Here is a 288358-nt window from a genome sequence, read left to right as displayed (position 1 = left end):
ACAGCAAATTCTCCCGCCCAGGGAATGAGGTAGCCCTGTAGAGGCAGTAGGTTGGGAGCGGCGGTGGATGCTCTGTCCCTTTGCCCCTGGTGCCTGAGTGTGGGACAGTTCTGCAATTTTCTACCAGTTTGTTGCTTGGGAGAGGTCAGCTCCGGGGGTGAAGGGTGGGGTGCTGGCTGATCCTGACAGGACCTGGGGCAAACATCCTCACTTCATACGCAAAGTCCCTCCAGGAACCTGTCCGAAAGGGCACAGCTCCATTTTCAAGCACACTTTTAGAAAGGCCTCATTGCTGGTACCGCAGAGATTTGCAGACCAGGGGACCGCGGCATTCGGCAGTGCCGCCCGCCGGCTCTCCCAGGTGGAAGGACCTGAGCGCAGCGGATGCTGGCAGTGAGTGACGGGATACGCGTGGAAGTGATAACTAAGGAGAAGAGCACACGGCCGGAGGCTGCTGCTCGCCGTGATTTCCTCCACCGCCCCGCCGTCGCTCAGCGTGGGCCTGCCGGCGGGGGGCCACCCTGGCAGGCCGAGCTCGCTCTGGCAGCTTCTCTCAGCTGCTGATCCTCTGTTAGCTCACAGGCAGGGCGATTCAGCCAGTGCTTTCAGCTCCAGGGATTACAATGAGATACGGAGCTTTTATTCCCTAACGCTTTGCTTCTAGGATGTGTCACACTCAGAAGCTGGCTTGGTATCTGCAGGAGCCCCTTTACAGCAAGTCGGAGTCGATGTGATGGGAGACGGGTCAGTCTGAAATCAGAGGCAAATCCCCAGCGCCCTGCCAAGGTCTCCCACGTGTCACCTCATTTCGTCCCCCTTGGCTGCCCAGGAGGCACAGGGAGAACCGAGATTCAGACAGTTCATATGCTCAAAGCTGCTTAACTACTGAGTGGTAGAACTGGGATTTGAAATGAGGCTTCTGTGACTCATTTGAAACCTGGCCTCTGAGACTTGCAAGCCCAGCCTGTCCTTCTTACCACCGAGCAGGAGGAAAGGGGAAGAAACCGAGAAAGGAAGGGCTTCCCAGGGACAGTCAGGGGCTGCAAGGAGGTGGGCGCACCTTCTCCATCAGTCCTGTGGGTTTGCAATCGTGTTTCACCAGGTAAGGAGCATCGTGCCCATTTCACAGATGAGGAGATGGAGGGCCAGAAGAGTTAAGAACGTGCCCAAGGTAACACGGCTAGATTAGAAGGCAGGGGTCGTAACATCTGTCAAGCCTGAGAGGCCTGCTCTCACTTGAGCAGAACTGGCTTTCATAGTTTTGATTGCGGTGAGAAAACAGGACGCGAAGCATCAGAGCTGAGCACGAGGGTGTCACACGCCCTTTCTCCCACAGAACGCAGTGCTGGGCAATTCCCAGCTATCCCCTGATGATCCTGCCTCCTGCTGCCTTTCCAGAAACAACTGTGGAAGACATGCGTGCACAGCCCGTAGCAGGTCTTCAATATACATTTAATGAATGATTCCGAGAACCACTGTTAGAATGTCTCTTCACGAGGATTCGTTCTTTCTACAATGTGCTTGCAAAACCTGTCGCCTTGGTGGCCCTACACACAGAAAATCAGGGGAACTGAAGCCCAGATTAAACAACAGCTTCCTCCCCATCACTGACTTGGCTTTTCACCAGGGGACATGAAACTAGGCCAGTTCCCTGGCCGGATGGGGTTTACCAGGTGTGCACCCTTTTGTCAAACAGAAAGGAGGCCCCCAGTCGTCGACAACTAGTTACTGAATGAATTACAGATGTTTTTTGTTGGTGTCCACACTTGTTGAGGTCGATGACCACAGGGGTGCCACGTAAGCTAAGCCACTAAAACCCCATCTAGAAAAACAACTGTCCCGTACCCAAGGACAAACCCGGTCTCAAAGGGCAGGAGGGGGTTATGGCCCAGCAGGGCTCCTAAGGGTCTTTCCTAACCTCACTTTTCTAGATGTAGAACAGGTGTGTCCCTGGTTATGCCGCAAAGCACTTGCTCTGGGCGAGTCTCATCATCGGTGGGGTGTCCGGGGGAGAGAAAGCCTCTCCCTGTGTCACTGGCAACATCACCGAACATGTCACCAGTCCCCACACACCTCTCTTCCTGTCTCAGCTCCAGATGCTCCGCATCCTGCCCTCAGACAGCCCTCTGGAGTTTCAGGACTTGTAAGCTTCAGTAGCACAGGGAGCAGCACATAAATAACACTGAGAAGGTAGTGGAATTCTCTCCTCAGGGGTTGGTGTGGACTTCACATGTAGCCAGGGGCCAACACTTTCCTTCTGTGTCATGGAAGGGAAATAACAGGGGGAAGAGAAAGAAGGGCAAACTGTTCATATTCGTGTGGTGGAGTTGCCACAAATGTATAAATTTTCTTTAAAAGAACATGTGAATTGTTCCTATCATACCTACAACCCAAGATATCACATCTTCAAATCCACAGCAGCTTTTGTGGAAACCACCTGTATTTGTCTGTGTTACATCATAACACAAGCATTTGTACCTTGGGCCACTAACTGGGCTAAGAGCCACATGCTTTAGTTTCCTGTGAACTTTGAAGAAAACAAACAAACAAACAAAAAACAGTGTAGGGATACAGAGAGATTTAAAAAATTTTGAATATCGCAAATGGACTGCTTTCTTTAGTCACTAACTGCAAACAGTGGTAGAAACATCCATTTAAAAAAAACACTGATACCCTTATCGGTTATAACATCAGACCCAATGAGACAAACCGACACAGGGTACAGGTATTAGATCCATCTTATAAATGAGGCCATTCTTATTCCTTCAGGCTTTTACTTTATAAACTGGCAAGATGGATGAGAGGTAAAAAAGAATGATGTGCTGCTAATTCTGTCACACCTTAAAGAATGTTCCTTAGGAGACAGGTGGCTCTGATGTGGGCAACGAGCTTTAGCCCCAGCCAGAAGGAGGAGACAGAATTCCCGCACAAGGTCCCAAATGCTGGACAATCGACTTCGTAAATTATGTTCAACGTCACACAGTGATAAGGAATGAAGTGTTAATTAAAACAACCATGAGGTATCAGCAAAGATGAAGAACAGTTTAGGAGTCCAGTGAGGGGGGGGGGAACAGCTAGGCTACGTCGCCGGTGGTGCCACTTCTTTGGAGGGCAATTCGACACAACTTACCACAAGCAGAGGGGGCAGAGGGGTGTGTCCAGTACGATCTCATCAATGTAAATGATGTCCACATGTGTACCGACAGGCCTAGGAAAAGATGCAGCACACACAGCAAACCATGTTAATACCCGTCACCTGTGGAGAGAAGTAGCCAGGTATAGGGCCACAGGGGTCGGGCCAGAGGAAAGTGCTGGAGGAAGGTGTGAGAAGTATGTTCATTTCTACTCTTTACCCTAATACTGCTTTGCTTTTTCACCCATGAGCAGGTTTATGTTTATAATTTAAAACATTCAAGAAGCATCACTGGATTGAATTTTTAATTAAAAAAAGAGGAGTGAACCCTCCCTCCAGCAAATACATGTGTACACAAACGCACAATTAGAGAAAACTCATGAATTCCCAGAAAGTTGTTTTCTCCATTTCCACCAAGAAAATGTCATGAAGTCTCAATGCCAGTATTTTGGCAGAATTAAGCCTGTAGCTCTCTCCTCCCTGGAGTTATGAAACATGGCTCATTCATGTAAATTAATTTGAAATAAATGGATCTACTCCAAAAGAAAAAAAAAGTGTCATTGAAAAGGAAACGTAAATTATTTCCCCAAATTCCAGAGACAATAAGTAGCTTGTAGGGGTGCAGATAAGCAGAAATAAGTCCCCCAAGAAGAAAAACAAAAAGAGGGGCTATGATGTGATGGCGGAGAGGAAATATTTTTTCCTCTTTTGTAATATTTTCTTTAAAATTATGAAAGTAAAGTAACAGAAAAATTAGGTCATAGAGAAAAGAAAACCATTTGTCATTATAAACAACTGCAGGACTCTAGCCCGACAACTGGTGGTATTTTGGAGCTTTTCTTTCAAGTATATATGTATGTATGTATATGTACGTGTACACACACACACACACACACACACACACACACACATTTTTGATGGTTGTATTCATAGGGCACATTAAATTAACACTTCACATTTTTTTGGGGGGTGGGGGCCGTGCTGTGCAGCTTGTGGGATCTTAGTTCCCCTACCAAGGACTGAACAGGGGCCACGGCAGTGAAAGCGCTGAGCCCTAACCACTGGACTGCCCGGGAATTCCCTTTTTTTTTTTTTTTTTCCGCATTTTGACACAAGAATTCTTTCTATAACTGTGTGGTCTTTGTAACCATCATTTTAACACTTCTATCAATATCACATTCTACAGAGCAGGATATATCATACTATACCCAACCTATACCTTATTGTTGGTTACTTACAATTTTTCACTATCTTGACTAATCCCAAGAAACATATCTTTCCATTAGAATAAATAATTTGATATGAGATTACGGAATTAAAAAGCATGAGCATTTTTTTTTGGTTTTTGAGGTAAAATTAATTTCCAAAGGACTTGTATCCATTTACAGTGTCACTAGCCAATATATGGAAGCGCCAGTTTCACCGCACCACAGCCAGCATTGGGTGTTAGGAAGACTAGATCATTTTAATTACTTTCATAGGCAAAGATGAAAGTTAATTGTTATTTTAGTTTACATTTTGGATTACCAGTGATATTACACATTCTTTCACTGATTGTTTTCTGGTTAATGTCCCCCTTTGTGAATTACTTTTTATGACCTTTGATAATGGATTTATTTCAATTCAAAGCAAAAATAAATATGTTTTGAGTGCCAAACCAACAAAAAAGCTGCAGTTTGAGAAAATAATAGTAAATCTGCTTTTTTATTCACAGAACTCACTGTGTGAATTTACCAATTCAAATATGCTATGATAGGTATACACTTATTGTCATGCTGTTAATCGTTTTGACTGTTTTGTAGTCCCTCTGCTCCTTCCTCTTCTCTCACTCTCTTCCTTTGTGGTTTGAAGACTTTCTTGAGTGGTCTGCTTATATTACTTTCTCTTTATCTTTTATGTATTTACTATAGGTTTTTGCTTTGTGGTTACCATGAGGCTTACATATAACAATTTGTATCTATAGCAGTCTATGTTAAATCGATAACCTAAGTTTGATTGCATTCTAAAGCTCAACATTTTTACTCTCCCCTGCAAGTTTTGTTTTAGATGTCACATTTTAGGTCTTTTTATTTTGTGCATCCCTTAAGTAATTATTCTAATCATAGTTATTTTTACCACTTTTGTTTTTTAACCTTCATACTAGCTCTATAGGGGATTAATCCACTACTTTTACTGTATACTACCTTTGCAGTGGGATTTATTGTTTCATATATTGTCAATTAATTTATGACAAAAGAACCAAGAATATACAACGGGGAAAGGACAGTCTCTTCAATAAATGGTGTTGGGAAAACTGGACAGCCACTTGCAAAAGAATGAAACTAGACCACTATCTTACATCATACACAAAAATTAATTCAAAATGGATAAAAGACTTGAATGTAAGACCTGAGACTGTATAACTCCTAGAAGAAAACTTAGGTGGAAGGCTCCTTGACATAGGTGTTGTCAATGATTTCTTCGATCTGACACCAAAAGTAAAAGCAACAAAAGCAAAAATCAGTGGGACTGCATCAAACTAAAAGCTTCCGCACAGCAAAGGAAACCATCAACAAAAGGAAAAGGTAACCTACAGAATGGGAGAAAATATTTGCAAATCATATATCTGAGAAGGGGTTAATATCCAAAATATATAAGGAACTCATATAACTCAATAGCAAAAAACAAACAATATGATTAAAAAGTGGGTAGATTTGAATAGTCATTTTTCAAAGAAGACATGCAGATGGCTAATAGGTACATGAAAAGATGTGCAACATCATTAATCATCAGGGAAATGAAAATCAAAACCACAATGAGATATCACCTCACACCTGTCAGAATGGGTATTATCAAAAAGACAAGAAATAACAAGTGTTAGCAAGGATGTGGAGAAAAGGAAACTCTCATACGCTGTTGGCTGGAATGTAAATTGGTGGAGCCAGTGTGGAAAGCAGTATGGAGTTTCCTCAAAAAATTAAAAATAGAATTCCCATACAATCCAACAATTCCACTTCCAGGTATTTACCCGAAGAAAACAAAAACACTCACTCAAAAAGATATATGCACCCCCATGTTCACTGTAGCATTATTTATAAAAGCCAAGATGTAGAAACAACCGAAGAGTCCATCGACGGATGAATGGATAAAGAAATTGTGGTATATAAAAACAGAATATCATTCAGCCATAAAAAAGAAGGAAACCTTGCCATTTGTGACAACATGGATGGATTTTTCAAGGCCATTAAGTGAAATAAGTCAGACAGAGAAAGACAAATACGATATGATCTATATATGGAATCTCCAACAACAATAAAAAAAAAACCCACAAGCTCATAGATTCACAGAACAGATTGGTGGTTGCCAGAAGTGGCAGGTGTAGGGGCAGAGGAGTGTGTAGAAATGAGAAATGGGTTCAGGGGGTCAAAAGGTAAAAAACAAACAAACAAAAATACGCTATGAAAGATCTATTCACTATTATGCTGAAAACATGCAAAATTCACAAAACTGAACCACATGCTCCCCCTGGCCCTTTCACATGGAAGCTCTTCTAAGAGAGGGTGGACCCCTCATTCACAACAGATGCTCAACAGAGTAGATCCATGATAATTATGGTGGTAAGGACCATTTTAGGCAATTTCTAAACTTTCCAAGTACTAAGAAAATGAATATGTTTCTTGCTGGGTAGAAAGTTTCCCTATTTGGTAGAAATCTGAAACAGGAAGAGATTGCGGGAGTGGGCTGGGCAGCCCCTTCTCTCCAGTGGGAATAAACAGTGATTTGTGTATGACAGTGATGGGATTGTTTGTCTCTCATTTGCTTCTGCATCAATAAGAGTAGTGATAATAGCCCCTGGCGTGTCCTCTCCTATAAGTTTAGTGATAATAAAGGGCATTAACTGATAAGAGGGAATTAACTGATAACAGTTACTGAATGACAATTCTTCACACACTTTCACTTTTCAATCCAATTGGTGTATCTCAGTGGTAAGCAACCAGGGGTAATTTTGCCTCTCAGGGGACAGCTGGCAATGTCTGGAGACAGTTTTGATTGTCATGACGTGGTTAGTAACCAGCAGACGGAGACAAGGGGATGCTGCTAAGTACCTTGCAAGGAACAGGGCAGCACCCCACGACAAAGCATTAGCCAGCCCAAAATGCCAGTAATTCTGAGTTTGACCCTTTTATAACTAACGTTCCCAGTTTCAGTGTTCAATTTTATACTACTTTTACTACAAATTTTACTACTTTACCTTAAACCTCTGGTTTGTGTCCTAATTCCACAGCGAGACTGTATCTGCAGACATCTAAGTTTTTCTTAACATTTAGCACTTCGACAGTACTTAGCATTACCTATTTTCACCTCAAAGCTCCAATCTGAGCACATTTTTGACTTGGTGAGTGTGGTTTTTAGTGATTGACTTGGTAAATTACACTGTTTATTCCTAAATCAGATGTGATGGGAACCCCAGCTCATCACTTGGTTTTGAATAACGTTAAAGGCTAAACATTAACCACCTCCATACCTGTTCCTCCAAAGGCAGGTGTTAACCACAGTTGTTGAATATTTCCAACAAATGTTCTGGGTGCTCAGGACACAAATCCTTTACTATCTGCAGCTCTTTATGTAGCCTCTGCTCCATTTGCCCTCCTAACTATCCCATCCTGCATGAATTCCATGGAGGTAACTGCGTATCTGTGTGCCAGAGTGACCCCACCACTTCCCTATGTGTCCTTCACTATTCGGTCCCTATGAAATGGAAAATGTACTTCCTCTGAGCTCTACCACACTTTTATAATGACCACGTCAAAGTCACCTGCTCAGAGACCCAACAGGGGATCCCTCCTCACTGCTCTGTAGTTACCAAGATGTTTCTAAGAGCCCAGCACAACTTGCTTTCACTCTGAAGTTCGTTGTTCCTTTACAACTATTCTTTCCACGAGAAAAACCATTTTCCTTAGACTCAGTGAAGATGAATATTTTCTTTCCCTCCGCACAATTAAGAAAAGCACTTTCATAATGTAGTTATTTTCTTTCCAGGAAGCACAAATCAGCACATTGTCATCTTCCCCGGAATGACTCCGAGAAACCACCTGCTAGGATTCTTTCTCCAACTTGAAAGGCTGCACAGGGCTGTCCCAACTCACCTTTTGAGCTGACGAAAGAGCCAGATCCAGAACCGGGCAGAACTGGGCCACTGTGGGTTCGGGGTGGTCCAGGTCTACATCTTCCAGGTCTTCTCTTCGCTGGCGGGTCCCCCCCTCCCCACCGCACGCTTCCTTTCTCTGTTTCTCGTCTCGGATTTCTCGCCTGCTGCAGGACAGCAACTCCTGGCTTTCCCTGGGAGGGACGGATTATCTCGCGTTCCCACTCCCACGTGTGGGGAAAGCGCATCCCCATCGCCAGCTTCGACAGCCTGCAGTACTACCCAGGGCCGGAAGGGGGCAGCAGCGCAACCCCGGGAAGCGTTTGAAAGGTGGGCTGTTAAAATTCAGGGCCGAAGTTATAATTTAGTGGAGTTGTGAATTAGTGCTGGAAACATTCCATCTCAGGGCCTTAACTTTAGTTGGTAGTGCAGGCGTATCTGGCAGCCTCTTCTCCTTTCTTGCTCTCTCTACGTGCTGGTGGATTGTGAGGAAGAGTCGACTGAACACCAACTGTTTAACTTAAAGAGGCTTAAGGTCCTTGAAGAGGGCTGAGGACCCGAGAGACACCTTAGTGCTCGAGGATTGAGATGTAGAAAAGAGATGAAACCTATACAGTGTCATTCCAGACTCTGGATCTGAGACAGAGTGAAGTTACAGGGAGACAGAATGGTGCCCAGTGTGATAGACTAACCGCCGTTTTTTTTAGATCTAAAACAGGCGACTTCGGGAGGCTGGGTAAGGTATGCTGTGACAGGTGGGCATCAAGGAGAAGCTCTCCACTGTTAGTTTATCAGAAGTGCCTGAGGCTCCTTATTAAAATGCAGGTTCCCGCCCCACCTCCCGAAGATTCTGAATCTGTTGGTCTGGGCTTGGGCCCAGGAATCTACATTGAAGACCCTGCTACGTCTCCATGGACCACATGTGGAGAAGCAGGGGAGTCCTAGGACATTAAAGCCCTCCTCCAACATTTTTTTCTTTTTTTGTGGCCGTGAAGCGCGGCATGCGGGATCTTAGTTCCCCCACCAGGGATCCAACCCGCGCCCCCTGCAGTGGAAGCCTGGAGTCTTAAGCACTGGACCCAAGGAAGTCCTGCCTCCTCCAACCCTGACATTCTCAGTTTTGTGTTGTTCTCGTGGAAAAGGATGGTATAAAGGGGTGAGACCAGGTGGGGCAGAAAGGCACCTGTTGTCCAAAATGTAAGGAAGGGCTCCTTTTTCACGCTGACCCTGCACTTGCGTGGCCCTGAGGGTGACATCTCCTTCAGTCTTGACTCTCTTGTCTCACCATGGTCCTGGCCGTGCCAGTCTCCAGCCCTGAACCCACGCTGAAGACTTCACACCACGTGGTGGGTTGGTGGAACCTGTTGGAGGAAAGAGTGGCATGTGAGGTGACTTGAATCTTCTCTGCAATGTTTGGCCGCACCTCCCCCGAGCAGGTTGAAGTGGGGTGACTGGCTGTGAGCAGGGAGGACAGAGCCTCCCGACTCCCAGACCCACTGTCGTAGCCTGGGGCTGCCTGAAGGACAGTAGCCCTTTTTGAGCATGTTTTAGCCCAGGGCTCAAAACAGACTAAACTTCGGATTATAGGGCCGTCCTCCCAGGAGGTCAGTAAGGGAAGGAATCAGGGCTGGTCTCTCAGTAGCTTTTCCAGGTGGCCCTGCAGATGCAGCAAAGAGGGAATGTTTTCTCCCAAACCAGATGATACATATTTTAAGTACAGAAATAGAGGAATTTTTTGAAAAAGCAGGAGTCTTTGGAAAGTGATTATGAGGTTCAGAGGCTAGATGTCAGTAATAATAAAAATAGTTTTATCACTTAAGAAAACAGAGGGAATTTAATGTGGGGAGTTAGTTACAAACGTGATGGAAGGAGGGAAAAGCTGAAAAGAAGACGTGGTGGTCAGGGGTGGGGGGCGACCCAGAGATGAGCAACAGAGTGGAAGCAGCTACTGTTGGAAGTGAGTGGAAAACCACTGTTGAAAATACTGCCCAAAGCAAAGTAGGTGCTATTATTATCCCCATTTCACAGATGAGCAGAGTGAGGTACAGAGAGATTAAGTAACTGCCTAAGGTCACCAAGCTACCAAGTGTATAATGAACTTGAACTTAGGCAATGCAATCCAGAGTCCAAGCTTTTGGCCACTACAATCATTGCCATGTGAATAAAGGTCACGTGTTAGTACAACCGAGTTACAAGCTGAATTCAGAGTATAGATTTTATTATGCATGTTGTTCCGTATAAGCCTTGAGGTGGCCTACTTAGTGGGGCTCTGCTGGTAAAAGTGAGTTCACTCATTCATTGAATAAGTAGTGCTCACTCCAAGCCAGACATTGTAAAAGGATTATTTTATAAAACCTAATGTATCCCATGAGGAAATTTAATTCAAAAGAGTAATGAGTTAATGAGCGTATGCTTGAGTTTAATTACAAAGGAGTCTGTGAGTTAATGAGGGTATGCCTGACTTCTTGACAGAAGCCATGGAAATGAAGGGAGGTATTAACGTCGGCCAAAGGCCAACCTGTGCACCACACGATGAGTGATCAGGGGACGAGTCAACACTGACTCCCCCGTTCCCAAGTGTTCCTTCCCACCGGCCTCCCCCAGACTGTGCAGAAGGCTGTCTCTTATTGTGTGTTATTCTCAAACAAATTAGTTCTGTGTAACCATTCTCATTCTCTTCAGGCTCTCCTTGGAGAACTTTCCATTCTCACGTTACCCTTCTATCTGAGTCATTTTTTTCTGTATTTACCATCCGCTAATCCTGATGGCTTCCTAACTGGGGAGAAACCGTCAGGGACCCTTCTTTCAACTTCCACCTGAATCACAAAGCATTTCATTTTCTTTTTGACTTTTCTCAGCGTTATAATTTTCCTGAAGATAATTTGAGAAAAAACAGAAGCAAACTATCTCAGTCCCGAACTAATTCATAGAAGGAGAAGAACGAAAACACAATCAACTCAAGCTATAGCCTGGATGAACCTTGAGGATATTGTACTAAGTGCAATACGCCAGGCACAACAGTACGAATTCTGTATGATTCCATCTCTCTGAGGTATTCAGAGCAGTCCCAGTCACAGAGACAGAAAGCAGAATGGTGGTTGCCAGGGGCTGAGGGGAGGAAGGGATGGGGGCGCTGTTTAATGGGTACCATTTCAGTTTTGCAAGATGGAAAAGAGTTGTGGAGATGGATGGTGGTGTTGGTTGCACACCAGGGTGAATGTATTTAACATCACTAAACTGTGCACTTAAAAATGGTCAAGATGGTCAATTTTATGTTATGTATATTTTACTGCAATTTTATAAATAAAGAAACTCCTGGGTCTAGGAGAAAAAAAAAAAAGAAAAAAGACAGTCAAACTTTCAGATTCTAAGGGCCCTGTGGAACTGGGCAGCCACCCCAGGTGCTCCAGGAAAATACTGGGGTGTCTCTGAGCCCCAGTTTCAGCGGTCCCAGGGGTTCTGGGGAGGATGTGAGGACACGCCCCGAGAGACTGGTTCCCTCCTCCCTGAAAGGTTTCCAGCCTCAGCCCTGCCACTCAGTTCTAGCTGGCGCCTTAGAGCGGGCTTGGGGAAAAGGAATAGTACCCATCCTCAGGTCGCTGTTCTAGCTGCTGAGTCAGCAGTGTATCAGCATCCCCGGGACCTGGGTCAACGATGGGAAAGGCATAGCACCAGCTGCAGAGGTTCTCCCCCCAAAACCCCACCTCCTCCCACTGGCTGTTCGCCTTTCTCTGAGGCCCTGGCCTCTGGCAAGAAACAGTTGCCTTCCCTACCACTTGGGCTCCAGCCCTGGCAACCCATTTGCTGTCCTCGCCTGGAATCCTGAGACCAGAGACTGGGGCCAGGCTCCTCGTTTTCCTCACATGTTTATTTTTCCAGATTACTTTTTCAAAGATGATTTAATCAAGTTTCCCCAGGGGGAAAATCCTGGGGTAATTTTGTTCCAGATTGCATTAACTGTACAAATCCCTGGGGAGAGAGCCGGCATTCTACGCTTATTTTTTTCTGAATAGTTATCAGTTCTAAAATTTCACGTTGATTCTCTGCCTCTTTTTTTTAAGGTATAAAGTCAAATCATCTGCAGGTAATGATGGTTTTACCCCTTTTTTCCTAATTATTTACACCTCTTGTTTTATTTCCTTCACAAAATGGTGAATGCTATCTCCTTTGTCCTGTTCTTGATTCTAATCATGTTTTCAGGGATGATATTTTTTAAATATTTAAAAACTAGACAAGGGCCCTGACCAGTCAGAATAGAAGGGACAACCAATCAGAACACGTGTCATGTGTGCAGTGACAGACACGACAGGCATAGTAAGCCCTGAGTGTTTTCTCACTGAGCATGACGTCATTTGTTGATTTGCAATAGATTTTAAATAATATTTTAACTTTATTTTACCAAGAGCTTTTTCAGGAGACAGTCAGGCTCCCCCTAACCTGGTCTCAACCTGTCTCCTCAGCCTTCTATTTCTCAGCACGCCTCAGTGTGCACCTGCTTACTCAGGATTCTTCAGCAACTGTCTAGCATTCCTGGGGCGCTGTCTAGTCACACAAAACAAGGGCTTCAGGCTCCCAGGGTTTCATTCCTTCTCGTGGGGCTGCTCTCTGTTTGGGCAACCCTCCCCACCTGTAACCTGGGAAACTGCCTCACTTTTCAGGACTCAGCCCAGACATCATTTCTGAAGTCTTCCTCGACTGTCACCCACTTTCTGCGCACCTCCAATCAACAGTCAAGAGCTGGTCCCTTTCTGAACCTCTTACACTGCTGGTGGGAATGTAAATTGGTACAGCCATTATGGAAAACAGTATGGAGGTTCCTCAAAGAACAAAAAAATAAGAGTTACCATATGATCCAGCAGTCTCACTCCTAGGCATATATCTGGACAAAACTGTAATTCGAAAAGATACATGCATCCCAATGTTCACTGCAGCACTATTTATAATAGCCAAGACATGGAAACAACCGAAATGTCCATCGAGAGATGAATGGATAAAGAAGATGTGGTACATATATACAGTGGAATACTACTCAGCCATAAAAAAAGAATGAAATAATGCCATTTGCAGCAAAATGGATGGACCTGGAGATTATCATACTAAATGAAGTAAACCACACAGAGAAAGACAAATATCATGTGATATCACTTATGAGTGGAATCTAAAATACGACACAAATGAATATATCTACAAAATAGAAACAGACTCACAGACATAGAGAACAGACTTGGGGTTGCCAAGGGGGAGAGGGGATGAGGGAGGGAAGGATTGGGAGTTTGGGATTAGCAGATGCAAACTATTATATATAGGACGGATAAACAAGGTCCTACTGTATAGCACAGGGAACTATATTCAATATCCTGTGATAAACCACAATGGAAAAGAATATGAAAAAGAATGTATATATGTATAACTGATTCACTTTTCTGTACAGCAGAAATTAATTAACACAACATTGTAAATCAACTCTATACTTCAACACAATTTTTTAAAAAAAGAGTTGGCCCCTTTCTCCTTTGTGCCTCCCCAGTGGACCCTACACACACTTCTAATGCAGTGCCTTTCACACTACACTTGTATCTGGTTGTTTCCACTTTGTCTCCATTTGCATACTGGGGCTCCTCCACCCTTAACACAGAGTGAGTGCAGGGTTTGCCCCTTAATTAGCACTCAGTAAATATTTGTTGAATAAATGAGTGAATGAGTGACTCTTACTCTGAGCATGAAGATTTATCATGTAAAACAGATATTTTTTTCAGTGTGAAACTGATGCATTTTCATTCCTCTTAACTTATGACGTCTTGTGAAGAGCAGTGCAAGTATCATTGTTCAGATTCTCTATAATTGCACAACTGCCCCAAGTGGCGTAAAACAACAATGATCATTTATTATTATTCTATTTGGGGGCTGACTGGGCACAGCAGACAGACAGATGGTGGCTGGCGCTGTGGTCATCAGTAAGCTTCCTCATTCACGTGGCTCGTGGTGACTGATGCTCGCTGGAGCTGGGACCTCAGCTGTCAGCCAGAACACCACACAGGGCCCTGGGCTTCTTCACAGCATGGAGACAAGGATTTAAGAGCACATGTACTGAGAGAAGGAGAACCCAAGGAAGCTGCACCACTTATGATTTAGCCTCAGAAATGGTGGTTTGCTGGTAAATGTTTAACAACCAGCTCGGTGTGAGTATGATTGTGATTGTAGCATTTGCTGGCTTCTGCAATTAAATAATCTCACCATGGCCGTCTTCAGGCTACTGACGTGGCTCCACTGGGCGTGGAGCTGGGGAAAAATGTTCAAGACCATTGGCTCCCTGGCAGCAAGGGCTCCAGCACATGACAGCTCAGCAGTCACATGGCACCGCTTTCTCTGCGGCTTGCTGGTTGAAGCCATCCAAAGATCCACCCAGGTTCAAGGGGAGGAGACAGAGTCTGCTTCCTGATGGGGCACTGGCGAGGTCACAGTGTTAGAGGAGAATGTGGGATGCACAGAAGAAAGTGTGATGTACACAGAGCCTCAAGAGGATAGGCCAGTGAGGAAGTCTTTCTTCCACTGGAAGAAGATGGGAGGGGCAGGTAAGAGCAAAACCTCCCCTGGGATAAACAATATGATGGAGAGGAGCGAAAGAATAGAAACCACAGTTATACAGAGAGAAAATCTGCAAGTACAGACCTTTTCTCCTGCTTTGATTTAAAACTCTAGGAGTAGAACATTCATTCATTCGGTAACTGTGTTTACTACATGCCAGACACTGTTCTAAGTGCTGGAATGAAGCAGTAAACAAAACAGAAATCCCTACTGTATTAGTTTGCGGGAGCAGCCATAACAGAGTACCACATCGGGGAGCTTAAACAACAGAAATTTATTTTTCTCACTGTCCTGGAGGCTTGGAGTCCAAGATCAAGGTGTTGTCAGCGTTGGTTTCTTCTGAGATCTCTCTCCTTGGCTTGTAGATGTCCAGCTTCTCCTACCTGTGTCTTCATGTGATCTTTCCTCTCTGTGTCCTAATTTCCTCTTCTTGTAAGGACACCAGTTGTATTGGATTAGGGCCCACCCTAGTGACCTCCTTTTAACTTTTAAACTTACCTCTTTAAAGACACAATCTCCAAATACAGTTACATTCTGAGGGGTTAGGACTTCACCATACGAAATTTGGGGGCACACAACACATCCTGTAACACCCACCTTCATGAAGGTTATATTCTAGGACGTCACATGGTGCCCTCTTAGCAACATCATGTGGTTGTGGCCGTAGAAACGGTGGCATGGGATGCCCAGGGGAAGCCTGCAGGTATTGGCACGGACTTCAAGGTGGGATCAACTCAGTGGAACAGTTCACGCTCCCCAGCTACCCAGTGGATCAGGCTGTTGCTATTCTCCAACGGAGACACATTCCTACACAGTTTTGCCCCTGTCCTTTCTTGCTTCCCTCGTTCTCCTTCTCCCAAGAACCCTCCCCCAATAGACCTCAGGCTCTGCTTCTGGAGAATCTTACATATATAAGACAGTCACACTGCATTACACCAAGAGGCACGTGATAGATGGTCGACCCACACTTTGTGGTGTTAAGTTAACCTCTAGATAAAGATGATAGACTGATCCCTCCACCATACAATGGTATATTTCACTTAGACATAGAATCTGTGGTGCTATTTGGGGCAATACAAATGTCTAGTTTCCCCATCAATCATTCGTCTAGTGGTTTTAAAAACGATGAATGAAAATGCCAAAAATATCATTAGGTATGTGAAATAGTGGTTTCTTTCTGATTCTGTCACTTCTTCTACATATATCAGCCAAGGTTCTTCTGCAAAGCTTTCCCACATCAACAGGGGCTGTTTGATAGCATGGTCTACAGTTTCTAAATGAAAGGCGGCATACGTTGTTCATTCTTTCAACTGTCCTTTAATTTTCAAATATTCCTTTAATTTTCAAATTTTCAGAGAAGTTAATAGCCTTAATTGCACTTTAAATGGTGACAAGTGAGTTTTCTCTTTTTAAATTATTAGTATCATTGTAGATTCATGGATTTTAGAGATTGAATAGATTTCAATTAACCACAAACATTATTCTTTTTGATGGTCAAATTCTCACAGTTTGGTCAGTGGCAGCCTACTCAAGTTGGCTCCTTTTGACATGACAAGAAAACTTCCTTGATTTCTGGAAAAACATGTCTCAGGTTCACTTTGTACCTTCCTTTTCCTATGCCCAGAAACAGTCATTTATCAGTGGAGCCCAGGTAGGGGATGGTATTAGCGGCTAAGATCTGTGCACAAGGGCGATATTCATGGCTCCTGGGATATTGTTGCTATTAGCCCATCACAATAAGCAGAAGTATACATGCATATTTTTTAAAGTCATGAGTTCATTAGAATTTTTTAATTTAAATTTAATACTATATAGTATTTTATATAACTTACTTGATGTTATAATTGTATCCCTTTTCTTTTACACTGAAAATCTTGTTTCCTAATCTTATTAATACAATTACTTGTATGCTTTGTGATACAATAGGAAGTTTCAAAATAACAATACGAACACTACTAAAAAAATAAAATGACCAAGGTGAGATTCCAGATTTCTTTGTAGTTTTTTTATCCTTCAATTACATCCACTAAGGAGGCAGAGTCAAAACACTGTGCCCTAAAGTCAGTTGAAATAACTCCTTCCTCCTCTGTGTGGGTACAGTACTATTAGATGTATGATTATGCTCACGTGTTTGTTTCCAATTTTAAGAATTGTTTTCAGAGTTATTCAAAGACCAAAACCTTCTAGAAAGGTATTCACAAAGGGGTCTTGCTTCTACCCCGCTTCCTCTATTGTTTCCCTCATAAATAACTGTTTTTATTAATTTGGTGTTTTTCTTCAAGTATTTCTTTGTGAAAATGTAAACAAATACCTAGGTATATATTCTTATTTTCTTTCTTACACAATATGTAGCAGTATCCTAGACCTTGCTGTTTGTTTCACTTCGTATATATTGGAGGTTTCTTCATATCAGCCATTGAAGCTTTTGCTCAGTTTTTTACAGCTGCATAGTACTCTGCCGTGCGGACATGCCATAGTTTACTTAAGTTGTTCCCTATTGCTGGAAAATTGGATTCTTTCCAATCTTTTGCAGTTTCAAACAATACTCCAGTTAGTTGAATAACCTTCTGCAAGTATCCCTTTGTACTTGTATAAGCGTACCCGTGGGATAGACGTCTAGAAATGGAATTGCTGAGTCAACAGGTAAATGCATCTACAATTTCACTAGTACTGGCAAATGCACCGCTATAGGGTTTGTAACATTTTGCATTCCTACCAGCACTGTATAAGGGAGCCTATTTTCTCACAGTTTTGCTAACAGAGGGTATTGTCAAACTTCTGCATTTTTGCCAATCTGATAGAAGAGAAATGCAATATTTATTTTCAACTGCACTTCCCTATAATTGATGCTGGAAATTTTTTCATATGTTAAAGAGTCATTTGCATTTGTCTGCAATCAATGTATTCATATCCTTTGGCCATTTATCTATTGGGTTATTAGTCTTTTTCTGCTTGATTTCAGAAGCTCTTTGTAAAATGAGCATGGTGGATATAGCAGGAACACAACAAAGTCTGTCTTCACAGAGCCAGCTTCCCAGGAATGGTCCCTTTCTGTGACTAGTGCTGCCAGAAAGAATTCTCTATTTTCAACACGGAGACTGAGGCCATAGCAGTGATGATGAATTATGTTGCCATTGCCTTCATTTGTGAGCAATTTTCCAATTTGACCTACTCTTCCAGGAACATAATCTATATTCCTAATGGAATAAATCAATTTCCAGAAGTAGGGGAAAGTGTACTCTTGCAGTTATAGAAAATCACGTTCTCAGAAATATTTAAAGAAACGGGGAAGTTTTATGACATATTATTACATGAAAAGGCAAGACACAAAACAGTATGCACAGTATAAAACCAACTGTTTAGAATATACCTAACTGCAAGTGCAGGAAAAAGATTGGAAGACTATACGTCAAAGTGTTTACAGTACTTACCTCTGAGTATTGGGATTATGGCTAATTTTAATTTTCTTCTTCATCTCTGTTCTATTTTCTAATTTTTTTTTATCATGAACATGTATTGCTTTGAAGACTAACAAGAATGATGACACCATTTTTAAAAATAAGAGTACTGAACAAAATTTAAGCTAAACTCTTATCTTGAGTAAAAAGGAGCTGTTGATTTGGTGCAAAGTATGGGAGAGGGAAGCTTGTCCTTTTCGATTATGTGAGCTCACTGATGCTGAAGTTCATTTATTTTTAGTGCCCGTTCACATTTAGCAATAGTAATCGCTTACTATTTCCTTACTATTACCTGTCTATTACTATCTAATACTCTTTCCTTACTCTTTCCTTACTCTTTCCTTACTATTGCCTATCTATTACTATCTAATACTCTTTCCTTACTATTTCCTTACTATTACCTATTAACTATCTTACTATCTCCTCCAGAGACTTTAAGATTTACTTGGAGTAGCAAACACGAATCACAAGCAAACACTGAGGATCCCAAGGTTTTATGTAAGAATACTCTACCAACTCATCTAAATCAACTCTATTTCAACTTCAAATTTCTAATTGGTGCACAGTTCTAGGCACTGAGACCAGGTACCTTAGCCCTGTCCTTGCTTCCTCTACCTTCCTCCCATGCAACCACCTGATCACCTGTTGAGTCTCTCTTTGAAACACTCCTTGTAGCATCTATTCCTCTCTGATTCCCCAGCTACAATACTACTCATGTCTCAGACTGTCTGCCGCCTCCATTATTAGATCAATCTTCTGCATTAGAAAAGAAGAACGGGGCTTCCCTGGTGGCCCAGTGGTTAGGAATCCGCCTGCCAATGCAGGGGACATGGATTCGAGCCCTGGTCCAGGAAGATCCCACATGCCGCAGAGCAACGAAGCCCGCGTACCACAACTGAGTCTGCGCTCTAGAGCCTACAAGCCACAACTACTGAGCCCACGTGCCACAACTACTGAAGCCCACGCGCCTAGAGCCCGTGCTCCGCAACAAGAGAAGCCACTGCAATGAGAAACCCGTCGACACCACTAGAGAAAGCCCACGCGCAGCAACGAAGACCCAACGCAGCCAAAAAGAAATAAATAAATATTTTTTTAAAAAAGAAGAATGCTTAAAAAACAATAAATTAGGAATCTTAGAATGACTAAGTAAGGGCACAGGATGGGTTTAGAGCCCCCCTAAATCTTCATCTCCAAAGAACTGTTAACAGTTGACTGGTTTGGGCAGTTCACTGAAAAGCTCCACCCACAAATCTTGTCTTTATTTGACCTAACTTAATGCTTAGTTTACGCAAACAGCCCTAGCCTCAGGGCATTTGTCAAAAAAATGAGTGTAATTGTTTAATATCACAGCTGTCTGAGGCTGTGTTACCAGCTGGGGCTAATAAGAGGCTGACCAATAATTTAAGAATAACTGGGGAGTAAGATGGAAGCTTTTAAAAGTTCTAACATATTTCTGGGAATCTGGAAGGTCACATGCGTGTGAGTGTCCACATGCCCCAAAAAGACCTGAGGAGGCTGTCATTCCTCACTTCAGGCTGACCTTGAGGCCCTGCACAAGTAGGAAGTGAAGGCTCAGGCAGAATTGTAAACTGTCTGCCTGAGCATTGAAGGCATGTCCACACACACACACCACACAGACCCTCAGCAAAGGAAGGGAGACTAATCAGTTCAAGGAGAGCTCTTAGTTCAATCATTAGCTGACCACTAAGCTAATGAAGCAGACTTCAGTGGCCACACACAACAGAAAATACAGACTGTGCAGAATTTGTCCGGGAAAGTCACTGAACAAACAAATAGTGATAATAACAAAACAACAACAAGCCTGAGGAGGGGGAAACCTCATTTCGAGAATTATCACATTATATTGTTTGTAATGTATTATTTAAGATTATATTATTTTAAATGTTCACTTTTAACATAAAGTTATATGACATGCAAAGAAGCAAAAAAGAATGGCTCACAATCGGGGGAGAAGGCAGGCAATAGAAACTATGATTCTGAGTTATTTTCTTTTTGGTTAAAAACTGTCTCTGAGGAACTACAAATGTTGACTTACTAGACCAACTAGCTGTTATAAACACGATCAAAGGACTAAAAGAAACCTTGCTTAAAGAATTAAAGGAAAGAATGAGAATGATGTATGACCAAATAGAGAATATCAATAAAGAGATAGAAATTATTTTTAAAAAAGAGCCAAATAGAAATTCTCACCTTGAAAATAAAAAAATAGAGGGGCTCACAGCAGATATGAGCTGGCAGAAGAAAAAAATCAGTGAACTTGAAGACAGGTCAATTAAGATTATCCAGTCTAAGCAATAGAAAGGCAAAAGAATGAAGAAAACTGAACAGAGCCTCAGAGACCTGTGGGGCACCATCAAGCTACTAACATAAATATAATAGGAATCCTAGGAGGAGAGGAGAGAATGAAAGAGGAAGAAAGAATATATGAATAAATAAACTTCTCAAATGTGAGGAAAATCTGCATCAAATCTGTACATGTAAGAAGCTCAACGAACTCTAAGTAGTATAAACTCAAAGAGGTCCACATTTAGACACACCATAGTCAAACTGGCAAAAGACAGAGACAAAGAGGGAATCTTGAAAGCAGCAAGAGAAATGATTCATCACATACAACCCCTCCCCGCCACACTGCAACATGATTCCCCGGAAGCCTGCTCCTGGACACAGTCCAGGTAGAATGTGAAGTAACGATCATTTGCGAGTCATCAACAGCCTATTGGTGAAGTCAAAGATGGAAGATGAAGTCTTTCCAACCTTTCATGTTCTCCCTCAACCTTTTAGAGTCTCTCATTTGGTTCCCCATCTTGGCCCTCTCCACCCTGTGACTCAGGACTGAGAGGGCTCTTTGCAAACAGTGTTAAGGGAGCCTATGAAAGCGACATCACTAGGGATCTGATGTGACAATGACTGCTGGTCCTCTGAGGGCTACAGGACTTGCCCAGTTGGGAAATATAGCTAAGCAGTAAGTAACTGTTGGCTTTAGATCGGAGAGGATTGGCTGTAAACATAGCTTGATATATAACATTTCCTTTAAAAATAAGTTCCTAGCCTTGAATTATAAGATTGAAGGTTAGGCATGCGTCTTTGACTCATGTTTTTATATCTATATAGACACATGTTTACAGTTTTATATTGTACTTTATATCTAAATAGGCATCAATGTATTTGATATTGTACTTATTTTATCTCTTTCTCAAAGATAATTTAAGTGGAATGATAAAAACTTCGGAGATAAATTTTTTTCCAGCATTCTAACCCAGAAAACTGCCATTCAGTCAATGGACATTTACTGAACATCTATTATGTACCAGACATTGTGCTACATGCTGGACATAGAGATGGGGGATGAAGTGTTCCTAGCGGGACAGGAGGGGTGTATGCTCAGTCTGAACTTGGTGGGAGAGTTTCAGAAGAAGCTGCCTAGGAGAGCGGACTCCTTATCTGAGTCTTGAAGTGTTAGTTAGCTGGACAAAGTGAAGTGGGCTTAGGCCAGACATCCAGTGAGAGAGAATAGCATAGAATGGAAGCGGGGAAAACTCGGCACATTTGAGGAATTCCAGGTGGCCAGAGCCTAGGTGTCAGGGGAGATGGCTGAAAGGTAAGGCTAAAATTTGTAGGGGCAAGTCATGATTATCCCAGCATGCCATTCTAAGAAGACTGAAAATGACACAAAATAGTAATTATAGTTATTCTTATTTCCTATTTATTGAGCACTTGCTGTGTGCCAGGCACTGTGCTAGGCACTCAACATACCAATTTATTCCCCACAAGAGCCCTGTGAGGTAGGTTCTGCTTTAAATGCATAAAGTATACTCCGTTGGGAAAAGGAGTCCACAAAGAGACTAGAACCAAAAGGGAAGTAGGAGGAGAACAGAATGGCCTGGCCTTATAGACGTCAAGAGGGATAAGGACTAAACAACTAGCGGCGAGTGGTGATCTTGAGAGGTACAGTGTCAGTGGAGTTAGGGGACAGAAGACCGCTGTAGGACAAGGGTGCGGATGCAACACATGAATGGGGATAGTGATCGCCAACTGCTCTTTTAAGAAGACTATTTACTTTTTCCTTTTTTTTTTTTTTTTTAACCACAAGGCGCAGCATGTGGGATCTTAGTTCCCGGACCAGGGATTAAACCCGTGCCCCCTGCAGGGGCAGCATGGAGCCCTAACCACTGGACCACCAGGGAAGCCCCTAAGAAGACTAAGGAGGAGAGGGCTAGCCATAGGTAGAGGGAGTCAGAGGATTCTGTTTTGGGTTGGTTGGTTGGTTTTAAAATGAGACAGGCTTGAGCACGTTTTTGTGCTGAGATGTCAGGATGAGCAGAGGGCGAGATGTGGATGGCCCATGAGTGAGGGATCACTGACGAAACAAGGTCACTGTACAGTCAGCAGGAGATGGGGGGAAGGCCTGGCCTTGCCTGGGAGCCCAGAGGAGGACATTAAAGATGGCTGTGGATGCCAAGAGGGTGAGCTGCGAGTTTCAGCTCATGGACCTGTTTTCTCCGCGAGTAGGAACCCAGGTTCTCTGAGAACAAGGGGTGTCCCTGAATACTTGACTTACGATATGAGTCTTTCTATAATACGTTTATTCAACGAGTGCCATAAGCAGATCTCTCCTGCTGCTGCTCAAGTGGGGAGCTCGATTCAGGGGGAAAATTGTGTACCGTGAACCCTGAGTGCTCACTGACTTACAGTCTGTAGTTCTATTCTCAAGGGACTCCGTGGACTGGGCCAGCGACCTTGAATTGAATTCACTCATCTTTGCAGCTGTCTCCTCTTCATAAAGGCAGACACACTCTGTTTCTTTGTGGAGAGCAGCCCTAAAAGGAAAGGCCACTAAAAGCAACGACTGGTGTTAGACCTGCAGAAAGTGTGAAGCCACAAAGGGCCAGAAAATAATGGCTGGGGTAACGTGGATGGGGTGAAATGTAGAACTGGGTGATAGTTGGTATCTGTGGTAAAAAGGAGAGAGGAATTTATTAAACTGTTTCAGCAAGTTGTCTAGTTAGTGCAAACATTGCTTATGGAGTAAGAAATAAAGCTCTAGTGTAATTTGGAAGGTGATCACTTTCGGCACGGGCATATGTCCAGGAAACACGTAGAAGAAAGTCAGAAGCCTGCACAAATGTTTCCTTATTGTGCAGGGGACACACTGGGGACAAACAGGTCTCACACAGGAAAGGGAACTTCTGTAAACCTTGTATTTTGTTTGTTGGAATTTTCTTTAGTGATAGCGTTCAGTGTTTTTAAATTTGCTTCTTAGCGTGGGTGTCTGTATATTTTCCTTCAGTTGGAGGGTTGTATGAGGAGGGGAGGTTTCATTTGAAATTAGTGACCAAGTTGCTAAATGCTTTTACTATCACTCAGTCCAGTGCTTGATACAAACATCTCTTAGACACACACAAACACACACACACACAGCCACGCACATGCCAGCTATGTGTCCTTCCTTCTCCCCTACTGCCTGTTCCCAAGTCAGAAAGTAGAAAAACAAGGAGGAAACCTGGAAATCGCCTGAAGGGACTCACGGTGCTCTAGGGTGTGGTGCTCATCGAGGCCCACGGAGTGAGGCCAGACCCTGGCACCTGCTTCCAAAACAGCTCAACATGGAAATCAATGCCCTTGCCTTGTGTACACACCCGTTGTCTCCCCTGCACTCCGACTGCTGTCCCGTGTCCAGTCCTTTTTCTCATCTCTCAACCCATCTTGGTTACCAGAATTTTGGGGATAGTTCTGAGATCTGATACCTCAGATAACGGCAATGTGTGGAGATCCTCCCTCCCTCTCTCTCCTTCTTTCCTTCTCTTCTTTCTTTCTTTCTGCCTTTCCTTTCCTTTCTTTCTTTCCTTCTTTGTCCCTCCCTCCCTCCCCCCTTCTTCCTTTCTTTCTTTCCTTCTTTGTCCCTCCCTCCCTCCCCCCTCCCTCCCCCCTCCCTCCCTCCCCCCTCCTCCCTCCCCCCTCCCTCTCTCCCTCCTCCCTCCCTCCCTCCCCCTTCTTCCTCCCTCCCTCCCTCCCCCTCCCTCCCCCCTCCCCCTCCCTCCCCCTCCCTCCCTCCTCCCCCTCCCTCCCCCTCCCTCCCCCCTCCCCCCTCCCTCCCTCCCTCCCTCCCTCCCTCCCTCCTCCCTCCCCCCCCCCCCTCCCTCCCTTCCCCCTAGCTTTATTTACTGTGCTATGCGATGCATTTACTGGAGCAACAGAACATTTGTATACAGCTTAGCACTTCTTTATTATAACATACAGGCACCTACCACCAAGTAAAGAAGAGGGACACTACTGGCCCCTCAGAAGCCCCTCTCATGTCCTCACCCAATTACAACCCTCAGGATCCTACCTCCCCACTCCCTCCCTCACACACAAGTAATTACTTTTTAAAAAAATTTTTATTTTATATTGGAGTATATTTGACTCACAATGTTGTGGTAGTTTCAGGTGTACAGCAAAGTGATTCAGTTATGCATACACATATATCTATTCTTTTTCAGATTCTTTTCCCATATAGATTATTACAGAGTATTGAGTAGAGTTCCCTGTGCTATATAGTATCAATAGGTCCTTGTTAGTTATCTGTTTTATATACAGTAGTGTATATATGTTAATCTCAACTTCCTAAGTAATTATTATCTTGACTTAATGGGACTTACTTCCTTGCTTGTCTTTTCGTGTTGTCACTTAAGTATATTTCCTTAAACAATAGAGTTTAATTTTGCTTGTTTTGGAACTTTTTCTTTCAAAGTCTTTGATCCTGATTCTTTCTTTCAATATTACAAAGTTCATCCACACTGTTGCACGTAGCTATGCTCTCCATTGCATGAACAGACCGCCACACTTGAACTCCATTCTATTGTGACAGTCATTGGATTGCTTGCAGTGTTGAGCTCTTGTGAACATAGCTGCTTGAACATTCCTGTACACGTAACCTGGACACAATTTAGAAGTTCCCTCAGGGCATGTATCTGGGAGTGGAGCAGCTGAGTCATAATGTGTCCTCATTATTGTTCAATATTACTGGCTACCATGTGAGAATTCCTCTTTCCCACATCCTAGCCAACATTCAGTGTCATCTTTCACCTTTTGGTTTTAAACTTCTGTTCCCAAAATAGATTCTTCTACTAAACTCGACTCCTCCAGGTCTGTGGGTCTCACCTTCTGTTTCCCACATGGCTTATAACAGAAGATATGCACACGTGTGGCCCCCTGCTGTGCGCACACCCAATCAGAAGGTTATGAACAATTCCCAAGTGAGAAAGCCAAAACCTCAGATGTATTCTGGTTGACGTAACACAAATAAATCACTTGGGGCTGTGGCACTTGCTTATTTAAAAGCAAAACAAAACTGTGACTCACCTCTAAAGTGATCATGTCACACGTGTGTGTCCTGACACTCTGTTTGAGAACCATTGTCCTTGTTGTTTGATATTCTTTCAGTAGCCTTGAGTTTGAACGTACTGACTACCTCTTCAGTGCAAAACCATGACCAGCCAGCGTCTTTCTCTACCACAGCTTGTCCCTCACAAATGCCACCAAGGGGACAAAGAGAACAATGGTTAAAGTGTCCCAATAATGAACCCTCTTACACTGTTGGTGGAAATGTAAATTGATACAGCCACTATGGAGACCAGTATGAAGGTTCCTTAAAAAACTAAAAAAAGAGCTACTGTATGACCCAGCAATCCCACTTCTGGGCATATATCCAGAGAAAAACATGGTGCAAAAGGATACATGCACCCCAATGTTCATTGCAGCACTGTTTACAATAGCCAAGACATGGAAGCAACCTAAGTGTCCACCGACAGAGGAATGGATAAAGAAGATGTGGTACATATATACAATGGAATATTACCCAGCCATAAAAAAGAATGAAATAATGCCATTTGCAGAAACATGGATGGACCTAGAGATTATCATTCTAAGTGAAGTTAAGTCAGACAGAGAAAGAGAAATATCATATGATATTGCTCACATGTGGAATCTTTACAAAATGATACAAATGAACTTATTTACAAAACAGAAACCGACTCACAGACTTAGAGAACGAACTTATGGTTACCAGGGGGGAAGGGTGAGGGGAAGGGTTAGATTGGGAGTTTGGGATTGACATGTACACACTGCTATACGTAAAATACGTAACCAACAAGGACCTACTGTATAGCACAGGGAACTAAACTCAATACTCTATAGTAACCTAAATGGGAAAAGAATTTGAAAAAGAATAGATACATGCATATGTAAAAAAAAAATTGTAAGATTAAAAAGTCATTCCCAGTAATGGCACAGACTCCAGGGCTTCTGCTCTGGGATGTGATACTCAAGGGACATGTTCTCTCTGGTGCCCCCACAGGGTTGGACCAGCTGACCTGTCCTCCATCGCAGTCACCCCAGCATCCTGGCTGACCAAGACCATGTTTCCCTTCAAGGTGAGCAAGTGGGTGGAGCCTGCCTGCTTCCACTCACTGGTGGTCTCCTCACCCAGCATTCGCCAGAAGAAACTAATCCACAAGCTGCAGGAAGAAAAGGTGTTTCGGGAAGAGATGAGACACTTCCGTGAGAAGATAGAAGGCTTCAGGGAAGAGATGCGGAATTTCCGTGGCAAGATCTGCGCTTTCAGGGGCCAGATCTTGGGCATTTGGGAAGAGGAGAGACCTTTCTGGGAAGAGGAGAAAACCTTCTGGAAAGAGGAAAAAGCCTTCTGGGAAATGGAAAAATCTTTCTGGGAAGAAGAGAAAGCCTTTTGGAAAAAGTACCGAATCTTCTGGAAGGAAGATAAGGCCTTCTGGAAGGAGGACAATGCCTTGTGGGAAAGAGACAGGAACCTCCTTCAGGAGGACAAGGCCCTGTGGGGGGTAGAAAAGGCCCTGTGGGAGGAGGAAAGCGCCCTTCTGGAGGAGGAGAAGGCCCTCTGGTGGAAGGGGATGCTCAGGCTGTGGAGAAGCAGAGGCTGGCAGGGGGGCATTGCAACGTCATGAGCACAGGAGACGAAGGGCTGGGGGGTCCACACTGCTGGATTGGGACTCGAGTCCGGGGTGACCCCATGTGCTGAAGAAAATATGCTCTTATTTGTCTCCTGGCTTCAAAAGATCTAATAAAGTTCTGAGGAGAGGTCTGGAAAACCAACTTCTGTAAGGAGCCCAGCTGCATTTTTTCAGGTTTTGTGATTCTCAGAGGTCGTACTCCCGTCCTCCAGGCTGCACTGCTGCCCAAAGAGCTTGGTTGCGTGAGCAGCTCCCCGTGAGCGCGGCATGTGTGGGTGGGTGTAAGTGGAGACCCTGGACTCTCCTGAAAAGAGTCAGAACGGGGATGGGGGTGAGGGCAATGCCAGCAAGAGACACGTAGGGACCGGGGGCGGAAATATCTCTGCCTCTGCGGAGCTGTGGGGCAGTCATCTCTCCTCCACTCTGGGCAGTCTTGGAGGCTGGGAGCGGGCTGACAGCTTCCCAGAAAAGGCTGCAGCGCTGTTAACAATTCATCTGTGGGTTCCTCACCTGGCAGGCCATTTAGAACACAGAGGCAGCATTCCCCCCAACTCACTCACTCACGGATCCAGGTTTCCACCAAACTTCTCAACTGCCCATTCTCCGTAGCGTGAGAAAGGGGCGTGCCATTAGGCTAAGGCTCTAGAGCTCCGCCCACAAGAGCACTGCCCTTCCCTGATGGAGTCTGTGGACCAGGCAGGGCCATCTGGGAGGTGTCAGGGAGACCTCCCTGCCCCAATACTCCCATTCACGCAGGTCTCACATACCTGTATTTCTGCATTATCAATTCCCTCCTTTGTGTTTCCCTCATTCCATTCACTTAAAATTAAAATGCCCCAGGTAGTACATTAAATGAATGTACACTAATGTGGTCAGCAGTTTACATGCCTAACTTCTCCTCTGGGCTTAGACCATCCATATGGGCATTGGTATGGAAGGGACCAGAATGTGGGCAGAAAGAAAAGTAAAGGCCAACATCGCCTGCTTCCCCTTTTCTTGGGCCTGGCCCTCACTGTCATTCACGTAGCAGCTTACCTTGCCTTTGTGCATCCCTTACTATTGGATAAGCACGTTCACATCTGCCAGCTCATGTAAGCTTCACCAGAACTCTGTGGGTTGACAGGGAAGGTACATAAACCCATTGTACAGGTGAGGAAACAGAGACCTGGAAAAGCAGAGGGACTGCACATGGCCAGGCAAGTAGCAAATGGAAGGTCCAGGACTAGAGCTCACATCGTCTGCCCGTTGGTCCCACTCCTTTTCTAACACAGCCGGGTCCTGGGATGTGGCTTTAGAGTAGCTCAGCCAATGACGGCATCAGGGCTGGAGGAGCCTAAAGCGCTTGGGGATTTCACTGTGGTTTGGGGTGGTGGTCGACAAACAGGGAAAGGAGGGGACAGGGTCCGCCTCGGTGTGCTGAGCAGACGTCCGGGTGCAGGAGAGTGGGCCAAGTCCAAGAGCCGTCTCCATGGCTCCGTGTCACTCTGAGAAAGCTGGTGTTCCGTGCAAGGTCTCTGACCCTCAGCAGTCACGGCCAGAGCGCTGGGAGCCGCTTTCCCCTTTGCCACAAACCGAGTTTTGCATCCTCAGCTCCCAGCAGGTCCCTGGGCAAAGACGTCAGAAGCGGAGGGAGTAAGATGCTGGTGTAGAGAATCAGATTTCAAGGGGAGACAGCTAGGGGCCCTCATGCAAGGAGACCTGTCCAGTAGCTGGTGTGCAGGATGGTGGGAACCCCAGTGCAGCAAGAGCTGCAGATTCAGCAAGTCCAGTGGTTCTGCCCCAAACAAAAGCAAACAGATTGTTGACCTTAAGCCCAGGTGGAGGCAGGAACTGGGAATGTGCATTTCCCTCCCCCAACAGCCTCCCGCAGAAACCACTGGGAGAGACAGCTGGCATTTGAAGGACTGGAGGACGACAGGTGGGCCCCTCTGTGAGTCCACCCTTCTTCCAGCCAACTGATATACACGTCCACTGTTCCAGCTCTGTCCTCTTAGGTCTCAGTGGTGAACACACCAGTGCATCCCAGCGTGACGTGCCTAGCTCATCTTTGGGACTTGTGACATAGTTTTAACATCTAATTCAGAACCAGAAGAACAAAGGGTCATGTATAACTGATTACTGCTAATAGTCACGCAAGTAGCATGAACTGATGAAACGGACTTAGCTCATGGTCCGACAGGGATGGCCAGGAGCCAGTGTTACCTCCATCATTTACCAGAATATGACTGTATGAGTTTCCTAGGGCTGCCCTCACAAATTACCACAAACAACCAAAATGTATTCGCTCGTACCTGCGGATCACGCTGTTGGCGGTGCTGGGTCTCTCCGGGGTCTCTGAGGGAGAACCCATCCCATGCTACTGTCCCAGCTTCCACTGGCTACCTGCAGTTGCCGGCGACTTGGAGGTCGGCTACCACTAGGGTGGTGGGGACACGGTGCTCCTTGACTCTGTTTCTCTGGAGAACCCTGACTGATAGAGCACTACCCGGGGGGCCCCAGGACAGCCGACCTCTAGAGCCTTGCTGTCGGTCACCATGTGACACCCACCACAATCAAACCTCTGGAACAACTTCATGTCTCACTTTTATCCAGAAGTAGAGGGCCAAGGAGGGAAGGACTGACCAATCCTTTAACAACAGGTGGTCTACCGGGAAGCCCTATTTCCTCATTAGCAAACCCAGGGCTCTCTACTCTGATGCCACTGGCTGTCTGGCCAGCTCCTCACTCTTTGAATTTCTCAGGCATGACTCAGACCACCATGCTACCCAAACTTTAGGTGCCATATTTTAAGCCTCTCAGTGATCTCCTTAAAGCCCTCCTCTGTCTTGACATGGAGTAAGATGTAGCCCAGAAGAAGCAGGGATGAAAAGAGAAGAGGAAGGGATTTCCAGTTAAAGATCACATACAGATGCATTCATCAGCTTCTACTCCCTCCCCAAATCCCAGTAAAACATGGTAAAGAGATTGTTAAAAAGACGGAAATCCACAAGAACAAAGAATAGGAGAGAAGCCGGTTGCAACCAACATTTTGAAAGCAGAAAAGCAGATGGATGAATGGAGCTGACTTAGCAGAAACACAGCTGAATTTTCAACTGGCAGCGGGGGGTGGGGGAAAGACAAGGACCAGCCCAATTTACACTGCAGAGCCACCTTCCTCCAGAAAGACATAGGAGTTAGCAGGTCAAATACTTCCTGAGGCATAGGTAAAGGTGGAGCTGATGACGGAAAGACCAGATGAAAGTCTTTTTAAGAAGCAAACTCCTAGGTCCTCTCCCCAACTCAGCAGAGCCGGAGGCTGTTGCTCCTCCGTTATGTAGGAGGTTGGAGATTTACTCTTTGAAGAGGACAAAACTCAGGGTCTTAGAACTAGAGATATCAGGTCTAGCTGAAGATGGTGATACCTTGCTAAAAATGGCTGAAGAGTGAAGATGTACCTGAAAAGTGCTGAGACACCCCACCCATCCCTAGTGGTCGCCAACCTCTAAGGTGGCTCCCAGTGGATCTGCCCTCCTGGTATGCATGCCCTGGGGCAGTCGCCTCCCACACTGAAAAGGGCTGATCTGTGTAACCAATGGGGTATTGTGGACAATGACGGAGTATGACTGCTGAGACGAGGTCATAAAAGACATTACAGCTCTGCCTTGCTCTCTCTTAAATCACTCACTCTAGGTAAGGCTGCTGTCATGTCATGAGGACACATGGGGAGGAAATGAGGCCTCCTGCAGACAACCAGCAACTTGCCAGGAATGTAAGTGAGGCACTTGGGAAGCAGAACCTCTGGACCCAGGTAGATGACTTTGGACCCAGCCCATATCTCACTATGACCTCATGAGAGACCTGGGCCAGAACCATTCAGTTAAGCTGTCCTGGAATTTCTAACCCACAGAAAGTTTGAGATGATAAACCTTTTGTACCCAAGGTTTTGGAGTAGTCTGTTATGCAGTAATAGATTAATCTCTCTCTCTCTCTCTCTCTCTCTCTCTCTCTCTCTCTCTCTCTCTCTCTCTCTCACACACACACACACACACACACCATTTTTTCTCCACTCAGTTCCCAAAATGCTGGCAGCCAAGCCAGCATTCTGGGAGGGAGACGCAAGAGGGAGGAGATATGGGGATATATGTATACGTATAACTGATTCACTTTGTTGTACAGCAGAAACTAACACAACATTGTAACGCAATTATATTCCAATAAAGATGTGAAAAAAAAAGATGAAATTGGTGGAATACTTAAAGTGACTGAACGGATTGAGAGGATATTAACACTGCTGGGGGAGAGTCTGAGGGTAAATAACTAACTGTTGAGTAGGGAGAAAACTGAGCAACTGGAAGAAAGCAACAGTTGTACAGTAACGTGAAACAAAGACGTGTGCAGAAAAGGGAAAACAGCAGTAGAATGCTGCTCGCTCGGCCGTGAAGAGCATTCACATAGTTAGGTAAATGTAAATACTGACTGTGATCTATCCAAAATTACAATACACAATATTAGAATAAGAGGGGGGATGGGAACCTGCCTTTTTTTCTTATCGTGAGAAGTCAGCATGTAATGCCTAAAATTAAAATGCAAAAAGCAGGTGACACAAGCATATTATTTAGAGCAGTGTTTCTCGCACTTTTGCCTACATCAGCCCCATCCTTTCTCCAGCCACCCAGAATGTCTCTCCTTCCCTGAACTTGACCTCCTTAGTGAATCTGAGCTCTTGCACCTGTCACACCTGTAATCAGAAGGGTTCTCCTTCCCTCATCCTTCACCTTTGCTGATAAGCTCACACTCATCCGTTAAGGATCGTATCACTCGCCCTAGGTTGCCTTCCCTGACGCTGGGTGGGGATCCTTCTGTGGTCCCTCTCGCACCTGTACCTGGCCTGGCCACTCTGGGCTGTCCCCTCTGGTGTATTTGCCTGAATCCTCCAGAAGACTGTGAAGGTTAAGAGGGCACAGATAATGCATGTTTGAAGGCTTTGTGGCTGCCCTGGGATCCTGGATCCCAGGATCCCAGCACCTTTGGAATACCCTTCTTATGTCTGGGGAATTTCTCACCTTATAAGGGAAGGTCAGAAGTTTATTTCCCAGCCTCCCTTGCAATCATGGCTCACACATGCGACCCAGGCTCCACCAATCACTCTCATCCATGCCGGACTTCAGTGAAGAAAAAGATGCCAGGCAGAAGTCATCATGTGACAGAGGCAGGAAACGAGTTCTTAGAGCCAGCAGAGCTGAGGCCCCGGCAGAAGGGTCCCTGTCTGGCACAGCGGCGTGAGCCTCAAAGCCCAAAGTCCAACTGCAGGGATGATAGGAGCTCATCTGGGGTGATTCAGAACAGTGTTCTGGGCAACGTGCCTAGCTGCGTAGCCACCAGCCCCAGTTCTCTGACTATTGGGGAGATTCTGTAAGCAACCTATTATCTTTCAATAAATACTTTGATAAACTAGCTAGAGTGTGTTGTTTTGTTTTTTAACTAAGTACCAGGACAAGATGGAGAGTAACTGTCCCACTTTAGGCTTTATTCTCAGTGCTTAGCAAACCTTGGGCACTTAGTACTCAATACATGTTTAATGATATAGATGAATGAATGAATGAGGGGAGAACATGTCCCCTGAAGTCAGTGGCCCTGACCCCTGACTTCCCAGAGGGGAGGAATGTGGATGGCTGTAGGTGTTTCCAGCCCTGCCCCTTCTCAGCTTGGAAACACATATCCAGGTTCCCACTCAGGCCATGCAACCCCAGACCCCAAGAGGTGAATAAGAGATACTCCGTTGTTCTACAGAGGATACGACACTGAAGATGTATGACAATCTCTTTCACCCCAGAGAAGGGGAAATCATATGGGTGATTTCTCTCCCTCCAGCAGGTGGGTGCAAGCACACATCATCACTTCTTTTCTTTTTTTGCCCATTGTGAGCCCCTCCAGCTGGAAAGACTGGTTTTGCTCATGCTTTGGGACTGTGCTGTCTGTGCATGCCTCCCTCCTCCTCCACACTTGAAATGAGCCTTGGGTAACATAAAACAATGCTTAGCAACAGCCTGACTGGGGCTCAATTGCTAGGGGGTCACTGCACACGGAGCTGCACTTTTTGCAGAACTCAGAGCTGGTTGCTTAGCAACAAAATGCGATGCTGGTTTAACTAGTTCTAGATCTACATTTTCCTAATCAATGCAGGCAAAAGACACAGCTGAGCCCTGAGAAGAGCGAACGCTTGCTGATGTTGGTTGAGAGCTCACTCGGCTTTAGGCACTGATCTAAGCGCTGCCCACTGCATGCATTACATCTCAGTTAATCCTCACCACAACCTGGTGAGGTAGCACCAGTATTAGCTTCAATTACAAATGAGGAAATTGAGCACAGGGAGTCCAGGGTGACACAATCAATAAGAGGTAGAATGGGGATTTGAACCCAGGTCGTCTCTGCTCCAGAACCCAAGCTTTTGTCAACTAAATTCAAATGGCCCCATTCGGTGGGCACTCCCAGAAGCCTTTCCCTTAAAACAGCTAAGGCAGAAAGCTCTTCCAACGGACCAGATGGGCATTCTTCAGCCACGTAAAAAGTTAAGCAGATCTTGGGGACTTCCCCGGTGGCGCAGTGGTTAAGAATCCACCTGCCAATGGAGGGGACACGGGTTCGGGCCCTGGTCCGGGAAGATCCCACATGCCGCAGAGCAACTAACCCCGTGCGCCACAACTACTGAGCCTGCGCTCTAGAGCCCGTGAGCCACAACTACTGAGCCCACGCACCACAACTACTGAAGCCAGTGCGCCTAGACCCCATGCTCCGCAACAAGAGAAGCCATCGCAATGAGACACCCGTGCACCGCAACGAAGAGTAGCCCCCACTCGCTGCAACTAGAAAAAGCCCGCGCGCAGCAACGAAGACCCAATGCAGCCAAAAATAAATACATAAAATAAATAAATTTTAAAAACAGAGTTAAGCTGATCTTAACATATTCCTTATATCTTAAGAACGCTCATCAATGAATGACCTGGTTTGTTTTGTTTTTGTTTTTTTGTGGTACGCGGGCCTCTCACTGTTGTGGCCTCTCCCCCTGCGGAGCACAGGCTCCGGATGCACAGGCTCAGCGGCCATGGCTCACGGGCCCAGCCGCTCCGCGGCATGTGGGATCTTCCCGGACCGGGGCACGAACCCGGGTCCCCCTGCAGTGGCAGGCGGACTCTCAACCACTGCGCCACCAGGGAAGCCCAATGACCTGGTTTTGATGGCAAGCCCCCTCTACCCCCTGCCACACACGCGCATGCACACACACACACACACACACACACACACACACACACACACACGAAGCATCACCACGAAGATATTCTAATGACAGTTCCCTTGACTCTCCACCACCTGCCCCTCTCCAAACGCAGTAGAGTGTCAACCAAATTCTGACATGGCCCAGGGGACATTTCTTGGTCCGAGTGTCCCTGGGGGATTTGACCTGGTTCAGGGTGATGGGAGGCTGTGGCTCCATGGGGGTGGGGTCTAGCTGGAGAGAGAGAATTGGGAGGAAAGAACCTCCTTGCAGGAGTCGCTGACCTGGGGTAACCACACGCCTCTCCAATGCCCACGAACAGTCCCCGGTGAGACTCGGCTGGCACCCAGGACACCCCTCACTGAAGGCCCCAGGGAACGAGCCCCGTCTCTTCCTCCTCAGACCCCAACTCCAAAACCAAAGCCTTTTACCTTCAGCCCTGTCCTTCCTCCACCTTGGGTGTTTAGCCCAAGGCAATTCTGTTCTAGCTGCTTTTCAGGTCTGCCTTTGGTCACCTGGGTTGCTGCTTCCTAGCCCAGAACTCTTCTTCTAAGTTGGGGCTTCTCTACTTCTTTTTCATCCTCATCCCCGGACCCTCCTCCAGTTTGTTCTTTGCAACTCTCCTGGCTGGGGTGGGGACGCCCTCCGGGAAACAAGGGAGCGGGAGGGCGACCAAACCACTTGTCAGAGCATTGTTCTATTGGCTTCTGGAACATCTCCCACATCCTCCCTAGACTCTACCATGACCTCTTCCCTTCTGAAATTCCCTGTTGGCTCTTCCCTTAAAGTGTGGTCATCAGACCGCTGTTGGCCCCTTAGGTTTGGGAACCAGGGAGTCGTGAAATCATTTCATTAACATACGTGTCACCAGTTTGAAACTAAGTTTAAGTGTGAGGACCAGAAATCCTGTCAGGTTCTTCATAATCATTACATATGTAGCAACTTACACAGGCTACAAAGATTACCCTGTTCATGTCTTGGGTAACACTCAGTTAACTTCACTTCATATCATTTGCATACTTTCATTATTTACTGTTAAATTTGCATGTTTGATTTTATTACTGTGTTGTCTTATATCTTCATTTCTAAAATTGAGTCACTGGCTCCAAAGTGGCTCACTAAATGGAATGTGATGGAATGGAGGTGATGTTTAGGGAGTAACGGGTGGTGAGAAAGTGGGTAACGAAGGGTCTGGAAAAAATCAACGTTAAGTGTCTAAGTTTGTTATTAGGTATTGGAAAGCCATTAAAGGTTTTTGTCTGTTTGCTGGCACGTTTTTGTATGTGAAAATTTCTTTTGCTATTTATAATCCCAACTAGTTTACAGGAGATGGGATTCTGTCAAAAGAGTAACATTTGTTGGCAGAATACTCTGAGGAGTTTGAGATGCAAGCTGGAGGGCAGGGCAGGAAGAGAGCAATTCCCTGGGATGCTAACAGGAAAAACCTTTGGAATTCTTAGCTGGTGGTGGCTCTAGAATTTCTACCCTGCAGGGGATTAGAGATTCAGTTGGCAGGGAGCTCTGAAGCTAAAGCCCCTTCTTCCAGCAAAAACTTGTCACCCACCATTGTTCCCAGGGCTGAGCTGAGAGGCAGGGAGTGAGGGCCAGAGACGGAAGAGAGAAAGAACGCGGCGCAGGCCGGCTCTGTATGAGTGGCGCTGTATGGCTCCTCTCTGCTCTCCCTCAAGGACTATGCAGTTCAGGACTTCAGAGGATGAAATGTGGTGATGTATGTAAAATGCCAAACACATAGCTCCTCAATAAATGTCTGCTCCCTACTTTTTCTCCCCTCCACCTCATGTAATATGCCCCATTACACTGTCAGGCAGGGCAGAGAATCTGCCTGGTCCATCTTTGTTTCTTCAGCTCCTTCCACAGACCCTGGCTGACAGGAGGTGCTCAGTAAATGTTTGTGTGCACGAGAGAATGGGACCTAATTTGCTAAGTGCTTCTACCAGCATTGAACCTTATGTTTGTTTGAAATTTTTCTTCTTTATCGATATCACCACAACGAATATATTTGTTCCTATGTTGGAGTTGGACTCAAGGAAGTAGAAATAGTGAGTCAAGGAGTAAATTTCCCCAAATTATTTTCTGAAGTGTTTGTATTAATTGATCATTTTACCAGCCTTGTATAAATGGCATTGGTTTTTCTACCTTCTCAAGAACTTTGGGTATTTCCATTAAAAAAAAAAGACGCGAATGTGTGGAAAAGGGGGCCTCGTTCCGGAGTTTAAAGTTGTATCAATTTGACTTGCGAGACGACACATTTTCTAACGGCTGTTTACTAGTTTCACTTCCTCTTTCGTGTTGATTGTCAGTTCACATCCTTTGTTTATTAAACTACAGGATTTTAAGCAATTTTCCTATCAGTTTGTATGAAGTTTTTTTAAAAATTTATTTATTTTTGGCTGTGTTGGGTCTTCGTTGCTGCGCGTGAGCTTTCTCTAGTTGCAGCGAGCGGGGGCTACTCTTCGTTGCAGTGCATGGGCTTCTCGTTGCAGTGGCTTCTCTTGTTGCGGAGCACGGGCTTCAGTAGCTGTGGCACGCAGGCTCAGTACTTGTGGCACACGGGCTTAATTGCTCCGCAACATGTGGGATCTTCTGGACCATGGCTCGAACCCGTGTCCCCGGCATTGGCAGGCAGATTCTTAATCCACGCCACCAGGGAAGCTCCTGTATGAAGTATTTACAGACTAAAGATATTAACTCCTATCTGGTTTGCTGCAAATTCTTTTTCCACTCTGCTGTTGGCTGTGTTATTTAAGTTCTGCTGTATGATTTTATTTCAGCTATACTGTGGTCACTTAATTTTTAAAAAACTTGCAGTTGTGTTTTTTGCTTTTCTGTGTTTTTTTCTGGAAAATTTACACTTAAAAACTTCTCCTCCGGAACTCCCCTGGTGGTTCAGTGGTAAAGAATCTGCCTTCTGATGCAGGGGACGTGGGTTCGATCCCTGGTCAGGGAACTAAGATCCCACATGCCGTGAGGCATCTAAGCCCGCGTGCTGCAACTACTGAGCTCGCGAGCCTCAACTAGAGAGAAGCCCACGTGCCACAATGAAGACCTGACGCAACCAAAAAAAATAAAAATAAAAAAAAAGTTCTCCTCCATATACAGATTTGATAAATATTCACTTTTATTTTCTTCTGGTTTTTCTCCCTCCAATAGCTCATTGTTAAGTGTGTAACTCTTGAACGTATATGGAATTACATTAGTATCTGGTGTATGGAGAGAGGTCAGGGCCAAAGATATGCTTCTGAATTGTCAATTAGGAATTCCTTCACAATGTATCAAATGACTCTTCCTTCTCTATGTGAAGCCTCCTTAGTTATATATTAAATTTATATATAATATGATGTTTGTGTCCCTTCTATTTAATGTTTTAATGCATTAGTGAGAATTTCTAAAAGGACATTATATAAAAATGGTAACACTGGGTTTCCTGGTTTTGTTTTTGGTACTAATAGTGGGTTGATCTGAATTTACTCAGAGATTCTGGGAATTTAAGCAAACCTCCCTTAGCTGGGCAAGAGAGGCCCCGAGCCCCACGGATCACAAATACCAGCCAACAAAACTGTTATAATTACGATTTTTCAATCTTGTTAGAATTATTTTTGAGTTTTGTGACTGCTTTGGTAAATGGGAGTTACAAACGGCGAGCTATGAGCAGAACTGCGTCTCCCAGAGCAGGTGACGGTAAGCACCCCAGCCTTGGTCTGACAGAAGAGAGACGCTGTAAACTCAAGAGTTCTCCTGTTCATGTGGGCTGAGAAGCAGAGCCAACCAGCCTGCAGCACAGAGAGAAGCAGAGAGACAGCCAGGGACAGGGACCCCCGGGTTCCTGGGAGCCCACTGCTTTCTGGTCTCTGACTTTTCATGACTGCGCTGCTCTATGAGACACTCTGGTGTCCTTACAAGACTTTCTCCTTTTTACTTCCATTAGTTCAAGTGATTTCTATTTCCTGAACCTGAAAAAGTCCTAAGGAACAAGACCTCACCTTCGCGAGCGACCACAGGTTTTGCTGTCTCCACCAGGAACTGGACAAGCTGTCTCCTGCCGCTGTTCACAGAAGCAATCCAGCAAATCAGTGATTGGGAACATTGCTGGGATGACTCTAAGGTGTTCCTGCATCACCCAAACCTGCAAACAGAGAATGCAGTGATCAGAAATTTCTAAAATTCAGAGAAGACTTGGAACATGGGTGAAGTTACGATCAGCAGTGCGTATAAAGGCAAATGAAAAATGTGTCCTTCATCTTCTCATCACCCATGCCTCACCACACACACAATCCTTCTCTTTCCATCAGGAATTTCAGATCACCTGTTTTGTGCCAGGCACTAAGGAGAGTGAGACTTAATTTCAACAGATTGTTACACAAGCTCAGGGAGAGCTTTACAGAGGGTGCTTTGGAGTGTGGAGAAGGGTCATTTAGCCCAACAAGGGGGTCAGGAAGGGCTTCCTAAAGAATAAAAGGAAGGATAAACAGGGCATCAGGTCAGCCTCACTGACAGCAGAGTCTGGTGATCCAAACAGCTTCTTGGCCACGTTGAACGTGCAATGAGGGGGGATGGGAGGTCAACAAAGCTGTTTTCAAGCTTAAATTTGATTTGAGAACATTAGTAATAGAACAGATATGGGTAATAAATAACAGAGTCTGGGGGGTGGGAGGTGGGATGAATTGGGAGATTGGGATTGACATATATACACTAATATGTATAAAACAGATAACGAATAAGAACCTGCTGTACAGCACAGGGAACTCCACTTCGCTGTACAGTAGAAACTAAGCACAACTTTATAAAACAACTATATCCCAATTTAAAAAAGAGAGGCAGGAAAAGAAAACAGAGTCTGTAGTCTTCGTGGGTGCTTATTTCTGGAAGGTAGTAGGCGGCTGCAATAATTCTGAAGCTCCTAGATTGTTGACTTTTAAATTCAATTCCTTCTACCCAAAAGAAGTAAGAATTCTACGTTGAGCTGTGAACAAAGAAGAACTGATAATCAACTGAAACACTTGAAGAGACTGCTGTAGTTATTATCCTCCTCTGGATGTTATCACCCTGAGGCATGGGCTGTAGTAGTAAAATATTTGGAAGTAAGAATTGGTGGTTTTTTAGAACCTGACTGGGATGTCCAAGACATTAAGTAATGATGATACACTTAGGGGAATAATTTTTTTTTAAGTAATACTTTTTGTTGTACAAAGTTAAACAACAAAGAAGAAACAAAGAAAAAAGTCTCCACTCCGACCTCCACATAGCAATCCCAATATAGTGAAAAAACAAATACAGTCCTCCTTCAGTATGGGGGCATGAGGGCAGAGTTAGAAACAAACAAACCACAGCAGACTTCCTGGGCCAGAGGGAAGAGCTGGGAGAGAGAGAAACTGGGGCAGAGAGACTAGATTTGGGAGGCGTTCTTCCCCACTGCTCCTCCCAGGTCCTGTCCTCCACCTGGAGAAGAAGGAATCTTAGAACAGTATGAACTTGAGTCTGTGAAGCCTCCAGGAGAAGCCTGCGTCTCACAGAGAGATGAATCTGTGTCTCACAGATCCTGTGCATGTCATGTCTCTTGGCTTGGAGGTGAGGGCCCAGGCGAGGTGTCACTGAGGCCACATCTCTTTCAGGAGGGCTCTACCAAGGGAAGTGGCCAGGTCACTGTTCAGACATGAACCTAAGTGATGAGCCTGTGTTTAGGGCCTACGTGGAACTCACTGGCATGTGTCACCCAGTGGTCATTCAGCTGCTTATATCAAAGCAAGAGCCCCCACTGTAATGTTCTTTCATGCTCTTTCTCTTCAATCTTCTTGAAAGTTTCCGTCAAGGAAGGAAAATTACCAAAGGAAAAACCTCGCTATCCGTTTAGAGTTTACAGTTTGCAAACCACTTTCAAATTGATTATTTCATTTGATTCTTTCCCACAAAGCCTTTGTCTAGTGCATAGGGATTTCTTGCCTCAGCTGTCAGATTTGCCAAAGGGCACAGAGATCTTAAATTTAGCAATGTTTGCGGCAAGCCTAATTTATGTTTTTTCTGTCTCCCAACAGTTTTGCTAAGGAGTTTATGTTATTTTCCGGATTGCCCTGGAGAGGAGTTTACAAAATCTGCTTGGCAAAGGCCCAGGGATTCCAAGACTGTGCCCAAGGGTCCCTGGGTTGGGGGGGGAGGGGCGCTGGGGGTGGCAGCACTGAGGTTTCTGTGTCTTGCTTTGTGTGCTATTTTCCTTCGGGAGGTACCACCTGCAGAGAGGATTCTGCAGTGGTGGCTTGGGGAGGAGGGCCAACTATCATTACAGGGAAACAGAAGGGGGAAGAGGCAGGTGTCTCATTTATTTTCAAATCCCTAGCTTCAAGCCTTTAGAAGGTGCTCAATTAACATTTTTGGAAAGAATATTTGGAGGGGGAGAGGGCGAACCTGATCATCGTTGTTGAGGAGTCGGGCAGGGGACAATGAAATGGACCTGAAAGTCAAATGAAAGCTTTGTAAGGTCAATGATTTTTGAAAAATATTTGTAAACTTGGGCTAGCCAAACCCTGAAAATCAGGTGGATTAGTCGTGTAATGCAAAAGTCATTTTTAGGGATCTAGCTTTCTCCCAGTAGCAATACAGTCTTTTTTTTTCCTTTTTTTTTTTTTTTTTAAGATAAATACTGTCTTATTTTCATGCCCAGAGGTGGAAGGGGTGAAAGAGATTTGGGTCAGGGAGGGGAGCTGAAAGACTATCCTTTTGCTGCCTCATCTGAGTCCCTGTAGCAGCTGCTGGCTGTGGGAAAACTGAGGGAGAGCAGGATTGGTCTGACACGCTTGGGAAACGGGGCTTTTACTCCCGTAAGCCATCTGTAGATCTACTGGTTTGTGTCCACCGAAGCCTGGAGGGGAGCCCCCACTCGCCAGAACACCGCATTTGTCACCTCGCCGCCGCTGAGCCCCCGCAGTACGCCAGACTCGTGTGGTCGGGAAATAGCTAGCACAGGTGGGCAGCTCACCTGCCTGCCTGCCTTCAGGCCCATCCCCTTTCCCTGCTCCTCTCAGATTGCCGGGGCCTGGCCAAGTTCCCAGGTTCCTGTTCCCACTCGCTTTCCATTAGGTTGGGCCAGTGGGAGGCACGGGTGAATGAAGGGGAGAAGCTGGCATACACCAGCCCATCCTGGCCACCCCCCTTTCCAGCCTTGCCTGGGGCAGTGGCTGCATCGCTGGCAGTGACCACTTTTCCTCCTTGGACCCAGGCCTGCCACACAGCCCCTGCCCTCTCCCTCCCCACTCTCCACCATCACCATGGCCTTCCCCTTCCAGCTGCAGCTCCAGCCGGGCAGCCAAAACCCTGGGGCCTCAGGCAGCCCCTACCCCATAGTTCCAGCTTCCAGTTCCTCTAGTCCTAGGAGTGGTAGCAGCTTCCTGAAGTTGTTAATCTCTGGGTTACCTCCACCGCCCCTACCTCCTCACATCCCCCCACCCCATTTCAGCTCTTGCAACCCCTTATAGCTAGCATGCTGTATTAATTCCTTCTCCTAAACTCCCTGCCCTGGGATCTCCTTTCTTGACAGCACCCAGACTGAAACATAGGATTAACCCAGTAAGTGTTCTCAGCTAATCTGTTCATAACTCTTTCTAATCTCTGACAAACGGTGTAAGTCCACCCTTCCTTCTCTTTGTTTGTTTGGGATTTTTTGTTTGTTTGTTTTTGGCCGTACCATGTGACTTGTGGGATCCTAGCTCCCAGACTAGGGATCGAACCTGCGCCCTTGGCAATGAAAGCACGGAGTCCTAACCACCAGGGAATTCCCCATCCTTCCTTCTCTTTGAATTGTAGGCAAAAAAATTTTTTATTAAAAAATAAAAAAAGAATTGTAGGCACACACTCAGTAAACACCGACCCATCTTGCCACCCTGGCAGGAGCTCTGCACAAGGCTTCCTTTCTCCAAAGGTCCACAGAAGGGAAGGCCACCAAGGAAGACCTTCTTGAGTGGAGATTAGCTTAATCTGCCTTATTTGCATTTCTCAAATGTTTGCTCAGGAGATCAAGAAAGTTTAAACTGTATCTATTGTTTTGGCCATCTAAAAAGAATTTGCCTGTATTAAATGCATCAAAAGCTCTGTCTCCCTCAGTAAGAAAGTAGATGCAAAAACGGATCTCAAATCAGAAAATTTTGGCTTTCCATAGACAGACCAAGAAGACGTCAAAGGTTCAGCCATGGGTTCTTTCTGTGCCACCGACCTTCCCCCATCTCAGACCCTGCTCCTTTCTTCCAGCTGAACCAGGGTCTGCTGTCTCACAATCACTCTGGTCCTGCAGCAAGTCAGAAAAACAACGACGAACGTGTGCTTTACCGGAGCTTTCCAAAGACAATTTTCATTTTAGAGAAGTTGTGCAAACATCTCTTCCTCTGGCTTTTTTCCACATGTACCTCTGCTCAGCCACTCCACCCCAAGAATATGAGCATCAAATGATCGCCACCAGCCAAGGGCTTGACCACCAGGGAATGTGATACTGTTTAGAGGAGGCAGTGGGTTCGGTTCTATGTTTTGGAAAAATGTTTCTTATTTAATTAATATTATTTATTGAATATGTGTTCAGAATGAAGGTCATCTTGAAAGAGATGTTTTTAAAAATGTAAACATCATCCTGAAGAAGTCTGCTATCTTTTGCAGAAAACAACCTGTTAAATCATCAATCAGAACTTTATATGACTTTAATAATAATAATAATAATAATAATAATGAATGGCAAAGACAGCAATGCTGTAAGCAGAGTGAAGAAGAAAGGGTTCATCACACAGGACAGAGCCTGAAAGACCTGGGGGGCCAGCCAACATTTGTTTATTATCAGAGGTTAAATGGATAGAGACATATCAACACCTGCACTGGGGAATTGCATGGGGAACACGTTTGTATTAATCACAACTTTAAAGTTTAGAAATGACAGAAACAGCGCAAATCATTAAGCAGAGTGTGGAACTTACTGGTTCAGGTAACTGAAAGGGCAGCTACAGACGTGGCCTCAGGCACCACTGGATTCAAGAACTAAAGCAACGACTCAGCATATTCTCTTTTGGTGTCGGTCTCCTTTTCCCGCGTGTCAGGGGACAAGGACATGAGCTCAGGTAACCCCAGCTCGACGCCATCCCAGTTAAGGACGAGCCAAAATGAAAGAGTAGACAAAAAGGGCGGAAATTCCGTAGGAGGGCTCTGATTCGCTGGGTGTGGGTGACGTATTCAGCCCTAGAGCCAATTACTGTGGCTGAGGATGAGGTGATGGTGATTGGCCGAGTCTGCGTCACATGTCCACGCATTTGGCTCTGTAATTTATCGCCCAGTCCCAATTCCAGGTAGCTGGAGGGTGGGAATCGGATGACTGGTAGTGTCCTCTCAAAAGGCGTGAAAGGACTGAGAAATTGGCAAAAGAGCAAACCCAAATGTGTGGATGGTAGTTACAGCCACTCTGAGGAAAAGAAAGCAGGGTTGGCCTGGCTGAGATGCCTGTGGTCTTGGGGGGCGGTTTGAGGGGAGAGGCCGACAGCCCATAACCAGCGTGGCCTTTGATAGCACTGCCCCCTTCAGCTGCAGTCTCGGGGTGGGAAGCTGTGTCTGGAGGTGGTTTTCTGGATCCTTCCACATGTGGGAGTGGTCGCCCTGCAGGTAGAGATCCCATGCTGTGATAACTGCTGGGAAATCGAGCCTCCAGACAAAAGATTCAAGTCAGATTCCCAGGGGGGAAATGGGTGGAGGGGGTGGAGTGGAGTGTTCACCAGGGGATCCACCTGGGGACAGTGGCACAGAGATCTGCAGAACAGGGCTGAAGCTAGAACTCCCGAGGAGGGGCAGGGGCGGCATTTCTTCATCTGCAATCTCTTCCCACCCCACCCCTCCCAGCTAGACACCTACACCACTGCCCACTTCCCTGATCCTCTGCCCTGGGATGGGGGTGGAAAGGGAAAACCGCTGAGAGGGCAGCTAATAATCGTCTTTATGACTACCACTATGGAGTACTTCCTACGTGTTGAATGCTTAACACACATTATCTGAAAGTACCCTGTGATGTTAAATATTCTCTCTGGGCTTCCCTGGTGGCGCAGTGGTTGAGAGTCTGCCTGCCGATGCAGCGGACACGGGTTCGTGCCCCGGTCCGGGAGGATCCCACATGCCGCGGAGCCGCTGAGCCTGCGTGTCCGGAGCCTGTGCTCCGCAACGCGAGAGGCCACAACAGTGAGAGGCCCGCGTACCGGAAAAAAAAAAAAAAAAAAAAAAAATTCTCTCCACTTTTCAGATTAGAATACAGGATCCCTGAGGCTCAGGACGCTCTTGGCATGAGTCTCTCTCAAGGGTTGTCTGATCCTCCTCCTTTCTGTAGTTATACCTCATCCCTTTCCTGTGGATGCTGCCTGCTTTAGAGAAGCTCTTTTCATCAGGGAGAACAAAGTATGTTAAGGTTCTAGGAGCATTCAGCAAACACTGGGACCTCACCACAACCAGCATAGGAAAAGTCCAACATTCCACATCCCAGGAAAAGCCAGCCTGTGGGAAATCTAACTCAGCACACAAGAAAGCTTTCTTTATTCTCCAGCTCCCTGCAGCAGAGCCATCAAGGACAGTTTGGTGAATACAAAAGGTGTTCAAAGCATGTAACAAGCCATACAGCTCGAGAGGTGTGTGTGTGTGTATGTGTGTGTGTGAGAGAGAGAGAGAGAGAGAGATGTATATGACACAAATAGAAGGTTCTTGTTGTAAATATTGAAACTGTTATCATTTCAGAGACTGTTTTAAATTTGAGAGGCACATATCAGCAGCAGAATTTCCAGGAGAGAGAGTCCTCCCACAGCTCGGCTAAAATGCTCAGGGCCAAGTCCACGGTCAGCGCCATCACTGCCGTCTGGGGAAGGCTGTTCTCTGAGGAGCTGTGGATGCACATTCCCTACCACCTCACCCAAACGATGTTAGCAGGCAGAGCCCGCTGAGACTGTCAGACAGGCCCAGCTGGCCCTAGGGGACACCACTGCACCCGCCTTCTTACCGTGCAGTGTCTCCAGAACCCTGCTGGGTACCTCTGACTGTAAACTGTTCCCTGTTAGAAGCTCAGCCAGCCTCCGAGGCCTGCCTGCCTGACCACCAAGAGAACAGTGGTTCTCAACTAGACACATGCATCAGAACCACCCATGGAACTTACGTACACATATATAAGTATATATATACATATATATAACCTACACACATATATACTGAATCTGAATCTCGGGAGTCTGCCACAACTTAGCCACCACAGTTGCATGGGTGCCAGAGAAGAATGAGACTCCTGGGTCAGAGGCAAAGGACCTTATTACTCATGGCACGGCAAGCAACATAAGCTTCATGTTCGAGTTGGTCCCCTTGTTTCTCAAGTACTGCAGGGTAATACAGAGTGGCCAGGCAGATAACTGGGCACATACTGGGTTTGTGTCAAAGCAGAGGAACCCCAAGTTCAAGAAACCCACATCTTTTCAAGGGACTGCAAGCAAACCTACCCAACACTGACACCAGAGTGAGACATTATCTTCATTACCCTAGACATCAAGTAAATCTGCCCTCTGCCCTGGAAGAAGACAATATTTCTGTCTCTCAAGGCAATTTGCTTTATAATCTTCCATGAAAAGACAGTTGAAAAGATAGTCTGAACAAAAGTGCAGTGCCCCCAGCTCACAAAACATGTCAAAACACAAGAGATCCATGGAGAATTTTCTCCTAAAACACTCCTGGTTAAGAATCACTGATGTAGGGTATTGTTTATATATCTATATGCTGTTCATTTTTTCAAACAACTAATTGACAAATGAGCTCTTTCGATCCTGTCTTATGACTGGGGAAATGGGCAAGTGCCTTATGGTTGAGCTACCACTACACAAATACAGTTTATTTGTATATAAAAAATAAACACCAATTCAAATTTGCAGCTGTAAAGAACACTGTGAGGGTTAAGCAATACGTGCAAAATGCTGGTACACAGCAGGCAATAAAATTTAGTTCTTCTCTTCTACACTTGGCCTGCTTCACAGCCTTGCCTGAAACTATCCTGAACATCAAGAATGGCTTAGATTTATGTCTTTTTCCTGCCACTGGTGACGCAGCTGAAAGGAGTCCATTGAATCCTTTAAATGAGTCCCAGGAGAGGCACCCAGAACTCTATAAGGGCAATGAAACCGACTGAGCTGCTGACAACCAGTTACCTGTGATTTTATGACCTGCCACTCACCTGACTCTACCATTCCTCCTGACTTATTTTCCTACGTCCATCCGCATCCCATTCTGTTGGCTTCTCAAGCCCACCTTTGGAGATTGTCTCCACCTTATGTTCTTTACAGCCACAGCTCTTACTTGTTTATTCACTCAGTAATAATTTGCCGATGACATGATCTCTTAGATAGAAATGTCTAAGGAATTCCACTAAAAGAATGATCAGAACCAACAAACAAGTATAGTAAGGTGACAGGCTACAAGATCAATATACAAAAATCAATTGTATTTCTATACACTAGCAATGAACAATCTGAAAATAAAATTAAGAAGACAATTCTATTTGCAATAGCATCAAAAAGAATACAATACTAGAGAATAGATATAAGAATTGCAAGGCTTGTACAATAAAACCCATGAAATATTGTTGAAAGAAAGAAAATAAAGCCTAAATAAATAGAAAGACTTCATGAATCAGAAGACTTAGGTATTGTCAAAATGACAATACTCCCCAAATTGACCTACTGATTCAACACAACCTCATCAAAATCCCAGCTGGCTTCTTTATAGAAATTGACATGTTGACCCTAAAATTCATATGGAAATTCAAGTGATCCAGAATAGCAAACAACAACAGCAAACAAACTTTAGAAAGAAAAAATATATATGTAAAAAGGAGAATAAGGTGTGGCTTCTAATGAATACCAGGGTTTTGGGGGTGGAGTCGGGGAGAGAGCTGAAAATGCTCTAAAATTCAAAAGTGGTGATGGTTGCACAACTTTATGAATATATTAAGAACCACTGGGGACTTCCCTGGCAGTCCAGTGGTCAAGACCGCGTGCTTCCACTGCAGGGGGCACAGGTTTGATCCCTAGTCAGGGAGCTAAGATCCCACATGTATGAACACAATAAAAATACTAAGCATTAAAAAAAGGAACGTGGGGGCTTCCCTGGTGGCGCAGTGGTTGAGGGTCCGCCTGCTGATGCAGGGGACGCGGGTTCGTGCCCCGGTCCGGGAAGATCCCACATGCCGCGGAGCGGCTGGGCCCGTGAGCCATGGCCGCTGAGCCTGCGCGTCTGGAGCCTGTGCTCTGCAACGGGAGAGGCCACAACAGTGAGAGGCCCGCGTACCGCAAAAAAACAACAACAAAAACGGAACGTAACTATATACTCAAAGGAGATTTTTTTAAAATTAAAAAAAGAGAACCACTGAATTATAATCTTTAAAAGGCTGAATTTTATGGCATGTGCATTATATCTCAATAAAACTGTTATTTTTTAAAGAGCAAGGCTTCAAACTTCTGAGACTTGTGATATTGATGTAACCTCATGTGTCCTCACAAGGTTGTGAAGGAAGAGAATCTAGTTCTGTTACACACTTTAATGGGGTGTGTTTACTGGGTGCAGTCTCATTCGGCCCAGCCAGAAAACTGTGCCTGGTACCTGACCTACTAAGAAGTCAAGTTTCTGGCATTCAGTGCAGAAATACTCCTGGTTCTACAAGGAAACCCACTGCAGCTAGAGGGGATGGTGCCCTGGCAGAGCTGCTTATAGCCACCTGCTCATTCATGCCTCACACCTCTCTCAGCAGTCGATGGCCCTTGCAACAGGTACTTCTAGAAGTTAATAAAGGCAAGGAAGCTCAGAAACAAAGAATAACCCTCCCCCCCCCCGACCCGGCAAAAATACAAAAACACATGAGTTTATCCAGGTAAATGACATCACTGGCCACCCAAGGAGGAAGGAGGAGTCTTAGACACGTCTTCAGTGCCTCCATTTTCCTCACTCCCCTCCCCCGGTGCCCACTCCACCCAAAGTCCCCTCACTGAACCCTATGACAGTGGCTCTTCCAAGTCTGTAGACTCCACTGCTCCAGGCCAGGCTCTATCAACCCTCGTCTACATGTAGCCTCCTCCCTGCTCTCCCTGCCTCCAGTCCATCCTGGTTACAGTCTACCCTGCAGAAGGCCTCAGAGGATTCATTCACATTCCAGCATTGCTCAGAAACTATGTACTACTCCACTGGGCTTATCCGTCTAACCCAAACATACCACGCCTTTCTCATTCTGTCCTCCTATTTCAAAATCCAAGAGAGGAGCATTTTAAGAAGAAGTCAGTCACCTGGGTCAGAGAGCACAGAGAGGCCACGTAATTAAAGGACTGAAGTGAATGGCTTGGGATGGGGAGACCTCCTCTTAGGAAGGTCCAAAGGAAGGAGCTGTTTCAGCGATGAGGTAAGAAGCCAAAGTGCATTGGATGAAAGAATAACACAAATATACATGGATTCTTGGTCTTACGAGATGTTAAAATCAAGAGAGCAAACGAATAGAGCACTGACGTTGAATATAGTTTCCACGCTGCCTTGTTATATTTCCTCGGTGGGACCTAGGGAGGGTGGGGCATTGCTTCAACCTCCTCAGACCACATTTTGCTCTTCCCTGGCCTTGTATGTAAAGACTTAGGAAACGCTGCTGCCGTGCCATTGAAGGCAAGAGGTCATCTCCCCACATGCCTCTGAACCAGAACTTTAAACCCTTCAGCTCCTGGATGGCTAAAAAGAATTGCTGAGAGAAATGCTGCAAATCTGGAAATTGGAGGAAAGTTATCATTTTATTAAATACTTTAGAACACAGGTTTTCTAAAGAATGTGCTGTCTCAGGTCGGATTCTCTAAAAGGTGAGCCCAAGATGGGGATTCTTGTTCAAGTGAGTGTTAGGGGAGGGCTCTAGGGAGAAGGAGAGGGAAGGAAACAAGATGAGCAGAGAAGAGAGCTAAGCAAGCATGTGGTCACAGCTGGAAACTAACAACAGCCTGTCCCACAGGGAAGCTCTGATGTCTGTGAATTGCTCCATAGAGTTGGTCCCAGTCACGCTTTAAAAATATGTTCCGATTTCTTTGGCCCTCCTCCCTTCAAAAGGTGGAGCTTAATTCCTCTCCCCTTGGTGGTGAGCAGGACTTAGTGACTTGCATCTAACGATACGAACGAGGCATGTGTCATGCCATGGGACTTCTGAGGTGAAATCATAAAAAGCTTTGCCACTTTGCCTTGCTCTCCTGGACTGCTCACTCACCCGGGGGGAAGCCAGTTGCAGCTCATAAGGATTCTCAGGCAGCCCTGGGAGAGGCCGCGTTAGAAGAACGGAACATCCCATCTACAAAGAGGGCCATCTTGCCAGCCAGGTGAGGGAGTCGCCCTGGAAGCAAGTCCTCCCTCCTTAGTCAAGCCTTCAGATGACTGCAACCTCACGAGAGACCCACTCAGAACCACTCAGCTAAGCTGTCCCAGAATCCCCGACCCACAGAAACTGTGAGATAATAAAAGTCTATTGTTGTCTTAAGCCACTAAGTTATACTCTGAGGAATAGATAACTAATAGAGCCCTGATGGCAATCAGTCATTGGTTATGGATGCCAGCGAGTGGGTAACCTCCTGAGCACTGTGCCTTCTGTTCTGCAGAAGGGGACAGCTACTGGGGCCAACACTCATAGCAGCTGGGATATGAGGGAAGTAACAGGGACCTGGGCAGGGAACCAACTGCATCCACCATAGGTGTTGCTTATGAACTAAATATGATTTTGATAGTTCTGTGTGCACACACACACACGATTATGGAAATATACTCTTTTGTGGGTCCCACCTCTTTAGCTGGTTAACCAGGAGGCACGCAATTAGAGTGGCACTGATGAAAAGCAGCCCAGAGATGGAGCAGATGGAGGCAGTGAGGTAGCGCAGAGCACTTCATGTGTGACTAACCGGGTCCTGAAAGGTCCTTGCAAATATATAACTTCATGTGTGACTAACTGGGTCCTGAAAGGTGCTTGCAAATACGTAAAGTGCACACAGAGATGATCAGTAATAACGAATTACAGTGTTTTCTGTTCATTACTAGTCAAGCCTTGCTTCCCAGTGAGACACTTCATAATTCATCCCTAAGTGTGTGTGGAGGGAGGGAGGGGCACAGGGGGAGGCGGACGAGCGGAGAGACTCCACAGCACATCGTGGCTGACCACGCCTCAGCTGTCACATGAGCTTCCGGTTGCTTTCTCCACTGGACAGGCTGAGAAGGTCACCCAGTAGAGGGCAAACTGCCCTCCAAGTACCTGCCCCTCCCCCAGCACACTCTTTATCCCAATCCCCAGGGGTAGAGACAGGAGGCCGTGCTATCTCATGAGACAGAAGCTAAGTTAAAACACCCCAGAGTCTCACTTTCTGGAGGGCTAGAGGAAGAGGCAATGGCCAGGCTCTATTAATGGTAACTGAAAATTTTTTTTAAAAAAGCAGCACGTGTGTGTGTGTGTGTGACAAAGGCTGCTCCACAATGCCCAAACTTTGGCTTCAACAGGTTGATGGTAACCATAATGAAGCAGGGGCAGGGGCAGGGGCAGGAAAGAAGAACGTGAGTAGCTTAGGCTCTGGCAGAATCAGACCTAGCTGGGCAGCCAAAGCCTCTCCACCAGCCTGCCTGCTCTGATGTGCAGACTTAGTGACGTCATTTGAGTTTCTCCAACAGTCTTCCGTGTGTGTGCGCGCGTGCACATGCATGCTTAGAAAATAAGACCTGGTCACCAGGGGCTCAGATGCCAATAACTCCTTATAAAAATGTGTCTATACTGGGCGAAGTGAACACTCAAGGCCAGAACAGAGTGTCTGTGGCTTGTGGCCGCTGGGAGTTCAGTGGTCTCTGCAGAGCTGCTTCCTATTCACCATCATCATCATCCTCATCATGGACTTCAAGATTACTTGTTGGCTGGCTTGCCATGATAACAACAACGATGATGGTGATGGTGATGACGATGATGGGGATGAGCCCATGGACCGGTTTTAGTGCTGCCTCCTGTAGAGTTAAGGAATACACAGTGGCAGGAACTGTATTCAGTAGCACTGGGTTTCAGGCAACTGACTAATGACTGCTTGTTACTAGCATATATGCAGCTCTTACGATGACTATGAGGTCATTGTTGTCGATGATGGTGATGATAATGAATAACAGGTAGATCTGGGAAAACATCACCTTGCCTCCAGTAGCTAACGGATGGTGATAGATAGTGGTAATGGGTAATTCTCCCTAGGCTTGAATAGGAATTACAGGTCTGTGCATGGGGAAAAGGAGGCTCTAAATCAAAAGAGATGAAATAAGCATGGCCCGTTTTCAAGGTATTGCGAAAAGTACCAGTGCAGAGGGGGAGAATCTTGGACTTTATCTGCTGGGGGAAGGGATGCCATCATCAGCCAGGTTTCTTAACCTCATCACTGGTAGCCTTTTGGACTGGATCATTCTGCGTTGTGAAGGGCGGTCCTGTGCATCTCTGGCCTTTAACCACTTGATGCCAGCAGTTACAATAAAAATGTCTCCAAACACTGACGAATGTTTCCTGGGGGAGGTCAAAATCACCTCTAGTTGAGAACCGTAAGGAGAAAGGGAGACACTGCAAAGCACTTGGCAGAGAAGATCCCCTCGCAGAAGAAAAGTCAAGCTGAAGGTGGCTTGTGCAGGAAGAAAGAGATGGTTCCTCTCTGGAGAAAAGAGCCATCAGTAGGAGCAGGCCCCAAAGCAGGACTGCAGGAGCAAAAACCACAGAGGTTCAAGATTTCAGAGCAGCCTCGGCACCCGCCGTCCCCACAGCTGGGTGCAGCAGGGCAGCGGGGCCCCGCTCACCACGTGGGCTAGATCAGCACCAGACCCTTCCCCCCAGACAGGGAGATGCTTTTGCCCCCTTGGGACCCATTTGTTTGGACAGCATCTTCTTCAAGGTTCCGAAGGAAAGCCTGGATTCTTCTTTAGCAGCTCTCTGAGATTTTTTTTTTTTCCGGCTGGCAAGTTATCTCTGAGAGCAGAGCAAGGGGGCAAGTCCTAGCAGCAGAGTCACCATCCAAGCTGGAAATGGAATCCTGACGGGTAACCCCTGCCTCTGGACCCCGCTGGGTCCCATAAGAAGCCTCTGAGTTCGAGGATGCACAATGTGATCACGGGCTATGCATTTAAAAGACTGCACTCTGGTTTCCAAAGAAACAGGATATCACGGTGAAAGACCGTCCTCATTATCCCTGGTTAATGTCCGTGCGCGTCTAAGGACAGGGGCCCATGGTGCTGCGCTAGAGAGTGACTCACAGGACTCAGCCTTCTTTTCTGGGGCAGCTTCACCTGTTGGGGTTCTGAAGCAGACAGGTGGGCATCTACCTCAGACTCTTAGAAGGAGAACAAATGACTCACCCGAATGAATCTACCGCTGTACCTCAGAGGTGATTAAGGGGTCCGGAGTTGAGAGCCAGTTTGGCTTTTCCCAGGCTGTGTTTTCTTGAGGGACTGAAATCCACTCCCGGCAAATGGTCAGCCCAGCTGGGGTTTTTGGAGCAAGAGCTGGGCAGAGCCGTGGGCAGGGTGGGCTATATCTGGGGGTGTCAGAGCAGGACCCCCAGCCAAGGAGAACTCCTCAGTCACTAAGGGGACTCTGAAGCATCTGATTCACAGGGAGAAATAATCCCCTAATGAGTACAGCCTGACAGAAGAGAGGGTAACTGAGGACAGAACTGACTCACTGAAGTCCCCACGTGAAACAGCGGAGGGTTTGTAGGGCTCCGGTGGCCTCAGCCATGGGCCCCAAGCCAATACAGACACCTCAGGGAATCCCTGAGACCCCAGCGCCTCGGTGTCCTCCCATGAAAGATCATATAAGAAAGTGCTTCACGGCCTTGAAGTGTTATGTGAATGCTGGCTAGTTGGTCCAATTCCACATGCTTTACAAATGGCACTTTTATAATAAAGCATCTGCACTTCTATGGGAGAAGTTACAGGGTGACTTTAACTCCTGATGAGAAGATAAGACAGGAGAGCCCGACCCTAAGGCATTCAAACAGTTGGCAAACAGGCCTGGGCTCCCGGCCAAAGCAGGCAGGCACTTTCCCGGGTTGCCAGGCCTTGAGGTGGTGGGAGGGACAGCAGCTCAGAGCCATGCCCACCCTCCCCTAAATGTGCAAGAGTTCTCTGTGGGCTCCTGAGCAAACACCCAACTGCCCTTCAATGCTGGGACCAACTGAGGGGAGGGAAGTGACGCCCGGTCCACACACCAGCAAAGGCAAATGAGCTGGAACTCCACTTCTTTCTGCCCTTCCTCTTGGATCTGATCAATTCAGAAAGGCCTTGGTAACATTCTAGAACCAACCGGTCTGTGGCAGATTGTCTGCAAAGATGGCTACAACAACCGGCCCATCCCACAGGGTAAGTGTTCCTCCCCTCCCATCAAGAGCATCTGGGGTGACTCTGTGATTTACTCTGACCAAACGGAAGTGACGTCACACACCTTCCAAGCCTTACGAGCCTTGTGGCTTCTGCTCTTGCTCCTTTTTTTTTTTTTTTTTTTTTTTTTTTTTTTGCGGTACGCGGGCGTCTCACTGCTGCGGCCTCTCGCGTTGTGGAGCACAGGCTCCGGACCCGCATGCTCAGCGGCGCGGAGCACAGGCTCCGGACGCGCAGGCTCAGCGGCCACGGCTCACGGGCCCAGCTGCTCCGTGGCATGTGGGATCCTCCGGGACCGGGGCACGACCCGTGTCCCCTGCATCGGCAGGTGGACTCTCAACCACTGCGCCACCAGGGAAATCCTGCTCTTGCTCCTTTGAGCTGCCCTTGCCATCCTCTAAGGAAGCCACCTCTAGAGCCCTTAATGAGAGGCCCTGAGACCTGGATTGACCGTGTCTTTTGTTTTCTGTATCTGATGCTTTGACATCCGGGGCTCACTGACCAGGAGGGACTGCCCCTCCCAGGGCTGGCCAGTTCCTAGACATAGGAAGCTGCATTCCCATGAGTGTGCCTTTCATACACAACACCAACCAATCCAGGTCCACACCCCAATCACCTCCTTTACTGGGGTCTCACACTCTGGGCCACTTTCCACCTGCCTTCCACACCCTAGACAACTAGGGACAGTCCCTAAGCCCCAGAGCCTGATGAAATGATTCAAACTCACCAATCCTAAACCTGCACACCCTGCCTCACCTGTTCCTTCCCATGGAAACCACAGGAAAGGCTCTGGTCCTTCACTCCCTCTGCCTCCTGCCTGACTCTAGAGCTTGCCCACGTGGCCCTGTGGGACAGGCGCCTATGCCTCCTTCTCTTGGGATTTGTGAGCAAAACAAACTCTCTTTTCAATGGCAATCATCTCCTGATCTGGAGATGCAGAGGTACTGGCCTCGCTGTGCCTGAATATCAATAAAACCTATATTTTCAAACACTACTGCATAGAAAGGTCCAGATGGCCCAGCAAACCAGCTGTGCCCATCCCTGGGCTGAACCCCCCACCCTGCTCCAGTTGAACACAACAGCATGAGTGAGTCCAGGCAAGACCCGCAGAAGAATCTCCGAGGCAGCAGAATCACGAGGAATAACAAATCATTGTTTTGAGTCACTAAGTCTTGGGGTCATTTGTTAAGTAATGATCGCTAACTAAACCGCACGCCACCTTATCACCTTGGTGTTTCAGTGTTTCTGGTCTGAAATCATTGATTTGGATCCTTGACTGAGATTTCTCCCCAAGGCAAAGCCTGGTAGGTAGTTTTACAAGTAAAATTCAAATTTTCTTATTGACCTTTGCTTTACTGAAAAGATGTTTACTTAGCCCCTCCCAAAGGAAACATTATGCTTTCCAGATTTACCCCTCCAGGAACCGGCAAGTGGCTCGCCTCTGCCTAACACGATCCTCAACTAACCCACGTGCAACTGAAACACACTAACCCCACCCCCAGCAGGAGATCCAAGGTGCTCAGAAGCGTGTGGGCACATAGTGAGTGCCCCTCTTACCCGTTCGTCCTAGCATTCCCGCTCTGCGCTCCGTTTCTGAGAGAAACTCTGCACCTCCGTGAACACGTGTGATGTACCATCCTTCACTGAGGTGTCGTCTCCGTGCACGCTCATACCTCTGCTCACCCAGAGCGCTGGCTCCTCAGGATAAGGACCAAAGTACCCAGCAAAATGTCCTTCACGTACTGGTGTGTTGCCAGAGCTGCTCCAGGTCTTTGCTCGAAACCCATCAACCGCCACTGTTAGCAGAAGTGTCCTTGCTCAAAAGCTGCCAAACCGGGCTTCCCTGGTGGCGCAGTGGTTGGGAGTCCGCCTGCCGATGCAGGGGACACGGGTTCGTGCCCCGGTCCGGGAGGATCCCACGTGCCGCGGAGCGGCTGGGCCCGTGAGCCATGGCCGCTGAGCCTGCGCGTCCGGAGCCTGTGCTCCACAACGGGAGAGGCCGCAGCAGTGAGAGGCCCGCGTACCGCAAAAAGAAAAAAAAGCTGCCAAACCGCCACCGTTAGCAGGAGCGAACGTAAGTCTTTTTAAGTTAAAGGGTCCAGAGATAAGAAACGAAGCTACACGCAAAAAAATTAAAAACCGGAGGGAACCAGCTGAGACCAAGATGGCGACGAATCTGACCCTCGAACAGACGCTGCGTCTCATTAGACGCTGATTTGACTACATTAGCATATTAAATGACACGCCCACCGGCCGCCAGGACCAGACATTAAGGAACAAAACAGGATAACAAGGGGGTGGCACCTCACACCCTTGAAAAGGCCCTGCCCCTTCCCTGGTAGATTAATGCATATGCCTGCCCGTTATTAGCCTCACACCTCCTCCCTTTGTCTTTACTCTTTAAAATTAAATCACTCTTGCCAGGCGGGTGGGAAGTTGATCTGTGAACTCAGTTCCCAATTCTCCATTCTTCGGCCGCTCAATAAAGCTTGTGCTGTGTCGCAGCTTCGGTTTCGTGTTTGTTCTTCACTACTTGAACCTAACAGAAAAAGAACCCTGGCCCGCGGAGGCAGAGAGCCTGGGCCAGGCTAGGGTCCAGGCAGAGGCCATAGATCTTAATTCGGTAACAGGTGTTTTGTGATATTTTTGCTTAATTAGTTTCCGTAGGCCCCTGATTTTTCCTTGCAAGGCACCAGTTTGCCGCTCTTAAGTGTGAGCGTGCACTGACCTGATAGTGGGCGACCCTGTTAAACAAAAGTCACGTGGTACCACTCTTCTGCCAGGATGCCACTGCACCTTATCTTGCTCTCACTCAGAGCGGCCCAGGCCCCTCTCCTTCCCACACTCCTTCTTCCCAGGCCTCCTTGCCGCTCCCTGAACGTAACAGGTGCACTGCTGCCCGGGCGTTTGCACTTACCATTTCCTCCACTTGGGACCCGCTCACTTCGGGGATCCACATGGTTGGCGCCCTTGAGTGTTTGCTCCCCCCATCCCCACTTCACCCTGCACCCGCTGCCTCATTTCCATCATCTTTCTCCATCACCGTCTGACAGACCATAGATTTACTTGTCTGTTGATTGCCGCCCTCTCCCCATCATTACATACAGGCCCGAAGGGCAGCAATTCAATTGCTTGTACTCCCAGAGCCTGGACCAGTGCATGTAGCAGGTATTCAATGAATACTTAGAAGTGATTGAATAACTGAGGGGAGGCAAAGCTCCTGAGCCCTGGGTTTTCATGCTTTTTCTCTGTGTGGCTGCCTGTTACTGCCTTGCAAGCAGCCTTCTCTGCTGCATGTGGAGGCAGCAGGCTCAGGTGTCACCCATGCCTTTAAAGGTCAGCACAACCTATGCATCCCTGACAGAGCTCCCAGCCCACAGTGCCTTCACAGGAAGTGGATCTCCAGCTCCAGACTGTGAGATTGGAAAGAGGGTTTCCACAGTGCATCACTTGGCCATACTTTTAAAGAATCTCCCATTAAACATCTTCGTTTTTTCTCCAAAGTTCCTTTCTAGGCAGTCCCCAGTTATTTATTCAGGTCCCTTCCAGGGAGCCTGGTCTGTCCCCTCTCCCAGGCTGGGTAGGTGCCCCAGGCCATGGGCTTCCCACCAGAGTGGCATGGACCACGCTGTCTGCACATCTGCCTGCCGCACTGGCTTATAAGCCCCAGGAAGACAGTGACAGTATCCCCAGTGCTCAGTGCAGTCCTGGCACACAGTTCACATTTAATAAATGCTCGTTGAATGGATGAATGGATACCTGAGCAAATGAAGCAGAAGAAATACTTCGGAATCTGTAAAGCAGACTGATGGAAACGATTATGAGAAGGATGTTCAGAGTTATGAAATCCACCCTCCTGAGCCCAGGGTTCTGTCTGACATTCACAACAAACAGGTGTCCATTAAACCAAGCTTCCCAAGAAAAGAAATTTCACAACTTCCCCTCTTCCTCTCTCTGGCCACAAAGGCTGTTGATTCAGACACCAAATTAAGAAATGGATGAATAGACAAAGTGCATTGCCAGGGCTTGGTCTGCGCTGTTGTTGTCCTGAAGCTAATGTTTCCATGGGATACAGTTGAGGTCATCTCCTCCCTCTGATCTTGGACTCCTCTCTTCCCCCAAAAGGCAGGGCCAGGGACCTCAATCTATTGCAAAACAATTCTAACGAGATACATAAAATCCTAAACAAATAACCAAGGAGCTAAGGAAAGCAGTTTGCTTTTACCTGTAGCATTTTGAAATTTACCAATGAGTTTTTTGTGTTTTTTTTTTAAATCATACTGGCACCAAAGAAATGGGAGGGCTGCCCCCTAAAGGGGTAATTCAGCAGAATGAATCTCTTGGAATGACTGTAATTATATTGTCTGCCAGCTCTCTCTTCGCCAGTGACAACATGTACTTATTGAGCTGTTCCCTGGTGAGCAGGTTCTGCGTTCCTCTTTCTCTGGATTTGCAGCTGCATTGCAGGGGCAGCTTCAGATAACCCACATCCAGGCCAGGCACTGATGTGGAAGTGAGACTCTCCGGGCTACAGAGCCTGAAGCAGGACCACCCCAAGTCTGCAGCAATTATAGCACATGTCCACCTGGGGGATGCTGAAGAACAGAAGCGTCCAGGGGATCAGGACATTTAGGAAACTCAGCCCTGTCCTATTTGTTGGCATTTTCTCCTGGAAAATGTATCCACAGGACAAACTACTGAAGTCTCTGGAAAAAAAAAAATCCTACACGTGCTCTAAAGATGACAAATAAAATCATCGAAGCGTGTTGCCGTCAGGTGGGCCTGTGGTAATTAAGCGGCGTGGCTGGGATTTGGGGTGCATTTGGGAGAATGGAGACAGGAGGAGAATGCCAGAGGCTGTTAGCCTCCTGTACAGCTGCAAACGCGCTAAGAGAGATAGTCAGGCAAAGCTGACATCTGCCGGGGAACAATTAGCTGCCGTCAAGCCCTGAGCCTCTGCTCTGCACTCTGCAGGGTTTGAGATCTCTCCAGATGTCCTCATGTTTCAACACAGTCTCTTTTTTTTTTAATTGTATTTATTTATTTATATTTGGCTGCACTGGGTCTTCATTGCTGCGCATGGGCTTTCTCTAGTTGCGGTGTGCGGGTTTCTCAACACTGTGGCTTCTCTTGTTGCAGAGCACGGGCTCTAGGCACGCGGGCTCAGCAGTTGTGGCTCGTGGGCTCTAGAGCACAGGCTCAGTAGTTGTGGCGCATGGGCTTCGTTGCTCCACGGCATGTGAGATCTTCCCGGACCAGGGCTCAAACCTGTGTCCCCTGCATTGGCAGGCGGATTCTTAACCACTGCGCCACCAGGGAAGGCCAACACAGTCTCTACTTAACACACATCAGGAAGAAGGAAGCCAGGGGTACAAGCTGTAAAAGGTGCCCGCTTGATTGCCAAGTTCAGCTTAGCCCAGGGACGAGGACCACTTCCAAGGTGCTATGGGCCAACATGAGTTGGATCATGGAATGCACCACGTAACACCTCGTTTCATCCCATAAAACCCTATGCGGTGGGTCACATTAAGCCCCTTTAATGAGCAAGGAAACTGACACTCAGCGAGGCTAAGGAACTTTATCCTGAGGTGGAGAAAGCCAGGCAGTAGAGGTCAGCCACGTTATATGTGTCACAGTGGAAATACCAGCGCTCCCCCGCTGTCTCGCCTCTCTTGAGGCTGCGTGCGGCATCCAGGGCCAGTCCCACGGTGCAGAGGACCCTCAGACATGTCCACTCTGACACCTGAAGTTTTTGTGACAGCCCCTTGGTCCTCTCGTCTCTCAGGTCATCTGCAACATTTACTGCCGCTGACATTTCCCTCCTTAAAAATCCTTCTCAATGTCTGGATAGCTCAGAAACGCACACTGTGGTAGGATGGAAAGATATGAGGTCTGGGATTTGCTTTAAACCACTTCAGCCAACCAAAACAGGGGAAAAAAGAAATGAGGAAATAGAAAAAGCAAATTTGGCAAAATCGTGACAGTTACTGAGTTCAAGGAGAGGCTCGGGTGGGTGTATGGGGATTCCCCTTGCTATTTTCTGCACTTGTATACACTCGGAGCAGTTGACCGTTTTCATTATAATTTTTTTTAAAAAAATTTTTCTTTGCTGGACCTCCTGTTCACACATCCCTCCTGGCTCTGTTCCTTCTCTTTCTCTACCTCGTCCCTTAAAAATAAGTGTTTTCCAAGGTCTTTGCTCACTTCTTCTGTGTCACAACTCAAAGTGCAGGGCCTGCCTACTGCTTTACTTGAGCTCTCTGTGAAGATGCCCTGACTCTATAGCTTCAGTCATGGCTTCTCTCCAAACGCCACACCCACGTGTATTTTTAAAAATTTATATATATGAAAAAAATATATATATATGTGGAGAGCGAGAGAGAGAGGGAGAGAGTAATATAACAGAACTCATGTGCCCACCACCCAGATCTAACCAGTGCTGTCATTTTGGCGTATTTCCTTCATATTTTTAGAATCAACATGTTACAAATATAGTTGAAGACCCTAACACCCTAACGTACCTCTCAAACACTCCCAGACCCAATTCTCTTTCCTTTCTCCTCAGAGGAAACCCCTGTTCTGAACTCAGGGAGTATCTCCGGACAATGTTTATACTTTGACTGTAGAAGTCTGTGTCTACAATATATGGAACTATTTTGTTTTTTAAATTTACAGAAAGCAATTTCCCTCTACGTGTCTGTCGGTAACTTTCTCCCCTCCACATTGCGCTTTCCAGAGTTACCCATATTGATACAGGAAGATCTGGTTCATGCATCTTGAATGCTGCGGAGTACTTCGGTACATGACACACAGCACAACTTTTCTCTTTATTTCCCTACTGGTGGACATCTTGGCTGTTTCCTGTACAAACAGTGTGGCAGTGACTGTCCTTTGTAGGTTTCCTTGCGTACACATGGGCGAGTGTGCCACTTTCCTCTGTGGGTCACCTACCAATGGCCCTTTAAAACGTTACTGTGGGGCTTCCCTGGTGGCGCAGTGGTTGAGAGTCCGCCTGCCGATGCAGGGGACGCGGGTTCGTGCCCCGGTCCGGGAAGATCCCACACGTCGTGGAGCGGCTGGGCCGTGAGCCGTGGACGCTGAGCCCGCGAGTCCGGAGCCTGTGCTCTGCAACGGGAGAGGCCACAACAGTGAGAGGCCTGCGTACCACAAAAAAAAAAATGTTACTGTGCTTGTTTGCTTTTCTTATTGCCCCACTCAACACCAAGCAGCAGTACTTATCTTATCTTATCTCTATGCTATTAGCATATCATACCTAACTCATAATGGCTTAACCTAAGGGGAGGGAGGGCAGGAGAGAGGGAGGAAGAAAAGAAGGGAGGGAGGCAGGCCATAAAGCTTTCATCATCAAGGTCAGGATCAAAGGACTAGGGAGCCAATGGCATTCTTTTATGGAAATACAGGTAAGAAGTTGGTCGTGACGAGTCCATGAGGCATTTTGATAGTGATTTATATGCCTGGGATCAGAGAACACATTCTCAGCATGCTTTATACTCAGTAGGGAAATAGAGTTGTTGCCTATATTTTGCACCAGTGCTTAAACAGACTTCTCATAAAGGCCAGTTAAAGACTACTTTGTGTAGTTTTTCAGATGAAGTGAAACTACATTGTCTTGAGCAGGCTAAGACTGGAGAGTTAAAAGACAAGACTTTGTTAATTTTCAAAATAAAAGAGCCAGTTATCTTACCAGCAGAATGAATTTATTTGGGAATAGCCAAAGGAATTGCAATTTGAGAAGGCAAGCTCTGGCAGACCATAGGCAAATCCAGAGAACAAGGAAGAGAGCGTGCTTTTATAGAGGAAAGGGGAGAGTTGGAATGCGGGGGGTGGGGGGGTCACAGGATGGAGATAAACAGGCGGGGGAGAGGTGGACGTTACGTCAGTTAATCTTCACAGACCATCCAATCGGGTGAGTTATCACTTGAAAAGGAGTTTCACAGTTAGAGCACCAGGAAACCCTCTGCCCACGCCCTTGTCTTGAAGCCTCACTAGACAGATACACACGTTAAGTGTTCTGAGACGTCATCTGCATTAAAGAGTCCTTTTTATACACCAGTGTTTTCCAGACTCACTCAGCTTCAGGACCTTCTCTGGAGAAGCTTGGGAGGGTCTGGGCAGGCTTAGGCTGTCCCTCCCAAGACCGATCGGCCCAGGCGCCTGCAGAGACCTTGGGGGGGCAGGTTATTTTCCTATCGCTGCTGTAACAAAGTACCACAAACTCAGTGGCTTCAAACAACACACATGTATTGTCTTACGGTTCTGGAGGTCAGAGGTCCAAAATGGTCTTATGGGCTCCAATCAAGGTGTCAGCAGGGGTGGGTCCTTCTGGAAGCTTGAGGGGAGAATTCATTGCCTTGCCTTTTCCAGCTTCTCAAGGCCGCCTGTATTCCTTGGTCTGTGGCCCCTTCCTCCATCTTCAAAGACATGAATCTCGCTTCTATCCTCATACCTCCTTGTCTGACTCTGATCCTCCCACTTCCCTCTCATAATGACCCCGTGACTGCACTGGCCCACCCAGATAATCCGGGATGCCCTCCCCATCTCAAGATCCTTCACTTAATCACATCTGCAAAGCCCCCTTTGCCAGCTAAGATAACAGTCACAGGGTTGGAAGGTTAGAAAGTGCGTATTTTGGGGGGCCATTGCTCTGTCTACCCCGGTGTGTGGTGTTGGACGGAGGCACTGTTTGAATCCTGGATGGGATTCAGGTGACAGAACGTCACCTTGTGGAGCTGGTTGGGCAGTTTTCTTGGAGGAGCCTCTGGGTTAGCAAATCCAGATGAGTGCCCGGGAAACCCACACTGCAGCCCACCAGCGCCAGGAGGTGGGAGGACAATCTTTTGTCAAACCCACTCCGATTTTAGACTCTGAGGTCTGACCTGTGACTCAGGCCTTCCTGCCCCTTGTTTAGGCCTTGCATCAGAGCCATTCAATGAGGACTTTCAAGAAATAGGACCCGGGCTTCCCTGGTGGCGCAGTGGTTGAGAGTCCGCCTGCCGATGCAGGGGATACGGGTTCGTGCCCCGGTCCGGGAGGATCCCACATGCCGCAGAGCGGCTGGGCCCGTGAGCCATGGCCGCTGAGCCTGCGCATCCGGAGCCTGTGCTCCGCAACGGGAGAGGCCACAACAGTGAGAGGCCCGCGTACCACCAAAAAAAAAAAAGAAAAGAAATAGGACCCAAATGAGCTAATGAGGAGCCAGCTTTGTGGATCTGACATGGCCTCTCCGTCCCCAGTCATGGCGACCTGGGGCAGCGACAGAAAGGGTGGCTTGTCAAGGTCAGGAGAAACAAAACAGTCCCAGCTGTGCTGCATCCACACTGAAGTTTCGGAAGAGCATCAGCGGGCGGCCGGAACCCCCGTCTCAGGGGTCCGTGCAGGCCAGCAGCCACCCCGCAGCTGGCCCCGTCAGGGATGTGAGGGAATCCTGAGAGACAAACAGCTCCGAAGCTACCTGTTAAAAAAAACAGAAGGAAAGAAAAGGAAGGAAGGGAGGGAGGGAAGGAAGAAGGAAGGGGAGAAGGGGAAAGAGAAAGGGGAGGAGAGGGGAGGGGAGGGAGGAAAAAACTCCAACCCAGTTAGGCTCTGGGCCCTCCTCCTGCAGACACGAGAGCCCCTTCCTCCAAAGCCAGGAGCCCCTCAGTTTTCACTGCAGGTGAATTTCCTTCCAAAGGCAGAATCCAGCCGTTTGTATCCACTGGATGGATTTTCAGGTGAGCACGTGCCTGTGCTTCTGGAAGAAGCATCCTCTGGGGTTCTGCGAATTCTGAGTTAACGAATAAACATCACTCCCGCTCCCCGGTGGGGCAGGGTGGGAAGAGAAGGGATTCGTATTCCACTGGGGTTTGGAAAGCACACCTTCCTCAGCCTTGCCCCAGATGGACAAGTGTTCTGCCTTCCCTGCCTGTCACCCCTGACTGGGACTGTCACACGATCTTCTGGAGACAGGAGCCCCGCCCAGAGGCTGTTTAAACTCTCCTCCGGGCCTATGGAGGGTCTCCACCATCCTGGAGCAGGGTTGAGGCCAGGAGGGGCCAAGGTTGGCACGTGTTCCTCTTCCCAGGACCCCTAGCTCTGCACTCTTGGGGCCACTATTCAGAGGAGGGGGTGGGGAGGGGCGGCAGAGTCTCTGGAGTTGGGGGAGGAGAAAAAAGGACCCCACCCCCAGCTGTCCCTGCTTCCCTGTCCTGCAACAGTTACACCTCCCTCCAAACAGTGCGGCCCCGCCCATCTCTTCAGCCCCTGTCCCCTCGTCCCCAGCAGCCAGTCCACTCTCCCCTCCACACGCACCACCTGGACCCAATGCCTTCTCCTCTCCCGCTCAGCAAATCCCTCGTACACTTGACCTTCACTCAGTGCTCACCCTCTCTGAGGAGCGTTCCTGGAACACCCTATGCCATCACGATCCTGCCTCTGCACCCACTGGCAATTGTATCGTGGAAGGAGAGATTCTGTGGTCCCTTCAGTATGCTTGGGAAACTCAGGTTTTCATGCTCAAGACTTCACAGAGACATTGATGCAATAAGAATTGGCAGGAGGTGGCCAGCCAGCCAACCAGAAGCTTCCTGTGGAGCATCCCCTGGTACCCATCCCCCAGCCTCACATAGGCTTCAGCCAGCCCACCCTAGCCTGCACCCCACTCGGGCCAACTCTCCTACCTTCCCGACGCTGGCTTCACAAATCCTACCCTCTCCTCGAGACCCTTCCAGGCCACTTTCCTCAGTGGCTCCTTTGTAAATATCTCTTGTGCTTAAAAGGAGTGCGCCAGGGCTCAGCTCCTACTTAGTGTCTAATCCGTTCCCCCAAACTCCACTGCCTGTGTTCAGGTGACCCGGTGAAGCAGCTTGAGGACAGGGTTCCTGTGTGCGCTCCTTCCAAGGGCTCCTCTCTCCTGAGCACCTCAGCATGACTCCCAGGACATGACTGATTAAAACCACGTGGAAATAGGGTCAGCCTTCTGATAGTTTCTCAATTGCTCTTACACCACCACCAACAGTATTGCTTATGAGCACTTCCAATAGAATTTGAAAGAAAGAAGTAATTCTAACAACAGATGTTCACAAAGGTAGAAATAACTTTTTTCTTTCCTTTTACTAATCTAGATGTTTTAACAATAGCAACGCACATATATACATATACACATATAGAAATATATATTTGTGTATACACATACATGTATATCTACATATAATAAAGATACATAGAGAAATGACAGACAGATAGATAGATCCCAAATGTCGCTTGAGTTAATTATAGAGAGATACAGAGAGACGTGTACCAGAACCTTCCTTTATAGCTCATACCCTTTGCACGTTCCCCCTACCACTTGCCACACAGCTCTGGCCAACCAGGCTGGCCACTGGCTTTGCCCTGAAGGCCCCTTTGCCCCTCCAGGCCTCTCCCTCCATGTTCTTCCATGAAATTACAACCCACCCTTCAATGGCCAGGTCACACGTGACCCTCCTCCCCAACACAGGGACAAGATGCAACTTTCCTCTCCTCTAAATCCGCCTCCTAAGGCACAGAATCTCATCCTGCCCATTAGAGAGGGGTGTGTGTGTGTGTGTGTGTGTGTGTGTGTGCGTGTGTGCGCGCGCGTGTGTGGTGGTCGTGAGTCTCGCGGGGAGGCAGGCTGGTGGGGGGATGAACAGAGAGGAGAAGGAAGGCTGAGTCATTTGCACTGAATGTCCTTAGAGTGGACAGGGGAGAAATGATGAGGAAAGAGGCATGCACATTAAGAATTACCTAGATGCCCTTCCCTGGCGGTCCAGTGGTTAGGGCTCTGCGCTTCCACTGCAGGGGGCACAGGTTCGATCCCTGGCCAGGGAACAAAGATCCCACGTGCCAAGTGGCGCAGCCAAAAAAAAAAAAAATGACCTAGAAGTGGGTGGAGCTTTAAATGGAGAACGAAGTCCCCACCCTGAGGTATCTAGTATTTTTACTACTTTACAGGAAACCCCACTAGATCCAAATTTAAGTGTATCTAAATCCAGAGACTGGCAGCATACATCTCCTTTACTTTCCTAGAAGTAATACATTTCAAAATTTAGCTGTATTCTAAGCACATATGGAATTTAGCCTTAACTCTAACTATTAAGCAGGAAGGAGAAAACAGAAGTTGATGAAACAACCGTATTCCTCCAGACCCCAGCGGGATTCTCCCAGTGCCCAGTGGAGGGCTGGTGACCCAGAGACTGAATCCACATGGTGTCATGGCCGCTCCACCTTGGTGATGGAAGCACCACAGCTCTGTGCTGGGTGTATATTTAGCCCCCAAGTTGGAGTCATCAGAAATAGCAGAGCAAGATCGTTCTATTTTAATCAAATGTTAGTGCGTTTTTTTTAGGAAACCATACCTGAGGTGACGTAATTCTACCCTGGAGAGAAGGGAAAAATGTCAAAAAAGACTGGGGGAAGTGATCACACTTCTAAATATAATGCAGATAAGTCGAGTGAGACAAGATCCTGCCTTCTAAACTAAACTGCTGTGCACACTACTGAGCCCGTGTGCCGCAACTACTGAAACCCACGTGCCTAGAGCCCGTGCTCCGCAACAAGAGAAGCCACCGCAGTGAGAAGCCCGCGCACCACAACAAAGAGTAGCCCCTGCTCAACATGACTAGAGAAAGCCCGCATGCAGCAACCAAGACCCAATGCCACATTTCCCCAAAGAAGATACAGACTGCCAACAAACACATGAAAGGATGCTCAACATCATTAATGATTAGAGAAATGCAAATCAAACTACAGTGAGATATCATCTCACACCAGTCAGAATGGCCATCATCAAAAAATTCTACAAACAATAAATGCTGGAGAGGGTGTGGAGAAAAGGGAACCCTCTTGTACTGTTGGTGGGAATGTAAATTGATACAGCCACTATGGAGAACAGTATGGAGGTTCCTTAAAAAACTAAAAATAGAACTACCATACGACCCAGCAATCCCACTACTGGGCATATACCCTAAGAAAACCATAATTCAAAAAAAGTCATGTACCAAAATGTTCATCGCAGCTCAGGACATGGAAGCAACCTAAGTGTCCATCAACAGATGAATGGATAAAGACGTGGCACATATATACAATGGAATATTACTCAGCCATAAAAAGAAAAGAAATTGAGTTATTTGTAGTGAGGTGGATGGACATAGAGTCTGTCATACAGAGTGAAGTAGGTCAGAAAGAGAAAAACAAATACCGTATGCTAACACATATATATGCAATCTCAAAAAAAATAAAAAGGTCATGAAGAACATAGGGGCAAGATGGGAATAAAGGCGCAGACCTACTAGAGAATGGACTTGAGGACATGGGGAGGGGGAAGGGTAAGCTGGGACGAAGTGAGAGAGTGGCATGGACATACATACACTACCAAATGTAAAATAGCTAGTGGGAAGCAGCCACATAGCACAGCCACATAGCACAGGGAGATCAGCTCGGTGCTTTGTGACCACCTAGAGGGGTGGGATAGGGAGGGTGGGAGGGAGGGAGATGCAACAGGGAAGAGATATGGGGATATATGTATATGTATAGCTGATTCACTCTGTTATACAGCAGAAACTAACACACCATTGTAAAGCAATTATACTCCAATAAAGATGTTAAAAAAAAAAAGACCCAATGCAGCCATAAATAAATAAATAAATAACTCTATTTTTTTAAAAAAGATCTAAACTTGCAGGAATATTATATGACGCTAAGGCACACGTGACAACAAAGGAATGTCACTGCTGAGTCATCCCACTGACGTACTCTGCACCGCTAAGAGCAAATTTGAGAAGGCTCAAACCCTGGGCTGCAAGTACAGATATAAACACATCGTAGAGGCACCCAGTGCCAGAGCTAACTCCAGCCTCCCGCTCTGCCCCATCACCCACATTTTCATTATGATGATGTCTATTTGAATTTCCAGATGCTTCCAAAAACTGACCAGGAGAATGTGGGCTCTGGCTATAGACTGGGAAGTTGTTTTGGTCAGAGAGACACCTGGTGGCTCTTGAGATAAACCACACTGGCCTGCCAAAGAACACTTCTCGTGTCCCACGCCAGGCACCAAGGGGTGGCGAGGAAGCCCAGCCTCTCCTGCTAAGGAGAGTACCCAGCATCACCTTTGCAGGGAGTGGGTAGCCCAGAGGGGCACACGGGCTTTGCGGCCGGAGCAAATGGGCTTGAACACTCAGCCTGACTCTTGTCTCCTGGACAGTCAGCTTGACTGTTGAAATGGGGCAGGGACGCAAGTATCTCTTCACACCACTGTGAGCACCAGCTGGGCCAAAAGTGATGGCCCCAACTGTGACACCCACAGTATTTGAACGCTGTCTGTCCCCTGAACTTACGGGTACCTGGGTGGCCATCAGTTCACAACAGGGCCCCTACAGCACCTCTGTGCTCAGACGGTTTTAACGTGGTCAGGGAGCTGGGTCCCCCATGAGCAGATAGGCTTCGCTCTCTCAGTGCCCCAGTGCTGTCCCCTCACAAAGGACACCCCTCCATGAAATCATGTCCATGGGGTTTCCTTTTTGGGGGTGGTGGTATTATGGCAGCCTCTTCCCCCCTTTATAAATTTCTGCATGCTTCAGTTTTTGCTACAAGCAGTTTCATGTTTTTATAAAGAAGAAATGATTGCCATTTCCTTTTCAGTGGAAAAAAATGTTAAATTTCCATTAGCTCTTGTTTTCATCTTAGCCCTTAGGTGATTTTCCATCAGTTTATTTATTTTTTTAATCTTTTTGAACAGAGTAAAGGAGACTCTGGGATTTCACAGCGTTATTTAACATTCTCATATTCTATCCTGTAATTTCAGCCGTTGTCATTGTCTTTACACAAAGGAACACGGCAGACAAGCAGACATCTCCCTCTGGAAGGCACCAAAACAGTGGTGCTCATGTCTCTGCCCAAGCTGAGGTTGAAAATGAAGAAGGGAGGGTGGTTTCATTCCTAAGAGCTCCGCGATACTTTCCAACTCAGCTTTCCCACACATCAAGGTAATCTGAAGGGGAAACCGAGCGTCAGCACGACTGGCTGCCTAAAGCATTTCTTCGTGTATGCTACTCCTTACTTTCTTTTAAAACAAAAGATGCAGTGAAGAAAAAGTTGTATGCAAATAAAACTTTTCTCACTCCAGAAGAATTTTATACACATTAGGGAACTTAGCTGCTGAAGTATCATCATGAATTTTTCAAAGCAAAAAAAAAAAAATCCTTCTGTAATTCAAACCTTTTTCTAATCCACCTATTTGATTGGCTGAGTTTGGCTTACGCTGGATTTTCTTAAAATAAAGGTCATTTTTTTATTAGTCTTGGTTCCACAGTAAACCAGCAAAACAATTTGGGGACCGATTTTTGGACATGTCAATTTCCAGGTGCCGTTGTTTAAGAGAAAGAGAAAATCTAGAATTATTACATTCATTTATTTAATAGGTGATCCTATCACAATTCTTCACTAAGGTCTTAAAGGCTGAAAAGTTATCAGGAATGGACAGACGTTATGATTTATTCGGGTGCATGTGGAATCCTATCAGGGAAATTTGCTCAAGTTTTAGAAAACATCTATTTTCTAAAGAAATGGACTCAATCTTCCCTTTCCACAACGGGACGTGCATACGACATGAAATTCCCATAGCCAGGCCTCCAGAAAAGGTGTCCAGCAAGCCGGGTGTCAAGTCCTAAGGCTGTGCTGGAGGGCACTTAGCGTAGCCCGTGCCTGGCTCTCCAGCTGTGCACTGACACCAAGCTGCCAGACAGTCACCTTAATGACTCTACAGAGAAGTGCTGGTATCAGGATGTGACAGAGGGGGAAATCTCTCAGTCTGATGAAGGATTAGGTCACCAGCATGTCTGTGGAACCTACAATCGGGGCAAAGTTCTGAAGTGTTACAGTTTGTGTTGGTGACGACAGCAAAATGTCTATTTCCCTTTTAAGGCAGGTGACCACACGTCCCAGTTTGCCTGGGTAGGCCCAGTTCAGGCCAGTTGCCCTGTCATAATTGTTAATAGCACCTCCTTTCACTCTTAAAAGTATCCTGGTTTGGATGACGAATGACACTGTCACTTCACCTCTAGGTACAGCTCCCCCCCCCCCCACACACACACACAAGATGCCCACAGAGCCTTCCCAGCACAGCACTTTGGTCCAGACTTTTCTACTACCCCTCCCACCCGATTCCTTCAGGGCCAAGGATCCCAAAATATAGCCGTTCTGATTAAATGTGTGCATTTGAGACCAGCCATTTGTAGACAATCGCCCTCAACCAGGGAAGTGCATATGATGGGGTCACCTAGGCCCGTGTCCGAACCAGCGGGACAGGTACCCTGAGGCGGTGCTTTCCAGAGCTCTCCCCACAGACCACTGAGGAAGGCCTTCGGGAGAGGGGCTCACACAGTGCTGGGATGGCCCATCAGAGGGCTCGGGCCACCCTCCTGGCCTCCACTGTTAAACCGCATTCTTTTCTCCCCCTGAAAAGGCACTGAGCAAAGCCAGCACCTCGAGGTTCTCACCAAAGATGGCGCTGCACTGGCTCCTACACGCTTCCCACTCGGAGCCAGCCAAAGGCAAATTTTTAGATGAACAGAAAAAGAAACTTTATTCTAATATAGCATGGGAAAGTTTTTGAAATAGGAATTCTTCTTTTCTGACCAAAACAAACTTATACTTTGAACATCTCTGAAAGGTTATTTTCTGTACAATTATATAAATATTTCCATGTCCCTATAAACATGACATCTATGGTCCTAAAAGCTTTTTGAAAAATCAATACAATTAGATTCTTTAGACAATGATTAGCCCAGTTAGAAAACAGGACACATTCCCCAAGCACAGCCAGGAGTAAAGAGAGGACACAATTGGGAACACAGAGCAGGAAGGGGCTGGGGAGGGGAGGGAAGACTGGAAACCATAAAAACACAACAAAACCCTGCACATCAACTTTAGAGGCTAAGACCCAGCAAAAACTAAATTATATGCAAATGGAAAGGAACCATCCAAAGGCAACATGACATGACCTCGCGGTCAGATCTCACCCCAACTCAGCAAATATATCACCCGGCAGGTTCGGTCTTCCGGGAGCGCAAGGGCCTTTTTCTCGTTTATTCTTATTGAGCAAAATATTCAAGGTAGGGCCAAGTTAGAGAAAAGATTTCAGAGCCAACAGACATGAATTCAGATCCCTCTTCTGCCACGTATACTCGCTGTGTGATCCTGGGTGGGATTCCTAGCTTCTCTGAGCCTGTTTCCCGCCTGTGAATTATCTAACTTTGCTGGCTTGTTGGGAGGATGAGAGGTAACTTATAAAAAGTGCTTATATCCCCCTGGAAAATAACTGACAATAACTAACTAAAATGCGTGTGATAAGGGCTTCACCTTGGAACTTAGAACAGGCTCTGCACTGCCTAGTCTAAGATTCTGATAGTACTAGTCTACCCCGCGTGGTCTGCCAATCACCACCAAGCTGAGTCCGCCATGGGCCCCACTGCTGCCCCTCCGATGCTGTGCAACCACAAAGGCCACTTAAAGTTCGAAACAGATGTTCTCTTGGGAAACTGTGGTCACCCCCTTCCCTAAGGCACCAGCTCTGCGTGCAGAAGTCAATGCGTGTGGAGGACTGAGATTTCCTCTCTTGTTTGGGTATCGTTTCCCCGGAGTGCTGTAGGCACTGGGGCAGCACTGACCTGACTCCCACAATGCACCACGTGGGGTGACAGTCACATAGTGGGCCACGTAACTGAAGCCCCTGGAACGGAGCAAGCAGGTTCCTGCACCACATGCCTCCCTGGGTCCCCCCGGACCACCACCCCAACCCCAAGAAGCCGAATTTCTCAAGTCTCGGGCTCTGAGACCCTCCCTCCAGCTGGGCAGCGACAGTCAGCAACAGCACTGGATTCGGCGGCGTTGAGAAGCCAGGACTCCACGGAGAAGAGGGTCGTAAGCAACAAAGACCTCTCCTCACCCCGAGGAGAAAGAAGCATGGCGGCCCTCTGGTGGCCGTGTGGGCAAGGGGTTCAGGAAGGAGCACATGAGCCCCCTGCAGAGCAGCCGCGGGGACGCGAGGACATCAGCCCGGCCCTCAGACGACGGGGTGCCACAGTCCCAGGGTCAAGGACAGAAAAGGAAGAGATGGCGCCAGCAGAAAAGACGGGGACACCTGAGGTAAGTGGTGGTCTCGGATACGCGATGCACGTGGGTGTCGTCAAAAAGCGCCAGAGGGCTTCCCTGGTGGCGCAGTGGTTGAGAGTCCGCCTGCCGATGCAGGGGACACGGGTTCGTGCCCCGGTCTGGGAAGATCCCACGTGGCGCGGAGCAGCTGGGCCCGTGAGCCATGGCCGCTGAGCCTGCGCGTCTGGAGCCTGTGCTCCGCAACGGGAGAGGCCACAACAGTGAGAGACCCACGTACCGCAAAAAAAAAACCCAAAAAAACAAAAACCAAAAGAAACAAAAAGCGCCGGAGCCCGAGGTTTTAATGAATTCTGTGGACAGGCCCAGCTAAGTTTTTGGACCCAACGAAATCGTCCTCGTTTCACAGGCAGTCATCCCAAACGCTACGGCACAGGATGCGAGGAGGGCTGGCTGTCCCTCCTCGAGGCCAGCAAGGTTTCCAATGAGCCCGTGGGACCCCGGCAGCGTGGTCCACAAGCCGCGGGGAGGGGTGATCTAGAACGTCCAGGGCTGGCGAGGGGCTCTGCCGCCTGCTGCTGCTGCTGTCAGGCTGGAGCCTCGGCCACACAGGGAGGGGGGCCGGGCGGGGGCCACAACCGCCTGCGGCTTTCGGACGCACGGCTCCTCGTCCCGGTCACTCAGGAGCGGAGGCCACTTGCTCCCCGCTCGTCGCCGGCCGCGGTGCCGTGCCGGGACAGCCCGTCAGACTTGAGGGAGGACAGGGACACTTGGCTGATGTAGCGGACCTGGTCCCAGGGCGCGGCCCGTGGGGAGTCGCGCCGCCGGTTGTCCATGCCGATGTGCACACTGACCTGGGACTCGGTCAGGGGCTTCATGCGGCCGTGCGCCTGCGCCTCATACCACGCCAGCTCCGGCTTCCTGTAGCTGCAAAGCAAGAATCCAAGAGCACCTGAGCCATTCTGGACACACAGCCTTTTTCTGTTAAAGCCCGGTGAAGGCCTCTCATGAAGTCTTTAATGACACGCAGTATCAGGGCCTCAAGGCTTTTAAAGGAAAGAAAGGCCACCAAATTCCCATGGCTCAGGGCAAGTTCCCAACTTAGAAGCTTTCTAGCCAAATGCCTGGTACATAGTAGGCTGTCATTAACTTTTGTTAACTGAAAGCATAAGTAAATAAAGATCCCTTTTAAAAAAGGAAAAATGATCACAGACAGGGATCCTACAGCTACCTCTCGACACAGACAGCCGTCGAGCAGAGTAACGGGAAGAAGCAGTGCGAGGTGACTGATCAGAGGCAAACTGTTGGCTCGCGGTGGACAAGCCGTTACACAAACACACGCCGGGCCCCGCTCGGGGCGCACACCCACCCCGCCCCCGGTCCCGCCGCGGGGACTCACCACTTGAGCTGCAGTGACGAGAGGACCACGGACACGGAGGAGGCAGCCATGGCCGCCGAGCCCATCCACGGCTGCAGCACGACGCCGATGGGCATGAAGACACCTGGCCAAGAGGGGGACTACACTCAGGCCGCAGCCCAGGGCGGACAGCGAGGGGGGCCCAGCCTCGCCGCCCACCAGAAGCTCTCCTCAGGGCGGCTCGGAAGCCCCTGGGCTGGCCGCTGACTGCGTGCCCGTGGGCCTGAGGCGGGCGGTCTCAGAGCTGGGCGGGGGGGCGGGGGCACCGTCAAGGGGACTGTGGTCCCCTACCCACCCTGACCTTCCTGGGACCATCCAGACGTGCCCTCACCTGTTTGGGGGAAGCGCCAGGGGACAGGGCGCCCCAGGGACTTGCAGGTGCCACCATGCGGGGGCACCTCGGGGGTGTGAGCACCGGGGCAACACGCTGGCGACGACGGGCCCTCTCTCCACGGAAGGTCCTCCCTCAAGGGCGTCAAAGCACCTTGATGAGGGGCAACAAGACCAGGTCCTGGGACAGAGCCGCAAGCCCGGGAGGGGACCAGGTCCTGAGCCGGCCGCAGGGCAGGAATGCACCTGCCGGAGCCGGGCTGCGGCGGACACGCTGACCCACCGCGAGAGGCAGTGCCGACCGCTCGGACCCAACAGGGGAACGTGGGGTGCGGCAGTCACGTTTAAAAATAGGTCTTGGCCCATGTAGGCACTTTCCTTGCAGGAGTCTTTGGAACAACTCTTCCCTCTCTGGTGACACAAGATACAGTGGGGGAGGGAGGACTTAGGGAGCAGACAATATCCATCTCTTCCCATGATTATTTCCGAGTCAGGATAAAACCTAGGCGGGATTAATTCTTAAGACAAAGTTCTAAAGCACTGATCCCGGGCTTAGCGTGTAACGGGTGCCCCATAACTGTTAATATTGATTATTTTTCAGACTGTATGTCTTAATAATGTTCCAGAAAACAGGGCCAAGGTAAATAGGGTTGAGCAACTTGGCCAGCTTTTCAGAGAGGCCAGCAGTGAACAGAAGGCTTGGGTTCTCCCTGCAGTTTCTCATTTACCTTTGGAGACTTACAAAGCGGAACATAATAAAATCAACTCTTTCTTCAAGGCTTCTGGCCACAACTAGGGCCAGAGGCAACAGGGCAGCGAGGGCCTACCTGCTGCAATGGGGATCCCGACCAGGTTGTAGATCAGTGCCAGCACCAGATTGAGTCGTATCCTCTGGACGGTCCTCTTGGAGAGGTGAATGCTGGCCACCACGTCGAGCAAGTCATTCTGCAGGAGAGGAGCACACGGTGAACTGCGAGCTCCGCTCTGCGGCCCTCGGCACTCCTGCTACGGGCAACAGCGAGGGGAGACGCAGCAGAGCTCACTCTGATGAGGACGACGTCAGCTGCCTCGATGGCCACGTCCGTGCCCGTCCCGATGGCGATGCCCACGTCGGCCTGGGCCAGGGCTGGGGAGTCGTTCACACCATCGCCCACCATGGCCACTCTCTTCCCCTCGTTCTGGAGCTCCTGGACCTTGGCCACCTTATGAGAAGGCAGCACCTCCGCAAAGACTTTGTTGATGCCAACCTGAAAGGAAAGAACAGCAGTCAATAAAAAAGCAAATGTACAATAACATCCGGTGTTGCCGAGCGGCAGGAACAGGAGCAGAAGCCCAGGAGCCCTCAGCCTCCAGGTCCCGTCACCAAGTCCTGCAGATGCCAGGTCGCACGGCAAATGTACCCCCTGCTCCCATCCCAACACCCTGCGGTGGTCTGGGACCCTCGCTGGCCTCCTGCCCACATCCTGCCCTCCCAGCACTCTTCTCCAGATGCCGTCCCGGTGACCTTTCCGAAACAGTAATCATTGGTCACGTTACTCTCCTGCTTCAAGGCCTCCAGCGGATCCCACTTCCCTTAGGACAACGTCCAAACTCCTCTGCCTGCCTCCCAAGATCCCCAGGTCAGGTCCTGCCTGTGCCCAGCTCCCTGAACCCCACCCCCCGGCCCCAGCGGGCCCCGCCTTGGCCTCTCCAACTCGCTGCTACCTTGCACCCGCAGGCGGTGCTCGTGCTGCCTGCTCTGTCCTGCAAAGGTCACTTTTCCTACCCCCAGCACCCCTTCTTCTTCATCTGACTCCTGCAGGCCTCCTCTCCCCTGGAAGGTGTCCCCGGCCCCCGCCAGGCTGAGGGGTAAGCTGGCAGCTCCCATGCGTCCCGTGCACTCTTCCACTGGAGCGCCCAGCACCTGGTTTACACTTGGTCCCTGGGCCACCCTCCCCACGGGACCGTAAGCTCCTCGAGGGCGGTGCCCTCTTCACTCCTCTCTGTCACAGGGGTGGCGCTTAGTAAGTGCTTGCTGAATGCAGGAACAAGTTTTAACACGGGAGTGGGTGTACTCTCAGAAGGACGACTGACGGGGCACTGCCGCTCCCTTCCCAAGGAGCAATTCCTTCCCAAAAGCAGACAGCTTTACACACATGTCCGCAAGGGGTGGTATACAGTTGTCTGGAGTTTGCACTGGAGCCCTCCCCGCGAGGCAGGGCAGGCAGGCATGCGGTCGTGCTGCCCTCGTGGCCCAAAGTCAGACCCTAGCGCCGCAGAAGAACTGCCGGGACCCAGGGGCTTATCTGGTGCAGAGTGAGAAGAGCTGGGCCGGCAAAACACTCCCTTAATATAAAGGCTACAAGATTGTTTATTTCAGCCCTCAAGCCATGGTCTTTTATCCTCAGTGCAGCGGCTGGAAAATAAAGAATGCTGGGACAGCCTTTCCGGGGCTGCAGCCACCGTGCAGGGATGAATGCTGGCACCCAGGCCCCAGCAGCGTGATCTTTGGGGCAGCAGCAAGGTGGTCCCCTGTGGGACGTGCACGGCTCCGAGATCAAAGCGTGTGGAGAGAAAAGTCCCAGCGGGGGGGAGGACCAGAGCAAAGCTGAGTGCTCAACGCACTAGTGCTTACCTATCTTCCTTAAACTGCTTCTGCCAGCTTGAAATCGCTTGCAGTTTCAGATGTGGGAGACATCCCGGCCCCCAGCCCTTACCTGGGTGGCAATGGCTCTGGCTGTCTTGCGGTTGTCCCCCGTGATCAGAACCACATCCACGCCCATGCTCTTCAGTGTGTGCACGGCCAGGGCGGCCTCCTGCTTGACCGCATCTGCGATGGCGATCATGCCACAGAGCACACCTGTAGGAGACACCGCAGGTGAGCACACGTGGCAGCGCCCTGGGCAGCCTGAGAAGCAAGTAAGACTTCGTGATGCGGAACAGTTTTCCTAATACCGTGTTACACGCCCAAAGCAAAACACCAAATTGTACAACAGAATACGGTTTTGATTTTGTTTTTTTTTTTTTAATTTACATACATTTCCAGATGCGTACAAAAGTCTGGAAGGACTGTTAAAAAGTTAACAGTGGCTCTCTGAGGGGTAGGATAATGAGGGATTCCATTTTTTTTTTTACAGCTCTCGGAATTTTCCAGATTTTCTGCAAGGAACATCTCTTCCTTTGCAGAGTGCCTGACTCATAATAACTCAATACCTGTTAGCTATTAAAACATGAGAAATACAACAAATGCTACTTAAAAAGTGACACATGTCCAAACAGCTAGAAAATCAATCCTTCCTTTCTGTCTCTTCCTACAGAAAACACTCTGTAGAATTTTTTTTTTTTTTTTTTTGAGTGACTCTTTGGGTACTGACACAGGAAGGCATTCGAGGACTGGGGACTGAGGCGTGACGGGAGCAGTGAGGGTGAGGATGTGTAAGAGGCACTTTTAATTGAGCCATTTCCAGCTTGACAAGCTGAGGGGGTGGTGCGTTTAAAGGACTCGGGGGAAGGCATGGCAGTGGGAGCCGGAAAAAAAGAGAGAGAGAGAGAATGAATATGGGAAAAGAGGAGCATTCAAAATACAGCAATTAAATTATTTCTTATTTGCATGTAGTTTTTACTTCTATTAGCAGAAACTAACAGTTACAAAGTGATTCTAATCTACCTGAGAGGTAAAGCCCAGGATATAACCTGAGTACTAAGATACACACAATCTTGAGAAGCTCTGTGAAGGCTGCAGGGGATGTCAGTGTGTAAAGCATCTTAGAGTTAAACCTCTCAGGAAGTCAACTGCTGTTTCGCCTGCAGTGATGAATGAGAAAGGATGACTTTCAACTGCCAACCTGGGCAGATGCAAACGATGGTGGGGAAGACAGTTTAGAATCCCAAGAGCAAAGAGGCTGAAGGCATCTTCACTCTGGCGGCAAAGATGGAGGTGGCCAGAGGGGGCCTCAGGATTGACAATGAAGTGAAAAAAACGGCAAGACAGCCTTTTCGAAAATAGAACTAAAATTAACAGTGAGGAAGATTTACTTTAAAAAAAAAAAAAAAGGACTCTATTTCTGCCTGACGTCTCCAGCTTCACTTGAGAGCAGAGGACAGGGGAGCAGAGCAGTACCGTCGATGGCCACCAGGATGGCCGTCTGGCCTTTCGTCTCGTGATCGGTCATCGCGTCGCTGACGTCGCTGGTGACGGTCAAGCCGTTGCGCCTCATCCACTCTCGGCTGCCGATCAGCACAGAGAAGGTCTGCGGGACCGCATCTGCTCAAGGGAGTGTGTGGTTATTCCCAAAGAGGCCAAGTTCACTGTGAGAAAGCACTAAAAACCATGGGATGGTTTCAACAGCAAAACGTCCACTTGACGGTTCTGGAAAAACCACAACCTAATAAACACCTCTTGAAAAACCACCCTTAAAGAACCAGGGGAAAAAGAATAACTAACATGCAGAACCGCGGTATGAATTAAAACATGTAAAGATGTTACAAACATATTACCGCATAGTGTACCTACTGGCCTTTAGGGGTATCTGCTGCTGCTGTTAGATTGGATTAGAATTAGGATTAGAAGCGGTTAGTTATTTGGTCAGCGCCGAAAGCCAGTGTGGACTAGACCCATCACTGCTTGGTACAGATGATGCAAGTGAATCAGCTAACAACCGGCCACCGTGTATGAAAGGTCTTGAAGCTATACCTCCTAAGAGGTCAGCTGAGTCCTGCACCTGTCACCTCTACCTTAGGTGTCACAGATAGACCAGTCCCTGGAAGGCAAAGGAAAGGTCATCCCAGGGCTTTAACTTGCCATAAGGTGGTAATAGCTTCTAACAAAATCTAAATCAAGATTTAACTACTAACATACTTAAGAGCAAACACTAGACATGGGTTTTTTGGTTTGGGGGCGTTTCCACTCTCTTATGCTGATGGCTAGCACCCTTTGAATAAGAAAGGCCGTTATTCAAAGAGCAGCTGTCCCTCCAGTGCCCCTTCTTGACTTGGGCAGACCATTTCCGTTCACTTTCCCTGATGGCTGCCAGCTCTGTAAATACGTCACGTCCCATCAGAGTTGACCACATGGAGGTTTCCTGTTTAGGAGGAACAAAAGGAAGACTCCCATCTGCCTACTCTGTAGCTTACGAGTCTTATCCCAAGACTAACCTGGGCTAAGAAAGAGGAGACTCGAGACTAGGGAGCAGGTAAGCAATACTCCGTGACTCTAAGTCACACACTGCTTTTGCCTGCCATTAGCGTCAAGATTCAGTCACATCGAAGAACACGAGAGAAGCTGCGGGCTTCCCTGGGAGATGGCGTGCGGCGCACCAGCCCTGAGCCACCTTCTCCGCAGTCGGGAACCACGGGGCAAGCCTGGCATGGCGCTCTCCATGGCTGGGTCCAGCCCCCGGCGGGCCAGGCAGCGGAAACCGAGGCCAGGGATACCTGTTTCCATGGGGATGCTGCTGACCCCGTTCAGGTGGGCGGTCGGTTGGCCACGTGGGCGCTCGCCCTGGGCCAGGATGCCCTCCACGTTGCTGACTTTACAGCCGATCCCACAGCCGGGCACCGCCTGGAAGTCCGTGCAGTATCCCAATGTCTCTGTGCCAAGTTCCTGGGAAGGAAAGTGGGGGAGAGGAAGCAGAAAACAGGTGAGTCGAGAGGGAGTCAGGACAGAGGTGGGGGTGAGGCGGGGGGAGAGCAGCAGACACCAGGAATTTAGAGGGAAGGGAGGGACGGGAGGAGAACTTCCGGGAAAGGCGGAGAGATCGACGCTCAAGTCAGCTACTCTTTCTCTCTCATAGGACACAGTCATTTAAAACAGCCTCAACCCTCTCCTAGAGTTTGGATGCCTGGGGAGAGTGGACAGGTTGCAGTCCAGAAAGGAGAAAGGCAATTCACATCCAACACCCCAAATTAAGGGCTGGGGTCGGCGGGTGGGGTGGCGGGGATGAAGGTGCCAAAGGGAGGAAAGATTTTCTTTTTCTGTTGCAAATAATTCCATAAAAACGATGGAATAGGTAAGTGGTAACAAACTATTTTAAGGCCATCAAGGGATAATCGCCCATGGCCAGACCCTGGTGGGGAGGGCCGACGTGGCAGGAGAAGGGGAAGGGCTGGGTTTATTTGGGTAACAGAACCCAAAGGAAGGATGCCTGGGGGTGAGCAGAATTCTTTCTGAAACATCAGAAGGATGAGAGGGGAAATAGCCACACCCTACTGTCCGGGAAGACTTGTCAGCTCTTCCCCAAGGCACCCATGTCACCTTCTACGTTTACTGATAATTGTCCTGTTCAGACAGTTGACATGTTTTCAGGGCAGTATTCTGGCACGTCCTGCTGCCTCCACGCACAGACTGAAAACAGAGAAAGCTAACTAGGCCCTCTCACCTGCAGAGGTCAGAGGGGAAGGCTCCCCACTAACTGTGCCAACAGCCCACAGTCCTCTGGTCACTTCTGCTGCTTCCTCTCCGTCTCAGGAGTCCCCAGTGGATGGATTTCTCCCGACCTGGCTCCGAGACCCCCTTCGTTTTTGTATCCCTTTGCACGAAGCGCTCGTGCGGGACTGAATACGCCTGTCTTCCCCACCCGACCATCAACTCCCAGCCGGCAGAGCTCGCCTCTTATGAATTCTTACTCCCCTGAGCTCGGGATGCTCAGGAAATGCCTAATGAATGGCCATTAGCTCATAACACTGAACTGCTTTGTGAAGATCTGGAAACGTGACGAGGGACCTGCCGCTGTGCGCTGCATCCCCACCTGCTCCAGGGGGCCTGCTCAGCAGTTTCCAGACCACACGAGCCAAGCCCTCTGTGGAGGCAGCTGACGTGGGGGCCAGGGGCAGCGAGGAGGAAAGGCGTGTGAGGAGGAAGGAGCCCGGAGTCTTCCAGCCCAGCTGAGGAGAGCGGGGGAGCCGGGGAAGCGAGGGCCCAGCAACGCCCAGTCCACCTACCTCTTTACAGTATCTGGCGACTGCCACGCCCAGGGGGTGCTCACTGCTGGCCTCCGCAGTCCCCACCACAGCGAGCACCTTCCGGAGGGGCAGCGTGGCCACGTCCACGAGCAGAAGGACCCGCATGACTTTGGGGACCCCGTGGGTGATGGTGCCAGTTTTGTCAAACATCACAGTCTTTATCTGCCCAAAAAAACCACATCTCAGTGACCAAAACACAGATGGAAGGGACTCTCAGAGTCCTCACAATCTCGAGGCAGAACTTCACTCAACCCACCCCAAGCAGGTCACAATACACTCCTTCATGACACGCTACAGAATCCTCTGCGTCCATCCCAAGGCTCAACCACTCCCTCTGCCAAAACATTGTTTCCCTCTCTGCCCAGTTAAAAAAAAAAATCCGCACTCCGGCTTAACCTGGACCAGGGTGAGCCAGAAGCTCTCACTCTGATGTAACAGGGAGGCATCACCGTGCAGTAACGCCGTGCGGCCTCCTCCTCGGGTCGGGTCAGGAGCGTGACCCTGAGGGGTCTGCCCACCTCCCGGTCCACCGCTATCTGCCGGGTCAACCACTGTTTCCTCCGGCCTGCATCAGTGCAAAAGCCTACGGAGAATAGTGTTCTCGAATTCCAAGTTCACAAAAGGAAGGGAGTGTTCCTTGGCCGTAGTAACAAGCAACCACAGAGCTAGTCTGGGGACCTGTCCCCCTCGGTCAGCGGCAGCTTGGCACTGGTCCCCACAGGTCTGGGCTCAGCCAGTCGGAAGCAGCCACACTCGGCGCCTGAGCTTGCGTGGCCGGAGCCCAGCAGTTCCCTCGCTCCACGCGCCCCTGGACCTGGTACAAGGTCAGCCCTTGTTGCACTCAGACTGCGTGCTGCAGGCTCGGTTCTCCCTCATTTAGCGAACAACAGCTCCGCTTCTTGTTTCTGACTGAGTGGGGCCTCCTCACCACGATTAACCAGCCTTCCTCTGACAGTCCTGGCCAGCTTCTAGTCCAGCCCCCGCTCCGCCGCCAGGACGGTCTTCCTGCAGGCGCTTCACCCCCGCCCCTGCCCCCGTGTGTCCCTGCTGCTCTTGGTTAAGCTCTGGACCGGGACTGAATAACCCTCCGAAGCCCTTCAGGGCCCCTCTCTCCCCTCCTTCCTCCTTCAGGACCCTCATCTCCTGTCAGTTTCTCTCTCTTTCTGGCCCTCATTTAGTTATTGAGAAAATAACTGTGGAGTGACTCCAACGTGCCAGGAGCGGGGCAAGATGCCGGGGACACAATGGCGGGGACATGTTCACGGTCTCCAGTCCTACGGAGTCTGGGACCAGGCAGCACGGCCCCCCCCCGGGTCCTTTCCACGTGCTGGTCCCACGGCCGGGACACCCCTCCCAACCTCTGTTGTCAGCTGACAGGTCTCAGACCTCCCCTGAGCACCTGCACCAGGGCCCACCCCATCCAACACACACGGGTCTACGGTTAGGCCCCTGAGGAACTGTCCTCACGGCGTCTCACACTCTCCAGGGTGCCTGCTGCTTGCTTGCTCCGTGTCTGTCTTTCCTGCCGGACAGGAAGGTCCTTGAGAGCCAGGGCCCAGCACAGGACCCACGCAGAGTAAACGCTCAACAGATACCGAAGAAATAAAGGGAGGATGGAAGGCTGGGGACTGCTGGGCTGAAGGGAGATTCTCCATAGACACTGCTACCTGCTACTCCACCCGAGGTCCCAGGACCCTCCCCGATCACGCGGAGACAGCGCAGCTCCTTTCCCCAGAGCCCGGCCCCCTGGCTGTGAGCCCGGAGCTGCACATCTTAGCTGCAGGCCTTTGGCAAGTCGCCCAGCCCACTCCTGCTGCGCTTCCCTCACCTGTAAAGTGGAAACAACCAGCACCCGCCTCAGGGCTGTCGATGAGATTAAATCAATATTTATACAGCACTTAGGTCTCTGACCGTGAGCTGCTGCCGGTCCTGTTGTCATTCCCCGTTAGTCCTGGCTTCCTGTTTTACTTAATTAGTAGTGCTACCCTCAGTCCTCTTTCAGGTTTTTCTCTGAATATGAAATTTAAACAGGTACTATTTTCACTAGGACTCTCTAAGTCAAAAAAGAAAAAAAAAAAATCATGCAGCATATACAGCTACAGAATCACCCCAGCCAAGACCTCGAAGGAAGCGGGGGCCAACCTTGTGGGCCAGCTCCAGAGGCTTGCCTCCCTTGATGAGTATGCCGTTCTGGGCGGCCACCCCCGTGCCCACCATGACGGCCGTGGGCGTGGCCAGGCCCAGAGAGCAGGGGCAGGCGATGCACAGCACCGTGATGGACGTCTGGAACGCAAACCGGAGGACCACCTCTGCCTGGGAGATATGCTTGCTGGACGTCTGACGAGAGGAAAGAGACAGAGGCAGGGTGGGAGTTAGAGGAGGCACCACACGTAATTCTGATCATATGAGAACATTCCACTCTGTCGGGGCCTATATGGGAGTAGTATCTAGAGAAGAGTGATACATGTAACTGATTCACTTTGCTGTACAGCAGAAAATGACACAACCATGTAAATCAACTCTACTCCAATAAAAATTAATTAAAAAAGAAAAAAAAGAGAACATTCCAGTGCAGGTGGGGGACCTGAACTGGCGTGATGAGCTGGGCTCCAGGAGACACGGTGCGGCCCGCTCTGCTTTGCAGGTATCACGTGGTTCACTTTACTGCTCCAACCTGATCCTACAGGCTTTCCTCAGGGAAAGGCATTATGAGAGGAGAGAGGCACGTAAAAATCCCCGATAGGGGAAGAGCACAGGCTCTAGAATCGGACCACGTAGGTCTACATCCTGGCTCTGACACTCCGTGTCTTAGCTTCCTCACGTACAACATGGAGGTAATAATACCCAGCTCACAGGTTTTTGTAAGGATGAAATGAGGTAACATACATACAAATACATACAAACATAAATATACACAGCACAACACCTGACGTAGTAGGAGAGAGGAGTCTGAGAAAGTATAGCTATTACATTACCATTATTATTTTTATTATTATGAAAGCTTAAAAAAACTATAGCTCTCCAAGGAATCAACTCTAAGGTAATAATCATGTAGGAAAAGATACAAGGATATTTCTCACAGTGCTTTTTTCATAAAGGGAAAAAACTGGAAACAACCAATGGGGGATTGGTTAATTAAACTGCAGGTATGGTGTGCATAATGGAATATTATGCACATGTTAAAATGATGATGTATACATATTGACATGGAAAGATATCAGTAGGATTGCTGAATTTAAAAAAACAAGCATAAAATGGCATGTGTTGTGATTCAATTAGTGCAAAATTATCTGCCGATATCTCTAGATAGCCTTTCAACAATACTGGAAAGATGTTCACCAAAGTGCAGAAAAGTGCATATAGGGATGGGATTTGGAGCCATCTTTATTTTCTTCTATTTTCCACCACTGTTTCCTTTATAAAAATCCAAAACCAAAAAAATACAGGTCTCCTTCCCAGTTACCTGGTGACACATATTGGTATGATTATTTGCATCCTAACATCTTGAGTTACCTTGGTTTATCTTTCAAAATGGCTAGTATCTCTGGAGAAAAACTGAGAGATGCTGTATTCACTTAATTACAGTAAAATGCATGTTTTCTAAATCGAGGATATAGACCACAATCTCTTTAGATCCATCTACCCTCTATTCTTTGACTTTGAGAGGCAGATTCTAAAATAAGCTACATGATTAAGGGTCATTCAATTTTCACAGAAACAGTTTGATTTCGGTAGAAGGACATGCTGTTTAACACATAATGTGATTTTGTAGAGGTAAGGATGAAGTGTTGTGTTGTGTTTTGTTTTGTTTTTAACCTCCAGAGATTCTTGTCAAAATCACACCTGGCATTCTGAGAGGAGTGGGGTGGACTTCTAGAGGTTGACACGAACCCTGTCCCTACAGATGACTTGTACAGAGCAGAGTGACAACAATGTCTTAAAGGAACATGCAGTACCTCATTTGTCCGCATCCTCCCTGATATTGCAGATAAAAACAAAAGAAGTGAAAGTAAGATGGAAAGGTAGGGAACAGGAGGAAGCCAGATATTCCAACTTGTTTAGGATTGAGTTTCCCACAGCCACATGCCAATGAGCTGCTCTCCCACAAAAGCCAAAATTTTTGGCGGTCAGGTGCCATAAAAGCCACCGGCAAATTCTAGGAATACAGTCATAGGCTACTCTTAAAACACTGAAATCTCCCTAGATGTCAGAAAGTGTTTCACTTGGACATTTTAAGATAGGAAATTTGAGGGAGGAAAATCATATCTAAGTGAATGACAAGTACACCAAGAACATATGATATGCCTTTAACTACGGATAAAAAATTTTTTAAAAAGGAAAAAATGATCTATTCTGTATTTCCAGTTTCTTATTTTATGGCTCTAAGGTAAAATACATATTAGACTGTGCTAAGTATGAGATATTTTAAAAAATAAGGTAAAACAATTGTTCTACTCACTGGGCAGTTATCAAATACTACTCCAAGTGGGCCATTAGCTTTTTATGTCTCTCCAGGTTTCTCCAACTCAGCACTATTGACGTTTGGGGCCAGATAATTCTTTGTTGTGGGGACCTGTCCTGTGTGTTGTAGGATGTTTAACAGCATCCCTGGCTCCTATCATACACACTAAAGGCCAAGCAGCACCCCTCCTCAGCCACGACAACCAAAAGCATCTTCAGACGTCACCAAATCAAAACCACTGCCAGCTGCCAATCACTGATGTATGTGAGTTCTTACTGCTGAAGCAGAAAAGTTTTGTATTTTTTTTTGAATTTTGATAAAACTGTATTTCCTAAGATAGTATTCTTCGTCCACTTTTTAAACTCAAAGCTATATATTCCATTGCTTCATCTATAATGTTTAATAAATAATTATTAAAAAGCTATTAGTGTTACTTGGGAAGCTGCAAGGTTAGATGGTCTATATGGAGGTAGCCAGCAAAAAATCTATTTTTCTCAAAACTGGTCAAATAATATTATCATGCTATTGTGACTGACGTGACCTATCTTCTGTGATGTGTGCCTCATCACCTCAAAAATGGCCAATAGTGCAAAATGTAAATGCTTTAAGCATTACGCCTGAGAGCCAGTGGTGTTTGAAATGATCTAACCAGAAAGCAAAAGGCATCTTTAGTGAAAACCCGCAGGAGTTGCGTAGTTGCATAGCCAGGATTGTCCTACCCTGGCTGAGGCTTTGCTGCCAATAAGTGAAGCAAGCAAATGAGATGTAATGGGTAATTAAAGCCCAATGAATTTAAGACATGAAAAAATAGGATTAATGGCAATCGATTATTTAAAACCCAACAAGCACGCTGCCCACAGCGTTCAACTTACAGGGAAGTATTTCTGAACAACACCGAAATCGATAAAGCCGATTGCAATCCATACCACCAACGTCAGAGTTGAAACGATGACAATAAATGGGACAAAGTACCCACTAAACCGGTCAGCCAGTTGCTGAATGGGTGCCTATGGAAACAAAACACGAAGACCGCGGGAAATTACAATCTCCAAAGACACAAACCGCCGCAAGCATGGACAGGGACTGGGATTCCTGGCTCCCTCATTAACTACATTTATGAGTCAATCTCTCTACTCAGTAAAATCTGCCTGATTCTACGGGACTCTTGGAATAATTTCTAGAGAGAGGCAGCTGAAGTTATATTGCCTTTAAAATTCCTTCACGGGACTTCTCTCGTGGCGCAGTGGTTAAGCATCCACCTGCCGATGCAGGGGACACGAGTTCGAGCCCTGGTCCGGGAAGATCCCACATGCCGCGGAGCAACGAAGCCCGTGTGCCACAACGACTGAGCTCTGCGCTCTAGAGCCCGCGAGCCACAGCTACTGAAGCCCACGCGCCTAGAGCCCGCGCTCCACAACAGGAGAAGCCACTGCAATGAGGAGCCCATGCACCGCAACAAAGAGTAGCCCCCGCTCGTCGCAACTAGAGAAAGCTTGCGCGCAGCAACGAAGACCCAACATAAAAAATAAATGAATTTTTAAAATAAATAATAAATAAAATAAAAAATAAAATCCCTTCATTACCTTGGACATCTGAGCCTCTTCTACCAGCTTCACAATCTGAGCCAAGGTGGTGTCGTTGCCCACATGGGTGGCAGTGATGAGCACGGAGCCGTGGGCGTTCATGGACCCGGCGATCACCGTGCTGCCGGGCTTCTTCGTGACGGGCATGGCCTCTCCTAGAGGTGGAGAGGAGACCAACGCCACGCGCTGAGCCCCGTCGGCATCCCTGGGGCCTGGCCAGGGTGCTGACGCCCACCCAGAGGGACGGAGTCCTCACCTGTGATGAGGGACTCGTCGGCCATGGTGCTGCCTTCCAGGACTCTCCCGTCCACTGGGAACTTGCCCCCGGGGACGACCTTGATGATGTCGTCACGCTGCACCAGCTCCATGGGCACCTGCTCCTCTCTGCAACAGACGCCACTCGGGTAACACTCGGGGACCGCGCACGGGAGCTCACCCTCCTGGCCTGTCACCCAGGTCGGGTTCTAGACAAACCGCCTGCTTTACACTGAGCGGCAGTAACCACTTTATCCGCCGTTTACAGACTGAGTCAAAACTGTGCAGCTGCTAAGTACCAGGTGCTGTCCTAGTTCCTGGGAAGCCGGCTGTGAGCAGGACAGCCGAGTCCCAACGCTCACGAGGGCAATTCTGTGGAGCTAACAGACAACAAGCAAGATGGTCCCGGGTCTTAAATAAGTGCTGTGCTGGCAACGATGTGACCGGAGGGCTTCCCTCGGTGGTGGCAGAGGAGGAGAGAAGTGGGAAGGCCCCATGCGAAGATGACATTTGAGCGGGACGACAAGAGGGCCCCATACACGGGGAAGGAAAACTCAAGAGAGAGGAAACAGCTAATGCAAAGGCCCAGAGGCGGGACAGAGGGGGCCTCTGATAAACAGGAAGCCAGCAAGCATGGCTGGAGGGACACGAGTGAAGCAGGCAGAACCCGGACCATGTCGGGTCTTGCAGGGCAAAGTGCAGGCTTTGGGCGTGAAGGTTTTCAGTGGGAAAGTGACATAAGCTGGTTCGCATTTTCAAGTCAGCTCTCTGGTTGCTGCATGAGAATGGGCTGTAGGGGCAACAGCAGAAACTGACAGAAGAGTTCGGCTGTGGCAGCAGTGGCCTGGGCTGGAGACAGAGGGAAGAGATGCCCGGGAACTCTGGGGGGCGTGATGTGTCAGCAGGATGTGTGTGTGCGCTGAGCGCATAAGAGGAGCAAGCATGAGCTCTTCGTTTCAGTTTGAGCAACTGGGTGGATGAGAAGTTGTTTAATGAGATGGAGACGCCTCAGAAGCGGCCACGGGAGGGAGAGGGAAGAGAAGGAGTGGAGAGGAGATGAAGATCTCTGTTCTCACGTGTCAGGTCCAAGATGCCTACTTGACTTCCACGTAGACATGTCAAGTCGGGAGAGCAGGGAGCTGAAGACTGGATTCGGGCTGAGACTAGAGGTCAAATGGGGAAGCTGTCACAATATAGATAGGATCTAAAGCCTGAAATGGTATGAGCTTCCTCAGGAGTGTGCCTGGAAGAGAGACCTGGGCCCTGGGACACGCGCATGTCGGGAGGCTGATCAGGCGGAAGGGCCAGCGAGGGATGGGGGCGGAAAAGGAGAGAGCGGGGCCTTCAGGAGGGAGCACCCATCGCACCGCATCGCATACGGCGAGGTCGTTACCTAGACGCAGATACGTGTAAAACTCATCATGCCGTACACTTGGGATTCGTGTACTTCAGTGAAGGTAAGTTATCTCTTAATTAAAAAAAAAAAAAAAGGAGTATTTTAAAGGGACAGAAAAGGGGGTAGATGCTGGTGAGAGGCTGCAATGAGGATTAAATAAGAGCAGTGGTCGATTTGGTTCATGGAAATGACGTGATGTCTTTGGCAAAAGGGATCTCAGAGACCGGTGGAGGGACAAGGTTGGCTGGAACGGGCTGAGGAGAGGCTGGGAGGTGAGGAAACAAGAAAGCAGCCGAAGACAACGTTCAAAAGAAGTTCTGTGTGAAAGAGAAGAGAAAACCAGCAGTAGAAGAGCGTGTGCATTAAGACAGGAAATTGTGAATTGTGAGTATGTGTGAACTGTCTGCTGGGGAGAACGGTCCCACAGAGAGCGAGAGAGACAGATGGGGGGACAGGAGGGGACGACAGGAATAGAGTCATCCAGGGAGCGAGGACGGCTTTGGCAGCATCTCTCTGACAGCGTCACAGGGACCAAATTTACTTAACTGTATATGTAACGCTGGCTCATGAACCAATGGGGAGAAAGTCAGACAAGCAGGGGCGTAGAGCAAGCGGGGCTCTGAGGTTATTTTATGCCTTCCTTTCATTCTACAAAGACTACATTTAAACTATCACAGAGAGAGGGTACAAAAAAGCCACCTTACTTGAGAAGGAAAACCAGACATGTATTGAGTGCAGGTGCTGTGCTCGATATTGACATGAATCCTCCCCAAACTACGTGAGGTAGGTGACAGTCACCCCTATTTGTTCCCAGGTTGACCTGAGATGCTGCCTGTGGGCACCGAGGGCAGGGCCCGCTGCACAGTCAGTGCTGGTGACTTTGACCATCACCTGACGGACATGTTCACTGGTGACCGGCCTCTATGTACCAGGCACTGTGCTGGGCTGGGGTTACACACAGGACAAAACTCTCAGGTCTATGACCTAGTAACTAAAGTCAAGCTGGTTTATTTAAGTTCAGTAATGGCCACAATAAAAGAAAGGGAGCACGGAAAAGGAGAGACCTTTAAAGGGGAAGCAGGCAGCAGCCTGAGTCTTGAGTGCTGGGAACAGATGTGTAAATCTGTTTGGTGGCTGGGGGGACAATAAATGAAAAGAAGGGGAGGAGCTCTACAACTGAGAATATCCTCTGCTTCTTTTTAAAGTCTCCCAGAGATGGAGACGCCCAGGCTCCAAAACTCCCCTCCGAGGCCCATCTGCACAGCCTGGAGTTTACCGTCCACAGAGGTCTCCACGGCAAGAGAAGCCTGTGTTAACGAAGGAGCAACTGCTCCCGTAGAAAGGAGGTGACGACGGGGCTGTGGGCAGAGCCTCCTCTCCCATAACCTGACTCCTAAGCTTTAAAATGTTTGCTTAAAAATCGTGATTCTTGCCTCAAATGTCCACTGGGTGTCTTTCTAAGAAATCGTTAGTGAGGCTCATCTCCGCTTCCTCTAACTTTGAATTTCCCCTTTGAATCTGAATTAACCATGTCTTTCTTACTCTGAGCAGCTGAGTTTATGGGGAACAGCCCTCTAGGGGGGCAGGTGGCTCCTTCTGGTGAATTCCCAGTCGCATTTCTGCTTCAGAAGCTCATGTCCCCCAAACGCCAAGCTGTGGGAAACAGTTTTTTCCGAGCATTTCTTCAGCTCTGAGGGTTTCTGCCGGCAGCCTGCTCACCTCACCTGTCCCCTCTTCTCTACTCTCCTGCCTCATCTAACACAAAGCAAAAAGACGAAGAAAAAACTTACAAGAGAAGGGCCACTGGGCTATATAACATGTATAATTCCGTTTTCCTAGTTATAAGAAACAGAACACTTCAACATGGGAGATTGGGGACCCGCCGTGCAGGCCTCACAGTGTCAAGCACACACACATGTACGATGCATTTCTTTAACATCTGACGGTCATTTCATGCATTCAACTAGTGAGGATCTGAGCGCCTGCTATGTAGTCCCAGGACGACTGGAGGCACCAAGGGCTCCAGGCCCCAGAGGACAAGGCAGTCTGACCAGGGGACAAGGGGTCAGGCAAAGGGGAAGGAAGAAAGGCATTGGTTGGAGGGCGGGGGGGTGGGCGAGTGCAGGGGCGCCTCCTCCTGGGACCCGCCAGCGGGGTGGCCGGGAGGAGACGGAGGGACGTCAGGACCAGAGGCTGAGCCCAGGAGGCACAGGCGCAGATGCCAAGTCTCACGTGCGCGTCTAGGGATGCGGACTTTATCCTAAACCTCCGAAGGACTGGCAGCTACAGAGTATCACATCTGTGCCTCCAAGAGCTGGATGGTTTGCATGTGGAAAACATCAGGAAGGAGACAAGGCTGGAGCAGGAGGCCAGGGAGGGGCTGTTGCGGGGCTTTAGGGGAGAGAGCCCGGTGGCCTGAACAAGCACGGCAGCGGTGGGAGGGGCAGCGGCCGGGGCCACCAGAGCTTGTGGAGCCGGAATCAAGAGGACGGAGACCAGCTGTGTGGACGAGGGAAGGGAAGGGGTTGCAGAGGACGGCCACTGAGATCTGACGTAGGTTTGGGAATGAAGACACGAGGTCAGGGGACACAAAGACAACAGGGCCAACGCTGAAACCCCGACTATCACCCACATTTAAGGAATGAGGGGCGCGAAGAGAGTGCACAAAGGGAAACGCAAGTAGCAGCTAGGGAAGAAATTACCACTGATCATCTACGCAGATGCTCCTGTCACCCAAGACTCCGGGCGGAGAGGAAGGACACGTGCCTCTGGCAGAGGGACAGAGGGAGGGACGGGCTGAGTCCCTCTGAAAGGAGCCAGCTGAGGCGCAAAGCCCCGGTGGCCTGCAGGGGGCGCCGCAGACCTGTCCACGCCGGCAGAGGCCCAGGCCCTGCAGGAGGCTGCCTGGGGCCCCTGGCACAGCACATGCCACGTTACAGGAAGCGAGAGAGCGGCCCTGGCCCTGGCAGGGCAGGTGTGACCACGGCCCCGAGCACCCCGTCAGGAAGGTGGGGTAGGAGTGACCACTCCCACCTTTCTGACGGACACGAACTGCAAAACACAGGAGGGGACCCAGCTCCAAGCACGTGGCCTGTCTCAGGCAAAGCCAGAAGGAACTCTGGTCTCCTGGCTCCTAGCTTAAACAGTGATACCACCACACGTGATGGCAGAAGCCAGGCACACAATGTGGGAAAGAACCGGGAGATGCCAGGTGTGGCCCCGCCCTCCTTCCGCATCGCGGCCGGCCTGAGCCTTCTGGCAAAGACTCGCATCTCCTTGTACTCAGATCGGTGGAGCTGCCCGGGGGGTTGGCATCCTGCCGTCACAGGCCCTTCGAAATGAAAGGCAGAAAGTAAACGCAGCTGTTCATGGCTCAGTCCCCAATCCGAACGTCTGCACAGCTCAGGCACTCTCATGTCATTAATTTATGAGGAAAAAGGCAGCCAAGGTACACAACCATGAGAGCCACCAAAGCGGTCACAAGCCAGCCGCACTGTCACACGGGCTCCTCCCGGCCAGGAGACAGGGCAGCGGAGGCGTAGCAGGAGGCTGTGTCTCCAGGGGCCCAGCCCCCTCTCTGCTGCTCACCTGCCACGGACTCTGGACAAGGTACTTCCCTCCCGAGCTGGGCGCCCGAGGACAGGCGCGCCCTCACGAGGAAGCCATCAGGGTTACATTCGATTATCTATGCGCAGTGCTGGGTAGCATACGTGGCACACGGCAAACTCTCCCATCTCAGCCGTCACTCCCATAATTCTGATTATTACTTAAAAACCAGTGTGCAGGCAAAGCCGGTGCTGCTGGGCTTGGTCAGCCTGGGCCTCGGAAACTTGCAGTCCTCACGTCTCACTCACTGGCCCACGGGCTCAACAGAGGTTCGCCCAGTGGCCCTCGGGAAGGAAGGGACCCGCCTTGGCCTCAGGGGCCTGTCTCTCGGAGACACAGCTAGGAAACCAGCAAGAGTGTGATGGACCGGCGGGTGCGCAGTGGGAGGGCCACCGATGGTCGCTTCAGTAGTGGGAGAGTTTGGAGTAGGTCACACTGGATGGTAAGAATCAGCAGAGACGGGGACACTGGAGATAGTAAGAATTCGACAGAGGATGGCTCTAAGCAGAGGCCCCGGCGGGGGGATGCCTCTTCTTCCACCGGTGCGGTGGGGAAAGGCAGCTTTGCAGGCTGAGTGACAGGAAACTGATGGGTTTCCCATCACAGTTTCTATTCTCAAGTCAGAAGTGAGATCACAGGCTAAAGGGGAAAGTGGTGGGTCCAGAGAGGATTCAGGAATGCGAGGGAGGCCTAGAAATAACCATTGCCTAGAAGAGGAAAACGAGGCTGACCGGAGAAGCACAGACGCCTTAATGTGTAAAAATGCCCACGTTATTACATACGCTTTAAGAGTGTAAAGAACACGGGTTCTGCAACCAGCAGCGTGGGTTCTGTCCTAATTCCACTACTTAATACCTGTGTGACCCTGGGCCAGTTGCATAGCCTCTCTGAACCTCAGTCTCTGCATCTGTACAGTAAGGGTAGTAAGAGTCCCTTCCTCATAAAGCTTTTTCTTGGATAGATTAAATGCAACCAGGTTAGTATAGCATCTGGCAAACAGTAAATGCCATGTAAGCCCCACCAATGACGACAGTGAGCGTTATTGTTTTCAACGTCTGCCAACCTGATAGAGAAGAAAAATAGTTCTCCCATTTTTATTCTTTGGCAAGTTGAACCCTTATCTCTCAGCCTGTGCAAATCCTCCAGATCCTGTGGGCGAGACCCAGCTCATACTCCATGCTCTGTGAAGCTCTGCTTGACCACCACGAGCCTTCCTCTCCTCAGTTCCAGAAACACTGCCTGTACCTCTCACTCATCATGTAGCAAGCATACACCCCCTTGAACCCTTGCTCATCTTTTAGTATATAAATGCTTTGTTTACGTAACTGGACTGAGACGGGGCATCTTCCTAACATGTACCGTCTTTGCCGGCCCTCACCAGGTCTAGTGTCACATCCTTCACACGACAGGTGTGTGATGTGTAGCACACAGGGCTGATCTAAATCGATCAAGGACGTGTGACGAAGACAACGCACCTGATGATTAAGTTGTCCTCCCCAAGGGTCACGACGGTGGCTTCCGTGGCTTGTAGAGACATGAGTTTGGCGAGGGCTTCTGAAGTTTTGCTCTAAGAAATAACCAGAAGGTAGAATGAGAGCGATACTAAGCTGGCCTGTGCAAACCCAGACCATCAATCACAAGGCTGGTGTTAGAGAAAACCCCGCAAGAAAAGGCTGCCTCCGTAACGCGGCCCCTCTGCACGCCTGCGGGCTCTCCCGGGATGAGTGTCACTCACTGCCCGTCAACACGCAGCCGTGCCATCCCCGCGCTGAGTGTACAGTGCAACTGAGTTCTATGAATTACATTTCAGATTGAAGAAACAATGCCAGTCTGCCCAATGACTGTTTTCTTTTAGGTTCAATTTAATTTCTTTTAGGACCTGAGTCCCACTCTCTTATATTAGGATACACTGAAATCTGGGAACAAGGCAGGGTGCTAAAAATGGCACGACCCTATGGTGGAAATGTGGATTTCTAGACTAGGAAGCTACACACTCAGTTATGTACCAAGAGGTTCGGTACGAGCTCTGACCCGAAATCCAGGGTTCTTTCCACTGCACGATGCATCTGAACAAAGGTTTTAATAATTAACCAGATTAGCTGGGATTTCAGAAGCAGAGACCAGTTTGGAGATTGGTGGTCAGAACACCTAATTATACGTAGCCTTCATGTTTCTTTAACCCTTGCCCTAGATTGTGTATGATTAGTAATTCTAAACATGGTGCTCAGATAAATTAAGGTTTGTGTTACTGAGGAAACAGTTCTTCCTTTAACCCGAGGCTGCAGTTACCTTTGCCACGTGTTCCAGCCACCGCCCCAGGGCAATGAACACGAAGAGCATGGGGGGCGTGTCAAAGAAGGTCACCGGGCTCCTCTCTGCCTTCTCGGCGATGGCCACCACCAGGATGACGAGGGAGTAGACGTAGGCGATGCTCGTGGCCAGCACGATGAGCACGTCCATGCTGGCCGCCCTGTGTCTCAGAGATTTGTAGGCCTGCACGTAGAAGTACCAGCCCCCGAGGAACTGAAAGGTGGTGAGGGAGAGCGACCTTTGTGACAAGGGCCCTCGGGACTGTAAATACCCTGGGCTCCCCCTCAACGCTGACATGACTTTTTTCCTCCATAAGTGATGTGTACGAAATGTACTTCCTGATTCAGAGGACTTCTGACCACAGGAGTGGCTGATCCAGGGAGACCTTTAAGACCCAGAGCACTGGACAACCTAGATGTCCATCAGTAGGAGAATGCTGAAGATGGTGAAAGAAATCATGGTGCGTTCATACTGTGGACAGCGCTATGCGGTCCCTGAAGACAACGTGCTAGGCCCCTAACCGCTGGTGTGAGAGATGTACACAGTACGTGGTTAAGCGAAAAAGCCAGTTATAAATCAGTGTATCTAGTATTATCCTATTTCGGCCAAAAAAAAAAGCCTGTGTCTATAGTATGTGAACATATACACACACGTACATACGCACGTAAATATGTGTTTTTTTCTATGCAGATGAAGATCTGGAAAAACCAAATTGAGGCTATAAACACTTGCCCCCAGATAATCCTAATTAATATTAATTAATTCTAATATTAAGTCAGGAGTTTCATTTTCTATTCCAAAATAAATGGAAGGCACACTTCCCACTAGAAATACAGCTAGCTACTTAATGCGGTCCCCAGGGCAGAAGTGACACGAAGCCTGCCCCTTTTAAATCATGATTCCTCAGGACCACATTTCAGTCATTCAAGCCAAGACGTGGAAGAGAGCAGCATGAGCTCCAGGGTGGTCCAGCTGCTGCTTCTAACATCGAATTCAGCTGAACCATAAGCACACAAGACACACTGGATCTCCAAGCCTTGCCGCAGGGGGCTGCTGTTCCAGGGGAGTCTGGTCACCTGTGGAACTGCCCGTGAAACCAGGCTCTCTGTCATCCCCCGTGTTAGAGGACGCCCCCCAGCTGGTCATAAGACAAGAAAGCAGCAGCTGGCTGGGTGGTGGGAAAGCGGCAACGAAGCTGCACTTGGAGTGCTCTGAAGGGCTGTGCTGGCCTAAGAGGACAGAGCACCTGCTGGCCACACACAGGCACGCTGGGCAGGTGTACCCACCCCCCGATACGCACCTGGACAAAGGTACACAAGATAAAGAAGACGAGGTTCAGGATGGACAGTCCCGGGATGATGTTGTGGTCCAGGAGCATAGACTCGTGGGGCTCGTGGCTGGGTATCAACATATAGATCATTAAACCCATGACAGGGATGCCAAACACCAGGCTGCACAGGAAAGACTTCTTCCACCTGGAAAGAAACACAGCAACACCGACATATCAGGTACCGCCTCTCACCTGGCTTCTGGCCCCGTCCCCTCCCGAGGCCTTGGTTTGAGACTGGCCTCTGCCACATGTCTGGGACAGACCAGCAAGGGCTAAAGTGAAAGCAAGGTTCTCTCCCTACATCGGCCATCTGAGGGGAACATCAAAGGTCTAAACTTCACTGCAAGGATGCTCCAGAGATGTTTAGACACAGCCCCTGCCTGCCCGTGGCTGACGTGGCACCTGCAATCTACAGGTGAGGCAACCAGGGTCCAGAAACTGAGAATTCAGCCCCAAAGAGGTGGACCATCCTCAGCCTGTGGCTGCTACCGCTCTTTTTTCAAACCACAATCGTTTATAGACTCCCAAGAAAAAACCGGATAAAAGGAACATTTCATTAGTATAAACTTATACATTCAACTTTTAAACTATTAAAACAGAGTCAGTGTGAACAGTACAGCTGCCTGGATGAAGTTTGAAATCGGGGTCACAGGTGACAGCCATGGTCTCACATCAACCTCACCAACCACAAAATTCCAACCAAGCGCTCGTGGAAGCTGTAGGAGGCGTAGCCTCACCGCTGATCCGAAGACCACGGGCCTGCGAGATCGGAGTCTTACACTCCCAGGCCCCTGGCCCCAAGCCCCGAAAAGACCTCGTTTCCTACCCCACTCCTCTCAGACCGACAAACTTCCACTCATTCTTTGAGGCTCAGATCGTGTGTCCCCTGCTTGTTAGCTTCCCAGACTCCCCAGAACCCACCTGCATCATTGCTCACCCACTCTTCCCAGCCCAACCAAGGGCCCCTCTAAGGTAGGGGTGACACCTTATTCACCCCTAGCACCCGGCACAGTGCCCTGCATACAACAGCGGGCTTGTGTTTGTTGAATGAATGAGTGAACATCTGCAACAGTGAACGAGCTCAGGTCTCCTGCTTCCTGAGCCATTTTCTTTCCACTTGGCCGTAATTCCTGTCCTCGGATCCTAGATCTCGACCCACTCCAGTAAAGTCTTGAAATACTATAAAAGAAAGAACCCACTCTTCCCTTCCTCCCAACGTAAGTGCTGTCCAATCTGTTAGTGACCAGCCATAGGTAACTATTTAAATTAAAATTAGTTAAAATGAAGGGAAATTAAAAATTCACTTCCTGAGTCACACTGGCTGCATTTCATACTGGGCAGTGCAGATACAGAGCGTTTCTGTCACAGCAGAAGGTACCGTGGAACAGCGTTGTTTTAGAGGATTAACGTTACGAGGGTAAAGGCAACTAATTCAGCAGAAGGCGCCGTGGAAGGTGGAGGTAGCAGGGACACCAATTAGCACCGAATGAGGTAGAGGTGGGCCAGGGGAGAGGCAGCCCTTAGAGCTACAGTTTATCTTCTGTGTTCTACCTACTGCTTTATTTCCAGCTTGTGGTCCAAGTGATGAGCACTGGGGTTCCTCTGGGCCAGGGAGACATGAAAGCCGATTTCCTTGTTATTAGAAAGAGGAAACAAGAAAGAAGGTACTTGGTTAAAACAGGCATCGGTAGAAACCATTTTACATCTTTGGAAATAAGAAAGTTAACCTAGGGCTTCCCTGGTGGCGCAGTGGTTCAGAGTCTGCCTGCCAATGCGGGGGATGCGGGTTCGAGCCCTGGTCTGGGAGGATCCCACATGCCGCAGAGCGGCTGGGCCTGTGAGCCACAATTACTAGGCCTGCGCGTCTGGAGCCTGTGCTCCGCAACAACAGAGGCTGCGATGGTGGGAGGCCCGCGCACCGTGATGAGGGGTGGCCCCCGCTTGCCGCAACTAGGGAAGGCCCATGCGCGGAAACGAGTACCCAACGCAGCCATAAATAAATAAATAAATAAATACATTAAGAGAAAAAAAAGTTTTTTTTTTAAAAAAAAAAAAGAAAGTTAATCTAAAACCGCCTCAGAGGACTGTATTGGTTTTTCCGCTCACGACTTCTGTCCCCACGTCACTGTACAGATCCCATCGGAGGTTCCAAGGCGACTGCTGCTCCTTCTGTGGGCAAAGGCAGCAGATGCCGGGAGGTGACTTAGCACACCCTGAGCTGATCGATGCTGAGTTATAAACTCGGGATCTGTGAGCTATGGACTCCCCAGTATCAAGAGTTATGTTGGAAGAAAGAGCATGTAAGGCCATCTAACGACAAATCCTTTACAACTAATACCGGCCTAATTACATCAGGAAAAGATGCCTCAGAGATGCAGGAATGGGGGCCAGACATTGGCAATACACCTCCAGTAAGAACAAGCAGGGGACTGCGGTGGGCTGGGCAGCTGGGTGGAGGCCAGCAAGGATTAGTGCCTCAGTTGACTGCTCTCCCTCATTAATGCCTTATCACTACTGTTCTGTAAGACCCGTGGGGTGGCAGAAACTGGATGCCCACTGAGCTTGGAACTAGGAGATCTGGGTTGGAGCACCAGCTCTGCAACCTTTAGCTGGGGACCAGGGATCAAAGTCTCCTAACCTCTCTGGGGGATCTCTCCTCATCTGATAAAGAAGCTGCATTGTCTGCCTCTAAGATTGAGGCACTGTTATCAACAGCAGTAGCAGTATTTGCACCTCAAAGAGCTCTGCATGGCCAGACAACAGACAGCATCTCTCTTAACACACACACACACACACACACACACACACACACACACACGAAAATTTAAAACAACTTGAAGCCTGCTATGAGATGTTTAATTTCATAAGGAATTTCATAAGCAGTAGTTTCTGCTAAACTTCACCATTCGTTGTTATGAGTTCATCTTGCTCGGTTTTGACCAGATATCTTGACCCATTCAGATCACCACTAATGCTCATCCTCTCCTGGTGTGATATGATACAGACCTGAGAGAGGACACAGAATGTCTGTGGACAAAGTGAGGGAACGATGGGGGTGGGAGTACAGAAAACCACTGTGATTGATTTTCCAAAGGAGAAATGACTAAACTCTCCACCTGTAAAGGAGGCCTAGTATAGTGGTCAAAGGCAGTGTAATTCTTCCCAACACCAACATTCCTTTGGTCTGTAGATACGTGGCACAGATGTAAATATTACTTTAAAAACTTACAATTAGGCAATTTTTTTTTGGGGGGGGGTGGTCACACTGCATGGCTTGTGGGATCTTAGTTCCCCAACCAGGGATCGAACCCAGACCGTCGGCAGTGAAACACTGGACAGCCAGGGAATTCCCACAATTAGGCAATTTAATACCATGTGCCAGGAATCTTGGCAATACTGCTGTTTCTCAGGGAATATCTGAAATTAAAAAAATAATAATGTCTTTTTCTCCCCATCTTTTTCTTACCCATTCACTGATTCCCCCTCAAATTATCTGATATTTTCTAAACGCTCACAAGTTGAGTCACATTATTTCCACGGGAAATCTTGCAGGATTTTAGATTAGGTGTTTTTTTTTTTTTGCTTAGCTATATTTTGCTCATTTTTCTATGATGATTATAAATCACTGTGTTTTAAAAGGTGGGTACAATAGTTTTTTGATAAATGATTTACCTCGATAATTTTGACAATATCCCGCGGACCGATCATTTCAGGATCAAACTTCACATGGGCTTTGCTGGTGGCAAGAGCCACAGAGGCGTAGGTGATGCCGTTTGTCCTTGTGAGCTTGGACTCTATGTTGTGAACACAGGACGTGCAGGTCATCCCCGTGATCTGCGGCAAAGATGACAAAGATCCCACTGACCCAGAGGATCCCACCAAAGGCACACAGGGAGCTGGGTTAACAGGCAGCCACCAGTCTGTCCTCCTTCCCAAGACGCTGGACTCACAACCCCCAGGTGAAAGATTTTCACCCCGGACATTCCCGCAGGAGCCTCGGGGATATGAACAGTGGTTCTTCCTCAACTCACGTACAGGCGACCAATCACTAAGCAGATGGCAAGGACCGAGGCCCCACTCACAGCTCTGCTAACAACGGGCTTTCACAGCACTCTACGCCCTGTGTTGGTTTTGCATTTCTGCCACCCCGTGCTGTGTGCACTGAGAAAGAAGTTCCAAGTGAGCCAGCCACCCCTGTACTATGCATTAGGCAAGCCGGACAACTCACTCTTCTGAGTATCAGTGGTCAGCACTTCCCAGAATACAAATTAAATACAGACATGAAATGCCTGAGCATGTGACGACAATACAACTATAGGACACTGTAATAAGAAAAAAAAAACATTGTTCAAAAAGATGTTTTCACCTGCCCCACTGATTGTCTTGCTCTAGGTTTCCACACCGTAGTGTGCGCAGAGATGTGCACCTCGGGCCCCGGAGGTCTGACCCAGCGAGTACTACACTGTGCCCCTCTGCACACACCGAGGCCCATCCAGAGCAAAGGATGTGCTCTGCAAAGAACTCCACTTCTCAGGAGCTCAAAGTGCCACGTGTGTCCGCAGTACTTTTTCTTCAAACGTTTACTTACCTACCGCTAATGGCAGTGACTAAACATAGCAAGAAGTTTTCACTTCGGTTAACAGCGTTATTCAATTCCTCGTGGATTCCTTCTAAGTCTCCCTTTATTTGCACAAAAAGAGCTTTGCGCAGAAGTGTTTGTGAACACGGTGTATTTGAAATACTAGAGCTATCTTCTGTCCTCGATGATTTGTTGACTAGCGCCGCTGGCAAGAGTGGGCAGACAGGAAACAATACCAGCGCCTCGTCCCTCCGCTCCCCAGCAGCCCTGGAAACAGCACCACCCCTGGCGTTCACCCCGGACTGAGCGCCTGGGGACACTCTGGTCACCAAGTACCTTATAGACACACCTGTGCCTACAAGGTGGCCCCGACTGCCTCGCTCACTCCCATCCCGTCCCGGGGCCTCGAGACGCCTCTGGCATTCCAGCTTCCTCTCGGCCTCACGGGACGTGTTCCTGTTCGACTCCCTCGAGCCACAAGCTCAGGGCAGCTGCCGTCTCCAATTCCTCTTCCTCCAACGCCATTGCCTCCTCCTCCCGATACCCTGACGCGCCTGGCGGGACCTGGCGGGACGCGCGCCTGCGACTTTCTGACATAGTGGACATTCCTTCACAAAACGAGCAGGTCCTTGTCACTGGCTTCAAAGGAAAACCCAATAGCAACGAACAGGATACATACAAGAAGGGGGAACGTCCTGACCACAACCCCGGTTGCCGTCAGAAGGCCTCCGTGGGCTGTCTCAGGCCCGCACCCCCTGGCCCCCGCTCCAGCCCAGCCGCTGCGCTTACAATCAGCTCGAGGTCGCCGTCTGAGCCCGCGCAGTCCTCCATCACCTCTGCCTTGAAGCCCAGGTCCTGGATGAGCTGCGCTATCTCCAGGGGCTGGATAACTTCCGGGTTATACTTCACCTCTGCCTTTCCAGCCATCAACGCAACCAGTACTGAGAGAATCCCTGAAACCAGCAGGGCACAGCTGGAACACTCCAGGCAAGGCCTCGGGGGATGATGTGTTCAACATAAGCTAACAAAGAAAAACCTCTGCCCCAGAAGCTTCTAGAACAGTGGTTCTCACACTTGGTTGTGCATTAGGATCACCTGGGGTGGGGGCAGGGGGGAGGGCTTTTAACAATCACCTGACTGGTGATTAACTCTTAACCCAGACCAATTAAATCAGAATCTCTCAGGGTGGATACCAGGCATCTTTTTTGCCCTTTTTAAAGCTCCCCAGGTGATTCTCACACTTTGTTGGGCATATGACTCACCTTAGGCCCTGGTTAAAGCAAAAACGCTGGTTCAGTGGGTCTGGGGAGGGTGTGAGGTTCTGCAGGCCTGCCTGGCTCCCAGGCACGGCCCATACTGCTGGCCCGGCGGGCGCCGCTCTGAGGCAGGCTCTGGGGGACACAGGTGCGGGCACACACCTCAAAGCAAGGGACACAGGTGCGGGCACACACCTCAAAGCAAGGGACAGTGTCTGCACCAGGCAACTGCTGTCACATAACGGGTGTACTTTTTTCTCCACTTCCAGACACAGGAGAAAAAAATCACTTTCAAAAGTGGTTTTCCATACTCTTCTTCAGTTTTTAATCACTTTCAGGAAAGAAAAAGAAATCCTGCGGACTATCTTGCTACCACTGTTGTTTAGTTTAAGGGGGAAAGAAAGGCTCATTCACATAAATGAAAGGAATGATGTGCTTTAGAAAGAATGTCATAAAGGATAAATATGAGGGATTCAAGTCGGGAAGAGAATCATGGGCCCTGTGAGACACAGGTTAGCTTTTGAGCCGCCAGCCCACAGGCGACAGAGGAGCTCCTAGAACACCTTGGTTTGAGAGCCACCTTCTAGAGCGCCAGGAAGCTGCAGGCTTGATGAGCAGGAGGCGGGAAACATGTTATCCTTGAGCCGGACAGAAGGACCCACGTACGGAGCCACGGGAAGAGAGAAGGTGACCCCGGAGGCCGGCAGAGTCACGGTTAAGGTATTTTCCAAACAAAAAATTGGGACAGGATTTTCGCTGCACTCTCAGCTTTAAGAAACCAGATTGGTGGGCTTCCCTGGTGGCGCAGTGGTTGAGAGTCCGCCTGCCGATGCAGGGGACGCGGGTTCGTGCCCCGGTCCGGGAGGATCCCACATGCCGCAGAGCGGCTGGGCCCGTGAGCCATGGCCGCTGAGCCTGCGCGTCCGGAGCCTGTGCTCCACAACGGGAGAGGCCACAACAGTGAGAGGCCCGCGTACCGGAAAAAAAACAACAAAAAAACCAGATTGGCAATGTCGTTTAGAGGACAAAACTTTGGCATTTCCGCAACACGCTATGATTTACAATGACAACAGGACAGAATGCAGGCTATTTATGTGTTTGACCGTAAGAGGCTTTGGAAGGGAAAACCACAGACTACTACCAGGACAAGCTAGTTGCGGAGGCCACCCATGACAGTACCTTGACCTTTAAACCGGATTCCCCATGGCTAACTTACTCAGCAATCCATTTTATCTCAAACTAAGTACTTCTTAAAGAGCAGGACGCCAACTGCCCCAGAACATTAGACAAACATCTGTCCTGTCACACAATGAGCCGCTGCCAGGTGATCAGGGCTCCTGATCAATGCAGTCAGTGGAGATGCCCAAGGCCATCTCGTGCCAAGGGCACACCGCCCCACGCTGCTGACCGTGGCCTCCAGCAGTCTACACGCTACCATCCACAGCAGCATCCCAGCTCGGCGCGGTGGAGACCTCTTACCAGCTTCTTTCTGCAGGTTCCTCTCTATGTTGGACACACAGGATGCGCAGGTCATGCCTCTGACCTGTAGAAAGCACTTCTGCGGGGCCGCGGTTTCGGAGGCCCGAGGGGACTTGGACACGAGGCCGGGGTTGTGGTTTGTAGGGAGACCCCCGGGCTGGGGAGTCCCGTTCTGCACGGACACAGGTGCACCAGCCGCCGTGTGCCCCGTGGCGCTCCCAGCACTGTGGTTCCCAGCGTGGGTGCTGGAACAGTTTTCTAGGATAGAATGTCACAAATCATTCAAATTAGAAGAATGGATAATTTTTTTTCCGGAACAGGAGGCTCAAGCTTGACAATGTTCAGATGAAAGTTCCTGGAGAAGATAAAGGGGGGTTGGTGTTTCCATCACCGTCTCTCCCTCCCCACAACCAGACGGAGGCACTCGATTCCATACATAGGAAAACACGTCGATACTGCAAGGACAGAACGTTCCGGGTAGACGAATGCTCTAATGAGACAATGGCGGTAAAGCAGTGGTAAGAACGCACCAGGCACCCTGCTAAGCACACGTCTGGCCTCCTTTAACTGTTAACATAGCCCTGTGGCAAGTACTACTACCATCCCCATTTTACAAGTGAAGAAAAGAGTTACAAGAAATTAAATGCTTTGCCCCAAACCCCTCAGGTGTGAAGCAGGGAATCGAGCTTCTACGCCTGGCCACATCCTGGTTAACAGAGGTCCTCTCCCTCCCCGTGAGAATCAAAATGCCCCCAAACACCTCTATTGAGTCGCTGGCCCTTTTCTCGTCCTTTTTCTAGGTCCTACATACATTTTGGGCAGGAACCCTTTGTCAGCTGTACCCACTGCAAACACTGGCTCCCAGTCTGTGGTTTGCTTTCTCACCCTCATCTAACGGTATTTCTTTTGATAAAAGAAGTCCTTGACGTTAATGAAGCCCAACTTAGAGTCAACTACACCAACTTCAATGGTGAGTGCATCCTGTGCTCTATTAATAGATGTGTCCACCACCACGCTGAAAATAGCCATGACATGCTCTCCTGGCACCTCTGTTATTTTAAATGAACCTCCACATTCAGGCCACCGATATACTTCAAATTAACTTCCGTGTAGGTCTGAGCTGATAGCCAAGGGTAATTTCTTTCCATTTGGACTTCCAGTAGTCCGGCTCCAATGATGAAAGTTCTCCTTTCCCCACCGAGTACCAGGGGTCAGGGAGCAGACATCTTTGGGGGCCATTACTCCACCCACCACGCATATATAGACCAATGTAACTAACCATCGACCAGATCAAGATACAGAAAATTTCATCACTCCAAAAAGTCACAGTTTTGTGATGACACAAAATACCTTGAAGAGTATGTAGGAAAAAATGACATCATTTGATGATAAACTCTCCTTACTTCAAAGTCCACAGCTGCAAAACATAGAAGCTCATTTTCTGGAAAGTGCTAAAACTACTTCCACTCACTTTAAGAGTGCAGTCGATGGACGAAGACCCTCCAGTGCTCTGGTCTTACAGCCCTCCACCTTCTGGATGCAGAGACCATCACCTCACCCAGCACAGCTCTGCTCTCCTGGACTTTGTCCTTCTTCAAAATGACTCCACCCCTTGGATGTCAGCTCTTAACATTCTAGCTCCCACCCCCACCAGACCCTCCTGCACCTGTCCAGCCCCTCCCTCTTTTTCCAGTCCATCACCACCTCCTGGATTCACTTGCCTTTCTACCCAAATATTGTTGTCAGCAATTTCAGTAGTATTCGTTAGACCTCCAGCACTGAGGTCTAACTCAACTAAATTCTGGGCTTCTGGAGATTGCTAAAAAAAAGTTTAAATAAATTAACAAAAACCCAAATAAGCCTACGCTACTGGGTCCTTTATCAACCTATGCCAACACTACGGGTGGGCATATAAATTGATTTGACTTTCTGGAAATCTATTTGACAGTATTATCAAGAACGGTACCTCTAATTGCTTGGCACTTAGTAGGGGCACAATAAATATTTGTGATGGAATGAAGTAATGCTGATACCCTGTGACCCAGCAATTATGCCTTCAGATATTTATCACAAGGAAATAATTAAGGACGTGCACAAAGGAGAAACAAATCACGTAGTCTGAAGACTGTCTTCACGGACAATTGTATTTACAGTCACAACAATCCTATCAGTATTATTTACAATGACATCCACACAAAATAGATGGGAAAAATAAAGAGGAAACGAAGTTATGGTACACCCATATGCTGGGAGGCCATGCGGCCGCTGAACATGGTACTGCAGACACACGGATGGACCCGTAAGTTATGTTTATGATAAGTCACAGGGCGAAAAAGAGATTACAAAACTATGTATGATACAAACCTATATATTTCTATATAAAAATGATATAGGCCCTGGGAAAAGTCCGGATGAGCAGCTATGAAATGAAGAACACTGTGTGCATTTTCAGGGAGAGCATTCCAGACACAGGGGACGGCAAGTACAAACCCTGAGGTGAGAACAAGCCTGGTAAGAGGAACTGAGTCAGGGCTAGAAAGGTGGTGGGTGAGGGAGCGGCTTAGGGACCACCATGAGGACTCTTCCACTCACAATACAAGACGGGATGGGCCAGGAGGGTCAGCAGCGCGACAGGATCGCTGTGAAAGCTGGTTGGGGACCGGGCTGGAAGGCAGGAAGCAGGGAGACCAGTTTGGACCCCCTTCCAGGATCCAGGAGCAGAGGACGGTAGCCTGCACCAGGGTGCTGGCCTGTCTCTCCGCCTGGCATGCAGTCCTGCCCTTTCCTGCCTGTTCAGATCCTATCCATTCTTAAATCCTATCCACGCCCAACTCCATGGTCACCCCTACATCATGTCCTTGGGAGCCCCACAAGCGGGATTCTTCTGAATCCCAAAAGCATCTGACCTACACCTTCCTTGTTACAACATTTATTCTAACCTGCCTTGGATGATACAAGGGGCCTCTGTGACCTGCTTCCCCGGGAGAGTGTGAACCGCTGTGGGCGGGTGCTGGACTGCCGCTGAGCACTTCACGGCAGCTGGCACAGGACCCGGGCCCCAGAAGACCCCCAGCACGTGCAGGGGTGAGGGAACCGTGCCCTGAAAGTGACATCACTCACTTATGAGGGTGAGAGGAACATGCTATACGTAACAGGTGAATTTTCCTCACTTTGTATTCATGTATCCCATCCATCCATCCATCCATCCATTCAAAAACTACTTACCATGCAAACAAGTGAAGAAATAACAGCTGCCTTCTACAACCTGGTCTAAATGTATTTTAGCTGTCAAGTAAGGGACTGAAACTCAATGCCTGTCTCTTGCCCGTATGCTCTCAGACCCTTTCCCTCCCTCCTTCCCCCTGCTCCACTACCAAGGGGCTGACCCCTGCAAACCACTTTTCCCAGGCTCCCTTGTCAACTGGTTTCTGATTAAATTTGGCACATGGAGGTAACAAACAGGAAGCAACAGGACAGAAAGGAGGAGGACCCAAGTGTTTGCCATCTCTCCACCGGGGCCCCGGCTCCTGCCATAGCCTTGCCCTTGGCCAGTTCCCACCAGGCAAGCTCAGCCCCTGGGCTCGTGTAAACTAAACACCTGCCTTCCCTCAGACCCTCCCATCTGTGGGTGGTTTTCCTGTTTTTTTAATTTCCTGTTTTCCCTCCCAGTTCCTGTTTGGTTTTTCAGCTCTGTAATCTCTCTCAAGAGTTCCCTCCATCGGCTGACCTGAGACCCTGCCTGTCCCAGCCTGTTATTTCCTTTCTCCTTCGTTTCCTTCACAAACACCTACTGTGTGCTGGGTGCTGCGGAGTCAAAGGAGAAACAAATCACATGGTTTGAAGACAGTCCTCAAGGAGCCCCTGGTCAATCCAGAATGGCCGACCAAATACAAATAATGCCTTTTTCGCATTTAAGTGGCTATAAAAGACAGTCACCAGCACACTTATGGTTTATCCTAAATTAAGACTGCCAGGTAAAATACAGGACATCCAGGTAAAATTGAATTTCAGATAAACAGTAATTTTTTAGTATGTCTCAAATACTGCACAGGACATACTAATATTAAAACGTTACTCATTGTTTATCTGAAATTGAAACTTAACTAGGTATCCTGTATTTTTTTTTTTTTTGCAGTACGCGGGCCTCTCACTGTTGTGGCCTCTCCTGTTGCGGAGCACAGGCTCCAGACGCGCAGCCTCAGCGGCCATGGCTCACGGGCCCAGCCGCTCCGCGGCATGTGGGATCTTCCCGGACCGGGGCACGAACCTGTGTCCCCTGCATCGGCAGGCGGACTCTCAACCACTGCGCCACCAGGGAAGCCCGTCCTGTATTTTTATTTGCTAAATCTGGTTGCCTAAATACCTCTTGGGCTAAACATAATTCTCATAATTCTGGCTAATAAAAATCCCTGTTTTCTCTCCAGGTTTACGTAGTCAAGTTCAATTATTCTGCATTATACAGTTCAATGCAAATTTCTTTTTACTGCTGATAACTTGATTCCACTGTTTTAAGACTTTAAACCTTATACAAATATAGCAGATGGCGACTACATACTACATGTCTTAGCTTCTGAGTACAGGATTTACTGTTCCAGTTTCCTTATTGATTTTTGTTTAAAAAAACAAAACAAAACAAATCTCCTTCCTGAAACTTGGTACAAAGACAAAGCCCAGAATGGGGCCCAGTCGCTCCACATGACTCACCCGCTCCCCTTGGGGGTGGGTGGTGCAGGGGCCTAGGAAGGGCTCCTCGGGGTGGGGGGAGTGAGTGGGAGTCAGCCATGAGGGGCAGGACAGGGGGCCCGGCCATGTTTCTGCCACCTCCCATGGCTCACTGGCTCACTCCCACCCCCCCCCAGAGGGAGCCCTCCCTAGAAGCCCCCCTTCCCCCTCACAGGGCTGACACCTGCTGCCCCACGTGGTTTCCCCCTCCCTGCTACCACATAAGTTCTTGGGGTGGGGGTGGGGGAAGGTACCTCGCTGCTCAGCAGCCCACAGCTCACACAGACCTGGTGAGGGGCAGAAACACGAAGGACGCTAAGACAACTTGCTGGGCTCCCGAGTGAAGGCAATGGAGGGGAAAACAGGCAAGTGAGTGGCTGGCGGGTCAATGGGAGGGGGCCTGGGGACAGCCACCACCCTGGAAACTGTCTAGTGGCGTGGCATCAAGGTATGTGGGCACCTTGCTTTGGGAAGGCTGTCACACACACCCCTCCCTTCTCACAGCCATGGTCGGGGGTGGGTGGGAAGGGAAACCATCATCATATCCTTCCCTTCTTTCCCACTATCAACAGAATGGGCTCCAAGTGGTGAAACCAGGGTCCTGTTGTCTTTATTATTCTGTTTTGTTTAGCAGAGAAATCTCAGAGCAAATGATGATGTTTCCTTTGGAGAGAGAAGGGCCAGGTGTTCCCAAAGTACTCTTTTTAAAAAGAACACAGGGGCTTCCCTGGTGGCGCAGTGGTTAAGAATCCGCCTGCCAATACAGGGGACACGGGTTGTAGCTCTGGTCCGGGAAGATCCCACATGCCACGGAGCAACTAAGCCCGTGCGCCACAACTACTAAGCCTGCGGTCTAGAGCCCGTGTACCACAACTAGTGAAGCCCACTCGCCACAACTACTGAGCCCACACGCTGCAACTCCTGAAGCCCTCGCACTCTAGGGCCCGTGTGTTGCAACTACTGAGCCCACGTGCTGCAACTACTGAAGCCCATGCTCCCAGAGCCTGTGCACTGCAACAAAGAGTAGCCCCCGCTCGCCGCAACTAGAGAAAGCCTGTGAGCAGCAACGAAGACCCAACACAGCCAAAAATAATAATTAAAAAAAAAAAAAGAACACAGAATCAGTGTTCTCTTCAGAAAAGAAGCTAAAAATCCAAGGAACTTAGCATCAACCACGTACCAGTCAGGACGGAGGCCTCGAATCCCATGTCCTCCACCGCAGCTCGGAGTTCTGCTGGGTGAGTTAGAGATGGATCGTAGAGAACCGTTCCTGTCCCTTCAGCCAAAGACACTGAGATACGCTGCACTCCCTCCCTCTGGGAAACCAGGCCCTCGATGGACTGGACGCAGGACTCACAGGTCATGCCAGCGATGGCCAGCACTGCAGCACAGCGCACACCGGGCGCCTGGGGGCTCCTGGTGTCTGTCCCACTCCCTTCCGCTCCATCGGGTAGAGAGACTTTAAAGTTCCCGGGTGGCAGAGCCTCAATGGCCCTCTGCAGGGTCCCTGGGGAGATGCGGGAAGGGTCGTACTGGACTTGGGCAGTCCCGTTCTCCAGGGACACTTGGATACTCTGAACCCCTGGCTGCTGGCCAATATTTTCTTCGATGTTCAGGACACAAGACTTACAGTGCATTCCATCCACTCTCAGATACAGGGGCACCCCCTGGCTCCCCGAGGTCTCTGAGTTATTGCCATTCTGGTTAATGGAAGCCTGAGGGGCCTTTGGGTGGCTGCGCTGGAGCTGCCTGATGTCAATAGGTCCCAGGCTCACGGGGGCCACCTTGTTCTTGATGACGGCTTCAAACCCCATGTCGTTCACGTGGTCCCTGAGGTCTTGGGGTTGGATGAGGTAAGGCTGGTAAGTGATGACTGCCTCCTGGTTGCTGAGCGAGACGCGAACCCTCATGACGCCCTGCAGTTTCCCGATCTTACCTTCTATGGAGCTGACGCAGGACTGGCAGGTCATGCCCTCCACCCGAAGCTTGACCACAGCCTCCAGGGCGGGCGAGAACCTGGATGGCCGGGAGGCAGCCTTTCCCTCCGCCACAGTGGCCTGGAAGCCCATGTCCTCAATCTGACAGCAAACCTGAGGCAGGCTCAGGACTGAGGGCATGTACCTCACCATGGCGCTGCCCTGCTCCAGGGAAACCTTAACGCTCACGATACCTTTCAGACTAGACACCCTGCCCTCGATGGACTTCACACACGACTGGCAGGTCATGCCCACGATGCTGATGGTGCCGGTGGCCGTCTGAGAAGGGTGCACGCCATCCAGGCCGTCCTCGTAGCCATTGTTGTCAAAGGCAAAACTCTGCTTCATCGTTGGCTCCCAGGTTCGAGCAGGCCAGGAAATCTTAGGCAGGATCTAAAAGGAAGAGAAAGAACATTTTTTATCCTTAAAACTAAACATTTTCTAAAATCTCCCAGCTTGTGTGGCACCGAGAAAATGGAAAACAATACCACTGGTGTCCAAACATCCCAAGAGTACGAGAACATTAAAAAAGGGGAGGAAATCTATAAAGACATTACTTATCATATGAAAGGGTTCAGAGGGGTTCCTTCTAGCTCTGACTTTCTGTGATTCTGAACCCAGAAGTCAACTGCCCACCTTGGTAGAAGGCATGAAGGTTTCTGTGGGAAAGGAGAGCACGATGGGGCTGACCCGCACAGAACAAGCATGGCAGGCCTACGACAGAGGCAGAGAGCACAGCAGCCCACAGCAGAAGGGCACAGGTCCCACAAGACCTCCCCGACTCCGGCTGACACCTGAAATCTCCCCACTGGACTTGGTCCTTCCAGCTTAAACTCTGGACGTCCTGCTGGAATGCAAATACACAGAATAGGCCACACCCTAATTCTGCATCTCTTTCTAGGGGTGTCCATCTCATTCTCTTAGCAGGGGTTAGACTTAATAGCCATAGGGCACATGTTCCAAATGCAGACCTCCCAGCGCATGGGGCCAGACCACAGTGCCTGTGAAAAAAGGTCTCGAAGGACGCCCCTGGAGCCACGGAAGTGAGCACGGCAGTGCCAAGGGGACCAAGAGGAGGGGGAGGGGGAAAGCTGGAAGAACAGGAAGTTGGGCTGAACAAGGCACTTGCCTTGTTCTGCCTCGGCTGAGTCCCTGCCCCGCCGGGTGCTCAGGGCCGCTGGAGACATTACCTAAAAACGACACGTGCTTCACCAAATTAAACGGATTCATTTTCTTAGCGTATCACAGCTCAAGTGTAGTTTCCTGATGTCTTCTCATGATGTGGCCTCAGCCATTCTGTTAACAAAACTTCCCTTTCGCAGGGTCCCAGCCTCACCACTCTCTTAACTAGATATAGTTTTTATACTAGTACTATTACCTGCTTCAGGCATTTGGGCACAGGCCTTTGTATATGGCAACGGATAAAAAAGCATGTCACTCGACACCTACACAAGCCTACTCATCTTCAGCTGAAGCTCGATTACATGGATTGATCTTCTCTGTCCCTGTGCATAAAATGCTTATCTTTCCAACTTCAGATTTTGAGCAGCTTCACAAGATGAAAGTTTAAATAACTTTTAAAACAGACTATAAATATTCATTTGTATATCCACAGAGGAAATCACAAGCTAGTTTGGGATTAATAATTATAAGGAATTTAAAAAAATATTTTAAAATAGAGAAAAAGGGATAATTAAGTAATTTATGAGACAGTAACTCAAAAATTTGATAGATTCAAAAAACATACTGAAATTATCTATGGTGTAAATACAGAAATGTATATGATAAGGATGACATGGCATAACAGTATTAACGGACGACTGGGTAGACACCTGGGAAACCTATTTGGAAAAATATAAATTTGGAATCTACATATCAGAAGACAATTCAGACAGATCAAAGATGAAGACGTAAAAAGCAAAATAATAAAAGTACTAGATGAAGACATAGGAGAATATCTATTATAATCTCAGAGTGGGGAAAGCCTAAATATGACAAAACAAAAGCAAGAAAATCCAGAGCTATAAAATAAAAGTTTGGTATATCTAACCACAATAAGAGGAAAACAAATTGTTCAAACCAAGGCAGAAGATAAACCGAGAGAAAAAAAAGACTTGCTTTCACCTTAAGCAAATTAAGAGCTAATTCCTTTAATATATAAAGAGCGCCTTCGAAAAGAAAAAGGCCAACATTCCAACAGAAAAAAGAAGGCAGTTCATCAAAAAGGAAATGCAAATGGCTTCTCAATATATGAAAAGCAACATTAAAGGAGAAATATTAACATTCCCACCTCACATGTGAGGTTGACACGGTCTTCACCATTCAAGTTGGCACCCACTGACTCATTCCCCAGGGTTAGTGGGAATGTTACCTCTTGGGAAGGCAACTTGGCAATATCTATTAAAATAACAAATTCACATATTCTTTGACCCAGTGACTCTCTAAGAATTTAGGCAATAAATATATTTGTTTGCATGCAAAAGGAAGCATGCAACAAAGATATTAGATGCTACAACACATTGAAAACAACATAAATGTCCATCAATAGAGGCTGATAAATTACTGCACAAATGTACAATGGAATACTATCTAGCTCTTAAAAAGAATGAGGCAACTCTATAAACAGTGAAATAGACTGGTATCTAATATATGGTTCAGTGAAAACAGCAAGGCACAGAATATACAGCACATCTAGGAACTTCCCTGGTGGTCCAGTGGTAAAGAATTCATTTTACAATGCAGGGGACTAGGGTTCGATCCCTGGTCAGGGAACTAAGATCCCACATGCCACGGGGCCACTAAGCCCATGCACCACAACTACTGAGGTCGTGTGCCTCAACTAGAGCCTGTGAGCCGCAAACTAGAGAAAAGAAAACCTGCATGCCGTAACTAGAGAAAAGCCCACGCACCACAACGAAAGATCCCGCATGCCTCAACGAAGATCCTGCGTGCTGCAACCGAGACCCAAACGGCCAAAAATAAGTTAAATAAATAAATAATAGGTAAGCCTTTGACAAGAAAAAAGAATATATAGTGCATCTAGTATTTCGGTTATCTGCTGCTCAAGACAAACCAAACTTAGTGGCTTATGAAGACAGCTCACAGTTTTTCAACTTGGACAGGGTTTGGCAGGTAAAGCTCATCTCTGGGGTGGCTGAATGGGGCTGGAGGTTCCACTTGCAAGAAGATGGCTCATTCATCACATGGCTGGCAGGTTGAGGGTGGCTGCTGTTGGCAGGGACCTTGGCTCTCTTCCATGTAGCCTCTGCACGTGGCTAGGCTGGGTACCTCACCGTTGGGGGTTTCTGGGTTCTGAGAGGGAGTGTCACAGTAGTTAGCATTCACAGAGAACAAGTCCCAGTGTGCAAGCACTTAGCAAGCCTCTGCTTGCATCATACCTGCTAATCCACCATTGTCCAAAGCCAGTCACGTGGCCAAGCTCAGTCAATAAGGAAGAGAGTTACATAAGTGCTTACATACAAGGAAGTGGAGTTCACTGGGAGGACCACCAAAATAAGTCTATCACAGCATGCTAGCACTGTTTGTGAGAGAAAAAGAATACAACACACGCAGATGTTTATGCAAGTATGGAGTTACCTTTGGAAGAACACATAAGAAGCTGGCACAGAGTTTGTGGACTGGGCAGCTGAAGGGGTCAGGCAACTGGGGTACAGGAGTGGGAAGGAAGAGTTACTTTTCACTGTACACCTTACTGTACAATGTACACGTGTTACCGAATTCTAGAACATGATTAATTTAAACATTAAGTTAAAATAATGTGAGAATAAAGGAGATCCGCAGCAGTGACCTGATTGTAACTGGTATGAATTAAATACTTATTTAACTGAAAAAAGATGCAGGTCAGGGGGAAAGACTGTGGTTAAGACTGTGCACTTCCACTGCAGGGGGCCTGGGTTCAATCCCTGGTCCAGGAACTAACACCCTGCATGCCACATGGTGTGACCAAAAAAAAAAAAAAAGATACAGGAAAAACTAAGAAGCTATTCTAAAGATATTTAGATACTTCAATACAGTATCTTAGTAAAGCAGAAATTACCTCCTTATAAGACATAACTCTCAATCACCCAGTCTGTTGGAAAAACAAACCCCTAATGATTTACTACCCAACTTATGTTTCTTGGTCCCAGGTCGAGCTACAACTCACCAAACCCAAGCCACAAAGCTGGCTCTTAATCCCTGGATTATCGATTCTATGTTCCTGCTAAAGGAGTCTGCAGAAGTGTTGGAAGCTATTTGTTTGTAGCAAATAATACTCAGAGGTCTCCCTTCTACACAGGCAGGCTTCTAAAGACAAGCAGTTACAGAAGACAAAGCTTTGCAAATAACATAACTTTATGAAACACCAGCGTACCTGTTGGTTTAGGAGCAATCTCATAACAGTTGTTGGGTATCTGGATCGTTTTTAAGTGTACGCACATACTGTGCTTTTAATTCCGTTTTTCAATGAAGACAATCTCTGGGGTGGGGAAAAACTCCCCTACTGAGTTCAAAGAAACAAACATGTCTAGGTTTAAGGGCTCATCAGAAGCAATGGACATTGGAGAGTGGGCCCAGGGTACAGACTGTGTGTCCAGGGAAAACGTGGTAGAATTCCCAATGTTGTCTACGTCCCACTAAATTATACACTCCTTGAGGACAAACACTGGGGACTTCTTCTGCAGGCCCAACATCAGGCGGCTGGCTTCTGAATTTTCAATAAACTATTAGTACGGTAGGCATGAGGTTGAGAAGCGCCTGGAAACACCAGAGAAGAGGGTAATTCCACAGAGAGGAATCCAAAAATGAATTGCGATTCTTTGCCACCTCTCTAGGCGGCCTGGTCACATGGAATTTGCTGAGAGTACCAGGGCTTTTAAACAAAAAGATAGGGAAAGGTATATAAACTCTTGATTTGCTAAGATGGAGCCAGGAAAGGAAAATAAGAGAGGCCAGTCTAGTATGAAGAAATTGGAAATGGGGTGGTATGTTTTAATGAACGTTTTCAAAGCCAGACTGAAATTGCAAAGCCCAGAAATGACGTGCCTGGTAGAAAATGGCTGTGATCACAAATCAAAGAGCAATGCTACTACACGTACAAGGGAAGAACCACTCGCCACTTCTGAGCTCCCTTAGTTACAGGTGGATCCCCAACATCCTTAAACTGGACACCACTCACCCACTTATCCTGAGACTTCTTTCACTTTGTTTTTGTTTTTGTTTTTTTTGCTGTACATGCGCCTCTCACTGTTGTGGCCTTTCCCGTCGCGGAGCACAGGCTCCAGACGCGCAGGCCCAGCGGCCATGGCGCACGGGCGCAGCCGCTCCGCAGCATGTGGGATCCTCCTGGACCGGGGCACGAACCCGTGTCCCCTGCATCGGCAGGCAGACCCCCAGCCACTGTGCCACCAGGGAAGCCCGACTCCTTTCACTTTGAAGGATATGGAACACCCTTAACAACTTATGAGGCAAAAATATTATACGTGCCTGCAACTTTTCCAGTATATAACCTCCACCCCATACAACCCTATACACCTGAACTTTCATGGAATTCAAAATACAGAAAGGTCCTGATTTTTTCATATGTACACAGACCCAATAGTAGCAAGTAGTTAATGATTCTCGGCGTTACTTTATGAGGATGGCATTTCATATCCCTACTGCTCAAGATAATTCTGTAAGTAGATATTCTTATCACCATTTTACTGCTGAAACAGACTCAGAGGTTCATCCAAGGTTATTTAAATAACGGAGCTGGGATCTAAATCCAGCCCAAAGTCCAGCAGGCTTTCTATTTCTTTTAAAAAAATTCGAAGGTTACTTTTTCTTTTTAGCCATGTTAATTGGGGAAGAGACTACAATACCGAAGAGCAAAATGAAGAAAACAGAAAAACAGCCACATACTACTATAGGGGAGCAGAACTTACCACCCTAAAATGCATCTCTTTGGCATATTGTCTTAAGCGAGTTATTTTCTGGTAAACAGCAGACACTGAAAGGGCTCTGAAAACCAAGTAGGAATTGCCTTTTTGTAAGAAACACTGATATTTGTAAGGGAACTCTCCATTTGTAAGGGTATGTCCCGCTCTGTCCCTGGAAGAGGAGGCTGACCAAATCTCTAGAAACTCGATTTATCAACGGAGAAGGAAGTGACTGAAATGTGGACCACAATCACCCTTGTTTACTGTGCTTTTCCTGGTAACTTCCCCTAACTGACCCTCCCCACTCTCAACATCCTCTTCTGTCTTTGGCTGAGGATGGCATTTAAGGTGTGGGCTTCGGCCACCTTGGTGAGTTCATTTTTCTTGGTCTCTCCCATGTACTCATGTTATTAAACTTATGTTTGACTTTCTCCTATTAATCTGTCTCTTGTTAACTTCATTCTTAGACCAGCCAGAAGAACCCAGAAAGGTAGAGGAAAGCGTCTTCCTCCCAACACTACCTATCAGGTAACAACAGGCTACATCCAGGTGAGTGAGCACAGCATGGAGGTGAGGGTGTGGCTAAGATCACTGGTCGGCCTGGGTCTGGGCCTGGCCTGCAACCCATAGTATCTGTTCTATTCTCTTTTTTTCTTTTTTTAAAATTTAATTTATTTTTGGCTGCGTTGGGTCTTTGTTGCTGCGCCCGGGCTTTCTCTAGTTGTGGCGAGCGGGGGCTACTCTTCGTTGCAGTGCATGGGTTTCTCACTGTGGTGGCTTCTCTTGTTGCAGATCACGGGCTCTAGGCACACAGGCTTCAGTAGTTGTGCCTCGCGGGCTCTAGAGCGCAGGCTCAGTAGTTGTGGCACATGGGCTTAGTTGCTCCGCGGCATGTGGGATCTTCCTGGACCAGGGATCGAACCCATGGCAGGTGGATTCTTAACCACTGTGCCACCAGTGAAGTCCCTCTGCTCTATTTGTACCTGAGAATTCTCTGAGCTTCAGAGATACACGGGGAAGAAGGTTCAGAAGTGACTGACTCAAGAAAAGATCCCACCCAAACCACACCAGGCAAATGGGTGCCGGTCTCTAAGACCCCGAAAGACCTCCACTGAAGAAGAATCAATGTACCCATGTTAAACCTGTACTTACATAGATTTAAGCAAATACATACTTAGGTATTAATACATAAAATTGAGGTTATCTACGGGTGAGTTATGACGTTCTGATTTTTCACTATCTGTATATACTTTCCAATTAGTAAAACCTGAAAGAAAAAACAGACAAGTACTATTTTTATTTATTTTTTTTTTTGTGGTACGCGGGCCTCTCACTGTTGTGGCCTCTCCCGCCACGGAGCACAGGCTCCGGACGTGCAGGCTCAGCGGCCATGGCTCATGGGCCTAGCCACTCCGCGGCATGTGGGATCTTCCTGGACCGGGGCACGAACCCGTGTCCCCTGCATCGGCAGGCGGACTCTCAACCACTGTGCCACCAGGGAAGCCCAAGTACTACTTTTATACCAGAAAACAAATGTGGTTTTTCAGTTTCTCTAAGGCAAGGAAGAAAATGTTTTGTTAAACCACACTGACATAAGCAGCGATAACATTATCATTGTGATAAAGATGACAGCAATGATGAACAGATGACATATTTCTACATGGCTTTATCCTCTAAAGAACGTTTTCACATCTATGTGTTTAAATATCGGCCATTCCGATTTGCTGTGAACTTCTTGAAGGGATGTCCGACGGTCTTGGGTAGGAGTTCCAGCCTTGGCTGAGCAAATCCAAGCCTCAGGTTTCTTAGGTGTAAAAGGAGGTAACAATAACGCCCATCCCAGTTCTGCAGGGAGGTCTGAATGCTAAGAAGTCTTAAAAGGCTAACGCCATAAATGTTTGAAAATGACTGACTATGAAGACAAACATGGCCTCATTCGATCTTCAAAAGCGGTCCAGAGAAGTAGGCAGGGAACTTGTTATTCTCCACCGTTTTACTGATAAGAACTAATCACTAAAACTCGTGTACATATTCCCCCACGCCCACCTCAACCCCTTCTAACTGTCCTTTAACACTGGCTCACAGAGGTCCAGAAAGAACTTCCAGTGAGAATTACTTACAGTTTGTCTACTGAAAAAACAAGCCACAACTCAGGCATTAGTTCAAACACCGAAGAGGGCGCACAGTGTGCCTGGACCGTGTGGGCTCCAGCCTGACCTCTGGCCGCAGGGCCACCCCCAGCCCTGCTGTTCACTGTGCACTTTCTGGGAAATTCCACACAAATGACCATTTACTGCCTGTTTCTCTCTCTTGACCACGATGAGGAAAAATATAAACCCTCGCTGAAAAACTGAAGGCACTGTATCATTATTTGCCCAGGAGAAAAAAAGAGAATAAAATTAACAACAAATAAATTAACAAATTAACAACAAATAAAATTAACAACCTCAACACATACAGACAACATAGCTTGTTTTCCACGCACAAAAAAAATAAAATTTAGAAATTCACAAACTCTAAGACCTCTCCAAGAAGCACTTCCCAATAGTACCTCAGAAACCCCGTTTGCAATCTCACTCCACACAGCTTCACTATCAGCCGTTTCCGTTGCTTTTTTTTTTTTACATCTTTATTGGAGTATAATTGCTTTACAATGGTGTGTTAGTTTGTGCTTCATAACAAAGTGAATCAGTTATACATACACATATGTTCCCATATCTCTTCCCTCTTGCATCTCCCTCCCTCCCACCCTCCCTATCCCACCCCTCTAGGTGGTCACAAAGCACTGAGCTGATCTCCCTGTGCTATGCGGCTGCTTCCCACTAGCTATCTATTTTACGTTTGGTAGTGTATATATGTCCATGCCACTCTCTCACTTTGTCACAGCTTACCCTTCACCCTTCCCATATCCTCAAGTCCACTCTCTAGTAGGTCTACACCTATTGTAACAATTATTCCATCAGACATTTATCAATTAACGGCATTTTTTTCTGCTTCAGAATCTTCTCTGATAACACTCTATATTTCAAGCCTCTCCCAAACAAAGAAATTTTAAATAGCAGGCCTGTCACTATCAAGCAACTGTCATCATCTTAGAACATTTTTTTACATTTGAATGAAATAGTCTGAGTGAGAACCATAAGGTCATAATTCCCTAGTCATTTCCCAGAATGATGGTAAGATCATGATATGACTTTTTCATGATATGATCTTTTCACGATATGAAAAGACCTACGTTAGATATACGCAATGTTATGACTGGTTAGAAGAAAATATCACACAAACAATGTTAAGTTAACTCAGGTATTTATATTATGTGATGGAAGTCAACGAACTTGGGATTATTCTTCTTGTTAATTATTATTATTGATAAATTGCACATGGTCATCAGATTTGATGAAATAATGTCGTTATTTTATCACAAAGAAATGTATACTAGAATGGTTAATGAAGGTGGTGGTTTCTACCTAGAATTATAGGTATGACCAGCTGTACAGAAAACAAATATTCCTTTGAAAGACTTAGGTATAAACTTAATATTTATAATTTATGCTAATCTACAAATGCACGATAGGAACTTGCTACTTAAAATAATCCTCAGAAAAAGAAATGTAAGTGGTTGATAAACCATTTCAAAAATAATAATAATATATGGTCAATTAATATTTGATAAGGGAGCCAAGAATACTTTACAGAGAAAAGGCAGTCTTTTCAATAAGTGGTGCTGAGAAACTGGGCATTCACATGTAGAATGCAAGAATGAAATTGGGACCCTGTCTTACACCACTCACAAAGATTAACTCTAATGGGTTAGAGACTTACGTGCAATACCAGAAACCATAAAACTTCTAGAAGAAAACATAGGGGAGAAAAGCTCCTTGACATGAGTCTCAGCAATGATTTTTTGGATATGATACGGAAAGCGCAGGCAGCCAAACAAAAAATAAACAAGTGGGACTACATCAAACTACAAAGCTTCTACACAGCAAAAGAAACAATCCACAAAATTAAAAGACGGCCTACAGAATGGAATAAAATATTTGCAAACCATATTCAAAATACATAAAGAATTCATACAACTGGGCTTCCCTGGTGACGCAGTGCTTAAGAGTCTGCCTGTCAGTGCAGGGGACACGGATTTGAGCGCTGGTCCGAGAAGATCCCACAAGCCGCGGAGCAACTAAGCCCATGCACCACAACTACTGAGCCTGTGCTCTAGAGCCGGTGAGCCACAACTACTGAGCCCACATGCCAAAAGTACTGAAGCCTGCACACCCAGGACCCGTGCTCCGCAACAAGAGAAGCCACCGCAATGAGAAGCCCGCGCACCTCAACGAAGAGTAGCCCCCGCTGGCCGCAACTAGAGAATGCCCGCGCGCAGCAATGAAGACCCAACACAGCCAAAAATAAATAAATAAAATAATTTAAATAAAGAATTCATACAACTCAATAGCAAAAAAAATTAATCCAATTAAAAATAGGAAGAGGAACTGAATAGACATTTTCCCAAAGACATACAAATAGCCAATAGATGCATATAAAGGTGATAAACATCACCAATCATCAGAGAAATGCAAATCAAAACCACAATGAGATATGACTTCATACCTGTTAGAATGGTTATCATCAAAAAGGCAAGAGATACCACCATATGAGCCAGCAATCCCACTACTGTGCATATACCCCGAGAAAACCATAATTCAAAAAGAGTCATGTACCACAATGTTCACTGCAGCACTATTTACAATAGCCAGGACATGGAAGCAACCTAAGTGTCCATCAACAGATGAATGGATAAAGAAGATGTGGCACATATATACAATGGAATATTAGCCATAAAAAGAAAGAAATTGAGTTATTTGTAGTGAGGTGGATGGACCTAGAGCCTGTCATACAGAGTGAAGTAAGTCCGAAAGAGAAAAACAAATACTGTATGCTAACACATATATATGGAATCTAAAAAAAAAAAAAGGTTCTCACGAACCTAGGGGCAGGATAGGAATAAAGACACAGACGTAGAGAATGGACTTGAGGACACAGGGAAGGGGAAGGGTAAGCTGGGACGAAGTGAGAGAGTGGCATGGACATATATACACTACCAAATGTAAAATAGATAGCTAGTGGGAAGCAGCCACATAGCACAGGGAGACCAGCTCGGTGCTTTATGACCACCTAGAGGGGTGGGATAGGGAGGGTGGGAGTGAGATGCAAGAGGTAGGAGATATGGGGATATATGTAAAAGTATAGCTGATTCACTTTGTTGTACAGCAGAAACTAACACAACATTGTAAAGCAATTATATTCCAATAAAGATGTTTTTTTAAAAAAAAGGCAAGAGATAACAAATGCTAGTGAGGATGTGGAAAAAAGGGAACCCTTGTGCAACGTTGGTGGGAATGTAAATTGTTACAGCTACAATGGAAAACAGTATGGAGGTTCCTCAAAAAATTGAAAATAGAACTACCATATAATCCAGCAATTCCACTCCTGGGTATTTATTTAAAGGAAATGAAAACACTGTGTTGAAGAGATATATGCACCACCACGTTCACAGCAGCGTTATTTACAATAGCAAAGAGGGCTTCCCTGATGGCGCAGTGGTTGAGAGTCCGCCTGCCGATGCAGGGGACACAGGTTCGTGCCCCGGTCCGGGAAGATCCCACGTGCCGTGGAGCGGCTGGGCCCATGAGCCATGGCCGCTGAGCCTGCGCGTCCGGAGCCTGTGCTCTGAGGCCGCAACAGTGAGAGGCCCGCGTACCGCAAAAAAAAAAAAAAAAAAAAAACAATAGCAAAGACATGGAAACAACCTAAGTGTCCATCAATAGATGAATGGATATAGAAAATGTGGTGTATATATACACAATGGAATATTATTTAGCCATAAAAAAGGAAATCCCACCATTTGTGACAACATGGATGGACCTTGGGGGCATTATGCTAAATCAGACAGAGAAAGACAAATACTGTATGACCTCACTTATATGTGGATCTAAAACAAAAAGAAAGAAAAAAAAAACTCAGAAAAAGAGATCAGATTTGTGGTTACCTGAGGCGGCGGAGGGGAGGGGGAATAGGATGAAGGTGGTCAAAAGCTACAAACTTCCAGTTATAAGACAAATAAATACTAGGGATGTAATGCACAACATGACGGCTATAGTTAACACTGCTGTATGGTATATATGCAAGTTGTTATGAGGGTAAATCCTCAGTTCTCATCACAAGAAAAAAACACATTTTTTCCCTTTTTTTTAGAAAACTCTACATGAGATGATGGATGTCACTCACTATATGAGATGATGTTGGTAGAACACAACCTTTTTGAGAGCAATGAAGCAATATCTGTCAAAATATTAAATGCCCATTGCCTTTGTCCCAGTAATTCCACTTCTGGGTTTTTCATCATATAGATATACAGTGACATGAGAATGTCCATTGGTACACTCACTAGTGAAAACGTGGAAACCATCTAAATATTCGTCTATAGAGAACAGATTACATAAAGTATCCATCCAATAGAATTTTATGTAGTGGCTTTTTTAAAAAGGTGAATTTACATGTATTGACATGGAAAGACATCCCTGGTAGATTAAAGGGGGGAAAAGTTGCAGAACCGTGTAAGAGTATACACTGTTCCCTGTTTTTCTAGAGGAAGAGATCCACATTTCTATACGTTGTTATGATGTTTATATCCAGTAGACACTAACTTTAGGGGAAAATAAAGAAATACAAGTTCTCTAGAAGAGTGAATAATACTATAGTACAGTTGATGATGATTCCATGACAATTTGCTAGTGACATCTTTAAGTGACTAGATCACTCCCTTCAGCTATTTTTTTCCTTTACTCAGCAGGGGTACGCCTGTGCCAGCTGGGCTGTCTTGGTTTCATTTAGGCAAAAATAAAACCCAGCCTGACCACCCTCACCCAGCACAGACTCCTGTAGGTTGCTTTCTAAAATGGTTAAGCCCACAACCCAACACTCTCATCACAGTCATCAATCAGTTCAGTGTTTCCAACATCAGCCCTCCCTCCTGCCACAGAAATCACTTCCGGTTCATGTATTTGTTCACTCACTCAACAGCTTACTTATTACCGTAGACTAATACACTGCCCGATGTGGAAGAGAAAGACACATAACACGGCGGCCTAGCTTGGCAACAGCCGTCAGGAAGGCCATGGGTAAGGAGGCCCAGGCAGGCAGTGCTGAGCAGAAAGGGGCATATTCCCTACACCCTCCAGCTGGATCGAGGACCAGGAATCTCTGCTGCCCACAACTCCCCAAAGGGGTTCTGAGAGGTAGGAGCCTGTTTCTTTCCAGGCCATCGTCCCGGGCCTGAGAGGAAACAAGAGCCCCGGGGAGGCCTGCAGACGCAGGGCCAGAAGAGCCAGGCCAGGGCGCTGAGGCCCCCGCCTTCTCCTCTTTGGTGAGCGCGCTCCTGGCGGGGTGGGGTGGTGGTGGAGTAACTGCCTGGGAAACCCACCAGGCATGGCCTGGCCCACAGAGCCTGCTCACACCAGCGAAGAGGCGAATCTAACATAGGTGGGAGGGAGGGATGGCCTCTCCAGACCAGTTACGCCTTTCAGAAAGGCACTTCCCCCTCTGTCCAAAACACAGAAGAAACTGACCCCTTGCCCAACATCACATCTTCATTCTAAACCGCATAGAACATACTCTACGTGGTATGAGAAATGTAAACACAAGCACACAAATCCGCTAACCACAAACACAATTTTGAAATGTTTTCTTCAGAGCAGCTACCTGCATCTTTTGTGAACAATGCATAACCTAAAAGCTAACTTTTCATTCACCATGGATTAGCAGCTCTGCAATACTCAGAAGTTTTCAAACCCTATCTCACCCAACATGTTAAATACTTCCCTGTCCCAACAGAAAAGCAAGGGGCCTGTCCTCAGACAGACCTGGTATTAAATCCTTCAGGCAGATTAACTAACCTTTTTTTTTTTTTTTAAATTAATTAATTTATTTATTTTTGGCTGCGTTGGGTCTTCATTGCTGCACATGGGCTTTCTCTAGTTGGCGGCGAGCGGGGGCTACTCTTCGTTGTGGTGCGCAGGCTTCTCATTGCGGTGGCTTCTCTTGTTGCGGAGCATGGGCCCTAGGCGCGCGGGCTTCAGTAGTTGTGGCACACGGGCTCAGTAGTTGTGGCTCGTGAGCTTAGTTGCTCTGCGGCCTGTGGGATCTTCCCCGACCAGGGATCAAACCTGTGTTCCCTGCATTGGCAGGAGGATCCTTAACCACTGCGCCACCAGGGAAGTCCCCAGATTACCTAACCTCTTGATCTCAGGTTTCTGTCTGTTAAAGGAGGATAGTGATTAAATGAGGTGACAAGTCCCTTCCACATACCAAGTACTAAATAAGACAGCTCTCAAGTAGACCCAGAGTTTGATTTATAGCAGACTTTGAGTCAATACACTGTAACAGTGAACAAATACTCAATTGTAACTGACATTTAGTTTGGTTCTTATCTTAAACCAGCTACTACAAATTTCCCATTTGAGGGTAATTAATTTAAATTATATAATATATATGCATGTGTATGTGTATGTGTGTGTGTGTGTGTATGTGTGTATATACATATCCACAAAATATTAAGTAAAAAATAGAAGGTATATAGTACTACGTACACATACACAAACTCACGTATACACATTCACAAGTGTAGTGGCAAAATGGCTGAAGTATGTGGCTGTTTTCATTTTCTTTACATTTTTCCATATTCCCCTTGCCTCATGTTAAATTTGTTTTGTAGAATGAGCAGGTGTTACTTTTACAATCAGAGCTTCAGAACAAAATAGTTGCAACTGTGCTCAGATGGATTAACTGGTTGCAGAGTTCTACCAGACATTCAGAGAGCACCAAACACATCTCTGAGCTGGGAGTCCTGCTGAAGATCATTTCGGCAGAGATGATACCATTGTGCGTTTACACAGTACTCGACAAGGTGCTTTCACGTCCCAGAGAGGCAGGACTTCTCATTCCAGTAACCTGAAGCTGGAGGAGTCCAAGGCTCACCTGCCAGGTCCCACAGGCCAGCAAGGGCGCAGATCTGCACCTGACTCTCTTGCAGCCACAGCCTCTACCCAGAGCCCTCTTTCTGAAGGGCTCCCCGGCCAGGTTCAGGTTGCTTTCCTCGTCACATGAGGTTGGAAGTGGCCATTAAAAACCATTAGAATATTTCACATTCAAATACCTCAGACATAGGCTGAATTTTGTCAAGTAGTAGTTTGAACATTTTAAAGAAATGCTCTCAAAAAAAAAAAAAAAGGAGGGCTTCCCTGGTGGCGCAGTGGTTGAGAGTCCGCCTGCCAATGCAGGGGACACGGGTTCGTGCCCCGGTCCGGGAAGATCCCACATGCCGCAGAGCGGCTGGGTCCGTGAGCCACGGCTGCTGAGCCTGCGCTCCGCAATGGGAGAGGCCACAACAGTGAGAGGCCCCCTTATCACAAAAAATTTAAAAAAAAAAAAAAAAGAAGAAAGGAATATTCTCAAGCATTTTACAAAAAAAAAAAATTATTTTGCTATCTTAAGACATTCAACTAGAAACATAAAAGTTGACTGTGTACTGCATAAATGGATGTTCATAAGTCTCCTTCAACATACAAACATCTCTTGCATAGTACATTTCAAAAATCTCTACTCACAAAATTTCCCTTACTTTTAAAGACTTTTTAAACAATTAACACCAGAAGAAACAAAAATAACTCTTCAAGGAGCAAAAAGGACTTACGAAAACTTTCCTTTATATCTAAGTAGTATTTTTTTTTTCCATCTACTCATGTCAATGAAAAGGACCCCACACAGACCACCAGTCCCACCCAGAAATGCTGCTGCAGCACCATTTTTACAAAGCGTTAGTTGCACTGCCCTGCTTTTGAACATGACCTGACGTTTGGGTTAACAAACCCTTCGTTTGCTTAAGAAGAGCGGGTTCATTGGGCAGCAACACTTTCAAAATGTTTATTTAGCTGAAATGTGAAGATTAACAAAATAAGGTAAACACGTTAAAAAATAAAAAGGGGGAAAAGATCCATTTTTGTCTGATTTGCGTTTTGGGAAACTTGTGCACCACAGACGTTTACAAAATATCCTGAAATTAAGAAGCAACAAAACCCAAGATTTATCCACCATGAACTTAATCCCTGGAAAATTCCCCTGGACCCCTGGCTCACTCCCTACCCCAGAGCTGCTTGCTCCTGGCCCCTCTGACATGAGACACGCAGGAAACCTCCATCTATAACCTGGAGCTTTTATAAAAAGCCCTCCTGGCTTTTCAGCCCTTCTCCAACGGCACTCACCTGCTTGGAACTGACCTCCTGTGTTTTATTCAAAACTTTCTGTGAAAATTCTCCCTTCTCTGATGGGGGAGAGCATTCCTCCTCTGAAATCACTGGCCTGGAGGAGCCCGTGACCCTAGGGCTCCTCCTGAAGGACCACCGCTTGTGGACAGACAGCAGGGTCACCTGAGGGTCACCCAGAGTCACCAGGAAGGACGGCTCAGGGCTCCCGGGCATCTGGCCCCCAGCTCTCTCCATCGCTGTGTTCACAGTCACACCTTCACCTCGCACAACAGCACTTCACCTTCTCCAGGCTATCTGGTCATGTTAGAAGAAAACGCTCGAAAAGCGTCCCCCTAACTAGCAGAGGGGAGGCTAACTCGGAGGCCCAGTCGCGCAGGTTCCCCTCTGCCCCGAGCCAGCCCGGGAGAGGATGCCAGCCAAGCCTTCAGGAACTTAAGCAGGCTGCACACCGCTGTATAAATATTTGCTCGTTTATTTACCCCTATCAAACCAATTGGCATCCTCTCACTCGTCCATGGCATCTGGCACTGGGGATGTTTGCACACGGCCCTACGCGTACCCAGTGCCGCTAGGACACCCGGCCGGCGCGTACAGGAGCCCAGCACGCAATCACGTCCCCACACTGAGCAGTTTCCTTTTGGCCCTGTGCACTCCCCAAGAGACCAGCCTGGAGGCAGGGGAGAAATGTCACTTCCTTTTACTACCAAACTTCGAGCGCTTTCTTGGAATAACTTCAGTTGCCTCTTCCATGGCTCCAGCACTGGTGGGGTGCAGATCACTAGGGGAGAAAAGTATTTCCCAGGCAACATGACTTGCTTTTTCAAGAAGGTGTAAGAGAGTTCCATGTCTCCTGCAGCTCTGTTCTCCCTTGGACCAACAGCTTGACTTCACTAAGAGCTGACTGCAGAAACTCACGGGCAAACAAGACTCATCCGTATTTTATATGCGGCAGAACCGTCGGGAACTAAGTCACAGTTTAGGCTTCTGAGGCTACCCGCTGCTCCACACGAGGATTAAGGGTGGCGTAGACAGTGGGGCAATTGGGGAGCCTCGTGCTGTGTTGGGCAGCCCCGCCTACCTTCCCACCCTCACCCACTCAGACACAGGAAGGAGGCGACCTCATCCCCCATGGGAGGAACAGCTCTGCCAGCCGCCAGCCCTGGCAGCACCTCCTACGGCAGGGACGTGCAGGGTGTCCACACTGAGTACGGAATTCAGTCAGTTGGGAAAACAGTTACTCTGTGTCCTGGCTTACTCCCCCCAGCTGAATGTGCCCTTAGTCGGGGAAGAGGGGGTTGCGGGGGCGTGCACCAGAAGAGGGCGTTTGGAACCACGCCCCCTTCTGCTCAAGGCCACTGCAGGCTCTGCCTCTTTATGGGTTGCCTACAATCACCCCTCCTCCCCCATTAAAACTGCCATCGCTGCCCCCCAAGAACTCCTGGCCAAGAGACCTGTTCTCTCTGAGAGAAGGCGGGCTCACCCCGGGTCCATTCCTCACGGGTCAGTCCTTCAAGACTCTTCCTTATTCTTCCGCCTCTCATTTAGTCCGTGGAGATGTAACAACTTGTTTGCTTCCACTTCTGAAACACGCTCAGGGCAGCCAGTTCCCAACTCTGTCTGAGTTGCCTTATCTTCCATGTGTTCAAAAAAGAATCCACCTCCACTTCCAAGAAATGCCATTCAAATCAGTGACCCAAAAAGGAAAGGCATGCTTGATGCCAAGGACCTTGGCCCCCAAACCCATGCAGGGGTCAGCGTAGATGAGCCTGGCGTACCCGTGATCACTCAAATCCTACTTCCTTACCTATGGCTTTCATGTTTCCTGATAGGATCTGTCAGGAGCTATGTATGCCTGCTGACCCCCTCACATTTCCTTTATTAGGCATCATAAGTGTGTTTCCATCTCTTTGAACACCAGATTAAAAAAATTTTTTTTTACCATTTTGGGCGGAAATCCTCCTCAAAGGTCATTTATCTTTCTGTTATCTTTACAAATATGAGTTACTACTCTTAGTTCAATTTTTCCTTGGTGATATGGGATCGTTATCTGCTTCTGTGCTGTAGCTATGAATAGCTAACAAGGAAAGTATGTTGGCCTCATATGTTCTAAGTGCTTTTCAATAGTCTACCCTGTTAGCACAATAACTATGGAAAATTTGAATACTTTACTGAAAAATAATTTTAATTCTCCTAAATGGTCACTCAGACTCAGAACACAGCCAGAAGAAGGAGACTGGGCCAGGTTAGGCTGTAAAGGGTAGGAAGTTTAGACTTTATCCTGTGGATAGGGGAGAACCACCAGTTTTGAAGCAGAGGACTTACATGATTACATTTGTGATTTAGAAATAGGTTGGGCAGGCATGAGAACTCAGAGGAGGGGGGGATTATAGAGTTACAAGGAGCAGAGAAAAGGAATAGCAGAGCCGGATTAATAGCAGAGGAGGCCCTCAGGGCTCTGAGATCAAGAGATCACAGCAGGTGACGCCAGTTTGGCAGAGAGGAGGTGGAACTGGGTGGGGGGCAATTCTGGGGATGGAAATGGTGGATTCGCCCTGGTTCCTTTGGAATCTAAGGGACCCGCAAAACAACCAGGACATGAGCCAGGTTCCCAGACTAGAGAATCAAGTCCAAACCCCACTTTCTGGCACCTCCCCTTTCCTCGTACCTGACCCCTAGGTTCCCGCCCCTTCCCCAGCTAATCCTCCTTATCCCTTAAGCCCTGCCTCTCAGGGAGTCGCCTCCACCCAGCCTGGAGGGGCTCCCTCCCTTATCTGAATTCCAGTATCACTAAAGCCAGCACCACAGACCTGGCAGGTATTATTGGGGAACCAGCCTTCTCCCGCCACTGAGGATGCACTCAGCTAAGTCCACAGTTGGCCAAGCATGCACTCAGAACCAGGTGTTTGTCGAAAGCCTGCTTTCGGTTTTAAGGTTCGTTGGATTCACTGGCAAAATAACCGCTCATTACACAAAAATAAACAGCTTTAATCAATTCTTTAATGAAAGGTGATTAAACTTAATTTTAATATACAATCATTAGAAGGAAAGCAATAAGAATATTAGAGACACACAACAGAGTACACATCACTGAATTGGGCCGACACCTACTTCCAGATCCAAAGAGCAGCTGGGAAGTCCCGAGGGACAGCAATCTGGAGCCCCAGTTGGGAAGGGTCCCGGGCGGTGCGTCCACCCCACGGGTGAGACTTCAGATTGGAGTTCTGGGGGCTTCCGTTTATAATCCCAGGCCGCAAATGGATATCATCAGTTTGCGTGCAAAAATGCAGCTCTGGACACACGTTGGCAATGCTGTTGGTTTCACCATGTGAGTCACGAGATTTTCCAGACCCCGCAGGGCTGGCCAGGTCCCCAGGGCTCAAGAAATTCCAAGACCCACTCCCTTTCTGATCGTAAGGGCCACCTGACTTGCTAGCAGCAATTGTTAGGTGTGCAAGCAAGCACAGTCCAGGTAGGGCCACAGGTCGGGCAGAGGCCTGCTTCTGCCTCTGAAACCTGAACGCGACTACTTCATTAATTTTCCCAACACGAGGAAACATGTAAGCTCCTGGAAGACAAGGTCCTTATGTCTTATCTGCCCATAGATTTAACGAGGTGATGAACAAGTATCCGATGTCAAACACACGCTCACTGCGTTGGACTACAGACTGGATCTTCATGGTGTTCGTGGAGGATTTTCATCTGCAACACGATGCACCCCTTCTAGAACTACCAGGCTTCAAGTGTCTCCATGCACTAAAATATTTTGCCTCCCACCTGTACAAAGATTTTCAGCAACTTTCCAAAGTACAATGCATCTTGTTTCTCTCCTACCCACCTCCCCAGGCTCTGTGAATCTTTTCCGTTTAAAAAGAAAAATCGCTTTGGCGTCCCCTAAGCAATCCTATTATTACCCGAGAAGCCTGGGCCCAGAGGCAGATGGGCGGCTCCTGTTTCCGTGAAACTCGGGGGACAAAGGACCCCGCTTGGAGGAGGTGCATCTGGCTCAAATATTTCAGCATTCACCAAGATTACCTGGCTCCACCCAGGGGGAGGCTTCTCACAAAGAGCCCTGGGTCAGTCCTCCCAAGGCCGGCAGAGGAGCCGGATGCCGTGATGGGACAGGAGGACAGAACCTGACACTAAGCTGTGTGCCGGGAAGCAGCGGCCCGGAAGGTTCCCATAACACCCCAGAGGCCGACAGCCAGATATTTACGTGCTCCGTGCAAAGGAAGACACAAGAGACACTTTCTGCCCTCGGGAGTTTATTAGCAAGTTCGGAGAGAAGACCAGTAGCAGAGAGTGTTGAAGTAGAAAGAAACCACTCCGACATGAGGTGCTGGGGGTGAAGGAGGACTTGCCAAGGGAAGGACGGGTGGGCTGTGGGGTCTGCTCCAAGCGCCCCCGGGAACTGGCCATTCTGAGACTGAAACTAGGCGCAGCGTGACAGCAGGACAGCAAACAAAAACAGCTACAAAACGCCACCTAGGCAAGCTCCCCGGAGGCAGTGATCTTCAACAAAACCGCAAGTGGCTCAACAGCCCAGAGGGAAAAAATGACAATAGCTCCACATTAGGAAGAGACTGCATGGGGCCAAAGAGAGAAACACGGAGACTGTATCAATGAGTCAAAGCCAGCCCTCGGACTCCCGCAGGGAATCGCAGGGAATCACACGTACCTTCAACTTCCTTGGCTGCCCTCCTTACCTGGGGCCAACGCTGCTCACCTCTAAGTTCCCACACTCTCCAGGTCTGTCTCCTCGGAGCTCCACAAGGATAAAATACAACACGCCCCCAGGCTGGCTGGCCACGCTCTGATGCCTGACCACTAACCTGGAGAAGCCTTGGTGCCACCGGCAGTCCAGCTCCATCTCCCTGGTCCTCACCCTGCAGGCCCGGGTCTCACACCCTCCCTGCCCCTCAGACCTCCACTCCCACCCCCACCCTCCATCTCCAATGACCAGCCTGACCCCTGCTTCCTGAAACAAAGGATCAGAAAAGAACCTGCAGACATCTCAACCATCCACCCACCTGATTAGAGCCTGCTGAGCTGTGAGGAGCCCAAGGTCAGCCTCCAGGTACCCACAGCTCCTGGTTTCCCTCCTACCCACCCCCCACCCCCGCACAAGAGACCAGTCCCCAGACCTCGGAGGGCTGCAGTGGCTCCCAGCTCAGCCCTTGGCTTTCTTCCCTGTCTGTACTCCTTGTGATCTCATTCAGTCCAGTAGAAATACCACCTTACAGGGACTTCCCTGGTGGTCCAGTGGTTAAGAATCCACCTTCCAATGCAGGGGACGTGGGTTCAATCTCTGTTCCGGGAACCACATGTCGCACGGCAACTAAGCCCACGTGCTCTAGAGCCCACGGGCCACAAGTACTGAGGTCGCGCACCACAACAAAGATCCCACGTGCCGCAACTAAGACCCGATGCAGCCAAATAAATAAATAAATATTTTTTTAAAAAAGAAAGAAAGAAATACCACCTATAGGCAGTAACTCCCAAACTCCACACCTATGGACCCAAAAGCTTAACTAACACCTCCTGTTAGATATTTAATATGCATCTCAAATGTTAACTTGTCTAAAACTGAGCTCCCGATATGATGTCCCTACAGAAAAAAAATGTCGCCTGCCATTCAAGTTCTAGAAGGATCAAGCCATAAGCAGCCGCAGTCACCCACCGAAAGCGCCTGCTGCTGGGAATTCAGACTGGAGAAAAACAGGAAACATGCTGTGTTCTGGATATGCTGGCCCGAGACAGTTAAGATGCATATCTAAGGAAAAATTTCAATGAGCCCAGATTCTTGCATCTTCCCGTACAAAGAAAAGCACTAAAATCATTAACTTGAGAAGTCTGTGCTCTGTGATTAGCTGTGACCTTTTTATATTTGACTACATGTTTTTTCCAGCAAAAAATTCATATATATATCCTGGCTCTTCCCTTGCCTCTTTGGAACAGTTCCTCAGAGTAAAGTGAGAGGCTGTCTCCTGGTCTAGAGAATTCAGTATGGTCCCCGAATAACACTGCAATTCACTGCTCTCACACTGTGTATTTTTTTTTAGTCCACATACCCTCTTCCTGCTTCTTCCAGTCTTCCCCATCTTAGTATATGGCAACTCCTTCCTTCCACTCGCTCAGGAAAGAAAACCTTGCATTCATCCTGGATGAGAATCATCTCGTCCTTTCAAATTCACCTATAAGTAAGTGTTCAGCAAATCCTGTCGGTTCTATCTCCGAAATACATTCAGCATCCAACCACTTCTCAGCAGCCCCACTACAACGAGGTCCAGGCCACCACCAGCACATCTCACCCGCATTACTAAAATAATCTCAGTGACCTCCTGGCTTCTGCTTTTACCTCCTAAAGTCAATTCTCAAAACAAAAGCCAGAGGAACACTCTCAGGGTGGAAATGATGAGGTTCCCCTAAAAACCCTCCAGGGGGTTTTCACGTACTTAGAGAAAAACCTAAAATCCTTACAATGACCTAGAAGTACTGTGGAGTTGGCCCCTCCCTCTCCCTTTCAGCCTATCCTCACACGCCTCACTCCTCTGCTAAGACCATTCTGATGCTGCTGGTCCTGGCACAAAGGCACGCTCCTGCCTCAGGGCCTTTGTCCCGACTGCACCCCCTGCTTACAAATATCCCTGCCCCAAACCCCTGTATCCAGACGACTCACTTCCTCTCCTAACGTCCCTGCTCCAATGTCACCTTCTCAGGGGCCTCCTCAACTATCCTGGGTACAGTTTCAAACATTCCCACTTCCTATGGTCCTTTCCTACTTATTTTTCTCCAGAGTGCTCAACTACTGCCTGATATAATAACATATATTTTGTCGATTTGTTTACTAACTCCCCAATTAGGATGTAAGTTTCACAAGTGTAGGAACTGTCTATTTTCTTCACTCACCGCTATATACCCAGCACGAAAACAGTGCTTGTGTGTTAAAGTTTCTCAATGACTATTTGCTGAATGAATGAAATGACAGAGCGTACCAAAAACAGCTTACTTTATTTATTGCTATCAAACATGGACTGCTAAACTTTCAGACAGATATCTAACATTCAGAAGGCGCCCCATGCAAAGCTGGCTCTCTCCTCCTTCACTTACTCATTCCTTTTTTCCTCCAAGCCAGCAGTCTAGGCTCAAATACTACAGTTAAAAAGAAATAACAAGCCCCCTAGTAAGAACCTGCTGTATAAAAAAATAAATTATACAAAATTCAAAGAAAACCCCGAAATAACAAGCCTCAAATGCAGTCATTTGCCCCCCACTGCAGCAAATCAAGACTTAATTGTAGTTTCAACCCCTCTCAGAAAGGTGACCTTTAAAACAGTCAATCTGAAATTTCCTAATCAACACTAGTGAGATAATCTGCATGATAAAGATCCCTGCCATTCCCTTCCCCCACCCCCCACCCCCGACAAATATGTCCTGGCCCAAAATAATCCCCCCCCCCCCGCCTTTTTTTGGCTAATACCTTCATGCCCCATCCTTCCACCTATAAGAGCCTTCCATTTTGTACCACTGCTCCTTGGAGCGGACTTCTAGTGCTAGGCAGGATGCCAGCCACTTCAAATTTACTCAGTTTTTTAACACTACCAAGAGCAGGCACTGACCCACATGAGCATGACAGGTTGGGTAGGGTTTGTGGCCACAGGGAGAGCTCATGCTACACCTAAAAGAGGCAGCTTCTCCCAGCTCCCGTCAAATGGCCTGGGGTCACCAGAGTTTCCAAGAGAAGGGAAGTAGCCAGAGTTTTACACATTAAAAATCTTCTAATTTTAAAATGTTGAAAACGGATGCAAAGTTCTGGCGAATGAAATATAAGAAAAAGTTGTTTGTCAGGGCTCCTGAGGAGAATCGTTCAAAGAGAGGGCGGGTTTGTCCTCACTCCTTCCCCATTTCTGCTGTGCACAGCATGAATTAGGGGGTCGGGGTCCTAGCAGCCATCATAAGGCAACCACGAGAAAGCTGGTGTGGCTCTGCTAATGACAAAACAAGACTCGTATCTTATGGCAAGACAAGAAAAGTTTAAAACATAAAATTGTTCTCTGCCGGTGTGGGCCTCCTCCCTCCCCTTTGGTGTGTGTTGTGTGTCTGCGTTAACCGGTAGGAGATACCATTCCTTCTTAATCCTGTGAGGGGTCACGACTCCTTAGGAGATAACCTTCCTTCTTCATCTTCCGAGGGGTCATGATGACCCACTACTTGCTTTGTAAATGCAGATCTGGATTGTGTAAACTGTCAATATTCTGTCATTTGACATAACCTTTGCCTCAAAAACTTACACACGACTGTGCTTTGACCTCTAATGGTTAGAGCAGGCCTCAGAGCTCTGTCAGAGACTGTCTGCCGCGTTAGAAACCTCAGGTTAGCTCAAATAAAATTCTCCATTTCTTTCTTAGGTCAACTATTGACTAATTTTTTTGTCGACACTAATATCAAACAAGATAGACTTCAAAACAAATACTGTTATCAGAAACAAAGGTACATTTTATAATGATAAAAGTCAATCCATCAGGAAGACATAAAAGTCATAAATATATGCATCTAAAAACAGAATACAAACATAGATGAACCAAAAACTGACAGAAATGGAAAGAAAGACAATTCAACAGTAATAGCTGGATACTTCACATCCACGTTGAATAACTGACAAAAACTAGGCAGAAGATCAACCAGGAAATATGTGATAGTATTTATAATAAGAAACACATATTTGGTCTTTGTTCCCTTTCTGGCACAGAGTTTCCAAAACGCTTGGAATTTCCAAAGTGATGAAAAAGGTGTCTTTTGTTATGGCTAATGAGGTGACTTCTGGAAAGACCCTAGATCACCAAAGGATAGGAGCTGGTTGCCAGGGGAACCAAGGAGGTGATTACAGGGTTACACCTTTCAGTCCCACCCAGACCTCTGGGGAGGGTAGAGTGGCTGGAGAGTGAGTTCAGTCACCAACAGCCAATGATTTAATCGTTCGTGCCTCCATAAAAACCCGGAAGGACTAGTCTTCTAGAGTTTGCAGGTTGGTGACCACGTGGAGACTTGGGGAGAGTGGCATGACCAGAGAAAGCATGGAAGCTCTGTGCCCCTTCCCACGTAATTTGCCAAATGCATCTCTTCCATCTTGCTATTCCTGAGTTGTAACCTTTTATAATACACCGGCAATCTAATAAGTAAATGTTTCTGAGTTCTGTGAGCTCCCTCAGCAAATTAAACCCCAAGAGGGGGTTACTGGAACCTCCGATCTATAGCCGGCTGGTCACAAGCACAGGTGGCAACCTGGACTTGTGACTGGTGTCTGAAGCGGGTGGGCGAAGGGGCCAGTCTTGCAGGACTGAGCCCTTAACCTGTGGGATCGGATGCTATCTCCAGAGAGACAGTTTCAGAATTGAGTTAAATTATAGGACACCCAGCTGGTACCCGAGAATTGCTTTGTATAGGGGAAAAAACCCACACATTAGAATTGGTATCAGAATCACAAGATAGAAAACATGAACACTATAAACCAACTAGACCTAACTGACATCTACAGAACCCTCCACCCAACAACAGTATAATACACGTTCCTTCCAGGCAGGTGCACATGGAACACTCTCTAGGCTACACCATATGTTAGATCCTAAAACAAACTTCAATTCATTTAAAATAATAGAAATAATGCAAAGTATGTTCTCTGACAACAATGGAATCAGAAATCAGTAATAGAAACAAATATAGGACACTCACAAATATGTGGAAATTAAACAACACACTCCTAAATAACCAGTGGGTCAAAGAAGAAATCAAAAGATTAGGAAATACTTTGAGATGAATGAAAATGAAGACACAACATACCAAAACTTATGGGATGCAGGTAAGACAGTGCTTAGAAAGAAACTTATAGCTGTGAATGTCTCCATTAAGGAAGAAGGATCTCAAGTCAATAATCTAAACTTCTGCCTAAGACACTGGAAAAAGGAGCCTAAACTAAACCTAAAGCAAGCAGAAAGAAGGTGCATCAGTGTCCTAGGACTGTGACAAAATACCATAAACTGAGTATTAGAAATTCATTCTCTCACAGTTTTAGAGGCTAGAAATCAAGATTTTCCTTTTTGGGACTCTGAAGAAGAATCTGTTCCATGTCTCTCTCCTACCTCCTGGTGGTTGCTGGCAATCCTTAGCATTTCTTGGTTTACGGAGGCATCATTCCAATCAGTCTCTGTAATCATATGGCTTTCTCTTCTCTGTGTCTTCACATGGTGTCCTTATAACAAATTCAGTGATTGGATTCAGGGCCCACTATAATGCTGTAGGACCTCAACTTAATTTAACTAATTAGATCTGCAGCAGACCCTATTTCCATATAATATCACATTCACTGGTACCAGGACTCAGGACTTCAACATATCTTTTAGAGAACACAATTCAACGCACCCAAAAGAAAATAATAAAGGTTAGAGTGGAATAGCGAAAAACAGAGAATAGAAATATAGAGGAAATTGTCAAAACCAAAAGCTGATTCTTTGAAAAGACCAACAAAATTGACAAACCTTTAGCTAGAATGATCAAGAAAAAAGAGAGAAGACTAAAATTATTAGAATTAGAAGTGAAAGATGATTATTACTTATCTTACAGAAATAAGGATTATGAGGGAATACCATGAACAATTGTATACCAACAGATACCTTAAATGAAATGGACAAATTCCTAGGAGGACTCAAATTACCAAAACTGACTCAAGAAGAAATAGATACTCTGAATCAATCTGTAGCAAGAAAAGATATTCAATTAGCAATAATTAAAAAAACTTCCCCAAAAGAAAAGCTCAAGCTCAGATGGCTTCAACATTGAATTCTATCAAACATTTATAAGAAGGAAGCACTTCTCAAGTCATTCTGAGACAAGTATTATACTGATACCAAAACCAGAAAAGACATCACAAGAAAACTACAAACCAGTATCTCTTATGAACATGGACACAAAATTCCTCTACAAAATAGTAGGTAACCAAATCCAACAACATAAAAAAAAAAAAAAAAGACTACATGACCAAGGAGGATTTGTCCCAGGAACCCAAGTTTGGCTTGACAACTAAAAATCAATTAAACTACTTCACCATATCAACAGAATAAAAAACAAAAGACATATGGTCATGTCAATAGACACAGAGAAAGCATTTGACCAAATCCAAAATCCTTTCATATAAAAACACTCAACGAACTAGGAGTTGGAGGGAACTTCCTCAACCTGATAAAGAGCATGAAAAACCCACAGCTAACATCCTACTTAATGGTAAAAGGCTGAAAGTTTTCCCCCTGAGATCAGGAAGAAGAGAAAGATTCATCTGCATGAGATGTTCACAACAGGCAAATCTATAGAGACAGGAAGTAGCATAGTGGTTGCTTAGGCATGGGGGTTATGGGGCAATGGGGTGTGATAGCTAAAGGGTACAGGATTTCTTTCTCAGGTGATGAAAATGTCCTCAAATTGACTGTGATGATGATTGCACATACCTGTGAATTGTACGGTATGTGAATTATATCTCAATCTAGCTATTTTTTAAAAAAAAATGTAGTAGAGAGGCCATTAAAATAAGAATTAGAGAGGATATGCCTTTGGCATTCATGGAAGCCTAAACAAAAAAGGTTTCAGAAGAGTGGTGAGGCAACAGAAGTGGATAGACTGCAAAAAACCTACAAAGCACCACATAGCCTTCAAGGAGAATGGATAAACTGTGCTGCATTCCCACCATGGCACACTGCACAGCAACGGATCTTAGAAATATAATGTTCTAGTGGGAAAAGCAAGTCCCAGAAGACTAAACACACTATAATATCATTTTCACAAAGCTCAGAAACAAGCAAAACTAAATAATGTATTGTTCAGACATTCACGTATGTGTGATAAAACTTCGTATACACACAAAAAAGCTAGGTTACAACAAACACAGAATTGAGGACGGTGGTTACCTCGACAATGGGTATTTCTACAGGTCACACAAGAAGACGAGGAGGGAATACCTGGGTAGAAGCCGTGGCATTGATAATACTCTTGTTCTTCAGTCAGGTGGTAGGTTCACAGGTGTTCTCTATCTCATTAACGCTTTATAACTATGCACGTGTGTTTCTATATTATTTCTTTTCTATTCAATAACTAATAAAATAATGAAGGGGAAATATTAAAGTGAGTGGAGGCATGGAAACAAGCAAGTGCAGATGACATTTTCTGAAAGACTGAGGAAGAAGGAGAGGGAGAAGTAATACAACAGCCAGTGGGAGACACGAGGCAATGAAAGGCTTCAGAATGAAGGCAGGTGGACGACTTTATAAGCTGAAGGGGACAAGTCTGCAGAGAGAGGGAAAGACTAGAGGCGAAGAAAAGACAAAACAAGACCTGATCAAACCAGTAAAAGGCTCCAGAACAGGCAGAGAGGAAGGGGCAGGGGTCAAGGACACAGGGAGAGAAGAGAACCTTGAAAGGAAGGTGGACCTCCTGAGACTAGAGATGAGCAACTGAAAACAGACTGTAGATCTAAACAAAATTTGGGGAGAAGATGCGTAGAGATAGGCAGAAAGTTGAAGAAAATTACACACAGTGGTGTCAATTTTCTTGAGGTAAGAAGTGAGGTCAGGGACTTCCCTGGTGGCACAGTGGTTAAGAATCTGCCTGCCAATGCAGGGGACACGGGTTTGAACCCTGGTCTGGGAAGATCCCACATGCCACAGAGCAACTAAGCCCATGCGCCACAACTACTGAGCCTGCGCTCTAGAGCCCACGAGGCACAACTACTGAAGCCCGTGCACCTAGAGCCCATGCTCCACAACAACAGAAGCCACTGCAATGAGAAGCCCGCGCACCATGACGAAGAGTAGCCCCCGCTCACTGCAACTAGAGAAAGCCCGCACGCAGCAACGAAGACCCAACACAGCCAAATATAAATAAGTTTATTTAAAAAAAAAGAAGTGAGGTCATTTGTGGAGGATAAGGGAAGGCAGAGACTGAGCAGTGGGCTCGCTGCAGGTGGGAAAGGCTTGAAAGAGTGACTCGGAGATTGACTAATAACAAGACAAAGGCATTTGCAGGCACAATCGAGATTAGAAACAAGTTGCCGGCTGCACCGACCACGCGGTTCCACGGGCAATTTGTTTCTAATCTCGATAGTCAGCGGCACCAACCGCATGGTTGCCTGAATTTCCGTGGCAATTCTGTCGCTCTGGTGTAGGAGCAGAGAGTGCAGTTTGTACACTGATGCTGGGGCAATGGGATGGACGGACAAGAAAGTTCAGGGTTCCAGTGAAAGAATACTTCAGACTGTAAACCAAGAGTCTGTCAGGACAGAGAAGCCACAGACTCCATAATGATAATAATAATAACAGACCCATTGATGGACAGATTTTAAAACTGTTTTTAAAAAGTAAATCTATAATGTTAGCACCACTGGGTTTAGAAAAAGAGGAAAAAAATGAAGATAGACTGGAATGAAAGATGCCAAAGATTTTAATACTGGTTATCATTGAGTTGCAAGAATACATGTTCTATTTCTAAAAACTAATAACTAGTGCAGCAAAAGCAAACAATAAAGGAAGTTTACAAACATGCTAACAAGAGTCATCCTGTTAAAAAAGAAACAACAGGTCCCAAATGGAGTCACTTGTGCTCAGCCCCACATAAGTAAACTGAGACTTAATACGTAACCTAACTGCAACTTCAGCCTCTCCCAGGAATGTCATGACCTTCAACCAGTCAGTTTGCAATTACCTGGTAAGCACTAGTGGGGTAATCTGCCTGATAAACCCCTGCTTTCCCCAACAGGAAGCTGACCTTACCTGAAACAACCCACTCTTTGCTACAATAACTTTCTTGCCCCGCCTCACCCTGCCTATAAGTCTTCCTTGGAGCCCCCTTCTTTCTGTTAAGATAGAAGGTTGCCTGATTCATGAATAATTAAATAAAGCCAATTAGATCTTTACTCAGTTGAATTTTGTTTTTTAACAATCCTAAGACTGGCAGGAATAGAAGTAAATTTCACCTTTTGGTCTTTACTTTCCAAATTTTTGTTATGGAGTTAAATTACTTTTATAATGATAATTTCCTAAAGAGTTTTAAATGTTTCTAATGCCCAATGCAGAGTTACTTTTAGTTTCGGGAGAAATTGGGGCTTCAACAAAACTGCTACATTCTAACACCATAGATTTCACAATTACTGGTGTTTTAAAAGTCTTATTTGCAGTATTAGTTACATCACAATAAAAGGTCACTCTCTCTGCTTTGCCCTCTACTTTATCTCATCAAACTTTGATCTGCTCAGATTTTCTCCTTTGACCTGGTTAAAAAAAAAGTCACAAACATTCCAGAATTTCACTTGGCAATGATTCCAATCCTATAGGTAAAAATAACATTGTGCACACCTGAATTTGGATACGTCCTTGCGATCTGTGCTATAGTATTAGTGAACTGTACTCATGTCATTGGCCCATCCCCATGCTTGCAATGGAGAAGAGAATGTATGATAAAATAAATAAATGTAAGATAAAAACGCATGTAAAAAGCCAGCGCTCACACCCCCATAGTTTATTACCCAGTTACTTTAGTACCAACTCTGCTCTGTGCTGTTGCTGTCAGGACCACCACTGGCCTGACATTAGACTCCACGGGAAATGGGGCAAAACAGCCAACTCCCAGTTCCTTTTTAGGCTTTTCAGCCACCTGCAGTTTACATGGGGTTGGTCATCGTCCAAGGCCTCTAGCAAGTCGCCAGCAGCTCCACTCCCTTGAGGAGTGTCTCAAGACTGCTGTCCCATGCTCAAACTCTCCACTCTCGGGCATAAAGTCCGAACTCCCGACCTGAAAAACAGGGCCTTTCATAATCACTTTTCAAGCCACTCACAGCCTCCCAAATGCATCTTTCCATTCCCATCCTTGGACCTTTGCACACGCTGGTCTCTGACGGCAACGTCCTTCTTTCCATTCTACTGTGTGTCCAGCCGACGCCCACTCCTCCTCCAAGACCTCACTCCTGCACTACCTCCTCCGAAGTTCTCTCTGCATCCTTCCCTCCCTCTCTGCCTCCCTCCCTCCCAGGAGAAGGCTATCACTTGATCACTCTCGTCTATGAGCGCTGCACTGTGAGGACACTTCTGTTCCAGCCCCTATGCCTGCTGGCTCCAAGAGCACAGGGCTGACCTCTGTTCATCTCTGCATCCCTCTGCTTGGCCCAGCACGAGGCGAACAGAAGGTGCTCCATAGTGTTCATGTACTGAAGGCTAAAGGCCAGGTCATGGGCCCCCTCCCTTTCTGGGAGGGTCACTGATGCCCCACAGAGAGGCCTCTGAAGAGAAAACCAGGTGAAGGGATCATGTTCTAATTCATTTATTCGAGATCAAGTGGTCACCTGTTATGTGCTGTGGAGAGCATTTTTTAAATGATACTAACCTGGTACTCACTTTCCAGAAGCACAGAGTTGCAAAGAAAAGCTCTAATCAAAGCTATACTGCAAAGAAAAGTTTAATCAAAGCAGGTGGTGTGACCAATTGTCAAGTAAGTCTGGAAGAAAATACACATCTGAGAAAGTAAGAAAGGCCAAGCTGGGACTCAATCCCAGATCTCTTACCAGCTGTAGGACTTCAGGCAAGTTACCTAACTTCTCTGTGCCTCAGTTTCCCCAACTGTAAAGATGATGAACACTGACCTCGTGTTGTACCTCTTCCCCTCCTTCCCTCTGCTCCTGCCACTCTGGCTTTCTTACTGTTCCTCAAACATTCAGGTCACTCCTGACATAGGAGCTTGACACCCTCTGGTTCCTCAACCTAGAACACTTCCCCCCAAATCTGAGTCATTCGGGTCTCCGTGCAAATGCCACCTCCTCCGAGAAGAATTCCCTGACCACCTGCTTCAAAGAGTATCTCCACTCCCACGTCATCCTAATGCCCCTACCCTGATTCATGCACCTCACAGCACTCCTCAGCACCAGAAATAACACTATTTGTTTACTCTCTTTTTTTTTCCTTCTGTATCTCCTTCTAGGATACAAATTCCTTGAAGGCAGGGTCTTAGTCTCAGCTGGATCCCCAGTGCTTAGAATGCCTGGCACATAGTAGATACAGGCCCACCTCGGTTTATTACTCTTCACAGATAATACGTTTTTTAATAAATCAAAGGTTTGTGGCAACCCTGCATCGGGCAAGTCTATCAGCACCATTATTCCAACAGCGTCCGCTGACTTTGTGTCTCTGCACCTCATTTTGGTAATTCTTACAATATTTCACACTTTCTCGTTATTATTCTATTTGTTATGGTGATCTGTGATCTTCGATGTTACTATTATAATTATTTGGGGGCACCACAAACTGCCCCCATATAAGATGATGAACTTAGTTGATAAAATGTGTGTGTTGACTGCTCCACCAACCAGCAGTTCAGAGCAAGGGCCTAACTTTCTACAATTCTATGAAGCCTAAGAGAGGTGAGGAAGCCGCGGAACAAAAGTCTGAAGCTAGCAGAGGTTGGTTCGTGAAGTTGAAGGAAAGAAGCCGCCTCCGTAACATAAAAGTGCAAAGTAAAGCAGCAAGTGCTGATGTAGAAGCTGCAGCAAGTTGTCCACAAGATCTAGCCAAGATAATGAACAAAGGTGGCTACACTAAACCACAGAGTTTCAACGTAGACAAAACAGCCTTCTGCTGGAAAATGCCACCTAGGACTTTTGTAAATAGAAATAAGTCAATGCCTGGCCTCAAAACTTCAAAGGACAGGCTGACTCTCTTGTTAGAGGCTAATGTAGCTGGTGATTTTACGTTGAAGCCAGCGCCCTTCTGAAAATCCTAGGGCCTTTACGAATTATGCTAAATCTACTTGTGCTCTACAAATGAAACAAGGCCAACATGACAGCACATCTGTCTACATGTTTTACTGAATATTTTAAGCCCACATTTGAGACATACTGCTCAGAAAAAAAGGATTCCTTTCAAAATATTACTGCTCATTGATAATGCACCTGGTCACCCAAGAGCTCTGATGAGCACGTATTGGGTTGGCTAAAAAGTTCATTCGTGTTTTCTGTAAGATGGCATGGAAAAACCCGAACGAACTTTTTGGCCAACCCAATACAAGGCGATTCATATTGTTTTCATGCCCGCTAACAAAAAAATCCATTCCGCAGCTCATGGATCAAGGAGTCACTTCGACTTTCAAATCTTATTATTTAAGAAATACGTTTTTGTTTTTGTTTTTTTTTGCGGTACGCGGGCCTCTCACTGCTGTGGCCTCTCCCATTGCGGAGCACAGGCTCTGGATGCACAGGCTCAGCGGCCATGGCTCACAGGCCCAGCTGCTCCGCAGCATGTGGGATCTTCCCGGACTGGGGCACAAACCCGCGTCCCCTGCATCGGCAGGCGGACTCTCAACCACTGCGCCACCAGGGAAGCCCAAGAAATACGTTTTGTAAAGCTATAGCTGCCATAGATAGTGACTCCTCTGATGGATCTGGGCAAAGTCAACTGAAAACCTGGAAAGGAGTCACCATTCTAGATGCCATTAAGAACATTCATGATTCATGGGAAGAGGTCAGTGTATCAACATTAACAAGAGTTTGGAAGAAATTGATTCCAACCCTCGTGAGCTTGAGGGGTTCAAGTGGAGGAAATAACTGCAGATGTGGTGGAAAAGCAAGAGAACTAGAATTAGAAGTGTAGCCTGAAGAAGTAACTGAACTGCTGCAATCTCATGATAAACGTTCATCAATGAGGAGTTGCTTCTTACGGATGAGCAAAAAAGTGGTTTGCTCATACATGGAATGCACTCTTGGTGAAGATGCTGTGAAGATTGTTGAAATGACAAAAAAAGATTCAGAATATTACATAAACTTTACCAAACTAGTTGATAAAACAGTGGCAGGGTTTGAAAGGATCGACTCCCATTATGAAAGAAGTTCTACTGCGGGTAAAATGCTATCAAACAGCATTGCGGGCTTCCCTGGTGGCGCAGTGGTTAAGAATCTGCCTGCCAATGCAGGGGACATGGGTTCGAGCCCTGGTCCAGGAAGATCCCACGTGCCGCAGAGCAACCAAGCCCGTGTGCTGCAACTACTGAGCCTGCGTGCCACAACTACTGAAGCCCGTGTGCCTAGAGCCTGTGCTCCGAAACAAGAGAAGCCACTGAAACGATAAGCCCACGCACTGCAACAAAGAGTAGTCCCCTGCTCGCCACAACTAGAGAAGGCCCGCGAGCAGCAACAAAGACCTGATGCAGCCAAAAATAAATAAATAAAATTTATAAAGAGAAAAAAAAACAGCATTGCATGCTACAGAGAAATCATTCACGAAAGGAAGAGTCAATCGATGTGGCAAACTTTTTTTTTTTTTTAAGATTTTTTTGATGTGGACCATTTTAAAGTCTTTACTGAATTTGTTACATTACTTCTGTTTCATGTTTTTTGGTCGCAAGGCACATAGGATCTTAGCTCCCCGACCAGGGATTGAACCCACACCCCCTGCACTGGAAGGCAAAGTCTTAACCACTGGACCGCAGGCAAGTCCCAATGTGGCAAACTTCACTGCTGTCTTATTTTAAGAAGTTGCAGTAGTCACCCCTACCTTCAGCAACCACCATGTGATCAGTCAGCAGCCATCCACAATGAGGTATTGACCGAAGGTGAGGGGGTGGGGTGAGGTGGGGGGATGGGGGGGAGTCAGTATATATACGATTTTAGTGAAGGGGAGATGCATGCAATCGAGCATACCTTTTGGCAGAAGGTTGCTGCTAGTCATGAGGAGCAGAGGTCTCCATTAATGATTTTAGTGCTTTTCTAGATATGAGAAGATACAAGAAATTGGGCTCATAAAATCTCTTGAAAATATCTAACTATCTGAAGGCCTGTTCCGCCAGTTTTTCCCAAAGCACAGAGTACCTCATTCCTGATCTCCTGCCTCGGCCCTTAACTCCTTTCAGGGTGTGCTGAAGGTCAGTAACTGCAGTGGCCAGTGACTTCATTCTTGTAGAACCACGTGGTGAGTGACAATTCTTAGTTGGTAGTGGCAAGACCCACCACTGGCAAAAAGATTACAACTCACTGAAGGCCCAGATGATGGTTAGTATTTTTTAACAATAAAGTTATTTTTAAATTAAGATATGTACATTTTCTTTTAGACATGATGCTATTGGACACTTTATAGACTGCAGTATAGGGTAAACATAACTTTTATATGCACTGGGAAACCAAAAAGTGCCTGTTTGCTTTACTATCATGGTCTGGAATTGAACCCACAGTATCTCCAAGGTATGCCTGTACTAAAAAAATTATTGAATACATGGTGATGACAAGAAAATACCTACATCAAAAGGTTTTGTGAGGATTAACTGAGTGTACCTGGAGGAATATAAAGTGCTTCAATACAGTGTCCAGCACATAGTAAGCTCAATAATGTTGGCTAATACCATTATCAAAGGAATCCAGAAGAGGGTGAGGTGTGGCATGAGCAGAGGCAGTTACACAGTGTCAAGAAGAGGCAGGTCTTGAGCTTGATCTGGAAAGATAAGGATTTTTCTGCTGGGCAGAGAGATGGGGGCACGGCAGGGGGCTGGAAGAGTCTCCTCTTCCATACAAGCTGCCCCTCCCTCACAGGTGCTCTCCCAGCTCCTCCATTAAATGCAGAGTCATCCCATGAAGAATCATCTACTGACCAGCCTCTCTCTGTCCATCCATTAATCCATTTATCTTTCACTTCTACGCCACCAGGGCCTAGATGAATTTCACCCCAAAAAGGCACACAATAATGTTGTCGAATTGATTTCTGAAATCTGTAGAAAAGGCACAGGCTACTCTTCAGACCAGCAATCCTGGCCTGGGGACCTATCCTAGAGAAATACTCAAAGGTCAGCATGAAAAATCACATACAAGGATGTCCACTACAGTATGGCATGTGAGGGGGTCAAAACAGAAGCAACCCGAATGTCCACCCATGAGAAAAGAATAAATACACTATGGTGCATCCGTACTGTGCAGAGGTGAGACTAAGTAACACAGATGCTTATGTACCAGCATGAAAAATCTCCAAAATATATTGTTAAATTGGGGGAAAAAAAGGTTGGAGGGGGACTTCTCTGGTGGTCCAGTGGGTAAGACTCCGTGCTCCCAAGGCAGGGGGCCCAGGTTCCATCCCTGGTTGGGGAACTAGATCCCACATGCATGCCACAACTAAGAAGTCTGCATGCCACAACTAAATAAAAAAAGATCCCGCGTGCCGCAACTAAGGCCCAGCGTAGCCAAAATAAATAAAATAAATAAAAATAACAACAACAAAAAAAAAGGTTGGAGGTTGGAGAATACACACTACATGATCTCACTTATGTAAAACAAGCAAATATTCTAAAACCACACACACAAGAACCTAAAAATTTCTCTGGAGATATAGATAAGCATTAACACGATAGATACATGTTAACACCACTGTGCGTTTCAAAACTGTGCCTGAAAAATATCAAGTTTTCAATGAGCATTTGCTGAATGGATGAAGACATATGTACATGAGCAGAAAAAAACTGGAAAATGGATCTGCTTTTCGTGCTAAATATTTCTGTACTATTTGCATTTTAAGAGGCCGCACTAATGTATTACTTGCATGATTTAAATGAACTCAAAATAGTTCTTCAAAAACAAACAAAAAAACAAACAAACAACCGTTGCAGGACCTGGATAGATCATAAAGGGGTCTATGCACCAACTCTTGAATAACTTTTCAAGGTAGTTAATTTAATCGTACTGACCAATCAGGGATCTTACACAGCAACTCAACTCTCACTTTACCTCTCCAGCATCAAACTTCTCAACAGCAGACGAACAGAAAAGTGGTGCGTTTTAAACTGTTCTGAAAAACAGTTAATAGCATGCCCTTCCTAAAGGGTATTCTAACAAACCACGCGCCGGGCCTCCCCCGCGCACACCAAGGAACCCAGTAAGGACCGCGGGCGGGCGCGAAAGGTCCTCCAGGCAGGTGTGCGCACACAGAGCCCCGGGAAGGAAACTCACTCTCCGACTTGCCTTTTCACGATCTGTAATCTGTCTCTCCTGCTGAGGCTTCATCTCCCGGAGGAACTAATTTCTTCTGTGATGCAGCCCAGAGCCCAAGGTCACCTGGTCAGGGGAGGAGAAGCGCGATGTTAAAACCCCGGGAGAAGAAGAGCGCGCAGTGGATGGCACCCTCGTGGTTTGGTTCTAACCCGAACCGACACCTGCATTTCAGACGAGGAATCGTCAGCCCTCATCACACCTGCTAATTCAAACTTGCGCGCCATTGCGCCCCAGGGGGGAGGGTGGGCCGGGAACCCTCACCCACACCCGGAGACAGGCCTGCCGGTGCCCGAGAGTCCTCGGCCGAGCTGAAACCCAGGCGAGGCGGACCCGTCCCCCCTGCCGGGTCTCCGCTACCTCAGGGGCCGGTGCGCAGAGGTCTTCAGCCTCGGGCGTGCGCCGGAGAGAAAAGGAAGGAGGGCGAGCCGCGTAGACCAGGGCGGGGGATGCAGATCCCAAGGCTCGACCACCGCCGGCTGGGAAGGTGCGGCGTGGCGAGGGCCGGCTTCGGGTCCGCTCTGCGCAGCTCCCTCTGGAACGCCGCGGGTCCGAAATACCACAGCAGCTGCGGGAGTGAACTCCGCACCTGGAAAATCGATCTGAGACGCGCATGAGCCTCCCATTGGTCTCCAACGGGCAGCAGGCTCTAAGACTGGGGGCGGGGGCGCCAGAGCGGGGTCTTCAGTGGGGGAGGGGGCCGAGGGAGGGAGCGCCGGCTGTCCATCACAGGCCACGCCCTCCCCATGCCCAACCCCCTTGTGGCTCCGCCCACGGGGGGCCGGGCCAGAGTACGCCACGCCGAAAACTTCTCCACGCCCACGGGAGATTCGATTGGCTGGAAGGCCGTGGGAAGCTACTACCAGCAACCAATTGAAATGCACAATCGCCCCTGTGTGGGCGGGGGTGACCGAACGTTTCCTCAGGAGCCAATAGAGAAGAGGAACAACGAAGCGCTTCCCGAGATCGTGGGTCGGCGGAAGATGGCGGTCGCCGCAAGGGGTTGGTGCTTGGGCGAGTTATTGAGGTGAGGAGCGGGTGGTGTGGGCTCGCAGGCGTTTTCCGTGCCGCAGTTGTATTTGTCCTCCCAGTGCGACTAATGTTTGAGAAGAAGGGCTTTCCTTGTCACGAGTCTAAGCTATTTTCTCAAGGCCAGTGACCGTTTCCTCTCCCCTTGGGGTCTTCTAGATAGACAAAGAGGCTGCGTTAAAGACTCAGTTTACCGCGTTTTCTTTCCCTGCCCCATTGCTGGCTGAGGGCTCGAGTTTCCCTCCCGGCTTTAGCTTTTTCTTTCTCTTATTCGCACTCCTATTCGTCTGTCATAAGTTATTCGCATTCATTCCTCATTTTCCTTTATGGTTGAGCCACGAATCATTTTCCAATCTATCATGTTCTTTTTGGTGAAGAAGAAACCGGGTCTTCCTTTTTCTTGTCTTAGTTTGTCTTCTTTCACTCACCAGAACTGTCATTGTTAGCATATGTCATTTAAATGTCAAGTTTATGTTGAATCCTCTTCTTGAGTTTCCATTGATTTCTTTTCTGATTGATGTAAGAATAGTTATATAAAATATTTCTACCTTGTCGTCATTGCATAGGTAATACGTTGTTTCTTGTAAAAAAGTTAGGAAATAAATGAGCAAAACAGAAGTCTCCAGGAATGCTACCATCCAGAGATAACTATTGTTAACAGTTTGGTGAAAAAACTCCCAGACCTTTTTTCCACATTTGTTGTTGTAATACTACTACTACTACTGTTGTAATACTACTACTACTACTGTAATACGAATACTACTACATGTGTTGACTTACACTAGTAAAACAGAAGACCTAGTATATTCCACCTACACAGCTCTTTTAACACCTACATATTTTTGTTCAGGTTGAAATTTTATCATTAATACGATAGCATCCTGAATAGCAGTGTATATTTATTCTCTCCAAAATTCAGGTATTATTTCTTCATTATTGCCCCCTCTACTACAAGTTCTGTAATGATTATTTAAATCATTGGAACAGGAAAGTATTTTCAGAGCGTTCATATTCTTCCCTGCCATTTGAAATATCCCGAACTCCCTGCTTTGCACATAATAATGACTAAGTAAAAGTTTGCTGAATGGAATGATTGATTCACTGTTGATTACAGTTACCTTTTCAAAGTCTTGTGTTTAAATATGAGTAAATATTTAATGGCACACATTTTAGTTATATTTAAACAAATTCTAAAATGGTTGATGTTGATGTGCAAGTACTGTAGGATGTTTAATAAATTTCTTTATAGAACCTGTATGTGTATCTTTGAAACTAACAGACTCAAAACAAAGGACTGGCTCAATTTTGGTCATTAATATGATTTTTTTTTCTGATTTTCAGTTGAATAGTTCAGTTTGAAAATCCTATCACATTTATTTTCCCACTTAAGTCATTTGAAGGAAATGTCATAAAAATCTTTGGATTCTGTGAGTCAGCTACATTTTAAATTAAACAGACTTTTGGTCTTGTCCTGGGAAAGCTAACTATCCAAGATAATACGGCTTTTATGAACTGATATATTCCAAACATTAAGTGGCCAATCTTACCACTTCTGTCAAGCTCTTCATCCTTTACAGCAGTGGTTCTTAAAGTGTGGTCCATAGACCCCTGCAAATCCCCAAGACCCTTTCAGTGGGTCCTCAAGGTCAAAATTATTTTTATAATAATGTTGGGATAACGTTTGCCTCTTTCATTTTGTTGACATTTGCACTGATAGTGCAAAAGTAATGGTGGATAAAACTGTTACTTAGCACAAATCAAGGCAGTGACATCAAACTGTACTAGTAGTCATTGTGTTTCACCTCCATGCACTTGCTAAGAATGTCCTTGATGAAGCAGTAAAAATTATTAATTTTCTTAAATCTCAACCCTTGAGTACATATCTTTTTCTGTTTGTTTGTTTTTGTTTGTTTGTTTTTGCGGTACACGGGCCTCTCACTGTTGTGGCCTCTCCCGTTGCGGAGCACAGGCTCCGGACGCGCAGGCTCAGCGGTCGTGGCTCACGGGCCCAGCCGCTCCACGGCATGTGGGATCCTCCCGGACTGGGGCACGAACCCATGTCTCCTGCATCGGCAGGCGGGCTCTCAACCACTGCGCCACCAGGGAAGCCCGAGTACATATCTTTTTAATATTCTGTATGACAAAATGGGGGGAACACATAAAGCACTTCGACATACCAAAGTAAAATGGTTATCTCAAGGAAAACCTCTAGTATGATTGTCTACATTGCAAGTTGAATTAGACACCTACTTTTTACAGGACACATTTTTTATTTGAAAGACCGACTGACAGACAAACTGACTTGGGTATTTAGTAGATATTTTCTTGAAAATGAATGATTGACCCTGTTACTTCAAAGAAAACAAGTGACTGGGAATTCCCTGGCAGTCCAGTGGTTAGAACTCTGCGCATCCACTGCAGGGGCCACAGGTTCAATCCCTGGTCGGGGATCCCGGAAGCTGTGTGTGCGGCCAAAAAAAAAACAAAACAGAAACAAAACAAGTGACAGAATTTGTTGCTAATGATAAAGTTTGAGCTTTCAAGTGAAAGTTAGAATTTTGGGAAACTTGTATCTGCCATTCTGACCTTGACCATTTTCCAATGCTTAAAAGATTTTTTCTGATGAGATGGGTAGTAATCTTAACAAGTGTGATTTTGGGGTATTGTATAAAGAAATGTGTCAACATTTGGAAACTCTCCATTACTCGTGAACCAATATTGCCCAAATAAGTCACAGTGTTACAAAATCACACATGCAGAAAAGTTCCATTCAAAGGGCAAGATAAACCAATAGATTTCAGTGTAACAGAGCATGGAAAGGGCATTGATAGGGTTTCAGATTCCATGTTGCAATTGACTATTAAGAAATTGCCACTTGTCTGATTCGATATAGTATTACAGAAGAATATTAGTAGCCAGAATAGGCCATTTAAAAATACTCCTCTCTTTTCCTGCTACATATGTGAGTGAGCCTGGGTTTTCTTCGTATACTTGAACCAGAACAACATATCGTTACAGATTGAATGCAGAAGCACATATGAGAAGCCACTGTCTTCTGTTAAGCCAGACATTAAAAACAGTGACACCCTCCTTACTACTTATTTTGGTTTAGAAAACATAAGTTTTTTAAAATAAAAATATGTTTATGTTATATAATGGATTTATTTCTTTAATGGATTCATAATTTTTAAAAAGTTTCTCAGTTTTAATGTCTAATATGTTAAATATTGGTAGATATAATCAGTGTAACAGTGGTTCTCAGTCAGAGGTGATTTTGCCCCTGCAGGACATTTGGCAGTGTCTCAAGATATTTTTGATTGTCCTGTTTGGGAGGATGCTCCTGGCATCCAGTGTGTCAAGACCAGGGATGCAGTTAAACATTCTATAATGCACACAACAAAGAATTATCTGGTCCAAAATGTCAGTAGTGCTGTGGTTGAGAAACCTGATGTAGACAAAAACTGGATGGAGTCCTCAGCAGTTTTTAAGATTTATAAAGGTGTCCTGAGACCAAATCATCAAGTAATGGACTTGTTCACAATAAGAAATCCCGCATGAGAAATTTATTTCAAAACTAAATATCAATAAAATACTTATTCCTCTAAAGAATTTGTATGTTTTCTACTTAGGGACAATGAAAACCATGTAACTACACAGAATATCCCCCTATTTGGTTTGGTCACTAAGCAGCCCAGAACCCAATCTGCTGTTCACTACTGTGTACAAATTTAGAGCTTGCATCTCTGTGCCCTCCACCCCCGTCTCCACTCCCCTCCCCACGCCCCAACATACTTTAACCATATACGTTCCCTGGTCTTGACTTTTCATTATTTAAGTTTTAGTATTGTTTTTATGTCTTATAGGCCCCTCAAATCCTTTATAAAGGGTAGGCAGCGTATTAAAAAAAATTGTTAGGTACCAGCTATATTAGCCAACCCTATGAGAAAACCATACCTTGAAAAAACGATTTAACATAATTTAAGAGACATCTGAGGAGAAACTAACACACCATTGTAAAGCAATTATACTCCAGTAAAGATGTTAAAAAAAAATTCTTACACACATGAAGTACTGTTTCATAAGGTTGTGAGAAAGCCAAGATAATGGTTTCTATTATTAAAAGTCTTGCATTTCGGTATGACACATTTGTCGTATGGAAACACCGCCCCCCCCCAAAAAATAAAGACATCTGAGGATGTAATAAAATTTTGTATTCATCCAACAAATGTTTTTTGACTGCCTTCTCAGCCAGTTACGATGCTAGGCATTGGGATATGGTGGTGAACAGGCCTGGGTCCTTTGCAGAGCCTCAGTCGACCTGGCAGTAATAGAGAACCTTGCAGCAGTGACTGTGGGAGTGAGGCACATGGGAAGACAGTGGTTTCAGGGTCATGTAAAGAGATCAGATGCAAAACTCAGAATTGAACTGGAAAAATCTAAGCTCCATTCCCCTTCCCTCAAAAATTGTTCTACTTGGGAGTTCCCTGGCCATCCAGCGATTAAGACGCTGAGCTTCCACTGCAGGGTAAGGGTTCGATCCCTGGTTGGGGAACTAAGATCCCACAAGCCGCATGGCAAGGCCAAAAAAGAAAAAGGAAAAAAATTCTGCTTGAGGCAAAGTGAGATAATAAAGATGATTTAGTGTCTCACCAAACTTTTAGCTGTGGAATATTGACTATGGAATATTTCTTTGGATTACATATTGTCATTTTGAGGGTCAGATGCCTTTCCCAGTCATATCTTGTTTAGGTTAATAATTAAATTTATTTTAATCCCTTAACACATATACTGAGTTAGGAGAAAGGTGGCTCAACATTGATTTTTACTGCTGATTAAAAAGAAAAAGTACGTTGAATTGCCAACATGCTGTGGAATTAAAGGGGACCTGCACTTTTGACATTAGATATTTTGTAGCATTAAATTTTAATAACTGAGTATTTTGTTAGACTCACAAGCTATAAAAATTTTCTTTGCTGCTAATATATAAAGCAGTTATGTGAAAGTAGACTTTAATTTGTAGCCTTTTTTTAATGGGCATTATATCCATTTTCACCCCGCTTTCCCTCTCATTTCAGGTTTTTTTATTCATTATTCTTCCCTGGGCTAGTTGTATGTGGAGTTTTATGTGTGTGTCTACTCAGTGTCCTTTGGGGAATCAGACTGCTGCTACAGAGAAAGAAAAAGTCGGGCTCAGCTAGCAAAACTGGGAAAAATCAAACGGTGATTGCATTTTTCCATCCCTACTGCAACGCTGGCGGAGGAGGAGAAAGAGTGTTATGGTGTGCCTTAAGGGCTCTTCAGAAAAAGTAGGTATGCATCTTTCTTAACAATTTGGTATATTGTTACTATTTTTGTAAAAAATCATCACCCAGAATGTATCTTTCTCTAGTCATAGCCAGGGATTCCTTTTTTAAACTATTCTTCAGTAAGGAAACACTGCTCATATGCCAACCTGTCTTACAATATGCTACTGCATTTTACTTGATATGATAAAGAAACAGAAAGGGGAAGTATCTGCCCTTTTATGGCATAATTTAGTGGGGATAACTTGAGAGAGTATGTGGAGAAGAGATTGAATAATAAACAGAAATATACCAAGTACTGTGAATCACTTTAAACCTGAATACTTTCAGTCAGTGGTGGCACACAGGAAATAATCTCTCTGAAAGCATCTGTTTGATTCTGATTTTGATATCATTATCAGTTGGATAGTCTTAAGTAAGTTACCATGTTAGAAAGAATTTGGTGTTACACATCTTTTAATGTTCTAGGCTTCCTTCTCCCCACCCCTATCCCACAAGAAAAGGCACAGCAAAATACAGGTTTCATTATTGTTTCATTATATGAGGAAAACTATTATCCTTCCATGGCGACCTTACTTCCTGGCACACGCCCTTCATTCAGTTTCAGAGTCTTCCCATGTAATGCCCTTAGCTCTACATGTCTACATTCTTGGCCCTTCTTGGCTTCTAACCACCGTCCCTGTGTATCCTCTGCCATCTCCCATAACTGCCTAAATCCAGAGAATTTTCTTAAATCCCAGCTTAATTCCCACCTCCTTGAAGCCTTCCTACTGTAGTCCATACTGTTCTTTCCTTCTCGTAACACTGTGCATGAGCCTTGTCTCTAGATTACCCTTGAGGGCAGTCGTCAAGTTTCGTGATACCTGTACTCATACTCCCCAGCAACCCCTATTACTCCTCTACCTGACTGATGAGAAAAAAAATCCAAATAATTAGTATGACGTAGAAGATACTTTTTCATCTTGCTCCTGCCACATTTTGTTTCTCATCCCTCCCGTCCCCTCACACATACTTTGCTCCAGCATACTGACCTAGGAGCATCACGCCCTCTCAAGATTCCTTGCCTTTCCATCTAGTGTTCCTTTTTTTCTGAAATAACCTTTTTCTCCTTAGGTAAGTCCTGCAAGTCTTTCCTGACTCAGCATAAGCTACAGTACACTTTTCATTCAGTCTCCCTATATTTGGGGAGTGGGGGAAGCGGGGAGGACCTACTATGTATTGGGTTGGCCAAAAAGTTCGTTCAGGTTTCGCTGTAACATCTTGCGAAAACCCCGAACCAACTTTTTGGCCAACCAATGTCAAGCAGTGTTCTAAGGGGTTGAATTTAAATGGTGAACAAGATAGATCAAGTCCCTCTTATGGACCTTAGATTTCAGTTGAGAGAGAGACAAGATAATAAACGGAAAATATCAAATGGTGAGAAGTGTTATATAAGAAATTCAAATAGGGTAATATGAGAGTGACTCCACCATTTAGGCTGAGTAAATTAGGTACAGTCTCTGAGGAAATAGCACAACTAAATTCTGACCGACAAAAATAGCTGACGTTTACTGAGCTTTTACTGTCTGCCGGGCGTGGTTTGAAGTGTTTCACACGTGTTAGGTGACTCAGTCCTCATTACAACCTAGCGAGGTGGTTACTGTTATCCTCATTTGACAGACAGGGGAACTGAGTTCCTAGAGCCCATGTTCTAAACATACGCTGTCCTGCTCACTTTATGAAAAGACAGTGAGGGTGACAAAAGAATTCAAAGCAGAGGGAGCAACTGCTGCACGTCCCCTAAGACTGGAAGGAGGCTGGCTTGTTCAGAGAAGGGAATCCAGTTTGGCTGAACCCTGCTGAGCAAGTGAGAGAGTTGGGGGGCAGGGGGTTCCAGAGGGAGGCGGCGCCCAGTGCACAGGGCTTGAGCGAGCAGGGTGAGGAGTTTAGACTTTATTCCAAGTGCTGTGGAAAACCATATGAGGGTTTTTAAACAGAGATATTCTGCTTATCTACTGCTGCTTCATAAACCACCCCAAATTGAATGGCTTAAAACAAAAATATATTATTATTTCTCAGAGTTTCGAAGTTGACAGGCCCTGTTTGGTATCCTTCACGCTCAAACTGTTGCAGTTAGATGGCAGCTGGGGCTGGAGTTGTCGGAAGGCTTCTTCCCTCACAGATCTGGTTCCTGGCCTGGAATGACTGGGTCAGGCATCTCTGTCACCAAGCAGCTTCTCCGTGTGACTAGCTTGGGCTTGCACACAACATGGCAGTCTCAGGATAGCAGGACTTCTTACATGACAGCTGTCTCCCCTTAGAGTGAAGTAGAAAGGTGCCAGTCTCTTAGAGCCTGGGTCCAGAAACTGGCACAATGTCACTTTTGCCATATTCTGTTGGTAAAAGCAGTCAAGAGCCCACTGTTACTCCAGGGGAGGGGACATAGATCCACCTCTCAACGGGAAAAGTGTCAAAGATTTTGTGGCCATCTTTAAGCTGCCATAGATGACCATCCTTTTTGCATTTAAAAGGCTCAATCTAGTTGCTGGGAGGGGGGCTAGGGAGGAGTGATTAGATGCTCATCCTTTAGACATCACAGCATCCTGGGGTCTTCATCAGTACACAGCACATTATTTGTTTATATATCTGTTCTCTCCACTGGACTGAGCTCCTTGAGGATAAAGACTCTCCATCATCCCTTATTCTGTAGAACCTAGTAGCTCACACTAGGTAAGTTAATAAATGTTCTGTATGACTCAGAATAATTACAAACACAGCCAGAGTGAGGCCAAAGTGTTAAAATCATAAGAATGTACTTTTCCATATTTCCATTATAATTATATCTAATTGTGATGCAGGCACAAGGTCTAGCTTAAAACCTTTGTGCATTTCTCAGATTAAAAACACTAATGCTTTAGCATTTATGATCCTATCTAAAGATACCTTTAGTGAATTTTAACTCTTGTTTATGAATATTTTATTAATATTTCATTACCATTATAATGCTGAGAAAGTTGTCAAAATTTTTGAATACTTCTTAAAAATGAAAATGTCTCATTTATAAATCAGTAATTTTGTTGATGTCTGCTGGAGGGAAACTCTTAGTGGAGGGAAAAGCAAAGAACTAGAAGTCTCCTTTGGAGGACTGACATTTTAGTTGTAGGGCAGTGGAAGACCCAGGAGAGAGTTGAGTCAGTAAAAAACAGTGGAAAACATTTTTTTAGTCTAAAAATAAGCTGCTTTATGATTGTGAGAAAATATCTACAACCTAAACTGATTTTAACCTAAACTAATGAAATTCTTAACTGTTACATTCTGTTTTAGGTATCCTGAAGCAGTTTATGTTGTTTATACTGGTGATGCTGATGTCAGTGGTCAACAGATACTGGAAGGTGCTTTCAGAAGATTTAACATCAGATTAACGTGCCCAGTGAAGTTTGTTTTATTAAGGAAGCGCTACCTTGTGGAAGATTCACTCTATCCTCATTTCACACTGCTGGGCCAAAGTCTGGGATCCATTTTTCTTGGCTGGGAAGCTCTGATGCAGTGTGTTCCCGATGTTTACATCGATTCTATGGGCTATGCTTTCACGCTTCCTCTGTTTAGGTATTTAGGCCGTTGCCGAGTTGGAAGCTATGTTCATTATCCCACCATCAGCACGGACATGCTCTCTGTAGTGAAGAATCAAAATGTCAGATTTAACAATGCAGCCTTCATCACCAGGAATCCTTTTCTCAGCAAAGTAAAGCTTATCTACTACTATCTATTTGCTTTTCTATATGGGCTTGCTGGTTCTTGCAGTGATGTCGTCATGGTCAATTCTTCTTGGACGCTAAACCATATTCTCTCACTGTGGAAGGTTGGGAATTGCACTAATATTGTTTATCCACCTTGTGATGTGCAGACATTTTTGGACATTCCCTTACACAAGGAGAAGACAACCTCAGGACATTTACTGGTTTCGATCGGCCAGTTCAGGCCTGAAAAGAATCATCCTTTGCAGATCAGAGCCTTTGCTAAATTGCTGAATAAAAAGGAGGCTGAGTCACTTCCTCCACTTAAACTTGTCCTCATTGGAGGCTGTCGTAACCAAGACGATGAACTTAGGGTAAACCAACTGAGAAGGCTTTCTGAGGACCTAGGAGTTCAAGAAGACGTGGAATTTAAAATAAACATTCCATTTGATGAATTAAAGAATTACTTGTCTGAAGCAACAGTTGGTCTGCATACCATGTGGAACGAGCATTTTGGGATTGGTGAGTTTGTCCTGTAAACAACTTGTTTGGTGCCATGAGATATACATTTTAGGTGATTTTGATAAAATGATAATATTCCGGAAGTTTTCAGCAAGTCCTCAGTCTCTTCCCCGAGTCCACCAAGTGTGCTTTCCTCATTTGAGACCCTGTAAAACATATAATCAATAACAATAGCTAATGTTAATTGACCACTCACTGTGTGGCGGTCACTCTCAAGGTCTTTACAAGTATTATCTGATTTAACTCTCTCTGGAACGTCACTTAATAGGTATTATGATTATTTCCATTTTGTAAACTCAGACACAGAGAGGGTTTAGACCTTGCCTAAGTTCAGTCACACAGTAAGAGATAGAGCCCAGATTCGAATTCAGACAGCCTCTGCTCTTCACTGCTGTATTTTCTCTCCCCACCTAACCCCATCAATGTGCTGGTTCAGATTCCTGGGCCTCATGCTAATCCCACTGAGGAGCCACCTCAGAATCTCTGGGTGGGCCCAGGTGGAGGTGTTTCGGGAAAGCCCCTCAGGTGATTCTGTTGTGCCTCTAAGGCCGAGAACCCCTGTCTCCAGGTAGGCTCCTCAGAAGAACCTTTTGGTTCTTTTATTTATTGTGTGCTCTACTGGAATGGCCTCAGGTGTTCAGTTTGGACAGCCGTGTGAATGGTGGTGGCTTTCGCCCACAGAGGCCTCCAAGAGCAGAGGCAGCGAGGGGCTGAGTTTCGAGCACGTGGAGTGGAATTGGCTGAGGGACGTGTGTGTGTCCAGCGGGCCTCGTACGTGTGAGTCTGAAGTAAGGAGAGGGAGCTGGCCCAGGAAGACAGGCTGCAGAGTAGTCCGGGTGGGTACCGCAGCCCGGTGGGCGTGGATGTGCATGTGGACGGGGTGGCCTAAGGGGAGTCTGTAGTGCAACAGGAGGCCCGCAGTGCAAAAGGCTGAGAACAGTGAGAGGCCACAAGTTGGCAGAAGGGTAGCCAGTGAAGGCGAAGGAAGGAAACCAAGGGAAGTGAGGGTTTAGGGAAGAAGGGAAAGGGCGACAGGTTCCAGTGCTGCCCAGATACTGGGCAAGATGAGGGCATGGGGGGCGACCTGGGCGAGAGCAGTGTCGACGGAGGAGTGGGCGTGAGGGTCACTGGTGGGGGGCGAGTGGAGCGCCGAGCGCAGCCCACGTGGGCCCTGAGTTATCTGTGAGAGGGAGATGGAAGGAGAGACACGGGCCGGGGCGGACTTGTGACCTGGCGTGTGCGTGTGTGTGTGTGTGTGCGCGCACCCTCACAGAGACTTTGTTCTTATGAGTTTGAGCTAGCTTAAGGGCTGATAGGAAGGGGCCAGTAGAGAGGGAGAAGTGGAAGATTCTAGAGGGAGAGGGTAAAATTGATTAGGTCAAAGTCTCCAAGAAAGTACAGAGGACCGGTATCCAGCCTGGAACGGAATATTATGGTGTGTTCCATATTTTTCAAATAAGAGTTCAAATTAAAGCATTAGCAGAAAATTCTGTAGAGATTTCGCCTGTGTTGCAGAAACAGTTGTTAATGATTTAACTTCTCTCCTGTGCATCTAGGATGATATCAGCCTGTACCATCCTTTGGAGAAGTAAGAAAACAGTAAATCAAATCATTTTCTGAAGGGCTTAGTTCTCTCTTGAAACATGGGTAAGAAAGGCTGGCTAGAATAATTTATATCCTCACCTACATCATTTGGCAGAAACTAATCAAAACTTTCATTTAGTTCAGCACTGCTATTGGGCGGCACACAGTTGTCTCAGATTTGCCAGAAATCCAGGCAGGAACAGAAGCACCAGCCTTACTTAGTGTGCCTCACGAAGATGGCTTACTTTTTTCCTGTTTTCTCCTAATGCTGTAATTTGAACATTTTGTTTTTGATACCTTTTTTTTCTAATTCAGGAATATTTTATATTTTCAAATTATTTAGGAATTCTTTAATTAGAAAAATAAAGGCAATGGGATTATCTTTCAGGTTCTATAAGTACCCATGAATTAAATCACTCACATCCCCCTCTTAAAAAACACAACAAAACCTTAAATCACATTGCTGTTAAGTTTTCTTACAGTAAGAAATAAGACCAACCTGTGCTAGAGTACAAAAACCTGAAATTCTAAAAAAACAAAAAAAAACCCGGAAATTCCGAGCATGAAAATAATTTATTGATTAGACATCTGGTTTATTCAAGTATAAGGCCTACCAAAGATAGAATTAACACAGCTCATGGAATAGGGAAAAAACCCCATCCAGCACCTGCTTTGTCTCAGATTTCCTGGGGACAAAATTTATGCATTCTGTACTACAGCCTCACCCTAAAGCATTCACATGTGCTTGATATTAACTTGAATAGGATGTGAGAAACTTTCTGTACACTCAACTTGGCAAGTGTCATTAGTGATGCAACTTTCAGAAACATTCTTTTTTTTTTTGCTGTACGTGGGCCTGTCACTGTTGTGGCCTGTCCCGTTACGGAGCACAGGCTCCGGACGCGCAGGCTCAGCGGCCATGGCTCACGGGCCCAGCCGCTTTGCGGCATGTGGGATCTTCCTGGACCGGGGCACGAACCCGCGTCCCCTGCATCAGCAGGCGGACTCTCAACCACTGTGCCACCAGGGAAGCCCCAGAAACATTCTTAGGCACAAGAAATAGCACTGCCTGCAGTGAGAGTCTTTGACAAGAAAAGAATATCATTAAATATAATCTTACAAATAGGAAGAAAAATATACACACTTTTGCCAATGGATTGCTTCACATATCAGGAAGAACGTCACAAGCAGAGATTTTCTTTCGATGAGATTAAAACACCGATACTCAACTTTTAATGTTTGTGATATCTTTTTTACCCCTTTTTATCTTTTAATATCCACTAGCTATCTACCATCTTGCTAATAACATTCTCTAGTCTTCTTTGCTTTATTATCTGCAGTATATTTACTTTTTATAGACTATTCTTCTATCTACTTGTCGGTTTTAGTAAAGACAAGTAGCATTATTATGAAGCTTTGATAACTAAAAAACTTAAAATTATTTTCACCAGGGAAGTTAAACGAGTGCATTTGTAGACATACATTTACTTAAATTGCCCGTGAATCTTAAAATTTATAAAGGGTTCTTCTCATCCTTGTTCTTATGAACACATTCAGAAACTTAAAAGACGACATGATTTCTGTTTCTCAGGAATTGTTGAGTGTATGGCAGCCGGCACGATTGTCCTTGCACACAATTCAGGGGGCCCGAAGCTCGACATTGTCGTCCCTCACCAAGGCGAGAGAACTGGGTTTCTGGCTGAAAGTGAAGAAGACTATGCTGAGACTATGGCCCATATTCTTTCCATGTCTGCGGAAAAGAGACTCCAAATCAGGAACAATGCTCGTGCATCTGTAAGCAGATTCTCCGATCAGGAGTTTGAAGTGACATTCCTAACGTCTGTGGAAAAGTTATTTCAGTAATTCCGTATCTGTACAAACTAGAGATATTTTATATAAGATGGTTAGATACCTTCATATGTTAATATTTTTCTAAACTCATTCCCTATTGTAATAAAGTTAGTCTAAGCAAGGCCCTCAGCAGTATGTATATAACCAAGGTATTTATTTCAGTGGAAACAGGCAAAATTACCTAAGTGGAAAAGGTAACCTTATATAGTTTAAATATAAAAATCTTAGACTAAGTGTTTGGTCTCAAATTCTGAAAAATATGGGTCTGAAAGAAAAAAAATGAACAATCTTAATTTTGGTATAATCCATATTTTTAAAATACTATTTATCAAATCACTTTACTTTAGAAACCAGGAAAGAGAATTTCCTTTTAGAAGAAAGGAAATATTGGGAAAAAAATGGGTGATTGATAATTGATTAGTACTTTAGAATTATTTTGACATTTTTGGAACACAGAAAAACTCTGGTACGTTTAAATTCAAGCAATACTGTGGATAAAAATTTTGAATCTATCTAATGATCCTCTTAAAAGAACAAAAACTTTAAGCAGACTTAATCATGTTCTAAAAGCATGTAGTCAAAAGACAGGCTCACTGTGATTGCTCTATGTGTGTGCGTGGGCATGTAGAGATCAGGGTACTGCCAGTAATCCTTTCCATTAACTAGGTATTTGTGAAAATAGTTTTATGTTTAGTGCTATCAGTACATTTTTGGGACCTCTCATTATCCCTTAACATTTTCATGTCCCAGAGGCTATAAGTCAGCTTTTGGAAGTCATTCAAGAGGTCTGAGTCAGAACATTGCGGTAAGTTGTTTTTCTGATATTGAAGATATAATATTTGGATCCATCCACATGGTCTCTGTAATCAGCATCATGCACTGTAAGATAGTGAGGTGGCATTTTGAAAAGAGCACTGGACTAGCAGTAGAATAGCTGGACCTGACCTCAGCTTCATCATTTACAAACATCTGACCTTTTGACACTAAAGCTGCTTCCGAATCTTCTGAGTGTCAGCTTCTTTCTCTGTAACCTGGAGATGGTAATGGCTGTCCTCACTGCCTTTCATAGTTGTAAAGAAAACAGGGAACACAGAAAGTATGTGAAAGTACTTTGAAAATTATAAAAGTTACTTTAAAGGTAACAATATATAGTAAATGTCTTCTAGAATCCTGTCTTTATCAATGCATTACGATCCTTTGTAGATTCTTGTTACTAAGCCAGTAACTAGGAATCAGTATAATTTAACAGGACTCCTATCCTGAATAACTAGCATGGAAAAGTGAATATATACATGTGCAAATATGGCTGTTGAGCCTATAACTTTTGACATTTTCTGCGTACGTAATCAGTTCCTTCTAGTTCAGTAAATTGACCTCCTTCACAGTCTGATACACCTTTGTGTTACGGGCATGTGAAAGAGGTACATTTTTCCTTTCCAGTCTCCTCTTGTCCATTCATCAATCCACCCAGCTTTGTTATCTGCTTCCAATTACATTATTGATTCGTCTGCAGGCCATCTTCTGTCATCAGATCAAAAAGCACCAAAACAGAGTCCCAGGATGTCCTGACACACCAGAGTAGCTTTGTGTTGGAGAGTATTCAATTTAGAAAAGAAAAACTGGTGGAAATTGGAGCTGGAAGGAGCCCTACAAATTCTCTAGTCCAATTTTCTCTTATTTTCAACTTTACAGACAGGAACAATTTAAAGAACTTTGATTCTGTCAGTATCACAAAGTTGTTTAATGACAAAATCAGGATTACCACCCGGGGGTTCTGACCCCCCAGCCCGGTGCTTTTTCTTATAGCTAGTCTTTGAAGTAAGATTCATTACCATTGTCCACTCACCCTACCCATCTACCCAAAGAAAATCATGGGACTGAAGATAAAGAAATTGAAATGGACAGAGCAAAAGTAGAGGATATAGGAAAGGAAGAAAGGATTCTGAAATTCCACAAAACATTTTTTAAGCTAATTTTTTCAAAATGATTTTCATTTATCACAAACCTATCATTAGAAAATTTGCATATGTTTCCTTTCAGTGTTCCTAATGTGGTGTTAAATGTTTGTTTGTTTCTGAATACTTGATACCATGAAGAATGTCAAAGCAATATGTCAGCTACTGTCTGCCTGGAGAAATTGAGTGACTATTAATTCCTGTAAGACACTGCTTTTGAGTGGTCCAAACATGCTGTTTTGAACCTACAGCAGTGGTGATTCACATTCTTATTTCCAGTTGTGCATAACAAACTACATGTTACATGTTCTTTGTATAGTAATTATTTGTATCTAAATATGATTTAGATTTAATAGGTACAAAGTCTATATCTAAATAAGATTTAAAGAAGTGGTTTTATTATCTTAGATACCTTTCCCAGTACAGTGCCTTTACACCCCTCATGTAGTCTCCCAATTCTGAATTATTTATTATCTACTGCTAATATTCCCAAGCTCCACATGCCAGGAATTTTTTTTAAAGAAAGAAAAAAAGTTTTTAAAGGCAAAACAAAACTGTTTTGCCTCTTGTACCCAAGAATAGGTTGTCAGGTTTAATAGATTTTTTTAAATGAATATTATTTCAGACATATAAAATACTAGAGCTTCATACACTTTAATAATTTTCAGGGTATTTTACAAAGTCATATTACAGACAAAAATGTGAGATAGGTGCCAGTGTGATTATCAATGCTTTCAGAATATTTGTGTATTTAATTATGTAAATGTACCCTAGACTCCAGAACTATGATATGAATAAATAAATACGTGAAGGTGTGTCTGCTAAATGTGTCAATGGGTACAATGAAAAAGTTACTTCCCACACTACTATATATAAAATAGGTAACTAATAAGAACCTACTGTTTAGCACAAGGAACTCAAGTATACTCAATACTCTGTAGTGACCTGTATGGGAAAAGAATCTAAAAAAGAGTGGCTATATGTATATGAATAACTGATTCACTTTGCTGTACAGCAGAAACTAACACAACACTGTAAATCAGCTATACTCCAATAAAAAATTTTTTAAAAAGTTACTTCCATTAAACCACAACAAGAAGCTATGCAAATTACTAGAATCAAATTATGCCCATGTGATTTGCCCTACCTCACCCACTGTTCCTCTTTCCCCACCCTAATTAAGGCCACCCTTGGCTTTGGAGAAGCATCAGTTCCAATACTCTAGTGCTATGTGCTCACTCGGATCATGCATAACTGTTACAAGACACTTAGAAGGGAGGTTAAGGGTTGATAACACTTCTTGGTACTATTTAAAGAATGATCAAGTTGATAGATATCATACATAGTTACCAAAACGCATGATTTTTCTAACAAAATTTATTCTAAAGACATATGCAGGTCTGATCAATAGTTTCAATTTAACAGATGTAGCCAAGCCTAAAACCAGAGTAAAGCAATCAGAACTGGGCCTCAAGAACATGATTAAGGTGACGGTGTGTGTAAGATAGGTAAGGTGAATTGGGCTGGAGCAGGTTGAAAAACCTTGCAGATACGCATACTTATCACATTGAATACTTCCTAATTTACAGCAAAGAACTCAAAATCTTAGAATGAATGATAAGGGTGGGTGGCTGTTACCTAAAGGAGATTTTAGCCAAGCATCTTGTTATTGGAGCAAACCTGATATGTTACTCTTAAACACTGACCTTAAACATTCCTGTTTTTTTTCCCCTGTATATAATTGATCTTCGGGATTTTTCAGGAACCACGTTTCATTTTCCATGCTTTCAGGTACTGTTTAGAATGAGGATGATACCAGCAGATTCAGTGTCTGAACCAGATAATGTCCTGAAAGTAAATTAAACATGTATATACTGACCACTAAAAGAGCTATAGAATTAAAGATGCTTCAATCCCTCAGGGTCATGTGTTACCTAGTTTGAAACTAACATAATGGTGAGAAATTGTTAAATATTCTTAGCATCATGATATGACCATACTGAGCCCTAAAAGAGTAGAATGTACTCTATACACCAAGTTGGAAGAACAGCCCCTCAGACATCACCAGGAAAATAAAGATAGAAAAGACTGGACACATCCCAGTTAGGGAAATCTTGACACTTACATGCCCCACATTTAATATTATACCAAATGTAAATGCTAAGCAGACCTTAGGAATAATTTGACCAACCACTCCTCATCTTTGTTTACTTGGTTCAGCAATGCATCAATGTGCCAACTTAGTTTTATTTTCATTATAGACCAGCTATTTCAGGCCGAATTCTACCACTTAGATATAACCACTCTTGTCCTTCATAACAGCAGGTACAACAAATATCTGCTAAGCTCCAGGCACATGTTCAACACTGGGATTGTTATAATTAATACAAAAAGTTTAAGTCTAGTTTCCTGCCTCAAAGGGCTTACAGTCTTAATGAGGAAATTGTATTAGTATTTACTTACTCAGTTAAGAAACATTTCTAGCATGGTGCTAAGTGCTATATATAAAAAGATCATCATAAGAAACAAAGACCAGATATAGTCCCTGCCTTCCAGAAGTTTATAATCTATACATTTGAAACTATTAGAAAATAATTCAATGAAACAATAAAATTATTATTTGGTACATAATTGACATGCCTTGTTCCTCTCCTTACTCCTGTAAGTGTCAACATCAGCTTCAGAAAAGCATGTTCAATATACCTTAAGAAATTTCAAAGTCATGGTTTTATAAAACGACAGATTCATTATTTTAAATGAATGAGTTTGTATATTAGTTTTCTATCACTAGTTACAAATGACCACAAACTTAGTTAAAACAACAAAAATTTGTTATCTTACACTTCCATAGGTCAGAAATCTAAAGTGGATTTCACTAGGCTAAAACCAAGGCGTTGGCAGAGCTGCATTTCTTCGGCAGGCCTTAGGGGTGAATCCGTTGCCCTGCCTTTCCCAGCTTCTAGAGGCTGCCTGCATTCCTTGGCTTGTGGCTCCTTCCTCCATCTTCAAAGGCAGCAGCATCAAGCTGAATCCCTCTCAGGTGCCACCTCTCTGGTTCTCTCCTTTCCCTCCCTCCTCCACTTTCAAAGACTCTTGTGCTTACATCGAGCCCACCTGAATAATCCAAGATAACCTCCCTATTTTAAGGTCAGCTGATGAGCAACCTTAATTCCATCTGCAACCTTAATTCCCCTCTGCCAGGTAAAAATATATTCACATTTTTGGGTGCATGTGGGGTGAGGGGAGCCACATTACTCTGCCAACCACACATATTATCTGAAAGATTTCTCAGCGTACAAATATTAATTTTAAATAATTTTAAAATTATTATTTTAAAAAAATTAAATAATTTTAATTATTTAATTAAATTTTATTAATTTTAATTAATTCAGAAGTTAGTCCTATTGTCTAAATTGAGAAGAAAACTAATAAAGCCTTGGGATTACTGGAAAACCCTTACAATAAATGTATATTTATGACTGCTCCCAAAGAGACACTGTAATAGATACTAACTTGTTATTTAAGAAAAAGTTCAATAATCACACTTGTATATTTTGACTGGTGGTTGATGTTCCTGGGTCTTCATCAACAATACAAATTTTGTCATCAGATGGAGTAAAAATACTCTACAAACTTTCATTTAATTCTGCATATTTCTGTATGCCTATCCCCTTTCTTTTCAGCATCCTTAGAGGAACTGGAAACCTCTTCCCTTTTTTCTGCCTCTTTGGAAGTAGAGAGTTTTTCCAGGGATTCTACTACTTCATTTCTCAACTCATCTTCAGATTCTTCAAAATTTCTGAAATCATAAGCAGTAAAAAATCAACTTTGGGATATCAAAACACGAATGAATACATGTGAAAATCAGTGTCCCTTCTCATGCCCCACCCCCACATGACCAATCTGAAAGTTGCTTTTTCACCCAGGTAATAAATTATCATATCAGTCTGGTTTCTCTAAGGATGATAAACAACCAACGTTGGGAGAATCAGTATTCTGTTTAGATGGATTTGTGTTCAGTAACTTTTATTATATTTATTAATATCCATCTACTCTTAGTTTAAAAGAAGAGGAGGGAAGAGAAAAAAAAGAAAAAAAATAATACAATGGCTGCCATATATTGAGCCCTTCCTATGTGCCAGTCACTTCCCTGGAGCACTTTCCACATACTATATTTCTTCTACTAATAACAACACTTGAGGTGGACATTATCATCATCCATTTATAAAGAAGCTGGGCTCAGAGAGGTTCAAAAACAGTGCCCAAGGTCTCACAGTTCTTAACTATTAGGACCACGAATTGAAATTGTGTCTAAGGCTGCAACACTGATGCTTTTAGAAAAGAAGAAGGGAAGAGACCAAGAAAACTATCTCAAAGATCACAGATATTTAAGGGGCAAAGGAAAGAAACCTAGGAGGAGCTGGTAGGAACCAAGAGTGTTCGTCATGGAAGCCAAGGGAGCAGAGAATTTCCAGAGAGAGGGAGCAGTCACATAAGATGAGGACTGAGAAATGATCATCGGACTCGGCAATTTCAAGGTAATAGATGACCTTTGCAGGAATATTTCAGAGTTCTCTGCAGCCGGAGCCATCATATAGTGGATCAGGAAAGCAATGGGAGGTTTAAAAAAGTGATGACAATGAGCTAAAACTCCTCTGAGGGGAGCCCTGCTCTGAAAGGACAGTATTATCTCAAGAACATAAGGGGAATGGGTTTTTTTGGTGTTTTTCAAGATGGGAGAGATTTGGGCATGTTTATAAGCTGAGAGGAAGTAAGTAATAGATGTTGAAAATACAGGAGAAAGGTAGATTAATTGATAGCAACATGGTCACTGAGGAAAGGCTGGGACTTAGAGCACCTGTGTAAGGAGGAGCTTTCAACAGGAAGGGAGACTGCTTTCCTCTGAGAAGGAAGATAGGGAGGGAGAAGGAGTCAAGGACGCATGTGTAAAATATTCATGGATCTACACAACAGAGGTACTTCCACCTACAAAACACCCCCTCTGTGAAGCAGAAGGCAGGGCACGTGATGAGAGCAGGGTGGATGGGGGTGAGTGTGCACGACTGAGGGTTTGGAGGGAAGCTGGCCAGGCATAGGATTGCTAGGTATCACAGAGGACTCCCCTGAAATTGGAGATCATCAGTTCGGGGTGGACCAGTAATTATAGCTCCCATGTGTTAAGCTGCCATTACTCAGGTATGTGCGTACACAAAATCTTGCCTTTGTCTCCATTCCTCTACAATGTAATAATATGTCTGTGTGAATTTCTTTTCATTGATCCTGCTTGATTATTCTTTTATTTCCCAGATATCATGATTCGTGGCTTGCAATCATTACAAAAAGTTCACAGCTATAATTGCTTTGAATATTGCTTTTCATTTATGCTCTTCTTCTGGAATTCCTTTTAGATATACATTGAGCCTTCATGCCTCTTAACACTTCTTTCACATTTTCGATCATTTTTTCCCCCTCAGATCTAGTTACTAATTCCTTCATTAAATCTATCCTGTTTTTAAACTGCTGAATTTTAATTTCTATTGGAAGACTTTTTTCACGTTCAGAAGTTCTATTGGTTGATTATCAAATCTTCCTGTTCTTTTTTGATAGACCTGCTTTTTTCTCATGTTTTCTTATTTTAATTAAATAATTTTAAATACACAATAGTAATTATTATGCAAATATTAAATACTCATAATATTATCTGAAGTTGTTTATGACCTAATTTAGCTATTTGTTGTGTTTGCTGTCTCTCATAGTGGATTTAATCTTTAATTGTGAGCTCATCTTCAGCAGTGCTTTAGTGAGAAATTCACTGTAACCTGGATTGAGGCTATATCCCTCCAGAGTGTTTTATATGTATGTATTCTAGAGATCCCAGAGTAATTACAATCTCTTACTGCTAATTTTAATGTTAATTGTTCAATGTACATGTTTCTAGACCATCCAGGTATTGTAAATTCAAACTCCAAATCTGAGTGAAGACAAATCCACGGTTATAAATTTCTCAGGAAGTATTTTTCTCCCAGAGATTGAGCCAAGACAGACAAGCCACATTCCTGAGCTTTTTTCCTAGACCACCATTGCACTGAAGAGCAGCTCTTCAAGGGTTCCATTTAGGAAGAATGGAGGGGAACCCAATGAAGAAACCAAAAAACCTGTCAGATATGTAGCAGATAGGAAAGAAAGGAGGGAAGAAAATTTTAAAAACAAAACCAAAAAAAACCCACAAAATACAAAAGAACTTCCAAAACAAAATGAGCCTGCAAACTAAAATTCCAAAACACAAGAATAAATCTAATGGTAAGAAAGGTAAGGTGGGCAACAATTTTTTTTTTTAAGTTGGACCATTGAACTAACTCGAGATGAAATTATTATTATTTTATTTTATTTATTTATTTTTTTGGTACGTGGGCCTCTCACTGTTGTGGCCTTGAGAGCCGTTGCGGAACACAGGCTCTGGACGCGCAGGCTCAGCGGCCATGGCTCACGAGCCCAGCCGTTCTGCGGCATGTGGGATCTTCCCGGACCGGGGCACGAACCCGTGTCCCCTGCATCGGCAGGCGGGCTCTCAACCACTGCGCCACCAGGGAAGCCCAAGAGATGAAATTATTTTTATGGAGGCACTGGAAGAAATTTTCACATATTGGGGTATGGGGAAGTCATTCTGGCTTATACATGATTTGGCCTATACTTTATGTGACCTGGAACAGCCTGTCTTATGGCCAAGCTTGTACATCTGCTTTAACCATTAAAGAGTGTCAACTCTGGGAGCTTCCCTGGTGGCACAGAGGTTAAGAATCCGCCTGCCAGTGCAGGGGACACAGGTTCAAGCCCTGGTCTGGGAAGATCCCACATGCTGCAAAGCAGCTAAGCCCATGCGCCACAACTACTGAGCCTGTGCTCTAGAACCCAGGAGCCACAACTACTGAAGCCCGTGCGCCTAGAGCCCATGCTCCGCAACAAGAGAAGCCACTGCAATGAGAAGCCCGCACACCACAATGAAGAGTAGCCCCCCTTGCTGCAACTAGAGAAAACCCGTGTGCAGCAACAAAGACCCAACACAGCCAAAAATAAATTTTAAAAAAAGTGTCCACTCTGAAGATAGGGATAAATGATCCCTGTTCCTATGACACCAATGCTAAAATACTCCTTCAAAGATGAGGGTCCCTTCCCAGACACCAAGGTCATCCTGACTCGCTGTGTATGTGCTAATGGCTCTTTTGAAACCTTGAAGGAAGGTACCCCTGTAATGTTTGATGTTTGTTCTTTGTTCTGATAAGATATAAAAACTGTACTGAAAACCATGCTTCTCCAGAGGGCTTTCTTCTTCCTTGGTGGAGTCTACGCTTCTGGTCTATAGTTCGCAGTTTTGCTTGAATAAAACTCTCTTCTATTCTTTATTAGAGATTGTTTATAATTGGCATCGACAGAAGATTTTGATAAAGCCCTTAAAGTAAGTATGCTCAACAAGAGAAATTAAAGCACAACCTCCATTTTAAAATGTTTTTAAATTATGGGAAACAATTATGCAAGAATGAAGCAAGAACATATAAATATAAGAAAAAATAATTATAAATATTAGGAAATATGTAATCATTTAAGTTAAAAACCTAATAGATGATACCCAGAGAGAATTGGAAAACAGTATTCAAGAATTCACCTAGGGCTTCCCTGGTGGCGCAGTGGTTGAGAGTCCGCCTGCCGATGCAGGGGACGCGGGTTCGTGCCCCGGTCCGGGAAGATCCCACATGCCGCGGACCGGCTGGGCCCGTGAGCCATGGCCGCTGAGCCTGCGCGTCTGGAGCCTGTGCTCCGCAGCGGGAGAGGCCACAACAGTGAGAGGCCCGCGTACCACAAAAAAAAAAAAAAGAATTCACCTAGATTGAAACAAAGAATAAAAAATATGAAAGGGGACTTCCCTGGTGGTTCAGTGGGCAAGACTCCATGCTCCCAAGGCAGTGGGGCCAGGGATCGGGGAACTAGATCCTGCATGCATGCCGCAACTAAGAATCTGCATGCCACAATTAAGAACTAGTGCAGCCTAAATAAATAAATACTTTTTTAAAAAATATGAACGTACAACTAGGTGTTATTGGGGACAGATTGAGAAGCTCTAGAATCTATCTAATGGGAGAGCCAAAATGGAGGGAATAAGAAAAGCGATATTTGGAGAAATAATAGGTTAAAAATTTCCAGAACTAAAGAAAGTCATGAGTTCTCAGAAGAAAGTGAACCAAGGAGGATAAAAGATAAATCCAGACTTAGAGATATCATAGCAAAACATAAGAATGAAAGAAGAAAAAGTAAGTTATGAAAGTACTAGGGAGAGAGCACATCTATAAAGGAAGAACAATTAGATGATAGCAGATTTCGCATCCGCAATAATAGAGACCAGGAGAAAAAGGAAGAGGCTGAGAAAATTCTCCCCTCCCTTCCTCCCTCCCTCCCTCCCTTCCTTTCCTTCTTCCATCCCTCCCTCCTTCCTCCCTCCCTCCCTCCTTTATTTGCTAGACAGGTTGATTCCAATGTTCCCAGGGAAAAACAAACAAGTAAGACTAGACAGGAAAATTATGAAAAATGAAAGCCCCCCCAAACAATAAAACATATTATAAACATGTTTATAATAATTAGACTAGAAAGAATAGGAATTGGATACAAATACACATAAAAATGTTGTATCTCATAAAAGTGGCACTTCAAATTGGTATCAAAAATAAAGATTTTTAATAAATGGCATTGGAATAAGTAAGGAGTTATTTGGGGAAAAAATTAAGTTGGAGCCACACTTTACACTACAAGTAAAATTCAAGATGAACAAAATATTTAACTAAATAGAAAACTAAATCATAAAAGTACTAAAAAATTCTGGTATCATTTTTTATTAAATAATTGATAAATCTAAGTAAACAAAAGTAAGAAATTTCCTCATGGCACAAGTCACTATAAATACAATCAAAAAGCCAACAAAAAACGGGAAAATATTCTTGAAACATATTACAGCTAAAAGACTAATTTCCCTAAAATACAAAAAGTTCCCCAAATCAACACAATGTTAATAGCCTAAATTTTTTAAATGACTAAGGCTATAAATAAAACTGATTCCCAAAGGAGGAAATAAAGATGGATCTTAAGCATAAGGAAAGGCAACCTTACTCATAAAAGAAATGCTAATTAAAACAAACCTGAAATGGCATTTTAAAATCTATCAACTGTGCAACGATCCGTAAGTTTGGTAACACACTGAGCAAGGAAATATACAAGGAAACAGGCACTTCCATACCCTGTCAGTGGAAGTGTTCATAGGTGTAACCTCTGTGAAGGGCAATTTGACACTATCCAATTACAAACGTACATACTCTTTGACACAACACTTTGCTGTTCTGGGAATTTAAACTCTCTATATACTACTGTTTGTATATTATGATAGGTACTCAAGATACACTGTTAAGTGATAAAAGGAAGTTGCGAGATAGTATCTACATTATGAAACTTTCTATAAAAAAGAAAAGGAATATACACATACCAAGATATACAGATTTGCTTACATTTTAATGGAATTTCTCAGAAGTATGCACAAGAAGCAGGTTGGATTGGTTGACTCTGGGGAGGGGAATTGTGTGGCAGAGGTAATGAGATAGCAGAAAGACTATGAAAAGAATATACCTTTTGAATTTTGAAACATGTAAATATATTACCTATTTTAAAAATAAATTATAATAAAAATTTTAAACTTCAAAGGACTCCAAATTTTAAAACTAATTAGAGAGTTCAGTGAGGTTACAGGATACAACATCAATAGTGTTCCATACACTAGCAGTAGCCAAAATGTAGTAGGAGAAAAATGACCCCATTAATAATGGCAACAACAACAAAAAAGTTAAGTGGTATCTATATCATGAAGAAAACTACAAAAATACTGAAGAATATTTTAAAAGGCATAAATAGATGGAGAGCTATACTATATTCATGGATGTTAAGACTTACAATCACAAAGATGTGAATTCCCATAAATTAATCAACAAATGTAATCTCATTCTCATCAAAATCCCAACAAGCTTTTTCATGACACTTTACAAGAGAATGAAAGGATGTATACGTTGAGTAAAAAGCAACAGCAGGGCTTCCCTGGTGGCGCAGTGGTTGAGAGTCCGCCTGCCGATGCAGGGGACACGGGTTCGTGCCCCGGTCCGGGATGATCCCACATGCTGCGGAGCGGCTGGGCCTGTGAGCCATGGCCGCTGAGCCTGCGCGTCTGGAGCCTGCACGTCCGGAGCCTGTGCTCCGCAACGGGAGAGGCCACAACAGTGAGAGGCCCGCGTACCGCAAAAAAAAAAAAAAAAAAAAAAAAAGCAACAGCAAAGATAATTTTGAAGAAAATGATATGGAGACTAGAGGAAACTGTGAGGACTAGCCATACCAGATATCAAAAGGTAAAATAAAGCCATAGTAACTGACAGAATATCACTGATGCAGAAAGGGAAAACAAGCCATTGGAAAAGAATGGAGAACCCAGAGACAAACCCATGTATATAAGAAAACTTGGTCTCCTTAGCTGGGTCTTTGAGGCTATATTCTATGCCTCAACAACAGCATTTTAACTTTTTACCATTTTTACTATTTCCCGTGCTTCATTTAGGCATCTAGGTATGACCTACTTACGTATCATCATCATCAGATCTTGGTCCTGGTTGTTCTTCATCTACTTCAATGTCAGAGGCCACTTCTACCTTCCCCTCTTCTTTAGGAAGCCATTGTTTTAATGGTCCCACTGTTAAATGACAGAAAGAGAGATTAAAGCATCCCAGCCTATACATCTCGAGAGGGACATATACTAAAAATCCTATATTGAACATCAACCACAATGGTAAAACCTTTGAATAATTTCCATTAAAACAGAGAATAGACAGGTGACAACTGACACCAACTATTCCGCATTGTACTGAAGGTAGCAGGCAACACAAGAGAAAGAAGTAAGAAGAATAAGGATCAGAGATGAAGAGACAAAATAATCCCACTTTGGGAGTAGATGCTTTGATTGTATAGAAAATTTAAGAAAATCTTGTAAAAACTTAAGACTTTCCAACATTATTGCAATACCCTTATCCTTCGTTGTTTTTACACCCAGTATTCAGTTTATGGTTACGGTTAATCACTGATGTCTGCAAAGAAAACCCAAAGCACACACCCACAATTTTATCTTTTTTGGTGAGGGGAGGAAGGAGGTGAGGGGGTGAATTAATTGTTGTTATTTAAAATGTACTTTTTGGGAATTCCCTGGCGGTCCGTGCCTTCACTGCCAAGGGTGTGGGTTCAATCTCTGGTTGGGGCACTAAGATCCTGCAAGCCCCACGGCTCAGCCAAAAAACAAAAACCTTGACTCTTGTGATTTCAAATAATGCCCACATACTATTAAATACTTTGCAAACATTAAAAAAAGAATGAGGTAAGCCAGACTTAAAAATTAAATTTTGTTTTTTAAAAATGTACTTTTTTTCTCTTGGGAAAAAAATCAGAATGAAGGTAGTACAATATTTAATTTCTTTATAGAAAGCAGCATCCCCTCAACAACTCTAAGCTTCCAATGATTATGAGATGCACATATTTTATACACCAATAGCAAAGAAAATGTTCCCAATAAAATGGGACAATGTCTTCTTAGCCCTTAGAATTTATATATATATATATATACATATATATATATGTATATATATATATATTTTTTTTTTTTCCGGAACGCGGGCCTCTCACTGTTGCGGAGCACAGGCTCCGGATGCGCAGGCTCAGCGGCCATGGCTCACAGGCCCAGCCGCTCTGCAGCATGTGGGATCTTCCCGGACCGGGGCATGAACCCGTGTCCCCTGCATCGGCAGGCGGACTCTCAACAACTGCGCCACCAGGGAAGCCCAGAATTTATATTTTATATAAATTACTATAAGAACTCTTTTAGTCCTCCCTAAGCATACATTTTTAATCACTCTTGCATATTCATAAAAATGAAAATATAGGTGAAAAAAATTGGATAAGGTATAACTAAAATTCCTCACATTCACAGTATTACTCCTCTGAATTGTTATTTTTTTAACATATCAATCAAATTATTTTGGATCCCAATTCAAAGAGACCGTAATAAAACAATTCATGAGACAATCAAGGAATTCTGAATTACTTTTTGTGTCGATGTCTGAGATTTTTTTGTTTGTGGTAAAAGAAAAAATAACATAAATTTACCCTCTTAACTATTTCCAAGTGTACCGTACAGTATTGGTAACTATATGCACATGGTTGTACAGCAGCTCTCTAGAACTTTTTCATCTTGCATGACTGAAACTCTACTCCCACTGAAAAACAACTCCCTATATCCCCCTCCCCCCAGCCTCTGGAAATCACCATTATACTTTTTAAGAATTTGACTCCTGTAAATACCTCACCTAAGGGGAATCTTGCAGTATTTATCTTTCAAGACTGGCTTACTTCACTTAGCATAATGTCCTCAAGGTTCATCTATGTGGTAGCTTGTGACAGGATTTCTTTCTTTTTTTAACACTGAATAATAATCTATTGTATGTATATACCACATTTTCTTTGTCCATTCATCCACTGATGAACATTTAGGTTGCTTCCTCATCTTAGCTATTGTGAGTAATGGTACATTGAACATGGGTGTGCAAAAACATCTCTTCGAGATCTTGTTTTCAATCTTTTTGTATATATACCCAGACGAGGGATTGCTGGATCAGGCAGTTCTATTTAAAATTTTTTAAGGAACTGCCATACCATTTTCCATAATGGCTGCACTATTTTACAATTCTACCAATGGTGCATAAGGGTTCCAATTATTCCACATACTTGTTATTTTCTGGGTTTTTTTTTTTTTATATGGTGGCCATCGAATGAGTGTGAGATGATAGATCTTTGTGGGTTTTGTTTTGTTTTTTAAAATTTTTATTTATTATTTTTGGCTGTGTCGGGTCTTCATTGCTGCACGCGGGCTTTCTTTAGTTGTGGCAGTGGGGGCTACTCTTCGTTGTAGTGCTCGGACTTCTCATTGCGGTGGCTTCTCTTGTTGTGGAGCATGGGCTCCAGGCACGTGGGCTTCATTAGTTGCGGCACGCGGGCTCAAGCTGCTCCGTGGCATGTGGGATCTTCCAGGTGCAGGGCTCGAACCCGTGTCCCCTGCATTGGCAGGCGGATTCTTAACCACTGTGCCACCAGGGAAGCCCCTCTTTGTGGTTTTGATTTAAAGTTACTGATGATTAATGATGTTGAGCATCTCTTCATATGCCTGTCAATGATGTCTGTTTTTTTCCCTACAAAAACCTTGGTGCAATCAAGAACATTGTTGAGACAGATTTTCTTAAAAGAATCCACAAAAGAACTAAAAGGATTCACAGAGAATTTAAAATGCTGGTTTCTTAAGTTGGCTTTAAAATTATGTAGAGCTAGCCTACTTTCAACTACCACTTTAGGAATTTTGCTAAGTATGTCTACAATAGTTAGCTTTTCCAGAATAATAAACTACCATATAACTTAGTGGCTTAAAACAGTAACCATTTATATAGGTCACAATTCTGCAGCTGGGCGATTTGGGCTGGGCTCAGCTGGTCGGCTCTTCCAGCTGGGCCCCTCATGGCATCTGCAGTCACTTGCCTGGCCACCTGGAGGTTGGCTGGTCTAGCATGGCTTCATTTGGGATGGCTTGTCTCTCTGTTCCACACGGTCCCTCATTTTCCAGCAGGGCAACTGGAGCTAGTTGAGAGATGGACAGGATTTCAAAAGAAAGAGCAGAAGCTCCTTAAATACTCAGATTTGCCACACCATCACTTCTGGTGCATTCTACTGACCTAAGCAAATCACAAGACCAGTCAAGACTCAAGGGAAGAGGGGAAGAAGAACATTTAATGACAGAGGAGCTGCAAAGTCATACTGCAAAGGGCATGGATACAGGGAAGAGTGAAGGACTGTGCTCATGTTTGTAATTTATCATAACATACCTTTCCCACCCAAACTGTACAACCATCTGGTTCCTAGGTGTCTAAAGAGTATTTCACTTTAGTCTCCAGGAAAAAAAAAATCCCTACCCTCTGTTAGCAAGTGGGATTAAAAATAGGAACTTTCCTCCAAAGGTGGAATTAAGAGCAAAGTGTGGCTTTTTTTATTTTTTATTTTTTTTCGGTAAACTGTTACATGACTGCTCATGTACACACAAGTAGAAATCTCACCCACTTACATTTACCTATTTAAATCAACATATTTCATCCCAAATCATAGCCCATGTTACTTCCTAAAGCGCATTAACCAAATGAAACAGATTGATATATCTCATCTATGAGGTAGTCTGGCTAATTAAAAGCAAGCCAGAGTATTCCTCCTGGTGTGGGAATCTGACAGTTTTTATTTTCCTGTCTTAGGAAGACAGTTTTAGGAGGCTCTTATTTTTGTTTAACAGGATAGAAGAAAGAATGAAAGGCTAACTACAGAAATGTAAATCAGCTGTTATCAGGATGTGCAACTATGATGTTACCAAGGCAACTGTGTGGCCCGAAAACTTACACTAGAAAAATAGACGTTACCTTCCCACCAAGGATTCCCTTGGAGTGGTTAAACTATAAACAAAATTACTGACCTGAATTAATTATGCACATGTAAAAAAATACTTCTCTTTGAAAGAGTGTCACTCTTACTACTTAGAGTCATTTAAAAGGATTTTGTAAAGTCTTGCTATTTCAAACTTTTAAAATCAGCACAAATTAAACATGTACTTGATAAACCCTCATTTTTATTTATTTATTTTTAATTAATTAATTTTATTTATTTATTTTTTTGCATTGGGTCTTCGTTGCTGTGTGCGGGCTTTCTCTAGTGGCAGAGAGCTGGGGCTACTCTTCGTTGCAGTGCACAGGCTTCTCATTACAGTGGCTTCTCTCGTTGCAGAGCATGGGCTCTAGGTGGGCAGGCTTCAGTAGTTGTGGCATGCGGGCTCAGTAGTTGTGGTGCACAGGCTCACTAGTTGTGGCTCGCGAGTTCTAGAGCGCAGGCTCAGTAGTTGTGGCACACGGGCTTAGTTGCTCCACGGCATGTGGGATCTTCCCAGACCAGGGCTCAAACCCGTGTCCCCTGCATTGGCAGGCAGATTCTTAACCACTGCGCCAGATTCTTAACACAATTCTTAACCATTCTTAACCACTGAGGAAAAGTCCAAACCCTCATTTTCAAATGGAATTTAGAGCTAGAAACATCAAAGGAATTTATCTTCAAGGAGTTGGATATTTAAGCTGAAGACTGACAAACGATATATGAATCATACTTAAATGTACGACAACGAATCCTTAAATGCCTTTATAAATTGTGTCTATTACACCTGTAATCAAAGTTATTAAAATCTACACATGCAGAAAGTCTTTACAAAGACTCCATAGAGCTGTAAGAATAATTAGCATTGTAATTTCCTTATCCAACTTGATAGCAATACAAATATTGGCAATCCCATGCCTTTACATAAAGTGATAGTAAAAACGTGCTATGGCTGTATTTTCATTCACAAAGACATGGTGGGGCTTCCCTGGTGGCGCAGTGGTTGAGAGTGCGCCTGCCAATGCAGGGTACACGGGTTCGTGCCCCGGTCCGGGAGGATCCCACATGCCGCAGAGCGGCTGGGCCCGTGAGCCATGGCCGCTGGGCCTGCGCGTCCGGAGCCTGTGCTCCGCAACGGGCGAGGCCACAACAGTGAGAGGCCCGCGTACCGCAAAACAAAAAACAAAAAAACAAAGGCATGGTGACTTACTAAGTTCTGGGCATTATACCAGGCGCTAGGGATGGAGAGGCCGAGTGGGGTGGTGATCAAGACAAAGCTCTCAGAAGCTTATAGTCTAGTGAGGAAGAAAGATATTAAACAGGAAACTAAAGTGAACTTTACTTTTATGATCAGAGAATTACAGTGTCTTGTGGGATATTAAGCAGGGAAACCAAACTTAGAGGAATGCAAAGGAGACGTGCCCTGATGTTTTCTCAGGCATTTAAAACAGTGGTTCCTGGGGGACTTCCTGATGGTCCAGTGTTAAGACTCGGGCTTCCACGGCAGGGAGGTGTTTCAATCCCCAAAAAAACAAAAACAAAAATAAAAAACAGTGGTTCCAGGCTTCTCTGGTATTGCAGTGGTTAAGAATCTGCCTGCCAATGCAGGGGACATGGGTTCGAGCCCTGGTCCGGGAGGGTCCCACATACCACGGAGCAGCTGGGCCCGTGCACCCCAACTACTGAGCCTGAGCTCTAGAGCCCATGAGCCACAACTACTGAGCCCGCGAGCCACAACTACTGATGAAGCCTGCCCACCTACAGCCCATACTCCACAACAAGAGAAGCCACCGCAAAAAGAAGTCACTGCAATGAGAAGCCCGCGCAACACAACAAAGAGTAGCCCCCACTCGCCGCCAACTAGAGAAAGCCCGTGTGCAGCAATGAACACCCAATGCAGCCAAAAATAAATAAATAAATTTATAAAAACGAACAAAAAACCAGTGGTTCCTTGTCAGTGGTACACAGGCAGTAGTTTAATTGAGATCCAGGTTTTTAATAGCAATCTCTAAAATTTCAAATAAAATTGCTACTGCATCTTTTTATGGCCTGAATTTAAATGATAAACATAATAAGGAAATGTCTTTCATGCCTTTAACCAATATTTGAGTGTGAATGAATTTGAGTATGAGACTGAATTCATGTGAAATTGTCAGAGGCAACTAACAGAGAAAAGACAGAGAGACCTTAGACAAACTTGAGGATTTACAGAAAGCTTATTAGAATTTTTTGGATTAAAGGGAAGCATGTCAATCAAGTTACAGGCTCTTCCACTCATTCATTCCAATTATTAACTGATTAAGAATCTCCTATATTCCAGACACCTTTGTAAAGCCCTGTTCGGCAATATAGCGAAAAGCAGGGAGGGAAGGGTATCTGCTGATAAAACATCAGAAATGGCCAGGAGGTTGCATCAGAGTGAAATCTTACAGGAGGAATTACTTTGGCAAAGGGAGGAGTCTTTAGAAAGACTCACCTTTCTAAACTGAGGGAGAAATATTTGCTGATGGAGAAGTGCTAGCAGCCCTGGTGCCCGGAGAGGCCATCCGATCTTGAAGGCACTTAGAGTCTGCAGAGTCTGGATTTTATCCTTGAGGGTATGGGAGAATCTTTTGCAGGATTTAAAAGGATTTTTAGGATTATCTGGCAGGGGTGCAGAGGGAGAGGTAAAGAAAGAAGAGATGACCAGAGACAGGAAGTCAAGCTTGCTACAGAGATAGGAAAGATGGGGTGAGGCCAACAACAGAGTGAGAGGCTGACAGAGCAGAGAAGGCACAGCTGGGGTGGGAGGGGATGCCTGCACCTTTAGCAGGTTACAAAAGAAAATACCTACATTTTGCTTTGAATGCTACCCTTAGAGACAAGTTCCTATGTTTAATCCCACTTGTTAGATTAAATTACTCATACATGCCTAATGTAAAGCCATCCATTTGAAAATGCAGTAAGTTCATGAGTTAATTAATTTGGTATGCAAGATCAAATGAAGTTTTCTATGACTCTCTCCAAGAAGCACAGGAACAAACCCAAGAAGACACATCATAGTCACCAGTATGTCACCATCGCAGTGTCCTGAAAGATGGGTGCCCCCCTCCTACCTGGTCTGTGGCCCCAGCCCTTGGCCTCCAGGCCAAGCCAGGCCAGCCCAAAATTTCTTCCCCACCGGCCCCCAGCCCCATCCTTACAGATGATGTTTCTATCCCAGGATAGAAGGGGAGGGAGCAGACATGCAATCACACTGCCGTCTGTGGTTTGAAGGTACTTGAAAGAGAGCCTTGAAGGCAGGGAGGCATTTCCTCTCTCTCTCCCCACTGCACTGCCACCCCCGCCTTGAGTTTTTAAGTGTGGCAGCTGAGATAAGTAATAACACCGAAGGACTTCATCTACTCAGGGACTCTGGTCCCTTCTCCGGTGCCTAGATTTTAGTCATACCGTCTTTCTTTTTCTTTCTTTTTTTTTTGGGGTACGCGTGCCTTCCAGACGCGCAGGCTCAGCGGCCATGGCTCACTGACCCAGCCGCTCCGCGGCATGTGGGATCTTCCCAGACCGGGGCACGAACCTGTGTCCCCTGCATCGGCAGGCGGACTCTCAACCACTGCACCACCAGGGAAGCCCATACCGTCTTTCTCAGTCTCTCAGGCCTGTGGATCTGCAAGTTCTCCCCACCTGAAATATTCGTTCCTCAATAAAATGCTGTCCATTCTTTCAGACTCACCTTTCACAAATATTCCCCTTCTCTTGAGCTTCACAAACGGGCAGACCCACTCTTCAGAAACAGTCGGGTACGACTCTTGCATTATTCTCAGTGTTGTCCTTCAACTTTGCAAGCACGCATCCGCCTCCATCACTATCAGGTTTCTAACCAGTCCTCCGCTCCGCTTCAGCCTCGCATCTCAGTAAGCCCAGCCCTGAAACCTCGCCCCTGCGCAGGTGTTCTCTGTTTGATACCTGCCTGCCCCAAATGGCTTTGCTCGTAGCAGTTTACACCTGCACACCCAGTGGAGGACCAAATCCCCACTGTGATAGGAATTCCCTCGAACTTTAGAAAGTAACGGTTGGTTTCCCTTAAAGTCAACAGCAGCATAATCTTGCTAAACATTGGAGGCAAAAACCCAAAGCCAAAAAAAACTATATTAAGATGTATTTTACGGCCCCCAGGATGGTAATTTGAGTCTGCTGAAGAGCTGTCAGAATAAACGGCCTCTGTGAGGTAGCGCTAAGCACTAGCGCATCACCTACAAAGCCACTGGTCCTTCCTACCTAACTTTTCATCACTTGTCAACCCATCACATTACAGAAAATGATCCTACTTTTCTCAGAAGTTCAAGTCTTTTGTTAATGGCATTTGGAACAGGTTTGGACAAGCAAATCAGCTTCTGAAAAGGCTTAGACACCCTCCCAATTCTCTCTCCAGGCTATTTTTATCCCCAGTCTGCATTTACACCTCTGACAAAATTCCACAGGGGACTATGTTCTTAAAAGTAAACTACATACCAAATTCTCCATCGTTGGCAGAAAATGAGCTACTTGTTAGATGTGCTGCTGTCAAAACACTCATTAAAGTTCCCGGCGTTTCAAGCCGCCACTGTTTCCTGTTTTCTGGAATGCCTTCAATCACGATCACTCGGCCGTCTGAAAAGGAGCCTGGATTATTGAAACTAAAAATGCTTCTTCATTTGAGTTTTTATAAAAATCACAGAATGTGAGATCCTTGGAGGTCACCTAATCCCACCCCTCATTTTATTAGCAAGGAAGCTGAGATACAGAAAAGTTTAGTGACAATATTATCATGTACTATTGGGCAGGAGAGTCATTTTTTGCCCTGTAAACTGGCTGTTTTGGTGTGTTGACATTTCTATTCTATTTATTTTAAATTAGGTTTCCCCTCTTACTGTCTCATTGGCTTAGGATGGATTAAATTGTATTATGTTTGCAAGCCCTTTCTTGTAAATTTGATGATATGCAATATATTTTGTAATAGTATAAATATGGGTCAATTCACACACTTTTAATTACTAATCTCAGTGATATACTTACAGACTTCAACTTATAAGATGGGTATAAATTTTAGCTCTCCCCCAGCCCCATGTTGTCAAGAAGAACATAGGAAATAAGCAATAAAAATCTCCACCACCTGTAAGATCACACCCAGATATTGCTGGGACTCTCTGCTAAGGAAAGACTATGCCAGAAGCCCAAATGAAAATGGAAGAATTTAGGTTGAAAATATCATCATATCCTAAACACTGCTAACATGGAAATAGCACTTTGGTTTGCAAAGCAAGCTAATATGTATCTTTGCACTGACTCTCTAAATCTTGTGGGACAGCTAATATTTCAGTTCTGATGTTACTGAGGGAAAAACGACCCTCTAAGAAACTGCAAGGGAGTTATTAGGCTAGCACGGGAAGGCAAATGAAGCCACCTGTCCCTCCTTGGGAGGAAGGTGGGAACCTGGATCTTTCTTCCTTTACATTCTCATAGCTACAGTGGCCAATTGTCTAGGATAATTAGTAGGCAAGTCTCTGCAGAGGTAGGGGAGAAACCAAAACAAAATCTTTGAAAGGCATTTAATACAAATCTATCGGGATTGTACTGAAAACTGAGAACTGTCAAGTCAGGGTGAGCACAAGCATTTGGGGTGAACACAGCTGCCTTTGGGGCCTCGCTCTCCTCTTGCTGACAATTCGTGCCACTGATATCAGCTTCACCCTCAGGCACAGTGGAGCAGGTGGAGGTGATGTCGGCTGTGGCCATCATTTGCAGCAGAGTCTGAGGAGACCCAGCATCCCACTGTCTCCTGTCCTCTGCAGCGGCAGCATCTGGAATGAACAACCCTGAGTATAAGGAAATAACTCGTTGATCTCAAAGCAAAGTGTGACTAACTGCAAGAAATAGTTCTTAGGAAACCTGGAGTCCATCAGCTGGTAACTTCAAAAGCAGAGAAATCAAGACCCTCAATCTAATACAGATTGCTATGGACCGAATGTTTGTGTGCCCCCTCGAATTCATATGCTGAAACTTAATGCCCAGTGTGATGGTATTAGGAGGAGGCGCTGTGGAGAGGTGATTAGGTCATGAGGGTGGAGCCTCATGAATAGGATTAATGCTCCTATGAAACAGACCTCTGAGAGCTCCCTCATCTTTTCCGCTAAGTGAGGACACAGCAAAACGATGGAATCGGGCCCTCACCAGACCCTGAATCTGCCAGCATCATGGTCTTGGACTTTCCAGCCTCCATAACTGTGCAAAATAAATGTTGTTTATAAGTCTCCCGGTTTATGGTATTTTGTTACAGTGGCCTGAATGGACTAAGACATAGATAGATCATAACTTACAAGACTGAAGTGATAAACAGGTTTAAAATTATTTCACTTTTATTAACATTTGACTGACTAGCCAATGTATTTAACACTAAAGAAATATTAACGGCGTGAATGGACAAATTCTTGAGGCATTTATGTGAACTTTAGTCAGGTTCCATAGAAACTGTTCCATTACCTTAATTTAAAAAATAACTTGTGTTATCATTTTCTTTATTTATCAGTATGTTTCATTATAAGAACTCTGGAGATCAGGTAAGTAGAAGAAGGAAACAAAAATTACCACAACCCCACTCTCCAGAGACCTAAAATTTCAAAATTTCCTTTTCGCATATAGTTTCTGCTTCGTTTTGAAACAAAAAAGGGGCCAAATGTTACACACCCTTTTATAACTTGTTCTTTTCAATTAGCAACATACCATACCTGTATTATTAAATATTGTTCTACACCACCATTTTAAAGAAAACATGGTATTCTGTTTCATGGATATATTATAACTTAACTAATTCTTTTTTGCTGGATTTTTAGATTGCTAGAATTTTTTACTATTATAGACAACACTTTAATGAACTCATTTGTAGTTAATTTTTTTGACATTTATGATTATTTTCCCTAGGTAAACTACTGAAAATGACAATGCTAGGGGCTAGTATTATAATATTTTCTTTACCAAAGGCTTTCACTGTTAAAGCTGAATCTATTACTAATTTATTCTGTGATTTTTTCCTATGTATTTTGAATAGCTAATTCTTCCCTAGCCAAAAAAAAAAATACTCACCTATATTTTCTTTCACTTTATTTCCTGACATATAACTTCATTTTTTTACATATAAACTCTTTGATTTTATTTTGGAATTTATTTTGTTGTATCATCATATAGGGTCTGATTTCACAATTTCCCCCAAATTGTTAACCATTTGGTCCTAGAGCATTTATCTGAGTAATTCTTTCTTTTCCCATTGACTTATGATGTGACTTTTAGCATATGCTAAATTATGATACATACTAGAGTTTGTCTAAACTTTCTCTTTTTTCATTACTTTTTTTATTCTGGTGCTAGTATCACATTGTTTTAACGACTATAATTTATATAATCCAGTTTGATATTTGGAAGGGCAAGTGCCCCTCAATGCTCTTCTTTTGTAAATTTTTTGGCTAGTTAAGAATCTCCAAGATCTCCTCACACCAGAAAAAAATCCTATTGTGCTTTTGATTGAAATTGCCAAAAATCCATATATTTATTTGGAATGAATATTTCCAATATAGAACAGTGTTATTTCTCTACATTTATTCAAATAATCTTTAAATACCTCAGTAAGCTTTTATAGTTTCCTTCATATGCTCTGCACGATTCTTGTAAAGTTAATTCCCAAGTTATATGTACACACACACACACACACACACTCACACACACACACACACTCTCACACATATCTGCTGTTGTTACTATAAATGAGATCTAAAGACCAACTGGGGAAACTATTTGCAATACGTATTTCAGGCAAAGGTTCAATTTAAATGAGTCTCATAAAGAAAAAAACAAACATGCCATTTTCAGTAGAAAAATGGATAAAGGATGTGAGCACATAATTCCCAAGAGAAATACAGATGTCAATAAACACATGGGAAATTGTTCAGCCTGAATAGTAATTACGGGAGCCCAGTTTAAATTAAGAGACCGTTTTCAGCATCAAACTAATGAAGTGATTTTTAAAAAAATCTAAAAATAAGCATACATGTCTTTTGAGACTTATAATTCACTCTCCTCTTCCCAGAGGAACTCACGCAAAGAATAACCTTTGATTTGATTCTTTTCACTGGAATTGCTTACACTGAGGCCACTCAGGGCCCTTGATAACCAAACCCTGTGGGCTGTTACTCAACCTGCCTCATTTGGTCTTTCTCTTCCAGTTGATACTGCCAAGCCCTGAGGCTCCTTCCAGAATGTTCTCTCCTTCTTTGGCTTCACTCTCTTCTGATTCTCCCAAAACTTGTTTAAACAATACAAGCGCCTGTCCTAAGCTCCATTTCCTTCTCACTCCAGTCCCAGTGCCTAGGTGTTTTCCACCACCATCAAGGTTGAAATACTGTGCATATGCTAAGGAAGCCCTGATTTGCCCCAGAGCTTTGGTCTTACTCAGCTATCACCTTCTAAACACCTCCAGCTGATGCTCAGAAAGACCTAAACTCAACATGTTACAAAGTTAAACCATTACATTATCTCTACTGACCTCCCTCTGCGTGACGTATGCACCTGTTTGGCTGGTGATAGGCTTGTCCATCTGAATTAGAAGACTGGGACCCTCTTCTCTTCCTCAGTCCCCACACTCAGCAGTTCACACCTGGTGTCTATTGTCACTGCACTGCCCTGCCCTGTGCACCTGTCATTTCCCACCTGGACCAGTCTCCTGCCCTCAGGCCTGCCCCTCCACGCATCCTTCACACGGCAGCCAGCGTGATCTTTCTCCATCACGAATAACATTTAATTCCCTTTGACTGAAAGTCATCACACAGGATAAAGCCCAAGCTCCCTGGAATGCCAAGCTGTGCAGGAGAGGTACCCCCCGACTCTCCAACCAGCTGGCACTTGAGCAACGATTAGTACTGGGGCTCAGAAAGCATGTTTTGTGCTTCCTTTCTTTGGCTCATGACAATTCTGTGATTCTGAGGGCAGACCCAGGTTTCATTCATCTCTGAGGTCCCTCCCACCTAGCACAGTCTGGCAGAAGGGAGATTCTCCACAAGATGCCTGCTGAATTGAATAAAGATTTTTCCAGGTGGAAATGAGGCAAAGTGTACGATTCCAGGAAGAGGAAACGGAGGCGAGCCAGGGTATGTGAATGCTCACATAGCTGCAAGGGAAGATGGGGCTCCAGCAGGCTGTGTGGCTCCCATCATCTGTGGAAAGAGAGAGGGGGTGATGGGGCAGGAAAGGGGGGCGGTCATCACAGGATCACGCCACGCAGTGTTAAATGTGATACTATGTGCAACAGACTGTATCCTACAGGCATTATCAAAACAAAATTTGAGTAGGATAATAATATGACAAGATGACTGTAGCAATTACTTAGAGAATGAAGGGGAAATACTAGAGAAAGGGAGGATGCATAGGAGACTAAAGCAATTCAGTGAGGGGAAGGGAAAGGGAAAATTAAGGGAAGAGCAGATATTAAATTAAGCACCTAATATATCAATTTTCACTTTAGTCCTCACAATAAGCCTGTGTGGCAAGTACTATTCTCCTCACTCCTAAGAGGAAACTGAGATTCAGAGATCTGAAGTAACTTGTGAAAGGGCACACAATCAGAAAGTAGCAGCACCACCTGGGATTCGAACTCCGTACGGTCTCCAAAGCCCATGTGTTTCCTACCACACGCACCGCTGAGGCAGGACAGGGCAAAGGGAATGAAAGAGGAGAAGACTCAGGGACATCTCAGAGTAGAAACCACCAGGCATGACAGCAGGGCTGTCGGCCTGGTGAGGGCATCACCGGAAATAAAGCCTCCCTGGGAAGAAAGGGCTCAGAAGCTGGATTGTACACACGCCGAGTCTGAGATGCTAGTGGGACTTGTCCATGGAGCCATCCAGCAGATCCTGAGAAAGATGGGTGAGTGTGGACCGGGAGAAGCGGAAGCGGAGGGGGCAGGTGAAACAGCCCCAGGAGACTGTGTGGGGCAGAGAGGAGGGTGGGTCCCAGGGGGTGTGACCCCTGGGGTGGGCAGAGTCAGAGGGGCCAGGTCTCCGTCCAGTTCAGGGTGAGGTGGGGGACAGGGGACAGTCAAATCACGGGAGGCAAGTTGAGGAGGAGAGAATTCGAGATGACTGCCAATAAAATGGTTCCTTCTCACCTGCAGCTTTGAAGGGACACATACCTGCTTCCTGGCAACAGAGTTTTTCAAATGCTTTGTCTGTATAATCTTCATGCTCCTTTATACATTTATACCCTTTAAACTTAACGTCGTCCTCAGAGGTCAAAGTTTCATTCAGTATATCCATTGCCTAAAGCAATTTCATGGTGTTTCATGAGAAATAAGCCATATTTGGGGGGAAAAAAGTTTGAAAATTATTTCATGTTCCCAGTAACATTTACCAAGGTATGCAGTAAGTATTCAATGTATGTTTATTACATGAATCGGTAGGGTTTTAAAACTAGAACTGTGTTGGAACACGACAGAAGCAGGAATGTGTTCGTTTCTTCTCCCTGTCAACAGTGATAAGCACTGATCAAGTGGCAGCTAATCTGATGCAGATTTCCTGCCTTCAATCTTATTCTCCTGCAGTTCCATTCTAAGGAACTTTCAAGGTTAGCTCATCTACGCCCTGCTTTAAGCTTTAACATTCCCAGTCAGGTCCCTGAAACTGCTTCTAATATTCCATAATGAAAGTGAAAATGATCGCTCTATTTCAAGCATTATCAAAGCAGAGAACAACAAAGGATGAACAAACTGGTAGATAAAACTGTGTGGAGTCCATTCGTTTTTCTAGCAGGCCAACTTCGGTGCCTCACTTCACAGAAGCACCGCGGATGGACCAGCCCTCAGGTTCCAACCCAGACCAAGGTCCCCAGAGCTGCTTCCTCGGGTACTCACAGCTCCGGGACACTTAGAGGGCCTAGTGGTTACAAGTGAGCGCTAACTACCACCACTCTACTGAAGTCTTTGTAGCAAAAGGCTAATAAAGATCTCAAAGATAGGTGGAGCACAGAGGATTGTTAGGGCCGTGAAAATACTCTGTATGATTCTATAATGATGGATACATGTCGTTACACATTTGTCAAAACCCAGAGAATGAGTGAACCCTAAGGTAACCTATGTACTTTGGGTGATTATGATGTGTCAGTGTAGGTTTATCAATTGTAACGAATGTTCCACTCTGGTGAGGGATTTTGATGGTAGGGAAGGCTACATGCGCCGGGGGATGGGGGCAGGAGCTCCATGGGGAATCTCTGTACCTTCTGCTAAATTTTGCCTTGAACCTAAAACTACCCTACAACATGAAGTCTATTTAAAAAAAAAAAAAAGAATCCTTCACCACATAAATCTGAAAGAAATAACATTAAAAAAGTTTTAAGCCAACAAAAAAACATGAAAGGAAGAAATTGAGTATATAATTTATATATATATATATATATATATAGGTATACACATATTCATACTTAACTTTTGGTAATTTAAAAGGCAAACTTGGAGAAGGTGAAACAGAAACACAAATCAGTTAATTCTGATATTTGTTAGCAGCTCTGGTAAAAAATGGGATTTAAAAAGATGTTGAAATCAAGTAATAAAATGAGGTCTGAGTTTCCTGTATTCACGCATTTATTGCTGTTTCAATTCAAGCCCAAGTGCATAATTGAGATTTACCCAAAGATCAGTACAAAGTTATCAATGCCAATCAAGATCTAAAATAAATGTGCATGGTTTCAGGATAACTGCTCATTTACATATTTTTTAGGTGACTGTATTAGTTGTTGACTATATATTATGTCTTCTATTTTAATCTGGCTATAATTTAAAAGTTACTATTATGAGGATAATAGCTCCTTTATAATAGAACAATAAATTAAAATGGAATAATCCATCTATAGGAATAATCTCAAGTTTAAAAAGAATGGAAGGATAAAAAATATTTTGGAAGACTTGTCTGAACACCAGACATCCTTCTAGGAAGATTTTAGAAAATGCTCCCTACCCTCTACGGGAAAAGTTCATGAAACATGCTATTAAGACACTCATTTTCTCATCCCTACCAATAGAATTTTACTTAATGGCATACCTCTTCCTCTTGGAGGGTGTCTCCATCAGAAATACATTTGTCTAAATTAATTTCAAACTTTATCCCTCTCTAGAAGAAAGCAAGAAAAAAAATCTGTTTCGCATTCCAATAAAAACCTTAAAATTACAACTCCCAACTTGATATTACAGATACTTAAAACCATTAGTCTAACATCACAAAATAAGGTAATTCCATAAAATAGTAGGGGTGAAATCCTAGAGGCAGCCCAGATTGCAAGGTGCAGATCCCCAGCCAGATTTTTAAAATGAAACTTTAAGACAAAATGTTTATTACCTTAGCTTTATGTTTTTGTTCCGGAATTTTACTTTCCTTTGTGTTCTGAAGTCCAATTTGTTTCAAGTCTCTATCAATATCCTGAACATTTAGAGAAAAATTAAAATCTAGCATTATAATATTGATCAAACAATTACATTTTCACAACACCCCTGAATTCACAGCAGGGTCTGTTTACGTTATTTGATTTCTTGAATGAATCTGATGATTGATTTGAGAATGAAAACATACCTTTTGCAAAGGAAAGTTAACAACAGTCCACTAACAACTTGGGCACAGTGTCCATTAACGTGAAATAATAATACTTTTAACACTGGCATTGCAGTGGGTAGGTAAAACGCTATAATGTGACAATGTTCATCACAGTCCAAAACAACCTAATCTAATTCAAGAACGTAATTTTGACTATAAGATCCTTCCGTTAACAGACCTATGATCTTCATCAGGAAAACAAAAAAGTGCACAGCTCATGACAGTATAAAGGAAGGACGGGGCTCTAAAAATTGATGGGCAATTTGAAGAAGGAGGAGGAGACTGTAGAAGTACTGACAAGCATTTCAAAGGAATGGTCAAGGGGTGAACTTTAGATCCTGAGCTTTCTCGGGGTTCAGTCTTGGGCCCTCTGCCCCTCTCTTCCTTAATACACAGGGGTCTCAGTAACTCCCATGAAGTTAAGAGACTCTTAAACGTGTCTCTTCAGGTTTGATCTCTCCTCCCCTCTGAGCTTCAGACTCACGTATTCGGCTCCCTGTTTGGTACCATCTTCACTTTAATATTCATTCCACAGTTTCATACTGAGCACCCACTACGGACCAGATACTGTCCTACACAATGGGTTGGTGCAGAACGTGACCAGAAGGTCCCTGCTGACACGGAACTCATGTTTTACTGGAGTAAGATAGGTAATAAATGAGTTAAAGTAATGACATAATTTCAGACGGTGTTAAATGTCATCAATAAAACAGGGTAGTAGCATAGGAAATGAAGAGCAGATGAGAATAATACAGGAAAAGCCTACGTGGCATTTGATTTAAGCCCTGGAATGGTGCTGGACCTTGGCTTGTGAAGGTCTGGGGAAAGCGTGTTCCACGTGGAGGGAAAAGCAGGGCAAAGGCTCCGAAGCGAAGCAGGGATGTGATCTCTCAGATCTTCCTGACTCAGCACATCCAAAGTGGTTCTCGAGTGCCCTTCCCCCAGAAGCTTGCTCCCCACTCTTCCCCATCTTGGTAAAATGTACTATTCCTTCCGAACCAGAAACTTATGAGTCTCCGTGTGTGTGTGAGTGTGTGTGTGTGTGTGTGTGTGTGTGTGTGTGTAAATGCTCTTTTCTCTCCACCATTTCACATTAGGTCCCTACCACCTCCCCCTTAGAATTAATTACTGCCTCGTCTACGTACTTCACACACCGCATCTGTCAGTTTGAATTTTTATCAGTCGTTTGCCCTGCAACCCTGGGAAGCGTGTTTTCCTGCCTCGCAGTATTACACGCTCTGAAACAGGACGTGACTTGGTGTCTTACTTATATCTGTGAGGCTGGCTGTCTGATTTGATTGTGTAGTCTGGTTGTCTCAATTGCATGAGAAGTGTCATACTGCTTTCTTTCCCTTAAAATACAGCTACATTAGACCCCTAAGCCCCATCCACCCCACTGGGTGGAAAATTCAACCTCAGTCCACTTTAGAGCTCTCGGCACCGCCTCCTGTGAAGGTCTCCAGGTTTTCACAAAGCAAAACACTCAGGGAGGCTGTTCAGCCTTCGCTCAGCATGGGTTCCTCTGACCTACCCTCAGTCGAGCCCTCGGGGCATCTTGAGGATGAAGGGGAAAGACCTCCCAGAAGGAAAAGAAGAGTCTTTTGAGAACCATTTGATAATTCAGCTCTGTCCGGTTCCCTATTCATGCCAAGAAGATAACTTTGAAACAGAAATTAACCGTCAGATTCACAGACCGACGCTCTGAGGCTCGGACTCAAACGCCACCAGAGGACGTTCCTGCAGGCAGTTCTCAAACTTGGCCGCACCAGCTCACCAGTTAGCTCTTGAAAACGGGACACCTGGCCCCACCCCAGGCCATTTGGAGCCCAGGTGTTTGACTTTGGTTATTCGTTGTTGTTTTGTTTTGTTTTGGGCCGCGGTGCGCAGCACGCGGGATCTTAGTTCCCCCATCAGGGATCAGACCCGTGCCCCCTGCGGTGGAAACACGGAGTCTTAACCACTGGACTGCCAGGGAAGTCCCTGTTTCCGTTTTTTAAAACTTTCCCACATGATTCTACTGCACAGGGAGGGGCAGGAACAGTGGGCTGGAGCGAACTCCCTGGGAAACACAGCATCGTCTAACAACAACCATCACCTGCACAGGTGCTTCTTCCTCAGGTGCCTCTTGGTGGATGAGCAGGTCACTCTTCTTCACCAAATATGTTTTATGACTTATTTTTGAGTCTTCCTTCAACATAAATTATACACAGTCAACAAGATTGGCTCTGCATCAGTTCTGAAGGCCACTTTCTGAATGTCCCCCGCTAGACCTGAATGGGATCTAATGAGGACATGGCTGGAGAGAGCTCTCTTATGGCTTCTTTTCTCTACGGCTCCCTTTGGTATCCCCCAAGTGCTTCTCTCCTGGGCTCTCTAGAAAAGTCTGCCGTCCATCTTCCCTGGACGCAGGCTTCCCATCGCAGACCTGTCTTAAAAACAGGGCTGATGATGGCACGAGGCTCCCCACCATTACCCAGACCTCTGCTCTGGGGAGAAGCACAGCCAGCCTGCCCCCGCCCACGGCATTTGCCATGAAGCTTTGCATGGTTCCTTCAGATGCCCTCTTCCTTAGCTCTGCCTCTCCAAATTCTACTCTTCTTCTCAGACCCAGTTTTGGCCCCATCTCTCTTCTTCCAGAAAAATCCTCCACCTGCTTGTACCACTCATCTTCACTCCCGTGCACTCACGGGGCTTAACCAGATTCAGCCTTATTGCATCATTGCTTCATATCTTTCCAACTATTTATTTAACTATTTAGAAAGAGTAGAGGTTTTAGAATCAGATATTTATTTAGTCTGCCTGGTAATATCTAAGTGACTTTGGGTGAGTTATTTAACTTCTGCTATAAGTAAAGGAGATATGTATGTGAAAGCTCTAGTTCAGAGCCCAGTGCATACAATTGAACGGTACCATATGTTCATTGCACCTATATTAGTTCGGCTGTATGCCCTCAGGGGTGGGGCAGGGTGAGAGGGAAAGATCAATTTCAGTAGTGTGGGCAGGTTCTACACAATGAGTGCGTAGTTCGAGTGCGTGTGAGACGAGAGGCCGGCTGTGTCCCCGGCTGCTCTTGGTGCCCACCAGCCCGTCATAGGAGGAACATTCCCGGGCGCTGAGGGTGTTTCTAATCAAACATAGGGGTGTTTTTCATGCATTGTGGTCTCCAGACACAGGCCAGCTATCTCATCTGGAGCTCTACTGAAAAAGCAATGATCTGAGAATTGGAAGAATGAGTTTCCAGGGTGGCACCTTCAAGGGATTTTTCAAAAATCATCTCCACTGTACTCAAATGTTGCCTTATACGGACTTTCAAATCTTACCCCTGCATGTGAGACTATTCCAGTATAGCTGAATTCAGTAAATGCTCGTCTCTTTTCCTACCCAACGGGCATGAACTTTACCTCCTGCATCTAATCCAGTTCCCGAGTAAAGTACAGCTCAGTCAATACTTATTGACTGATTCATGGGGAAGATGATCAACCATACTTTTAGTAACAGCCACTCTTAACTGAGACTGGCAGCCCCATCACTTTGGGCAGCCTCAAGTAAACCATAATAAAGTGAGGCTTCCATTAAATCTGACAGCTTTCCTACTTAAAGTTTGCATGATAAAGTTTATCTTTTCGATGAGAAGAGCATTACTTTTAATACCTGCTCAGTTGAGTTAGCTCTGAATCAATAGAGCAACGCTTCCTTTAGAAGAATGAATTTATTTACCTCCAGTTCACACTCCATCTTCTTTCTAATTTCTTTCATGTCGTTGTGGTACTGCTGGCGTATTTCTTCTAGCTGCTTCCAGTATTCCTGGAAAGCAATCCCAATCCCGAAAGGTTAAATGTTTGTGAACAACCTGACAGAATAATCTCTAGACAGCCTATGATTTTATTTTTATTTTGTTTTTTGTTTTTGGCCGCACCTCGCAGCATGCAGGATCGTAGTTCCCATGCAGTGGAAGCGCACAGTCTTAACCACTGGACCGCCAGGGAAGTCCCCAGGACAGCCTATGAATTTAGAAATGTGTGATATAGAGTAAGGGAAGAGCCGTTGCTCCCGAAAATGATAATCTGCCTTACACTTTGGCTGTGGTATTTCTCCCCAGTGAGGATACGGCCTCTTGGGATAATCTCATTTTTATATATAACCCCAAATGCATTACTGACATACAATTACTTTATATATAATCCTGTTATAGGTTGAATTTTGTCCCCCCACTCAAAAGATACGTTGGAGTCTTAAGCCCCAGGACCTCAGAATGTGATCTTATTTGGAGACTGTGTCATTGCAGATGTGAGTAGTTAAGCTAAGATGTGGTCACACTGGGGCAGAGTGGGTCCCTAATGCATATGGCAGGTGTCCTGTTAAGAAGACGGCCACACCAGGAGGATGCCATGTCCAGTGGCAGAGACTGGAGTTGTGGCTCTGCAAACCAGGGCATCTGAACATCATGGACCAACCACCGGAAGCTAACAAAAGGCAAAGAAGGATTCCACTCCAGGTTTCAGAGGGAGTGTGGCCCTGCTGACACCTTCCCTTTGGACTTCAAGCCTCCAGAACTGTGCGACAATAAATTTCTGTTATTTTAAACTGCCCAGTTTGTTGTAAGGCAGCCCTAGGGAACTAATACAAATTTCAAAAATGTTCAGGATGGACAGTTACTTTATCAATCTGAGGTAAAAAGCCTTATGAACTCATCGACACTGCATTCTCTGAGAAGGTGAAATACATATCTCTCTCTCCCCTGAACCCCAGCATGGCGCGTCACACCACTGTGTCCAACAAGTGTTTGTGTAACGGGCTCTCTCAGGTGCACCGTAGATGCTAAAAGCAACATCCCATTACAGCACAAAAGACAATGAGAGAAGTACAACGGTAGCCCTGGAAGCAGACAGTTTTAAACCTGCTCCTTCCTTTCATTTCTCCTGAACTGCAGCTCCTGGAATCCAGGCTCTTCCCCATTACTTCTTAGCTTTTGTCTCTGGTTGTGATTTGGCTCAGCAGAAGATGGACGAATACCCTATTATTAGAATGAAATAATTTAGAAAGCGTACTTGCATTTTGGAAACATCTTATGATTTGACCTTGACCCCCATCCTTTAAACAATAATTATATCATCAATCTCAGTATTTGGGAGTTTTGTTTTGTTTTTATACTGAGCAGTAGAATTTTCTTAGTTTAAGTGTGAAACATTTAAAAAGTAAAGAAAATAAAACAATTTCTGTTGTTTAGTCTAAGCAAATCAATATTTTACGCTACCATGTGAGACACCGAGATTCATTTTCTGAACTGCTAAATTATAATTGGGAAATCCAAGTCCTGTAAAAGTTTAGCAACCCCTGGGGCATGTGATTAGGTAGGGGAAGAGAATTAGAACTTTTGAGCTGTTCAAAATAAGAGCAATACAAATAGGAGGTGTATCCAAGCTCGCTCAGCCCCAGAATTCTGACACTATACTTAAGAGTAAAGGTTAACTTTCATTTCAAATAAAATACAGTAATCCCTCTTTGAAAATGTGTAGAATTCTAATAAAATAGAATCGAAGAATTGCGGCACTGAAAGGGCCCTTGAAGCCCATCTACAGCTTTTATAGAAAAGGAAATTGAGGTTCAGAGAGGTGGCATGTCCTGCCTAAGGTCACACAGCAAGTGATGGAGCCAGGGAAGGGACTAGGCTTCCCAGACCCTAACTGAAGCCTATTCCCATTATTCTTCTTTAGCTATTAAAAACCGGGGAAAGTGGAGAATAGTCTTAATCATCTATGTGGAATGAACTTTGACTTCAGGATCCATGAATATTTGTGAACAGAGAAAGCATTAGAAAATTCCTGATGGCGTCTTATATTTGGTATTTTACTTACCAATTGCTTTTCCACTTTCAGCTTATGTCGTTGAGCTTCACATCTCCTCTGAAGGTACTCGGCAAGCCTTAGGAAATACAAACGTTCAGCCTGAGTAGAAATTTTAATTCATCACAGGCACCAATTTGACAAGTGAATTTTCAGTTCTGTAATGAGACTCACAATTCACCTGTGACGTTCCGAGTTCGAGAAGTAATTCAAGGTTACAGAATGTGTACACTGGAAAAGAAGACAGCTTTGAAATCCAGAAGAAAGGGAGGTAAAGAGAACAGTAAAACTGGGGATACAGGACAGGATAGAACCCAAAAATATTCCGTTACAATGATTTTTCTTCAGGGCAGGAATCAGTCCACCCATAGTCTATGATATGTCGGAGGGAAAGAGAAAAAAACCCGTAGCAGGGTCTTCTCATGCTGTGTGCAGGTGTCTAATCTATAGCCTTGTCACCCTGACTGCACTGGTAGCTGCTCGTCTGTTGCCTGCAGGATACTCTGAGCTCCTTAGAGCAGGTCGGGGGCCCCTCCCTTCACCTCTGCTCCTCACGCTGGCTCACAAATGCTTAATGAATAAAGAAATGAGGCTTTCTCCATCTCTCAAAATGTTTAAGTGTTTTTCCAGCACAATCCTGGTCAATTCTAGTCAAACCATTTTCAGGTTTGTACCTATGTTCTAGATATTTACCTTTTTTTCAGAATTTCCCACAAGAATTTCTATAATTACAGATTGCTAAACAAAAACTACCACATTTCAGATCATAGTATGAGTTAGTGATAAAGTTCTTTGGAATTCTAGCAACTTCCTGGGCTCCAAAGACAGAACTGCCATTTCAGAAACTCCTTTAGGCACATCAGGATGAGTGGTCCCCAGTTTCTGAAGAGTCAAGTTAATAAATCAGTTGTTCAGAAATATGATGAAATCATAAGCTAGTTACGGTCTTTGGGCCTTAGTTCCCCGTCTGTAAAATGGGCACAGTACCAATCTCACAGGGGGTGATGTGAGGATTAGAAGAGACAAGTTCTGTGAAGGTTCCTGACCAGCGTCTGACACATTGATTGTGCTTGACTCAGGTGAGGGCTAACATGTAGCACTCCTCTCAGAAACTTATCTCCATGAGAAAAACTATTCAGTCATCCAGGGGCTGTTCAAGAGACATTATTTCTCTCTCTCTCTTCTCTTTCTCTCTCTCTCTCTCTCTCTCTCCTCTCTCTCTCTCTCTCTCTCCTCTCTCTCTCTTTCTCTCCTCTCTCTCTCCTCTCTCTCTCTTCTCTCTCTCTCTCTCTCCTCTCTCTCTCTCTCTCTTCTCTCTTCTCTCTCTCTCTCTCTCTCTCTGTCTTTCTTTCTCTCCCCAACCCTCTATAGGTTCTTCTTCCTCCAGACGAGTACATCAAGACTTGATTCCCATGGAATTGAAGCTCTGATAGAGAGAAAGCTGGGCGGAGGCTTGGAATAACAGTGAGGAGGGGTTACCAGTCATCAGAGGGGCATCCTGGAACACCGTAAGATGATGGGCAGCAGCATACAGGGAAGAGAAGGACCTTTCTACCATTTTATGTGAGAGTTTGGGAGATACAATCATACATAATCAAAATAATTTGATAGTTTGACAGCTCTCATATCTAGACAAAGGGTGGAAGACACAGTTTCCCAGTGGCTGAGAAAAGGGAAAGGGAGCTTTGTGCCTGTACCTAGTTCTTATGTAAAATATGTCATTCATTAGTTGAGTCCTATATGAATATTATAATTTGAACGAATGGAACACATAACTTTTGATGATCATGGAGGTCATTTAAAATATGTTATGAAGATGGAAAAAACCCATAACCGCACCCAATATCTTTAAAAATAAAATGTCTACTTTTCCCATCACGCATTTCTGGAGAAATCATTCTTTTATTATTCTTGTTTATCTAATGTTCATTAGCTATCTGATGAGATCACCATCATATAGACTCATATGTTTCATTATTTGTCCAAACTTTCAACAATAAATAACCACAGACACCAAAAATTAGCAAATTCCCAACACTGAAAGAAAAAGTGTGATGGCAAAAGCATTTTTAAAACATGCCCCTCAGACTTAGGTCTTCAGGGCTGTGGATGGGTGTCAATCATTCTGATCATAGAACACTGACATCAGTGTGAAAGAAACCATAACAAGTATTGTAGATCTGTAGAAATTTGTTATGGAGTAAACTTTTTGAAAGTACACCATAATTATATTATTTTCTTTCTAATACATCCATATTCTGAAAAATCCGAAGAATATAAATGCTAAATGAAATATATTTCACTTTTCAGTAGGTGTCAAATTATAATTTGATTACAATTCAATTATTATTAATAATATTAATATTTGGAAAATGATACATATACAACTATTTTCATCACTCCCGGATAGTGGAATTTACTAGGAAAAAGAAAAGACATTAAAAATTCAAGAGCATTAATCTGTTCCCACAGTCAAATGGCTACATGAATAAGATTAGCTACATCAAAGTTAAGATGAAAAAGGGTCAAGGGAACTGTGAATTAAGTATTTAAAATGAAGAGTCTGGAAGTTCTTTCCAGATGTTTTAGGAGAATCTGGAAGGACTTCAGAATAAATGTTGATATAGCAAACTATTTTCAGAGGACCCAAGTTTAAGTAGACTATGACATTACCATTGACCTGAAGATGGACTGTGGCTTTCTTCCTGATTATAATCCTCCTCAACTCTGGTATCTTTCTGAGGAACATAGTGGTAATTTTGTCCATTGGCTCTCTCCCTCAACAAGTCAAGTTGATCATAATAATGATCATAATGTCCACACACTGCAGCAAGTTTGGGCCTTTCTACCATTTTTATCTGCGGGATTAAAAAGAAGAGAGATATTTTTTAAATACATGATTAAAGTCTGTAACAACTGACAGTTTGATAGTGACCATAGCTATGACAAGGCATTGGAGCTATCTCGTTTTTGCTTTAGACTTGTTTTTGAGTAATCTTAGAATCCCCAAATCCTAGAACTGAAAAATGTTTTAGAAGTCTAAGTACTGTAGTGCAGTAGTTTATAATTTTGCTAAGGTGTGAATATGAATCATGTATACTTCATGGCTAGTGTATCAGAAATACCTAGCGAGTGAGTATCTATCCAACCCAAGATCTGAAACTAAACTCAGCATTATTATTTCTTATTTTTCATAAATTTATTTACACCTTACTAGACTTTATGGGAGAATACTGTATTGTGCAACTCACAGATTTGGGGATTTGCAAAACGTTTAGGTTCTGATAAATTTACTAAATACAAAATGGCAACATGACTGGAAGGAAAGAAGATGCTGAATCACTCAGAGTCAATTCTTCCCATGTAAACACAAGGAAAGTCATGTAACAGCTGTGACCAGCTTATGACCATCTCAAGCTATGCCTCACCACCTTTCCCAACCAGAACAGAATGAGAGGAGAACCAGAAACAAACGTTTATCTTAGCATTCCTTAGTAGAGGCCACTGAGCTGGAAGACAAGAATCAGACCAGATTAACATATGAAAACCAGTCAAGACCCTGTTGCTAAATAGCAAAATAGGGTCAATTTATGGTGACCATGCTGTCCACTTAACAGTTGCTAACAAAAGAAAAAACGAAGATCAAACCTTTGGAAAGGTCTGGAACTTATAACTGGAAATACGAATAACCAAACAAGTGGTTAAAACTGAAATATACTCACTGTAAAGAAGTAACACATTACATTCTTTGTTCTTCTTAATGCTGTATGGCTCATATATATATACATACGAACCATATGGAATTGTAGATATTTAACCATCTTTAACTTACAAAAATGGCACATTTATATATTCTATTCAAATATTAAAGTAAATGTATATAATTTTCCTTATCAGTCTAAAGATAGATTGTATATTTATTTTAAAAATCTTTTAAAGTGTGAAGTCGTTTTCTTAGTTTTACAATGTTTGCCTATGTACAACACAAAGAAGTTACTACTAATTACTTGAAAAATGGCTAGAAATAGAGAAAAGTATTAGAAGGAAAAAACAGCTTCTTTAGGATTTTCTCTAAAGTCCCAAATGGTAATGAGAACATCAGAGGTGGCTCCTATGCAGGCCCGTTCATTTCACTGCATTAGGAGAAACTTTCAAAGGATTAAGAAAATGTCAATGGGTTCGCCTAACTCCATCCATCCATGAGTCTTTTAGATGTTTGTTTTTGGTTTTTTTTTTGTCTCCTACAGGGTTTGCTACAGAGTATTCTAAATCACAACATACTTTATACCATGAGCCGCCTTCTTTTTTTTTTTTTTTTTTACCATAAGCCTTCTTTTAAAATACAATTTTTCAATTAAAATACAATAGCCATTTTTATGTACCAGAAGCATTTCACTAGCATAAACTAAAAGATTCAACATTCTGCTGAAGTGGATTCAAATAACTGGCATGAAGAAACTCTGGGGAAAAAAAAATCAATGATTATATAATAAAAATTTCTCAATTATATGTAACATCAGAATTAGGAGTATGAAATGCATGTTTTCCGCCACTATGCTACTCACTTGTCCTACATAGAAAAACCTTATTTACTTAAAGAAATTAAAAGAATTTGAATTATAAAAAGAAAACCAAAACTAATGTATGGAATACTTATAAGGAAATACAGCATTGTTAAAAATAACAACTTGAAGCCGTCCCATGAAGTACCATCTTAATGTTCATTACAGAATTTTATTACAAGCACAAAACTAGTGAACCCCAAAGTAATGACCTTGTACCTCATGAACATGTGCAAGTAGTTCTGTAGAATATGCCATCCACTAAAAAAAACAGAGGAAGGGTTTAGCATGACTTACAGATATGGGCTTCTGGACTCCAGCTGGCGGTCTCCATTCATTTCTACATATGTCCTTCCTCCTTGATCTTGGCAGGCACTTTCCCTGGAATCTCACTTTCTGCATTTTAAAATCTTATTTAACCAAAATAAAACAACTTAATTTTTTAAAAATTTCCACATCATTAATATTATGCTTGTGAGAGTATAAGGGGCATTTCATAACACAGTAAGCTCTCTTTAACCAGAGACATTTATACCCATGGAGAGAAGTGCTGATGGAAAATTACTACACATGTTCTTTGAATGGAGGAAACCATTTTTTCCAGTGTTCCTTTACATATTTCCAGTAATACATAACACTACTTTTTAAAAATTGGGGAATTAGCATTTATGGAAACAATATGCATAACATAATGGCATATTTAGTAATTAAGTTATTAACTAAATTAATTTAATTACAATTAATTAAATGTAGTCATCAGAGCTTGGGTTATCAGGCCACAGCATTCATGTTGCATTGTTGTTTGAAATGGATGAGTAGGTCTTCGAATATGTTTGTGTTTGTCACCTTCAAAATGTGTTCTTGGGACTTCCCTGGTGGCACAGTGGTTAAGAATCCGCCTGCCAGTGCAGGGGAAGCAGGTTTGATCCCTGGTCCGGGAAGATCCCACATTCCACAGAGCAACTAAGCCCGTGCGCCACAACTACTGAGCCTCTGCTCTAGAGCCCGCGAGCCACAACTACTGAAGCCCGCGCGCCTAGAGCCCGTGCTCTGCAACAAGAGAAGCCACTACAGTTAGAAGCCTGTGCACCACAACGCGGAGTAGTCCCAGCTCGCCGCAACTAGAGAAAGCCTGCGCGCAGCAACGAAGATCCAACGCAGCCAAAAATAAATAGAAAAAAAAATGTGTTCTTGTTTTCCTATCTGTCCTATATTAGAAATGTAGACAATACACTTTCTCTCGTCCTCTACTTACTAAATGTGCTCAATCTAGACTAACATATAACGATGGCAAACGAGATTAAACACGGCAGAGTCATTAATTCACTTTCCCTTTGTAACTTTTCTCACTTTTAGTTTCTCCATCACAGTGGATAATATTCCCCCATTATCCATTCCTTGGAGAGATTTTCTACTTCTCATCCTTAAAGTTGAGACATTTGGTTATGGCCAAAAATCCTGATGCTCTTATTTCAATTATCAATTGAATTAGTAATTTTTCTCTTTAATGTTTGTCTGTCTCTCTTTCACACACACACACACAGTACTTCATCAGCTGATTCCTAACTCCACCACTACAACTGCTGCTCCATTTATCATTACCATAAAGTATCAGCTGCTTTCTTTGGGGGTCACATAATAACGTTCTCCCACTGTTACCAGTTAGGTCCGAGATCCTAACTTCAGCTCCAACAGGCCTCTGCAGGAGAACTCTTAATCGCCAGTCCATTCTATTTCAGAAAAATAAGCTTCATTTCATGATTCCATGTCTGTCTGTGAACCTTCTTTGACTCTCTATCCCTTCCCTACACAAAAGTTAAGTTTAGATTCTACCTCTTTGAGCATCTCTTTATCAGCAAATCCACTGCTTCATCAAGTTTTCCGGACTGATGAGAAGAGAGGAGATGAATCCTCCAGGTCATGCATAAACTAGATACACAGGCACGCCCCCAGGTCACCACTTGACAAGATAATTTTTCTTCTGCTTATACTGCCCATATTTTTTAAATGTCCATGTTCAACATATTTGGAGGAATTTCTCTGCTAAAGTTATCAGCCATATATTATAAATCATTGCGTGAGACACAATCAATGTTTTTTGATTGCATGGTTAAATCATTCTTACCTGGGACCACCTTCTCAGCAGGTCGAGAAGCAGACGATCTTGCTTTATGTCTGAGGGTGTGATTGAATTCTTCCTGAATGACCTAAAATCAAACAGTGTGTCAGGACCTGCTAGTAAAAATCTCTGTCAAAATCCAAACAGAATCGCCTCAAAACTCACCTCGGGAGTCAAGTATTTGGCCATAAGATTCTCTAAAAAGGGCCTTTTCAAAATGGAACTAATGGATGGTCGAGCTCGGGGAGATACTTCAAAGAGCTGGGATATTAAGGACTGTAGGTCATGGGAAAACCTTGGAGATATTGGGGGAACACGAGCTTGACAAATCTTCAGAACCAGCTGGTGTAAGTTGTTACCCTCAAACTGAAAAGACAAGGAATGGTGATACTAAATCAGAGAAAAATTCAATGCTAGTATTTAAAGTAATATCAAGAAACAAAACAATGTTATATAGCTTTAATTAGAAGCACTATGGTCTACCCTGAACTGTTTCCATCAACTAATCTTTCATGAGTAGATACTGTAGGCGGTTATTCAATGAAATGTCATCCTACTTAAAAAAGGGTTTTTTTAGGTTTTTTCTTAGTATCAAAATATTTACTCATTCTAAAAAACTGGAAAGTATAGGAAATTATAAACAGGCAAAATACATACAATTTCACCACCCAGAGGTATATTTCCTTCTAGTCTTTTTAAAAATAATGTTTATTTTACAAAGTTGAGATCATAACAATATGAAATTTTATATCTTGCTTTTTAAATTAATATAACATAAACCATTTCCTCAAAAATTCTTCATAAACCAGAAAACATTCCATTGTATGAAATCATCATTATTTACACATAACGATAATGCTGGGCAGAATGGCGTGGCAGAAAAGATCGGGTTTGGCTTAGACACTTACTATCTGACACTTACTATTTGAAAATAATGACAATAACAACAAAACGACAGCTGTGTACAAAAGAGGTAACATAGATGGTCTAAGACTGCTATCCTTAGAAAGGCCTGCTTACATGGGCCCTTGGCTGGCATCTGGGAACTTGGATTTCAGGAGAGTTCTCACCATTCCCAAAATGTTCCGAGTGGCTCTCTTTTTCCCCACATTGTGCAAACAACATGGTTTATGCTGAATACCTGCTCTCTTCCTGGGAATCTAGAAGCTTGGCACTTGCTAGGCAGAGGTGCCTACATGACCAGTCCCAACAAAAACCCTGGACACTGGGTCTCGAATGAGCTTCCCTGGTAGATTACATTTCACATGTACTGTCACAACTTGTTGCTGGAGAAATCAGTGCCTCCTGTGTGACTCTACTGGGAAAGGCTCTTGGAAGCTTGTGCCTGGTTTCCGACAATCTTCGCCCCACGCACCTTTTCCCTTTGCTGATTATGTATTGATACGTTCACACATAATTTATTTTTATGGAAATATGCCACAGGTACTATTCTCCAACTTGGATTGTGTACTTTATAATATAGCTTGGATATCTTTCCATGTCAGTATATATGGAGCTGTCATTCTTGTTAATAGCTTGTTCATATAATTTTTAACAATCTAATAAAACCAAACATTAACCTTTTCCTCTCAAGAGGTTAATTTCATTTATGTAGTTCAAGATTAATCTGACGATTAATATACTTACAGGATGTCTGAGTGTGCAGAGCTCATATAAGACGCAGCCAAGAGACCAAATATCCCTGGGTAAGATAAGAGTTGACAGGCTAAGAAATATCAGTAGTTCTCAATGAAAACCTCTAACCTTACAGTACATTATATTGGTGCATCTTTACAGTTTTACATAGGTTGACAAGTTTTCACAAATGCTTTCAGTACATTATCAATTCTTAATGAAACTAGAGGGAAAATTTGTAGTTTGTCAGAATCCTAGCAAAGAAAAGGTATACAGGCTTTGCTAGAATCTGATGGCTCAATATTTACTTCATGTGATGAGCTCGAAGAAAATGTGTCCATGTGTGGAATCTTGAGCAATTTGGAGGAGGAAGGCAGAACTCAAACATGGATTTGTTTGATTCAAAGGGTGACATCTGGTTGATTTAGAAAGGAATATTCTATTCAAGGCTATTGACAAAACCAAAGTTAGACTAAGTGATGACCAGAGTATCTGGTACTCAATGAACTTGAAAAAAATGTGCTAAAACTAGGCCTGTGCAGGTGTCCAATGAATGACCTTTTGACCTCAGAGGGCCCAAAACACCACCCTCTGATCATGCTAAACACCTCCATTTTTGAACATGCATCCTATGAAGGAGGTAACTCAGATATGTGTATCCAGAACACCAGTTACCTCACCTCTTCCCTACCTCCAATCCTCCTTCCCCAGGCCTAAGACCACGCCAAAGACCACACGTAAATATCTCAAGCCCCTCACCTTCAGGGAGGCAGATCTAAGACTTGTACTCCAGTCTCCTCATTTGGCTGCCTTGTGAATAAACCCTTTCTCTGCTGCAAACCTCGGTGCCTCAGCATTTGGCCTGTCTGTTCATCAGGCAAATGAATCTGGTTTCATAACAATTACTGCTAGGATCTTCCAATTATTGAAAGCATCAGGCCAGCATATTTAAATGTTGACTCAAATCCTTAAAAATGCAGTGCAAGGAAACAAAGCAATGCTGCGGAGCTAGGGGTCTCTCTATGTAGCACTGTGCTCTGCTCTGGACAGCCTGCCCTTCTACCCCGGCTACACAAGCTGCATTCCTGCTCAGCTTGAGGCCAAACCCCTTCTCTAAGTCAGAGGCTGTCTCCAAGAAATGCCTGCTCTTTCACTATGTGGAGAAATGTTTACCACTCTTTTTTAGGGCTTTGCCCTCTCTTTCAAAGTAAAACAGCCAAATATCCCTTGGGTATTTTCCTAAACAAACAGACATTAACTCCACAAAGAAACTCAGTCTTCCTGCAAGGCCAACTGGTTCAGCTGGCAGACAGCTTTGAAAAGTGAAAACTTTTCCTTCTCCTTCCATGGAAGTAAAAACTACCTCATCTTCATCTTTTATCACTGTGTCTATTAATATTATTATTCCTGACAGTACGCTCTGGTACCACATACATAAAAGCCAGCTGAATTTTAAAGCTGGAAGATGCCTTAACAATTACCTGTCTACCTATGCCTTAACTATTACCAGCTCTCTTTGTTGCAGGTAGGGGAAATGAGGCCCACAGAGATGGACTGACTTGGTGCAATTGCCGACTGAGTCAATATTAGGATTCCTGGCTGCTAAACCAGTACTCAGTCACCAGCCTCACCGTCTTCTGACCCATTTACAGCACTTTCCTGCAACAGGCTAAACAGGGCTTAGAAAGCATGAGAATCAAATACACAGATGGACATCACAGTGACTGCGATTTTCAATGTTATTCTTTCTATCACTGGCATCTTCAAAAGAAATGTGTCTTTTCTAAATAAGTTCAAAACCTTCAGAGAACACTGAAGTGGTCAGAGACAGTCACTGGGAGCCTCACTTCACAGGTGGAGAAAATGAAATTACAAAAGCACCATAAGAAAGAATGCATCAGATTTTACTGCGACTTTCGAACCAAACGTCAGCAACTCACGTTTTATTGTTGTAGGGTTTATTCTGACAGATCTCTGGGGACAAGTAGTAAGGCGTTCCAACACAAGTTCTAGCAAGTTCCATGGTACTAGCAAAATTATATTAAATAATAAAATAACACAGTGTATTACTGAAGAAAGGGCTTAAGACATACACATACATGCAAGAAAAAAGTATAAAAGTGGACACAAAATTTGATGTATCACATACTAAAATAAAGCAAAACACTGTATATTAATAATATAGTAATAAAATTCATTGATTTTTAAGCTTATAATTCACCTCCCCAAAATCTACACATTAGAAAAAATTTTATGGCTTAAAGATTGCACGAAGAGGTACCATTGTTACATTGCGAAACCCTCACATGTAAAACCTCCCTCTTTCCAGTGACTAAAGTAATGCAATCTCATGATTTAAAATTTGGAAAACATAAAAGTAAATAAAGAAGAAAAAATTTACCCAGACTCTTAAAACCCCCAAACAACTAGGTTAAAATTCTGACATATTTCTTTCTTGTCTTTTTTCCATGCATATTTTCCACATAGCTGTGATCATAGCATATTTAAAATTCAGAATTCCCTTTTTTCTTTTTTATTACTTAATATAACAAAGTTTGTCCTCACGTTATCAAGAAGTCTTCCAAATCATAAATGTTAGTGGCTTTATAATATTCAGGTACATGCTGTGCTAAGTTTTATGAAATGTGACCATTTCCCAATTATTAGGCATCTAAGTTATTCCAGATTTCAAATTATCCCCTTCGAATAAATTCTCAGAAATGGAACATTTAAAAATCTCTTGATATTTATGACCACCAAGCTGTCTTCCAAAACAGCTGCATCAATACCTTCCCCCCAGCACGTGTGAATTTGCCTGTTTCACGAAACGCTCACTAGCTTTATACGCATTTCAGTCACATCTCATTTGATCAGCTTATATCACACTATACATCGCCACCATCCTTCTCCTATCTACCTGCAAATTTTAATCTCAGACAAAGTAGCATCTGAATGATTTAATACACTTATATAAACAGTTATCAAAAATTACTGGGAAACCAAGCTCTTAATATCTTAATTCATGATAACTAAAAATACATATTTTGGCTGTTACGATCAGAAAGAAAGTGTTTTTAAAAAGTACTTACTTGTTCAGGACTCTTGCAATACCAAAGTCCCCAAGCTTTGCAACCATTCCATTCTTGCTAAGGAAAATGTTCTGTAAGTGGAGAAAATGCTATGTTGCTGGAGATGTTTCAAGAAAACAAAAGATCTGTCTTGATTTTGTCTCTGAGCTGTTACCTGTGTTTTTATGTCCCTGTGTAAGATCTTCCTGTCATGAATATGTTTCAGTCCTAGAGAAATCTGTACAAACCAACTCAGAATCTGTAGAGGGAACATGAAACAAAACTGGTGAGGAGTCTGGTGATCACTGAAATGTCTTCATGATAACATACAAGAAGAGAGGAATAATATACTTGTGTGTGCGGTTATATGAATGAAGCTAATAGGTATACCATCTTATCGTACTATTTTCTTTTTACAGTTAGAAACATGGAGGTGTGAAAAGGCAATCCAAATGTGTTGGTATGAAAAGGAACACCGCACTCAGAGAAAGATAAACAGAACCAAGAAAGAGAGGGAGGCAAGTCATGATCTTCTTTTTTCTTAACATTGGGTTGCTAACTGCATCAGGAGAGTAGACAAGCAGCTCTGTTTCCTGATAACCCTAGTGCCACTGCTTTTTCCTTTTCAGTGGAAGGAAGGTGTCAAGGGCAAAGAGAGAAAGAGGAAGAAGTGGAGAATCTGTGAGGTTACTAAAATTTTTAATGAAATATCAACATACAAGTATATAATATAAAACTAAGAAATATTTTACTTTTAAACTTTTTAAAGTTTAATTTTATTTCTTAGATATGATTTTCTTAGCTGGCCATGAGCCTCTTTATTAAACTATGTCTATACCTACAGAGATTTATTTAAATGACTCTAAAATTTCAATGATTCTTTGTCCACCAAATTATACACAGAGAGGAAAACAATAGAAAAAAAGCTACATTCCAGATACTAAGATTCAGTTGTAATTTTAGTTCTTTCCCCCAAATGGGAAATGTAGTTTGAAATTGTGTAGAGAAAAGTATTTTTATTAAATGCGGCAAAAAAATACCTAGATAGGAAGAAAGGAGGGTTTCTACAAATACAGAATTTAATATATAATGTAAATGAGCATAGGGAGAATGCTTGATTAAATTTACAGAGGTTAGAGATACTGATTCTTTAATCATTCATACATTCACAACATTCAATTTTTTTTTTTTTTTTTTTTTTGACTGCGTTGGGTCTTTGTTGCTGCATACGGGCTTTTTCTAGTTTTGGTGAGCGGGGGCTACTCTTCGTTGTGATGCGTGGGCTTCTCTTTCATTGGCTTCTCTTGTTGTGGAGCATGGGCTCTAGGTGCACAGGCTTCAGTAGTTGTGGCACGCGGGCTCAGTAGTCGGGGCTCGCGAGCTCTAGAGCGCAGGCTCAGTAGTTGTGGCGCACGGGCTTAGTTGTTCCGCGGCATGTGGGGTCTTCCCGGACCAGGGCTCGAACCCGTGTCCCCTGCACTGGCAGGTGGATTCTTAAGCACTGCGCCACTGGGGAAACCCACCACATTCAATTTAACTCTAGGAGGAAATTATTTGGGTCTGATGCTCTTAAATGCTAAAAGAGAACTACGAAACAAATGCCCTAAATAAAGATGGCAGGCCATTCCTGTGCCCTGCCTGAAGCCGTGGCCTTTCCCATCAATCACACAGGCCCTGAGTCCAATTCTTCAGTCCCCACCCCACACACCTGTCTCCTTCACAAGTACAACTCCCAAGAGGGTATCAAAGGGAGGTCAGAGAATAGAAGAAAAATGTGTTTGTGCAAAGAGAGAATGAGACCTGAGGCCATTATTCTTCACCTTTTCTCTCCTCTCTCTTAATAGCGAATGAAGCTACATAGCCATTGCTAAGAAGAGCTTCTATCCTCCCTAGCAAAGTGGGATAGCTATTTTAAAAGAGTACCCAACGATAAAAGGAAGAAAAGTGAAGCTATAAATACATCACATTTTAAATGGCTGAGGAACATCCACATTCACTTTTTTTTTTCCGCCATGAAGATTCATCTCAGAGGCATCCTACATGAGATTGTCCAAAAATCAGACACGGTTCTTTCTGAAGCAAAGTTCACTCTCAAAACGAGATTCAATTTAAGTTCAATTGCAAACATGTCCTAGGCTAGACCTATCAAGAATACTGATCCATTATTTTATAGTTTGTATTTCTCTTCCACAAAGCATGCTTCATATAAACAGTCTATTACTTATGACATTATCAATTTAATACCCAATATAAATTAAAAGGCAAATTAGAAGAGTTTTTTACCTGATCTTCACTAAGTAACACTCCCCGTTGTTTTTTGATCCTTTTCATGAGATCCCCTCCATCACAGTACTCCATCACAATAAACAGCCTGTTGTTCTCTATAAGAAAAGGCATCATTCAGTGCTGGATGGGTTTCAAATATTTACTAATTATTTGCCTTTAAGTTCTAGAAGGTGGAGAATATAGCAGAAAAATGCAGTGCATAATAGTTTAAAACTCTGGCTGTAGAATCGAGATGGACTGGGCTCTAATCCCACTTCACCACTTAAATTTCTCAGCTCTGTGACTCTGGGCAAGTTATTTTAATTTCTCTGTGCCTCGTTATTTCATCTGTAAGATGGAGATAATAATATAGAAACTCCTCTTGGGATTGTTTTATCCTTCCTCATTTAATCTTTTCAATGGTTTTTAATCCATGTCACATACTTAGAACAATACCTGCACATAATGAGAGTTCAATAAATGAGAGCAATTATTTTTAATACATTCCTGCAGGAGATTGGAAATCTGCTATAAAAAAGCAGCTGTGAATCTTTTTCAGCACCTCAGGAAGAATTAATACACCCTTGAATTTGGGCATAAACTTTTATTTATATGGGGCTTATTCAACCATGTTGTTGAGTACAGTAGACACGCTTCTAACTGACCTCTGCCTGACCTACTCACTAGATTGAAGGGCACTCTTCATGACCACTGTCCGCTCAAGGTTACCCTGGTGGCTTCTGGACTCATCTATGCCCAGGTACCTCTGCTCCCACTGATTCTTACCAAGATCATTGTGTTCATTCCCTAATTTGTTTATGCCAATTATACTTGCTATTGTAATTATTACATCAACTGATGAAAGATGAATGGGAAAAGGAAGATGTGATTATTTCTACAAAAACTACATTGAATCCTGTGGATGACTCAGTAAAAGTGAGTAGCTAAAAAAAAAAAAAAAAGTCACTGACCTAAATGTTGGGTGGAAGCAGTGGAAAATAACGGGGAAGCTTTCATAAGACTGGGCACAGAGAGTACCTGTAAATTCTTACTCCAGTCTAAAGAAAAGAAATTGGAAATTATACATTGGGGGTGGGGGGAGCCCTATGTACGAAAGAAGATTCCGAACTCCAATCAGTGGACTCACAATCAAAGACAAGGCCTTGGTCTTACGTCAGAAGTTTGGCAAATGATTTTGTATTTATAGATTAAAATAAGTTTGTATGACTTCCTGCTTAATCAGCTTTTTTCTTTAACCAAACAACTACCAGATGGGTTCTTGTTAGAATAAGGGCTTCTACTAACTTGTTTGTCTCTCCCACTAGTTTGCGGGTTCCCTGAAGACAGACTCCATACTTAGTACTTTTGTATTCCCTGTACCTGGCACATGAAAGGGGCTTAATAAAGGTTTGTAGAGTGGTTTCATAAAAACATCTAAGGAACACAAAATGATCGCACAAAAGCAGGCTTATCAGCAAGTGTTAATCTTTCTAGTATTTTGCCCTGTAATTATTAAGTATTCATTCAACGTCAGAATCTCTTGCCAAATATCTATCATTTGCTACCTCTTTCTTCCAAGTAGCTTAAGCCAACTTTATTATTTTTTTAACATCTTTATTGGAGTATAATTGCTTTACAATGGTGTGTTAGTTTCTGCTGTATAACAAAGTGAATCAGCTATACGTATACATATATCCCCATATCTCCTCCCTCTTGCATCTCCCTCCCACCCTCCCTATCCCACCCCTCTAGGTGGTCACAAAGCACGGAGCTCATCTCCCTGTGCTATGCGGCTGCTTCCCACTAGCTATCTATTTTACGTTTGGTAGTGTATATATGTCCATGCCACTCTCTCACTTCATCCCAGCTTACCCTTCCCCCTCCCCGTGTCCTCAAGTCCATTCTCTCTGTCTGCATCTTTATTCCTATCCTGCCCCTAGGTTCATCAGAACCATTTTTTTTTTTTAGATTCCATATATATGTGTTAGCGTACGGTATTTGTTTTTCTCTTTCTGACATCACTCTGTATGACAGACTCTAGGTCCATCCACCTCACTACAAATAACTCAATTTCGTTTCTTTTTATGGCTGAGTAATATTCCATTGTATATATATGCTGCATCTTCTTTATCCATTCATCTGCTGATGGACACTTAGGTTGGCTTAAGCCAACTTTAAAGGCGCTATCGGTAACCTGACAGCACCTGCCCTTGGTTGCTTCTCATTCACAAACTGAGTGCTTCTTTCACAGAACACTTCCATTGGTCCACCTCCCCTCTTAAAGGGACAGATCCGTTCACTCATCAACAAACTTTTATGGAAGACATGCTAAGGAACGCTGTGCTAGGAATAAAAAGCAAATAAGCTATCCTTCCTGAATAAGGAGGTGACAGTCTAGACGGGGCATCAGTCAATATACGTGAGAAGAGTTACAACAGAAGTCTGCACACACACAGGCAGAGAGAACAAGAGGCCATGAAGGAAAGACCGGAGAGTCCAAGAAGGGTTTTGTTTTTTGTTTGTTTGTTTTGTTGGGTTTTTAAAATTTTTTACTGGAGTATAGTTCATTTACAATGTTATGTTAGTTTCAGGTGTACAGCAAGGTGAATCAGTTATACATATACATATATCCACTCTTTTTTAGATTCTTTTCCTATATAGGCCATTACAGAGTACTGAGTACAGTTCCCTGTGCTATACAGTAGGTCCTTATTGGTTATCTATTTTATATATAGTAGTGTGTATATGTCAATCCCAATCTCCCAGTTTGTCTCTCCCCTCTCTTTTCCTCTCGGTAACCATAAGTTTGTTTTCTACATCTGTGACTCTATTTCTGTTTTGTAAATAAGTTAATTTATACCATTATTTTAGATTCCACATATGAGAGATATCATATGATATTTGTCTTTCTCTGTCTGACTTACTTCACTTAGTATGATAATCTCTAGGTCCATCCATGTTGCTGCAAATGGCATTATTTCATTCTTTTTTATGGCTGAGTAATATTCCATTGTATATATGTACCATATCTTCTTTAACCACTCCTTTGTCAATGGATATTTAGGTTGCTTCCATGTCCTGGCTATTGTAAACAGTGCTGCAATGAACACTGGGGTGCATGTATCTTTTCAAATTATGGTTTTCTCTGGATATATGCCCAGGAGTGGGATTGCTAGATCATATGGTAGCTGTACCAGTAAGGAACTTCCATACTGTTCTCCACGGTGGCTGCACTGATTTACACATTCCCACCAACAGTGTAGGAGGGTTCCCTTTTCTCCACACCCTCTCCAGCATTTAGCTTGTAAATTTTTTATGATGGCCATTCTGACTGGTGTGAGGTGATACCTCATTGTAGCTTTGATTTGCATTTCTCTAATAATTAGTGATGTTGAGCATATTTTCACGTGCTTTTTGGCCATTTGTATGTCTTCTCTGGAGGAATGTCTATTTAGATCTTCTGCCCATTTTTTGATTGGGTTGTTTTTTTGATATTGAGCTACATGAGCTGTTTGTATATTTTGGAGATTAATCCCTTGTCAGTCGCTTCATTTGCAAATACTATCTCCCATTCTGAGGACTGTCTTTTCATTTTGTTTAGGGTTTCCTTTGCTGTGCAAAAGCTTTTACGTTTAATTAGGTCCCATTTGTTTATTTTTGTTTTTATTTTCATTACTCTAGGAAGTGGATCAAAAAAGATCTTGCTGTGATTTATGTCATAGACTGTTCTGCCTATGTTTTCCTCTACGAGTTTTATAGTGTCTGGCCTTACATTAGGTCTTTAATCCATTTTGAGTTTATTTTTGTGTATGGTGTTAGGGAGTGTTCTAATTTCATTCTTTTACACGTAGCTGTCCAGTTTTCCCAAGTACCACTTATTGAAGAGAGTGTCTTTTCTCCATTGTATATTATTGCAGGAAGGGTTACCCTGATTACCTAGAGATCAGTTGCTTTCAGGAATGTATTATTTTTGGGAGAATTAATACTTGTCTTAGCTCAGTCATTGAAAGGGCTGCCACAGCAATGAAGGGATGGCAATTTCAAAACCATGGGGAAATCAAAGGAAGGAAACTAAGCGAAAAGGGTTCCATTTTCCTTCCCTTCCACCAGCATCTAACTCACTCAGCCTCACACGGGCTTTCAGTGGAAGAAATTCACTGACTGATGCAGGATTAATCATGGCCGAACCATCTTGAAGGAACTATTCAGGTCGATGAGCATCATTTGGCTCTAAATCTGCTTTTTTTCCCACTAGCCATTGTTAATTTCATATTTAATGGGGTTAGAACTGCTGGGAAAGGTCATTTGTGCTCTCAAATTTTCCACCTGTTTAAAAAAATTAAGCACTTTAGGAAGGGGAAAAGGCATAAGAAACAATCCTTGTTCTCACAGAACTTCCAATCTCACCGAGGGAAATAAAGAATATATGCTCACTTTATAACACAGCTTATTACAAATGCCACACAAGTGAAACGGTCAGTAAGAGTTCAGAAGTGCTCAGAGCAGAGGCGAGAGAGATCACTTTATTTTTTTTATATTTAGTTTTAATTACATTTTTCAGGTTGGGGTAGCCACGCCACGCGGCTTGCAGGATCTTAGCTCCCCGACCAGGGATCCAACCCGCGCCCCCTGCAATGTAGTGGAAGCACAGAGCCTTAACCACTGGACCCCCCGGGAAGTCCCAGAGAGAGATCACTTTAGGTTTGGGGGTGGGATTTGTGTTTAGTCTTCAGCATGTATAATATTTTAAAATGCAGAAAGGAGAAAAAAAGAATACTCCAAAAAGGAAGTGCACGGCACCCTCTAGGGCAGGAGTTTCTGGAACTATAAAGCTCATGGGTCACTGACCTTTCAAAACTATTAGAGGGCACTAACTTCAGGGTTGCAACCTTTGTCTTGCCAAATTCCAACACTTAAAGAACAATTATTATAATTAATTTATTCTAAAATGCCCTTTTAAAAAATCAGGATTATGTCTTACAGACATTGGCATCTTCCAATTGGTGACTGTGGGCCCAGCAGTCTTGATGTCGTCACGGCCTCATTAATTTTTGTTTTGTTTTGTTTTGTTTTTCGGGGGGGGGGGGTGAAGTAGAAAAGAATAGCTTTATTGCTTTGCCAGGCAAAGGGAGACACACCAGGCTTCTGCCTCAAGCAACCACGTGTCCCCAGCCTCATTCATTTTTAGACTATCTTAACCAATTTAATCTGCTCATATTTCCCTTTTAATGAACATACAAGAGTAATAGAAAGCAAAACTCTGTTTAAACAAGTCTAAAAGAGCTCTTTTAATACATATAAAATAAAAAGTGTGATATGAAAGTATAGTGTCATAGTCTCATGGGCAGTATCTTTCCTTTTCATCAGCACATAATAATGTATCTTAAAACCAATGGCCTCTAGATTTGATGGAACGAGGTATCATCCAGTATCACCATCATTCCACAAAAATAAAAGCCTTTTAGTGCTGAACCCAGGAGGAACACGGGCTCAGCACAAAGAATAAAAATATCTTCTGCTATGCCCCCTTGCTCACTGCACTGCACCCACAGTGGCTTCTGCCACAGGTGTGAGATTCTGCCCTGCTTACCAGCCTGTGACTATTGTCGTGGATGCTGGCAGAAGACACGAGATTCCTGGGCCAGAGACAAAGGACTTTATTACTCTTGGCAAAAGCAGCTGTCAGAGCTTCATGTTAGCACTCGTTCTATGTCTCCCAAATCCACAGAGCCTAGATGGGCAACTGCGCACGCAGTGGCTACATTACAGGAGAGGAACACTGCACTTGAGGAATCGACTGCTTTTACAGTGAGCAGTAAACAAGCCAGCTTTCGGTCAGGGCTTGGCATTCTTGGCATATCCAGCAAAAACATGCAGAGGTGCTCAGGGCCAATAGCAGATGGCCTTTCCCCAAAGCCTCCTGGCTAGTCCTTTAACACGTCAGCCCTTTGCAGTGGCTCTTCTCCTTGCCTGGAAAGCTCTTCTCCAGATGTTAGCAGGACTCCTCAGTCTGTGCTCAAATGTCACCTTCACAGCAAGGCCTGTCCTGACCGCCCTATTTACAATGCTTCCCTCTACTCCTGCCTCCCCCTATTTTATTATCCCACAGCACTTATCAACTTCTAACCTGCATATACTGTACTTATTAATTATGTTTACATTTATTGTCTGTCTCTCCCCACATTCTACCCCTGGAATGTAAACTCCACAGTTGTAGAGCAGGCAGAATTCTCAGATGGCACTAACGCGCACACACTGTGAACTCTCTCCCCTTGAGCGAGAGTGTAACCTGTAAATATGGGATATCACTCCCATGATTATGTTACATAGCAAAGGGGATGTACTGATATAATTAAAGTTACTAAACAGCTGACTCTGAGTTAATAGAAAGAGATTATACACCTAATCACAAGAGCCACTTAAATCTGGGTCTGGAAATCAGAAACAGAAGTGAGAGGTTCCAGCTGGAGAGGGCCTATTGAAGGGGCCACATGCCAGCGAAGGGCGGTTGGTCTCTAGAAACAGAGAATCACCCCCAGTTAACAGCCAGCAAGAAAGCAGACACCTCAGTCCTACAGTTGCAGTAAATGAAACCTGCCAACAACCGGAATGAGCCTGGAAGAGAACTCGGCCTCAGATGAGGTTGCAGACACAGCTGACATCTTGATTTCAACTATGTGAAACCCTGTGCAGAGAATCCACCTAAGCCCAGCCCGGGCTTCCAATCTAGAGGAATTGGGAGAGGATAAGTGGGTGCCTGTTTAAGCCATTAAATTCGTGTTCACTGGTTATACAGCAACAGAAAACAGCAGTGCAGGGATTTGGGCCTATTTTACCTAGACCATGCCTAGCAAATTATAGGTACTTGATAAAAATTTACTGAAGGAATTTAAGTGGAATTAATTTAGCCTTAGGAAAATCTTACTACATTCTCTTATTTTTCTCATGTTGCTTCAAACTTATGAAAACTTCTACTTTCTATAGACAAACAACTAATGAACGAGAGCCAGGGTTCTTCTGTTCCGAGGTGAGCTGTTTGAGGGTAAACGAAGGCTTTCCCCCAACTCTCTAGAGTCAAGTGTTGCAAGGACCTCTGAGGCTTTCAGATAAGCTCAGTGTTTCAAGTCCCAACAAACTGCCAGGCAAACTCAAAGCCGTCACAACAGCTCCAGTTTTCCCAAACACAGACGTGCTCTAGTTAAGCAAAGGAAAAGGCTGTCATAAGAAAGTTTAAGCTTACAACATAAACGAAGTCAGTGAAGGTTATTTCTGCTGTAAAAAATGACCTCTAATTTGATAATGGTATGCAGCGTAAACCATCCTCAAATATCCATTTTGCACGGTGTAAAGACATACTCCAGGGACTTCCCTGTTGGTCCGGTGGTTAAGACTCTGTGCTTCCACTGCAGGGGGCACGGGTTCGACCCCTGGTTGGGGAACTAAGATTCTGCATGCCAGGGGTCCCCAACCCCGGGGCCATGGACCACTAGCAGTCCGTGGCCTGTTAGGAACCGGGTCACGTGGCAGAAGGTGAGTGGAGGAAGAGTGAGCGAAGCTTCATCCGTATTTACAGCCACTCCCCATCGCTTGCAGTACTGCCTGAGCTCCGCCTCCTGTCAGCATTATGGTGAGTTGTTTAACTATTTCATTACGTATTACAATGTAATAATAATAGAGATAAAGTGCACAATAAATGGAATGCACTTGAATCATCCCAAAACCATCCACCCACCCCACCCCCGGTCCGTGGAAAAATTGTCTTCCACGAAACTGGTCCCTGGTGCCAAAAAGGTTGGGGACCGCTGCTGCATGCAGTGGAGTGTGGCCCCCAAAATTAATTAATCAATTAAAAAAAAAAGACATACTCCACTTTCCTAAATGGCCCAGTCTAGGCACCCATTCAGCAAACGTGTATGAGCACCTACTGTGTGCTACATGCTGAGGAGCAAGTGGTGAGCAAAAGAATTTGTTATGTTTACTGTCTTAAAGGGAGACAAATATTAGACAGTTCCTAATGGCGTATATGAACATACACACACTGTACAAAAGTGCTGGCGAGATCGGTACAGGGGGCTGTAACTTGAATTGGGATCTCAGAGAAGGCCTGACGATGAGCAGGACTTACGAGTCACAGGGAGTCACAATCATAACCCACAGAATGAGGAAAAGGAAGACTGTCTAATGGCGTCGCTGTTAGGAATCAATGAACAGGAATGCAAGGCACCTTATTCAGCGGCTGCCCCTTAGAAGTTGCTCGGGACAACTCAATTCCCAGCTCACATGTACTCTCAGCTCCCAGAAAGACCTTGGAGGTGTCCCGAGAGCTCTTTTAAGGAATGTACCCAGTTTTAATTTGCAAGAAACACAGAGAGCTATTTTGAATGCCGTGGTTTTAATTTGCAAGGAACACAGTGCCCTGCACAGTGTAAAAGCTCAAAAAATAGCTTTTAAATTTTATTTACTGATTTTTACACCCCCGATGGTGCTTGAAGATATCTAGGCAACATTCCTGCTCCATGAACTAATTCTGACCTGTGAATTCAAGCACCCCCAGTGCTGGGTGCTGGGATGGGGATGCCCCATGGTGAACTGGGGACACAGACAGCCCTGTCACAGCCTTTTAAACACCTGACATGCTGTATATGTGTTTATTGTCTGTCTCTTCCCACTACAATGTAAGAGCCACGAGGACAGGAATTTGTGCCTGTTGTGTTTGTTCACTGCTGTATTCCTGGCGCCTAGAAAAATGCATCAGCGTAAGCACTCGATCAATATTTAACTGAATGAATGACCAACGCTCCTTTTATGGTGTTTTTAGTGGGCTTTTTGTTTTTTAACCTTTGGAGTCAAGTGATAGAGGCAGCAGAAATGTTGTATTCAGGCACACAGAGAAGGGAATTGAGGCCTTAAAGTTTTTCCCCTCTATTCTGGCCGTTTGCTTGGCTGCCTCTCTGTAGGAGAATTGTACAGCCCTCCCCGTTGCCCCGGGACATGCAAGGACTCACAGAGGCAGAGTGTACCCTCCCCCACCATCACCCCGTTCCCGGAGCTGGTTGCGGCTGCTTTGCACCCAGAACGTGAGCACATAAGGAAAGTAAGAAACATGCCACATCCTAGCAGGGATCTGTGAGTGAGGGTGGGGTGGGCTCTGTGTCCTGCTCTTTCCTCTGGCTCAGGAAAACAGCTCCATATGTGCTCTGCTCCTTCAGGCTGGACCCCAGACTTAAAGACTCCTCCTGGGTGTTTCCTGGCAGTGCAGTGGTTAGGACCCGGCGCTTTCACTGCCGGGATCCCACAAGCCATGAGGCACGGCCAGAAATAATAATAATAATAAATTAAAAAAGTAAAGACCCCGCCCAACCGTAGCCAACATGTAATGTGAGTGAGACACAGATGGTATTCTTGTAGGTCACTGAAATTTCTTACTGCAGCAAAGCTAATACACCCATCGTTAACTATCTGAGGGAGTGAGAATTAAAGGCAGGTGGGCAAACTTGAGAAAATTTAGGAAAGCTGCCTACAAAAACTCACCAGAGAAGAAATAAAGATGATGTCTCAAATGACAACTTAAGTAAATGGGAAAATGAGTCCAGTTACAAAAATTAATTTATACATACTTCTCAGGAACTATCTTATACAGAAGTCTACATGCCCACACTCTATTAAAATACTTTAAGAAAATGAGAAAGTCACACCTTGAAATGAACTGAAGAAGGTTACAATGTTGGGATGTTTCATCTTCGCCAGAAGAATGACTTCTTTCTTTGAAGCTTCTTTTTCTTGGATGGGCATCTAAATTATATTAAGAGACAGAGTAGTCTGTAAAGATAATTCGCTTTCAAGGAATGCTTTTTACTCACTGTCATCGAAAATTCTCCAGGATTTCACTGGCTTTTAATAGCACTTCTGCAACAGATCTCTCAACGGCAGGAAATGACATTTCTAGAATTAGAGTGTCCTATGTCTAGTCAATGGTTTGTCAGTGACAATCAGAAACAAGAAAATAAGTATTTCTGGTGAAGTTCTGCTGTATTAAAATCTCCGCTGGATTGGTGGACTGTGTCAATTATTTAGTCATCTGGAGGAAAGTTATATAAATATTTATCTTTCAGCAACAAAGGAATTTGTAAAAAAAAAAAAAAAGCAACGTTCCAGCAGCAATCACTGCTGAGAAGAAACAAATGAAATCTAAAAAAAGTAAAATGTCGTATATCACATAAATCAGACCGGTAAAGTTCTATGTTAAGATTACTACGTTTTTCATTTTCAAATAAAATGTCTCTCGTGATTGCATTTTAGATTTGATGTATTTTCTTTTCTTTTGAAAAAACTAATTTGCTTTTATTATTGCTTTTCCTTCCAGTTTTATTGAGATATAACTGACATACAGCAGTGTATACGTTTAACGTGTACAGCATATAATTTGACTCACACCATGAAATGATCATCACGATAAGTTTAGTGAACATCTGTCATCTTATATAGATACAAAATTAAAGAAATAGAAAAAACATTTCTTCCTTGTGATGAGAACTCTTAGGATTTACTCAACAACCTTCACGTATAACATCAGCAGTGTTAATTCTATTTATCATGTTGTACGTTACATCCCTAGTATTTATTTATCTTGTAAGGGGAAGTCTGTACTTTTTGACCACCTTCAACCAGTTCTCCCTTCCCATACTACTCGCCCATGGTAACCACAATTCTGATCTTTTTTTCTGAGTTTGTTTTTGAAGTAAAATTCAAAAACTACAACACTATGTCATTTTCTATCACACAACACAGTGATTTAAAATTTATGTGCATTTCAAAGTGATCACCAAGATAAGTCTAGTTACCATCTGTCACCATACAAAGATATTAAGTATTGACTATATTCCCCACACTGTGCATTTCATACCCATAACTCATTTATTTTGCAACTGGAGGCTTGTACCCCTTAATCTGCCTTACCTATTTCTCTCCTCCCCTCACTCCCTGATGTATTTCCTTATTATTCTATTTATCATCTATGGACAATATTGTTCAAATGTTTTGGTGCCATTGGCAATGGCCACACCTCATTTCTACCTTTTCTTCCTCATTCTTGACGCTTTGTCATTTCTACACTGACTTCTGGCCCGGCTGCCCCACCCTTCCGGCCTCCATGGGTCACTGGTCCTCTCCACAGTTCCCTCTGTGATGACCTTCAACATTTGGCCCACAGGTAATGTGTGAGTTCCCAAATTTTTCATCCTCATTTAAATTTGAAAATTTTTTAAAAAATTACTATTCTCCATCCCAGCTTTACTGCCTCCTAGCTATGTATCTTTCAGTAAATTATTTAAATCTTCTAAGCTTCAGTATCTTTCCCCCCACTTTAAATTGCATAATTGGTACATATGAGTTTCAAAATAAAAATAACTGAAATACGCTACCAGGATAGACTTAGCTACTTAACTACTTTAACTTATAACTACTGTTTTTTTCAAAAGACTATGATAAACAAAATTGAAAGGCAAATATAGGGAGATAAGTGTATTTTTATAGTTAGGTAAAAATACTGGCAATATATATGACAAAGATTTTTTGTATTTATAACATATAAGGATTCTGGCAAGTAAGAAAAAAAGGCAAATATGCCAATAGAAATATGGGAAAATACATGCCTAGGCAACCCTTAAAAAAATAAAAGAAATTAAAAATGGCTCAGAAACAGTAAAAAATATTCAACCTCACTCAGTAATAAAAGAAGACTAAAACAAAATTTAATATGTTTCATCTGTGAAATTGGCGAAGACAAAAAGAATGTTAATACCCACAGTTAACCAGAAAGCAAAATGGCACTCACATACTTCTGGTGTAAGTATATAAATTGGTAAAATCTTTCTAGGAAAACAAGTTTACATATCTAATAAGAGACTTTAAAATGCTCCTATTTTTAACTTATTAATCCTTCTAGAAGTTTATCCAAAGAAAATAATCAGAAATGTGCCCAAGGGCTCTCATACAAAAGCCTTCATTTCAGTGTTTTACTATTAGTTTTTAATTAAGAATATACACTAGTGATTTGAAACAATATTTTAAGCCAGATAGAAGTAAATAAGATGAAAGTAAAACTTCCCCTTTTCCTCCCCACCCATCCCACGAATTCCTATTCCTTAGGAGTGATTGCTGCTAATTGTTAGACCTTTTTATTTAATGCACATATAGGTAAACACATATACACAGTTTAAGAAAAAATGACTCTTCTACATATTAAACGTTATTTAATCATAGCAAAAAAATCAAGCAACATAACTCTCTGAAAATAGAAAAAGAGTTAGATAAAATATGGTATTTTTAACCTAATGTCACACTATGCGGTCATCAAAAATCCACGGAAGCACTGGCAGGAAGAGCAGGGGAAGAGGTAGAAGGATTTGCTGGTCACTGTGCCTTGTTGAGCAAATTACTTAACCTCATTGAGCCTCAGCCCTTTCACCTAAACAGTGAGGGTGATGAGATCTACCTTTACAGTTGTTGGGAAGATTAAATTGATTAATTATGTAAAACACCTGGGATAACATGAGGTCTGCTAGGCACCCACTATTACTGTAAACATTGAATGATATTATATGAGAACATTTTATTATATGAAAACATTGAATGACATGAGAAAATATTCACAATATACTAAGGGTAAAAAGCTGCTATAAAAGAGTATATCCACCATGACATCAATCATCTAATATATTCTAATAACTTACAAGGTACATTTATGCATTAAAAATAGCCTGGAGAGAACTTCACCATAATGTTAATAGTGATGAAGAGAGAGATTAAAAGTGATTTTCATTTTCCTCTAAATAGCCTTATTTTTCCCTACACTTTTTTTCAAAATTTCTTCAATGAACATTTTAATTTTTATTATCAAGAAAAGATACAATGCATTTTTGAAGGCAAGAAATAAAAGAATATGCTTGATAATTGTAGGATGATGATAGAAAATATAGAGCTTTTTGGTACCTGTAAGAAAATAAGCGATTTAAGTTCTGGGGTCTAGAGTTTGCTTTGTGGAGAGGTGCTGGAGAGCTGAGAAGAAATGTAAATTTCTCTAGATAAGAAGTAATGAAAAAGTACATTAGAGTAGAAAGAAAAAAATAATAAATGTTAATACTGTGACACAAATGTTGTTAGGCAACTCTGATAACACAGAGAGATACGGGAAAGCAACAATAACGAGGCCCAATAGAAATTCTACTTATTTATGGCATGGGGACTAGGGTGGTTCATGAAGTAAAAGATGAAAAAATTCACTGCTCTATGAGAAATATACAGTCAGCTTTTTATTATCTATACTAAAGAATGGGAGAGACTCTATGAAATGTATTAATATATATTTTTATAGAGGATTCACCTCCCACATAATTTTTTCTTTACTTAGAATTTAAATGGTTTTATAATTCCTAAATATGTACCAGCTTAACAACAGAGCTAGAAGGCCTGAAAGTATCTATGCATTGAATTATTTATCCAATAAGAATTTATTGACCCGCTACTGGTGCAAAGAACTCTTAGCTGCTGTGTGGAATACCAAGATGCAAAAGACCTGGATTCTGCCTGCACAGAATATACAGTTTACCAAGGAGGAGAAGGCACAAAATAAACAGCTAAAGCGCAGCAAAGTAGACAGCAATCAGTACCATAACAGCAGTACGGATAAAAAGCTATGGAGGGCTTCCCTGGTGGCGCAGTGGTTGAGAGTCTGCCTGCCGATGCAGGGGACACGGGTTCGTGCCCCGGTCCAGGAAGATCCCGCATGCCGCGGAGCGGCTGGGCCCGTGAGCCATGGCCGCTGAGCCTGTGCGTCCAGAGCCTGTGCGTCCGGAGCCTGTGCTCCCCAACGGGATAGGCCACAACAGTGAGAGGTCCACGTACCGCAAAAAAAAAAAAAAAGCTATGGAGTTTACAGAGAAAGAGAGGTTACTTAGATCTGGAAGGTTCTACAAGGTGTACTGAGTCTCAGCCCTGAACAAGTGGGATCTTGATGCTTGGATGGGCAGGCAAAGACCTTTTGGGAAGAAAGAGCCCCTCGGGTGAGCACAGAGGCTGCGGTGCAAAGGATTTGCATGTGGCAAAAAGGAAGAGTATGTGAGGGGAGGTTGAAAATGGAATTTGGGAACAAATCAGAGAGGGGTGTCAAAACTAATCTGAAGAGTGAAATGATATAAAAGTACAAGGCAAAAATTACTCATAATCCCACATTCCACCTCGATAATAATGTAGTAAGTAGGTCTTTCCTATATGTATGGGCAGATATGTGTGGGAATATACATACTTATATAGAGAGATAATGCGTATATTTTCACAAAGATTGCATCATTCTACACGTACTATTTTCTTAATTAGCAAAAGTTATGATACTTCTCATGTCAATGCTTTGACTACAACGTGATTTTGATGAACAGCTTAGTCTTTCACAAATTACTTAACCAATCCCCAACTGTTGGACATTTAGGTTGTTTGCTGACTGTCTGCACATTTCTGGGTATTTCCTTGGAATACAATCCCAGAAGAAGAACTACCAGATCCTAGGATGCATACATTTTTTTTCTTTTCTTTTTCAAGATGAAGATAGCTTTTTCTGCTTATACAAATAATAGAATTCTTAATTTTAAAAACATAATATATGCTTCATATTAAAAATTCTGACCACGCAGGAAGAAATGATAGAGGTGAAATCCCACCAATCAGCAATAACCACTGTTAATGTTGTGTGTGCATGTGTGTGTGTGTGTGTGACATTAACAGTACATACATATATATACATAACTTTTTGTGGCCTGATTTTTTTTTATCTTTACAACGTATTTCGGATCTTACTCCTCGTCAATGATACAAACAGGGCATGGATCCTTCTAAGGCTTTGATACGTATTGATAAATTTCCCTCAGGGTGATTTACCTTCCTATCAGCAGAGCAAGAGAGTGCCCGCTTCCTCCACTTTTATATTCTTTTCAATCCTTTCCAATTGTATCAGCAAAAAGTGATATAAAATCAATAGATTTATTTTACTTTTCTTAGTTTTCTAACGAGTTTGAAATTTGTATATGATGACTTCTTCAGTTATAATTTTTTTTCTTTTTAAGATTTATAAAAGGCTAGCACAAGGAATTCCCTGGCAGTCCAGTGGTTAGGACTCCATGCTCTCACTACCAAGGGCCTGGGTTTGATCCCTGTTGGAGGAACTGAGATCCCACATGCTGCACTGCGTGGCCAAAAAAAAAGCTAGCACACTTTAGTCAACACTTGCAAGTATTTTGGGCATTCTGTCAGTTTTCTTTCCATTTATTCATGATGGTTTTCCGTCATTCAGAAGTTTTATATTTTAGTGTAGTCAAAGATGACGACGCATCTAGCCATCTTTTCCTCTATGACTTCTGTCCCAGGGAAGGTTTGGGAGCCTGGGGGGAGAATTCCCAAGATTTTGTTACATGAGAGCTGGAGCCATGAGAAAGGTACTGAAGTGATCCAAGTAACCCAGGCCACTGACAAAAGGAATGAAACAAATTCAAGGGAGTGAAAGAGTCAACCGCATTTAGCAAGTAATTGGATGGGGAGAGAGAAAAAATTCACCGATGACCCCAAGGTTTTGAGCCTGGATATCATAAAAATACTGGTGTTATTAACACAGAGCAGCACAGAGTGGGTGACCTGGATCTGCTTAGAAAAGTGAGAAATTTCTACTTTGGGGTACAATTGTATTAGCTAGCTTCCAAGATGGTCCTCAACACCCCTCACTCTGAATTCTTAATGCCCAGAAACTGTGAGATAATAAGTGTCTATTATTTAAGCCACAAAGTTTGGGGTAATATGTTACACAGCAGTAGATTACTCACACAGATACTACTTGAAGATATCTAGCTGGCTAATGAAATGCACAACTAGGGCTCTGGAAGATACCAAGGCTGGACAGAGTTTTAAGAGTGATCTGTTTAGTGGTAAAGATTGAAGGGAGGTGACTGTCAGGTAACAGTACACAGAAAGAGAGTTGGCAAAGGATAGGTGGTTGGGGACATACGGAGGGTTAGGAGACAGACAGGCCGGAGAAAGAGCAGTCAGATAAACAAAAGAGAGTAAGGAGAATAAGGTCGTGGAAGGAAGCCCTCACAGGCCACTAGACTAAGAGGACATTAGCAGACATAGGTGGTGGATCCATGAAAAGGGACCTGTATTGGTGAATAAAGCATTCGCCCTGAAGCTAATCATCTACACCTGAGTTTTAATGTAAGTTTGGGAAGTCCTTTTATTTTTCCCCAATTTTTTTTCTTTTTTTTGGCTATGTTGCATGGCTTGTGGGATCTTAGTTCCCCCACTAGGGATTGAACCCAGGCTCCTGCAGTGAAAGCACCCATTCCTAACCACTGAACTGCCAGGCAAGTCCCTATTTTTCCCCAATTTTTAAAAATTATGGTAAAATATATACAACATAAAATTGATACCATTTTAACCATTTTTAAGTGTACAGTGCAGTGGCACTAAGTACATTCGCATAAGTGCAACTTGATTCATCCATTTTGTACCCATTTTGTATGGAAGTTTTTCTGCTCCTCTCACTTATAAATCCTCCAGAAGGTAACCAACGAGACTTGCCTTAACATGTATTCTAGCCCATAATGGACACTGTTATCCCCGTATATCTGAAGCCAACACAGCCACTAGAGAGGGTAACATAAACACAAACCAAGGGAAATTTAGCAAAAATGATTCCTCTTAAATCAAATATATTTAATTATTCTCCAAAACCATTAGACTAACAATAACATAGGGTTTTCCTCCATTCCTTCAATGCATTCAATACATATTTCCGAGCGCCTATTATGTGCCAGGCACTGTTCTGCATGGGGAAGGAGATAGACAAGAAATAAGTGAGCAGAGTAATTCCAGATCATTATAAATGCTACTAAGAAAATAAACCAGGGTGGTGTGATAAGGAGTGATTGAAGTCAGGCAGCTACCTTGGCTAGGATGCTTGGGGAAGGTCTCCTTGTGGAGGGGACCTGAATTTGGAGAGGCAGTCAGAGGAAGCACACGGCAAAACAGAGGAACTAGAGCAACGGAGGAGGGGGCATCTCACAGACGTGCCATAGGATTAAAAAAAAAAAAAAAAAGATGTTATCACTGTAAGGAGTACCATAGGAGCCAGGACGATAACATCTTTTTCTCTTTTCCTTTTTTTCTTTCTTTCCTTCTTTAAAAATAAGATCACTGGGGACTACCCTGGCAGTCCAGTGGTTGAGACTCTCTGCTTCCCCAGCAGGGGGCATGGGTTCCATTCCCGGTCCAGGGAACTAAGATCCGGCATGCCGCATGGCTCAGCCAAAAATAAAAATAAAATTTAAAAATAAAAATGAAAATAAGATCATTGGTTGCTGTTTGGACAATGGACTTGAGCAAACAAAAGTCAACTCACTCATACTTGTAAAAAAAAAGATGTGTTTCCTTGACAAACTGGATTAAAAGCCAGATGAATATACCACTGAAAATGAACAGGAATTTTAACTTTTTAACTTTACCTTTTCAAAATTGATCTCTTTTATAACACAGTCCTTGCTATCTGATTTCCCTTTGGCCAGGTATGCTTTCCCAAAGGCACCTTCCCCAATGGCCTTAATCACATCATATTTATCCATGGTCTCCAATGCATGGAGTTACCTGAAATGAGAGCAGTGAAATTTTATTGCACACTTTTCATAAATATGAACAAGTCAGAAAACAGACCACTACAACGTAAGAACTCATTTTGCTAAAACTTTCATTCTAATTTCGCCAAGACTGAATCAAATAACTTTCCTTGCGGCCACAGGTAACAACCAAAGTGAGACAGAGCTTAGTCAGCTCCATGGTCAGACTGGGGCTGCAGCTCAACTTTGATACACCCTAGTGTTGTCATCTCGGGCAAATAACTTAATTCGTAAAACCTCTCTTTTCTAATTTCTGAAATGGAAATAACAATGTTTTTGAAGATTGTTCTGAGAAAGAAAAATATAATATCCCCATCTGGGCACCTCTAGGCAGCAGGAATTGTCCTTCTGCTTGTGTGGTTTTACAGTCCAGCCTTTCTCAGTGGGGCGTTACTGCCCCCTAGGGGAAATTTTTGAAACGTACGGAGTTTTTTTCTGTTCGCAGAGATGGAGAGGCAGGCACGAAGGCTTTCAGCAGCCATTGGGGTCTGAGATACTAAGATTCTGCGATGCTAGGGACGGTCCCGCACAGTATTTTCCAGCGCCCCTACAACCTTAAAAAGTCTCCGTACACATTCATGTGCTTGGAAAAATCCGTTTATAATTATCTGCGGCTAAAACCAAACTATTTTACATCTAAATACAAAGTATATTTTGCACAGTTTTATTTAACACTGAATTTTCGAGGAATGCAACTACATGTAAATCAAGGCTTGCCTGCACCTTGTTCGGAACTTTACCAGGAACTGTTCACCGTTTTGGAAAATCACTCCCCCACTGGCCACGCTGCTCCTGGCAGCTGAAACCTAAAAGTTTGCAGCTGTCCTTATCAGGTGACTCCCTGCTACTTCACTACTTCTTCCAGTGTAGCAGTACCAAGAATTTACAGATTGAAATATAGACTTTATAATAAAGAGAGTCACTGTGGCACTTAGATTCGTCTGATCAGATTCGGTATGGCAGGAGGGTGTGTAAGGCCAGAGTATACAAGGGCCCCATCCAAGACCTACCCAGTCAGAATCCCCAGTTAAAAGGTCTAACATTCCCTTTGGTGCCCAAGCTCCTTTGATTTGGGTTCGTCACTCTCAGCCCAGGGTCCTGGCTTCTCGAGAGGGGAAGGTGAATTCTCCGGGGGCAGTAAGCGGTGTGGTCCCTTCCTCTCTACCATTTCTTTGGAAACACGGTGCTTGTAACACAAGTACACCCTCAATAGCCCGTGGGCAAAAAACGGGCCAGTAATTCCCAGTGGGGTTGTTTCTGAACTGTCTTGGGCAGGTTCTGGCGGCCCAGCACTTGCCTCCGACCACTTGCCACCTCTCTGGAAGCTACGCGGCCGGGCGGCCCTCGGCCAGCCGCCGGCCTCTGGGGCTTTGGGTAAACTGCTCCACTGCATTTCCCCGTTATATTCAATAGTACAGTTAGGGAATCGTGATGATTTTTAAAACCTGAGTGAGCAGGCAGGTTACGTTTTTGAGTAATTTGTGTCAGTGCAGGAAGTGGGGACGATTAGGTGGGACAGGGCTGGAAGCCAGCTCCGCAGCCAGGGAAGGCTTGGGGACACTGGAGGGCCGGGTTTTGAGGGAGGCGCTGGCGGAATCGGAACTCGAGGGCACTTGCGCAGGAACTGAGGGACCGCGACGCTCCCGCCCAAGAGGCACCGGTGGGTGGAAGCCCCTAGGTTCCGGGGGGAAAAATCCTTCTCCCTTAGAAACACTCTCCGGGAAGCGGCCGGCGGGAAGGCGGCAGAACTCCCGCGGGGGCCAGGAGCTGGGTGCGCCGCGCGTTGCCATGGAGACCGACGCGGCCCGGGACCGGAGACTGCAGTTCTGCAGCTCGCGTCTTCCCGGGCGGGGGTTCCACCCTTTCCCCGGGGCTCCCGGAGGCAGCTCCGGGTTCGGACTGAGGGGACCACCCATAGCATACCTGCTCCGCCTGCTCCGCGGGGCCAGAGTAGTATCCCGGGTGGGTCCAGGTTCCAGACGCTTCTGCGCCCGCTGGCGGCCGGGGCGGAGCCGCGCTAGCGAAGGCGGGCGGGGCGCGGGGCCAGAGTGGCGAGAGGAAAGGTCCACACAGTCCACCCGGAAGAGGGGTGGGGGCCGGCCGCGGCGTTTGGAGACCTGGCCGCGTCACCTCCGTCACTTTAGGTCGGGACTCCTCTGCTTACACTCGACAAACATTCCGCTCCCGCTCCCCGTTCTTGCTTACGGTGTACCAGAGGCTTTGCATATATTCTCTTTATGCCTTGCGACAACCGAGTCAGGTAGTAGTGGCCCAGTTTTACAGTTGAGCTGGACTGAGAGTTTCTCGTGCAAGGTCTCAAATACTGTCAAGAGATGGAGACTGGAACAGAGCCCTGCTCTTTTGGCCACAGCTGGCGGCCTCCCATGGGGTCCTCTTATAAAACGAGCTACTGCCCAGTGGTCTGCAAACATACTCTCTCACCATCTCCCCATCGCCCCCTACGCATTCCTCATTCCCACTGCACATCAAGGTGCCGTCAGAAACGTTTCATTACATGTTTAAGCAGTTGAAAGGATGTAATTTCCAGCAATTATAAATATTGACACAAGTAAAACATAACCAATGGAATCTAAATACCACGGCAATTTGAAACCCACCATATCTAGTTTTTTAAAAAGAAAGCTCTCCTTTAAGAATTAGAAAGTTTACATTATTCCTTTCTCTCCTTGAACTCATATCTCCATACATACTGTTTTTCATGATTCAAAATCTTACCCATCACCCTATCATATCAATGGAAATTAATTTCTATTTTCTAATAGGCTTTTTAAAATTCATTAAAATTACTAGTAGTACACAACTGATCCAAATCACGAACTAATATTTATTAAATATAAAAAGTAACATAGTATTGGAAATTTCTCTCTTAAAGACGTGAATGGGCTTTCCTCTTCTTCTCCCCAATTAGCTCAATTAGTATCCACAGATAACGCTTTTTGCTGGAATAGACAAAGTTCAACATTGAGTCTGTCCATGAAAAATTAATCAATAGTCAATCTAAGAAAGAAATGGAGAATTTTATTTGAGTCAACCTGAGGATTATAACCCAGGGGACAGTCTTTCAGAAAGCTCTGAGGATTGTTCCTCCCAAAGCACAATTACATACGTTTTCAAGACAAAAGGTTATATTGTACGTCAAAGTAACATACTGACAGTTTACATAGTCTAGCAAGGTGAGTAGTGGGTCATCGTGACCCCTTACAGGATTAAGAAAGAAACGTTATCCCCTGAGGAGTTACCTTGCTGACAACAAGAGAAAATTGCTGTTTGGGGGGGGGGGTTGTTGTTTTGTGTTTTTTGGTGAGCAGGCATTTCTGTGTCTTCTAAGGGGATCTAGCTAATGTATAATGCGATCACTGAAGATGATAGATCACTACCCAGAAATAGGCCTTACTGAAAAATCACACACATTATTATGTTATAATTAAATATATTTAGGTCCTCAAACCTTTAGGAGATATAAAAAGAGCTACATAGAATAAGCATAAATCATAACAATGGAAATAATAACATTAAGGGCTGCTGTGATGGTCTAAGGTCAGCATCCCTATGAGGTAAGCATTGTTACCCTCATTTTGTAGTTGAGGAAATTCGGGCTCAAAGAGGTTAATTTCTCACAGTCACACAAGCAATAGGCGGTAGCATTCCATTTCCGTTCTGACCGCAAAGCCCAAACCTCACACCCATTCTGCTGTGCCTTCTCCTCTGAATTCAAAAACTCATAAGAGTTCTAGATTTTTTATACCTTATACTAACCAGGAATAATTTTAAATATTCAGTTTCCCTCTCTTCACTCTGTTTCTAAAGGAAAATACACATCCTGTGAGTTAAGTATTATCCAAATATCAATTCCTCATGTTAAACGTCTCCTCAGTGTGACTAATTTCCTTGGGTGTTATCCATCAGACACTCCTTGCCAGCCAGCTCGCTGTCTCAGTTCTGATACCCAGTCAGAGTTGTCATCTTCCTCAAAGTCCCTGTGAAAAAACAATCTGGATATTAAGCCTCCATTTAAGGAGTACAGTTAATATTTGTCGATGGGTTCAAAGCAGTACACCACCGTAACAATACCGACATTTTTGAAAACTAAGCTCCATAAGGCAACTGAACAGAGGGAAAAAAATGGTTAGCCTTCCAAAGGATCACTCCTTTCAATGTTTCTACAACTTTTTCAATATAAAAATCTGGTATATTAAAAAATAAGTCCAAGCTAAATGATTATAAACACATGGCTCAGTCAGGAATTCTGTGATAATACCATAACACATTACCCATGCCAGACAAAAGACCAAGATATAAGTATTCATTAATGATGTAAAGTAACATAACCAGCTCCTGCTAAACCAGAAATGATTAAAGTACAATTTTTTTTTTTTTTTTGCGGTACGCGGGCCTCTCACTGTTGTGGCCTCTCCCGTTGCGGGGCACAGGCTCCGGACACGCAGGCTCAGTGGCCATGGCTCACGGGCCCAGCCGCTCCGCGGATGTGGGATCTTCCCAGACCGGGGCACGAACCTGTGTCCCCGGCATCAGCAGGCAGACTCTCAACCACTGCGCCACCAGGGAAGCCCTAAAGTACAATTTAAATGACATGCACGCACACGCTATCTGGGTATATCACTTACGTATCCTCCTCATCCAGTCCAGGTTCAAGTCTCTCTGGATCCAAAATAACAGAATCATGACTTCCATCAACATCATCTGATGCTTCTGTTTCCTCATACAGGGGGCCTTTCAAGAACCCTTCTGCACCTTCAGAGGAATATTAACAGAAATTATGCCAAGTTAAGCAGTTTTTACTTATTTCGTTCATGTTGCATTAAATTCCTCCAAAGGCTTGTGGGCTAATTGAGGGCAACGCCATGCTCTGTATTTTTCTGTAGTGTCTCCCTGCATTACTCAGCATGATTCTGGCATAAAACAGGCCCAGTAAGCACCAGTATGGGTATTAAATTTTTAAACAGCACTTTCTTCAAAACTCAGAAAATTATAATTAAAACCTCAAATATATGAACCCATATTTAAAGCATTAAAAGTTGTCTTTGGACAGCTAGGTAACAGTTCATTTTTTCTCCTTTGAGCTCTCCCCTCCCCCTAAGTTTTCCCAATGGAGGGGAATAAAATTAGAGAATTAAGACCAAATGCATGCTTTTAAATTTTTTTCCAGATAGTAACTACTTTCAGATTTTTGCTTACAAAACGATAACCTAACATGAAAATGTGGGTTCAATCTTTATAAAAATCCTTTCACAATAGAGCTATGATATATATATATTTTTTTATGATATATTTTTAAAATAGTGACTTTCCTGAAATGACAACATCTTCATCAATGGACCAGAAACAAAATCCAGGATCTATAATTGCTAAAACAAAAGTCATAATCATTAACCTTCCTTAACACCTGCCTCCCAATGCACCCACCTCTCCTAAGGACACATAACTGTCTGCACACAGCTCTATCAGACACGTGGTACATAGCTCTACAATGCTCTGCTTGTGTGTTGGTCTCCCAAATAACCAACTCTTTCAAGGAAGGAATTATGTTTTATTCTTTTTTTTAAATCTTAACCTAGTACATGTTAGGCACTCAATAAATACCGATCAAATCAACAAATACACTAAATCTGCTACAATACATACAGTCAAGGCTTGCCACACCACGGCATAATTTATCTCTCCTTGGCATAATTTATCTTAGATCTTAAACCAAGCAAGACGGCTTTAGTAATTGAATTATCAAAATTAAACACACGTGCACTCACACATACGCACCCTTATTTCAGTCCTTTGGCCCAGATTCCAAGTATAGTATCTTAAAAATTTATGTTGTATAATTTTAGTGAAAATGTCTGTAGAAACGATAAAAAAAGTCAAATCCTAATTGTTCTTTTTTTTGGGTGTGTTCTACTCAATATAACAGAATCCAAGTACAGAGCCAAAGAAACCTTGAAGTTCCTCAGCGTTTACTAGGATAAAGTCTGAGCTACTGAGTCCCTAAAGCAGGGGTGTATTTGCACGGTAAAAATGGGCCACACTTCAAAGTGATCACATGATTATTAAAAAAATAAGCAAACAAATGGGCAAACAGAAGGAATGAAGCTCTACGGGAAATTTTAATTATGGCTTCAGACTGGCTAGAAAAGATTCAAGAAAACCTAAAACTACAATGCTATTAAATATTTCCTAACTTTAAGATCAAAGGGTTTCTGGGAGGAGGGAACAGGGAGTTATTATCTAATGGATACAGTTTCCATTTTGGAAGATGGAATGTGGTGATGACTGCACAATGTGAATGTACTTAATGCTCCTGAACTGTACACTTAAAAATGGTTAAAATGATAAGTTTTATGTTATGTATATTTTACCACAATTTTTTCAAAACAATCAAAGGGTTTCCACAGTTATGTAACAGACATGAATCACCTGGTCTATATATTGTATATGTTTGAAATGCCAAGCTGAGGTCAGCATGCTTAAGAATGTTCAACAAGGTCTCAGGAGTCTCTTTGAGCCACTGCTTACGGGTATTATTTTCACTGTACTTTATTACAGAACCACCTAGTTGGGAAAAGATAAAAAATTAGTCCCAAATAAAAAAGATTTTCAGCATATATCTTCAGATCATATTTCAAGCAAAGCTAATTATATTTAACTCTCTACCCAGATCTATTTCACTTGCCTGTATGAGCAGCGCTCTGATGTGTGATAACCAAATATCCTTCACAGAGTGACATTAAAAAAAAAAAGAAAAAACTCTGGCTCATTAAACACCTATTAGACAACGTTCCATAATAAAATAATAGAATTCAATCTACTAACCTCTATCGTCCTCTGCCGTTAAACTGGAGGTGAGTAAGGATGCATTTTCCAAAGCTGTAAGAGCTGTACTGGATACATTTTTCTCCCACTGTCGCCTGAGAGGACCTGGTGAACTGGCTTTTAAAGTGTAAAGAAGAACTGCTGAGCTTATTCTTTTATTTATTCATCTATATGCACACAAGTATCTCTCTAAAAGAAAAGTATTTCCTTTCTCTTTCAAACTCAGATCTAACAACACTCTTTCAAGTCTAAGTAGTAAAGGGAATGAAAAAGAAATCCAGATGAAAAGGTAAAGCTAATCATTAAAGTGAATTTTAAAAAATGCTACGTATAGGGGCTTCCCTGGTGGCTCCATGGTTAGGAATCCGCCTGTCAGTGCAGGGGACACGGGTTTGAGCCCTGGTCCAGGAAGATCCAACATGCCACGGAGCGGCTAGGCCCGTGAGCCACAGCTACTGAGCCTGCGCTCTAGAGCACACGAGCCACAACTACTGAGCCCGCGTGCCTAGAGCCCGTGCTCTGCAACAGGAGAGGCCACAACAATGAGAAGCCCGCGCACCACAATGAAGAGTGGCCCCCGCTTGCCACAACTAGAGAAAGCCCGCGTGCAGCAACCAAGACCCAACGTAGCCAAAAATAAATAAATAAATTTATTTTTTTAAAATGCTATGTATATACTCACACATTACACAATGTACAAGAATTAAAGGCCCAAGAGGACTTAGGTAGACACTGTGTGCCAGGTTTTTTATGGTGGAGAGCACAACAAATACTATTTTTTCTGAAGCCTCTTATTAATAAACATGATTTTCTCTTTTTTTATAGGTAAATAAATTATTCCTGTAACACTACTGGATAAGCAAACACAAATCTGCCTATCTACTTGCTTATGAAGCCTACGACCTAGTAAGGTGGAAACTGGTATTCCTTGTATATTCCCCAGTTCTCCACTTATACAATGATTAGAATTTGAATAACTTACCTATCTCTTCTCTGTTTACTCTCCTCAGTGCACTTTCAACCGAATTTTTATTAATGCTTTCTAAGTCAGTGTGGCTACACTTTCCACCTGGTTCTTCCCTTTGCTTTAAAAGAAATTAAAAATAAAGATTAAGTAATGCTTGAATTGCTGCAAAAAAATGTAAACAAGTAGGCAAAGACAGCTATTTTAACTTTAAATATAGATGGATTAAACATCAATAACCACAGAGCCCCATCCATGTAAATTAAGTCATATAATCATATATATGTGTATATTAAAAACCATATATATGAACAGACATATGTATAAATATACGTATATTAATAGTCATATACCTTAATAGCCATTAATATCAGTCACTGCAAATGTGAAAAGGATATATAAAAATGACAGAGATATTTGAGAGGTCTTTATAGAGGAAATGAGCAATGAAAAATTTCTGGGCTTTTCATGCTGGAAATATCAAAATGAAATATTTTATAAAGTTACCATACAGACGGTCCTCGAATTACGATGGTTCAACTTATGATTTTGCGACTTAATGATGGTGTGAAAGTGATACACATTCAGCAGAAACTGTATTTCAAATTTTGAATGTTGCTCTTTTTCCCAGGCTAGTGATATGCCGCATGATACCCTCTCGTGATGCTATGTAGTGGCAGAGAGCCAAAGCTCCCACTTAGCCACGTGATCACAAGAGTAAACAGCCGATACACTTACAACTATTCTGTACGCAGGCAACCACTGATTTTCACTTTGAATTCAGTACTGAATACACTATATGAGATATTCAACACTTTATTATAAAATAAGCTCTGTGTTAGATGATTTTGCCCAACTGGAGGCTAATGGAAATGTTCTGAGCACATGTAAGGTGGTCTGGGCTAAGCTAGGATGTTTGGTAGGTTAGGTGCATTAAATGCATTTTCAACTGGGGGGATGGGATTTCTATGTCTTGACTGTGGTGCTGGATATATGACTGTATAAAATTACCAAAATTCATCAAACTGCATGCTAAAAATGAGTAAATCTTACTACATATAAATTAGGCCTCAATAAAGCTGGAAATAAACAGATATTACTAACAGATATTACTATGCAAAGAAAAAAGTACAGGGGCAGAATATATTCCATTTGTAGTAACATAATGGGGAATGGTGTTATTTATTTACAACCTAAGGTTCATTCAAAAAATTTACAAGTTTAATTACTAGTACATTCCATAAACAGAATCATTTGTTGTTACTACATCTTTTCCTTTGGGAGTTAAAAGGTTGATTAAAATGATGAAGAAAGAGAAAAATTATCAATAGGACACCAGTTACTGGGTTGGGTGTGGCAAAACTGGGAAGTGGATTTGCTGTTACTATTTATGACTTAACTGTCGCTATCATGTAAAAGGGCACAGCTGCCTGGAGCCAAATGAGACAAACAGGACCTTGAATTCCAGGCTGAAAAATGTCCACTCAATTCGTGGGCTTAATGGGGAGGCACTAAAAGTTTTTGAACAGAAAAATGTCGAGATCAAAATAGTGATCTACATATTATTTAGCCATAAAAAGGAAGGAAATTCTGATACAGGCTATACCATGGATGAACCTTGAAAATATTAAGCTAAGCAGAAGAAGCCAGACACAAAGGGACAAATATTGTGTGATTCCACTTACTTGAAATATCTAGAATAGGCAAATTCATAGAGACAGAAAGCAGAATAGAGGTTACCAGGGGCTGAGGTGGAAGGGAGGGTGGGGAGGAATGGGTAGTTATTGTTTAAGGGTTTCTGTTTGGGGTGATGAAAAATTACATTGTGAATGTAATTAATGCCATTAAATTCTTACAATTCAGCTTAAAAATTGCTGAAGTGATAAATTGTATGTTATATATATATATAGTACCACACACAAAAATCCAACCAAGAGCCAGGCTAAAACAAGACTTTCATGCCTATAAGCAGGGCTAAGTTCGCTCACATCTTGTCATCCATAATTAGAAATGAAAAAACAAATAAATGTGTAAGGCCAACTGGCCCGAGGCAGGGGAACACAATCAGATTCACAGGTTGCATCAGACCGAAATTCTCCGGACCACCCAGTTCCAGAACCTGCCCTGGAGACATTCCGGACCACCCAGTTCCAGGAACTGACCTGGGGACTTTGAACCCAGTCCAGCCTTCCCGCCTTTCGAGGGGCGGGACTAAGGGTCCCCCAGGATACCCGAAAAGACCACCAAATAAGGAATACCCTGCGCCCTCCCAGATTCACCACACCCCTTTCCCTTCTTCCCCTATAAAATCTTGCCCAACCCTTGCCCGGGTGCGACTTCTCTGGCCCCTTTCTCTCGGACCAGTGAACCTCAACCGGGAGCGCTCCCTAATAAAGCTCACTTGAAGCTTTCCTCTGTTTCGCGGTGCCGTTTGTTAAGATCCGACCTTACAAAATGCTGATCTAAAGTGGCTCGGCTGGCAGTACAAAGAACAGCCGCCAGTTACTTCACAGGCCCAAAGATGAAAAACTCCTGAACCCAGAGACCAGGCAACAGTCTTCCATATATCTCCCAGCACCTAAAGATGCCAGGTACCCAGTAGACAATTTTAGACATTTAACTTTAAAGCACTTACCACTGTGCTTGCTTCATTTTCCAAAGCTATCCTGATTCTGCTGGCGTCTGCTCAAAGAGAAAAGAGAAGGTAGAGAGAAAACACATAAAGGCTTCTAATATGATTTGCACAAAGCTTGAGTGACAAAGACAAATGAAGTTTTTAAAGTCAAAGAACCAAAGCACTAGCCCATACAGTGATATCAAGCTTTAATTGCCTAATAATACACCTCAGCTTTTAAAGAGATTATTTCTGCTGTTTTATTCTAATGTTAACATCTGCAAGTTAAGACATCTCTATTCACTTATGCCAACCCATTTAGGCACCAGGAGGTAAGACACTCTGTATACTCGGAAGGTCATTATCACCTTTAACATAAGCTTGCTACCCAGTCTGCTTTTCCTGACAGCTATTACAGTAGGTGGAATAGGTATCCCTCTCAAGAAATCAGCTACTTATTCCCTGATGAGGGCCCAGCAGCAGTCACGGAGGCAGGATGGCTCCTGCCTCATTTTCGGCTGCCAGAGCCTGGCGTCCGTGTTCCTCATTCATTCAGCATTTTAAACAATTGCTACTGAGCATCTATGATGACGGCACTGAGGATACAACAGAGAGCAAATGAGACACGGTCCCTGCCCTCACACAGCTTTCATTGTTCTGGTCTCACTGGCTACAGACTAGATGGAGATACCACCAGACACGTGCTCCCCATCTGGTGGCTCCTCCGCACTAGCTTACTCCTCTTTTTTTTAGAAATTGTAAAACTACACTTTCCTATCTTGAAACTACACTGTCTTGAAACTGTTCTTAGACTGCTTTTGTTGCTGCTGCTCAGCATTTTAAAACGAATTTCCCACTACCCTGGGATGTGAACAGAAGCTACGAAACAGTACATAAAATAAAATCAACACTAAAACTGCTGAAGCAAAGGTAACTGACTACCTCTTAAGTAACGGAAAAAAAATGCTGAATTGTAAGACTGAAGGGTTTATACCACTAAAAGGGTTTACATTCTTACAAAAGTAACATTTAAAATTTAACTTCAAGAAAACAGTATAGTTTAGAAATGTTTCTTTTGAAACTAACATGACATTGTAAATCAACTATACTTCAATAAAAAAGAAATTTAAAAAAATAGAAATGTTTCTTTTGTAGTATATAACACTAAGAGAACAGGCACTAAATAACGGAGGTTTTACAACATCTCCCTACAGTGGATGACCTACACGTCTTAATTCTCTCTTATCCTGGTCATTGTTGGATTTCTTCAGATGAAAGATGTGTCATTGATGACAAATGAAAAGCAACAAAAAGAGCTTTGAAAAAATTGAGATAACAACTTCCAAAGAGACAATAAATTCCATTTGAAATTTGCTCAGGATTGACTACAGATGTATGGAAATTTTGTGCACCTATTATGTGGACAGTTCCAACTTTTAAAAAGACTCCATTTAAAAAATTTTGTTTATAAGATGGTCCTTAGGGATACAATTTCCTATATTATATTTTCATGGTTAGATTCCTAGGTAAGACCACAGAATCCTTCTACCTGATCCATAACAAACTAGAGTAAATATGGTTCTAAAAATGAAACAGAACAATCTTTACATCTCTAAAATCTCCAAACTATGTTCTTTTTGATCCCTGGAAAGCTAAATGTATAAGATTCGGTATAGAATTATGCCTGAAGGAATAAGAAGCAAATTTTGATTTGAGGAGTATCTGGAAATCATCTCTAATAACTTGAAAATTGTATTTTTCCTTTTTGTTATACTGTATTTTAAAAGAACACAAAAAATAAGCTTTTCAAAATTCTTACCCTTTTTTCTTGGTGTACTAGGCATAGATTTTTTGGTTTCTTCTAATACCTGTTCACCATATTCTGTGATGATCTGAAAGTTTAAAGCAGAGAATTTAAAGATGTGAAAGATGCTTTTCTTTAGATACTGCCATAACATCATTTAATTATCAAGGTTCTTCCCCACAGCAATAAAGTTGAAAAGTAGAAATGCCATTTAAAAGATCCATGTAGGGATTTCCCTGGTGGTCCAGTGGTTAAGACTCTGTGCTTCTACTGCAGGGGGCAAGGGTTCGATCCCTGGTCAGGGAACTAAGATCCCACATGCCTCAAGGCACAGCCAGAAAAATTAATAAATAATAAATAATAAATAAATAAAAGATCCACGTAATTTAAACAAACAGACATTTATATACATCCAAAAAGATCTGGAAGGATAATGCAAACAATATCCATGATTATATTTGGGGAATAGCATCGTGGAAAGAAGAGGAGGGAAAGGACGTTTCAACTTTTTACTTTTTTTATATACGTCTGCATTATTTGAATTTTTACAGGCATGTATAACATGTAATTGTGTTTAGAAGATAACAAACACTGGGAAAACTGTTCACAGTCAATCTCACATGTACCATACCTCTGGGGGTAAGCACTTCTGGATGAGCCGAGCTAAAGGGCCTCTGGAGAGAAGAGTTGTAGCTGAAGGGCGATATGAGGGATTCTTTTTAAACATCTGCTTGATCAGATGCTGAAGCTCATAGGAATAATGGGATGGCAGTGGGCTCATGGACCCCTGACAGATTTTGAGGATAAGACTTTTCCAACTATTTGCCTGAAACTGAAAAGCAAAACTGAACTGTAAAAGCAGATACAAGGAAAGAGAACAGAAATAAGTAAATACCAGCTGAACTGAATTTATATGAATTATTTTAATTTTAGAAATTCTTCTCCCTAGAGGTGTTTTTAAGGTGCTGTTCTCTGATCTTTTTTTTTTTTTTACTAATCACACTTTTTTTCTTTGTATTTCAAAAAAATTATTTTATTGAAGTACAGTTGATTTACACTGTGTTAATTTCTGCTGTATAGCAAAATGATTCAGTTATACATCTATATACATTCTTTTTCATATTCTTTTCCATTATGGTTTAATCACAGGATATTGAATATAGTTCCCTGTGCTATACAGTAGGACCTTGTTGTTTATCCAAACAGTTTGCACCTGCTAGTCCCAAACTCCCACCCCACCTCCCAACCGGTACTATTCTAAAAATCTTATGGTTGTTCAGGAGAAAGGTAAACATAAATAGTAAAAGATGTTCCCATCTGGAGGAAGTCTTACCATCAGTGCCTGTTTTGGGTACTTTATTACTCAAATCAACGTTTTCACAGATACACATTTTTAATATATTTTAAAAATCAAAGTAATACATACATATGGCTTTTTAAAAAGTCAGATGATGTTAAGGCTTATAATAAATGTAATGTTTCTTTGCTTCTCTCCTCCTCAAAAATCCCCAGGCCTGGGCTTCCCTGGTGGCGCAGTGGTTGAGAGTCTGCCTGCCAATGCAGGGGACACGGGTTCGAGCCCTGGTCTGGGAAGATCCCACATGCCGCGGAGCGGCTGGGCCCGTGAGCCACAACTACTGAGCCTGCACATCTGGAGCTTGTGCTCCACAACAAGAGAGGCCGCGACAGTGAGAGGCCCGTGCACCGCGATGAAGAGTGGCCCCCGCTCATCACAACTAGAGAAAGCCCACGCACAGAAACGAAGACCCAACACAGCCAAAAATAAATAAAATTTAAAAAATAAAAAAAAAATTAAACATCCCCAGGCCTGCTCCCTGACAAAATGCACTTTAGACTTTTCCTATTTTAAACTCCTGCTGCAAAATCCTTTTTACCTTCCATGTCATCAAAGTAGTTATCACCGTTTGACAAGTAATAGAGTGGGATATAAAATGTCATACCAGAATAACATTTAAAGTTTTCATTGTATAATAAACATACTGCGGGGGCTTCCCTGGTGGCGCAGTGGTTAAGAATCCACCTGCCAATGCAGGGGACACGGGTTCGAGCCCTGGTCCTGGAAGATCCCACATGCCGCGGAGCAACTAGGCTGGTGTGCCACAACTACTGAGCCTGTGCTCTAGAGCCCACAAGCCACAACTACAGAAGCCCGCGTGCCTACAGCCCGTGCTCTGCAACGGGAGAAGCCACCGCAATGAGAAGCCCACGCACCGCAATGAAGAGTAGCCCCTGCTCGCCGCAACTAGAGAAGGCCCGCGCGCAGCAATGAGGACCCAATGCAGCCAAAAGTAAATAAATTTATAAAAAATAAAAAAATAAACACACTGCAATTAACATTAGGTGCCAGCCTCAGTAATACTTAATATAAGAACATGATGGCATTCTGCCTTGGAGGTACATTACCCTATTAATACATACAAGTGAAGATATGAAAAAGGAAAAGTCAACATGTAATAAAGGAAAAAAACATATAACAAAGGAAAAATTCAGGTAATGAAAAATAAGACTGAATCTGCTTTGCCTCAGGCTTTTTTTTACTTATACCAGATGTAGTTTATTGATATAATCAATAGGATTATGAAACTTCCCCTATAACAACCAGAATTTAAATTTACATTAAGAGGTTTGATAATCAAACAACAGTGAAGCTATGTTAATATATTGTCACAGAAAAATTATCCATGACATTTGTTAAAAATGATAAGGCAGATTTTATTCAGGACCATTGTAACAGATATAGGCTCCACTGCGATAGAATTTTGCAGAGGGTTAGAGAGATTGAGCTTAAAGGCAAACACAGCATGGGCAAGTGGGAATTTATACCTAATGAACAGGGTAGATATCACCAGATGGAAAATTACTAACAGGAAACATCCAGGCAAAAGGGAGACTCTAGCAGAAACTAACACACCATTGCAAAGCAATTACACTCCAACAAAGATGTTAAAAAAAAAAGAATAGCACTCCACACACACACACACACAAAAAGGGGGGGACTCTGGCTAAACCAATCTAACAGGATTCTTGCTGAAGGCAGACCAGAGGGGTCAGACGTCAGCTGGGGAACTGTGGAGGATGAGGAACCTGATCAGATATCAAGGGCAATCGGACATTGGGGGTGGAGGGTTCTTGATAAAACTGGACTTTGCAAGGGAATGCACACAAGGGTCTAGGAGAAGATTCAGAAGCCAGATGAAAATTTGGCTAAGCAAAGAATTCTTTTCAACTTGAGCCATTTTAAAACAATTACTCATTTACTATTAATTACTGTTTGCTAAAAACAACACAAACCGAAGATCATGTATGTACACTTGAAAACATGAAGCTAAGGGGGTGATGCAAGCTAATGTGGTGGACAACAGACCTAAATTTTTATCCATATGTCTGAACTGAAAATGTTGTTTATTTGATACTCCCTTAAAACAACTTGCATTATTATTTTTTTGAAAAAGTTAAAATGTTGCTTTGATTATAAACACACAAATATACACAGTTCTAGAGAAGCAGACTATAGTTAAAATTTACACTGAAGTGAGACATGTTTGCCATATATCTACCAGATGTCTGAATTGGGGCACACTTCTTGACTTCTCAAAGTGTCTCCATCTGCAATTAGGGGTAATAATCTTATTCCCAAATGCCTCAGGCTTTCTAACCATTATATTGAATTTCAGCGTTTCCTAAAGGTTTGAGAACTACTTTTGGCTTTTTATTATTATTTTTTTTTTTTGCAGTACGCGGGCCTCTCACTGTTGAGGCCTCTCCCGTTGCGGAGCACAGGCTCCGGACGCGCAGGCTCAGCGGCCATGGCTCACGGGCCCAGCCACTCTGCGGCATGTGGGATCTTCCCAGACCGGGGAACGAACCCGCGTCCCCTGTGTCGGCAGGTGGACTCTCAACCACTGCGCCACCAGGGAAGCCCTACTTTTGCCTTTTTAGAGCAGACAGTGCCAAATATAAATATTCAGGGCACTGTACTCCTTACTACTTATTCTTGCTAGAAAAAATAAGAACATGTATATGAATGTTTATGAAAAGGACAAAATTAGGGAAAAAAAGAATATAATCCTAATTAAGATACTGAAATTTAAAAAATAATTTTATTTGTACACAACAGTGGTTCTCCACTTGGGCTACACATTACAATCACCTATTTTAAAACCACTAACGTCCCAGGAACTAACACAGTGTTGTAGTCAATTATACTTCAAAAACAAACAGACTCATAGAAAAAGAGATCAGATTTGTAGTTACCAGAGGCGGGGGGTGGGGGAAAGAGGAATTGGATGAAGGTGGTCAAAAGGTACAAACTTCCAGTTTTAAGATAAATAAATGCTAGGGATGTAACGTACAACACAGTGAACATGATGAACACTGCTGTAGGTTCCATGTGAAAGCTGTTAGGAGAGTACACCCTAAGAGTCCTCATCACAAAGAGAAAGTATTTTTTCTTTTTCTTTTGTTTTGTATCCATATGAGATGATGGCTGCTCACTAAACTTATTATGATAATCATTTCACGGTGCACCTAAGTCAAATCACCACACTGTACACCTTCAATGCATACACTGCTATATGCCAATTATATCTCCGTAAAACTGGAAAGAAAAAAAAATTTTTTTTAATGCCCCCAAATGAATACAAATTCAATGTAAAAGCAAAAACAAAATACACTAATGTCTAGGATACCCGAGATTTTAATCCAATTAGTCTGGCCTGGGCCTAGGCATCAGCATTTTTTCCAAGTTTCTCACATTGTTCTAATTATGCAGCTGGTATTATAAGCCACTTATATACAAGGAAGCTGACCTCTCAGTAACAGTGCACACCTTGTGGAGAAAAGGGAACCCTCTTGCACTGTTGGTGGGAATGTAAATTGATACAGCCACTATGGAGAACAGTATGGAGGTTCCTTAAAAAACTACAAATAGAACTACCATACAACCCAGCAATCCCACTACTGGGCATATACCCTGAGAAAACCATAATTCAAAAAGAGTCATGTACCACAATGTTCACTGCAGCTCTATTTACAATAGCCAGGACATGGAAGCAACCTAAGTGTCCATCGACAGATGAATGGATAAAGAAAATGTGGCACATATATACAATGGAATATTACTCAGCCATAAAAAGAAAAGAAATTGAGTTATTTGTAGTGAGGTGGATGGACTTAGAGTCTGTCATACAGAGTGAAGTAAGTCAGAAAGAGAAAAACAAATACCGTATGCTAACACATATATATGGAATCTTAAAAAAAAAAAATGGTCATGAAGAACCTAGGGGCAAGACAGGAATAAAGACACAGACTCACTAGAGAATGGACTTGAGGATATGGGGAGGGGGAAGGGTGAGCTGTGACAAAGCGAGAGAGAGGCATGGACATATATGCACTACCAAACGTAAGGTAGATAGCTAGTGGGAAGCAGCCGCATAGCACAGGGAGATCACCTCGGTGCTTCGTGACCACCCAGAGGGGTGGGATAGGGAGGGTGGGAGGGAGGGAGACACAAGAGGGAAGAGATATGGGGACATAGGTATATGTATAACTGACTCACTTTGTTATAAAGCAGAAACTAACACACCATTGTAAAGCAATTATACTCCAATAAAGATGTTTAAAAAAAAAAAAGTGCAAACCTTCCGTTTGAGTTACTTTCATCTAGTGGTGAAGAAGGAAAGAAGGATGTTCTTAATTACTCACTCTCATGAGCTCTACATGTTCTCAAGCACCTCTGTGAAAATGCTTGCTAGAGCCAGGTTCAAATCTGTGCCCAAAGAACAGAATTTATTTCTATGCAAAGCTAACACTTAATAGGGATCAGCACTAATTATTAATTCTGTGCAATAAACAACTGCAAACAAGCAGGGCAAGTGAGTTAACTTCTTTTTATGTTAAATTATTTTTAAAATATCTTTAAAAAATATATAATATAGAGCAAAGTCTATTTTCTCATGATATTTCAGTTAGAGAAGAAACTGGAAGAAGTGAAATCTAACTGATAACAAGGAAAGTACAAACATGGTGCAGCCACTCTGGAAAACAGTTGGGCAGTTCTGCAAAAAGCCAAACATGCAGTTACCATGTGACCCAGCGATTCCATTCCTCTGTGTATACCCCAAAAATTGAAAACAGGGATTCTAATAGATACTTGTACACCCATGTTCACAGCAGCATTATTCACAATAACCAAAAGGTGGAAACAACCCAAATGTCCAGCAACAGATGAATGGATAAACAAAATGTGGTATAAACATCGAATGGAATACTATTAAGTCATAAAAAAGGAATGAAATTCAGACATATGTTACAACATGGATGAACGTTGAAAACATTATGCTATGTGAAATAAGCCAGACACAAAAGGAAAAATATGGGATAATTTTACTTATACCAAATAACTAGAATATGCAAATTCACAAAGATAGAAAGGGAGGGAGGGAGGGAAGCAGGGAGGGAGGGAAGGAAGGAGGGAGGCAAGCTAAATATAGTGCTATAAATACTGAATCATGGACATTTCCTGTTAGTATATACTACAAAAGTAGCTCAAAGCAAAGATGACAGCAACTGGAAACATGAAAATCTTACAATGAGCTCATCCTAAGGAAGCAAACCACCAACTGAAATGGCAATTACTCAGGACCTAGCCCGATACCACCAGAGGCTGCCTTTCCCATTTTGCACGCCATACTTACTGGATGCTTAAGGGTACAGAGTTCATAGAGAATGCATCCCAAGGACCAGATGTCACTGGAAGCATAAAGAAGCAATGCAACGATGAGTGGGTTATGAGTTATCATATGAAAATATGTATATGTTGTAATACAAAAAATAAAAAATTACTCTACCTTTAATAAGAACAGACACTGCAGGTACTTCTTAGCTACTAAAATAAAATATACAGCAATTTTGGTCTAACACTTAGATACTTACTAACAGTAATGTTCACAATAAAACTGACTGCTCCCCAGCCCCTGCCCCTCCAAACCTGGGTTGTTCGGGTATCAGTTCAGTAGTATCAGTACTTGGTGCAAGAGGAATATCCATGGACTCAGATTATCATAGTCGGCAGAAGGGCTTTAGAAGTCATGCAGTGCAGCTTCCACCCAGACTGCCTGTACCACACCTGGCCGTTGGTCACACATCCTGATGGACAGCTCTCTGTGCCCCCAGTGGCTGGCTCTAAGGGACAGCCTTCTTATTCTTCCACAAAAGAGCTCTTCAAAGCTCAGCAAAGGGTTCTATAGTTTGCCCTATACGCCCACCCTTCTTCAAACTAAGCACCTCCACTTTCCTCCAGAGTTCTCACCACCTAGTTGTCATCCCCCGGACTTTTTCTAGATATTCTTTTCATTTTAACTAAGGTTTTTTTTTTTATCAACTATTTCCCCCAACTTTTAAATTTCTGAAGTTTGAAACCTACAGGAAAGTTGTAAATGCCCACACGCTCCTTCCTAGGTTTCTCAGCCATTAGCATTTGCCACGTTTGCCTGCTTTTCCTCTCTTGCTTCTAGATCTGAACCTCTTGAAAGAAAGGCTGCAGACATCAAACACTTCACCCCTAAACACATCAACATGTATCTCCTATGAGCAAGGACACTCTCCCTCATGAACACAACACCATTATCACATCCAGGAAATTTAACCTTAATTCAATACTATTATCTAATATTTTGTCCAAACTCAGATTTCCCCAGTTGTCCCAGGAAGTCCCTTCATAGCTGTTTTGTCTCCAATTCAGTCAGTTTTACTCTTAAAGGAGTCTATTTATTATGGATTATCATATCCTTTTCAGAAAACAACTTGGCAGATGGTAACAAGAACCTGTGGGTGTTTCTCTTTCTAGGAATTCATGCCAAGAATGTGATAGACAACAACGACATATTTATGCACAAAAGGCATATTAATCACAGCACTGTTTAGGATACTGAAAATTGGAAATATATCATAAGGCCAATAACAGAGGAATGTGAAATAAATTTTGGAAGACCCATGTATTAAAATATTATGCAACCATTAACAATAATTATGCAGAGTTTTAATATGGGATAAAGTGAATATGATATAAAGTGAAAAAAGCAGGATACTAAATTGTATATAGAGTATATAAACAAAGTTTAGGGGAAAAAGAGAATGGATGGGGGAAAAAACCCAAAATGTTATCAGTAGTTGTGTAAAAGTGGGTGATCACCATTTCCTTTCTTGTATATCTCTACATTTCCAATCCTTCCCCTGCCCACCCACTCCATCAATGGGCACATATTACTTATATTCAGAAAAAAATTATGCTTTAAATCATAAGGACTTCATACTATCTTCTGATAATCAATGAACCTATCAGTCAAGTGCTTATTATCTAGTCCTGTAAATGTCAACTCAATGACATAATCCAGTGGCTCCCAAATTTTGCCGCACATGGGACTCACTTAGTGATCCTGGAAAATTACTGATGCCTGCTGCCCACCCCCAGACATTTGGATTTAACCGATATGGCTACAACCTGCGCTTTGGGATTTTAAAAGTCGGGAGCAGCAAAGTTTGAGAAGCAGTAATATAATGCATACTGTTCCCAGAAATGACTAACCTTTCTTTCAGCATTTACATGTAGCTCCTCTCAGCTCTGATTAAAACAGTGGGAAAATTATGACTTTCATCTAGAGGCCTAGGAATTTAAATTCTACACTGCTTTCACATATACATTTTTAAAAACCAAACTTCACCTGTAGGCTACAATGCCTGTACCAAACTGTCAGCCCTGTACCAACTACATATATCACTTACCTTTTATTGTTATAAGGCATGTTCTCCCAAATTTCCGGGGGCACATAATAAGGTGTTCCCACATACGTACAAGCAAATGCCATGGGACTAAAACCAGAAAGAGGCACAGAACGATTACAGAGCGTTTCTCAATGATGATGCTTCGACTACTGTCACTACTACAGAAGAGACATACATACCTGGAGAGAAGACGGGCAGATCCAAAATCACCCAATTTTACTTTTCCCTTTTGGGTGAGGAAGATATTCTGCATTGAAAAAGAAGAGCTCAGATTACATCTACCCTCATTCAAATATAAGGCAGAGATATATGTGGAACCTAGAAAAATGGTACAGATGAACCGGTTTGCAGGGCAGAAATAGAGACACAGATGTAGAGAACAAACGTATGGACACCAAGAGGGGAAAGTGGCGGGGTGGGGGTGGGATGAATTGGGAGATTGGGATTGACATGTGTACACTGATATGTATAAAACAGATAACAAATAAGAACCTGCTGTATAAAAAATAAATAAATAAACAAACAAACAAATATAAGGCAGAGAGCGCCGGCAGAAGCTGTCTTTCAAAGGCTGCTGATGATGGAGATCAAGGGTAGAAATGCTGACAGCCGAGTCCTCGAATGGAACATAAAAAGACAAGATACCCTCTGGACAGCTGCACTTCCCTGCTTGGGAATTCAGGATGACTGATTAGAAATCTAACAGGCAAGCTTCAGATTGTATCGGCAGACCCTGCTCAACTGACCGGAGAACCTGTGTCCCAGTAACTCCAGGTGGCAGGCCCTGGTCTCAACCGTTTTCCATCTGAGAACATGTGGTCTTAGGAAACAGTCACTAAGAGAGCTGGAACATATTACCATACACTACTAAAGAGATTTACTGACCTGTTCTCAAGTAGTACCTTATTTGGCTAGCATAAATATCAATATTACATTGAGAAATATTTCTGAACTAGATAAAAATGCCCCAGAAGGAAAGAATAACACAGAAAAAACATGGAACGAAATAGTTTTCGATTTTTTTTTTTAGGACCAAAATGTTTCCACTTACCTTGGACTTGATATCTCTGTGTAACACACGTTTCTTGTGAATGTGATTTACTCCAAGGCACATTTGTGTAAACCAATTAAGTATCTGTAAGGAAAAAAGCATGCAAATCTGCAAGAATGCAATAACGGGTTCGTGGCAACCCCAAATCCCAAAGAATCATCTTCAGGCCCTGGCTGACCTGAGTTTTATATAATATAAGTACAGAACTCCTGAAAATTACATAGTTCAACTAAGATTCAGTGTTGCCTGGAGAAATTCAGAAAAGCTGTGAATCAATCCCATATGTGTCATCGTCTTATGTATGATCTAAATAGCAATTTATTTATGTACTTTTTTGGCCATGCCACGTGGCTTGTGGGATCTTAGTTCCCCCAGGGATTGAATCCGGGCCCTTGGCAGTGAAAGCGCGGAGTCCGAACCACTAGACTGCCAGGGAATTCCCAACGATTTATTTTAATAAAAATCCCACTATGGTTTTCTTGTATTTAACCAAATAAAAATATTTTTTAAATATACAATAAAAGTAGTTTGCCATTTAGAAATGAATATGCTATAACTTTTTATAGTGTAATCATTACATCAGATTTTCATTCACTTTTTCAGAATATTCATATGTTAACATTAAAAGATTTCATTATATTACCAACAATCCTTTGAAGCCAGGCTGACATGCTACAATGGAACCCATATTCTTAACAATACAACTTCTAGATGAAAAATATTTATACTAATATACTCTCAAAACATGTTATATACCATGTATCAAACTAAGCCCCAGTAAAGCTGTTTATTGAAGTATTTTCCTTAGTCAACTCATTCCGATAATATTTAATACACAACTTTCCATTAAAAAGGCAGTAAGTATTTTAAGAGACTATGCTAAACTGTAGAAGGAAAAAGACTAAGAATAGGTGCTCCTGAAAACCAGAAATGCAGGCTTCATTCTTCAGATGATCTAGAAATACAAAAGAAATCCATCTGCCTTCTAAAATTTCAATACAAAAAATAAAAATTTTAAATGTCTAGTAGAAAGTATGATAAATAATACAATTTTGAAATTCTTCTAAACATGGAAGTGTTATTCCTTGATATTTTATAAACTTATATCTATTTTACTCCCTAAAAACATCTCAGGCAGCCACATCTCACTAAGCAGCATCATGGATACAGAAATGAGTCATTTCTAACTAGTGTGTCAGGTAATCACAGACAGCAATGCTTCTATTTTAACACATACAAATTTTATGAGAAAAGTTGCTTCCAAACCTTGAGGGAAACTTATGTAAGTCGGTCTCTTACCATATCTTCAGGAAACAACTTCCCTTTCTGATGTTTAATCTTCTGCATCAGGTCCCCTCCATCACAATACTCCATCACAATATACAGATGTCCTTCAGCTAAAACAAATGTAAGACTCTTTAAGAAAGGCCCAGGGACTTCCCTGGTGGTCCAGTGGTTAAGAATCCTCCTTCCAATGCAGGGGACGGGGGTTTGATCCCTGGTCGGGGAACTAAGATCCCACATGCCGCAGGGCAACTAAGCCTGCGTGCCACAACTAGAGAGAAGCCCACACACTGCGAGGAAGAGCCCACGTGCCGTAATGAAAGATCCTGCATGGCTTAACAAAGATCCCGACAGCCACAACTAAGACCCGACACAGCCAAATAAATTTAAAAAAACAAAAACAAAGCCTCAGTGGCCATGAATCAAATTCAGAAATGCATGTATTGGGGGAAATTCATATTTACCTTCAAATGATTCCTTAAAGGCAACAATATTGGGGTGTTTCATTTTGGCTAACAGAACAGCCTCCCTCCTAGAATTCTGTGTGTCAGAGAAAAACTAGAAGGAAGTTTAAATAAGCGTAAATGTAATACTTCATAATAAAACTGATAGTAAAATGATATTATAGTAGTTTGTAAGGTATTTCAATGCTAGACACAATTTCATAGCACTGTACTCTGACCAATTGAGTTTATCAAACTCCACGAGAAAACATGTGCAGATTTCTCAACTATGGCTATATGCATGCTTAAGCTGACCTCTTATATCTTTACAAGTATAGAATGTAAACTACTCTTATCATCAGCCTAAGTATAACCTGACTTGGAGAGCCAGTATGCCATCAACAATAGTAGCTCCTTAAAGAAAAACTAGGGCTTTCATGTTTTTACTGTCTGCATCACTTTATCAGCCCACTGGTTCAGATGAAAAATATATATACTCGTGTATTACAGCAGCATGGATGGGCAAAGACCATATGCAAAATAAGTTTCCAAAACTGTTTATCCCCTAACTTACTCTATGAGGATAAAATCCTGAATGACTTATAATTAAGAAACTGCAACTGATTATGTACTAGCCCAAGGGGGCTCAGACCAGCAGCATCACCACCGGCTGGGAACTTGTTAAAAATGCAAATTCACAGGCTCACCAGGAACTACACAACCAGAAACTCAGGGGTTAAGGCTCAGCAATCTGGTTTAACAAGCTCTCCAGGTGATTCTGATGCCCACTAAACGAGGTCAAGATTGCAGTGGGAAAAAAAATACTCTGAGAATTTTATTAAAATGTATTTTTTTTTTAGTTGATCAAAACATTATTAGGCAGCCTCCATGGTATGGCTTCTTTCACCTGACAACTATGTTACATCGTGACAAATACAGTTTGACCTTGAACAAGGTTAGAGGCATTGACTGCACGGGGTTGAAATTCCAAGTACAACTCATAGCTGGCCCTCCATGTATGGAGGAAGCCCTCCATTTCCTCGGTTCTGCACCCACAGATTCAACCAACTTCAGATCGCACGGCACTGTAGTATTTACTATTGAAAAAATCTACGTGGACCCACAGCAGTCAAACCTGTGTTGTTCAAGGGTCAACTGTACAGATAAATCAGCACTTTCCTCATCTTACAGGGAAATAAAACCTATACGCTAATCCACAGAATAGGTTCCCTGATACCAAAGGTCAGCATTTTAGGTCTCAGCTCTTCACTGTATGTTGATGTTCCTTTTTTCATTAATATGGCACCCGAGTTGCATTTGGGCAGCTTCCCTACACCCTTAAGTATGCAAAATTGGAAATTATTACAAATTATTCACATTGAGATAAACAGCAATCACCACCCAAACCTTGATTATTTTTGTTAATTACAATATCCTAAGAACCACCTAAGATATATCAAGACCTTGTAAAGCTAATGAATAAACCCATTAAATCTTTTGCACAAAGGAGCAATTCCATGTTAAATTTCAAGAACTTGTTTTCCTATACAAATTACATGTACACTTTCAACATGAGCTAATTGCTTTAGCAGTGACCTTGGGAAGCCTTATTTCTTTCATGGCAAACATCTGATTACTGCTCTCCTGCTGAACCAAAAGGGCTCTGCCAAAGGAGCCCTCCCCAATCACTCTCAGGACTGTGTAACTGTCCATGCTGGGCACCGCACAGGGGCTCCACTCCCGCAGTCACCACCGGCTCTCCCAACCTAGATTCAAAAACAGAAACAACGGAGAATTACTGCAACGCAGAAACAGAGACACAGACGTAGAGAACAAACATATGGACACCAAGGGGGGAAGGGGGAGGTGGGATGAATTGGGAGATTGGGATTGACATATATTACACTACTATGTATAAAATAAATAACTAATGAGAACATGCTGTATAGCACAGGGAACTCTACTTAGTGCTCTGTGTGACTTAAATGGGAAGAAAATCCAAAAAAAGAGGGGATATATGTATACATATAGTTGATTCACTTTGCTGTACAGCAGAAACTAACACAACACTGCAAAGCAACTATACCCCAATTAAAAAAAAAAAAAAAAGATTCGCCCACAAAAAAAAAACCTGAGAATTAAATTTACTTTCAAAAGGCAGAATTAATTCAAAGTAGCTCTAATCACCATGATAGGATGACTTATTCCTTTATTCATTCAACAGGTGGACACAGAGCATGCGTGCCAGGTTTTATAATCCTGAACAAATCTCTCAACATTCAGCCCCAGCCATCATGCACACTCCAAAGCAGATGGGACCGCAGGCCTCAACAAATGCAGGGTGGCGAGTCTTACAGGGAGGGTCATGCTGGTCCTCGGCAGAGGTATCCTGGGGAGTTAGGAAGATGATATTTAGGCTGAAGCCTGAAGGATAAATGGAAGATATCTAGGCAAAGAGGAGGGACATGATGGAGGCAGAGGGAATCGCATAGTTAAGAGCAAAAGAGATTGTTTCAGGTCAAGGACTTGAAAGAGGACTGTAAGGCTAGTAAGGCAGACTGGGCCTTGTCTCAAGGTCACTGTAAGCAAAGTTCAGGTTGCTGGATTTTATCCTGGGGTAATTCACAGGCTGTCTCTGAAGGGTTTTAACCAAGAGAGCAAATTTACAGCTTAGAAAAATTGCTCATGCTGGCTGCAGAGCAAGGGACCAGACAGGGGAAAGGGGAGAAGGGCCGGAGCAGGACTCCTACCACAGAAAAGGCAGGAAAATGATGACACAATGGAATAGGGGGGTGGCAAGGGGGATGAAGAAAACGGGAAGGAACATGTAGAAAGAACTGGCAAGATTTTTGGTTACAGATTTATGGGGGACAAGTAGGGAGAAGGGAACAAGGTAGACTCAGGTTTCTGGTGTATATTGGGCAAATACTGATACCTTTTCCTGAGAAAAAGGAAAGGCATGGCGGTTGTGTGCCTGGTGTTTTGGGTTTGATTTTTCTGGCGGTGACAGTGGGGTGGGTGGGGAAAGGCGTGGGGAAGGGAGACATGTGCTCCTTTGGGGACATGCTGAGTTGGAGGTGCCTGGGAGGAAGAAGACATGTTAAGCAGAGTCCTTGAACTTCAGTCTCCCTTTTATATTTCCTGGATGAAGCAGCTCGCTGGATCTCTTAATATATCAGAAAGAATGAATATAAAGTTCCTAACACTTTACCTGGTACATAGGGGCCCTGAATAAACGGCAGCTATTATTATTATTAAACCTTAGAAAGGTGATGCTTTTTTTTTTCATTACAGAAAAAACACTGGAATGAGTTTGATTTTCACAAAACTTACTTGTAGTGTTTTATTTTCATAAAAATCACACCACAAAGATTTATGAGGTCCAGAGAGCATGGCGGGTAAAGCAAAAATTACAAACCAAAACCTACAGTTCTAGCGACCATTTGCACTCCTGTTTACCTAGACTCACCAGGAAACTCTAGAATTTCTCCATGTAACCAAATCAGATGCATGGTCTTCAGAAACAATTCTTTTCAAGGACAGTAAGGTCTTCCTGGATATGACGTGAAAGAAAAAAGTTCTTTGACGCTATTCTAACTGACCCCTGGCATGACACGATTTGACAAGAAGACCTAGTTTTCCCATATTTTTATTCTTTTTTACTTCGGGTATTTATTCTGTGAGCGGACAGTAAGTGATAAGCAAGAACAACCACTGACTTTTCTTAGCTGAAAATCACATTTGGTCCTTTCCGTCCACGTTTTCCCCTGTTACTCATTACACACCTAAGCTCATTAAAAAACCTGTATATGCTCTGAATATGACAAAAGCGTCGCTTCGCAGGCCTATTCCGATCAAAGGCTAATAAAGTGATGTGCAAATATAAATGTAGTATGCAGCTTAGAAAGTGAGCGCGGTGATCGCACCTCGGGGGAGATCCGATCCTCACTCCCGGAAAAGCCGCTCCGCCTCGCATCCCTGCCCGCGTTACCCACGCGACCCCCAGGCCCGGGTCCGCGAGCGCCGGAGCGCTGGTCCCGCTCGCCCCCACCCCGCGTGGGCGCCGGCGGCCCAGTGCCCAGCGCCTACCCGTCCCCGCCCTCGTTCCCGCGGAGGGTGCCTGCCCGGCCGGCCGCCTCACCTGCTTCCCAGAGATCCTGAGCCGGGCGCGTTTCCGGGGGGCGGGTCGGCGGGTCTTCTCTCGGATTGCCGGCGACGGAAGCTTCCGGGTCGAGCGGGAGGCGCTAGGGGTAGCCGGGCCTACGAAGGGCGCGTTATCAAAGTGTTGTTCCACGTCGCTCCAGAACAATGCCAATAATATTGAGGGAAAGTATCCTTCGCGGAACGTAAGTTCTGTCACCAGTTTAAGCTAACAGCCCCTGTAGATAAGTTTCATGGGTACAGCGTTCAGCTTACCAATTGTGTGAACTTTGACAAGTGTGGAGGGCAGATTAATGGTCCCCCAAAGATGGCCACACCTATGCATTATTATAGATAACATATACAAGTTACGAGGGGCTAAGCACTCTTTTAAGTGAGCTTAGCATGTAAAGTGCATAGAATAGGACTAAAGTGTTAGCTATTAACTCATTTAATCTTCAAAACAACCCTAAAGGTAGGTACAATTATTATCCCTGAGGCACAGAGAGGTTAAGTTCTTTGCCTTAGGTCCCACAGCTAATAAGTGGTAGAAGTAGAATTAGAACCCAGGCAGTTTGGCTCCAGAGTCTGACCCTTAATCACTACGCTGCAATAATGTCAGAGACACTGCAGTGGTAAACAGTCTGAAAAGCTGGCCCAATTACAAGGTCTGAAGAGAGCCTATCGGATTTAGCAACAGAAGGTCATGGGTAACCTTGAAGAAAGTATATCAGTGATGTGATGTGGGAGAATCCAGATTGCAGTAGCTGAGGGGAGATGGTCAGAAGAATCAAGGAGTTCAGGATATTTTCAAGACACTTAGCCTTGAAGAGAAGGAGAAAGGGTGATAACCATGGGTAGAGGGAAGCACAAGATTATTTATGAGAGTATTTTATTAATGGGGAAATTGTAGCTATATGTTGAGGGATAATAAACCAGTGGAAGGAAAGAGAGGCTGAAAGTGCTAGCGGGAGGGGGGCCAGGAAGGTCTAGTTGATCCAAGTAATGTGTTTTTATTTTTTATTTTATTTTATTTTTTGGCTGTAGCTTGCAGGATCTTAGTTTCCCGGACCAGGATTTGAACCTGGGCCCTCTGCAGTGAAAGCGCAGAGTCCTAACCACTGGACCGCCAGGGAATTCTCCAGGAAGGTCTAGCTGAGATGAAAGGATGGTGGCTTTTAGAGCCCAGGAAGAGAATTAGCCTTAGACTAGATGAGGAACAGACAGATTTGCTTCTGAGACCAGAAGAGGAAATACAGATGTGGATGGATGTAGATAATATTAAAGAAGGAGAAGGAATCTTGAAAGCCTCAATTTTCTCTGTGAAATAGAAAATTAAGTCATGTATAGCATATGGAAATCTTGAAGAGAAAGTTTTTTTTTTTAATCGAGATTTTTATATTATTTATTAGTTCTATACAGTAAAATTCTGAGTAGTGAAGTTTTGATTGTTGTTTTCAGAATACCAGAAGAAGCTTATATGGGCAAAGGTGATCAAGCAGCTCAGAGGTGATTCTAATGCATAATTGTGTAGTCATCTCTAGGAGTAAGAAATTTGGATTAATCCAAAATTGGGATTATGTAGATAACAGAAGTACACTAGGACAAGGGAGTTAAGGGTGCTGATATAAGGATGATTGACGTGACACACCTCGGTGTCTAGACCGAATATCCCTGTGAAGGAAGTGAAGTCTAGAAGGGCACCATCCATTATGTAGGTACTAGGCACGTGTGGCTACTGAGCACATGAAAACTGGCTGCTGGTGCAAACAGAAATGTGCTGTAAATGTAAAATACACACAGAATTTCAAATAAAATCAGGGGGTGATGGCTGGCCGAAGAGCCCTCCCCACTTGCTGGGAACAGGGCAAGGATCCTTGCCAGCCCATTTTACTCAGCATTCTACTGGGGATTTGAACAGCTCAATAAGACAATAGAAAGAAATAAAAGGCATAAATATTAGAATGAAAGAAATAATATTGTCATTGTTCAAAAATAAGATTATATCTGTGAAATCTACAAACCTTAGAGTTAATGAATTTGGCAAGATTACTAGATGAAAGATTAATGCTCAAAATTTAATTGCATTCATTTATCTATTTGAAAAAAGTAAAATACCAAAAAAAAAAGAGTAAACTATCCCATTAATCATTTTGTATATTGATTACCGCTGACTTGATTTTTTATTTTTTTGGCCACGCTGCTCAGCTTGCAGGGTCTTAGTTCCCCAACCAAGGATCAAACCCGCACCCTTGGCAGTGAAAGTGCGGAGTCCTAACCACTGGATCGCCAGGGAATTCTGAACTCATGTTTTTGAATAAAACATTATGAACTTGAATTGTACCACTTTCTTTTAACTTTTTAAAAATACTAGAATATTTTAAGTTACGTATGTAACTTGCAATATATTTCTATTTCTAGTGCTGGCCTAGAGGGTCTCGATGATGAGCTAGAGGTCTGAATGAAGTCAAAGAACCACCATGGAGGGAGCAAGGGAGACAGCTGGTGGGAGAGGAGTTGTGAAGAAAACAGGACCGTAGTCTCAAGATTTCAGAGGTGGCCGCAGTTCTTTGCAAGCCAAAGTCCGTGTTGCCGCCTAGGAATCAGTTGCTGAAGTGCGGGGCACAGTTCATTGGAATGAGAGGTGAGGTCATCAGATGGCATTAACAGGGAGACAGGAGCGGGTAATCTAGTTCAGGGTTTCTCCCCTCAGCCCTGTTGACAGTTTGGGCTGGATAATTCTTTGTTATGGGGGTGAGGGTGTGGCTGCTTGCCTTGTGCTTTGTAGGTTGTTTAGCGGTTATCTCTGGCCTCTGCCCACCAGATGCCAGCAGTACCCCCTGACCTCGGTTGTAACAAACTGTCTCCAGATATTGAAAATGTCCCAGGATGGGAGGTGGGAGTGGAGTGGCGAGAAATGGCGCAGAATAGCCCCTGATTGAGAAACACCAATCTAGTTGGATGCTCTGAACCTCAAAAGAAGGTGGAAAAGTAATGGTCTTTTTTTTTCTTCCAGTTTTATTGAGATATAATTGACATACAGCACAGTTTAAGGTGTACAGCATCATGATTTGACTTACATACCTTATGAAGTAATGACCACAATAAGTTTAGTGAATGTCCATCATCTCATACAGATGCAAAATAAAAGAAAAAAATGTTTTTTCCTCGTGATGAGCTTTCATATAAACATACAGCACTGTTTATACATTCTATTTATCATGTTGTATGTTACATCCCTAGTACTTATTTATCTTATAACTGGAAGTTTGTACTTTTTGACCACCTCCATCCAATTCCCCCTCCCGCCCCGCCCCTCTGGTAACCGCAAATCTGATCTTTTTCTATAGGTTGGTTGGTTTGTTCGTTGAAGTACAATTGACCTACAACACTAAGTTAATTCCTGGTGCACAACATACTAATTTGATATTTCTATACATTTCAAAATGATCACCACCGTAAGTCTAGGAAAAGTAATGGGCTTTAGTGATAACATAGTAGGCATTTGCAGACAGCACCTCTAGCTTTGCAGAGTATGGTGTACAATGAACAAGTAAGAGCTGATTAGAGTCTAGTTTCTGTCCTGATAAGCCATGTAGATACAACAGATATTTTCAAAATATTAAACAGATATGATGCCCGATGACCTTTGAATCTCAAAGTTAATTTTACTGAGTTCCTAATGAGATAATAGCTTCAAACTCCAGGCCCTATTGATACAGAAAAAAAGATTGTCTTAATTTTATAAATAAGAGAGTCTCTTCATCCTTTTTTTTTAAAAATATATTTATTTATTTTATTTTTGGCTGCGTTGGGTCTTCATTGCTGCACACGGGCTTTCTCTAGTTGCGGCAAGCGGGGGCTACTCTGCTGCAGTGTGCGGGCTTCTCATTGCAGTGGCCTCTCTTGTGGAGCACAGGCTCTAGGCGTGTGGGCTTTAGTAGTTGTGGCATGCAGGCTCAGTAGTTGTGGCGCACGGGCTTAGTTGCTCCGCAGCATGTGGGATTTTCCCGGGCCAGGGCTTGAACCCTTGTCCCCTGCTTTAGCAAGTGGATTCTTAACCACTGCACCACCAGGGAAGCCCTACTTAGTGTTTTTGAGGTTCATCTATGTTGCTATGTTTATCAGTAGTTTGTTCCATTTTCTTAACGTCTGTTTTCTTTTGCTTAATTTCCATTGAGTGGATATAGCATACGATGTTTTCTCATTCACCAGTTATGGGCTTTTGTGTTGTTTCCAGTTTTGGGCTCTTATAAGACTATTACGAACATCTTTGTGTACAATCTTTGCCTGGGCATGTTTTCATTTCTCCTTGATACTTAGGGATGGAATTGCTGGGTCTCACCCTTACATTTTATATTTTTAACAATTAAATGCCTACTAGATGGTGAGAGTAAACATGAATTTCTGTATCCTGCACCCAAACATGACGAGTTTGTTAGCAAGGTAATTAGCTTCAGTTCTATTTTTTTTTTCTCCTTGACACCTCTCCTGTTGATTGGAGTATTTTCATTTTATATGATGTTTTGTAATCTACAATTATGTGTATTTCACTGTTTTTATTGACTTGGTGTGCTTAATGATTCTTTAAATCTTAGATTTACTTTTTATTTCACTGGAATAAAACCCCTAGGGATACTTTCAGACAAGATCATGAGCGGTAAACTGAATCTTTGCATGTTTGAAAATGCCCTCAAACTTGAATTATAGCTTGGGCATAGAATTCTAGCTTCAGAGTACATTTTCTCAGAATTTTGAAGATCTCAGGTGTGGTAACAGGTCTGGCTTCTGAACGTCTCACACTTATTCCCACGGAGGTGGGACTCGTCCTGCTGCTAAATTCTATGAGCTCTGCCAACCCTTCGGTGTTAAAAAATTTCTTTATAAAAGAAGCCCTCCCTGTCCTAAGGAGAAAATGTATTTCACATTTCCTTCTAATATACTTACTTAAATTTAACCATTTATTCTACCGGAATTAATTTTTGCAAGTGGTATAGAGATTGAAATTTCTTGCTCTCAAAATGGATAGGTAACTGACTCACAGCTTCTTTTCTCTATTTTGAAATGTAAATTTTACTATTTACTAACCTCCCATGTAGTCTTAATTAATGTATTGATCCATGTCAATGAAGAGTTCCTATGACTTAAAAATGACTTGCAGAACCATACATAAAGTATGGTATTTATATCCAACAAAGCAAAAACAAAATCCACACATACACGTGTTTATATGTATTTATATCTGTGTATAAGATATCTGCAAGAAAATAGAAAGGAGCACAGAGAAGAAGGGGCAGAAGCATCTCCAAGAGTCACTTCTGTTTTCTTTGGGGCCCAACAGTCAGTTTTCTCATTTGTGTTATCAAGGGTGGTTGTATTCAAAAACAATTTTATCCCCAAACCACCCTTTTTGTTATTGTTTATCTTAATCTGTGTTGCAAAAGTACATGGGGTGATGAAAATACTCTAAAGTTAGACTGTGGTGATGGTTAAACAACTCTGAATATACTAAAACCCACTGAATTGTACACTATAAAAGGGTGCATTTTACGGTATGTGAATTAGCTCAGTAACACTTTTTTAAAAAAGGAGAAAACGTATATTTAAACAATCTTTAAAATTCAAGTCCTGGGTGGAGTCCGAACCTGGAAGGGCCTGGCCTGGAGTGCCTTGCGCTGCTCTGGAGACTCTCCCTGCCCGCCGCTCCGAACGCCTCTCCCGCCTTGGCTGCCCCACCTTGTCTGGGGGCCAAAAGCTCCAGCTTGACCTGTTTCACTGCTTGTCTAAAATGCACATACTGGTGGGGACCGGAAAACCACATTCTGGTGAAGATGCTGCCTGCCTGTGGGACGCTAAATAATTTCAGTTCCTGCCGAATTCAAAACTCACTGAGGCCACAACTTCGGATAGTTTAGGGGGTGCGGCTGGGACGAGTCCTGTGTGAGGGATGTAGAGGCTGCCTGGGGTTGCTGGAGCAGTTAAGAGAGTCTTAAAATAAAACCAACATTTTAAAATTTAAAAAAAAGAAAAGAAAAGAAAAGAGAAAACCCCAGGCAGGAGCCCCTGCTTTTCTCTGGGTAGTTACTTCACTGTTCTCTCTGGTGATCTTTGCTCCCCAACCTTCGAACGGTCACCCAATGCCTATTTACATTTTCCAGGTCCAACTACATAGGAAAGACTGACTCTCAGTCCTGATTCCAAACACCTGTGGAAAGGATTCTGACAGTCCAGCTTCAGTCAGGTGCCCATTCTGGCCATTCAACAGGGAGGACAGGCAGATAAAAATGATACAAAATGACCAAAACGGATTATCTCCACTTCACCCTTCAGAAACAGGAGATTCAACTAAGTAGCTTCTCCACAGTCATGTAACTTTTAAGAGAAGATAGGAGCAGAACTTTTGAATGTAGGTCCGTTGGACTTCAAGGCTCATGCACCGTCCATCACATTCTTGGAGATATTTAGCTTGGAACAAACCTAGGTCAGACATGTGCTGACTGTTCTCAAGCATCTGGAAAGGAGTTACAACTAGTCAATAAGTGTTAGAACTATGATGATTTAGATAGATTTTCCCTCAGTTGAAGAGGAAAAAAAAAAAAAACACTGTATGAAACCTGTCCAAACAGAACAGTTTATCTCAAGCTCTCTTTCACTGAGATATTTCAAGCTATGTTATATGGCCTAATGAAACATATGGTATGGATATTACAAAGCTGAGAGTATATGCCAGCTTGAAGTTTATTTCAAAATGGCATATTTTGCATCATTCATACAAAGGATGAAAAAAAAACTAAAGAATTAGTTTTTTAATTTTTAGATAAGTAGATTGATAATTTTTCAAAAGGAAATACACCATTAAGCACACACTTATTTTAAGTGTTGAAAAACCTAAAGTCCAATCCCACTATAATGTATTTCAAAGGCAAGGTTCAAATTTATTCACCCTGGTTAAATTGCATTTTATATTTGTTGAAAGAAACGTCATTGCAATATCGTTACATAGCTGTTTTCATTTATTGTATACATATTAGGTACACAGCTTAAAAGGAATAAAAATCCTACTCTCTAGAACATAAGACAATAAATAGAACAAAGACTGGCACTATTATACAAATGGAATTAATGAACATAAATAAGAATAAGTGTGTGATTTTCAACCACATTCATATTACACAGTTTTAAAACTATCTAACCTTTTACAATGACTAAATCCTTACTTGAAACTGTAGAGTTGGTGAAGGATGTATGCTATTTAAGTATTAGTTCAGAGACTTACAAAACAATTTTACTGGTGGTATTTATGTGTGGGGAGCAGAGACCTACTTACTGTGTATGACTATAATGTTTTAGGAGACATGATGTTTTTATATTACAAGGAAGAAATCAAATTTAAGTATTAGTTATTTTAGAAATACTACCTAAACTAGGATGACATTTATGAAATATTATATATTCCTTCTCTAACTGCCTTCTATTAGTCTATAAACTATAACAAAAGAAGTGATGGAAGTTAAAATTTTTAACATTTTGGATAGTCAAGTTAGAAAAGGAACTAAGGAAAGGAACTCAGATTTAAAGTTCTGAATGCCCACTAGGTTTGGCACATTTTCTTTCTTCCAACAAAGTATCTTCTCTTAGAAATGGAGTATTTAGTTAACTATCCCTCTCGGGGACCTCGGCTACAAGAAAAAAGAGGCCAAGAGACCACAGATGTAGACTCACTGGCATTGCTGGAGAGTGACAGTGAGGAACCAGGGGCAGAGTCCCAGGGACACAGGAGACCACAGCAGTCTGGGCTACTAGAATTGGGTGAGAAAGCAAGCTAAATCTTGTCTTCACAAAATTTACCTGTCTTAGAGGAAAAGTTAGTCTATTGAGATCGACAAGGTAGGATTAGCTTTCCGATGCACAGGAGGCAACACCTGCTATAGAGTGGACATTAGTGGGAGCGCTGACTGCCGTGAATACTTAGGTACTTGGCGACTCTTGACCTAAGGGACATGAAAAGCCACAACAAACCAACCAACCAAACACCCTCGAAATAATACAACCTCCTATCTGAGCTTCACTTCTCTTCTGTCGTGTCAGTCTCCGAGTACAAGCGGCACAAGGCTGCATTGGGGCGGCACACAAAAGCGTCAGTTTCACTTCCCAACTCTGTTAACTGCTCCAGTGAAGACACACAGGGAAAATGGTCTTTTAACATATCTGGCAATTTTGAAGTCTTCTCTTGAAGACGTCGAGATCGTCTAACTGGTGTGAGAAACTTGAGCTCTTTAAATGCAGAATTTGTTTCGTCAAACTGCATCTTCTTTTTCACACTAAAAAAAAACACAAAATTATTCCCAGAGTTAAAAAACACGTTAAATTTTCACTTCACACTTTTATGCTATTTATCATACTATAACTTGTATGTTACAACCATGTCACTGCTTGTCCTACAGAAAGAGGTCCTGCAATAAGTAAGGAACTTATTCATTTCCCTGTTGTTACAACTTGTACACAGTAGATACTTGAATATCTATAGAATTGGCTAATCGCTCAATTCCAAAACCCACTGCTATTAATAATACAGAGATAAAAGTAAAAATGATGTAAAAGTTTTTCTTTTTTAAAATGGCAATATTTAGGGAAAAGCAAAGCAAATACAGTATTTAAAGGGTGAAATGTTCCAATCACATTTTGTTTCAAACCTTTCTATTAACAAATAGTTCTAATCGGAAGCTCTCTTAAACATTTTAAAATACCACATGCATGATCCTAAGCATAAAAACAAATCAGAGAACATTACACTTTAAAAGTTTACCTTTGCAAGTATGGAGTAGTAGACACATTATATTTAATTAAGCAACCCGCCCTAGTTTCTGTATTGGGGGTTTTAACATCACTGGTTGGGTCTTTTGTTTTGTCATCTTGCTCTTTTTCACAACCTTGAAATACCACATTTCTAGGATGCTTATTTTCTATTTCCGGTTTTTCTGACCCCAGATTAACACTTGTATCGTCAGTGGTGGCTTCTTGGATTTGTTCCTTGGTCGCACAAGCCTCCTCAATATTTTCTCCTATAGAAACAGATTTATAGATTAAGCTTCTGGTCAAATTTAAAGAACAAAATCAGAAGACAAAGTTATTTACAGTTGGCCAGATTTTCAAAATAAAAGAACCAAACAGCCATCTCCTAACCATTAGTTTTTCTAAGCAAATACTGCTAACAATTATTTAACAAATATTTACTATCTCCTATGTGTCAGGGATTATAGATACAAATATAAGAAGGAAATCATCCCCATCCTTTAAAAAGTTCACATTCTGTGGAACAGACATGCTTTAAAATAATTATAAAATGAGGAAAATGCTTGAATTGAGGTAAAAACAAAAGGTTATGGGAACCCATAAAAAGAAATAACTGAGTTTGCTTGAGGGACAGGGAGATGGCAAGGGAAGGCTTCACAAATGACATTTAGGCAGGGTCTTGAAAAATGAGTACAAGACGACAATTTCGATATGAAGCTTAAAAGAAAATGATCCATTAAGACAATATTAAAGGGCCAGTGTGCTTAGAACATAGGGTAAGGAGCAAGGTGCAAATGTGGGAAGGAGGTGATGAGTTCAGACAGGTAGGAAGTTTTAGTTAAAAAAATTCACTGGAGGGTTTCCATGGTGGCGCCGTGGTTGAGAGTCCGCCTGCCGACGCAGGGGACACGGGTTCGTGCCCCGGTCCGGGAAGATCCCACATGCCGTGGAGCGGCTGGGCCCGTGAGCCATGGCCGCTGAGCCTGCGTGTCCGGAGCCTGTGCTCTGCAACGGGAGAGGCCACAGCAGTGAGAGGCCCGCGTACCACAAAAAAAAAAAAAAAAAAAAAATTCACTGGAGAGATAGATATAATTAGATTTGGTCACCATACAGAACGGTTTAGAATGGCAGGGAATGATTTGTGGGACTTCCCTGGTGGTCCAGCAGTTAAGACTACGTGCTTCCACTGCAGGGGCACGGGTTTGATCCCTAGTCGGGGAACTAAGATCCCATATGCTGTGCAGCACAACCAAAAAAAAAAAAAAAAAAAAAAGGTAATGATCTGTGATGGTAAGAAGACAAAGCTGTTACCACAGTCTGAGCAAGGTGGTAGAGGTGGACAGTGGGAAGGAAGGGCCCAAGTTTAGTGTTATTCCTGAGTCAGCACTTAACAAATTAACACATATGAAGGTCTGAATGAGTGTGGATGTGTGCATTCCTTCTAAAATTTCTTGCTTCAGAGTCTTTAATGACAAAGGAGGATTTTTTCTTTTTTTTTTCTTTTTTGGGAGGAAGAGATGCTGGTATGAGGAAGCAGCGAGGGAAGACAAGGCATTCCAAATAAAACATGTTAGATGTGAAATACTTGTGAGACATCCTGGTAAATCCACTGAGCTGAAAAGACCTCTAGATTTGATTATTAGGAAATTATTAGGTTTTTTCCTTTTTTTAAATTGATAGAGATTTTTACTAAGTGATGATTTTAGTTACATGATAAAGTGAATGTGGTTTAGTGAGGATAAGTTGAAGTAAGGAGAGAGGGAATATCGATTCATTAATTCAACAAATATTTTTGCAGTAGTACTGGGGCTGCAGTGGCGAAGAAGATCAGACCCAGTCCTTGACAACAGAGTTTAGAGCTTGAAAGACAAGACAAACAAGCAATCAAGTGCATAAAATACTGCATAGAGAAAACCAGCGAGCACAAAACAGGGCATTTCATCTAGTTGGGTTGAGAGGAAAGGTGGACATCAGGGAAGGCTACCTCAAGGAAGTGACAGGTGAACTGTGGTACGAATTAGGTTAAAAGTAGAAGACTGGCTTGGAGAGACCCAGAGGCAAGACAGAGAGTACAGCTCCTTCTAGGAAATAAAAAAAAAGTAAAGAAAGCAATCAGGGATGTGTAGGAGAGGGAGTGACAAGAGAGGCTGGGATCAGGAATCTAAGCAGATACGTGATGGGGCATTTTGGTTGCAGTCTTGAGAACAGATTGGAGCCAGAGTAGAGAAGCAGGAACCTAAGTAAGGAAACCATTGTTGTAGTCCACGTAAGAGCTGTCAGCGATCGTGACTATAGTAATGAGAGTAAGGATGGAGAGAAGTGGATGGATTTTAAGAGATGCCTAGGAAGTTAAACTGAATTTGATTGGCTAGGAAACAGGGGTGGGAAAGTGGGAAAAGAGGGAAGGAGTGAAATATAACCCCAAGATTTCTGGCTTGGAGAACTCGACAGTGTCGGTCACTGAGATAGGGAACCAAACTAAGGAAAAGGTTTGGGGAAAAGTGATGTAGTCAAGTTTGGATTTCTGGGATTAAGGGATCTGAGAGATACCAAAGTGGTGCTTCTCTCTCTTATTATTTGTCTTATACTTCCCAAAGATGTTTTCTTGCTGTTTACAAATAATTTTAATTTGTAAAATGGATTTTATACCTAGAATTTATAATTATATATTTCGAAAGCCAAGAGTTTATGGATAGCACTTCTTTTTGCATCTAAAGATAAATATTCTACCAGCTGGAAAGATTCCACTAACTAGTATGATTCTATTAAGGAAAAAAAAGGTAGAATAACTGAACCAGGTTTAAATACTGGTTTTCTCTTTTTAAATATCTTTAGAGCCAGTGAGAATTATGAGGAAGAAGGTTCTATAAGATTCTTATTTCTACTTTGCTGTCTTTAGCACAAAGACACAGGATTAGGTTATACTTTAAAAAAATTTTTTTTTAATTGAGGTATAAATGACATACAACATTATATTAGTTTCAAGTGTACAACATGATTTGATATTTGTATGTATCATGAAATGATGACCAGAACATATTGTGAAATGAAACCTTCTCTCCCCATACATAGTTACACACATTTTTTTTCTTGTGATGAGGACTTTTAAGATCTACTCTCTCAGCAACTTTCAAATATGCAATACAGTGTTATTATCTACAGTCACCATGCTGTACTTTGTATGCCCAGGACTTATTTATTTTATAACTGGTAATTTGTATCTTTTGACGCCCTTTACCCATTTCAATGGGTTAGGCTATTCTTAAACCTTTCTGCTCCTTTGGTTTGTGGTATACTAGTCTTTCCTGGTTTTTCCTCCTGTCTCCCTGACCATTCCCTCTTAAGCTCCTTTATTAAATATAGCCAGTAAGATCAGAGCATATATATCTGTATGTTCCACTGGGGCATAATAAGAGCAAACATAAACAGAAATATTCTCTGTTGAACCAAAACGTCTTATAGATCATCTAGTCAAACTGCCTCATTTTTAAGACAGGAAATTAAGGCCTAGAAAGGTAAGGTAACTTTCACAGACACATGATAACAAATTTGGGTTTCAAACCAGACCTCCTAATTAAAAATTATTTATACTACATAAAGCCAAAGAATTTCAGAGGTATGTCAACAGAAGTATGAGGAAAGAAACAACTTAAATATTTAAAAAGTTTAAAAAGATAAAAGAAAAATAATTCAGCAAAGAAATTTAATCAAATCACAATTCACTTGAAGAAAACAAAAGAAACTAACTTACCAAATTTAACTTTTTCTTGACTCTTCATTGTAAGAATGTCAACAATTGCATGTCGCATCTCTTCAATAGGCTTAATTTTTTTTTAATGAAGAAAGCAGACCCATATAAGTTTTATATTCTCAGACATTAACTAAGGTTGTCCAAGTTGAAAGTATTAAAACCAGTGATTAAATTTCATATTTTATAACAAAGCAATGATTCTTGGACCATTTTTCTCAGAACACTTATTTTGCCACTCCAATTAAAAATATGACTGTCTTTTCCAATAAAAATGAACTTAAGGGACAGAATTTCATCAGTTTAAAAAATTTCCCCATAATTTTTCTTCAGCCTATGGTAAATATTACTGCTTACCTGATAGGGACAAAATGAATGAACAAATAGCAAATTAAGACTATTAATATCTATCAAAGAGCTGATTATATTAAGTTTCTCTAAATTTATATTAGTTTATTCCCTTTCCCCTACATCCAAGTCCATGGTTATATTTTTGTTTCACGTGCTATTAAATGCATTTCTGAAGAGTTCAAGGTTGATCAGCCTAACATTTCATTTATTCAAAAATTCAACAGTTTGGGGCTTCCCTGGTGGTGCAGTGGTTGAGAGTCCGCCTGCTGATGCAAGGGACACAGGTTCGTGCCCCAGTCCGGGAAGATCCCACATGCCGCGGAGCGGCTGGGCCCGTGAGCCATGGCCACTGAGCCTGCGCGTCCAAAGCCTATGCTCCGCAACGGGAGAGGCCACAACAGTGAGAGGCCCGCGTACCGCCAAAAAAAAAAAAAAAAAAAAAATTCAACAGTTTAGTAAAGCATCCATTATATGTCACATATTATAAGTACTTACTATGTTCCTTTGAACCACGATGCCTGCTAATGCAATATATTCAAAATATTATATGAAAGAGAAGCTCAGGCTCATATTCTTAATTCTAGAACTTAGTCCTGAACTACTCACCCATCTGGCTTTTAATTTTCTTGGCTAATTTTGATCCCTGTTTTCCAATTTCTGCTCTGGTCTCACATCTTTCTCTTTACACTACTGCTTTCTCTGTGAACACCTGGCTCTAGTTTTGCATCCTAGCTATACTGTCACAAGCTGCTGTAAGTAACGTCCCTTCTGGTTCAATGTAGTAGGGACCTAACATTCTCTTCCAGGTGAGATTCGGTGAAATACAATTACCCTTCAGCAAAGTGTTTTACACATAATAGCCATAGAGAGAATATCTGCTGAATATTTGATTTTTGATTCAGATGAAAGATCAAATAGCATTTGCTGGTTTTGCTGATACTAAAGGATATAGACCTTTCTTAAGAAAAGGCTAAAAAAGTTTTTAAAAAAACTCTCTTTGTAAACAATTTCCAAGAATGCGTTTCTGAGAAACTTGGTCAGAAGGAAATACATTTTAGGAATATCTGACTGTAAAGACAACAAAACCAATCAAATGTCAATCAAATGTCATTGATTCACAAATCAAACCAATCAAAATGTCAAACCAATCAAATCAAAAAAACCTCAAGATACCATTTTTTTCTATACCCAGGGTTCTTCTGGTAGCAGCACACAAGGAAGAGGTGACAGGTATAATATCAAACCACTATGGTGGTAATAATGTCAGAGATATTAGTTTATTGCCATTTTCTGGACCAAACATATGGCATATAAATGTGAGTCCATAAAGATATACTCCTAAAGTGAAAGAATTCTCTCACAAAGCCATCAGAACTTACTAACATTTTAAAAGTTAATTTAATTCCATTTGCTTTCTAGTCAATAAATACATTTTAATATTGAAAATTCAGTTTCCCAGTAGATTTCTCAACTAGAGAATGTGCAAAACGACATGCTGTGCTAAAATATTTCTCACAGCACGTTTCATGAAATACACATTTCAGCTTATATCCATTTTCTAAGGTCTGATTATCCCTAGTACATGAGCAAGTTTTAGAAGGTTGAGAAACAGCCTTTATAATGTGCAATCCTTGTGGCCTTTAAACATTCATCACTGCCACATATATAACCACAATCTTATCAAGTTATGCGGTGATGTGTTCCAAAATAATTCTGAATTATTTACACTGTAATAATAAAGACCAGTAAGTTTTAATCTCACCTGAGCTCCTGCCAGAATGGCCTTCTCATAGATTGCGATAATATTTTCAATAGGACTCGTAAGTGGTTCAACACGTGCAAGGCATATCCAATATTTAACAAGTTTTTTGGCATCTGGAATATTTTTAATCAGGTCATTTAGTGTAACCAATACTTCTTCTTTTGGACATCCCTAAAATAGCAAGAAATAAAGTGAGTGATGTCATTTAGCCTACAAACTATGAACAATTAAGTAAACTTACTGTAATCAAGGTCAGTGATAAAGAGAGAAAAGGTTGGTAGAAAATTATTCATAAAATATTCACCATTTTACTCCTTACTCCAGACTTGTTCTGAATGGCTAGCAAGAAGCATATCAGTCAAAAGTCAGAGAGAGAAGAAAAAAGAAATACTAGTTGAGAAAAATATTAGTAAAAAAATGACTAAAACTCTACTTGATCTTGATGTTTATCCTCTTTATATTATGAGATTCTATTTGTTAATACTTTATTTAGAATTTTTGCATTTACCAAATGCTTATGAGAATAGCTTGCAAGTTTCTTCTTCAATTATCTTTGTCAAAAAGTTTTGATAGTAAGATTAAAATGAATCTGTAATGGTTTACGTAATTAAGAGCTATATATAGTTAAGTAGCAGGGCAGAAAAATTCCATAGTATCAATAAAAAACCCCAGCAGAGCAGAAATAAGAAGAGAATCAGTTTCCCTGACTATAATTTCCACTGGTTGTCAGAACCACAAAAAGTTGAAAGATGCTCATGAAGACTAGAGAAAGGTTTGAAATCACACTCTGTATGTTCAGTCTTGCTATGGATCTTAGATACTAGTGAGTGACGGGGAGATCAGCTCGATGCTTTGTGACCACCTAGAGGGGTGGGATAGAGAGGGTGGGAGGGAGGCTCAAGAAGGAGGGGATATGGGGATATGTGTGTGCGTATAGCTGATTCACTTTGTTGTACGGCAGAAACTAACACAACATTGTGAAGCAATTATACTCCAATAAAGATGTATAAAAAGAAATTCACAACTATAATTGACAGTTAAACAATATATTAAGATGATTCTTATACATATTAAAATATACGTGTATATATATATATATTTTTTTTTTTTTTCGGTATGCGGGCCTCTCACTGTTGTGGCCTCTCCCGTTGCGGAGCACAGGCTCCGGATGCACAGGCTCAGCGGCCATGGCTCACGGGCCCAGCCGCTTCGTGGCATGTGGGATCTTCCTGGACCGGGGCACCAACCCGTGTCCCCTGCATCGGCAGGCAGACTCTCAACCACTGCGCCACCAGGGAAGCCCTACACGTATATATTTTTTTAAAAATTAGGAGAAGTCAGGAAATAAAAAAAAAAACACTCTGAAGTTGATTACCATACACATAGGAATTCTGGTCCAAATCGTAAAATTCTACAGTTCAAGGCCATGATGATATTGGTTTAGATTAATGGGATTTTGCTTGCAACTATTTTAGTTAAATTTAATCTGTGATAATAATTTGTGTTGCTAGTCTTTGATAAAGTATGGGAATAAGTTGAAAAAAAATTGTAAATATATTGAATGAATGTAAAAACAAAAGTATCAGAGTGAATATCCACCCCCAGCCCACTCTATGGTAACATCTTAGAGGAATACAATATTTACAACTCAACTGAAAAAAATCTAAGTATCCATTTGATATATTTATATGAACTCAGTGAGAATGTAGTCCATTTAAGGCTAAAGAGAAACAATCTCACAATTAACAGTAAGTCTCCATAACACTGCTGACACATTAATTGGTCAAAAAAGAGTGACGGTATAATTTAATGAGATAATGTTGATAAAGGTTAATTTGCAAACTATAAACTACTACACAAATAAAGAAAAAGACTCTACCTCATTAATCAGGTTTAGGCATTCAGAAAATGTCTTGTTTACTTTTTCAGTAAACACTCGCTGTTCGTCTTCTTCTGCCATAGTAGTCCAGAAGGATCCAACTGGCTTTTCATTTTGTGCTTCGGGCTCAGGCTGGGTAACCACTGAGCTCGGAGGCCTTTTCATTACTCTTCCTTTGCCAGCTTTCCACTCACTCAGACGAGCCCTACAGTTAGAAGCAGCATATAAACATTACTGTGATACTGATAACAGATTTCTGTCAAATACAGTGAAAGTTAAAAAAATATTTCAGGTCTTTAAGTAATTCTACACTGGTGGCATATACATAGTTCACCAGCTTGAAGAAAAAGAAATACAGAACCTATCAATGTTAATGATATGCTCACAAAGACCCCAGGAATGCATTTTTAAATGGAGAGGTTATAAAATATTTCTCAATTTTATTAAGTATTTTAACTTAGATTACATAAAACAACCTAATTAAACACACTCAAGCACAATAACTTAGGACATACTGTTCCACGATATAAATTTGCTTAAATTGATCTGCATATGACTGAAGAGAATCCATGTACAAAAAGCTCTAATACATTCAAGGAAATGATAAGCCAAATTCACAAGTGGTACCCTACTAAAAATTAAGCTAACAAAACTATATCTACTTACTTTCTCTCCTCCGCAGTTTCTCTGGGCTGAGTCCATCTACTATCAATAGCTGCTTTCACCATGGTATGTCTGCGCTGGTCAATGCTTTTTGACTTTTCTATCAGTTTAGTATTAGAAGACGAAGCAGGCCTGGCTACCATTTCAGATGTCATGCTTCTTGATAGTGTCTTATTTCTTTTTATGTCCTGAGAAGAACTGGTTTTGATAATAGACGAAACCGTATTTAACTGTAATAATTCTTTCTCTCGAGGCCCTTTCCTAACTGTAACACTGGCAGACGTCCTACTGATGCCTTGTTTCATGGTGTTCTGGTTATTACTGTGGTGACTTCTAATAGAAGGTTGCACAAGTTGACTGCTCTGAGATGTAGTGCTCACAAATTTAGTGGCAGTCGTCATATGTGAGGCTCTATCACTTTTCACTGTTACACTGCTGGCGTGTACAGGCTGAGACTTTGTGGCTTTCGAGACAGTAGCTGAAAGTTTCTTCGTTGCTGCAGAACTCTCATCTTTGACTTGTAGAGGTTTTCTAAAGGAATTAATCTTAGACTGAACAATTTGGCCACGATAAGACCCAAGCACAGGTTTCTTGGGCATGTTAGCATCTTGCTTTGGTTTCTCTGTAGTCATTTGTTTCTTTTTACTGTTGTTTTTAAGGTGAAATGCTTGGCTTAACGTCATATGTTGACTTTGGGGGTCATCTTTAATTGGTAACAATGGCAGAGTTTGATTATTATCCTCAAAATTAGGTGTATCAACTGCTGTAGTTGAATTGGTTAATTCATTACAAGGTTTTAAAGGAATACAGTTTTTTTCCATTGTTATATTATTCTTGATCCCAGTAGGTCTACCGACATTCTCTTTATCAGTCTAAAAGAGTTAAAGACAAATTAGTTAAAGACAAATCTTTCAGAAAGAGTTTAGGAAAAAACCTTCTTTAGGAATGAGGGGAAAGGGAACATTTAGGAGGGCTATTCCATATCTTACCATTTTTGCCTTAAGTTCCAGAACTTTTGTCTCTTCTTGGATCTGGCCTTCAGATATCCTCACTCTCTGGTCTCTATCACTTAAAAAAAAAAAAAAAAAAAAAAAAAAAAAGTCCATACCAAGGAAGTTTCCTTTTCTGGGGGAGGTATGGGAGGATATAACAATTATCTGACTTTGCTGTTTTAAACTGAGGCAAGAACTGAGCTGAGATTTGTCCTAAGCAAAACTCTTCTTTATTATAGGGTGATTTAATAGTGTAAACAAGACGGCTGAGGAATTTAAAGGTATTTTCTTACAAGCCTTAATACCCTCCCCCCCCAATCTCATTCTAAACCATTCTCTAGTCATTCAAACAAGTCTTCAAAAATCTTTATTAAGCAACATTTTCTTTGGTTAGTTTTAAGTACTTAGTACCAGACTTACATTGAAAAAAAATTTTTATAAATAGTTCTCCCAAAAGAAATTCAAAAATTTCCACACACACTCACAACTTAATTTATTAATCATGGGGATTTTAGTTTCTAAATAGCATTGCATTTAGAATATATATATATACACAAAGCAAAATCTTCTTCAAGAATTAAACTTAAACTCCCTTTTTATAGATATAGGCTAGTACAGGCTACAGTATAGGTTAGTACAGGCTGTGAGAATCTCTTAGCAAGTGATTTTGTATTCCATGAACGAAGGGAAAAAAAAGGGTCAGTTGGATATGCCTTGGATTCTAAGGCAGATTTCAAGTTCAGAGACGTAAAAATGTGAACAAAATGTACATTTTAGAGTCAGCAAAATTTGATTTCTGTATAGTTGAGTTTAGAATGTTCTTTTCTTCCCATCGTGTATAAGAGTACTCTAAACCCCACGACCCAGTTGGATTCCTTATTTAAATAAGTAGTTGAGAGTCACTGTCTTATGTGAATTAATGTTCTCTTTGCTTTCTCTCTAGTAATCTCATTCCACCCCAAGGTTTTAAAGAAATACCATCTACACACTGACAACTCCCAAGTTTATATCTGTAGTCCCATTCTCACCCCTGAACTTTAGACACATCGCTATTTGGCATCTCCACTTAGATGTCTTATTGCTGCCTCAGACTTAACATAGTCAGAACAGAACTCCCCATTCTCCCACTCCTCCATCAGGCTTCCCATCTCAATATATGGTATCGCTATCCACTCAGTTATTCAAATCAAAAGTCTAGGATCATCTTTTGTCTTAAACAAAAAATTGGGATTTGTGAAAGAAAATGTTTATTCTAAAGAAAAGCAACTAATTAATGTAGACTAAAAAAATTAAAAAATAATTTTTATTTGGAAACAATGCCAAACTTATATAAAGTTGCAAAATTATAAATAATTCAAACTCTTTATCCAGATTTGCCTATTAACATTTTATCCCATTTGCATTATCATTTGCACTCTTTCTGAACATGTCTATGTGTGGAGTATACACAACTTTTTATCTGAACCTTTCAAGTTAAGTTACATACATGATGCCTCTTTACCCTTAAATACTTAAATGTTTATTTCCTAAAAATAGGAATTTTCTCTTACATAACCACAGAACAGTTATCAAATTCATAAATTTACCTTAACCATTTTAATCTATTGTTCATAGTTGAAAACTGACCTGATAATGTCCTTTATAGCATTTCCCTTTCCACTATTAAATACAGTATAAGGGTCAGGTATTGAATTTAGTTGTCATATCTCTTTAGCCTCCTTTACCCTGGAACATTAAGGATCATCTTCAACTCTATTTTTTCTTTTACATCCCATATCTAATCCATCACCAAGTCCTGCCAGCTCTATCTCCTAAACATAGCAGAATCTGAGTATTTTCCACCCTGGAGAAGGGTATGAAGCATTCATCAACACAAAATATATCAATAAGTAGAGTACCTAATATAAAGAAATACAAATTAAAGTACTGGCTTAAATAAAATGTATTAAAATTCATTTCATCTTTAAAAAACAAAACTTTAAAAATGGGGCTACTAGAAAATTTTAAATTACATGTGTGGCTCACATTACATCTTTACTGGATAGCTCTGATATAATTTGACAGATGTGAAGTGAAAAAAATTTGACCTCACCTGGATAATATCTGATTTTCCTGTTTGTATGCAAAAAAAGTTTTTCTTTTTAACAGATGCTCCTTGAGTTTTTGTCTTCTTTGCTCTAAATAACAAAAGAGCTACAGGTCAACATCAGCTGCAATAACAACATCAAATAAAATACTGACTAAATGAAGATTTAACTTCGAAAAATGTTCTACCTGAGATTACATCTTATGTATAACAGAAAATTTCCCAGTTCAGTACTGCCTTTGAGAAATAATCACATTTTGAAATGACTGTTACTGTAACTGGTCCCCATAACCACTCTGTATAAGAATCACATTCTCTACTGTCTGAAAGTGAAAAGTCTAGAGAACATCATTTTCAACATACAGCTCCTGAAAGCCAAGTTTTAAGAAGCTAAATGGTGGAGATGAGACACCAGACTCCAAGTTCTAATTTACCAGAATTGGGTAAGAATTTCTTTCCTGTTTTCCCACGTGTAGGACAAGAAATATCTATTATTTCTGAAGACGCAGCTAACCCTAGATTTCTATAAAGTCGAAGGCGACGTGTGTTAAATCTGAAGCATCAGTTGAACACTCCCGTCCCTCCAGAAATTAACTCCCGACGCAGGAGGCGGGAGCGCCCTGCGCAGGCGCAGTCAGCTCCCAGCACTGACGCGGCCTCGCCTCCGCGGGCCCGGGTCCCCAACGCGGGTCCCTGCCGGAGCCCCGCACACGCCCCCGACCCCACCCCACGGCTAAACGGATCCTCTCACCGAAGCCCGTCGCCGCCGCCAGTGGGTCGCGACCGCACGCGACGCGTTCAACCCGCACACTAACACCACGGAGCGGGTACCACTCCGATTGTCCATTTCACAAACCCTGTCCAGACTTCTCGCACAACTGAACTGGGCGGAAACTGGTCTGCGAACCCAAGGCCCTGATGGCCCTGCCCGAGCCATCCCCCCGCGGCCGCGCCGGCCGCTCCCGGCACCGCGGCCCTCACCTCTGAACGCGGACTGGGCCCTCTGACTCGGGGGCAGCTGCAGGTCCTGGGGCACGGCTGGGGTGCTCATCGCAGCTCCGGGCAGGGGGACGCGTCTCGAGCTCGACCGCCACAGTCTCCGTCAAGCCGGAGCGGCCGCACACTGCCCCACTACGCCCTGGGCTCGGCCTTAGACTGCGCGACCGCCGCCTCCGCCCATTGGTGCCCGGCGTGAATTGAATGGGCCAATGGGCGAAGAGGGGCGGGGGGCCTGCTCTGTGTCTGCAGGGGCGGGGCTTGAGACCGCCTAGTTCAGTTAGGACCTCTCGGGACTGAATCCCTAGGTTTTCAAACATAAACAGAGCTCTTGTCTTGGACTTGGCAACTTGGGAGGAGTCGGAGCGAAGTCTCTGTAGCAGATAGCTCTCGTCTTTAGACGCTCACAGTGCATTGAGGAAGGCAGAGGAGAAAAGTGCTGTTTGGAGTGTTCAGTGAGGAGGAGGATTATAAGCACCCACTACTGTACCTAGAGCATGTGTATTTCCTTTTCACAAATAATTACTTCATTGCGGCATCACAGCTCTGAAGTGGGACGTTATCATCTCCTGTTTCACAGATAAGGTGACAGGCTCAGAAGTTATTTGTCCACGTTTGCACAGATTGAAAAGAGAAACTGAAATTAGGGTCTACTTCCCTCTGTACTACCCAATTACCAGATGAGAAAAAGAGAGGAAGAGAAAGGGCTAAAATGGGGATAGACCTTTCTTTTATAATCCTGTGAAGGTAAAATCAGCATTTGTTGTATTCATTTAGTGTGTTTGTACGTTTAAGTGGGCTGCCATAATCTTTCAGTCCTCATCTAAAAATATTACCTTCATAAAACCCGCACAAACACCCAATGGATAAGACAGAATGAAATAACTCAGAGCTAGATGGTTTTGTGGGTGGTGCGGGGGGAGAGGGAGAGTTCTGGGCTGTGCCTTTCTGCTTTTAAGCACAGGGGTCATACCATTTCTCGGTCTTGCTTGATCACTGAAGCTAGGTTTAGCTGGACTGTTTCAGCCAGGTCTTAAACATGGAGACAGAGATGATAAGATGCAACTTCTATCTTCCCTGCCCATGTGTGAGGGCCTCCACAGATGGCTCTCAACTGTGGTCAGTGTTTCCCATCTTTCCCTGCTTTTTCCGTCAGCATTTTATGCTAGCATCTTGCTAAATTAGTTTGGGAAGTTAATCTGGGATATTCTGTAGTTTTCTTTTCTTGATGAAACGTCTCATTTTTAGTGTAACTTTGCCTACACTTAAGGCTAACTCTGGGAGGACCAACAACCAAACAGCACCCATCACCATTCCTAAGACATCACCGCTGTTTAGATACTACTGTGAATATTATTATTTACTAAAGTTTCATCAGACAGGTTGGGTAACCAGGGATTCCCATTAAGCAACGGAGAACAGTTTAACAAAATAGAACAGGTAAAAAGTGACTCAAGGGACTTCCCTGGTGGTGCAGTAGTTAAGAATCCTCCTGCCAGTGCTGGGGACACAGGTTAAATCCCTGGTCCGGGAAGATCCCACATGCCACGGAGCAACTAAGCCCATGTGCCACAACTACTGAGCCCTTGTGCCACAGCTACTAAAGCCCATGCACCTAGAGACCGTGGTCTGCAACAAGAGAAGCCACCACAATGAGAAGCCCGCGCTCGGCAACCGAAGAATAGCTCCTGCTCGCTGCAACTAGAGAAAGCCTGTGAGCAGAAACAAAGACCCAAATGCGGCCCAAAATAAATAAATAAATAAATAAATAAATTACAGAATAGATAAATCCATAGAGACAAAACACAGTTTGTGGGCTGCCAGGGACTGGGGTTAGAGGGGAATGCGGAGAGACCACTTAACAGGTAAGGGGCTTTACTTTGGAATGATGGAAATGTTTTGGAACTAAGTGGAGGTGATGCTTGTACAACACTGTGAATGTATTAATGCCACTGACTGAACTGTTCACTTAATTTTACGATATGTGAATTTCAGTATCTTTAAAAGTGGGAGTGGGGCTTCCCTGGTGGCGCAGTGGTTGAGAGTCCGCCTGCTGATGCAGGGGACGCGGGTTCGTGCCCCGGTCCGGGAAGATCCCACATGCCGCGGAGCGGCTGGGCCCGTGAGCCATGGCCGCTGAGCCTGCGCGTCCGGAGCCTGTGCTCCGCAACGGGAGAGGCCACAACAGTGAGAGGCCCGCGTACCGAAAAATAAAAAGTGGGAGTGGTTAAAAAAAGAAAGCGACTAAAATGAAACTGTGGAAGATCTCAGTAGGCTGAGATGGTGAGGTTTTCCAACTTGGTAATTCTGCTCTAATCTCCAGAGTCACCCATTCCAAGACGGGTATCGTTTAAAGACACTTTAAAAATATCATTGTCCCACAATTGTTGGAGAGAAGGCAGATCGTTTTCTAAAAGATCCAAAGAGAAGACTTCCTTCCATTACAGGTCTCTGCCAACCACAGCCGACCACGGAACTGCAGCCACCTGGGGTACTGACGATCAGCTTCAGTTGTTCGTCCTGTGGTCATGTGAAACAGGGAGAGCGCCTGTGAGAGGAAAGGGTGGGATCGTCCAAGGAATAGAAGGAAGATAAGGACAGAGTGATGACACAAAGTCCAGGGAGGAGGGAGCCTCAAGAAAGAGGGAATGGTCCAGGGTTGACCACTGAAGAGGTTTAGTAGGATTGGGACTGGAAGGAACTGTTGGGTTCAGAAGCTAGGAAGTTCTGGCAAAACATTCTGTGCAAAAGTACAAAACGTGGAAAGAAATAAATCCTAAATAAATGGAGAGATATAATATGCTTATGGATCAGAAGATCCTGTATTGTAAGAGGTACATTCTCTCCAAGTTGATCTGTTCATTCCCTTCTCAGTCAAAATCCTAGAAGACATTTCTACAGAAATTGACAATTGGATTCTAAAATTCAGATGGAAATGCATAGGATCTGGAGAGGCAAACAATTTTGAAACAAAAAGTTGGAGGACTTACACTACCTGATTTCAAGATATATTATAAAGCCACAGTAATCAAGACAGTGTAGTGCTGGTGTAAGGAAAGACAAAAAAAAAAAAATCACTGGAATACAATAGAGATTCCAGAAATATATTCAATCCTCTGTGGCCAATTGATTTTCTACAAAGTTTCTAAGACAACCTGATGGATGAGAGGAATGATCTTTCCAGCAAATTGTGCTGGGACGTCTGGATATCCACATACAAAATATTAACCGTGACCCTTACCTCACCTCTTGAACAAAAAAACCCTCACAAAACAAACCAAAGTAAACCTCAAAATAGAACTAGACCTAAACGAAAGAACCCAAACTATAAAACTTTTAGAAGAAAACACAGGAGAAAATCTTAGCGATTTCTTAAACAGGAGACAACATGAACTAAAAAAGAAACAATACACTGGATTTCATTAAAGAACTTTTTGCTCTTCAAAAGACTCTTTAGAAAACTACAAAGTAAGCTACAGAGTCAAAGAAAATATTTGCAAAATATTTGCGTAAAGGACTTTTATCTAGAATACGTAAGAACTCTGACAAAATTATTTAAATGTGCCAGAAAATTGCACTTCACAAAGAAGATATAGGAACTGAAGACAAGCACATGGAAAGATGCCTAACATCACTGGTCATCAGGAAGATGCAGGGACTTCCCTGCCGGTCCAGTGGTTAAGACTCAACCCTTCTAACGCAGGGGGTGCTAAGATCCCACGTGCCAGGCTGCACGGCCAAAAAATTTAAAAAAAAAAAAAAAAAAAGGATGCAATTAAAATCACAATGAGGGAGTTCCCTGGTGGCCTAGTGGTTAGGATTCCGGGCTTTCAACTGCTGTGGTCTGGGTTCAATCTCTGCTCATAATGAAATACCACTCACTATGCAGCCACTAAAATGATGAATTACCAAGGTTTGGCGAGGAACCGGAACTCTCCTACACTGCTGGTACTAATACAAAAAGGGTATAGCTACTGAAGAAGACAGTTGGGCAGTTTCTCATAAAGTTTGACATGCATTTACCATATGACCCAGCAATTACTGTTCTTGGGTATTTGCCCAAGAGAAAAGAAAACAAATGTACACGAATGTTTATAGCAGTTTCGTTCATAATAGACCTAAGCAGAAAATAACTCAAATCTCCATCAATGGATGAATGGTTAAACCAATTGTGACATAGCCATATAATCGATTGCTACTTGGCAATCAAAGGGAACGAAATACTGATAAACACAACAACATGGATAAAATGGAAAAACTCAATTTTTTCCCTCCTAAGCGGGGAAAAACACAGTCCTTCTCTACTGTGTTTCTTTCCAGTGTGTATCCTTTACTTCTACACGAAACATTTCATTCCTGACATTTCTGCTCACCAAATATTTGGAGGTTCCCCCCCACCGCCAATAAGCACTTCCCTGTGACACCAGCTGGGTGTCCTTTAAGTTAACTCAATTCTTAACACTAGAGTTAGTGTCAGCTCCTACAGGTTAAAGGCCCGGTCCCACAAGACCGCCCCCACCCCCTACACTTCAGATGCCAGTCACAAGCCCAGGTTATCACCTGTGCTTCTGATGAACCGACTAGAGATTGCAGGTTCCGGTGACCCCCCTCCTTGGGTTCAATTAATTTACTAGGGTGGCTCACAGAACTTAGAGAAACACTAACTTACATTTACCAGTTTATTAAAAGATGTGATAAAGGATACCGATGAACAGCCATAGGGTGATGAAGATGAAGTGAAGAAGTGATCCACAGGGTGGAGTATGCGAGGGAACCAAGCACAGGGGCTTCTGTCCTCGTGGAGTTGAGGTGCGTCACCCTCCTGGTGTGGATGTGCTCACCAGCCTGGAAGCTCTCCAAATCTCCTATTAGTGGGATTTTGTGGAGGCTTCTTCACGGAGTCATGAGCAATTATTAACGCTTTTTCTAGCCCCTCTCCCTTCTCTAGAGAACTGGGGGTGTTATGGACCCAGGCCCTTGGACTCTTTAATCAATAGAAATTAACGAGGCCAGATGAGAAATTCAGGTGAGCTTTCATTGGGACTGTGCTGCAGCATGAGGGAGAGAAAACAAGAAACAGATACACTTGTTCGCTCCCCAAAGGGGCGCGTGCTGGTTCCTTAAATAGAGTGAGGGTAGGGGTGGATCAGTGTGGTGGGCATGAGGCATAGCTTAGGTGGTCTGCCCACCCCTTTCGTGTGCTGTGTGCAAGGATCACGCCCAGTACCCTGCTTTTGCTCTTGGCACCTCGGAAATGGCGGCTGGTTTGTGGCCTTTTTGTATCTTATTGTTCACAATTGCCCCAACTGGGGCATGCATGCTGTTATTTTAGTTTCTTTATATTCTGTTGCTGGAAGAGACATTTGTCCAGGTGCAGGTGCAAGTTCAAGCCCACTGGTAAAGGGTACCAGGTCCCAGCCTATCTTAGGGGTGGGGATGGGGGCTGAAAATTCCAAGCTTCTAATCATGACTTGGTTGTTCCGGTGACCAGCCCCCATCCAGGAGCCCTCCAGGAGCCCACCCAGAGTTGCCTCATTAGAGCATGAGATACTCCTAGTACTCTCATCACTAAGGAATTTACAAGCATTTCAGGAGTTCTGTGCCAGGAACTGGGGGCAGAGGCCAATATATATTTTCTATCTCACAGTGGATGCATCTCAAAAACATGGCATTACATTTAAGAAGCCAGATACAAAGGACCACAGACCTTATGATTTCATTCACATGAAATTCTAGAAAAGGCAAAACAATAGTGATAGAAAGCAGATCAGTGGTTCTTAGAGGACACAAAGTGGGGGCGGGGGGGGGGAAGGTTGAATACAAAGGGCCCAGGGAGGGCTTCCTGGTGGTGCAGTGGTTGAGAGTCCACCTGCCGATGCAGGGGACACGGGTTCGTGCCCTGGTCCGGGAAGATCCCACATGCCGCGGAGCGGCTGGGCCCGTGAGCCATGGCCGCTGAGCCTGCGTGTCCGGGGCCTGTGCTCCGCAACAGGAGAGGCCACAACAGTGAGAGGCCCGCGTACCGCAAAAAAACCCCAAAAAACTGGTAAATTATTTTATTTTATTTATCTTTTATACAGCAGGTTCTTATTAGTTACCTGTTTTATACATATTAGTGTATATATGTCAATCCCAATCTCCCAATTCATCCCACCACCACCACACCACACCCGGTTCTTCCCTTGGTGTTCACATGTTTGTCCTCTACATCTGTGTCTCTATTTCTTCTTTGCAAACCGGTTCATCTGTACCATTTTTCTAGATTCCATATATGCATTAATATACGATATTTATTTTTCTCTTTCTGACTTACTTCACTCTGTATAACAGTCTGTAGATCCATCCATGTCTCTACAAATGACCCAATTTCATTCCTTTTTATGGCTGAGTAATATTCCATTGTATATATGTACCACATCTTCTTTATCCATTTGTCTGTCAATGGGCATTTATGCTGCTTCCATGACCTGGCTATTGTAAACAGTGCTGTGATGAACACTGGGGTGCATGTGTCTTTTTGAATTATGGTTTTCTCTGGGTATATGCCCAGTAGTGGAATTGCTGGGTCATATGGTAATTCTATGTTTAGCTTTTTAAGGAACCTCCATACTGTTTTCCATAGTGGTTGTATCAATTTACTTTCCCACCAACAGTGCAAGAGGGTTCCCTTTTCTCCACACCCTCTCCAGCATTTGTTTGTAGATTTTCTGATGGTGCCCATTCTAACTGGTGTGAGGTGATACCTCATTGTAGTTTTGATTTGCATTTCTCTAATGATTAGTGATGTTGACCAGCTTTTCATGTACTTATTGGCCATCTGTATGTCTTCTTTGGAGAAATGTCTATTGAGGTCTGCTGCCCATTTTTGGATTGGGTTGTTTGTTTTTTTAATATTGAGCTGCATGAGCTGTTTATATATTTTGGAGATTAATCCTTTGTCTGTTGATTCATTTGCAAATATTTTCTCCCATTCTGAGGGTTGTCTTTTCGTCTTGTTTATAGTTTCCTTTGCTGTGCAAAAGCTTTTAAGTTTCATCAGGTCCCATTTGTTTATTTTTGTTTTTATATCCATCACTCTAGGAGGTGGATCAAAAAAGATCTTGCTGTGATTTATGTCAGAGTGTTCTTTCTATGTTTTCCTCTAAGAGTTTTATGGTGTCTGGTCTTACATTTAGGTCTTTAATCCATTTTGATTTTATTTTTGTGTATGGTATTAGGGAGTGTTCTAATTTCATTCTTTTACATGTAGCTGTCCAGTTTTCCCAGCACCACTTATTGAAGAGACTACCTTTTCTCCATTGTATATCCTTGTCTTTGTCATAGATTAGATGACCACAGGTGAGTGGGTTTATCTCTGGGCTTTCTATCCTGTTCCATTGATCTATATTTCTGTTTTTGTGCCAGTACCATATTGTGTTGATTACTGTAGCTTTGTAGTATAGTCTGAAGTCAGGGAGTTTGATTCCTCCAGCTCCATTTTTTGCCCTCAGGACTGCTTTGGGTATTCGGGGTCTTTCGTGTCTCCATACAAAATTTAAGATTTTTTGTTCTAGCTTTGTAAAAAATGCCACTGGTAATTTGATAGGGATTGCATTGAATCTGTAGATTGCTTTGGGTAGTACAGTCATTTTTACAGTATTGATTCTTCCAATCCAAGAACATGGTATATCTCTCCATCTGTTTGTGTCATCTTTGATTTCTTTCATCAGTGTCTTATAGTTTTCTGAGTACAGGTCTTTTACCTCCTTAGTAAAAACTGGTAAGTTTTATTGCACATAAATTATACCTAAATAAATAAAAGAACCCCAAAGAGAGAAAGGGAAGAAGGAAGGAAATTGTGCTCAACTGTGTTTTTGGACAAGATTCTCAATGTGTCAAGTATTTGCCTATTCCTAAGTTGTTGTTTTTTTGTTTTGTTTTGTTTTGTTTTTTAATTAGGGATAGATGTTGCATTGCATCAAATGTCTTTTACTATTTCTTTGATGATCATTTAATTTTCTTCTGTGATCTATCAGTGGGTTAAATTTTGATAATAGACTTCCTAATATTGAATTGTATTTGTCCTCCTTGGATAAACTGCACTTAGATTGTGTTTTTCTGGCTTCACAAAAGGAATTTGGAAACTTTGCTTTTTATGTGCTCTGGAAAACTTAAGTGCTAAAATAATTATTTGTTCTGTCAAGATGTAAAAGAATTCACCTGTGAAACTGTTTGATCCAGAAGTGTTTTCTGCTTTTGTTTTTTTGAAACTCTTTGATAACTTTCTCAATTTGGGGTTTTAACAATCCTTTTATGGGGTTAATTTGAATGTTCAGAGTCTCCAAACACCCTCTGCAATCAAGTTTTCATATTCATTTGCACAGGGCTTTGCAAAACATCTTTTATGAGAGTCACAGACATTCAATCTGAGTTTGTATCAATTCCAGGGTCCCCAGTAAGTGACCATGCAGCCAGTGATTGCACACAGCCTGGGAAGGAATCCATGAATTTCAGAGGCAGTCCTTTCCCATCTTGGAATTTCCAAGTAGGATAAAGCATTTTACTGTATAGAGTCAAAATGTTATCTTCCTGAAACTCAGATCATAGAATTTATCACTGGGAAGGGCATCAAGAAATGATCTGGGCTAGATAAGGTTTATATACTAAGATGCTCTACATCACTTTTTTTTTTTAATGACAGAAGTTTATTTTTATAAATAAAAAACCAAAGGAGCTCCAGATTGCTAAGCTTGATTGAAAGGTCTTAGTTTTTGCCAATTGGAGAAGCAGGCACGAACCTGAGAAAAGGAGAAAAAAATCTTAGCATTTGTCTAACTCTAGGGTTATGTTGCCTTAACTGTATTCAGAGTGAAGGAAATTACAAGAAAATCATTGTTATTGTTCTTAATCCCCAAACTCCCCAGATAAAACTTATATCAGAGGGTATTTTGTTTAATTAGTCTCACTTCATAGTTACCAAGATGAGCAATTTCTAATGTTCACTTTTTCTTCTTTCAGAAAACCAGAAGGTTACAGGGAAAAAGTCTATTGCCATTTCAGTATAGAGGATCTTTTAGATTCGGTTTATCACAGATGGTTTTCTCTGAAAGAGCTACAGAAGATAAAGGAATTTTAAAGTAAGATGCAGGGATTGTGGCACATCAGGGCCTTGATATCCCCAGGCTGCAGTCATTGATGCAGGATGCTTTGTGGCCAGTGTCTGAGCAACTGTTTGAAGATGTTCATTATCCTGCAAGCTTTGAAAGTATCTTTTCAACATTGAGTCTGGGATGCGCTACTGGTTTTTGACCCACTCAGATACAACAACCATACAATTATTACTTATTTTTTCGCCTTTTAAGAAACGCACATTACTCCTGTTCTATTAAGGCCCAATGAAAAGCATTTTCAACTAGTAGCTCCGATGTCAACAAAAACAAAGAGCAGGCAAGGCACTGCATCCTTCTTTCTTTCTTTCTTTCTTTTTTTATTTGGCCGTGGGATCTTCGTTCCCTTACCAGGGATTGAACCCATGCGCCCTGCAGTGGAAGTGTGAAGTCCTAACCACTGGACCGCCAGGGAATTCCCTGTTTTGATTTTTATTTAACATTTAAAACAATTGAAGTACAATTGACATATAACATTATATTAGTTTCAGATGTACAATATAATGATTTGATATTTGTGTATATTGCAAAATGATCACCACAAGAAGTCTAGTTAATATCAGTCACCATACACAGTTACAAATTTTTTTTCATGGGATGAGAACTTTTAAGATTTACTCTCTTAGCAGCTTTCAAATATGAAATATAATATTATTAATTATAGTCACCATGCTGTCCCCATGACATTTATTTTATAATTGGAAGTTTGTATTTTTTGACCCCCTTCATCCATTTTGCACACCCTCAACCCCCCACCTCTGGCAACCACCAGTCTGTCGTCTCTATGTTTTGGGGGAGTTCCATATGTAAATGAGATCATACAGTGTTTGTCTTTCTCTGACTTATTTCGCTTATGTAATCCCTTCAAGGTCCATCCACATTGTTGCAAATGGCAAGATTTCATTCTTTTTACAGCTGTATAATATTCCACTGTATGTGTGTATTATATGCCACATTTTCTTTACCTATTCATCTATTGATGGACACGTAGGTTGTTTCCATCTTGGCTGTTGTAAACAATGCTGCAACAAACATGGGGGTGCAGGTATCTTTTTGAATTAGTGTCTTCACTTTTTCCAGATAAATACCTGGAACAAAATTGTTGGATCATATAATAGTTCTACCTTTAATTTTTTGAAGACTCTCCATACTGTTTTCCATAGTGGTGGCAGCAATTTACATTCCTGCCAATAGTGCACAAGAGTTCCCTTTTCTCCACGTCCTTGCCAACACTTGTTATTTGTTGTCTTTTTGATAGTAGCCATTCTGACAAGTGTGAGATGGTATCTCACTATGGTTTTGATTTGCATTGCTCTGATGATTAGTGATGGTGAGGCTCTTTTTGTTGTTTTTAATTGAAGTATAGTTGATTTACAATGTTGTATTAGTTTCTGGTGTACAGCAAAGTGGTTCAGTTATACATATACATGGATATATATATATTTTTTTCACATTCTTTTCCATTATAGGTTATTATAGATATTAAATAAAGTTCCCTGTGCTATACAGTAGGACCTTATTGGGTTTTTTTTTTTAATAAATTTATTTATTTATTTTTGGCTGCGTTGGGTCTTCGTTGCTGCATGGGCTTTCTCTAGTTGCTGCGAGCAAGGGCTACTCTTTGTTGCGGTGCGCAGGCTTCTCATTGCAGTGGCTTCTCTTGTTGCGGAGCACAGGCTCTAGGAATGCGGGCTTCAGTAATTGCAGCACACAGGCTCAGTAGTTGTGGCTCACGGGTTCTAGAGCGCAGGCTCAGTAGCTGTGGTGCAGGGGCTTAGTTGCTCTGCGGCATGTGGGATCTTCCCAGACCAGGGCTCGAACCCATGTCCCTGCATTGGCAGGCAGATTCTTAACCACTGTGCAACCAGGGAAGTCCTGTTTCATATATACATATATATAAAACGGTTTGAATCTGTTAATCCCAAACTCCTGATTTATCCCCCCACACCCGGCCCCCGCTTTCCCCTTTGGTAACCTTAAGTTTGTTTTCTATGCCTTAAGTTTGTTTCTGTGTTGTAAATAAGTTCCTTTGTATCATATTTTAGAGTCCACATATAAGTGATATCATATGGTATTTGTCTTTCTCTTTCTGACTTACTTCACTTATTATGATAATCTCTAGGTCCATCCATGTTGCTGCAAATGGCATTATTTCATTCTTTTTTATGGCTGAGTAATATTACATTGTATATATGTACCACGTCTTCTTTATCCATTTCTCCGTCGATGGACATTTAGGTTGCTTCCATGTCCTGGCTATTGTAAACAGTGCTGCAATGAACATTGGGGTGCATGTATCTTTTCGAATTAGAGTTTTCTAGGGATATATGCCCAGGAGTGGGATTGCTAGATTATGTGGTAGCTCTATTTTCAGTTTTTTAAGGAACCTCCATACTGTTTTCCATAGTGGCTGCACCAATTTACATTCCCACCAACTGTGTAGGAGGGTTCCCTTTTCTCCACACTCTCTCCAACATTTATTATTTGTAGACTTTTAAATGATGGCCATTCTGACTGGTGTGAAATGATACCTCATTGTAGTTTTTTATTTTATTATTTTTTAAAAATAAATTTATTTATTTATTTTTGGCTGCACTGGGTCTTCGTTGCTGCA

The 288358-nt window shown here is 43.8% G+C and overlaps 6 protein-coding genes across 18 annotated transcripts; 2 read left to right on the top strand and 4 right to left on the bottom strand.

Annotated features, from left to right (window-relative positions):
• Positions 1 to 26584: 26584 nt before the first annotated feature.
• CCDC70 (coiled-coil domain containing 70) lies at positions 26585 to 27282 on the top strand. The gene has a single exon (XM_030882106.2). The coding sequence runs from the start codon at positions 26719 to 26721 to the stop codon at positions 27280 to 27282; it is 564 nt and encodes a 187-aa protein (XP_030737966.2). The 5' UTR covers positions 26585 to 26718.
• Positions 27283 to 70534: 43252 nt separating this feature from the next.
• ATP7B (ATPase copper transporting beta) lies at positions 70535 to 147639 on the bottom strand. Its single transcript, XM_060287999.1, is given in 23 exon segments — positions 70535 to 72808; positions 72811 to 73030; positions 73503 to 73605; positions 74678 to 74795; positions 74894 to 75097; positions 76547 to 76689; positions 77950 to 78093; positions 79263 to 79431; positions 80769 to 80951; positions 82932 to 83126; positions 86124 to 86258; positions 86835 to 86989; positions 87091 to 87218; positions 93567 to 93658; positions 94381 to 94614; positions 95702 to 95876; positions 97287 to 97363; positions 99404 to 99565; positions 101100 to 101263; positions 103046 to 103303; positions 108948 to 110136; positions 146991 to 147083; positions 147378 to 147639. Coding segments are annotated over 22 exon segments (4458 nt in total). The 5' UTR covers positions 147033 to 147083; positions 147378 to 147639; the 3' UTR covers positions 70535 to 72640.
• A 326-nt stretch (positions 147640 to 147965) lies between these two features.
• ALG11 (ALG11 alpha-1,2-mannosyltransferase) lies at positions 147966 to 165714 on the top strand. Of its 2 annotated transcripts, none has more exons than XM_030882413.3 (4): positions 147966 to 148044; positions 153122 to 153352; positions 156653 to 157584; positions 160760 to 165714. In XM_030882413.3, the coding sequence occupies exons 1-4, from the start codon at positions 148001 to 148003 to the stop codon at positions 161029 to 161031; spliced, it is 1479 nt and encodes a 492-aa protein (XP_030738273.1). In that variant the 5' UTR covers positions 147966 to 148000; the 3' UTR covers positions 161032 to 165714. The 2 variants fall into 2 exon arrangements, with proteins under 2 accessions (XP_030738273.1, XP_030738274.1); XM_030882414.2 differs by lacking the exon at positions 160760 to 165714 and adding an exon at positions 159141 to 159224.
• On the bottom strand, positions 164301 to 229363 carry NEK5 (NIMA related kinase 5). The gene is made up of 23 exons (XM_060287929.1): positions 229307 to 229363; positions 227216 to 227354; positions 219371 to 219467; positions 209694 to 209791; positions 207586 to 207669; positions 207432 to 207502; positions 206283 to 206369; positions 204355 to 204409; positions 202873 to 203073; positions 202714 to 202795; positions 200886 to 200998; positions 198700 to 198884; positions 196039 to 196105; positions 195081 to 195197; positions 193901 to 193987; positions 192279 to 192371; positions 189932 to 190012; positions 189638 to 189706; positions 187738 to 187864; positions 182037 to 182174; positions 176622 to 176720; positions 173634 to 173742; positions 164301 to 166773 (listed from the first exon to the last, which is right to left on the bottom strand). The coding sequence occupies exons 2-23, from the start codon at positions 227330 to 227332 to the stop codon at positions 166611 to 166613; spliced, it is 2340 nt and encodes a 779-aa protein (XP_060143912.1). The 5' UTR covers positions 227333 to 227354; positions 229307 to 229363; the 3' UTR covers positions 164301 to 166610.
• A 670-nt stretch (positions 229364 to 230033) lies between these two features.
• NEK3 (NIMA related kinase 3) lies at positions 230034 to 255372 on the bottom strand. Of its 11 annotated transcripts, XR_009559792.1 has the most exons (18): positions 254658 to 254741; positions 253544 to 253577; positions 252785 to 252954; positions 251210 to 251303; positions 250761 to 250858; positions 249462 to 249545; positions 248590 to 248657; positions 248411 to 248497; positions 246325 to 246379; positions 240240 to 240440; positions 239624 to 239696; positions 237826 to 237872; positions 235209 to 235311; positions 234227 to 234343; positions 233831 to 233965; positions 233180 to 233256; positions 232030 to 232156; positions 230034 to 231381 (listed from the first exon to the last, which is right to left on the bottom strand). XR_009559792.1 is itself a non-coding variant. In XM_030882409.2 (17 exons), exons 3-17 carry the CDS (start codon positions 252899 to 252901, stop codon positions 231300 to 231302), a joined length of 1488 nt encoding a protein of 495 aa, XP_030738269.1. In that variant the 5' UTR covers positions 252902 to 252954; positions 254658 to 254741; positions 255330 to 255366; the 3' UTR covers positions 230034 to 231299. The 11 variants fall into 11 exon arrangements, 10 of the variants coding, with proteins under 10 accessions (XP_030738269.1, XP_060144053.1, XP_060144052.1 ...); XM_030882409.2 differs by lacking the exons at positions 233180 to 233256; positions 253544 to 253577 and adding an exon at positions 255330 to 255366; XM_060288070.2 differs by lacking the exons at positions 233180 to 233256; positions 254658 to 254741 and adding an exon at positions 255330 to 255344.
• Positions 255373 to 261974: 6602 nt separating this feature from the next.
• On the bottom strand, positions 261975 to 276745 carry CKAP2 (cytoskeleton associated protein 2). Of its 2 annotated transcripts, XM_030882415.2 has the most exons (9): positions 276584 to 276745; positions 275609 to 275693; positions 273514 to 273592; positions 272528 to 273396; positions 271862 to 272066; positions 269983 to 270153; positions 267873 to 267942; positions 264135 to 264390; positions 261975 to 263649 (listed from the first exon to the last, which is right to left on the bottom strand). In XM_030882415.2, the coding sequence occupies exons 1-9, from the start codon at positions 276651 to 276653 to the stop codon at positions 263394 to 263396; spliced, it is 2061 nt and encodes a 686-aa protein (XP_030738275.1). In that variant the 5' UTR covers positions 276654 to 276745; the 3' UTR covers positions 261975 to 263393. The 2 variants fall into 2 exon arrangements, with proteins under 2 accessions (XP_030738275.1, XP_069900186.1); XM_070044085.1 differs by lacking the exons at positions 261975 to 263649; positions 264135 to 264390 and adding an exon at positions 264412 to 265126.
• Between the last annotated feature and the right edge of the window lie 11613 nt (positions 276746 to 288358).

This window comes from Globicephala melas, chromosome 18 (assembly GCF_963455315.2).
Source record: "Globicephala melas chromosome 18, mGloMel1.2, whole genome shotgun sequence".
NCBI classification, from domain to species: Eukaryota; Metazoa; Chordata; class Mammalia; order Artiodactyla; family Delphinidae; genus Globicephala; species Globicephala melas.
The sequence above is the reverse complement of the archived record's forward strand: the minus strand, read 5'-3'. Positions and strand labels throughout refer to the sequence as shown.

Bases quoted from the DNA above. Each gene is read 5' to 3' on its own strand.
- NEK3 (XM_060288071.1), bottom strand. From the start codon at position 252,901: ATGGACAGTTACACAGTCCTGAGAGTGATTGGGGAGGGCTCCTTTGGC. The intron at 237,873-239,623 runs GTAAGAATTTTG...CTCTTTGAGCAG, and splicing joins TAGTACACCAAGAAAAAAGG to ACGCCAGCAGAATCAGGATA. The intron at 234,344-235,208 runs GTAAGTTATTCA...ACACTTTAAAAG, and splicing joins AGTAAACAGAGAAGAGATAG to CCAGTTCACCAGGTCCTCTC.
- CKAP2 (XM_030882415.2), bottom strand. From the start codon at position 276,653: ATGAGCACCCCAGCCGTGCCCCAGGACCTGCAGCTGCCCCCGAGTCAG. The intron at 273,593-275,608 runs GTGAGGTCAAAT...TTTTTTTTTAAG, and splicing joins GAAAATCAGATATTATCCAG to TGATAGAGACCAGAGAGTGA. The intron at 267,943-269,982 runs GTGAGATTAAAA...AAAAAAATTAAG, and splicing joins CCATTCTGGCAGGAGCTCAG to CCTATTGAAGAGATGCGACA.
- CCDC70 (XM_030882106.2), top strand. From the start codon at position 26,719: ATGTTTCCCTTCAAGGTGAGCAAGTGGGTGGAGCCTGCCTGCTTCCAC.
- ALG11 (XM_030882413.3), top strand. From the start codon at position 148,001: ATGGCGGTCGCCGCAAGGGGTTGGTGCTTGGGCGAGTTATTGAG. The intron at 148,045-153,121 runs GTGAGGAGCGGG...CTCTCATTTCAG, and splicing joins TGCTTGGGCGAGTTATTGAG to GTTTTTTTATTCATTATTCT. The intron at 153,353-156,652 runs GTAGGTATGCAT...ATTCTGTTTTAG, and splicing joins TTAAGGGCTCTTCAGAAAAA to GTATCCTGAAGCAGTTTATG.
- NEK5 (XM_060287929.1), bottom strand. From the start codon at position 227,332: ATGGATAAATATGATGTGATTAAGGCCATTGGGGAAGGTGCCTTTGGG. The intron at 206,370-207,431 runs GTAAGTACTTTT...TAATTTTGCTAG, and splicing joins ATTGCAAGAGTCCTGAACAA to TACCATGGAACTTGCTAGAA. The intron at 198,885-200,885 runs GTAAGTCATGCT...TTAATCCCGCAG, and splicing joins GAGTCCAGAAGCCCATATCT to ATAAAAATGGTAGAAAGGCC.